Source organism: Ceratina calcarata, unplaced genomic scaffold (assembly GCF_001652005.2).
Source record: "Ceratina calcarata isolate Rehan_Ccalc_2016 unplaced genomic scaffold, ASM165200v1 scaffold449.2, whole genome shotgun sequence".
NCBI lineage: Eukaryota > Metazoa > Arthropoda > Insecta > Hymenoptera > Apidae > Ceratina > Ceratina calcarata.
The window spans coordinates 8,548-242,141 of NW_017168819.1; the positions used below are offsets into that span (position 1 = coordinate 8,548).

The 233,594-nt window shown below is 44.3% G+C and overlaps 2 protein-coding genes across 5 annotated transcripts; both read left to right on the forward strand.

Annotated features, from left to right (window-relative positions):
- Window positions 1–3,528: 3,528 nt before the first annotated feature.
- On the forward strand, window positions 3,529–9,455 carry LOC108627257 (purine nucleoside phosphorylase). 3 transcript variants are annotated; one of them, XM_018028432.2, is made up of 6 exons: window positions 3,529–3,789; window positions 6,281–6,375; window positions 6,449–6,660; window positions 6,833–7,008; window positions 7,807–7,997; window positions 8,066–9,455. In XM_018028432.2, the coding sequence occupies exons 1-6, from the start codon at window positions 3,677–3,679 to the stop codon at window positions 8,284–8,286; spliced, it is 1,008 nt and encodes a 335-aa protein (XP_017883921.1). In that variant the 5' UTR covers window positions 3,529–3,676; the 3' UTR covers window positions 8,287–9,455. The 3 variants fall into 3 exon arrangements, with proteins under 3 accessions (XP_017883921.1, XP_017883923.1, XP_017883922.1); XM_018028434.2 differs by having other exon boundaries at window positions 6,482–6,660; XM_018028433.1 differs by having other exon boundaries at window positions 3,677–3,789; window positions 6,452–6,660; window positions 8,066–8,286.
- Window positions 9,456–11,073: 1,618 nt separating this feature from the next.
- On the forward strand, window positions 11,074–226,706 carry Syn1 (Syntrophin-like 1). Of its 2 annotated transcripts, none has more exons than XM_018028422.2 (8): window positions 11,074–12,266; window positions 18,206–18,797; window positions 139,372–139,560; window positions 190,814–191,022; window positions 211,247–211,458; window positions 224,153–224,367; window positions 225,176–225,393; window positions 226,099–226,706. In XM_018028422.2, the coding sequence occupies exons 1-8, from the start codon at window positions 12,243–12,245 to the stop codon at window positions 226,189–226,191; spliced, it is 1,752 nt and encodes a 583-aa protein (XP_017883911.1). In that variant the 5' UTR covers window positions 11,074–12,242; the 3' UTR covers window positions 226,192–226,706. The 2 variants fall into 2 exon arrangements, with proteins under 2 accessions (XP_017883911.1, XP_026671232.1); XM_026815431.1 differs by having other exon boundaries at window positions 11,075–12,426.
- The last annotated feature ends 6,888 nt before the right edge of the window (window positions 226,707–233,594 follow it).

Consider the following 233,594-nt stretch of genomic DNA (forward strand, 5'->3'; position numbering starts at 1 on the left):
ATTTGACTCGGTTATGTGTAATATTCGTTTTCAGAACATTCAAAGTTAGTCACAAACATATCCCTCGCGCAAGTGAGCCACGGTGCGAGGCAAGCCTAGAAGCTTTTAGAATATGTCCAAATATGGTCATCCTCTACTCCGGGAAAAGGTCTGTTTTGGGTATAAAAGGGTGCTCCACCTTAGCCCTTCGGATTAATCTTGACCTATATCTGTAGCACACGGAAGCTCTGTTTCATCCTGTTGAGAATTTCGTGTGAGTTTCTATACTTAGACTTTCCCCGCGGCTTCACTGCGTAAATTGAAGAAGGAATTCTCTTCCCGTAAAGGGTTGACCATTACTAAGAAATTGTAACACGGATAATAGAGAATATAGACCAGATTCCTAAATTGCTTTCAATATTTTTATTTCAAACCCTGATTCCAAAGTAACTTGATAACCGGAATATTCCGCGAACGATAAGTTTTAGCCGTTCGGGACGTATTAGTACGGTAGCTTACCAATCCGACAACCTTAATACCTAGTGGCCAAAAGGGACTGACCCTCTTTAGTTCGTCCACGACCTGCAGCACAGTTACTAAGGCTGATACTAAGTGTTAGATAAGGAACGTCTCTTCTTTTAAACCAAGACTGACCCAGTCACACTGTCCCTAATTACCTAATGACCAAAAGGAACTGATCCTCCCTGCATTGTCTACGTCCTACAGCCACCGAGGATAACACTAAGTGTTAGATAAGGGACGTCTGTGCGTCTTTCTCTTTCCTTAAGCAAATCCGACTGAGTCAACATACACAGTCACCTGTCGGACCCTTGGCACGGTTACCTCGTAACAATATGAAACTTCTACGTAATATTTTAGTACTGTCTGTGATGGTTACACAACTTCAATATATGTACCGTGTGTAAATGAATTATTTGTCTTCTTATGTCCTTCCCAAAGCTTACTTTATGCGTCGCGTTAATTTTTAATTACGAAAGTTTGACGATGCTGCAAATCTGGCCAGCTAAAAATTTGTTTATGAGAGAAGGTCGATGGTCTTTGTGGACGATCAGAGAAATTATGCATTACTCGTTGCATCGCAAAGTAGCTTTCGACTCACCAGGGAGAGGACCGGTGAAAACTGAATTTGCAGTCTCTTCGAGACCACATTTTAGCTCCTGTTTCGCCCTCCACGTCGGAGCTGCAATTTGTAAGTTACGGCTCGATTTACCCCTTTCGATTCGTTCAACGTCCGTGACCCCGCGCATTTTTCATTTTGTAAATAAGGTGTTGCATCGTTTTCATGCGTTGTGAATACAAAGTCTATTTCAAATATCGTTTAAAATCGCATACATATATGTAACCATATTTCACGAAGGAATAAAGGATAAAAGATCTTCATTGATTCCTACTGCTAACAATTCTCGAAAATTTCATTCTTATTTTTAACCAATATGGGAATCGTAACTTCTGTCTCGTCGATCAAATGTATCCCTATGATTCCTTTCTTTTGGAAGAAAATCTTTGTACCTTATCACTGTTGAAGTATCAAGTCCACGCTTATAGAATTAAGATTTCTGATAAACAAAATTTTCTATTTATATCACGAGTTAACTTCGTAAAATATTCTATTATTGATTAACTTCAATTCCTCGTAATCTTCTATTTCACAACATTTTCCTCATGTCTGTAAAGTTTTATTGGTGAAAGAATATGAGATAGCTGAACGATGAAAAGTAGCTAACTATTTGGTATTATATGTATAACCGATCAGAATAGATTTGTTAAAAATGATTTGAAAAGAAGGTGTAAAAAGTCGAGATACGCAAACAAGATAGCATGTTTAATGAAATGATATCACGCGGACTGACGTGTATGCCCGCGGCGCAGGTCTCTCGCTTTTCTTAAACCGATAGTATGCACCTTGGGCTGGATCGTTAAATTTCGAGAGGATCGCGCGTGGAGCCTGCTAACCTGCCATAATTGGCTCATTACACGAGGCATTAGGAGCCAGCCAAAATTCGTATCCTCGCAAATTGGCGCACGTGTCATCGCCAGGAAGTAACTCATTCAGGAAGTCACGGAACGTTTCGATAGAATGCGGCCAGGTGTGAAACGGGGCACGTAATTAATATTCGAATAAAGTGATCAAAGATTTGTATTAAGTTTCTTCGTATTGGGAAAACGTACGAAACTCTTTGAAATCTTTATTCTAAATACATGCCGTTTAGGCGACGCTTATACAATCCGGCTGACTATCCAAGGAAACATATTTTCGGACTTTGACACGTGAGTAACGGGTTCTAATCACAATAACGCCTAAAGAATTACGGTGTGTGGCCTTCTTAACTAGAATTTGCTGATACGGAGAAAGAAGTCTACAAAATTAAAAAATATATTGTAAAGCCAACAGTTGTTTTAGACTGTAATAAAAACGGGTGGAGTTGACGGAGGAGATCAACTTCTTAGCAAATTTTACACCATGTGTCATCATCAGAAAGTTTATAAAAATGAGTTTCTTTATTGTCTCGACATGATTCTTTTGAACAGTTATGTTGTTTTCAAAACAATTTATAAGGACAGAGCATTCCACGTTTTCAAGCAAAAATTAGCTGAAGAAATACTTTAAAAAAACTATACCTAAAATCAACACACCACAAAAAAAAAGAACAATTACACCATGTTCATCATTGCTACAAAGTTTTACCGGTCAACATTTTTCAATTCTTATCGAAACGGCTTCAACAAACAAAGGTCGCAAGCGCTGTGTAATTTGTTTATCAGAAAAGAAAAGAAAGATACTCTTTAACAATGTAATAATTATCATGCGGCATTATGCCTTGCCTTCAAATATTATCATGTTGTACAAAATAGTTAGATTCTATTCCTCTGATAATTGTAAATATAAGCAAGTATAAATTCTTTAAATATGTTATATATCTTCATTTTTTACATTTTGAAACATTTACATTTAAATACAATCAAAAAAAAGTTCAGTCATAAGGATTAATTTTTCATTTCTCCGTGTGATGCAAATGGGTTAAATGCCTGTGGACTAGCGTACAATTTACCAAGAGAAAATCGAGTTCTCGTTGAATACTTGAGCGAGTATCGCAATCGGACAGACTAGTCCCTACCGACCTTAATCGATCGCCACGCAAAAATTATATCGGCGGAATCGGCGTGATTTCTGAGGATCATTAAAAGTTTGTTGGCTCTCAATGAACTGAGTTTGTTGTTTCCCTTTGCGATTATCGTTCTCATACGGGGTAGGAAAGAGGAGAATGATTTATTAACAGCACGCTGGCAAGGGCGTTATTGCCCGTAAGACGGAGAGCATCGTCAGCGTCGTTATTGTCACATGAAACAAACAGCAGAGTACACAGCCGGCCGGTGGAAATTGGAGCACTTAGTTCGTAATGGGTTATCACGATGTGCCCCTACCTCCTACCGACATATTGTGTCCCGCTTGGAGGGAGCACCAGCAAACGTCCAAAATGATTGGCCGGTTTGTTACCATTTTTTCATTCACGCCAAGCTTCCGTATAAAACAGCAGCAAACCGAGATACCACAGCCACTAGTCAGGCATTTCTTAAACGAACGCACGCGTCTCATTCATTCGAATCTCTCGACTCTTTGTTTGTGATCGACCAAGGTGATCGGCTTTTATCGATCTGAATAGATTATTCGAACACCATGCCTTTCGCGGATTCCGGCAATGTCAACGGGAACAGAGTGTATCAACCACTGAAGCGGCGGGCGGAAAATGAATTCTTACACGCGACGGTCAAGCACTCAAACCACACCACGTGAGTTTTTAAATTTTAATGGATGTATAACATGCTGGAACGTCATTTTAATTGATTCCATTTTTCTTCGAACTCGTCATTGTCAACTATTCAATTAGAACCATGCCAATTGTATACGCTTCATGGTAAAACGTTATTTACGATTTATTGCCTGTCAGTCATCCTCATTAACTCGAAAATGTTATAAACTATTTGGAAAGGTTGTAACTCTCGGTTCATAAACGAACGCTTGACGGATAAATAAATGTTGTGATTTATTTTCGGAGCATTATTAATTTCATGCATCCTTTGCCTGAAGCTATCGTGATTTCGATATTATATTTGTTTCGGTAATTTAAGTCAATTAAGATCAAAATCTACTGATTGAATCAGTACGATATTTTAATATTTTTAACGCCTATTACAATTTGTAATTTTCTTAAGGACACGATTATGAATTTTTTACTCGTACGGTTTGACGAGTTTGGCCACAAGATTCTAGTGCAGGAATACAATAAAATTAACAACACTGCCATCGGTCCTATAAGTCTTTTACGCGTTTTAAAAAATACTTATTCCATATGCAGATTCGGCCTTCAGTAATGTCGCCACGGTTTGGCGTCGCATGGTCAGTGTCTTTCACTCGCATTAACGAATAGTTCGATTGATAAACTTTGCTTCGCTTCATCTTTCATGAAATTAGAGTAAAGGTATGAAGTACGAAGTACGATATACTCTTCAAGTTCGTGAGCTTCGGAACAGCCAATTTGGAGTTCCTTTGATTTTGTTGATTTAATCGATTAAACCGTGCAGGTTCGTGCAGACTTGATGAAACAGGAATCAACTATTAAATAGTAGCCCGATGACTTTGACGTTGCAGTAAGCGACACAGAGATATGAGCAAGAGATCTTCGTGTCAAAAGTTATCGGCAAATTTCGTAAAATGTTATATCATTTTAGCCAATAACACGAGTGACGTTTTTATTAGAATTCATCAGACGTGTTTGTGGCTAGCGATTGATTCGAATTGAACTGATTGAATTGATCGATTAGGTCATCGAAGTCTTGATCGATTAGGTAAATCAATCGAAGAACATCCTTACGTTTCGGTGAAACTTTTCCATAACAGAAAATTTAATCATCGGAACAGGTAAATGAATTTGTTAGTAAGTGGAAGATTAATAGTAATCCATATAAAGATTTGTCATATGCAGCTGCATAATACTTGACGTAGCATTAATATGATAGGTTCTCCACGAAAGCAATTGACACCGAGTCGCGATTAAGTTCCAAGACAGAGTCTAGGATTCCCTAGGAGTTCCGAGTACGGCATGCATCCATAATCGAGATTAGAGCGGCCGATATTGTAGGCAGATTCGCGGAGGCGTCATTGAATCCTCGCGATCGCCCGAAGCGATGCGCATTCACGTCGTTATAATAATCGTCGACCTTACATTTGCCATTCATAACGGGCCACCGTACAATCCCGTTTTACGACGAAGCATCCGCGAATGCGGTTGGTCTAATGACGTTTGCCATACCCGCGGCTATATCGAAGCCTTTCCAGGGGAACCCGACGAAACTGCGAAGCAATTCTCAGATTCGCGGCTGAATGCGACTGTATTGTCGACGGGGATGCACATTCAGGGTGTATTCAACGCGTTATAATTCGATGTCCCTAATGCCGCGCACACGTCGCGATTACTCGATCATCCACGTCTCGCTATGCGCGAACGTCACAGTTCCGAAGCGAGAGAGGAAAAGAATGAAAGACTCAAAGAAATCTCAAAGATTTAAGATACGTAGACAGCCTTTGACAAGATTTTAAATTCATCGTATATCATTTTCCACATTTAACATACTAGTCTTTTATATCTTTGCTATAAAGACAATTTAGCTCCGGAACTAGAAAAATGTTCTGTAGGATTCGTCCCGCGGTAGCTTCCGTTCAGGTGTGTTAAAAATTTTTTCGTTTTCGGGCTGCCGCGACGCGAATTGCAAGATAAGAAAAAACGAGCATGGAGGACATTACAATTCGCAGCGAGATCGCAAGCAATTTTCGACCGCGCCACGCGTGTAGCATTATATGTGTTCCGCGGCCGCATTTGTCCGGACGGACGCATGGAAATTCTGCGTGTGCATCTGTGCGTAGAACCGGCTGGTGGGTGCATTCTGCATACGCGCACGCGTGAGCGCTCGTATACATACGCGCGCGTCAGATGAACATAGTCGCGTTCGTACACAGACACCCGTAAATAATGTTAAAGCAGTAGCCCGCGTATTTCGATGCATGATTTGTAATACCCTGCAAGCCTACATTTAGCTTAAATCCAGCGCTATTTGTGCCTGTTAGCAGTTTAACAGGTAACTGCACCGTTTTGTGATAGTTCCGATGATGAAATTATGTTGTCACGCTTCCTCTCCTTCCAAAATCACGAATATTTATACTCGCGAGTTCATCGAAACGCAGTCGGATTTTGTTCGTTGATGCCGATATCTTTTATCGTTACAGATACACGTTCGAAGCTCTGCAGGAGTCGGCGAAATATTTCCTGGACCGCGTCAAGATTAGACCAAAAATTGGAATTATATGCGGCTCTGGAATGGGTTAGTATCCTTGGAACGATTTCACATGCGTGTTTGGGGCTATATTGTAGTCAGTTATTTGTCTGTACCGAAGCAGGATCAAATGAGCAAAACGAGTTGTGTCCAGGTTCGCTCGCGGATTCGCTCGAGGAGAAACAGTGCTTCCCCTACAATGAAATTCCACACTTTCCCGAGTCCACGGTCGAGGGTCACCAGGGTCAGATGGTTTTCGGTTATCTCCAGGGTGTGCCAATCATGTGTATGCAAGGCAGATTTCATTACTATGAAGGCTACCCACTGTGGAAGGTAATAAAATAAATTCTTCGTTCAATCTTCGGTGATATCGACGATGCTCTCATGAAAGTGATTAAATTCGTTAACAGTGCGATTCGTGACTAATCTATGTTTCGGTTACCCGAAACCCAAGCCTATTCGTTTTTTATAATTCCTAATGACTATGTACTGTTCGTGTTCATAGTGTGCAATGCCAGTAAGAGTTATGAAGCTGGTAGGCGTGACCCATCTGATCGCGACGAACGCCGCGGGAGGTCTAAATCCCACGTATAAGGTTGGCGACATTATGATGGTGAAGGATCACGTGAACATGATGGGTTTTGCAGGGAACAACCCTCTTCAAGGGCCAAACGACGACAGGTACTTTTCTCTCGCTTCATTCCCCCCCTCAGCATGTCGCATTACGAAACGCGTGGCATCACTCTATTTCGGTGTTATTATATGTATACTCACGTGCTTCCACCCCTATGTACTCTTCTTCCTTACACACGTATTTCTGGCTGACTATCGAAGTAAGCAAAATTTTGTACGAAACACTCTCAACGCTAATGAGTCGAAAGAAACAGAGAATGACAAGAGAAAAAGAAAGATTTCGACGGTAAAGCGAGTTAGGATGATTCACAGCGTGAACGGTAACGAATTCGAATCCGTTTCCAGTCGACAAAGGCTTTTAAGCTCGTTTCCGGAAGGAACGTCGTCGAGGGCCGCGAATTGCAGCCCTCGATTCTGAACGTTTTCCTTAAGGGTTGTGAAGAAGCAGAAATGGGCGGTCATGCGAGATCATTGAGGTCGTCTAAGGAATAAAATTAATCTATTTCATCGAAGCAACCCCTTGAATCGAATTGATGAACTATTTACCCGACGACACAAAGAATCTGATTGACGTATTTGCTTAAGGAGTTCCCTCGATTTTTCCGTCTATCTTTTTCCGTTTTCTTTTCTTTGCATTCCACTCTCCAGCCTTAGCGTCTCGTTCGTTTTCAGCCGGGCTTTCTTTGCCTTCCATCCTACGAAACTTGGTATTCTTTTTGTTTCTTTCATCCCTTCTATATTACGGCAACCTCCGATATTAATAGAGCGCAACGAACGTGTTCCCCGCATATTTTTTAACGATTGCTTATCCCCTTTTGATTGAGATGAAGTGGTTATTTGTTTTAGGTTTGGTCCTAGGTTTCCGCCGATGAACAAGGCTTACAACGTCGAGCTATTAAAAATGGGTGAAGAAATAGCTGAGGAGATGGGTATCACTGGCATTATGCACAAAGGCGTGTACACGTGTCTCGGGGGACCGAATTTCGAGACCGTGGCCGAGCTCAAGATGTTACGAATGATCGGCGTCGATGCAGTTGGTTAGTATTTCTTGTAGATCACCTTTACCATGCGCAATATATTTCATTAATGCGAGTGGGATTAATAGGAATGTCTACGGTGCATGAGGTGATCACTGCCAGACACTGTGATTTGACTGTATTCGCGTTCAGTCTGATCACGAATCAGTGCGTCACGGATTACGAGACTCACGAGCAAGCGAATCACGAGGAAGTGATAAACGTGGGAAAAACGAGGCAACCGTTGCTTCAAGAATTCGTGTACCGTATGGTGCTGCGGTTACGAGACATGCTGTTGGAGACGCAATGACTCGCGTGATTTAAACGTTCACCGGGCCGTTTCTCAGCTTACTCTTCGCGACTGTTGCACAATGAACGAAGAATCCAGGGAAATACCGGCTTACAAATTAATAAAAAGGGAGCGACGGGTGCTGAACGCAATGCCGATTTAATCGAACGCTGCAGTGAAATCCGCGAGTTTCATTCTCGATGTGGATCGGCTTGCCTCGGGGAAGATTTTCCAGGTGAAAAGAGGGTTCAAAGGCCTGTGTCGGACGACGCGACGCCAACAGCTCGTGACGATTCGATATCCAAGTATCGCATTGGTGTTCCAGATGGAAAACAAACTGTCGACCACTTTAGAATGCCAGTTCCTTCTTCTTTTCCCAGCTCATCATCCGAACTGTGCGATAAGCATCGGATAAGAGAGATCAGATTAAATCAGTATTTAACAGTATTTCACCGAGCGAATAAGGCGTCGTCGGTTTATCCGGCTTATCAGTGAACTATTCATCGGGATTCAACCGCGTTCCCTTTAATAACAATTTCGCCGCAGGGTGTACATAGCAGGTATACGCGTATTCAGAATCCGTTTGAATTCGAGAATCGGCTGCGCGTAGTTTCTGATCTCAATTGATTCGTTACGCGTCTTGAGGGAGCTCGTTTAGCTTTAAGAAGAGGGAACGGTTTAAGGGCTGGAGAGGATGGTAAATGCGCCACCTTCCCTCCCCTCGGCGGAACTCTCGTCGATTTTTCTCCCTCGCTTCGTTACCTTCATCTCTTACCGTGCTCTTCCATCGCTAATGCATCGGTGTTCGGGTTCGATAAATCTCGAGCGGTGAAGACCATACTGCCGCGGCCCTTCTTCTCTCCTCGTTTTCTGCCGCAGTTGCTCCTTTCGGATTACCATCCCCGCGATTAAATTATGACGTGACGTCGCATCGGCGAAGACGATCGCGAAAAAGTCACCGATATCCATCGTTTCGCATGCGGAAATGAAAAATATTTAGATTGTAATGCGAATCCTGTGTTAGTAATCTAGTTGTTGATTGAACCAAATGCGGTATATTGGGTATCTGCTGTACTGTAATTTCATTGACAGTTTATTTAACAATGATGAGTCGAGATGAAACACCGATGTGCAATTGTAATACATGTTTGTAATATAAACGTATAATACAGAGACAAGTGAAGTAATTTGCCAAGTTGTTTATGTTTAGTTTCATAGCGTGGAATTATACCGCAATATCTCACGGATGAATGGAGAATTGTAATTATACTGGATCGTGGAGGAAAATGCAACGATAGAGACCTGTTCCACGCTTTCCGCTATTTGTAACTTTGATAAACAGAAGAACTGTACAGGTAACAGTGGCTAATTAAACTACCCCCTTTGTTACCCGGCTCGATCAACTTCGACGGAATCGCTTAACGAATCGGTTCAGCCGATTTGTTCTTCATTTCCGAGCTCTCGAACACGACAACAACACGAATAGAGAAAGAGTATCCACTCGACGTACTCGAACGTTCGCGCTTCGATACACGGCAATCATATTTTAACCCAGTTCGACCTCGATTCCGTGCCCCCTCGATGTACTCCAATTTCTTTTTTTACATATGATCTTGGACCGAATCGGATTGATCGCCTCTAAGAGGGAGAATAACTGAAACGTAACATCTAACATCGTTCTATAATTCGATTTCAAACTATAAATCCGCAGTCGCAGCGATACGTGCTATCTTTTCGATGTGTACTTTCTGAATGTTTCTAGGAGATCGGTGCGCGTATTCTCCGAATTTAAAAAGATACACTCGGGCACGTTTCCTGTATGGTATCCATATCCATTCGTGGGGAAGGAAAGGATACGGCTTCGGCTGTTCGTGTATTTCCGCGTTGAAATAGAAACTGTACGAGGGATCAGTTATTGATATTTCTGGAACGGCAGATAAAACTTTTTCCCGCTGTCTAGCATGGCAGTCGTATATCTTTCTGCTTACCGAGCCACTTTCGAAGGACAGCAACACCATAATCGAGATAGGGGATGATGTATTTCGGTGTTAACTTTTCCCCTCTTACTTCGCCGGTGATAATGTTGGGAAAAGGAGTTAACGAATAGGAGAAGCTAAGGTGTTCGCGCGGTCAACGAGAGAAAGGATAGCAAGGGATGAAATTCAGAACGGAGAAGGCCTGATTATTTCAGAGAATAAGGACTGATAAGGTAATCCCGTTCTGTATCTTTATAAGCCCTCCCTCTTTTCTCGCTTTACCGCCCGCCTTCGTGAAACGAGATGCATAATATGATTGTGCTGCAATATCACCAACGAATAAGAACCCGGTATTTTCTATGAATTAAAGTATACAAGACAGGGAGAGAGAATAAATGACGCACTGTTAACGATGCGTCTCTGTCCCTTCCGACCGGTTCGTTTCATTACACGCAAAGCAAAACTGGATATCGTGGCACAATAAAGCGTTTCATCTCTCTTTTTCCCCGGCGATATTAATTCATCGGCAAGGAAATCGATGGGAACAAAAGAAAATGGTAATAACTCGGTAGATAGATATTAGAAATATTCAAGCTTCGGGCCTGGAATACTAAGGAGGATCGATAAAATGTTACACACGCGAGTTCATGCAAGGCGATGCATCTATATTTGACCATTTTTTATATCAAACGAGTTTTTTAAAGTTTTATTACTGAAACCCGCCTGTGGTATGCAAAAATGCAATTGCAACTACAATACATAGAATATGTGTCGATAAGCGTGAGCCCGTTGGGCGTTCGAAGGTTTCAAACTTTCCCGCCGATGTCGCTACGGTCGTTAATACCCGCCCACCCTACTACCGCCGTTCGTATAAGTTCGCCCGGCCGGAGGAACCGCTAGTGAATTTAGTACGACTCGTGACGTCGCGGTACTCGGTTGTTCGGTCGTCGTGTAGGTACACGTTCACCCTTTGTCGGAGATGTGACCGGTTCAGGAAGTGGCGTGCGTTTTTTTCGTATGCAATTATCGCGCGTTTCGGAGCGTCCGTACGTCGGTAACCTCGATTATCGAATGTAAAAAACGCGGGTATACGTCGACCGCCAAGTTCGTAGTGCATCGTGCGTCACGTTTCCTTCGCAAGGATTCAATTCGTAAAGATTGCCTGGAATATTATACAATATCGTATACCTGAGTAGCGTCCGACCGGAGCTTGGTATTCCGTCGATGTCGTTGCAGCATCTTACTCCGAACGACAGTACGCGTCGATCTTTGCTTCCTTGTTCGGATTGCGGGAACAGTACTGTGGATCGACACTCCAACACGTTCGCCGGTCTTAATTATTGTTCGTCCTTCGATTCGAGCGACCAGTGGTTAACGACGCGTTAAACTGCCGGCTAATTAATCGCGTCTGCCTGACTGACATTCGTCGCGGACGTTTGGACAGGAGGAGGCGTCCCTCTGCGCGTATACATGAGCCCGGAAAAGAGGCGTCGCAGAAAGGTTGACACGTTCGCGGTGCCGCGGGTGATCGGTATGTAATTCGAGCGTGAAAGAATCCGTATAAAAAATCGTTAGAAATCACGATTTCTACGGCGAAAGTGAATGACGGGTAGTGTAGTAAGAGAGTGGAATCGCGAGTAGGGAACGTAAATACATAGAAACACGGTGGCGTGTCCGATCCTTCCCTCTCTCTCTCGCGTCCTAAGCGAGAGTCGCGAGAATCGAATCGCTTCCAATCGAGGACGAAAGAAAGAAGGCCGGTGCGTAAAACATGTCGAGGTTGCTGAAAGGCGAACCGACCGGCGGTTATGTCATTGACTCGATCGCGAATCGTCGAATGTATTAACTCGGGCCGCGAATGACGCGTATCGTGGTGGCGTGAGTGAAGAAAGAAACGACGGCGGAGGACGCGCAATTGAAACTCTACGGGGAGAACGGTGTTCTGTTCTGAAAGAAAAAGCAGGCCAGGCGTCGTGCCTCCTACTGCCTACCGGAAGTCATATGCCCATACACGCGCGGAAAACGGTAAATCATCGTAGAAGCCATCGGCTATAACGAGCCTGCACGTTTATTTTGCGTTGGACCGAAACACGCCTGCCTGCCTGCCTTCCCCCACCTCTGTGTTGTTCGTTTTCTTTTCCTTGGTTCACCCGGTGTTCTTCGTTGTGTTCCGTCCTTCTCTAAGGTATGTCCGCAATTTAAACACTTTTATTCACTTGTTCAGATTATTTTTTAGCCTTCTCTAACTGTACGGCCCTCATATGTTTCCACTATTGTTTACGCTTTCCAAACATTATAATTAGCGGTTAAACAGTTTGGTTACAGAAGGCTAAATGTATTACTTTGCAACTCTCAATTAATACCGATGTATAAGCGCGTGACAATTATACTACGTATTGACTTTGCGCTTTTTATTATACATACGCTGTTAATGATGCTTTATTAGCGACAAATGATTCATATATAAATATAGACATTTTTATGTTACGTTCTCGCATTCATATTCTTTGGTTAAGCGCAAAACAAGTTAAAACTCGACCGCTTGAAAAGAGAAAATACGAAAAGAATTCGAGGGGGCTGACTGCCTCGCTAGCCGGCATTCCATTCGTATTCTTTGCTCTGACAAGTTCCGGCGCGTGGGGTAAAAAGTTGGCTGCGCAACGTGTGAACCTTTAAAACCGTGGCGCATAGGTTGCGATTTTCAATTTCTCTTGTTCCTCGGTTCGCTCCTTGAGAGATCTGCTGTCCCATTGCATTCCCGGGATTCTCGCAACCGCAATTTCAGCAGTGGCCTTACGCGATGCTTTCTCGATAGATTTAGAAACATTCAGTAATCGCGACACAATTGTGTCGCTTTATTTTTCCACTTGTACTTCAACGAGTCACGCGATCAGGCCAAGCTCTCGTTTAACACTGTCTGAGTCGGCCTCTCGCAGTCTTTGAAAGGGTCTATTTCAATTGCCGCGGTCGCTATCTTTCGCGTCCTTCGTGAATGAATAGAATAGGATGAATGAACGAAGTATATTTCAGAGAAAACTTTTGTCGCAGTGTACTGATTAAACCGCGCATCGTTTCCGCGAAGTTCTTGCGAAGTTCGTGCAAGAATTCGTGCTTGTTAGGGAACGATCGCGTGTAAGTACAGTCGCCAGATTCGAGTCGCCTTGTAATGCGCAATTACGAATCATATATTGGACAAGGAATAAAAGAGCAGCAGGATGGACAAGGTATCGACGCGTGCCTACGTGTGTACCATCCGGAAATCCTTGCGATGTGTTTCCCTCCTCTCGTTTTTCACGCGCGGTGGCTATTTTCTTCCTCCCATCTCTCTCGTCCACCTTCTACCGCTCATCCTTCTTCCTTTTCCTCTCCCGTTCTCTCTTTTGAGCCATAAACAACTGGTACCCGACGTTTGGCAAGGTTATTGGTTTTTGCGAGAGACACAAACCGTGTACACGCGTCCGACCTCCTACACGCGTATCACACAATCGTTCTTTCCTTCTCTTACCGCCTTCCAATTCCCTCCTCACTGTCCGTGGATCACCTTCTTTATCCATTCTCTCATCTGGACGTACACGTACGCGCGCGTAGGACGCTTATACAAAGACCCCATACACCGCGTATGCTTCACGTGGGCAGATCTAGTACGGGACCAACTCTCAGAGACAAACACTTTAATTATAACATTGTCACGCGCAAACGTGCGGCCACACACGTACACGTGATCGCGATATCGATGCTTTCATTAAACACGAGCACCTTCACCGGTACTAATACTATTATCTGATTACCGATGGTATGCTCGAATTTGATATAACACCTACCACGTCTGCCTTGTCCCCTGACAAACTCATATTTATCACCGGCACGTTGTTCCCTCGATTATGCAATTAAATTGCAATCCAAATAGGAATTTCTTGTATCGGTTAACAATAATAATATGCATTTCACTTCTGATATTCTATTGAACGGTTTATGCACTTTACGTTCTCTGCAAAAACAATTATTCGAAATTTGCAGTCTAGTGATTGTTCGAATAGAGTATGCGTTGCAAGACTTTCAAGAATAGGTGAAATATGAAGAGTTACACGGAGAGACCTTCATTAACACGTTCTGCTATCTTATCGTGTACTGTAGATCACTCTATAATGTTGTAACTAACCGAGGGCAATACGCGAGTACACGTCGTGTCGATCGTGTGTGGGCTATCAAACGTATTCAGTTACAACGTTCTCCGGTGAACGTTCACAATTGTAAGATTGTCTTTCTGAGATCACTGTAACCTAGATATGGTGCCGAATCAACAAGTATCGTGTTATCGATACGTAACGCGAATCGTGGATGCTAGGAGAGCCGGGAGTCTTAGGATGATCGACGGGAATTCCAGGCGATAATGGCACGTAATTAAGAATCGCGGTTATCCCATCCATGGCGAGTTCCAGATACCGTGGTCATCCAGAAACATCCGAAGTGACTGATCGAAGCGGAAAATCTGTTGGTTTTAAGGGAAGCAGGCATATTGAAAAGTGCAATAAAGAACGCAATGAATTGATTTTCAATTTTTCTCAGTACTCTGTCTTAAGCTGCCAGACTCGAATTGAACTAAACGGTTCTAGTTTTATGCCTCATGCTCGAGAGATTCTTTTCCCTACAGCCGTATCACTATTTTGTCTGTGCCATGGAAATGTGTTTATTTCTGTAAAATTCGTTCTGGAAAGCATGATCTCATAGGTTTGGACTTTCTCTATAAGTTTAGGATACCTCATTCACAAACTTCCTGAGAATACGAATAAGGAAAATTTATAAAAAGATTATCATTGATTTTGTATGTATATCTATAAATTCGATTTCTGAATTAATAATATTGCAACTCTTCCATGCTGATGACTGCAATAATTTTTTATGCTTCATCGATTGCGCACTAGTAGGAATTTTTGATGTTTCAACAAAATGTTTTTTTAATGCAGCGATTATAGTAGTTAACAACTGTTTTGTAGCATTTTAAATATTGGACTCTGGAGCTTTATATATTATTTTTACGTCATGCAAACTTTTCGCTAGAGCTGGCATTTTTTGTCTTGTTTTGTAATAAATGGTCGTGAAGTTACAATTTTGAAGTTACTATAGATATCTGGAAACGTGTAATAATTTCGTTGTACCTACGTCGTCGGTGATATGTATGCATACATACATATGTATAGAACGCGTACACGTTCTGATACCGAGTGTCGAGAGTAATGGCGGTACCACGTCCTGCCGTCGATTCATTTTTACCCAATTTCACGCACCGGTACACCGCGACCCACCCCTTAGTTGCGCACGCCCACCCCTTTCGAAATCGCCTCCGCTCTCTATTCTCCTTCACGCCGGGTTCTGCTCCTATCTCCGTTTCTTTTCATCCTGCGCGGCGGTTTCAAACCCCGACGAAAACCGCGTTTTCTCTCTTAATTTTCGTCGCGCGAGAGCGCACCCTGTTTTCGACGTTGCGGTTTATTTCCGTGGTCCACCCCCGCCATGTACGTGTAATGCGTTTTTCAATCACGCACCACCGGATCCGACATTCCTCTCCCCCGATAGAAATTTACTCGTTTCGCGGCCAACTCCCGCACGCATGAACGTGCCCCTTTTTTTTTTTGTTGTTGGTTAAACCGAACGCAAACGTCCGCATTTTAATGTACTTTGCGTAAATTCATTTTCGCCGCGATACCGTTTTGTCCATCGCTCGATTATCGCCGTCCTGTTTTTCACCTCCACGTTTCCATCAACCGTTTCTTGTCGCGTCTTTTTGCAGTGCGCCAATCAGTTGCTCAACGATTATCGATTGCTCTCCAAATGATAATGATATAACGATTAGACAGTTTTAAGATGAACCTGCGGTTTTTGCATCAACCTTTAGAAGGCGTTCTTCTATGAATTCTTCTCATTTTTAAGCAAGTTTTTATAAAAGCTTAGGAGAACCAATAAACTTAATTAATCTGTGTAGCCAGTATTGAGAAAGGAAAGCGGTTGTAAGTCTAAAAATAAGCTTGCCTAAAGCAGTTTTGATAGCAGTGACTATGGGAAAGAATCTGCAGGGGTCCGATTGGCTATGTGAAAATGCATGGAATTTAGATGGATTTCATAGTCTCGTTATCGTCACGGGTTATTCGATTCGGGCCCCGCCGACGTGTCGTAATGAGATTTAGTTGCAGAGGCCGCGATATATCCCTTGCTTGGGTTGCGATTGTAGCAAGTAACGTTGCGTAAAGCGCGGCAGAGGTAATTAATAATTTTACATTAATTATGCAACGCTACGGCTCAACGTTCTAATTAACGTCGCGCGCCGCGAACAAACATGGCCCCTGTTTTTCTATGCGTTTCATCGAAATTCAGAAAACGCGATCCGGCTAATTGCGCGATTCATCTGAGCCAGTACCGACATTTTCTTTCCAGACACACCGGAATCTCGTGCGCCGGCGAGTCTTTTGTTAATACCGCGTGTACGTAACCCAATGCCACTGACGAATGATCCAATTTCACCGGTTACAGTCGCGAAATAATTTATGCGTCGCGAACCTGACGAAAAATTCCGCTCGGTTAAATATGACCACTATTGCAATCTCCAGGGATCCGCGCTATAACGCTTTTACAAAAATAGACTACGAGTACGGAAGGATTTTTTTCGTGGGAGGAGAGGACATCTTGTGCGAAGCTTCTATCTCTACACACTGGAATGCACGTGGAACCATTTGAATGGAGAGGAAATAAAGAGTGAATCAGCCAAAAAGTTCATTGAGTGGAAAAGGCAGGGAGGGAAAGATGGGAGGATAAAACGTGAAAATTGTAGACGAAATAGAGATATTCCTGTGTCCTTGATGACAGAGCAGCGACGGGACTTTTAATTAATTAAAAGTGAGCAGCAGCTGTCGTAAGCGGCGCGCGCGAGGCTGCTCCCAATTTTCATGCAATTATACCCGCTGTCCGCAGTTTTGTAGCGCATTTTGCGTGACTAACGGATAAACGGTATTGTTGTCCAGGGAAAATGGATTGATGGAGATAACAGACGGGCATAGCGAGAGAAAGAGAGGGTAGCCATAGAAAGGGGCAAAGATAGCTCGGCCATGTCAACCGCCGGCCAGTACCAATTATTTTCAAATTACGAATTTCACCATGGCGTAGTACAATTGATTTATCCACGTCATCGAGTACAGACGACGCAATTGATCCGTGTCATTCCGTGAAGCGCGGCGCGTCATTTTTTTACGCTTGCTTCGATACCCTAGACCGAACTTGCGAGCTTTTCAATAATTCACGAGATTTCGACGTGATTGTACATTTGATTGCGAAAAATGTTCATTCTTTCCTTTTTAAAGTTGATTCCGAAATGAGGTAGCTCGCTTACTTTTTTAATCTCATTTAGTGGATTTCTTTGATCGCCTCTCTGAAAAGATCTCGTAACACCTGATGGAATCTGTTATGGGCAAGGTACGATCAAAGGGAACACGATTCTGTGCTTTGTGTAAGCGTTCAAATATCGTGGAAAATGTGTCGCTCGTATTCGCGGAAACTCGTATACAGAGAGATTGGATCTACTAGCATGGACAGAATACTTTAAACGAACGGGATGTTAATGAAACGAGGTGCAAGACGCGACGGGCATAGTCTCGCGACCTCGATTTCACGAAAAATAGCCGCGTTACTGGTAGTATGTGCGGCAACCCGTTCCGTACTAGCTGATCGATCGAATCTATGCCACGGTTTCAACCTTTCTGGTTTATGTACCAACCTGCTAAATATGGATGCGACGAACGCGCTAAACGATTTATTTAATCTGTTGATATTTTCGCAACGTAAACAGCTGATCGTGTACGTTGTTAAACAAATTTATTTTGGAGCCATTAGAACTCACGTTCGGACGTTAATCCGGGAACTTTATCGTTTATAACTAACTGATTAACGATGACGGTGGATTTTCTGTGTGGTTCCAGCGTGCGGTCTGCGAGGAAATCGAAATGGTCGAGCTGTGCGGCAGCGGACAACCGACTTCAGCCATGGGAGTAATGGGAATCGGTACGGTCGTGCCCGCGGCTACGTCGTCTTCGTCGTCATCGACGACGACCACTGCGGCCTCTTCATCGACGTCCGGACGCGCCGGGGTGCTCGAGACCCAAGTTCGCGGCCAGTGGTATCGCGTGTTCGTTTCCTTGGAGGACGATTACTTGAGCATCTCGTTGGACGAGAGCTGCGAGAACAACGCGTTGAACAACGGTAACATAAACAACAACAACGTCGAGAGTTTGAACGATCCCGACGTGCCGGACTCCGTCGCGAATCAGAAACGTATCGTGCGCGTGGTAAAGAGCGACAACAACGGCCTCGGTATCTCGATCAAGGGCGGCAAGGAGAACAAAATGCCGATCCTGATCTCGAAGATATTCAAAGGGATGGCGGCCGACGCGACGGAACAGTTGTACGTGGGCGACGCGATTCTTGCTGTGAACGGGGAGGATCTGCGCGAGGCGACCCACGACGAGGCGGTGAAGGCGCTCAAGAGGGCCGGCAAGGTCGTCGAGCTGGAAGGTGAGTCAATTACCAAACGTTTTACACGTACATTGTTTGCATGACTCACTGTAGAAATGACGACCAGTATAATCTGTTACTTAAAGATCTTAAGATAAGTTGGAAGTTTTCTAACATTTATTAATGCAATGTTATTCGAATATGTGTTCGCTAAATCAAATATGTATATTCGGTATCATTAAGTGTTACGATGTGAAAAAGATGTGCGAAGTTGATGCATTAGTCGATGATGACGAAGGAAACAGGTTGAAGCAAATTGGTCTCGCGATTATACATACATAGTTAGGTAACGCCGTCGGTTAGGTGGGAAGATGTACTTAGATTTCTAAATGTCACGTAACGGATTTCTCTCCTCGTAAAAGATTTCTTGTTCTTTCGTTTAGATTCTAAAGTTTCGAAGGATTCATCAGTATTTGACACGGATTCCTTCTGACGAGAATACCGATCTCGTAACTGAATTCGACAGACGAATTAATCTGGTAACATCAACGGTTCCTGCGTTCTCTTTGAAAGCTAATTCGTGGATAATTAATAGCTAACCCGCGTTAGCGAAATCAGGGTGCCCGGCACTCTAGGCTGTGCTGCTTGACTCGCAGAGAATTTTGATCCGTGGAAACGGGAGCGTAAACGCAAACGTAAACGCAAACGCAGATTCGTTTAGCTCCGCGTTCGCGTTGAATCGGTGAAATGCTCGTCCAGAAGTAGAAGTAGCTAGGCCAGGAGCCGCGTCGCCTAACGAGGGGTTGGAGGACATTAATGAGGTTTTCGTTCCAATTAGCCCCGAGTGACGCGACGCACTAAGTTTGAACGTGGAAATCTCCGCCAAATTCCCTATTGCACGTTTTAATATCGAATCCCCTGTCTTTGCGCGAAATTCGAGCATTCGCAAAGTCACAATCGGCACAGCTTTGCCTCGCGAGAATATAAACACAAAGGAAAATTCAAAGGGAAAGAGACCGTGCACGGAAAGGAGCTTTTAGCTGGATTAATGTACCATCTTGGAGGATATTTTTTTCGCCGGGGGTTTCAGATATATCGAGGAAAGGTAGACAATTCCTTTCTCGGTTTTCGGTTTCGACCCGGAAATCAGCGTGACTTTGCAGTTTCCGCGCGAGTTCCCGCGCTTCGGTACACACCGCCTCCAGACGTGTACTATTATCAAAAAGTGCGAGGCTGAAAGAAGCAGCGCGCGGGGTGAAAGGTCGGCGAGAAAACGTGTACCGTGCTGCCTGGAGCGTTAAATGGCGCCTCCCATTCCATCCTCCTCTCACGGTCGTGTCTCTTCTACCTCCGCGTTTCGTCTCTCACTTTCTAGCTTTCACCCGGTGGCCCTCACCTCCTCTTTCTTCCTCTCACCACCCTTTCTTTCCGCGCTTTTATTTCGCTTCCTTTGTGACCGGCTATCGTTTGTTTCTCATACGAATCTTGTACGAACGACACAAACCCCGGCCGGTGAAGCGCGACTCTCGTTGCACACGTTCCTGTCCGCCTGCACTTTGCATTTAACGTTCTCCGGTCGATGCACGACACGCGTACATCGCTACGCGTCCTAGTCGTGCATGCATGCGAGTCAACGATACTCACCCGGGTACACGTACACGCCGAACACGAATGCCCGCACACGTAAACGACTCGTGTGCGACAATGTTTCATTGCTGCGGGGCTTTCAGGCCGGGCAACTCCGCCGCGATTCTGTGCACGTGAACGCACCTGTACCGTTATTTTCTCCCACGTTCCGAAAAGCTCGCGCAACCAAAAATTCGACCATGGAACGGCTCGTTATTGAGCCATTTCGGTTCCCGTCCGTTTGCCGAAATCCGTTCTCGGACCGGTGAAACCCGCCGCCCGTGAATGACCGGCCGCGACAGCTCGTTGCGCTTCGAATAATCGCGCGTGCGGTTTTCACGGAAAACTGCCGTCCCTTCGCCTTTAACCCTTTTCGGTATACCGCGTTATATTCCCTCTTTTCATTGATTCATTTGAATCCCTTTCACTGGAAAGGTCGAAGGCCACGCAAGTTGGGTTTTTCAATGTCTTACACTTGGCGAAGAGAGATTCCAAGCTGATCGCACGCAAAGTAATATTCTGCTCTTAGATATCTTGTAAATTTTGAAGTGTCAAACGACAAAATCTCCCAGGTGACGCTTTTAAAAGGTATATACCGTGCGAGTACGTGCTCCTTTCCCTCGGTTTTGCCCCTCGACCGGTGACATCTCGCTGCCCGACAGGTTTTCTTTTATTCAGACGCTTTCGGTACGATTTCTCGCGGCACGTAGGGCACACGCCGCGTTGCGCCGCGTCGTCTAGCACGTGCGACAACCCCTCGTCGTCCTCTTTCGTTTTCCGCTTTCGGCCGCTCGTTCGCCTTCCTCTTGTTCTCTCTTATCTCGGCCGGCTGCCAGTTTCACCAGTGGGTGATGCGCGGAATGCGATACTCTGCACTTTACGTCCGCGCGGACGTGAGATGCAAAAGCGGCGGCGGCGTGGGCGGCCGAGCAAGAGGACTGGAAGAGACACGCAGCGGGAAACGTAGTCAATAACACGGGGACACCGACAGAGGAGGATGGAACGGAACGTGGGAGCGGGAGAGTGGATTACTGGTTGACCCCGCACCGGATTCATCGGGGCGACGGAGGGGACGAAGACGATAGAGGCAGGGAGAAGGCTTTGGAATACATTATCCTAGGATTTTCATCGAGACTCGTTCAGTGTCGGTCACGAAGACCTACCTGCGTTTCCGTTTAAGAGGCAGATTCTGGCAAAAACTTTCAGTTTCGCGGAATAAAATTGCAGTCGAGGAGCCGCTCGCCGCCGCTGGCTTCTCCTCAGAAACTTTCCGAAAGGCTCTCGGAATCGAATGGAAGTTAGTCTGGCTGATAAACGAAGTCGAATTTATTGCCTCGCCGCTTTCGAGATTTACCCTGATTTATTGTATCGTCCCCCTTCTTCGAAACCCTCTTTTTTCTATCCCTCTACTACTTTTTCTTTCTCGACTTCTTTCGACCGTGCATGAATGTTCGGTCCGCGAGGCGTGTCGAACGGTTCGCTTCGGAAAGATTGATTCGATCCTGATTTCGGTACAAGTTACCAAGGCCTCCATCTATTTTATATACAGAGAAATTAGAAAAAGTTTCCAATTCCTTGACCGTTTCCCTTCGTTGTACACGTAAAGCTTAGGATATGTTTTAAAACGTACAATTAACTGCGAGTGAATTAAGTGTCAACCGACGAGTAACTTCTGATGATTATTAATTTCGAATAGTTGCCAGATTTTGTGATGGACACTCGGAAATGCAAAACTTATGAACAGAAATGTACTTAGAGTGTCTGCATATTATTTTGGCTCCGTAATTCAATTTGCTCGAATCCTCGGCCTCGATCGTCGAGGTATTCATTACGGCAGGGGAAAAATTTGTGGCGCGAATAGCTTCCCTGCAATACGGACAGGACTTCGCGTGACTTTTCCTCGCTGTTATCTATTCGGTCGCAATCAGAACGTCGGATCTGCAGAATTTCGTCCGTGAAATATCGCGTGGCCTTGATTATGGATCGTCCGGCAGGGGCACACAAGATTTCCTACGTATCCTTTCGTCCGGATATTTGTTACCCGGCTTCCCCGTCCACGCGATCGTTGGGCAATAATTTCAACCTGCACGCGTGCTACTTATATTACCGGATTAGGTTGCCCGGCCGATTGTTCGTACGCCTACGATTTACGTAAGAGTACCTGTTAGTTGTTCTCCGGGTGATACATACTTAGCAGTCTACGTATTACGTGATTTGACGAGCTACCGACCTTTGTCAGCCTTCGAACAATGCGACCGTTGTGCAATCATTATTGTTCGAAGAAAAAACGGAACTGCATCTACTTCCATCATTATTATTTTTAACAATACCGAGAAACATCTCTTGAAATTCTATTCTGTTGCAATTATATCGTTCATTATTCAGTTATACGGGATCCCATACTTCGGTACGCGATCCCTGTATCGATTGTCAAGCGATAATAAACGCTTAGCTGAAGATCGTAGAGGACCAGTTTTGCTCGAATTTTAAACAGACTTGCTGTCCCGTAGACATAATGTTAGGCGAGCGAGTGAAATGTATGAAACGTCTGCGGTACCGCGTCCGCCGTATCTATTTGTAATTGGAACGCGTAATTTTAGTGGAGCATTGTTCCACCGCGTCGGGTTGCATGACGGATGACGTGCGACATCGCGTCGAGGAAATTGCGTCTTAAATCCTGCAGCACGGAATTCCTTTCGTTGCGAACGTCAGACGCGGCCCACCTCCTTCGTCTTCTTCTCGGTCCTCCGTTCGCTTCTGCCGTCAGTCTCTTCCTCCTTTCCATTATCTTAATCGCCTCAGTTTATGAGCCTGCTCGGTTTCGTTGAAAAAGACTTTCACCCCTTGACGATGTTCCACGGCTGAAAGCGTCGCGTTGAATGCAATCGAGTCACGCCTTCGCTCGATTTAAACCCGCTAACTATTCGCGATGTTCCTAAGTACACGCGTCTGCGCGAAATTCTAGAGTACCATACCGCAATGAATGAAATTAGTACAGAGTCCCGAGCAAGGTGTGATTACGTGCAATTTTCGACTTCAAGACGTGGCGTTATCGCTGATAATAAACGCTAATTATAAAAATAGTCGTGATTTTAAACGAAAACCTTCTCAATCGTTATGGTAATGAATTACTAAGGTACAGCCGTTGATGGATGATACGTATGGCCACGCAAATCTGTTTTGCGACGAAACAGTGGGGAGTGCGACTGGTAATAAGCCAAAGGGAGGTCGAGAACGTGCTCGGGCGCGTGTATGTATACGCCGCTGATTAGTGAAATTCGAATAATTGCGCGATGCTGGAGGCCAATTAACAGGTGACGGAAATTAGCCAGCCTCGTTTTATAGCCTCATCACGATAATTAGCTCGACTCTTTGCCGCCGCGCTCCGTAAACCGCTGCATACCGTTCAACACCCCGTGTTCCTCGTTTCATCGGTCTACGAAAGAAACCAGTTTAGCGGGAGGTTCTTAACGCGATACGTACTAGCCAGTTGCACCATTTTATGAGCCGAGAGTGTTATGAACGATGAAAAGGCTGCTGCAATTTTCACTCAATGACCCAAACTTTTTACTTCTCTCAAACCGTAATTCATTATCTCGCTTGTACTTACAGAAGTTTATAATGTGAACCACTTGGACTTGTTGAAACACAAACGGGGAAAGATGGATAGGTATTTTACGCTTGTCTTTTTTGTTTATTTTATTATTGCTTTACTGAGAAATTGTACATTAAACAAGATACCAGTTAATCAAATAGCGTTTGCACTCGTATGTCTGGCTACATTATAAGTTGCGTTTCTCTACAGTCGAGAAGCTTTGATCTGTGGTCTTAGAGGGGACTCGACTCGTTTCCCGTGTAGTAATTTCGAGGTGGACCGAACTTATACCCGGTACGAGTCAAATTCTCCTTTTACTCTGTCGGAATTACAGTTCCCCGCGATGAATAAAAACTGATTCGAGATTAAAGGGCAGGGAACGCGTTTGATTCTAGCAAGTGGCTCAGTGAGCCACACGGTTATTTGATGGAATATTAGAAACATCTTTAGAACGTTGTCTTTGGATTTGTGAAAAAAATTGTGCGCAGTCTTATGAATTGTTTCTAAATATTTTCTGGTAAAAGCTGGCGTAGAAAGAGTTTCTTTTTTAGAGCTTAAGAATGGATGTAAATCAAAATGTAGACATATATTTTCACATATTGGTTTTTTATCCCTTCTGACTCAAATTCAACCCTGACTCTTGCCACATAAAATACCCTGTACATAGCGGCAGTGTTTCGCGTGCCTTTCATTTCGTTCTTTACGGTACTTCGTCATGATTTACGGGGTATCCGCATGAGGAGCGACACCGCGCGTTCTACGTCTCTTGCCTCTTGCCTGTTACCCCGTCGCGGCATCCCTTTCCCCTTGCGGCCCTTGGAGCTCATCACCATCCCCTGCTCTTTTCGCGAGCGTGTCCCGCTTGTAATTTTCTCGTTGGCAGTCGAGCAAGAAACGAAGTGCAGACTGACTGAGACACTACTTAAAGACAGGCAGAAGGAGGTTTATAAATTAGATAGAATTGCGTGCTGAAATTTTATTATTGATTTACAAGATTCAAAGGATCTCCGTCCGTACGTAATGTGTAATTTGACTAGTTCTAGTCGGAATTCGAGATTGAAATAGTGTACGTACTCTCTCCCTACGGTTCGTTTGTACTGGGAGAAATTGTTAATCAACCGCTTACTCAAACGTGCGTTTCCTTTGAACGTGGAATCAACGGCCCTTAATCAACTCTCAACTTTTAAGCGGTCAAAGTGAAGTCAAAGCGTCTTAAACTGTTCTTTAATTGGAGATTTAACTCTTATCGTTTGTTAAAGTTCTGTCGAAGTTATGCCCGTAACTTCGTTAAGGGTTCGTGTAGATTGCGCCCGTGAAATATTTAGTGCACAAGCGTTTCGTGTCTACGCGATAAGTCTAGACCTGCCTTATCGTCAATTTCCTCTCTCGTGACCCGTTCGAATCGAATCGTTGTCTCCTCGAGAAAAAGGGTTGACTCATTTGGTGAGTTAAAAACAACTGGAAGAAATGAGTCACGACGAAGGCGTCTTATCGAGATACGTTTCTTACTCAACTACCCCCTAACGCTCTGTTTCTTCTTTCTGTTTGTTTAAGTAAAAACGCACGGTCGAGGATTTGAGCGATGTTATATGCACCGACCATGCTCATTTCGCGTTTTCACCTCGCGGTTTGTTTATACCTCAATTTGCGTTTTCTTTGACGTTGCCGTCGCTGTTATTTTTCACCTTGTTTCCATTATTTCACTCCCACCCTTGTAACTCCAGCTTTCGTTTCTTTGGCTCTCGAGCCACGGTCTCCTGCGGTCGTGACCGTAAAATTTCGAGACCAAGCATGCCGTTCTACCTACTCCCGATGCTTTCCAACAATGTACCGCGTCCTCCTCGCCTTTTACCCATAACGTAGGGTTCTTGCTCGGCGGGCCACGCGATTGTGGACACCCCCGGGGTGAACCTCGTGGGATTTAATAAACGACACGTACCGCACGAATGAAAATAACAGGAAAAAGCCTGGGTTGGCGGTGGCGAGGGCCAGCAAAGTATTTCTCTGGACGCGACAATTTGTCTCGTAGACCGCGATCTTTAGAGTACCACGCACGTAAATATACAAGGCGAAGCGAACGAATAAGCGAAACTACATTTTCCCTACTTTATTCACCACTTATTAACGATTGACCAAATTCTCTTTGAATCGTGTATAGTATACAATTATGCTATCTTGATTGCTGCGTTTGCTTTCTCAAGTCTGGGGCGTATTTCATTGAACACACTGTTTTGTTTTTCAATATTGACAGTATGCGACTTACATCGTTTCGCTTTATAACCACGGAAACGCGAATAACAACGGGGTTTCGTAAGTCGTTCGTCGTTTCTCGGGCGGCCTCTTGTCACGATACGTGATATATAGCCGGAGATCTTCTATCTCCGTATTGTAATACACGCGCCGCGCCTCTTCCAGCCTTCTTCCGATCGTGGCTTCACGTGCCAGCCCTCGTAAAACTTCCGAAATTCACTCGACGTATAATAACGCGAGCGTGATAATACTTAGCAGCGTGGAAGAACGGTTTGCCATTTTCTCCCTCTCCACCCTCTTTCCTTCATCGTTCGTGAAGAACAGGTTACCGACACGGAGATCATTATCTTGCATTCTAGCCACCAAACCGTTTGGATTGAATTTGAATATTGGGACACATCGTTCGTTATTTTTAATTCTTGTTCTCTGCCGTTACTTAACGTGTGCCGGTGATTAATCTCTTTTATATTGTACAACACACGGGGGAGTGAAAAATTAAATGTGAGGACGGCATTCGCAGGGGAGTTATACCGAGCCTGATTAATTACGTACTTTGCATTTCGTTCTACATTAATCACCAAATCAATAGGCTGTAACGATGCGAATGATCACGTTGATGTCCGCGTCTCGATTGCCAATATAATTATCATATCCCTTTATGATACTAATTAATGGACCGTGATGCCATATCGTTTATGAATTCGAGTCGAGCGTTCCTCTGTTATTTTCGAGCGCATCGTCCAAGTAATTGATTGGTTGGTTGAGCGATTTTGCGCGTGTCTTGGATACCCCTATCCTATAAATACATCGTAATCACGATTATGCATCAGTCATAAATCAATTATGAATAATCGTGTACAATATAGTCAATTATGAGTAACGTACAAGAATTCTGTTTGCTATTTATAATAGTTGTCCTAGAAATGAATACACAGCCATTAAATAAGTCATAATAGACTAAAGATGTAGAGGATTTTATTTAAAAACGATTACCGAGAATATATATTCGGTTTTTTTTACCTGTGTTATCGAGTGCCAATGAGAGTTGGCGCCAGAGCTTATCGCGGGATAGTATCGGAGCGTTGTTACCGGTGGAACTGCGGAAGATGGAACGATAGGAAAGAGAAAGTAGAAGGGTTGAGCAGAAATTTCGCGGAGTTATTGCTTATCGGTTAGAGTGCTCGGTGCGAATAAAGGGACCGTAATGGCAATAAAGGCACCACCGATAGAATCGCGTGCCAACGAACATTCCACTTTTTATTCCACGTGACATCTCCAGAGCCAACAACCACTCGAGCGTGGTTCCTAATGGACACGTACGAAACTGTTTCACCATTTCCATTTAACGATTCCGAACGCGTATCGGAATCGATACGAGATCGATCGCAGTCATTATGCTGACGTGATTGCGGTTAGACGCTGTTTAGAGGGTTTACTCGCCTAGCGGGATGCTATGATCTCTCTACACGATATTGTACGCAGTGTAAATGCTATTAAATTGTTTCACTCGGAGTTTGGAGTAAGTTCCGTTGTATCCGTTCATCTGGTCGGAATTCGTGTTTACGAAGTAGACCCAAGAGAAACAACATCAAGCTTGCTTTCCGAATATATAATCGCGGCGCAACTTGTTACAGTAATTTTAATCCCCCCGCGCGTTTTGTTCGCGGTAACAGCGAAAGTTTTATCAAAATCGACGCTGGACGCTTGTCAGATGGGCTCTCATTAGACCTCGCCAGTTTCACATTTTGCTCTATGTAGCCTTTGGCCAAACCGTGCAAACTTCCTGCTCCAATTGCATGAATATTCGCGGTACAACCAAGGTGTCCGATCAATCATCCCTTACAGAGAGAGAGACGAACGGGGAGGGAGGGAGAGAGAGGGCGAGAGAGACAGTCAATTCGCCAGGATTTATATTATTCGAATAAAGCAGATCGACTGTAAATTCACTAGCCATTACACACGATCATCATTCACTGATATAGCGGGCTGCATGCATACAACTATATCGTTCGCTTTCCGTTGCGCTGACTTGAATCGATTAGATGATTATCGATAGTTCGAACCGTGGTACATGCATTCGGTATTAACAGATTTCAATGTACCATGTTAATTCGTTATTTTATTATCGGGTACATCATCCCCGTTCATAAATCTTAGAACACGTGGCGAAATATATTGCCAAATGTGATGTTGCAACAACATATTTACAATAAAATGGATGATTCATTACATGAATGCTCATGTTCAATGAACGTTTTATAATTTTTCAATTGAAGCAGCTTCCCGAGTGCTCAGGAATTTTTCGAGACTTGCGAACGGTGTATGATACTCCGTTCAATTATTATACGGCCGGCGAAATCGTTCAGTCTCGCGTCTCCCGTACTTTGTAATACGAACGAATATCAAAGAGGGAGGAGGCTGCTTGGGGTTCTGCTTTTAGTTCGAGTCGTCGTGCACATTCGCATGGAAAAATCAGCCGGGTGCGCGTTGATTTCTCCGGTGGCGGCCGATGTATTTTCGATATTTTATCTGGAGGCTCGCAGGACGGTGGCAAAGGATGGGCTGACATTGTCGGCCGAGGCTGCCTCCGGGGAATAAATTGGAACCGTCTTCGGTGTCGCGTCATGCCATTTATTGTCATTTGTTCGATACCAACAACCCCTGTTTGCCTTGCCGCGTACCTCCATGCCATCCATTGTCGATTGCTTTCGAATCTCCGCGCGGAATACGCCGATCGTTCGTTTAATGGTCGCCTCTCTCGCTCATGGAGAGCCCTAGCTCTTCTTTTTTTTTTTTTCCACCCTCCCTGTTCTCTCCCTCGGCAAACGATCGGACGACCGTGGACGCTTTTTAATGAATTTTTTCTTTATTTTCCTGGGGAATCCCGCGAACGCGTCGTCCTTCTTTTTCGTACGTCGATTAAAACGTTCGTATCGGGCCTCTCGGAGCCTCTTTGAGTCGGACGCGACTCGCCTCCATCACTGGCGGACACAAAGAAACGATGATAACGATCTAGCTTTTGTTAGAAACTTACGAAGGAAACATGTGCCCGATCTCAGTCGGCACCCGACCGCCTCGTATCGTTTTAATGAAAAAGGAGAACGAGCTCGGTTCTCGAGCTCGAATTGACGCGTCCTTTCGCGGAAGAGGAATGAGGAAAAAGGAGAAAGAGAGAAAGCGTGTCTCGCATTCTTCCAGACAATGAAACGAAAGAAGATCAGGAGCAAGAAATGTCTTTCAGCGTCGTTTAATGGACGAGACACCGTCGTCGTTCGGCTCGGTTGGCTCGCAAAAAGACGCGTCCTTATTTCCCCGTTGGTCGATTCTTTCCCTCGAACGCGTCTCGCCAAACGGCAAACATCCATCGTCTAATCGCGACCCACCACCGCAAAACACCATCGCGTAGCGATAGGGGTTTATGAATATTAAACCGACTTTTCACGGTCCGATGAATATTGATACCGATCGGTAACCGCATAAATATCCGAAAAATGATTTGTGTCGAGCAACCCTCCCCGTTACAGTATAAACCTCCGCTCTCGTGTTATTCGGCATCTCAAATTGTTTCTGCCTCTCCCTGATACTCTTAGCGCATGAATATCCTTCAATAATCGCGGGAGAACCGCGCTATAACCCCGGGACCGACCCTAACTATACTCATCCTACCCTTCGAGTAAAGTTTAATGGAGTCTGTCTGCGATATTTAGTGGCGAACAATCTGGGAAACGATGCACCGGTCGCTGGTAGATACGTAGCCGTTGGGTGTGCACCTTAGAATTTACATGAAGAACGTTCTCACGGTGCGTTCTCGCTCTTCTTTGTTACAGAAGAGAATGAATTCAGGTTGTCCATAGAATGAGGCAAACGTAATCAAGCTTTTCCCTAGATGCAACTTATATTTTAACCCTAAACTTCGCTGTACATTAGTCTTTCTTCTTTTTCTTCGAAATCCCGAGAGCAAGAGATAGCGCCGACGATTATACGAATCGGGGAAAAATTAAAGCATCCCCGAAGAGAGCCGAGAAATGGGAGAACGGCGAAGGAAACTGCGGGGGTGAAAATGAGGTGTGTCTGGTTCCTCGTCGGCGGACAAAGCGCGACTCATTCACCGCGCGGATTACTATTCCCAAGCGCGATTGCTTGGCTCCGTTCATGTATCCTCTCTCGCTCTCTCGCGTTCTCTAACGGATATTCTTCTCTCACGGGTTCATTGCTTCCAGTTATCTTCGCTCGTCTTCAGCCTCCATCCCCCCGCTTCCCCGTTATCGTTCCTTCGGTCGCAATTCTTGATCTCCCGAAGTCGACCGGGGAAAAATAGAACTCGATCATGTCGATCCCCCATGGAAATTCGGGCTCGGCTAACGGCGGCCACGAATCACGCTCTCAATCCTTCGTCAGTACTCTACTTCGTTAATTAAATGCATCAATAAAAAATAATTTTAATCACATACATTCTTCACATTGGTTTATGAAAATACCTTAACATATACATAGATCCATGTTCATAGATGTTCTATTTTTTTAAGGATGTATAGGCTATACATATACTTAAACAATGCTGGCATGTTGAATTNGAAATTGTAGATCTCGTCGTCCTCTACAAGAAAGGTTCTATGCAATTTTCTCGTAGGACCAGCAGTTTAGGAGTTATTGAAGAAAAACGAAATTTTTTTTAAAAAGTTCGCCGTTTCGACGGTGGAATGGTCGGATTTTGTCAACATCAATAAAATGCCAAATAATCATATGTAACTCATTAAATATCGAAATTAGAAGAAGAATGCACTATTTTCATAGGAAATGCGTTTTTCTAAGGTACATAAACTTTTGGTATTGACTATATAGCCAATACATCCTTAAGACCTCGTGGCTGCTTTTCAGTTTTTACTGCCAAGTGTTGTAACTGGGAAAATGTGTTCGATTCCAAAGTATGCATGGTTAGCCTAATTTAAAGCTTAGAACACTCGATGTTGTCTATTCGAGGAAGGGCATGTCTCGTCCCTTTGTCGTTAGAGAAAATTCTCAGGTTGGTCAAAGGAAGCAGGAGACACGCTTCTGTTGGGCGATTTCTGGAATTAGAGCAGCCTAAGGGTCTAAGCTCATAACGTGGCGCAGATAGAACCGGTCGCGCTCTGTTGCTTTCCTTTGCCTGAAAGGAGGGAGAGAGAGAGAGAGACGAGACAGGGGTGAGACCTAGGTCCGGCCGGACCATTGTTTCTGAGCCGCTGCTAATTTCCGTTTCCGTTGCTCTATGACTTCCGTGCATCGCACGCTACACCCGTTCCCTGTAGTCTGTGCTCGATTGTTATTGATGTCGCTCCTCCGGGGATCAAAGCGATGTTTGACGCGTCGCTTGTCCACGATCGATGAACTCAAAGCGGCTTAACGCTGTTTGGAGACACTGACTGATGCGACAGTTTGTTTCTTATTTATTACTATTGCCTTCTCGTACGCTAGTGAGAATCGATTAGGTTTACGTAGCCGATAACAGTAAGAATAATTTTTCTTCTTTAGACAATACGGTTATGCAAAAGGTGAAGTTGTACTTTGACTTGTAGTGCTCGTTAAACATGATTATTATCGTTCTCTTATAACATATTTATGAGTCACTTAGCGAACGATTCGAGCAATCCGCTTCTCCTGCATGTATCGAATAGAATATTTACAATAATCGCACATAGGTACGTACTACCTCGCATGGTACGGATTGATTAATTTGAAATGGGCTATCGCGAAGTGGGACAAAAAGATCTCGTTCATTCCGAACGCAACATGTCAACCGAAATTACCAAGTATGATTCTTGCTCCTGGCGAATGTGGTTCACTGAAATATGTATGAAAGCATAAGCGTTTGACGTTAGACCGGAGCAACGGTCGATGCGTGTGTGTCCAGCCGTTCTTCAACCTGTATATTCCTCTTCCCCGAGTTATTATTCAAAGCAAATCACAGCCACGGCTCGGAGGATTAAAGCTTCCTTCTACATGCACGAAAGCCCGGAACAAGGAGACGATACCGAATTCCTAAGCCTCTTCATCACAAACCTCTCCGAGGTGGCCCACCTCTTTCGTGTAGCACTAGCTTGCACCAGGCTTCCGTTGTCTCGATCATTATCAGGAATTTCACGATCGTTTTCTAATAGCCGGTGGGGCTATTTATATTTAATATTAAGCAGCGCTTACTACTCTCGGGAACAAGACCATTGATCATCGATAAATGAGTTTTTGAAAATGTAAAGCTTGTAGTTTTAGTGTATGAATACGTGGTCACGGACAGATATACGTATAGGCTTATCAGTGTATGGACGTCTGTATCTCGTTTTGTGAAAAAACGAGCGGAGTCTAGACATCTAGAAACGTGTTAATATTTTTATAAGCACTGTGCATCAGATTGCTTGCAAAGAATTTTATGTACGGTACTATCGACTCAACGAATCATGAGCGTGAATGGTTACGAATCTCGATGAAGGTAGTCTCCTCGGGCGATCTGACCCTCATTTATTCGTCAGAGAGAGAGACTGTGAAACAGTATCGTGATTTGTGCAAACGAATGCAAGTAGCACGATGGACCAGCTGTGACAGAGAGTGAAAATTGCTGTCCTGGGGGCGGGAGTAGGTCTCGCGTCCTTTTTCCCCACCCTCACGCTTTGATGTCTTTGTCTGTCCGTTTCCCTCTGCCTCTTTCTATCATCCGACTCTGTCCTCCTCGCGCAAGTTACGAGGTATCCAGGAAAAGGTGAAACGGAAGGTCCTCGGTGATGTTTATGAATGAGCGGTCTTGCGATTGTGCGCTGTCCAATTGGCTCTCCCGAAAGTGTTCGAAACGCTGCCTCGTCCTCTCTTTCCGGTCTTCCTGGGAAATAGCGATCAACCGGCAAGGATGTTGACGCTGAACGTATACTCTTCAGGAGGAACATGTTCCCATCGAAACGTTTAATTGCAGTTCCGTTCTAATATCTTAATATGTATGCCGGGAAAAAGAGAAGCTATTACCATTTTCGAGAATTAAATAAATAAGCAAGTAAATAACAAATGTAAAGCAAGCTAAAATTCTGTACCAGTCACAGAAGTTCATATGAAAGATTAATTTCCGTCTTGATTGTTAAATAACGAACCAATTTACTCGGTTATTATTGCTCGAAGACGCAGTTAATTGGAAAATGGATTTCTCGAGGCTTGTTACGCGAGTCGATTATTAAACGCGCGGTTTAGGAGACATCGCACGTCGGGGATGCTGCGTATACAATTAATAATGCACGTAAACAGTGTCGATAGACCGGGAAACTGACAAAGACTCGTCTCCGTCTCTCTTCTCTCGTCTCTGGAATATTATGCAGCCGTCAGTGCACACCAGATGATAGATATACATCCGAGTGTTGCACAGGAACATGCAGGGTTCGCTATACTTATAGACGAGCCGAGCCTATACCTATATACGCGCGTGCGGTCTCTGTTCTCTGCAGAATCTGTACAACGAACACAATGGTATTGTGTACGGACCACTATGAGTTATTACCCCTTCAGTCTCTCCCTTCTTGTCTTCGTGTACGTGTATGTGTGTGTGTGTGCGCGAGCTTCGCCCTTCACAGCCGCTCCCTTCGCAGACATAATTCAACACTGTGAACAACGCAGACCTTCACCTTTTTACTCGCGCCTGTCTGATGGTGTTTCATTACGTCCCTTTTATCTATAGTTCCCGGCTACTTGTCGCCAAACGAGCTACCCCTTTCTCTTTGCCTAGAAACTTTGCGAACTTCCCTTCGGCGATCATAAGTCCCGGACGAAATTTCGGCTACCTTTGACTACCGGCTATATTAATTTCGGCTCGTCAAATTTCACGGAAGGATTTATAAAATTGTCACTGGCTACCGGTTGTCGAAATTTCACAGGCAAATCGGGAATAACGATCCGTTCTGTTTAGTTTCTGTTTGCACGACGAAATAGTTATCGTCCAACAGGCGTTCATAAACACTTTCAACGATCACGAGCTTCCTCTCCTCCGGTCTTCCCAGCTAGCTGAGAGACTCGCGTCTTTCTGATTTATCTTCGCTGGAGAACAAACAATCAGGCGAGCTGCTTGACGAGCTCATCGCGCTCCACGACGTCTCAGACGAAATCGGACGTAAGTATCGACGTCGTTTCGCGAGTTTACTCTTCCCGTTGGGAGCTTCGTAAATATTGTTCGTCGTTTTCAAATTCGAGAGACGTCGTTCATGCCAAACGGACCAAAAAATAGCACCGTTCAATAGTAGCTCTCCTGAGGACCTTAAACATTTTACGATACAATTAGCAGACAATTTCTTTAAATGAATTTTGTATTTTGAATGAAATATATCATGAGAAGAGCTCTAAGGAAATAAATTTATGCTGTGTTGTAAACATCTTCTGTCTTCTCTTAAGAAAACATCTTTTCGTCAAAGGGACTTCCTGCTTTGTTCAGAGTACAATGAACCTCGGAATCACAGTCAACAAAACACACCGGGTCGTACGCATTTTGAGCGGGATCACGCCAGCTTAATTAAGCCGATCCGGATTAGTGTGCGAACGGTACTCGGTCACCGGTGCGGCTCTCGGTTGTGGGTGTGTCGGTGAGCCGGAAATCGATCGGTGTCTTTGCCCGTCGTACACCTATTTTCGTTTTAACGGGTCGACGTGTAACGTTGACACATGCATAACGTTTGCTTTGAACGGAATATCGTAGAATTTAATTATAAACAAACTACTACATGCAAAGACAATAAGGAAAGTATTGATTATTAATCAATGATGTGCAAATCCAAACCGATTTGTACAAATGAAGTTGCACAAAACAGAAGTTTATATAAATACATTTTTGTTACGTGCTACGACAGAAAATAATGCATTGACCTCCTACATTATCTAATTGTGGAAACTCGAACCGATTGATAAAAATGCACCGCGCCTCGCGGCGTGTTGGCCCGCTTCACGCGTGCCGCGTTTCCTCGGTTCGTTAAGCTATCGATCGAGTTATGCGCGCGTCCGGTTATGCACGCGTTCCGAAACGGTTCCACGAGATTGATCGAGCCTGGCCCGATTTAGAGTGTTCTGGCTTTTCCAGTCGTTTCCTGTGTTTAGCGAGTTCCCAGTGTTTCTGGGACGCTCGGCCGGCTCTCCCTCGTTCCCCGCGCAGAATCCGAAACACGGCATCGCGTCGTCGTGCAAACGCTGTCAAACTCGAATCGCGTCCCGGTTAATCGTACACGCCCGATTGTCCCGTCCGTGGGAACGGTTCTTCTTTCGCTAGGTAGCGTGGTGTTACGTAATTGATACAAATGGCAGGGCGTAATGTCAGGATTATTGGCCTGGGAAGATTTATCGGTTTCCATACCAGCTACCAGGCGACGCTTATATTTTTTCCTCTTCCGTTGGGAGAAATCTCATAGTGCGTCTCGGCATTCTCTATTTTATTCAAAGCTTCGGAAACGATTATCGACAGCTTTGTGTTCTCTATATAGCGCGGTCTCTCGGTGAGAATTTAGATTCCGGCGACTCTTGTCAAGATACACATTCATATTTTAGAATGTATTGTGAAATAAATACCCGAATTAGACGTTTTGAGAATATAAATAAACTAATGAAAATTTTTAACACATCAATCTTTGGAATTCTCTAATCATGAGTGAAATTTGGTTTATATTCTCTCGTACGAAGTATTATTAAAACTATTCATGACTCAATACTGACTATATAACTTATTTAATTCTTTAATGGAATCAAGTACAATTTTATCTCTGTAATTTAGAATATTTATCAGGCTTCATGAATAGGAGTGTATCTCGTAGTGCAGATGTCGTACCCGAAATTGTAGCTCGTTTCTTCAAACGCGATCGTATTCCTCTGACCACGTACAGCTTCGAAATCTTGCGGCGACCGTTCTCACGAATCGTTGTTATTGCTACGCGAATGGGAGATCACGATCCTCGCGTTCGGCTCCTTTACGACCGATACGAAATTAACGAGAAGCGTACGTGACGTCGTCTCGCGTTCGGCCCCCCGCCCACTCCTCCCCCCTCCCCCAGACTGCTGACTCGCATCCGGGAAGATTTGCCTATTTACGTGGAAAATTCATTTTCCCACGGACGGAGAACAACGGATATTGCGACGTCGAATCCCGGTAAGAACCGTGTATCGATCATCCTCGAAATGGAAGAGGTGTCTGTCGCTATGCAACCGCGCATACAGCTTCTATCTCTTCCTAGGACGAATGGAGAAATAATAGGATTTAATGCAATATCAGTTTCTAATAAAAAATATACGGTAAAAGGTTTATTCGTGCTTTTTATGACGATGCATTGAAACGCGGCGGATGGCCGCTATAACGCTTTCTTCTAAGCTCGTCGCTTTTCTGTGTTTCTATTCCAACTCTTCATTCTATCATCTTATTTTATTTCCTGTTTCTTAGTATTCACGTTTGTTCTCGTAGACTTATGTATGTACGTTCGCCGGCCAGACTCGCGTGATCCACTCGTCTGTTTCTCTAACATATTCAGTTTTTTCTTCATTTCTATGTTGTTCATATTTGTTTCCTAGGTTTCGTCCAGACTTTAGCCTCTGCCGCCCAGGGCCTTGAGGACCTTTTCACTTTTTATTACTCTTTTCCGGTGACTTTGAACTGCGCACTTTCGTTTTCCCTTGTTTTCGTTGATTCTCTCGCTTCTGATTCTATCCTTTTTCATTTTAGTCTTTATGATGCAGTGGACACTTCGCCAGTCTTGACCGTGCCGAGCTAGGATGCACATACGACTGTGTCTCTAATTAAAATAATTATAAAAACAATACCCGTGTAAAAACTGGAGTTATTAGGATCATGCCTTCATCCACTGCAGGAAATCTCAATGATAATTATATTTATAGGTTTGACTACTTCAAAATTCATTGTACTCCGTGGAGTTTTGATTTATCTGTCTATTCAGTCTTGCCCTTTGCGAAACCTTTTCGGTCTCTGCCTCTTTGATCGCTCCAGAGTGGTAGCTGTGTACGTTTTCCTTTTTAACTCGCTTGGAAAGAGCAACGTTAATGCAACTTTTATATGAAACGAGATTCGTAGACGGCGGATTTTTTACGCAAAATAGAAGATTTTATTGAAAAATGTGTAAAATCTGTAATCTAGGTGATGAGGAGATGAAATTAAATTTTGAGAAACGAAGGATTTGTCATAATTGAGAAAGCCTCATAGGTGGAAAAAAGTTTAAAGTCGGCTGTGGTACCTCCAATCCGTTTCGCGTCCCATAAACACGTCCCAGATAGCAGAGAGAGGGTTCGAAAGAGATTGCACCGGTGCGCCGGGGTGAATACGAGCGAAATGGGACGCTGTAAAGTTTCCCAACGAGAATGTCTAGATATACGTTTAATTTCGCGAGACAATGGCCAAGGCCTGAAGATTATGAATTCAGTTGTCCGGGGCGCGGCGCTCGGGGGGAAAAAATATTTTGTGTGTCAGGGCTGGGGGCGATTGTAAAGCGATACGCCACGCTCCGTTTGTAGTGGCTTCCCATTGTTGCTCGCGTTCCGGTATTGCTCGGATGGATGGCGGAGAGAAAACGGGCCAGAGACACAGAGGGGAGAGACAAAAAGGTAGAGGAGAAAAGCACCGAGCTCAGCATTGAATGCTGCTTTAAAGTAACTTGCCGTTTATTCCATCTGAGAATGGCCCTTGGCTCCCGTCCCTTCGCCATCGATTTCCTCTTATCGCTGCGAAGAATATTGCTCTCTAATTAAGTGACCCCGACAGTTAATAGACTCCGTGTCTCGCGGTGTTCTTCTTTATCTTTGTCTGGCCGCGTTTCCAGCCTCTTTCATCGACCTCGTTTCCCCCACATTCGACATCGTTGCTCAGAATGGAAAATTTAGGGAGCAGGGATACTCTTTATCGGTTTTCTCTAGAAATTTAAAGGACGAGGTACATCGTGCATCGGTTCCCTGGTTCCACCGAGGTTAGCGAGATCAGATCGCGAAGTCTCTGGCTCGGGCCACATCCGATAATACGCGTAGGTCGCGCACTCTAGACATCCACGCCTTCTCCTCATCGTCGTTCCGCGTCACCGTTTGAACTTTACGATTGCTCCCTCGATGAATTTTAATGAACACGTCGTCTACTATAATTCCGAGCAGTCGTGCCGTGTGGGTCGGGCAACAGCTTGACCCCTCATTGAAAAAGAGCGAGACGAGCTGTCGCCTGGTACTCGTCGTAATACCGTTTTATCGGCAAAGACTGGAGCGATCATCGTCCTACGTCTAAAGGCGTAAATTTCGCCAGTGTTCTCGCGCTTTGCGTTCAATTTGTGGCGCGACAAGTCTTCGTGACACTAGATAGTTACGAGTCCGTATACAGACCGTTTATCGGGCCGTTTTACCGTCGGCTGAACTTTATGATCTCATTCCGAGTGTCGTCGCGGTGCTCGATATTCGCGTCTACTTCGTGCATTTCATTTCGCCGGAGTTCACGGATTCCATTCTGCTTCTCTCTCGCTGCGCGCCTTAGAAAATCTTAGATTGCAATCTGATTGTATGGACCGTTTCCGCCCAATTTCCACGAATTACAACGCGCCCGAAACAACGGGCACCCTCAGGCGGCGTACCCCGTTCAGAGAAAGTGTCAGCTGCAAACGTTAAGACGCTTTCCGAGGCAGGAATTCGCTACTTTTGCCCCAAACCACTTTCCAACAATCGCGTGCGTCGCACTTAAGCCCACGAAGCGTATTTCCGTATACCGCGATGCACATACGTAAGTAGTGGTATGTATATATCGGCGTACGTGTGACAATATCTTCCTGGAAGATAGCGGCTGTCTCCCACGAGAGTTATCTCGAGTATCCCGTTTCGAAAGGGTGAGGGCGAAGGCGGTGGGTGACTTGTTCGAATGGAAGCCGCGAAGATAAAAGTTCGCAGAGTTGATCGACTCGGTCTGTGAGACAACGACCGTAGAGGGGTGGCAAGGAGGAAGCGAGAGCTGACCGTACGTTAAAACTCCCTCGGGTCGACCCTCGCCACCCTACTCCAAACGTTTTCTCTCCCTCTGTGCGACCAACCCCGTTCGTAGCATCCCCGCGGCAAAAGTTACACCATTACGCGATAAAGCTTGACGGGGGGCGGGACGGCGGGTTTAGAAAAGCGGAAAGACCGGTCGCGCCTCTTTCCACAATTCTCCGACGCTAAGTCTCGCTTTTCCTTGGTATTCTTGTCGAACTTCCAACGGACATTGCTTCCTCGAATTCTCGCCGCGTTTCGCCTTCAGACCGATCTTTCGAGCGTTGATCGAAAAGTATATCAATGGGATATTAGGTGTACAAATTAATTCATAGACTTTTTTCCATATTTATTTGTACATATAATACATGGTTTGAAACAGGAGGAGACGTCCACATCCCTGATCTCAAGTAAAATCTCGACGGTTCAAAAGAAGCTTCCAAAGTGCCTTCGAGCCACGAAAGTCGTAAAATAAAAAATTCATTCGGAGCTGCTGATGCGTGCGGGCGTCGAGACTGGAGCTTGCATTAATGCTGACATTCGTCTGTATTTCACGTTTGGAAAAATTTCATCACCTCGCTTTCGTAGCCGTTTCCATGGTGGCAAAGCGCGAAAGAATTTATCGCGTTCCATTTCCAATTTTCTCTTTACATGGGAGAGTGCGTTCCTTTCTCGCGAAACGAAATTAAGAGCTATCCAACGCGCTGCATCCTTTCTGTTCGAGTTTTATTTATTGAACGCTTTCTCGACTTCTTTGCATTTTCTCCACTAAGTTTTTTTGTAACATAACAATGGGCACTGTTACTCTAATTAAAGGTGCCGTATACAAGATTCACGTTTATCGAGTTAATTTAAAAAGTATATTGAAATGCGTATTACACATTTTATGTTTCACACATTTTCGTGTATTGTCTATACTTTCTGCACGTAAAGTTTTCTTCTTATAAAATCTACAGTTCAATGATTTAGCGATGTTGCTAAGTTAGGCGAACCGTTCAGAGGTTGGTTCAATAGAATCGCGTAGGACTGAAACTATTTCCGAATAGCCGGTCGATGAGGCCGATCCCTTAGCACCAACTTATGGATATATAATACAAGTTCTTACGAGTTTCGAGAGCCGTTGTACACACCGGCGTGGCACGTGTAGGATACTGTGTGTGGTGTTCTCCGGAGGGTGTGCCAGGAAGAAGGTGGTGGTGGTGGATGCGGTAGGACGCTGCGGGTAGGAAAGCACAATGAACCATGGAATGGTGACGCTTTAATGGTGAGAAGTCGTCGAATTCCATGGTAGACTGGCACCGAGAGTCTTCTTGAAAGCATTCGAAGGGAGTAACATGTAGGAAGAGAGTTAGGGACTCCTCCAGCAGGGTGGAAAGTCTGCGAGGGGTAGAGGAGTCTTTGTCGAATATTCGTCTGGGTTGCGGACGATAGTCCTGGCAAATTGGTTTTCTACCTAATGCCAACGTCTGGTATATCGTATTTTATGGCCACTGAAATGTAACTATATCCTCGAGACGCCTCTTCCACTTTTCACGGAGATTTACAACGCGCCGTCGCCGTCGTCGTCGCCGCATCGCGTCGTCGCGAGCATTCCGCGTCGATTTGAATTTCTCCCCTTCGCGATACCCGAGGACGTGCCTCGATGGGTTTCGTCAATATTTGAAACACCGCGATGTACTATCGATAGGTCGAGACGAGAGGGGAAAAAACGTAGGATATTTCCATGTTATTATCCGGCTACTGCTCGGAGCGCGGATGGTAAAATTTATAATGAAATTCCGGGATCGCTTTACATAAGTACATATCTACCGTGAAGTCATATTAAACGATCCCACAATACGACAAATCTGCTATCCAGTTCGAACGGCAATAACTCCGGATTTTTTTTGTTCCGAATTGTCTATTTTTATTGAAGAATCTAACCGCCTATCTGTCTTTATTAAGCGTCCATACTATTTCGGATAACCTGGAATCTCGCCTCGATCCTTGGCAATGCGCGTTCGTAAAGCTTGCCCATCCTTCACTTTGGCTAAATTCAAGTGACGCAGATATTCTTTGACCAATTGTGTTAATTGACATTAACAAAACAAGTATTTTCTTGAAACCTAAATGAATCGTCCTATCAGTTGATTTCTCGCTGGATCACAGAAAGGGAATCAAGTTGCTAGGCGCGTAGAGATGCGGTAAAGAAAATATTTCCGAAGGATTCGAATCGACTTGAATGCAGAATCGTGGTAATCTTACGCCAAGCCCCAGAGGCTTGTAGTCGTCGCCCTCTCTCGAGTTCGGTGGCGGGCCAGAGGGAAGGAAGGGGTGCTGGAAGAGGAGTAGATTCGGTCTCTCCCCCAGGATCCCCTTTCAGCAGGCAATAGGAGAAGTTGGTGCCAAGAAAGCACAGTTGGCGTTGTAGGAACCGGGCTGAGTAGCGAAAGGGAGAAGAATGCATTTGGTGGCGAGGAATCGGGACCGGGCATTGTGCCGCGACCCGTCGGCAATTAGCGGGCCCATTCAGAGCTCACCCCTGATTTCGGCTGTCTGCCCGTTCGGAGGAGCTAATGGCGCAGCGAATGAAAGGAGAAACTGCTTGGCGAAATTTAAAACACGCGTGTCGAACACCCTGAGGGAACCCGGCTCCTTTGATTCACGCATCGCTGAGACGACAATGGAATAATTCGAGGGCAGGGTCCGTAAAATGATTTTCTCGCAGGATCTGGGTCTCGCGAGGCCATTCAGACGGTCCTTAGAAATCGCGCTGAAAGTTGGCTGGATGAATAGCGTAGGTTAGGCAATGATTTAAACGCCTCCTCAAGTATAGACATTTCTTAATTGCGTTCTTGATCAAGACCTTGGTTTTGTATACCACGCTCGTCACTTGTTTTATCGACGAAATATGTGGGTATCAATTCCGGGCTCGGATGGAGCTCGAATTCTACATGGCAGCCAATATTTTTCGAATCGATCACACCACGGCAATCGCTCCACGGTACTCGCTTCACACCTGCTAGCGCGCGCATACAAGCTCGGCTCTTTTTATTCTTCTTTCGCGTAACTCGCACGGTACAGGTTTTTTGCCCGCTGCACAGTGTAACTCTTTGTTACGGCCGGGGCGAATCGTCTGGAAACAGAACGGCGAACACGTGTTTCGACGCCACGGAAGAATGATAGACCGTCGAAAGGGTCGAAGTTATTCTCCGGGAACCGTTTAGTATCGATGAACAACGCGCGTAGCCTGGTAGGAAACGAAGACCGGTTGGGATGCAGCGGCCGCGGCGGGAAAAAGCAAAATTCCAACTGTTCGCCAAGTACTACAATTAGTCAGTGTTGACGTGGCTCGTAATGGCTACACCGATGTCGAGGTTGTTCATACTCGTATTTCATAGCCCCTTTCGGTGCTCGCTTTAGACCTCGTCGAGTAGCAGCAGGACTCGGTGTGTGTCCTCGTCGCTGTCGGGCTTGCTGCTGATGCTTCGAGGGTGGTTGAGTTCGTTTCATGGCTGAGCACAGCGTGTCTCGTTAGGAACTTGAAGCTCCCCACCCTTCTTTGGGTACAACCTACTCTCCTCTTAGGCGAGGCCCTCGTGGCTCGTCTAAGGGTCTGCTCGCAGAGTTTACCGAGGATTGGGGTAACTTTCAGCTATGACAGCTCCCTCCTCGGGCTCCCGTTTACCCGCTCTTCGGCCTCCTCCGTCTTGCATCCCTCTTTCCTCGTCAACTCTGCCGGTTCCTCAATTTACTCCCCCTCCCACCGGTCTCTGTATCTTTGCCATCCTCGGCATCGCTAACCAAGCTCCGCTATCAGGGAGACTGACCTCGGAACTGTCAGAAACTTCATCAGCTCGCTCACTACCTCCCTCTCACGCCGTTCTTATTCCAACCCCGTGCCTCTCACGATTATCTCTCTTTTTCATAACGTTTCTGATGGTGCTCGATTTGCATGCGAATCGAGTGACCCCTCGCTACATCGATCCGCGTCCTATCTGATCAAATGAAATTAATCGCGTATTTCAGCTCGTCCCGTGCGATAATTCCCGACAGATTCATCGCAGAAATTTTATTATACTCTGCTCTCTATTCAAAATCGTTGGAGTTTCTTCCATGGATTATTCTTCCCACGATGCAGATCGGTCGGATCGCTTCCAAAGTTCTAGAGAAGCGGAAGGGCCTTAATAGGATTTCCTCGAATCTCGGCCGGTGATTTCGTGTGCTTCTACGGCCTCGTTGCGGACACACGACACGGTCGAGCCTGTTTCGGGAATTCCCGATAGAGCCGTAGTCATGGGACGGGGCTCAAAATCAGACGGACAGTCGGCGAAGCACACTCTCCGGGCTTGGCCCCGGAATAACGGCTGACACACGCGAAACTCCGGTGTCTGACCCCGGCGAAGCAACCGAGCGAACGCCACCTCTAGCCACGCCTGACGGATACCGGAATACTTGTTGTAATTGATGATACTTGACGGCAACTGTTGCAGCCGACCCGTGTCTCGAGAGATCACGATAGAGCCGGTGAAGCTTAGCATCAAAGCGCACCATCTGACTTTGCCCGATGTCTCGAATCGAACGCGCCTCCTCTCCTCTCCCTAAGGCTTCGCATCGAAGACGTCGTAGCCGACTACCTACCAAGTTTATTTGCATATTCGTCTCTTGAACCGTTCAATTCGGTCGGCCACGAATTTCAAATGAACTTCGCGTACGCCTCTTACTTTTTCTGATATATGAAATACGGACGAAGATAGATTGTTCAGTTAATTCCCAAGGTTATTAATACGCTTTATGCATTCATAAGAAAATTGAATTAATGCATGAAGTGGGTGTATATTGCAATCCGTAAATGACAAAAGAATTGCATTTTGTAAAGAGATTATCATAAATGTTTTATTTTGCATGAAAATGTGCAGTATGATATTTGCATTATTTCTTTTAATTTCCCTCGAGAGGTCGCCTCGCGGACATCTATTAATTTTGTGAAAATCGATACTAACACGCCAAGATTTTGACACCTTATTAACGCCTGACAGTACGAGTTCATCAGTGTCGAGGAGGGTAACACGTGTCAAGCCGAAGCGTGCTATTAATTAATACCGGAAGCGTGTGCACTGTTTCATTTGGAACTTGGGAATCTAATTTGCTCGTCGATGAAAGTTGCGCAACAGTGTATCTGATTTTGGCACAAGATTGCTCACCGGACTTTCTGTCTCTCCGTTTGATTCGTAGAAACTCCCCGGCGAGTCGTTAATCTAAGTTTCTCATTAACAAATCGAGGTCGCGAGGATTCGACCTCGAAAAGGGAAAGGGCTTAAACAAGCCGGCCGGGGAGTGTTTTATCAGGAAAACGCTGTGGAACGAGCAGTTTGATGAAGTAACGAGGCTGAGACGAGTCTCTCAGAAAGTTCCGTTGGCCCGGTTCCAGTCACCTTTTTCCGGTCGCCGTTTTCCGTATCGATATTTCCCGTTCTTTCGCCGGAACAGCTAATCCGTTCTGTTCTTCATTAACGGAGAAAATCCTTCACGTGATTCCCCGACCGGTTCATCCTTTTATTGGCCCGACTCTAACTAACGTTTCCGCCACTTAACCGTCTTCTTATTCCGCTTTTTACTCTCAATCATCCCGCAGCGTGGCGTGAGTGATTTGAAAATTTTATCGTCGACTCTCAAAATTCGTCTCGCATGTTCATAAAGCATTCCTTTTTTTTTATATAAAGCCGATGTCCTATTTTTAGCAGGGAATCTTTCATTAAAAAGGCAAAGTTGGGTGGCGTGGAGTCCTGGCCTTTTATTCGGAGCCGAAACGTTACTGGTGGAGGACGATATGGTTTCACATAGGGGTATTTTAAATTTAGTCCCGTTACATAGAGGGTCGGATGTCTACGTGTATTTGTATCGCGGGTTGATAGAAGCACGGCCGGTCTCTGGTATCACGGGTGTTTGCAATAGTTGGGTACGATGCACACTGATATTGGATTCAGAGTCAGAGAGATGTGCCATGAGGGAGGAAGAGAGAGAGAGAGAGAGAGAGAGAGAGAGAGAGAGAGAGAGAGAGAGAGAGAGTTAGCGAGCAACAGCGAGGTCGAGCTTTATGAGAGCTACGGCCCATTGATAGCGATGCGTCCCGTTGTCTCTCCCGCGCGCTAAACGAATCCCGTCAAGTTCGCGCAACTACGACTACCGGGCTGCGCGTTGACGTCTATTTTGTCGAACTAACAAAACGCGCCACGGGAGCTGAACCTCGCGACGTTCTCTGTTAAGGGAAACAGGAAATTCCTCCACGTTTCTGGCCGCCGAGGATGGAAGGAGCGAGATAAAGGAGCGAAAAGAGGATTCGTTCTAGATTCACGCGCGCTTCCCCCCGTATTTCTCGTTTCTCTAAATTCATCCCTCTTTTTTACCTTCTCTACACACTTCGTTTTCTACCTACCTTTCTTCTCGTTTTATATTTATTCCAGTTACTCGCGCGTTCCTCTTTTTGCCCTCTTCTTCCGTCCTTGCTCGCCCATTCTTTTTTTCTTCTCTCTTGACTGCGAGGGTACGCGAGTTAAAACTTTTTACTAGGGACAACAGCCGGAGATAGGGCGGCGCGTAATTCTTCGCTCTGGGGAAGCTGCAGCGGTAATAAAAAGAGAAAACCGAAAAGGGGCCGGGACGCGGTGGACCGAGGGTATCGGGAAAAGGCAGAGATGTCGCGTTGCACGCAAATTTCCCAATAGTTTTAACATTTCACTCCGACGGTCTAGCCACGGTGACACGACTGTCTGACTAGATGCTCATTCTACTGAAACTGCTCGTGCCCGCCCGTAAAGAACTTTTCGATAAAATTATACGTGCATTCGAACTTTTGCACATCACTCCAGTTCCTTCTAATCTAATTTCGTCCAACTTTGTATATTATGTAGCTGGATACAAAGTAATCTTGTTTCGCAACTTGAAAAAATTGTGTGTGTGCTTGTATATTCAAACGAATTATAACTTCAGAAAATGCACGGAGTTATGAAAAATTCGTAATTGCTTGCTCATAAATCTTGGGACATATTACGAAATCGTAACTGAATATGACTAAATCATTCAATTAAGATACGGTTGATAATTTGGAATATTTGTCAGATTTGTTAATAGATGATATTTGATTAAGAAAGTGAGGTGCAGTTAACTTATTGTATAAAACCGTCCGTTCCCAGCACGTTTTTATATCATTTCAACGAGTTTAGATAACGCTGCCCGATAATCACGCAAACCAGCGTGACGTAACAAGGTCTTTACGATAAAGCGTGGTTGTTCACGGGTGTTCGTGCGACTCGCAACTTAAATTCGTATGTTCGCTGTCTTTTTTGAATGCTGCGGGAGATGTTTTCCCGTCCCAGCGAATAATCTCGTTCCAGCGCGATTAAAGAGCGGACAACGCGCATTCGCTACCTCGCCGTTCAGTTATGGCTCCGCGTTCGCTCGCTCGCTCGCTCGCTGTTCGCTCCCTTGAATAATTATGATATCGTGGAAGAGATACTGCAGGGTGTACCCGGTGGTATTCGCACCGGAGCTGAGCGCAGGAAGGGGCGTAGCGGCCGGAGTAGATAAACCAAGTTATACTCGTATAGCCAGACGTTGTAATGTAGTCGCCGGTCTCCACGTTTTAAGACTTCTTCACACAGAAATTTCGGTTCCCGTTCATGAATTTTTAATCCAGATTTAATTAATAAAAACTTTTGACGCTTTTAATCACATCCAATGAAGGTCGCAGATAATTTCATTCGATAAATCCGTGATAGCTATTAAGTTTTCATCGGCTCTTCCCGTGCTCGTAGCTTCTTTGCCCCCCCTGCGTTGAATGATAAATTAGGTTGGTCGGTCCCTAGATGTCGGTTGAATTAGTAATACAATTTGCGACACTCGGGTTACCGCGTGGTCGCCCAGCTTGACTTAAGATACGTTCACACGGATGAAATTCTTGGTTCGTGCCGCCTCAGATAGAAGCATCGATTCGTCCCTCTGTTTGGAATAGCAGATTAGTTTGACCAATCTACTCGATCCGTTCCAACTGAGAAAATTCCTCGGGTCGTTCATCTTCGGAATTAATTTCACATGCCAGCTTGCCCGATCTTGATTAGATCTATTTGCAAACGAGAAAATTGAATTAGATTTCAGATCGTAGATAATCTATTATCTATCAAAAATAGAATTATGAAACGATAATGTGGAGTGGATAAATATGTCTGGATTATAATTAGTTGATATAACACGAATATAATTTGGAAATGTGACTTTTAGACGATTGTGAATCCGACCTAAAGCGTTGCGTGAGGCAAGTTCCCTTAGCGAAGTTCACCGCGTTAATTGTCTCGACAGTCGAGGATATCGTAACTTCGCGATTCTCCTAGTCGTTACCTTCGTGCCTTTAGTTGTTCAGTTATTCACACGTTCTCCTTAGTCCCATTTCATTCTTCGTTTTCCTAATTAGCTAACCGACGTCACACTCGCTCACGGAAAACCTCTTCCGTGACTTACCTAAGTCTCTCGATGAACTTCGTCGCCAAGAATTGTTAAAGGATCCCTTTCTCATTCCTCCTGTAGTATTTCGTTTCAACTGTCCGGCAAGAAATAATTATACTAGAACAGGAAGAAGCTATTTTAGAGAAATATTATGTACAGATAAATATTATAGAAATTGAACAATTGAGTCGTATCCCTTTCTGATTCAATTATTTAAGCAAAATGAAAGAATAGTTTGTTGCACATTGAAACCGTAGAACTACCTTTCTGTAACTTTTTCCTTAATGTCGAAGCAAAAATACAATATCTCTATCGACTTACCTCGAGCCTTCGTGCCGCAAGGTTTCCTTGTAATTCGAGAAACAGGCCAAGCATTTCAGGTGATAAACTAACCAGCCAACCTGTATTTAGATTTTACGAGGCACCGCGATTAATCTATTTCAACCGCACGGGAATCGAATTCCTCCCCGCAAATGGGGTGGTTCGACGTCACGAAAGAAACGGAATACGACGCACGAATAGTTAGGTCCATTGTCTCTTGGCGATCTCGAGAATATCTTCTTAGATGCACTGGCACAACGATATTCTTCTTGTTTTTTTTTAAGAAATTTCAAGGATCAAAGTTTAACCGGATTTTAATAGAGATTGTTCGTACAATTTTGTTGTCTACATCTTTACTAACAAATCTGGCCGTCATACTTTAAAAGTTCTGCGAAATTGAATCAATTGCGGCGAGCCAGAAAATTTCCAGCCGGCTAAACGAACCAGGATCGCGATTATTTATGCGCGGCATCGTGGAAACTTAGACTGAGCAAAGTTAACCGACGCGGCGCGGCGGAGAATTCGCGGTGCTCGCACATGGCCGGTCGAGAGTTGCTATGATAAACGATATTGCGCCGACTTCTCGTACGAGTGACTTCGCCAATGCATCAGCCACGCCTCCGGCATTAATCCTTATTAACCGATACGAGCGCGGAATGCGTTATACCTACGTGGTGGTAGCTATTCCTGAAACGGGCTATTTCCTGGAAAATACCGCCACGGAATAATTACGTCGGCTGTCTCGCAGTTAATAGTCACGCGACTGATCGACCCCTTTCTTTCGAGACAATCCCCCAACAGTTGACAACTGTTCACAACCATAAACATTCAGGTCTCTTTATCAGTTTTCATACGACGTGGAACAGGATCCACCATTTTTTTTATTAAAAAGCGCAATTACAATATTTTGACGTGTTATCGAAGCCCGGGGTAATTCCCTATGGCTGCTTATCGAACGGAACACGATTTATCGAAGCACCTTATCGCTTGAAAGTTTCCACGGTCGGAACGGTCGATAAAGGGGTCGACGGAATGCCGTAATTTGCAAGTTAATAAAGGTATGTTTAAATATCGCGTTGCCTCGCGAGAAATATGCCTCTTTCGCGAGACCTCGATACTTAATCGAGGAGTATAACCCGTACGCAGTATAAACTGTTCTTATACACAGAATGCGATCATCGGCGGTAAGTTTCACGCGAAGAACTTTCTGTAGCAATTTCGTGGTGGTTTAAAGCGATTAAGCGTGATTCGTGGTCCGTCCCAGGCGTTTTATCCGCGCAGCTTGGTGTGTACATATAACACGACAGCATCCCCGGTAATAATAGCGGTTCGGGCGATAGTCCAGAGTCGCCTGCTGCCGGTAGCTCGCACGGTCCTGCGAGGAACAGTTAAATCTGATTAGTCGAGAAAAGCGCTGCAGGAACTCTTGTTAAGACGAGCTACGGTTACGTCAAGTCTTGAATTATCCGGCCTGCAGGCGATCTTCTCGCTTCCTGCGGATAAAACGTCGCGCACAATCCCGGCTGACGAGTCGTTCGTCAAGTTGATTCTCGTTCGCAGAGCGCACCGGATGTATAGATAATAATTAGTACCTGGAAAAAGCTGCGGTCGTTTTAAAACAGGATTCTTCAAAGTCAAGAACGGTTGCAGGGCCCATTTTTTAAGGGATTGCCTGTCACGCGGATCGATCGCTGGTTATCGATTACGTTGCCGAGGTGCGGAGTGTAGTTAACTTTCTCGAGGCAGCTCGTGTTGATGGATCGAGTGTCGCACCGGTGATGGTTTCGCCCCGGTTCGAGCACGCGAGCACCGTCTCAATCAATCCAGGATTATAATATCGTGTCCAGAAATTGTATCATTCATACTAGGGAAAATTCCATACTAGAGGCTCTTCTCGTTCGCCCCGTGAGTTGCAACTATTCGTCACCTGGAAGTGGTGTTTGCTAAACGGAAATGCGGCTGCTGCAATCTCACGTTGCATCTTTAGTATCGATGCGCGTTACGTTCCACTATTCTCTTCTATTGTTATGCCGGGGAATAAAATTTAAGCGGACCCTTTAAATGTCGTTCGACGTGCAACTTCACGAAACGCGTTCTCCCTCACGCAAGGGCGGCTCGTTTCAGAATTACGAATGCGCAGACAGAAAAAAGTGGGACCGATTTGCCAATAACGCGGCTGAGTTAATAAATCGTTCCGCGATATCTGCTCTGAGTATTAAGTCGCTGATAATGCGGATTTGATTTGCTCGGTCGACGACAAGCTATTGTGCCGTCTCGTACACGGTGAAATACGCGGCCGATTTCTATCGCGCGCGATAAAATACGAGTTGCTCGCGCGAAAATCGTTTCTGTTCGAGTTACACAGAAGAGATCGATGTTAACGCACCGTGGAACCATCCCTGATCATTTTATTAGTATACTGTACGGACTTTTAATTTTAACGCACTTGTAATATCGATTTCGAAAATGGATTAAGTGGATTTTCTATTCATCCAAGTTTTTTTATGAATACGTAGCCCGCAGGCTTATCGATCCTGTACTCCATTACAACTTTGGTATGTGATTTCGTGGTGATAAATTACAACGAAGGGCTGATAGTCCTTCAGAATCACCGCGACACGTGTAGTGTAGGACCTTGCGCTCTTTAGACACGATTTCTCATGGATTCACGATGATCCCTCGTAATCGCGCTGGAAGACGGTAACGGTCGACGGTAATGATAACGCGCTTGCTCCTCGATCTTTTCTCCCTCCTTCCTTTCCTCTCTCTCTCTCTCTCTCTCTGTCTGTCTCTCTGAATATTGTAGGATCCTCGTATCTGAACCGGTTCTATCTACCCTTCTCTCAAAACGGTAAGCATAATTGCGGAGTCTTGTCTTTGGAAACTAGGCGCCTCGACGATCCTTTCTGCCGCCGTGCCGTCGCGTCGCTGTGGCGCATCTGCCAGCTAAATTCACTAATGAGGAAATTACTGCGTCTGTGTGTAATCGATAACGAAGTGTCGCCGGGTCCGATAGAAAGCCAGCGAACTTTCAACGAGGATCATTCGTGCGCCTGCCGAAGAAATATGATATTCATACCTCGCTTGGTATCAATTGATTTGACAGTTTCTTCGAAAATTATGTTGGGTCTACAAATGAACTTGCACTCTCGTTTATTTATTTTTCTCGTTTATTTATTTGTAGTTCTAACATATAAGTCTTGTCATGATTTAAACTCAACGCGATCGAATTTCCTTTTTCCAATTAAAGTTAGAAAAATTAGATTGCTCTTTGTAAAAAGATTATGGAAGAAGAAGAAACGAAGGGAAACCGCGAGTCCTTGATCCCTAGGGACGAACGATGAGGCTGATTCTTTATTACTGAGGTAATCTTCGTTCTCCGAGTTCAATTTGGATCTTGAGGGCGTCGAATATTTTTAGCAGATGGTGGTCGCGGTTCGCGTCGACTTCGGCCGATCGATGCGGTTGAAAACGGGAATCGCGGCGAGGCTGGCCACGTCGCATAATATTTTCATGAACATAACATTTCCTTGGTAGGTATTCTCCGTTGAAGTTTTCTTCTCCGTTCATTCGTCGCTGGGCTATTTGTTTTCCAAACAGAACTCGCGCTCGCCGTTACTTCATCTAGCCATTAATTCAGCCTAATTGCTTTTCAAAATTTCATTTCGAATCCCGAGACTTCCGAACAATCTCGCGTGATTATATTTCTCCCAGCTTCCCCGTTACGTGCCACGAAAAGAACTTCAACGAATCGATTTTCTGACTCGATTGTTCAACAAACTCCACTCGATATATTTGATTATTTCTCTTTCCTGCTGAAGCTTTTATTTCGTTTGCATAGCTGACTTGAATTCGTATTAGCATCGTACATCTGCGTTTTTATTTATCGCCCGGAGCTTCATATATTCTCCTCAAATGAAATTCAATTCCGTAAGGAATATTTTATGAACTGGAGTTTCTCTTGAATTTTAATACACTAGTTGAAGTTAAAAGCGATAGCAAGTAGGCACTTGCATCGCTACATTGAATCTTGTTTAACCTGTATTTTTATATACTGTGTAAGTAGACATCTCTCTGCTACTCAAGGGAGACTTTATTAATAGTAAAGGAGATTATCCCTTCGCGAGTCCCACTTTTAAATAGATGTGCTTGCTTAACCCCGTCCTGAATTTGTTCCCGATATTATCGTGCTTTAAAGAGAATCTCATAAGATCGTTACTTCAATCCCAACTTTTTTTTAATTATTCAATTAAACCGAGTTCGAAGGTGAAACATTTCTGATATTTAATTACGCTATTGTTTCCTGCGCTAATTGCATTTAAGCAAATTGTTGCTGTTATTTTAACGCTGCAGAAAGATTTTGGAAATGAAACGCGTATTCCCCTTTGAAGTGCGTCGAGCGAGAGGTGTGAGTGGGCAGGAAGTATCGCTTCTGGAAAGCGCGACTGCTTGGAATACATAGGCGCGCGTTGCAAAGTGGGAAAAATCCAACCGAGTACAAGTTCACACTCAATGGCCACTAGCAGACAAATATTGGCTGCTGAAATTGACTAGGGACGACGCGCAAATTGCGAAACCGTCCGCTCCCTGCCCCTCCTCAACCGGCTCTCTACCATTTTCATTTTCCGCCTCTGCGAGGCCGCTGTGTAATTCCCACCGCCTGTCCCGAACGTCTCTTCTCCATTCTCCACCCTGTCCTCCTGTTTGTCATCGCGTTGTTCGGTCGGTCGAGCGGAAGCGGGGCGACAGAAAGGGGCGTCATCTTTGTTGCGACAACGCGACGTTGATCTTGACCGATCGAAGTTGGAGCTCATTTGCGAATCGCGACCTCTCGGGTCTATCTCCTGGGAAATAACCGAGCTCCTTTTTAAAGGACATTTTTCAAGGATACCAGCGCGAGTTCCTTCGAACGATTATACGTGGCCAGTCTATTATCTCTGTCGGTCGGATGTGCGCCCGAAGGGTGAAGAAAATGGAACATAAGAGGAGCGAACGAAAAATACTTAGGGAAATGAAAGCGTCGCCGGGTAATTCACGCGCGAGGGTGCGAGTAACGCGTGAATATACGCGACGAAGATTAATAAACACTGAGAAGGGGGTGAAGTTGGAGGGTAGAAGGAAACACGTGAAGCGTGTTTCATTTCCATTATTGCAATCGGCGTGATATACATCCCCAAATCTGTACGCATTATACGCTTTTGCTGTCTTTGTGTTCGTGTTTCACCCTTCTCCATCATCCCTCAGTTTTTTTTTTTGTACATACGTACCTGTGTTTCCTGTAAACGTAGAGAGACGAGCCACCTTTCTTTATTCCGGGCACCTCGTCATCAGAGAAATGCACTCTTAAACATTCGTTTTCACAACGTCATCTGTGTATCGTCACTCTCTGGCTCTTTCACTTGATCCCTCCCTCCTGACGAACGAGTCTCACGGCTGTTTGTTCGTTCGACACGTTTCTTCTCTCATTACGCGCCTTCTCCTTTACGTCTTTGAAATGACTCCGAGATAATCGCGCGACTGCACGAGGTCGCGCAATTAACGGTGTTGTTAATAAAATTACCGTTCAAACTAATCATCGTAAATAAGCGTGATTACTCTCTCCTATATTTTGTTGAATAATTTATACACTCGTCTCTTATCTGGTTCGATGTACATATTTAATTACAATTCACTAAAGAGAGTTAAATAGAGCAAATTGTAAACGACGAGTAAGTCAATAAAAGTTGTAAACGTCCTGAAAAAAATCTCCTGAGGGTATCGTTTTATCATGTTCGCATCGTAAAGGGTTTCGTCCTAGTCAGCTTCTAGCAAAAAATGCCGGTCACTCACCGGGATCGCGGGTCGTTGAGCTAATTGAGAACAGTTTTGGGCCAATCGACAGGTCGATTATCGCGGACTGGAAATCCAAGCAGGACTCACGGCGACACGTACCGTAACTGTACCTCGGGGTGTCTAAGGGCGATCCATGCGATTATTGGTCCGCTAGGACGCGTGTCTCCGTCGATCGACTTAATGGACTCGTATACGCGATACTCTCGCTCCCTTCTCGTTTATAAAACCAATAGCCGTTGCCCCTCCGTCCCGGTAGCCTTGGGTCATCTCGTCCCCTTATTGCCAGGATCGTTTACGACGGTTCACTCGATCGCCAGCTACTCCTTTTATTCTACCGCATTCCACACCATTTTCCCCTTCGATAAACTTGTAGGTTGCGTGAATAGACTATTTGCTCCTAAGAACTCGAAGATCTCTCCGCCTCTTGAGAAAGGTACACGAGTTCTTTATTCACAAATTAATTAATAAACACTAAACAACCGAATTAATTTATCTCTCTTATAAGCGAGCGAAGTTATAGATTTTTGGAACTATCTGCTCGTTTGCGCAATCAAATGGATCTCTAACTATAAGTTGCGTTCGTTAATTAACGAATTTCTAACTACACGTACGACGTATGTAGGTTGGTCGCGAGGAAATTCAAAGCCGCGACAAAAAGCGGGAGCTTCGTTAGGCGAGTGTCTCCGTGAGCAAAACAAGTAGTTAGGGGGTCGAGTAGGTGGTGGACGGTCGAGTTTACGGGTCGAATTTGAATCTGAGATTAGAAAGTAGCTGCCGGCGGGATTTCCTCACGCGCGGAGGGATTTGAGGTCGCGCGGGGGCAGTCCCGTGCCTCTTCGACCTACGAGCATGCGTTTATTAAATTGCTACCCCCCGGCGGCTTTCGCCACCCCCTTACTCCAGTTACCGCGACGTTGCCACGTTTAAATTTGAATTAACTGCTCGGGCGTGGTTCCAGGTGCGTAACCTTCTTTCCCCTACCGTCTCCCTGCAGTGGACGATCTTGGCGGACTTTAAGGGAAGAGCTTGCTTGGATTATCCAAGCCCGCTTGCCGGTGCCTTAAATCGTCGATCCGGTTACTGAGACTCGTTGTTCCTGGTGATTTACGTCCCTACTGCGCGGCACTAAGTAATATATTACCTAGTACCTAGCGATTCTTTCTTTCTGTATTTATCGAAAACTGATCACTGAAATATTGTATCTTCAGAATAATTTACTAGCAATTTTTATAAGCGGAAACGATAGGGTTCCTTAATATTTAAAAGAAGGATGATTGCAATTACGTATCAATGGAATTCAGCTTCTTTGAAAAGCTATCCATCAGAAGGACTAATTTCGATGCTCTGTATACGTACCTATTCGGGAGAGCGAAGCGTTTGAGAAGTGGTACTCGACGGTACAGTGCATGGCACGCGCAACGGCGCCGCTTGGAATATTCCCATGGAAATGGCGCGTTGTTCGCCGATTTATGCTTTTCAATGGGTCAGAATTGCCGGGAAAAAGGGGAACTCGAGCTAAGCAACGTGTTTGCGATGCACACGTTCTCTCCTTTGTAGGGACGCGAAATAGAATTTTGATATCTCCACGTTGCAATTCCTATCCTCCGCGAATCTGATTTTATTTTTTCACTTTAAATTTGAAATTTTCTACGATATTTAGAACGTTGGTGTTTTTCTTAAACTCTGAAATTATTTCTTTACTTACATCCGGTGGAGTTGATTTCGCAGTAGTCTGAGTCAACGCTTGATCAGACGTATTCCTTACACTATTTCTACTGTTTCTGTCTCGTTGAAACCTCGGACCAGCCTCGTCATTGAAATTTTAATCATAAAAGGGCCACTCCACGTTCCTTGCCACATCCTATGTTCGTTCGGTAACCGCGGTTTTCACCGTCGCCGTGGAAACTTAATTAGGCCCTCGAATAGCACTCGGTCAGCACCCTCCTTTAACACAATCGCGGTGGGCTGGAGCTTTTTCGTGGTCTCGTAATCCGTTCCTCCGACCAGCCTTCTCCTTTCACGAGCCACGACGGGGGGAAAAATGTGAATCGAGAAAGGGAGCAACAAAATTCGCGGCAACACTCGCCACTATATTAAATGCTCGAAATTTACGACCACCCTCCTCTACTCGTTTATCCCTGGCGTTCCTTCAGAATTTCTTCCAACTGCACGTGTCGCGGTTGTACCCCTTTTTCTTGAAGATCTCTCTCTCTCTCTTCTTTCGTATTTTTACACTGGCTTTTCGTTTAATGAACGAAAAACTCCGTTCGGGACCTGAATAAGCGCGACGGTGAAACGATTTTCGTCGAGTGTGAGATACTTATAGAAAACAGGTGCCGCCTCTATTGCCTGACATATTGCGACTCTTATTAACCTGGATACTAGGGACCCGGGAGTTTGGGCGTTTTATGGAATAAGTAAATGTTTTTCGGGATCGGATTATCCCTTCGCGGTGAGAGTAGACCTGGTTTTTATTAAAAAATCAACAGTTTTCTGAGGAGCTCGCGTGACTATTTTAATTAAAAAATTTTTTGGCATGAGTTATTTCTTGTAAAATAGGGAGGCAATGACGTTGAATTAGAAGCTGATATGTAATAATCGAGAACCGTGACACTGCATGTGTGGGTTTTCATAGTTTAATATGTATATCTGTTGTTGTTTTGCTTACACAGATTACATATTGTTACTTTTATCTATGCTGGACGTTTAAATGACGTGCGGTTCTAAATACGGTCCCATGTCCATAGGTCATTGTATTACGACGTAAATTTTGAATGAGTTCATTCAATACGAACGTTCGCGCATTGTTTGTTTGCTACTTGAACGGCCTTGCGTCCGACTGTGAGGTCGTACTACCACGGACGAAGTCGCAGTTACGAAGCGGTTCCCGAAGCCAACGCGTGTGTGTCGACTCGTTGTGCGTACTGCGATCGTGGAGAGTTTGTGTATATTCGAAGACAATTATAGATTTGTGTTTGAAGTTCTTTCTTTCTGTCTTCTCGTCTACAACTCAGTAACGTGGGACACAAGTGCGAACCAGATTCATAACAGGTAATGATTGATATAATTATTTATGGATAGTAGAACGGCGATTATGCGAACCAATTGAAAGATGGCTTTCGGATAAGTGATTTTTTGCTAGACGGTGTGGAAAGATAAAATATAACTCAATATGCTTCTCGGAGCATTGCTGAGGACATGAATACTTTGGACAGTATGTAATAGAATACACGTGTGTGTTGAAGATTTGAAATCCACATAGTATTTCGACTTTATATTTTTATTTCATTTTTCTATTCGATATCCTGAGTGAAACTTTAATTAAACTGCTGTTCCTCATGGTCTATCGTCGTTTTCAGAGGCTTCCGGCACTAAGCAGGTTTAGTTACGATTTGTGCTATTTTTAGAAGGTACAACGTGAGCTAGTAACTGGGCGCCCGCCTGATCTTGATAGAATCAATCTACTTACGCGCATCCTCTTTCCGGGGCGCATCCTAATCCTCTTTTCTCGCTCTCTCCGTTGTCCATTTCGAAGCTGACCAAACATCGGTAGATCCTAAGCAAATACGCGCGTGCTCCTTATTCCTCGACGGAAAAGCGACTCTTATTTTTCCTGTCGGTTCTATCCTCGTTGTTTAGATACTCTCACTACCTGAAAGCATTCGTCCTTTCGCTCTATTTGTTATTCGTTGCGAATCAACACGGAATACTCGTATTTTCGAATGATTATGAATTAATGAAACAATTGATCTCCATGTAATTTTCGGGAATCGTCGAATCGTCGACGATAGGTATTCAAGTGTCGTTCGTCGTAGCGTCACGTTGACACTTTTACGATGTTTGCTTTATGCTCGCCTTTATGCTTGTCGCCCCAGCCACTCGTGCCTTCTTTTCTTGCCATTCCTTTTTTTGTTTTCGTTTTATCGCGACCGTTTTTATGCCCATGCGCATAGAAGAGATCAAAGTTTTCGTTCCTGGGGACGAATTTTGTAGTGTTCTAGTCAACGGAGATGGCAGAAAAGGCTTTGAACCGGAGCGTTTTTACTGGTCGCTTCAGAGAATATCTCTTTCTTTCCTTCTCTCAGTATTTTGCTTTTCTGTTACTCTTCATTCTGCACTGTTTTACCTCGCCGCTTTTTTCATCGCCGTTTTCATACCTTGTTCCATTCGCGATGCTTATAGCGGGCGTGCGCATTTAATGAAAATCGTGGGCGAGATTGTCCTCGAGAGGGTTCCATCCAGAGTCATTTCCAGAGTTAGAACGTTCGCGTTGCGATATATTCGTGTAATCGAAAGGTATACATCACGGGAATGAATCAAAAGTTATGCGGAATGTTGTTGAGAAGCTTATTACATTTGCGAAAGAAAGCTTCGCAGACGCCCCCGCGGAGCTGCGAGAACTATATTTCATTTTTATCTTAGAAACTTTCCCAGGGAACGGTTTTTGGACCATCAACAATTACAACAGCGTTGAACAACGTTTCGTGTATTTCAGGGAACGATTAATCTTTCGGGCTGCCGTCACGAACAAGCTTCATTTCCCCTCCCCGACGACGTAGTTTCTGTTCTTACCTAACGCAGTTTCCACGGCTCCTTCGAAAGCATGCGCCGTCAGCCCGCTGTTTAAGTAATTGCGTGAAATGGCTTTCAAAGAATATTCTTCCGCGGATGGAGAGGGTGAGGGCTCCATAAACTCGTACGGACGAATGATCTCGCGCAGGCGATTCGAATTAGAGCTAACTCGAGATGCGAACTTCATCGCTTTAAATCGAGATGTCTGCGTACTGTTTCTAATTACTTTGTTCTCTGCATTATACTGAATCCATTTGTATTTATTTACGTTCGGTTTGTTGAAGCCGAGACAAATTTATTTACGTACACGTCTTCGTCGTATCTTGTTCCTCGTTTTCGAATTCGAATCGCGACCGACAATTACGACCGCGTTACGACTCTCTTTATCCTTCTCTCAGATTTTATCGGTCGCCCGATTCGAGTGCGTCGTTCGTTCGGTTCTTCGAGACGCGAGCATAAAGGTAGTCGCAAGAGTTTCCCAGGAGGCTGCCTGCCCGAGGGTGGTAGTTATGTAGTCAGGTTCGACTGGCATCCTAACGACACAAGGGTGGCTCTTACTTTTTCGTTTGCTAGAGCCTTCCTACCATATTGCCACTCAAAAAGGCATCGTCGTCCCCCTGGAATGGGCGTCGCCCTCCGGATTCGCTCTATTCCTTAATGCGTCGAACCTTCTTCTCCTCTGGGCCATCTTTTTATACATAGCGAAGGGTTGAGGTGGGATATGGGTGGGGCGGGTGAAACAACGTTTGCGAAGGTACTCTTCTATCAACATTCCAATCGAGTTCCGTACCTTCCCCTTTCTACTGTATTTGCGACAAAGCTTCAGTTCCCGTTCACCCTCGACAATTTATAAACGACTGAACGACTTCATCCGTTTGATCGACCTTCGTAGTTCAAAGACGAAGTCGAAAGCGGCCAGAAAGCGGTAAAGATGATTCGAAACTTTGAATTTTTTCGAAGATTTCGACGATATTTGAAACTTGATTCATTTCGAAGATCATCGAATGATAATTCAAGACACACGAGGTAGATTTTTAGAGAACTTAAACCACCATCTTAGTTTAATAAGGAGTGCACTTCGGAGGCACTGAATTTGTAAAACGGTCGAAGTTTTCCATCTTTTGAACGACGAAGAGGTCGAAACGTGGGAACAAGGGAAGGACAAAGGACGGAAGTGAAAAAAGAGAAGAGGCAGGTCGACGGGATGGTGGAAGCGCGTATAAATTGTAGCTACCTCAGACCACCGCTGTCCCCACCTCGCCAGGCGGCGTTATCGAATCTGCAATTAAAAAGTTCCGCAACTAATTTCAATTTAATCGCACGGCACTCGCGCCAGCCATTGCACACCCTCTCCTTCCGCTTCCGCTTCCGGCTCCTCCCATTTCGCGTCCTCACGGTGCCTGAAAAAGGTATCAGCCTAGTTTAGGAATTTGTCCTGCTTAGTTCAGAGAAAGCCTTCTCCCATCTTTCTTTTTTCTTTCGTTCCTGCTGATTACCTTCGTCCGTATACTTTCACTCTTAATTCTTTGTTCCTTCAATTTTAATCATCACTAATGTACATATTTATTTTTCTGTTTCAGGTAAGATTGCCATTACTGCATTTTTCGATCGTAAGATACTTACAACCGTTTGAAGGTATTATGAACACATTATTTCTATTTAGTGACTCCTTAGTACTAGTAACTTTTAAAACGATCTCAAAAGACTGGTAGTCGAATTCATGAGTTCAGAATCGCGTACTTCGGCGATCATGACTGAGACGTTGCGATAAACGAACCATATGGGAAAGATGTGAGTGATAAGAGTACGATAGTTCTCTCACAGATGATACAGCGCGTTTCCCTTCGTGTCCGTTCGAAGGGAAAGTGGTCGTGAATGCGGTGCGGTCGGGAACGCGTTTCACAGCTTAAGAGAAGATTAGCCAACCCTCTCGTAACGATAGGATTTGACCATTGAGGGGAGATCACCGAAGCTGGCGAACCATTCGCTGCGGATCCAGCCTTAAGCGTGTTACACAATTACGTTCCGGGTGTGTCTGCGACCGCACGATCCAGTTACTAAAGGCACAGATATCTAGATCAAGGTATTATCGTTAATAAGAACGCGACGGGGACTCTCTTACCTACTACGGCCATTCTGCCAATTCTAGATCGTTTATCCCAAGTAATTCAATGGATCTAATTGTAACTACCTTAGGGAGCATTTTGCGAGCTCGTGAAACAATGGCTTTCATAATAAGCGATGTTATGAATTCATTTAATTATCCGGAGATTTGTTAGTTTATTTATTACCATAACCAGAGTGGATCCATAATAGCTACTTTGCATTGCTGAAAGATAAGGATACATTCAGTTATCAAGTCTTACAGAACGCAATGTTCAACCAAAGCACATTTTAACCATTTTGCACTCAGTATTTTGATCTATGCACATTTGGGATGAAATACCTTTGGAGTCAGTAAAATTTTCCGAGCGTCTGTATAAAATGTGAGGCACTGCGGATAGAAAGGAAAGTAAAAAGGGGAAAGAAAGAAGGATAGTCTCGGGTGACTCGCGAGTTATACATTCGGCGGAGGTCCCGCTTAGCTATTTGTCAGCTAGATGCGAATCTTTGCGGAACTTCCACCAAATCCCTCGGTGAAAATTTTGCAAAAAATTTGCTGCCGCTGTTATAGATAACGAATCGGAAACTTTTGTCTGTAATTTCTCCTCGATAAATCTGTTCCGAGGCTGTACCTGTCCGTTCGACAATGAAATTAAACTGAAGAGTAAAGAAAAGAGTAAAAAAATTGTTTTTATTGTTCTCATTCTGTTGGGCATTCTGTTCCCTGTTGACAAAAGACTTCCAGAGATGAAGCGAAATAAACCGTGTCACTTTTTGACTCTGTAACTTCTTAATTAATTCGTGTATTTAAGTTAGCGCGGATTAACTAAGGTGATTGGATTGGCTTCGCAAAGAACCGTTGGTCGAACGGCCGGTCGATCGGAATAGAGAGAATTTTTGTCCGATTGGGAGCGGTGTACGGTGTTCGGTTCTATTCCATTCGCGTGATTGATCGTTCCGGCGGGGTCGGGTTTAATGGAGAAGCGAAAGTAGTGCAAACAAGGGAAAATCGTATTCCCGCGAGTGAGCACGAGCGTTTAAAGTTACTGCGTTTTCGAGTGGAAATTCAGCGTGTTGCAAAAAGTTGCCTGCAGACTGGCTGCTGCTCTAGCACGTGAGCACGACAAGCTGTGTGCAGACAGGAAAGCACCGAGGGCAGCGCGCGAGGGAGAAGAGCGATACGCGAGGAAGAGAGATGCGGCGAACTACTAAGTTTGCAAGATCAACTAAAGTACCCCTGGTGGTTGCTCGAAAGTCGGGCCGAGAATACGAAGCGTGGCAACAAAAATAAAATAAACGCGGCTTATCCGTACCCGGGCGGGTGTAAATTACACGAAGACCCAACCCGGGCATCCTCCTCCCCGGCCCAGGGAAAATGTGGCCACTCCGGCCTTCTATTTTCGCGCGTGTACATCGCATTACGTCCGTGATAGCTGCCTGAATTACTATGCAGTTGTCGCGAGAACCTCGCGTTCTTCTTTTTCGTTCCGTCCCACCGGATTCTTTTTACCCTCGCTCATTCATTTACTCTCATTCTGTGGTCAAGCATTGTCCGAATGCGCACTTGGGCGATTCTCCTTTTCACTTTAAAAGTATTTCACATTCTGCACATTGACATCGGTGTATTTATAATCGTTTCATTTTCAACGGATGAAGGCACGAATATTACACTCAGCATGGTATGTAATATAATATTGGATAAGAGCGCATAAAAAATTCACCGCAAAACAACTGTTTTATACATGTTGCTGCACGTGCTGTTGCATTCTGAACAGTAGAAGTTTGTATGTCTGACCAAAAACTATTTCTAGGGATAGTAGACGTATTGATTAATCTTCAACCGATCGATACGACCATGCCACGATAAAGTTCGTAATATTCTGTGTAGGATGCGCGACGCAATTTCGAAATGCAGTCCGCGGATCCAATTTCCGAGGTGGCTTCGCTAAAATCGCGGTGAATCGCGTGGCAGTAGCACACTCATGTACACGCGCATGTACGTAGATGCACGTATATTCCTACAGCAAAAACTCTTGCACATATGGGATACATTTCGCGAAACTTGTCCAAAACCGAGAACTGATTTTATCAGATGAACGAGAGTCGAAGAGCGGTTCACGACTTCTTTTTAGAGATTGAGAGAAACATCTACCGGACGGGATATTGGATCCGGGTTACATATTAGTCAACGTCGTTTCTGTAAAATCTTTCGTACAACTTTCCCTGAAATTCTTTTGCGATACTATGCATCCGGCGAGTGCGCTAGTAATATCGTGGAAAATGTTGCACACGATGCAGCTCCCAAACCTCTAGTGGCTCTGAGAATTTATTTAGCCGAACAGTGTTTCTGTAGGTAGAAAACGAAATTTTAAAGCTTTTGTTCTATGATAATGGAAAAAGTTCTCGCTAAAGAAGACTTATCGATTGAAATCTAAATCCAGTTTGACTCTCTGATTGAGTCATTTATTTGTTTCAACGACTGGGAAGAAACATCGTTGTTAGAGCAAAAGGGTATTAAACAGAAAGTACAGAGGCTTTATATTCGCAAAAACGAAGAAAATAAACAATGAATGAAACATAAAAATTTGCAAAACTATTTTGCTTCGTGAAGTTGCTTTTCGGAAGCACAACCGTATTGTTAATAAAGTTTTGTACGTCGTATTTTTTTATTAGATGTTGCCGTATATTCAGACTTGGAGAAAATGCTCGATATCGGTTCCAATCTCGAAACCGTCCAACGGGATTCATTTCCAACCCCTAAGACAAAGGACGAATGGAGGGTGGAATCAGGTTAGCGGCCGTCCGTCCACTCGTCTTGGGTCGACGCAATTTCTGCTCCGGTTGCCTCCGTTCACGACTTCATTCCGTTTGGCTAATGCCCTCCGAGTTTTGACCCTCGCATTAACCACGGTTCTTATCCGGCGCTGGTATCGCGAATCGGTCGTCCCGATTATTACGGTTCCCTCTTAATTAAGAACTCGCTTGACCGACTCGAGAGAGATTCGACCATTTATCAGGCCCGCGGCAGGGGATGGAGGAGCGTTATTTTTGCACGACAGAGTTCCTCAGTTCCTCGGGGGTGACTCTGATGAGGTACCTTTCTCGAGGGTAACCGTGACGAGGGTGGAAACGTTAACGAACCACCTGTAAGAACCCGAGCCTCGTGCCTAAGCCCTGTTAACGTCGCGTCGAGACACAAACGGGTCTGTGTCTGTGGTCTGCCCGATTTTCTTTTTCTCTTTATCCAGAATATGAACTGCACTTAATACGAGTCTTTTCTCATTGAATTCAATGATCTTCGAATAATCTTCTTAAGTTACCATTAATTGAATCGATTTTCAACTATCGTCCCTTCGCATTCGAGACAGGAATAAGTAGAGTATAATAAAAAAAATTCTGTTTCCCCTCTCTATAATTTTTTTAATAATGATCGGTGCAATCTATGCTAACTGAATTCTTGAAAATATGTTTTAAAAATAATATCCACGTTCATAGTTAGCCAAAAAATTCTTCCTCCATCGAATCTATCAAGAAAGGAGGACGGGTGTAAACGTAGAGACGGGTGGGAAGATATAAATTGGAGGAAAGGGTGCATGGTAAACGATGGCGGATGAAAGCCGTCCACCTTATCGCCGAGCGGAACGGGGAAGGATTGCACGCGCACCGAACAAAAGGGACGATGTGCAGCGGCCATAAACTCGGTACGATGGGCCTGTCGCGAGAATTTTACCACGTGTGTACATAAGACCCGAAATATTGAGATGCTGGCGCACCCCGGCGATACAGGGGTCTCCTAGCCGTTGTTTTGGTCGTTTCGGGGGGTCGTATCTTACAGGGTGGTTGGCCGAGCAATAAAATTCACCATTGTGTACACGCGTTCCCACCCGATAAGGGGTGCAGTTGTTGGCACGATTTTGTAAGCCTCGAAATCCCCAGCACATCGAACCACGATAAGCAAATTCCGTTTGACGGATGACTAGAAGATTATCTCTATTATTTTTTTGAGATCCGTAAGAGCTGAAACGATATTACTTGCGCGTTTCTCATTCCTTTTGTGGACACTCAACTAAATTCATCTCGCTAGGTCGATAAACGGGGAGTCCTTCCTACCGCTTTTTTACGTGGAAAGTTCGGAGGACTTTGAACCGCGCACGTACGGGCGGTTACACGCGAGCCAATGGAAATTATCCGAGGACGACGCAGTCAGCAGAATTTCTTTGGTCCCCTGCTCTCGGCTCCTAACCATTGTCTCTCACGACGTCGGTTTTTACCCCACGAATTCAGACGTACTCGCCGGCGCGCCGCTCTAATTATTGTCGATCAACGACCGAATCGCTGATTAACCGCGAACAGGAATTAAACCCTCGGATCGGAGCCGAAGGATTACGAATTAATCGCGCGCTCCTCACTCCCGTATCATCTTGCAGCTTTTATGTGTTTTTCCGACGGAAGAGAGATAAGGTAAGGATGGGTGGGAAAGACGCACGTGTTGATGACGGGCGAAGAGCGCGGAAACGGGAAATGCATTTTCCGCGACACGTTGAAGCGCTTTCGCGAGCGGTTTTAAATAATAGATTCGAAGACCGCGTTTAAACCGACGGTACGTTTCCCACGCGGTGGGTATTATCACGGAATTAGTCCAGCGCGGTTGCTGAAATTGATAACGCTTTGCGTCTTTCGCCTACGGGGCGTCTTTGATCATACAACCCCTTCCACACGAAATTTCGAGTTTATTCTTGTCTCTGACAGAGGACACGTTCTATATTATTCGACCTGAACATTGTTTATTAAACACTTAAATTTGGAATAATTAAACTTCATCATTGTATCACAGCGATAAAACGTCCGTGGAATAACATTTGGATTCACGGATTCATAAAATTAATTGAACACCGTGCCTTAGGAGACTGTGAATTGAAAGTGTCCTTCTGGACTGCAAAGGGATGCGTAATTTTCTTTATTTCGTTTGCTGATTCCGCTCCCGGCCATGATCGTCGCAGAAAGTGGTTCGAATGGGATCGTTAGGTGTTTAAAAGGCGCAAGATTTCAACCGCGAAACGAGTTTCCTACGCTATTCTAGGAGCTGCTTAAATGATATCAGCAGGGGAGAAACGCGCGATTCCACGTCTTGCCAGTTCTTGCCTAAGCTTCCGTGATTATCGTTTACGGCTACGATTAGCGTTATTATCGTTATTAATACAGCTTACCGCGACTGGTCATCTCGAGGAAGCAGGAAACTTTCCGCTCTAATCTTCCGCTCGCAGTTCCCTTGATCTTTACGAATAAATGCGCTAACTTTGTCGTGGATTGCACGAGTCGATTTTTATTTAGTTTAGTTACGAATTAATCGTGTAAGTGTAGATTGTCCGAAGTGTAAATTTCGAATTGACGTCGAGCCGGTGTGTACGCGGGTTTAAAGCTTGAACGGCGACGGCGCTTCTGTCTCTGGAGGATTCCAGTAGAAACGAGCGAACCGCTTGAAATTCCGAGTACGTACCCAGAAAGCGATTCGACGCGGAAGTAGACTTGCGACGAGCGATGCATCCGGAGGGCGAATAGGTGGAAAGTTTTTTTAAGGGGGTCGGTCGGCTTGAGGAGGTCAGCCACCAGCGGAACACGTGCGATTGATTCGGCGGTTTGATATCGAGAATCGATAATTGAATTTTGGGCCCCGCGCAATTAGTAGAGCCTCGCGGCACGATGAAATTGTGCCGCTGCCTCTAATTGCTCCACGCTGTTGGTGCTTCTGTCGTTGCTATTGCTTCTCGCCGATTCGTTCCTGGTTGCTGTTGTTTCTATTCGATCATAGGGAGATACGCGTCCGAAGACGTAATTGCGTAGGTGGCATGATATTTCTAGCCAGGAACGTTCGTCAATTCGATATTCCAACGGGCTTTGAGCTTCTCTGTTTCTCGTTTCCGCTTGCCTTTATTGCCTCCAGATTTCCATGAAAATGCAGAAATTTATAGGATCCTTACTGTTTGTTCCATCAACTTTGTTCCGAAACTCTGAAAATCTGAGACCAGGAGCATCTTGCTCGAAGATTCTCATCTCGGTGAATGAGTAGTATCGTCGCCTCGGGACTAGGGGAAGCGTTTAATTACAGGAGAACGAGGCGCGTGAGCCTCGCGGCGGAGCGATTTCGCGTGCCGGTTGATCGTTCGATCCACAGCAGTGCTTGACGATAGCACAAAGTGATGCTTCGAGGACACACCCGAAGTTCCATGTTATTAAATTATCTCGGGGCTCGTACGCTTCCAGCGCGGCGCGCTACGTGTTCGAACAACGCGCGTCGGGTATACATACACTTACTTTTGGCACGGGGCTTGTTTAGCAAAGTCATTACACGGGAAGTTTGTTGGCTACCGGCGCGGCGTGGCACCGGAAGCTGGACAAAGTTTCGCGCGCGCGACCATTTGTCCTCGCCTGTAATTGGAGATACATTTGACACCGTTTCGTTCCATCGTTTTTCACCTTTAACCCGAGTCGGAAAAAAATGTATATATTAATCTTTGGAGTTATAGATCGTGAATTTCATACATTCATGGAGCAATTGAATGTGAAAAAGTATAACATTGTAAAAGTGTGCAAAATGCAACGTGTAAAAGTGTACGAAATACTAAGAGTATTTTTTCACGGTAAAACGATCGTTAAGTCGACGTTGCAAAAATATTATTTTGGATGAAAATCGACGGTATTTACGTACAAGTCTGCACAATCGAAGCGTGTGGCCATTCGTTTGGGATAGAATAACGACTATTAAAAAAAATTAGTACAGAGAAAAACGGGAATACGAAGAAAAGCAATTTTCCGACAAATCCATTCGATATAATCCGGGCGCACGGGGCGGTGGTTTTCCAATGCGGTTCGATTTAGATGTTTCGGGGGCGTCAGCGAAAGCCGGGCCTGACACCGCGGCTGGCCGAATTCGGTATTGATCTCGCGGGGCTCAGTTTTCCGCTTGGAAATTACGCGCGCGTTACGCGCCGGCAAGCGGCGCGGGCGGTCCCGCGCATTATTGCACCACAAGCGATATTTTTATTGCCGCGGAAACGAGTCCCGCGACACATTCATTCCACCTGACACTTTATTGCCCGAAAGTATTCCTGCATCGATTTCACAAATTCAGTTTTTTGTTCACGTATCTCGCGTTTGTTGGCACGTCGTTGCCCGTCGCCCGGGTTTAAAGAAACGGCCGATAAATCTATTCAGATTTCGCTCATAGAGAAGAATAATAAATTGAAACGCGGTAGAATTAACTTGCAACGAATTAATTGCGTCAATTAATTACATAGATGGTGGCGAGAGCCTGTGGCGAAATTATATTTCAACGGCACTCGTTTCGATTGCACTTACGGCCGCGAGTGTTGTTATTATGCAAACGTTGGCCGATCTATAACGTTGACGTTTTGCAGATCATTAACACGCTAGACATAAAAAGTCCGTTTCCGTTGCATAGGTAATTCATCGATCCTGTTCCGGCCCACCCGATATCTCTGTCGATTTTCTGTTCCACCTCTATTCGATTTTGATTTCCAATTTCACTGACGTATCAAATAATCCAGTATCAAAATTGATATGCTCACTTTAATCTTGTTGAGAGAACTTTTTCACCGTGAAAATAAATAATACAACATTCTCACCTTTATTATTAACTAATTGTTTCGTCAGTTCACAAAAGGAGATAAAGGCATGGCTAATAAAGTGTAAAGAAGGAGATGAGAAGGCTATTAAATCAAGTTAGAAAATCAAATTAGATTAAATTTCATCATTTCGTTTCCCGTTGCGTCATGGTAATTCTCGTGAATATTAATTTAAAGACGCGTCGCGCTCGCTTACGTTTCCGCGCAGTGCATTAAACGAATAATTTCACGTTTTAATTGGGCCGCGGTAATTACCACAATGCCATATACGAAGAACCGTGGAACGTGGTTTGGTTGTGCAACAGCCTGGCAGCAAAACAGATCTTTCACTTTTTTACCCCTGCCCGGGTTGATCTACGCGCCTCGAGGTATTAATTCTAAAAGTAAACTCGCACGATGATTGAAACTGCGGAGCCCGTGGAAACTTGAAATGGCAATCTACGCGTCGTAAAAGAAACAGAATCGTTCTCACTTTGCGCGATCCGCAGGATCCGTACAGGAAAAGGGAAAGAAAAGGAGATCGTCGAACCGTGTGTCGCACGCAGTTTCCCGAGACACGTTTCCCTTTGATCGTCCTGCCCCTTCATACTTTTTTTCTCCCCCTGGCAAATCTATTTCAGAGGGTATCAGTCGCGGAAGAAAATATCCGCAGGTATCTTGTCTCCGTTCTTTCCTTCCGTTCCCTGCGAACGAAATCGGCTTCCGTTGGTCGAGCGCTTTCCGGTATTCCTTCCTGATCGGCTCACTCGTACCACACTCCGTCGCATTTTTCATTCCAAGCTCTCGATCTCTTCTTTCGCGTTGCGCCATCAAAAGCGTCTTCCTTCTTTTCCTTTTCTTTATTTTTTTTTTCAAAGCATCGTTTTCGAAGAGGTGGCAGGTGCGCCCAGACGCCTGGCATACTTTTGTATTATGAAGCACTCTTCTCCTTCTTTCACATTTTCTCTCTCTCTCTCTCTCTCTCTCTCTCTCTCTCGTTCTCTCTTTCTCTCTCTTGCGATGTTGTACTCTCGGAGGTGCGAGGAAAAAAGGGACGGTGGCGAAGAAAGGGGTGGTTGCTGCGTCCCGGGGTGACGGTCTTTAAAAACTTTCAGCGCGCAACTTGGTTGAAAAGCTTGGCCACCTTCCTGTCTCTTTCCACCCTTTCTTTCGTTCCTCGCGTTGTCTCGTACTCTTCTTCCCTCGCCGCTGTCTTTCCTCGTTGCTTCTATCATAGTGTAGGGTTCGCCACAATGCGACGCTTGAAATTGGAGCGAGGCGTCGCAGCGTCGACTAGAACACGCTGAGGAACAGAAGCTTGGGAAGGAAGAAAATTGCGAAGAAGAACGGAGAGAAGGTACACCGATCAGAGACCGTCTCGCTGCTCTGGGAACATTTTGATTTTGGTAAACGCGGAACGCAGGAATTCTTGTTCCCAATGTTAGAACTCTAACTATCTAGACGCGTGGCCTGAATGAACGTTTTAATTGTGGAATTCGAGCGAGCTTTGTTACTCCATTTCGTTAAGTACGTAGAGAGAAACCGTGTGGAATTCCCCGGGACAAATTGTACAATTCCTTTCGTAAATTAAGTGACCTAGCATTGTTACCCAACGTTCTCAATTATTATTAATCGAGCATCAAACAGTGTCAAACATTCTACAACGTTCTGTAATCATGAAATTGGAAGAAACTCTTGATTAAGTATTTGAAAGCTGTTCGTAATTTGTAATGACTGACAAAGTCGTCGAAACAAAGTGGATGAGAAAGTTGAAAAAATTGTACGGTCGATAACTCGTTCACCGAGTAGCTTGTCAGGGTAGGCTTCGCTGACAAAGTAGCGAGAGCAGCTTTCCATGCATAGGTTAGCAGCGCTGATAGAGTACGCGAGGAAAGGGCCACCCCTTTGCGGGGGAGTTGTTTTGTCGAGGAAAAATACACGCGCGCCGGGCATAGAACGCGTGCGAGCACGTCCCATACAACTATACCGTGTACGGGGCGAATCGAGAGTCGACCGAAGAGAAGGTGGGACGAATACGGAGGCTGAAGAAGCGAAAGGGCCGGGCCGCGTTATGTACAAGCTATTCTGTATGCATCCTGTTGTCGGAAGGGAAAAAGAAGAGCTCGGCCCCGGTCACCACCCTCCCGCCACCACCCCCGCGTTAACTTTTGCAATATTCTCGAGTCTTTTCTACTCTTTGCAAAATTACCCCTCCGCCGGCGGTGTCTGCGGAACGAGCGTGCGTCGGTAATGCTTTCAGCCGCCACCCCATGGACCGCGAGCAGTTCGCCATACACTAACAACCGGTCCGCCTATACGTTGCGGGTGCGATCGTAAAAAAATGAAAGGGAAGAAAAAAAGGGAAAATAGGAGTGTGCGGAGGGAGAAGACGCATCGTCTCCTCCTCTCGCTACCTCTCCACCGTGGAGCTAAACGTTCACAGGCTTTTATAGGGTTCCGTATGCGGCCCCATGAAAAATTTCTGCCGAAACTTTCGGAACTGTTACCGTCCTTGCACCTTTTTTCTCGCGCGGTCCCTTTTATAAGGGAGATGAGCTGCTGGCTCTTTGTTCGTGTTACTGCTCTCCGTTGGAAGAGTTTCCTTCCGCTTTTTTTTTTTTCTTTCTTTCCTGGAATTAATTTGGAAGTTGCGGTGGAACTCGTGGAGTAATTGGGGATGAAGTGGCAATGTTCGCGATTAGAAATTTAGGATAAGGATACCACTACTGGTTCGACGAACGAGATTAAATTTTATGGAGAGAAATTTTTCTAAGTATCTCTACTTGTTCTTGTTTATCAATGATCTTACCAAACACGTGGTTCAGGTCTCTTGAATAAATTTCACCAGTGATGGTCTATGGCTAATAGAGCAACCACTAATAGGCTAAAGATAATAACGTTCCATTCAACGGACGGACACGCAAGCCAATTCATCATCCGAGGAAAAAAATAGGCAGAAAAAAGGACGAGACGGTGGATAGTAATTGAGAACAGAAAGGGGGCGGAAAACGATCGTCGCGATCCCTTCTAATATTGTTTACTCGGCTTTTCCACCGGCTAAGTAAAGGGGGCACACCCATCCTCGACGCTGTCGCCGCTACACAGAAAGGTCCATTAATCATAATCGCATTCCAATTCGAGCTGGTCGTTACCCGAGTGAGGACAATGACGGGGTGGAAAGAAGTGGAGGAGCAAGCCTCTGTAAGGTAAAAGTGGGAAGAAGTCGCCAAGAATAAGAGAGAGCTTCTTGAACCGCAAGAAAATTCAGGCTGGAACCGTGAGAAGGATTTGTCATCCAGACATGACGTGTCGCGAGGAACGAGGTTCCCATTACTTTGCCTCTTTCACCTAATATCGAGAACCCGAGTTTCGACCTTGCGACCGGGACGAGGGAAATATTTTATTTGCTATTTCAAAAATTGTCCCGGGTGTATATGGTCCAGGAAAAAGTATCGAGAGTGCTCGTTATTTGAGTGTTAAGAAAAACATCCAGACGAGCCGTAGCACACATGGTAGCGTATTAGTGGGGTTGTTTATCGTTTTGCGGGGAACGGCGAGGGACGCGCGGTGTCGTTTGTCGTGATACATACAAGGAGCGCAAATATTTGTTCGAAAGAATGAGCTACAGCGTGCGAAAGCAGCTACTCCCGAAGGAAAAGATACTCTCGACTGTCGTTTGTAATTCGATGTGTGCCGGCTAAATCGCTTTTATCCTTATCCTTACATCACCTTAAACCCTCTGCTTTATGCGCCTCCGGTGGCCGGCGACCTCACGTCCCTCGAAACGCCAGTCGATGCAACGAGACGGATATAAAAATTTCAGTTTTCTATTTCGTACCACACGGCTTCCGTGGCTTTTTGTGAGACAGGAGTGATCTACAGGATTTTCCTCTGTCCCCGCCCCTCTCCTTAAAAAAATTACAGAATTTATTATATTTTCCGGCACAAAATTTGTACAACTTTCGTAAAGCGCTTGCAGCTCGTATCCAGTATAAATTTATGGCCCGTCTCACGCCGCGCCGCCAGGCTTTATACGTTCTCCTTGTATCCTTGATTAAGTTCGAGCGGCTCGCTTTTTTCTAGCAGAATCACGTGTTCGGGATTGGAGGCAGCGGTTACCGCTCCATCCCCTGTCGCGTATGCTCCCAACCCCTGTCGATCGTGGCCCGACTTTTCTTTGGAGCTGGTGCCACGCTCGAGGGAATTTATGCTGCGGTCGCTTTCCCGATTGGCTCGTTCGAGTTTCCAGGCTTGTTTTACTTACCGACCTACGTCAATTTGTTTGGACGACCGGGTTAAACCGGCGTCGATGGTCCGACTATTTTTAACCCGCCCTCCGGACTAGCGGTCCGTTTACGGAAAACGTACGATACATCATCGATCGGATGTTTTTCAACGATTAAACGAGGAAACTCGTAAGAGTTTCGGAATCAGAATTTCAAATGCGACAATTCTGGCCACGCGGCAGCGCTTACCTTCGATGGAAGACCCAGACCCGAATTCTATTTTCTTTGTTTCTGCCGGTCGTACTAAAGAAATTTTGGTTTCTATGCGATCAGGAAATATTGGTTCAAAGTTTTCTGTTTTATACGGATACGAGCCACGGTTCATTGACTTTTAGGAAAGAACTCGATGCCGGTATCGACCGTATTTTTAGCGAGGCGGTGGGGAAGTGGACGACGGCTGACTGATTTACCGTGGGAGAACTGATTTATAATGTTCCGTCGATTTCGGGTGGTCGCGCGATCAAACAGACCTACGTTAGGACAGGCAGTCCGAGCGAATCGGGGATTTACTGGCTTCTTAGGAAATCCTTGGTTGTTGGTCGCGAGATTTTCACGAAAGCTCAAGCTTTTTCATCGATTTCATATCGCCAGCTACAATGCCGGTTGACTGGTGTCCAGGAGTTGTAATATTTCGTTTTCCGAGCACCGGCCCGTCCGACGTTGAATTTCTATCTCGGCTGTTCGCGAAGAGGACAGCGTATCAGAGCTCTTTTCGCACGGGGGTCACGTACGGCCACGGTCGGAGAATAGGCGAACGAGAGAGGGTGCGAGGCTCTAAAATCATTTTTGAAATGGATGGTATCTCTGGTCCCTCTTTCTATCACGGCCACAATCGATGAAAGTCTAAATGGCCGGAAACGACGTGCCACTTTTACATTTTTCCATACGCGACGAGACTCCGTTTCTTTGCTTGAAATCGCCGTACTGCTGGAAGAAGACAGCGTAGCACTTTTCTTCCTTCTGTCCTCGTCTCGATCACTTTGCTTTTTGTTACTGCTAAAGGAATCTCTCTATGTACGGTGAAAATCACTTCACTTTTTACCATCACTAAAGGAATTTTCAACGTCTTTATCAAAATTGTACGCCACTATTTTTGATACTCTGATCTAATTTCTGAAACAATTCATATGTGTATGTGCACGAAATCCTGAATAAAATCGGGTTTGCTCTTTAAGCCATTCGGAGAAAGCACTTGCCTCGCAGCTCGTAAATTGACGCGATTTTCGCGACGAGAGGCAATGGTAGCGATGGTGTAAATCGTATCGGACGGCGCGTAAACAGTTTCATGGATGAATCGAATCGCGAGAAATCGAAGAAACAGCCATGCGGCCGTTTGTCGACATTAAGGCGCCTCAACTCGCTTTCCATTCCCTCCATGGATCTACCCACGATTCGTATTCGCATGGACCGGACAATCCTGCCGTTACCTCGAATTTATTGCTTCGCCTACCCCTGACGTCGTTTGTACACCTTAAAGCTCGAACCCTTCGGACAGGGGCCTTTAGTTCCCGAATCTCGTTGGTTCGTTTGGCTCCTCCAGGGACCCACGGTCCATTACTCTTGGCGTCCGCGGTGGGATAAATATTATGAAGACAAAAGATTCCGGGCAGCTGGCTAAAATATGGAGGAGGTGCGCGGTGTCTACCGGGTGGGGGGATGGGAGATTCGTGGCACGCGGACAGGACTGGTGATAAATTCGCGCGGCACGGTCGACAATCTCGCTTTCCAGTTGCCCGTGATAATGTCCCTCGTTAATTATAAAAGCGAGCGATAATGTTCTTTTCACATTTGGTAGCTGAATAGCTTTTATAAATTAATTTCAGCAGCTCGCGAGGGAACGCGGGAACAATATAGAGAGTAAATAGTTGAAATCCTAATTCGTAGCTCGGTCAGTCTTGCTAACTCGCCAAACTTTTCTCCCCTTTTTCCTCTATTCTCGTTACTCCGTTCTCTCATCGAATCACGCTCGCCGGAAACTCGACAAGAAAGTCGTAAAGCGAGGGGTAACCTGGCGTTAATTCTAGAAGCAGAGAGCAGCGAGTGGTATGCTGTATAATTCACGATTCGTTAGAGTTCACGGTGAATTAGCGTTTCAGCTGAGCCAAGGGGGGGGGGGGGGGGGCGGATATCGAAATTTTTCCGTGGCAAAGATCGAGCGCGCGAATCCCGTAGTTTCGGGCTCTTAAGGGAAGTTTGCACGGGACACGGCCGATTAAGCAATTATTATTCGATTCCGTGTTACGCTCCGTCGGATTGCTCGTCGCGAAACTTCTCTCCTCTCGCACTCTCTCCGGGGAAAGTAAGTCCGATTGCGAAATACGGGAGAGCATTGTGCCGTCGCGTCGAATTTTAAAGAGCGCGCGCGAAAGTTTTCTCGGTGGCCCATTGAACTTCCGCCTGCGCGGAAGTGGAAGGGTTCGTGGACCGAGTCGAGAGGCTGGTAACTCCATTTTTCTCCGAGCTCCGAAAAACAGCTTCATCGTCGTCGCGAACGAGCGGGCAGGAGCAAACCGGATGACGGATGACGGATAATGGATGAAAGATGGAGATCAGAACCGGAAGCCACTGATGTTGGCCCGCCCGAGAAAGCTCGATTTGCATCCGAGGATGCTCCAGTTGACGGTAGTCTCACTTTGGATTATCTCGTCTTTGCTTCTGGCAAATTTGACAATGGATTCTGGCCAGATTTTAATGTCCATGTGAAAATTTGCCAGACGTTGAGATAAAATATTTCATATAGGCCGTTTTAATTGCGACAGCAATTCTCGTGCTAATTTTGATGATGCGTTTTTTCTGGATTTTAATCTATGAACGAATAATGCAATGGAAATAATCCAATCACGATCTCGCATTTTTTCTCTAAATAAAAGACTCGCGTTGACGTAACAAGAAAGTAACGAGGAAGGAAATAAATAAGGTTTTAAGATTGTCCACGAATCCCGGAATAGTGAGGGATAAGTAAATTCCATCTAGAGAAAAGAGAGAACGTCGCGTCGCGTCGTCGTGCCGGGGCAAATGAGAATTTACTACTCGGCGAAAAGCGTTACTTTTTCCTGCTTGGTCGCAAGTGGTCGCAGCTAATTCGCGTTTTCTTTCGATTTGGAAATCCCACCAGAATCTCCTTCTACCCCGACGAAGATCTCCCGGATCATTCCAAAGTTCCAACCCTTTTTTTCTGTTTTTACTCGACTGGAATTAACAGCCGTAAAGCATCATCCTGACGTTTATTCCACGCGCAGTTACACGTTGTTGTTCCCCGAAATTCCTGGAGCGCATACTCTTTCGCGTTATGAATTTACCCCAGCTATCCTCGCTTGGTATCTTTAATAACGTCGCGTCTCGCGTCACGTTTTTGCCATGAAAGACGATTCGTCGACGATACACAAACGAGTCTGAGAGCCTGAAAGGGGAGCGAGGTAGCGTCGGAGCTGTTTCCACTCGCTCCTTTTACGCCGGTAGGGACGCAAAACCGTCTCCCTATACCCGAGGCTTTTTGTCCAGGCGCACGGTAATAGCTTTCGATCCTGACGTACATGGTTAAAGTTAAACGTTTCGAGTCCTGGTCGAGGAATACGGATTCCGGAAGGGAGACACTGGCGTAATAGCTCCGAGGAGACGGAGCCTCGAAACGGACCCACTTTCGGACAACGTGACTCGGGTTCCACTTTTTACACCAGCTTGTTTCCTGCTTCTCCAGTTATTGGTCTTGTAACCTGCGATGAGTATCGACGAGCTGGTCTTTCGCAGTCGTTGCAGTTAATCTGAGAAACGGAGTTTCTTTGGTCACGCGTCTAATATACTCTCATAAGTTCGTATTAAGTATTTTTATTTTGTTACGTTCCCCTTAGAAGGCAGAGTAAAACGTTCTGTTAGAAGAATTGAGTTAACGCTTGAAAAATGACGTGCTTCGAGGTTGAAAGTAATTTGACGCGAATTTCCTCCGTCCCATAGATTTGCCTATTAACAGAATTAACTTGGCGATGGGAATCCCGTGGCACCGTCATCCACGTGGACAGGGCTTAATGAGAGCTAGCTGGCTCGTGTCGAAAGACGTGTTGCCGTGTTCTGGAATTCTGGGACGCGTTGTTCCTGGTCCGACGTTATGTTCCTAGCGCAGAATTATGGGATTTTCTGGATTTCCCGTCGTCGCCCTGTGCATGCGTTAACTGTACTTAAGTACAATCTAGAAGTTGTCGGATATAATTTTCCCTTCATATTCAGAGTGAAGAGTAGACGCGATACTTCTAGAAAAATATGAAACTATATAGAAGGTGTGCACACGATCCAGCAATAAGTAGAGGATGAAAATAAAAATGTTTTGTAAATGAAAACAGCGACAGCATCAGTCACGTTATTATCCTGACGCGTCTCGTAGAACTGCTGTTTATTACAAGAAATCTTTGTCATTTTCTGAAGATGGAGAAACGGCTAGGCAGCGGAAAGGGATGATGAAGCGAGTCAGGCTAATTTAGTTAGATTTAAGTTTCGCCGAGAAGAGGGTTGAGCGCGACTTCTTCTCGTTTCCTTTCTCCCTTCCGCGTGGATTCGCATTTAGACGTCAACGCGAAGACGAATATCGCTGCATCGCGCCGTGTCGCATCGCGTCTTCCCTCGCAATATGAGCCCCACGCCGCGCCAGCAAGTCTGTTTCCCCCTCGAACGCAATATTCGTGAGAATGTTGTCTTAATAATGTTTTCCAGAGCGCGAGCAAAGCGAAATTACACATGTCTCTACTTCCGCGAAACGAGAAACTATCAACCCCGTTTGCCATTTCATGTTTCATTCGAGTTTCTTAGATATGGAACGTTTTCCAATAACGTGTTATATGTTTCTGTTACAGGTGAGTCAAATTTTAAGTTCTCCACGTATCTCCTAATCATAACGTGAGTCGCCAATTTTATTTATCAGTAATTATACAGAATCGTGTCAATTACGTATCGCGATAGACGTGTAAATTATAAGAATTCTATTATTCTCCGATTTATTTGCCAATTTTATTAGTTGGCAATTAAGTAACGCGGTGAACGAACTCGAAATGGAGTGGAAAGAGTATCTTGGACGGATATCGACTGATGAGAAAGTAAAAGCAAAACGAGAAGAATTGAAATGGCAGGGCTCGGGGTGTCGGCGAAGGGGAGGTACTGTCTAGGTCGGCTATCGAGCAAACGAACGGGGGGAGAGAGAAGGCGCGATTAAAGAGACCACGCGATTTGGGAAAGACCTCCGAACATGAAGTCTTCCTCTCCCGTGTCTTCTTACTTTCCATTAAGTGGCGGATGTCGAGATCTTCCTCTCTCTCTACGTCGTTCATTTCCCCCAGCCATTCTCGAGAACGATTTGTCTCGGGTAAAGAGTTTATAAAGACCACGGATGGAGTGGAATTAAACGATGGTTTGTCATTTCTCCTCTTCAATATCTTTTTACACCGAATTTGGTAATTTCTTAATAACTCGCTAAGTAATTCGCGAAAGATCACCTTTTTATGAACAATGAAGTTACCGTTGCAGAATTTATAACTCTGAACGATATTCCTATCTTATAATAGTCCAGGAGGTGACTAGCACCCTTGAAATGATTCTACTATAGCAATATGGAGAACGATAATCGTATAATTTCCTCTACGAGTCAGTTTTATGGTCGATGATAGGAAGTCTCGATTATCCGGGATCGAAGTGGATCAACGTGAGCGTTCCTTATCGTTTCCCGTACAGTGAATTCGGAACGTGGATTGGTTGAACGCGTAATGGACGAGGGGTAAATTCTTCGTATGGTTGACCATGTGTTAACAGATAACAGGATTTAACGGGAGAGTTCGAGGGAGGGACTGGATCTCTGATCTTTGTATCTCTGATCTTACCTACAAGATTATCCTTAGGGTGAGATCTATATTTTGCTGTGAATCGACTTTTTTATACTTGATGGTCGATAAGTGGCGAAGAATATTTTATTCATTGTGAATTTGACAATTATAGTTTGAAAGCCTAATGATGATAATAATAGGTGTACGCAAGGAGGGAATTATTGTATGCAAATTGTAGTTTCAAGAACTATCTCCGATCGGAGTTGTTTATTTCACAAAACAAACACAGTAGATAAACCATACCGCGAAACAAGACGCATTTTTGATCGATTGCCTTCTACTTTCCATGCATAACGTATGACGTTTCCAAGCGCGCTCCAAGACAAAGCTCGACAGGTGACAGGAATGATCGGGGGTAAGGTCGTTGTCATTTGTCATGCAGCGTGAATGCACTAAGGGTTGAAATTCGCGGATTTTGCAAGATTTCAAGCGGTGGTCCCACGTTTCTCTTTTACCCCTTCCGCAAGGGGAAGTCGATGATCTCTGATCGTTTCCGAAGGGCAAAAGTGGTCTCGTCCGGGCCGCAGCCACTGCGGTGGCATGAATTATAGAGACGTCAGGCGGAAAAGTTTCCCGACACAGCCACTCGAGAGTAGTCGGGCTGCTCGTTTGAAGTTGCGCCCCCTGATAAACCGAACCATGACGGTGGGTGAGTGCAGGTTTTTTCAGCGTAGTTGTATGTATATAATAGTTCACAGTACCTTCTAGATGTATAAGCATCTTCCTCTTTCTATGGAATTCTGTCGGTAGCAAGTCAGAAAACGTCGCGATTCAGATCTCTGAAGATGAGAAAGTGTATATTCTCTTTCTCATGGAAAATATTTTCCAATGCGAATCGATTGATCGAATTCTTGGAAAAGATTCGAGCAATACGATATCGGAAGAAGTTGGCTTCACGAGAAAATAGAAAAGTGTTGTTTTTCAAATTGCTGAAACGAGATCTCTCCATCGCATAGGACTGCGTGCAGAGGGAAACATAATTTTATGAGGAATCGCGCGCTTTGACGAACTGTACCGGACAAGCCTGTTCCGTTTACGAGGCTCGTAACGGCGCCGTTAAAGCGTCCGTTCCATCGTGAGTACCGGCGATCATTACTCGAATAGCTGGACAACAGCGTAATAGCGTAACACGAACGTAGCATTACCTCCGTTGAAATTGATCTGACGCGATCGAAATTATTAGTGAACCACGTGCAATCCCTTTTACGCGCAATTCGCATAAAGACGGTTAATCCATATTCGACGAATTGCTCGTGAAAAAAATGAAGTCAGAGAGAACGACGCTTAAACTTTCCGTCTAGACGGAAATCGTTTTCACTCAGTCCGAAACAATTATTCCCGTCCGCGTGCGCGTTTAACGGCGGTCATTTCTCTCTTTTTTCGAGCAAGGTCCGTATTAATTCTGGAACAATACTTCCAGCCTGTTTCACCACCGACAGATACGCTTTCTCCCTCTCTTTCTCTCTCTCTTCCTCTCTCCATCTATTTTTTTTTTGCTCTTCCCTGTCGCGATTCGGCACATACCACGTGCATCACGCGCGCTACACGCGGATGCTTGCCAAAAAGCCCTCGGCGTCCTTTTTTTCTCGTTATCTGGCCCCCGCTCAGATCCGAGAGAGTGTTCCGCGAAAATGGCATTCCAGCCACTCGACCGCCGTGGCCCCCTTCAACAAACCCTGTCCCGGTTCAACCCCTGGCGTCCTCCTCGTGGCGGTCGTTTCCCCTGGTGGCCGCATTAATTTTTATTACGAGCTCGTTTTTTCACTAGGCCGGGGTCCACTCGCCGCGGCAACGGCCGTGCACCGGACAACAATAATTACTCCCCCGTGCAATTATAATGATATCTAATGAAACGGGCCGGACCCCGAGCGTAGTACGCGGCGCGCGTGGCCGGAATTACGAAGCATCGCGACGCCGCGCCGTTCGTGCTTTTAAAATGGTTGAAACACGCGTTTTCAACAGAATCAGAGATGACAGTCCCATTGCGTCAGGCTTGCTGATATCTGCTAATGGAAACTGGAGGATCCATTGGGACAAATATTTCGTTGAAATCAGATGAAATTTATACCATCTTTAAAAAATGGGAAATTATGATAACGGAAGTTCGTAATTAATTATGCGATTGAATACTTTTTTTTAGACAGATTGAGGACAGTTTATATTAGACGAGAGATTTTGCGGATTTGTTTTTAATTCATCGATTTCCGGATTTATCGACCTCGGATGAATTCTTATTTAGCAAACATAGTTCGGGACGAAATGAAACGCGAGAAGAGCACCTACTCCAGTTTCTGTTTGTAGTAGTTTCCTCGTATCAAGGTTCAATTATTGAACGCCCACACTAAATCGATCCACCGTCGATTTCAGTTTTATTTCTGTCTATCCTACGGAATTTCCCGTTGCTTATGAATGTATCACCGTGAAGAGTTACGCCTTTAGTTATGATTTACGATGGTCAGAAATGTAGAAGTCAGTGAAAAATATCTCTATGCATCGTACCCGGATTGTGAAGCAAACTGTGGCGCATACAGCAGCTATTTTTGATTCATTCCCGTGCGTTTTCATAGACGACCGATTGCCAGTCGACAGACAGTCGGCCTCTTCGAACGGGTATTTGTAACAGCCACGGGCGCGACAAGGGAGCTGACTGGGAAATACGGCCGCCAGTGTTTCTCTGTTAATTTCCTTTCGCGCTATTTGTCCGGCGCATACATTCGAACCGTTCACTTCTCCACCCTCGACCACCTCGAGCCGCTCCATTCGTTTTTACCCTCGTTCGTCTCGGAGCCCCCATTTGTTACTCTCTATTACCCTGTTTATTTCTATCTACCCTCGTGCACCTTGTTCACTGTCTCCAGGCTCTTTTCACAATACTTTCTCCTGTTCATTTACCGCTCTTTTCTTTATCTCCATTCGCGTGTTTACTCGCTTCTCGCTTCGTTCATTCATAATTCCTTCTCTTATTCGCACATTCATACGCCTCGATCACTCGTCGAGCCCTTCTCCTCTGCGCACCCTCGTTCGTTTACTTCTCTCTCTCTCTTTACGAACGTTCGTTCCCAGCAATCGACTGCCAGTAGCCGGTGCACGCAGATTCACTGACGTTCGTTTCTGTGCTCGCGAGCTGCTACTACTACGGTAAACACAGACATCCGTGCATTATTCCACTCCGTTGTCGTTCCGCACGTATGTGCGCGAGCCTTCACGTCAAACGGTTCCCTATTTGTACAGTGGCTCCCTTTCTGTGCATTTGTGCACGCGCAAACCTGGCTAGCCTGGATTATACAGGCTGGACCAACTAGAATTGTTCCCCTTATGGCGAACCGTAAAGTTTTCACTCCAGTACCATTCGTCAAACATCTTTCTTCCTACGTCTTCAACTGATTTTACACGAATTTTTCCCTGGTACTCGCAGAGAGCAAATTAAAAACTTCGAATCCCGCTAAAAGTACAGTCACCTTTTGCACGAGTCATTCTCACGTGTACGTGCTTACACACGAGCGTCGAGAGTTTTCTCATTCTCCCAAGTGTTCCCAGTTTTCGCTGCCGCGACCGTAACAAGGAAGGAAGGAGTTATTTCTGTATATACGACGTACTCGTAACGGGTGAAAAAAAGTAGTTAGAATTTTCACGAGGGCGGAAGTCGGCATCCAAATGTGGAAATTGTAGCCGACCTCGCGAGCCGTGCGGTCGTCGAGAAGCCCCTCGTTACGGAGTGGAACCGCGAACGACGCCGGTAATTGAATATCGATTTTTTGAGAATCGCTCGACGTAACGGCCCCGCGGTCGTCTCGCTTCGACTACGCGTTTCGAATTTTGCAAAACCGAATAATACTAGTAACGGGTACCATCCGGGCACGTTCCAGCGCGAGAGATCGTAGATACCGGGTTTTCAAAACAGCGAATCGGCCATTGGATAACTTCGTTTCAATGGAATTTTCTGTCCATCCACGAATCCGATCGATTTTCAATTCCAATGATGCGATTCTTGCGACGAGAATACTGAACAACTTCGTTTTTTTTTCCCATATCCACGACTTTAGTCCAAAGCAAGGATTATGGAAGAGATTGGTCGTGCAAGAAATGCATGCCTCTGTCCGGTACCTATGAATATTTTTATGTAAGTTCCTAGTAAAGGAAACTACTTTCGTGTCAGAGGTTCTACTTTTTCTTAGAACCGCGTCTAAACGAATAACTCTCGCATTGCTCGTCGTTCACGAGCAATCAGGCTGATGGCGCCTTTCGGGCAAACGGAGTGTCAGCCTCTCGTGCTAATTCCGCAAAGCGGGCACACTTTCGGCCCCTGCGAACGCTGCGCTATTTGTCGGGGGTCGAGTGTTTGTTTTTCATTACACGCTCACGTGCGTGCACTCTGATTGTGCAGCCGCGGGGTCATTCATTTCGTAATGTTCGTTTTGCGCTTACTAGTACTTCAGTAGTTAGAAGGAACTTACCGAGAAACGATCACTAAGCATCGGTTGGGAGCGATTAAAACGTATTGACGATTCTGTTTTAAAGATAAAAAACGTTGCAAGATTATAAGACTTGTATCATTATATAGTCACGATGAGAGACAGAGGGAGAATAATTTCTCTACATTACTGAAAGACGAAGTCTCTTAGAGGAAAGTTTCTCCGAGTTGTTCCTTGAGTTTCTATCTCTGCTTCATTCCCTGGGCGTGTTTAACTAATTTAATTAGTTGATATTAAAAACGGCAGGAGCTCGTTTTATAAAACGCGAGATAAAATGAAGAATATTAGGAGCGTGTCTATGAATCATAGCGAGCGAGGGACGCGAGAACAACCAGAAATAAGGCCGGTGGCGATGAGAAAACTCGGGTCCCATTTCCTTTCCGCTTGTATTTACGAGCGAGCTGCATGAAGACGAAAATTGCCCTAGAAGGTGTACACCTCAACCCTGGAGGGAGTCGATATTTCCATCCCCTGCTTTTCGACCCTCTCCTGGCATTCGCGATCGATCCGACGAAAGCGGCGGAAGTCGATCGCGCGGGACCACGGAAAATTTTCTATGAGGTAGGGAAAAGTTCTCGCGGCTAGAAAAAAGAGGAGAGACAAACGCGCGCTCGCCTTTGTTAAGAATAGTTTAACACGTTCGTTCCTCGCTTCCGGAATCATTTCGCGTTGCGCGAATCTCAGACAACGGTCTCCTGCCTTTCTTCTTCGGCCTCGATTACTGCGACCCCTTTTCCTCCTTTTTTTTTTATCATTGTCCTGGAATTTTTTTTAGCCCGAGTCTATCCGGCATTTCCTCCTTTTGTCCCGCTCGAAATCGGACCACATTTGGCCGACGGTGATTCTCGCGGTAACTGCGGTTTCGTACAGGTTGACTAGTATTTCGAGTTCAGAGTTGTCATTAGTAGACTGTACGTTTTTATGCAGAATGAATCGTTTGTGATAATCAGCCAAAAATACACGTGTCGAAATTGCACTATCCTCTGGTTTTTTATATTTCGTACATTTTCATGCATCACGTGCAGCAGTCAATTTTGCTTATAAATGCATAAAATCCGCAGGTTCATCGTTCATTCTAGCGCTACCTTGCAGAAGAATAATAATGAGACTACACGGAAATGTTGAAATAAAAATTCGCACCAAATTTCGTTAGCAGTAAAACCGTTCCTTTAATTCGGTTAATTTACAAATTTGTACTAATTGCTCTCATTTATTTACACGTACCGACAGGATCCTAAAGCCACGTCAAACGAGCACGGAGCAGGATTCAATATCAGGAACCCCGCGCAATTAAAATAAACGGGGTTAAATGCGCGAAACTCATCGAACGAGTAACCGCGGTTCAGGAATTCTCCTCGCGAGTATTGCGTTATCATCTCGACGAGGAAAAACCGTGGAACGGGTTGTCAGAGCGCAAACGGAATCGTGTTCGCGCGGCCCTTGTGGCCCGTAGGTCTCGTAATTCGCTTAAACTTCGACTGGCGTAAATTATGCGAAACGCTAAGCAAGCAACTGTAATAATTGGACGAGCGCGGTGGGCCACCGCAAAACGTTATCGTCTAATTCGCGCAAACGAAATTCCGCGACGTTAACTCGATTCAGGCGGCCGTCCGTTGTCCGGCAAACCCGAAAATGCTGCTCAATTATGGGGGATCCTTCCCGGTTGAAATCCAATCTCCGACGAAAGTTCTAAGGAAATTGGCAGATTTCATGGAAAACCTACCAACTGTTCCCTTGTTTGCTGATTCATCTCTGAAGGCGTGCGCCTTGTGCATGTTTCAGGACGCTTCCGAGTGTCAAAACATCTGATAAATATTGTATCAGAGATTGTCTCAATTCGACGGTTATATTAAATAAATCATACAGTCGTAGTCATATAACAAGTTGTACAATAAAATATAAATTGTTCCAGTAAAATCGTATTTCAAATAAAAGAATATAAATTTTCACGTAATAATTTTCGTGAAGAATAAGCATTCTTCAAAGTTGCCAAGTTTCTATGTTGGAGAAAAGATTTTTATTAGCCAGCCTGGTCTGAGAATGGCAGAGTACTTCTTTATATCATCAACGTTAGAACTTTTTTTTAACATTTCCTGAACAATTTTGAGTAATTGCGATGGTCCAGGAGGAATCGACACGCGAACGAACGGTACAATCGATGGCGATCGAGGACGAAAATCAGCCCGTCAGTTCACGGGAGCTTCCCAATACTCTCAGAAACGCTGACGAAACATATGGAGCCGTTTCTTTCGAACGAGCCGCGCTGGAGCTGTATCGATTCCCGTTTCCCCCGGGGGGACGTGTGGAGACCTTAATTCCTGATGCAATTTCGCTAAGATCGAGGTAGAAATTTCCCTTTCCGCGTTAGAAATTAATGAGGACGTTGGGAATGTAGCTTGCACTCGATGCACGGGGCTAGAAATGTTACTAGTTCTCCGTTTCAGTTGCCGCCTGAGCGATTTCTGCATTTAGCTCGGTGCGCGGCTTCGAGCTTGGCACAGGATTTGCTCCTAAGTAACGTTTCGGGAAGATTCAATTATTCAGTACCCGGTTAAACATTCTGAAATTATAAATACCGGGAGCGAGATGAATGCTCGTACGATTTTCTTTCGGATTTTTCAAGGCCATAGCTGAAAGACCGCGCGAAGAGGCGTTCCGCAGTGGGCGCTTCCGCTAGCGGAACTGACACAGCAGCGGCGAGCTGAATTTACGATCAAAGTCGGCCCGAGGAAGTTAACACGGCGGACAAATTCCCAGAAGCTCGAATAGCGTCGGGAGCTTGCTCGCGCTCGCGCGAATGGGTCCACGGACTCGCATTAGCGCGCGAATGAATGAAAAGCCGGGGCTGCATTATAAATGGAGATGAATTATGTCGGCTAAGCCGGGAGAGGAACCAGGGGTTGAGTCAGGCGTCGAGCGCCACCCCCAGCTCCCGTTGGATTTATAAAGTCCAGTCTGGTCGTCGTCGTTTCGTTAGTTTTTCAGTCACGTTATTCCGTTTCCGTTCCTGCTACTTCTTCTCCTCTTATTCCTATCCTTCCTCTGGCCGGGTCGCGTCCGCCGATCGTAGTAGGCAATTCGTCGATTGGCGATAATCGGACGATGAGGAACGAGATCGATGAGGTTAATGAGACGAAAGTTTCCCCAGAGCTGGATTACCGCGTCTTCTGACCGATCGACCGGAGAGTCGAGAACTAAGTCGAACGGAAGAACGCTAGCACTGAGGTTACGGTGGTACTTGTGGTAACTTATTCGCGCAGTTTTAAAACGTATTTTCGCATCGCAGAAGTAGAGTGACTTACAAATTCGAGAGGTTGATAAGTACATCGCAAGCTTTATAATTTGATAATTATTTGTAAAGGATACAAGAAGTCTTAATTAAGATTTCATTTCTTGAATTGACATCACAAACGCTTAATTTCGCATAAAAATCGACGGAGATTCTGTCGCTACGACTCGTTAAACGCGTTGACCCGCGTGTAGATGGCTGTAATCCTTTCCCAGGATAATCTAATCGCCATTAATGTCATCACCTTCGTCCACCCTCGTCACCAAAATTTCCACCTCCGGATCCGACCGATCCACCGGTAGCAGCGCATAATTGGAGATTTAAGCGTCTCGCCCCAGGGTCACTCCGGTCCCGGACACGTCGCGTAATTATTGCATCCGTTTCATGCAGCATGCCGAAATATCTAAACCACGATCCTCCGCCTTGGACGGCGTCTGTCATTCGTCGACTAGTGCAACGAATGTCTTCAATAATTGCGAACGTCAAGCGAGCGCAGCCTACGGGAAAACAAAGTTCGATCCATCCGTGGAGGCGAGGTCACGGGAAAAGCATAATTGACATGGTGAGGTCGTACGCGCGTTACCCCACTGCAAAACTGGACAATGACATTGATAGATCGTCTGAGGAAACGAGAGATTGGACTTCCTGGGATTTTTGTGGCATCAAATTTATTATAGATGATCAATTTTATATTGTATTCTGACGAAACTCGTCACCAATTTTTATATGTATTTATTATCATAAAAATTAGAACGACAGTTGATCGAAGCGAAAACTGTTGGTGGAGAGAAGATCGCATTATGCATTCAAGGTGCGGTGCGACCGCGGAGCGGTCAAAGGCGACTTGTGTATCGCGACGCTTCTTCATTGTACTCGTCCCCGGCGGGCTATTGTCTTATTGTTTCCCTCGGCGAGTGCCGCTGCTCGGCTGCATCGTTTCCGGTGGAACTTTGAGTACCCGAAAGAAGCTTATCCCGCCAAGTTTCGAGCTGTGGCTAAGTTCCACGCGTTCGCCTCGTCCTTTCCCTGTTAATTTCTCACCCCTTCGTCGCCTCCTCCTGCGCTCGGTCTTCGTACAGGGTTGGTTAGTTTGATTAATCTCGATGAAAAAGTGTTTCGTGATTATCCGCGTTTTTGCGGTTCGAGCTTCTCAATCGCGTGAAATGAGAAGTCAAAGGTTTTTCCTTAAATTCCGAAAGTACAGCTATGAAAAATTATTTCTTTAACCGGCCTCGCGCGGCATTCCACCCGTTCACTCTCAGGATTTTCTCATTTCACGCGGTTCGCTAATCTACCGGTTCCTCAAACAATGAGTATAACGAATTTCCCTTTTCGTTCGGCGAATCAAAGACACACCGGCCGTATCTAGAGCTTCAATATTTAATCTTCAATATTGCGGCCGGACGAAGTCTTACGATCTTGGCTCATGTCGATAACGAAGAAACGAATTAAACCCACCACACCATTAAGATCGGCCGTTCTATCAGCCGGTTAGATATTAACTTTAGCCGGCTATCCGGATTCGGCGCTGTCTAGGAAAAACGAGCGATCAACCGCGAGCGCGCACACGTACACACACGGATGTACGGTTAAACAAAGAGAAAACCGAACGGTGGTCTTGATTCCGCGAGTACGGTCGTTTCGCTCGATTAACCGTCGAATTATCTCGGCGGATTCGACGGTCTTTCGAACGTACATAGAGAAAGGAAGGAAGGACGGAAGGAAGGAAGGAAGGAAGAAGGTAAAAGGAAGCGAACGGTGAGAAACGATCCCCTTGATTTCAGAACGTTAATGCACGGCGATTGGGCGGGAGCCAACCGGTCGGATCCGAGTGTCTCTCTCCGAGACCCTATTTATCTATTTATCAGACCTTCGTCCATTTTCTTCTCCTTCGTCTTCCATTCCCTTAACTCTTTCTGCCCGATTGTTTCCCCGGTGGCTCTCCGAGGGAGAAAGAATATCCCTGGAGGAGAGAAGTGAACAGAGAGAGAGGATCGAGGAGAGTCCGGGTCAAAGCCTAGCTTCGATTTCATTAACCGCCGCTGTACCGAAGGAAAATCGTATCGTAATCTGGCGAGTCGATCTCCATTAGTTCAGCCGGGAATGTTGGCAGAGAAGAAATAAACGTCGGCCTCCACGAGACTAGAATCGATCAATGTGGCTGCCACGTCATCGAACAGACATCGCCTCTCTTTGATCGCGTCTTTTAATTTGCAACCAACCCAGGCTTCCGAGACGTCTTCTCCTCGAGACGCCAAAGGAGTTCAGATCGTTTTTAAATAGATTACCGGCTAGGGAAAGAGAGTAAGGCTATAAATAAATAGCGAGGCAAACTGGCCGGTTGGACGATCGATTAATTCGTACCAGGACGCGAATAAATTAACGCTTTAATGGATTACAAAACGGCTCATGTTACTTTTTGTCGGATCGGGATTAATTGAAAATCGGAGATCCGATATTGTTGTATTAAATTCGGACTTCGTATGTCAAGTCATAAGAGACTATTCCAAATGGGCGATTATAGTAAATCGAACAATTGTAATTACATGATAAATTATCTAATTTACATTTCCGTCATTTTTATTCAGAACAATCCACGTTATAATCATAATTTGTAATATTAAAAGTGTAGAACACTTATGTATAGAATTTTAAGTAGAAATTGTTTGAGGAGTTCGAGATGGCATTACCAGTTCGATTTTTACTCAACGTTGTAGCCACGAATTAATTGAAACCTTATTACTGTGAACTATTTCAAATGCAATTCGTTCCGCAGATATTAAAAATGTTCTTCGAAGCTGTACCGCGAGAACTACGAGCGCAAGTTCACAGCAAAAGAACGTGCAAGGATACGGGAACTCTAAAATAACGAGCTGGTAAACGTAAATCGTGGGCTCGGTCGTCCACGGTGCGATTTTTCAGCGGTGTATCTATCCGGCCGCGGGGATAATTAATTATCTGGCGGGTTGTTCCACGGTCGAAACGTAAGTCACGATATCTCGCACGACTCCTCCGAGTGGTGCCTATTACACGTTTTCGACGATTTATGCCCGACCCACCGGCCAGATATACTGCCGTCTTGTATTTTTACCTCCTGCGATTTCACCGGCCATGTTGCATCTCCGTATTTCGTTACATCCTGTTAGTATAACTGATCTAGAAATTGCAGATCGTTATAAGATTTGCATATCAATTTAGCAAATTAAATCTGAGCTGGAAAGATATGATAATGTGTATCTTTATCTGCACACAATGAATATTTTTACATATATGCATTCTCAAAACCGCAGTTTAGCGATATGATTTTACTTGAACGAGTAGTACCAGTTCTGTAAAAGGCTGTAGAATGTCAACATCGTCGATCTCTTTGATGGCTTTTAATAAATAAGGGAACAATAATCATTCATTGAACAATCTTTATTAGTTAATTATCGACAGATTTATTGGCTCTTGTCGATCGCGAACAATATTGTATAGCCCTTCCTCGCAATTCTCTTTGCTGGAAAACATCTAGATCATTCGCTGTCTGCATTCAGTCAGTTCTACGCCATATCCTCGATTCACTCCGCGTTCCATTGCACGCATCGAGCCACTCAACGCTTATGCGAGTGGTCTATGATAAAAAAATTCGAACAGCCATCGATTGTCTCGAAGTGCGAATTTTTCCCTTTCGGATGCGTTTTCCGAAAGCTAGGATCGGGAACAAAACGGAAGAACAAGCGAGCAGGGTTGAAGAGAGAGAGAGAGAGAGAGAAAGGAGCGGCTCGTTCAAAGCGCCGCGTCGGTGATTTCAATGGGGACCTCTTCAAAGATTCCTGGTTATATTCGAACGTTCGAACGTGGCCGCGGTTGTGGTCATTGCCACGAATGGTTCCGAGTCTCATAAAAGCCGACCATTTTTGAAGCGGAAAATTGGCGTTGCCTGGAAAATCGGGGTCGAAGACGAGAGAGAGAAAGGGGGAGAGAGAGTCGAGGTTGAACTATCGCGTGGAAAAATTCGCGTTGAACTCAGCCCACGGTTGAACGAACGCGCTGGGAAATAGATAATTCAGGGGAAATGAGAGATCACCGGAACTGACAGATAGCACACGATGATAGATTTACAGCGTTCCCTCTGCAAAAATTGCCACTCTGACGTCAAAACGCTAATTTTAAAAGTAGACCACTTTTTTCTTTATTATCAATACGGTTTAATTGTATTATTCTTCCGTTTTTTTCACCCGAATAAATATAAAATTCATTGTTCTCGATTTTTTCGATCCTTTCTTTATCATCACTATTCTTTATTCACGTTTCGCGATAAGTGGGACATAATCTGGACGAAACATCAATTCTTGATGCTTGCGTCGCGCTAGTCCATGAAACTGAAGAGTACTCATTCGACGTAGAGGAGAAAGGCTTTAGTATTCCTTGCGGAGATAATCAGGGGATGAAAGAAGAAGGGGATCCAACCGGAAAGTTTGTCGTTTTATAGCAGGATGGACTTTATGGTCGCTTTTAATCTGGCAGTACAAGTTACGTACAGGTAGTAGTACGTAAAACGGAGATTCCTCTTCTAGATGCTTTCATAGCTCGTTGAAACGCGTTCGAGCGTACTTCGGACTTGTTCTCGGTCCTTTTTACACGCTCGTAAACTTCCCGTCTCGTGTAAGTTCGACTTTGCCTTTTACACGAAGCGACGCGAGCGATCAGAAAGCTTCATGTTAAACCAAAATACTGATCAATTTTTTAGACTCGTGCGAGATGAACCACTTAATTCGGAAAGATTGCGTATATTCCGCAGAGTAGGGCGAAGTTGGTGCAGATTCTTGGATAGAAATCCGGAACTCGGAACTATCCAAAAACTTGTCAGACTCTAGATAGTCCTTTGGTCAATTAAGAAGCAGATTCGTTCTCGTCAATTAGCGAATTCGTGCCTCGTCTTGGTTTCTCGTGCGTAACCACGGGACTCCCGACAACTAACAAACGGAGTGTTCTCAAAGGGATTTCCAGTTCTTTTCGGAAGTCTGTTCGCAATTCACCAGTGGAAACTTCTGATCACCAAAGCATTCTGAATTTCAATTCAAAATAGGACCTTGCGTTAAGAATTTTTCCTTATTCGACCATTCTAAGAAATTCGCAGATGGGGATCTGAGAAAGAATAATTAAACGGTGAAAAGGACATTCAATGGCGTGAGACAAGGGGAGGGTGACGGGTCGGATATGGCCCGTTGGGTCAATTGAATTTCAGCAACTTTGTTTGCCGGAGACGAGTTAAGGGTGAGGACAGGGTGAAGGGTAGGCTTCGCAGCTGCTTATGGGTCGCGAAAACGTCGAATTAACGACATTATACTCCCGTAACCCCCGGTAATGGGTGTAAGAAGGTTAGCCCGGCTTTTTGCCTCGTCCGCATCTTTCCTCCCCGAGATATCGACAAATCCTGAAAACTTCCTCCCTTTTTCGAATAGACAGAACTTTCCTCTCCTTTCTATTTTCATACACAGACTCGACGAAAATAGGAATCATACCTGTTCATCTGCTAAAGTGGAAAATGGTGTAAGTGAACCAAGTTAAAAGCATCTTGGCAAAGAGAGTTTGCTTTCATTTATAGCGAATACGTCGCAGTACAAGTTCAACTATGGTTTGGTTGTACATTTTGCTAATTGTTCGTCAGTTGGTAAACGAGAGGACATCCAGTTCTAACTACACATTCTCTGGCTTCGACACTTCCATTTCCGCGCTCCGGGAGAACAGCGGTGGGCGGTGATTCTTATCAGTAGCCCCGAGTAATTAACTTTCGAGGGTACAAAAGTTGTGAGATAGAGGAAGCTGCGTAGCCAGCCCGGCGGCTAGTTTAGCTGCTCGTATAAACCTCTTTTCTCCTCCCGACCGGAAGAGTAATTATTTTTCTTTTTTATCTTCTTGGCCCGTTTCGTCGTCGGAGAAGTTTAGAGGTTAGACAAAATAACAGTTTTAGTTTTTTAAACTGTCAATTACTGTTTGTATCCGATTTGTATCTGCTGCATTCCCAATTTGTATAAATTGCATACACCCGAGACGTGTAATATTGCGAATATATATGTTTTACGTACATTGGATGAGTGTGCAGCACCGAGAATCTTATTGTGGTTTATTTACAAGTTTGAGATATTCCAACCGGGTTCTTTCGTATCGGACGGTAATAATTCCGGGCCAGGCTCCATCAGAAAAGAAGCAACACAGGGAGAATTCGCAGGCGCGTTCGTAATAAACGCATAACCGTGGCGGACCGTAGTGTGCTGGAATCCGTTTCGCAGAAACCGCGAAGGATCCATCGTACAAAGGGATCAAACCTGGGTGCTGGAACTGCAATTTCACTTGCCGTATAAGCACACCCAGCCTCCCCTCTCGTAATACGATCCACGCGAATATTGTTATTAAAATACGCCGCCCTTGCCGCGAAAACATGCCGAAGCGACGCTGGAACGTTCGATCGATTGCCTTCTGGGAGCAATATCTGTGCGCATAGGAATCGTATCGGGTTTTAAGGTATCAGTAAAGAAAGAGAGCTCGGTTTCGGCGATATCGTTTATGGGTTTGGAAACTAATGGAAGTCTGCAGTGAAGAACATTGCCTCAGTAATCTTGGAGTAATTGTTGAATTTTATATCCCTCCCGTTCAAACAACTGCGAGATCTATTGGAAGGTATACTTTCACGATATTTCATAAAGATTATGAAGATTGCTCGATGTAATTTAGTCAGAGGAAAGCTCTTGCTTCATAACGTCGGTTCTCCCACTTTTAACCCTTCATCTTCTTCTCCATCATCGAAATCTTGGAGATATCATGAGATTTGCAATATTCGTTCCCAATTAAGTTGCGAAAAGAAAAAGCTGGCGAGAAGCCGCGAGGAGTGGTTAAAAAGATGCTGAAGAAGGACACCGGATATCTCGAACGGTCGACGAAGAGACGTCCGTTCCAATTACCATCCAGTGGAAACGCGGAGAGAGTCGGGGCAACGGCAATGGCAACAGCCAGGCCATTTAAATCTTCCGCAAGGCGGACCGTCTGTAGCGCGGAGGATAAGCGTAACCTTAAGACAGGAGGGTGGGATGGAGACGAGGTTGGGAAAGTGAGAAAGCAGAAACCCCGGAAGCTCTACGAAACTCTCCCAGTCAAACTTCTAAAAGGATATCGCCCCGACGACTTGATACTGCTCTCTGTCTCCATCCTCGTCTCTCTTCGGTGGTCGCACCTCTCCGTCTGGTCGCCCTGTCTCCTATCCTCATTCCCTGCTACACGCTGCGTTTGATTTACGAAACTCCCGGGCGACCTTTGCGCAGTTTTATGCAGAGGATCGAACGCATCAGTGTCTTTCAAAGGGCCGCGTTGTTTGTGGTTGTCTTAGGAATTCTACTGGAAAACAAACTGCAGGTTGTGCATTTTCGTAATTGCAAACGTTCGTTCTATCATTTTCGCTCTTTTTTATTAAAGAATTTTCTAGTTAAATATTGCATCGAAACGATGTACTATTTGAATTCTTTAGTACCGTGGTTTGAAGAACCCGCATTTTCCACGGAAGTTTTGACGAAAGGTATTCGTAATCACGGGTTCTTTCCACAAAGATGGTGTTTATGGTCGACGGATCAAAACTAATTCGGAGAGGCGGTCACCGTTCGTAGGTAGCGGAAGCCACGGCTCCGGGACGTTGCGAACAAATCCTGCGGGAAACCGAGATTGATTCGCGCAAATATGCACGGGATCCGGAGCTTCATTCAAAGGAGCTGACCGCTCGCCTGCGCTCAGAAATTCGAGCCCGCTCTCTTCACCCTTCCTGCTCTGTTCTCCAAACCGTGGACGCATCATTTCAAGCGGGCTTTCGTGACCAATCATCCATTAGCGTTCCGGATAGAATATCCCGGTAAAGACTTATCCTTATCTCTTGACTGTCCTTGACGCTTCTTCGTCCCGCAGCTGCTGATATTGTCATCAGTTGAGGTTATCGGTTTTAAGCCACTGAATTTAATCTTCCATGATCCCAGAACGCGTCGATAGATGAAACTCTTGATCCTGTTCAAGAGGAGATCCTTGGATGAATGATACGCTTGTTGATTCCTTAAAAGTCTATTAGAGAAGTTTCGCGTGTAAGCGTGAGGGTGAACAATAACTGGATGGCAAAATTTCATCCAAGAGTATACCATACATAGCATGCTTAAGAAACTAGAGAACAGGAATGTCTCGGAGCTAATTAATTTGCTAAGGTCTTAAACATAGATCACTTATCACCCAACTATCACAACCACTTGCCATCTGTTCGATGCCGCGAACAGAGTCCGTTGGGCGAACTTCTGAGCCAAACTCTTCTCGAACTTCACCGAGTCCTTTGATAAAGAGAACGCTTGTCAAAAGTGATGAATTAAAAATTACCAGCAGAATTTAACCAGAGCAATTAGTTATTCTCAAAGGTTAGCCGTAGCGTTGTATCGTTTCGGTAGCCGTCTTTCCAGTACTGCTACGTGTACGTCCGTGTCGTTTCCGGATGGTCCTGGGCGTCCATTATCGAACGCCTAATCGGATAAGTTCGATCAGTTTGTTGAATACAGTTCCCCTTGTAATAAGCTTACCGAAACAGTTTCTGAACTCGCGGCTGCTGTTCCAAGCCACGGCTATTCGATTACAGGACGCCCGTTACACGTTTCGGGCTACTTAGAGACCGCAAAAGCAGCCTAGCCGTTCAAAGAGAATGCGATTCGCAACCTGATTCGAAATTTTTTCTCAACCTTGTTAACAACCTAGAAAACTCGTTTCAATTATTCGTGATAAAATCTGAACGCAAAGTAGAGAAGTATAACTTCCACTATTTCTGTAACACGTTACAGCTCCCATAGGAATGAACTTTTCTTTCATACCGAATAGAATCGCCGTGATACCCTTGGGTGTTATTCAATTTACCAGCAGGGTGGTTCGTATCAATCGCCTGTGTTATCAGGGGTTGGTCGCGATTAGATTAGGCGCTCGTCGTCCTCCTGATGGAGAAAGGCCAGCTAACAGCTGGAAGTTAGACGAGTTAATTCGTTCGTATTCGACGACACGATAATACATCGTTGGAGCGGGTTAATGGTATGGTACGGTACGGTACGTTCTGGCCTGGCTCGAGGGATTTTCTCCCCTTATTGTTTCAGCTCATCCGGTAGTCAGCTTCCGCTATCTATTTTTCTTTGTTCGAAACAGTGAACCAGTTCATTTATTTTTTTACAACGGAAAAATTTCATCCTTTTCTGTGTCACTGTTTCGTTCCTCAATTATTACTCTGTGTGATATTCTGAAAATCTTGTTGGAGTACAAGCAAAGTCATCGCCTCGTATTTTACTTTATTACCTGAATAGATTGACTAAAGTTTGTTGATTTTTCTTCTCGTTCATTGCGATAAGAAAATTGTAATCGTTGTAAAATCTTTGCCAAGTAACGAGGAGTTGTACTCGTTGATTCGAGGACAGCTTTCATCTGGCGATTCAATCTCGAGCGATTTTCACGCTATCGGGGAGACGCCGGCTCTCGTTCTTATCGAAGGCTCGTGACTGTGGATTGCGGCCGGAGAATCAGCGATTCGTCGCGCGATCGCTTCCAGAAGCTGTTCGTGGTCGTACCAGATAACAGCGGATCGATCGTAAAACCCCGGGAGGAGTGGAAAGGATCGGAAGAACGATTCATTCGATATTCGCGCGATGTTATCCCTGGCTGACTGGGTGGCTGGCTGGCTGGCTGGCTGGCTGGCTAGCTGGTTGGTTGGTCTGGTCTGGTCGGCCTCCGTTTGTCCGAACGGCAACAATTTTCTCGCGGGGGATCCGCGCTTGAAAAATTCGCCTGTCGCCCGATCGAGAGTTATAGAGCCCCACGGCTCGCGTAAACGCTCGGCCGTGATTCTTCTGCAAAAATAAAAGGCCTCCCCCTAGAAGCGACATGGCCGCGCAAAAATCCTCGCGTACAGCGCCTCTCCCGCGTCGCAGCCCCCGCGTATTCCGTCGCTTCGACCCCGTTTTTCCAACGCGACCGGGGCAATAATTCACTTCCCAGCCATTTCGACGACGATATAACGCCACTTGACGACGTATATCTAGGCGGTTCTCCTCAGCTTTTTTCCCGTTTTTCCATCGCATCGGCCGACCGCCGATCGATTGTCGCGGGTTTAGGGCCGCTCGTGCGTATCGTAAGTACATGGGTGGCTCTTAGAATTCTAATGGCCCCTGCACATGATATACTTGCCTACACTGTTTATATTTCCGAATAGAGAATATTCTATCCAAATTCATTTATTCCCGAAAATTTGATAGGAAAAAAAAATGGGACAAAATCTTTATATGTTATGACGCTGATAGAAAAAGTAATACGATAGACGAGGTCGATGCTCTCCGTTCGTGTATCGCATACGGACCGTTAATCACGGTTAATCTTCGTTGAGCAGAGGAGCCGGGACACTGTCAAACGTAAGCCAGTGGCCGCAAGCCAGTGGGCGCAGTAGTTAGGGTCTCTGAATGGCCAGACGTCCCAGGTCGCATTCAGCTCTGTCTGCGATGCCTGAATGCGGCCGGGACTTGGAAAGAAGTTTCATTCCGTGACAGGGTTCATGTATCGATATTAGCCTGATTAAACGTCCATCTGGCTTCATTGAAATTGACGCATCAAAGCGGAAACTGGTATGACGTTCATATGACGTTCTAATTTGTTACTATAGACGGATAATCGCTACCTAATAAGTAAATTAATGTATAATTTTTCTGGCTCAAAGTTCTCTTTCACTGTTCAGCTAATTCTCTTTTCACGTAGTACAGTAGAATATTGAAACGCGAGAAGGCGCACGCGTTAGGGGAACTGTACTGTTCTATGTGCCGACGTGGCTCGGACGGGGAACGAACTTCTCGATTAAACTCGGCCCAGATCTTAAGACGGGGTCTCGCAACTTAATTAAAGTGTCGATTAAATGGTCAATCACGGTTAACGAACCGACGGTGCTTCAAGTCGCCGCTCTAACCGTACGACGTACTTTTTAAATTCGAACTACTTTCGGCGGCGATCTAGGAAATGAACGTCCGTTCTAAGACGCGCTCATCGTTAAGTCTAAATGATTGCAAATCACTATTTACGATCATTTAGCGAAGTCTTTGCAGGTCTTTCCTTTTTCAATAATACGATCGTATTTCCGTTCCGATAGAGGAGTTTGATTATTCGACGTTGATATCTCGACACGGTTGTGAAGTTTATTCTGTTTGAAGAATTTTTGAACGTATTGTTTAAACCTCACTCAGGATTGATGTACTCCCCATTCGTTCAGGGTCTCGTAAATTTTTAACGAATAAACTTTAATTATTTGACTTATCGCGATTTAATAAATGGACTCACGATCCTAAGTACCAGCGAGATAAGGTGCAACGTCTTACGCAGCATCCATCAACGGAATCAACATCGTTCGCGAAAAATACAACTTGGATGTGGGTGGTGGTCGGCAGATAACGGCAGTGGGTTGCGTGATTTATCCGACGTTCCCTGTGGAGCTTAGGCTCCCGCTGTTAGGCGATTAATGTCGCTGCGAGCGACGAAGCCCCGTCAAAGTTACGTTTTATCGGTTTAATCCGAGATACGTTGTCGCCGGACGTTGCTCGCAACGCTGCCACCGATCAGTTCTCCTTGCTTTATAAAAGCAGATGGTGGACAGATTTCGTTCCGTTAAAGCTATGTACCTACTTTAATTACAGTCATTTGAAATGTTGAGGGTTCATTACGATGAGGAAGAAAAATGAAATCCCTGACTCTGTTTGAAGCACGTTGCTTAAAGTTCCCTCTTCGTATTCGAAACAAGGTAAAACAGTCGAGTTGAAGGAGCTTCGTTCGGTTAGCGAGCAGGCGCGACAACGAGATGTTTGACCTCGTTCTATGTCGGATAATAGCGGCAGGGCTGTTAACCGTGGATCGACTTTGCCCCGAAGATCGAGCCTGTGTTCGTTGCTAGAAACGGTAACCGATCGGTAAGGGTTGTTATCGGTATACCCGGCTGAAGCGAGACTTAGTAGTGGGGAGTATGTGCTTGTTGTTGCTCGTCATCAACACACCTACCTCTTCTCTTTCCTCTCTCGACATTGTTCCCACCTATGCTGTTCTCCTCTCGTCGAGGCACAGATCCAAGCTGAGGACGATATACGGTATTCGGTGTTATCTTCAAGTTACGTGCAAGTTACCTGAATATAATGTGAGGTTACGATGTAGATTAGTCGAAGTAAGCGGTTCTCCTTCCGCTTCGACACCTTTATCTATCGTCTCTTCTCGCGAATCTAGACGTTCTGATGTCGGTACATTGCGTACGAATCGAGTTCTAGATTATATACATTGTTAATTTTTTGTTCTTTACCATGGAATCATCGAAGGAAGGTGGATGTTCTTTATTTTGAAGCTGAGACGGTCGCAGTACGCAGAGTTTAATTTCTGAATTATAGCGGCTGTGAAATGGGAACTGGAATTCCTCAGCTCCCTACCACGTTCGTTCCCGGGAGAATTGGCCTGCTAAGGGACAGCAGAATTATGAGGGACGCTCCCGTTATCTGGCGTCCAAGCCTCACGGGGTATTTTATCCAATTAACCCTACGTGACGAGGATGCATTCTTCACTGAGACGCTCGGATGAAAGTTATAGGATAATATGTGAGGCAGAAGGTGCTTTAGAAAAAAAATCGGAACATTAAATCGTTCGGATTACATCAATTTCTATCTTGCGGATACATCCGCTCACCTGGTCTCGGTTAACCGCAAGCTTTAGATGGCTGTTTAGGGGAAGCTTGGTGTCGGTATATCTAGCTTCGATCCCCTCCTTAACCATTATCGGCGAGGCGCTGTGATAAAGTTTGCATCAACCAAAATTGCTCTTCCCGATTGCGCACTTTGCCGTTCTTTATATCAGTAGTTACAGATACATGATAAAAATTGCAACGTAGGTAATAAACTGTGATAAACCACGGTAACGTCATTACTATTTTTGGAGAACAATAAACGCAGGGACGTTTTTAGGAAGGTATAAGAAAAATGGTATTGCAAAGCCGAACAGCTATTACGATTTTATCGTGGTGTTCGTTAACGACGAATAAATTCGCAACCGTGTAACGGCGTTCATTGGCAGAAAGAAATATTGTTTCGGGATCGGGGAATTCGCAGTTTCTCTGAACCGACTATTCGCCCGGTGCAGCTTCTGTATTAATCGAATTACAGGGGAAGGTACGCGCGTCGACTATTTGCATAATTTTCATAAATATACGATATCTTCTGATTACGCCAAATTTGTCCCAGCGCAGCGGCTCGTTCGTCTTTTCTGGATCGTCCGTTTATTTCTCTCTTCCTATTTTTGTTAGTGCCGGCCAAGTAATGAATATGAAGGAGGGACGAACGAATTTATGCGCGCGAAAAGCATTCGCTCGTTTTATACGCTGTAATCGCGTTTCGTATGCATCGATTTGTTGACTCATTGATTCGTCCCGGCCATTCGATTTTAATTCAATCTAGAGCGGTACGCGTGCCGTGTTTACCTTGCTTTTGGCAATCGCGCGTGTACAAATTTGATTCGACTTCGGGCAGGGCAAGCGGCGCGTCGCGTTGTTCAGAAAAAAATCATCGGCGTGTCGAGGAACACGCGAGGAACAAAGAGTGACCCGTCTTTTCAAACTCGGAATTTATTTGCACACAGAGTTCTTGCGTTTCACTTTCTTTCGGAAGAGTTATTCGATTTTTTTAACATAATAGAACAGCCGGTGATAAATTATTATGGAGAATTGACCTTTTGCTTGTTCGGTTCACAGATCGCATCTGTACAAAAAGAATCGTCCTTTTTCTACATAGATAATGTAACTTATTTGCCATTAGGAGGGTAAGAAAAGTAGTTAGCAGAAGATAAATGGCGAGGTGAGATAGCGCAGGCAAAAGAGAAATGTCCCCCTCCTATGTAGATAATAAGATTCCCGGATCGATCGCGAAGTAGACAAACAGTTCTTTAATCACCCCTTTATCAAAGCCGCCGTATTTCTTTCTCCTTTCGCGATTCATCTTCGACTAATTTTCGTAGTTCTGATGACAAATAAACAAGGCAAGGGGATTCCTCTGCTGAAAATTTAGAATGAACGTACTAAAATAAGAAGATACTCCATCAATTCGGTTAACACTGACGAACCTAACATAAGCCCTTTCACTGGCGAGACGCTGGAGGGTAAACGATTCCGAACGATAGAAATTGCTTCATTTCCAGGTTTCACGCTGGTTACCTGGCCGAGTCACGTTTCTTTTTTTCCCAACGTCTTTTACTTTTCCATATTTCTCTTTCTTCTTAAATCGCATTGAACCGGAGCATTTTGTTGCTGTCCGTAATAAATCGACCTTTTATCAATGGCATTTCTCTATTAATTTTACAATGAGATCGCGAGCGACGCGATTTAATTAGAATTCCATATCGACGAATAGAATTCGGCTTCGATATGGCAAAACATAGCCGGGTTTACGACGGTACGTTTTAGAATCGTTGCGGGCTGGTTTGGAAAATAGTCGGAATGTAATTAGTTGTTCCCGTTGCGTGATATTCGACGGTGCGCGCGAATGAAAAACGTGGGACGCCGGCGATGAAACGCGATATTTATTGGTCGTCATGATCGATGACTGTGTACGAAACTCTGAAAACAATTTGGCAGCGGTCGCCGCGATGAGATTATTAGACTGGTTCCAATTATCGAAAAAACGGACAAAAAGTGGGAAGAACAAATAGAATGCGCGGAGTAAAATACACGAGAAATGAATGAAAAACAAGGTTGACAGAGAAAGCTGGGTTAAAATGTAACCAATTTTTTGATCGTTAGTTTCGCCGCGACGGAATTTGTCGACACACGGCAAACAGGATACGTCGCGGTGCAACGCCTGTAAATTTCGCTTTCTGGTCCGATCTCTATTCGTTATTCCTTTTTCCCGTATATTCATAAAACTCTCCGAGTAATGCAAGCGGGAACGGCGCGGCGGCTCCCTCATCCATCATTTATTCGCTCCTATCTGGCTCGCCTTCTCTCCGCGCGTGCTCTCGATTTAATTATAAATAACGTCCGCGCGATTTTCATAAATAATACAACGCATTAATCGCGACGACGACGTGGCGCAGCACCGATTTAAATCAACTCCCCGTCGCGACGATTTTTTCGATAACCATTATTTATGCGAAGCCTAGATTTTTTTAATTGCCTATCCATTCTTTGAACCTCGTTTCATTTGAATGGTGAGCATCCTTCCTAATGCCATAAATCAACTGTTTCGTGTATTATTCGTGTATTATTTGTCTATTCCTTTCACGATCTTGCTCAATCATAAAGACAGTAAATAATTAATACATGTACCAATTGAAAAATATTGAAAATCAATAAAAATCCTCGCGTTTTGAAGAGTTTATTGGGAAATAATCCCGGAGCGTCGTTGTTAGAGCTCAACGGACGAATAAAATTATTTATAGACATGCGCATGTATGTACAATGGTCGCTGCGCGAATTAAAAATCGTTAACATCCGTGAATAATAGCACGTTCGGAGCTCGTAAAGCTTTTTACGGCTCGCTTATACGTTTCGAAATTATTAATACCATTTTTACACGAACGGTCGTCGCGCGTAAGCTTGAATATTGCGAACTACTGTTCATAAAACATGAACATGAAGACGATTTCGTTCTATCAATTTTTCCTATTAGTGTTGCCTGCGTTTGATAACCACTTGATCAGTCGACGTAAAATTATATTGTTGATAAGATCGGGATGTTAGTTTTCGTGCTTAGCTTAATCTTTCTAGATGAAGAGCAGACATTCATTAATAAATTAGACCGACTCATAAACTTTCATGCACGATTGAATCGAAATTAGCTTATCATACTTTATTAACAATTATTCATTCGAGTTAAAATTATGAGTGAACCTGACTGTTTGTCAAGGAATTGTAGTTGATAAGTTATGTACAGAGGAGAGAGATTGCACGTGCAACACTGAGAATGGTGGGCTTGTACGTACGTACATCGTGGAGGTATTAATCGACGTGTAAATTGGCGAAACCCCGAGGATGCAACGGTTGGCTCGATCCCGTGCCGTCGACCGTAATAAACTATTGGTAAAAGGATAATGGCAGTGTAAGTAGACGGGACAGCTCGGTAAGGCATGCGACACTGGGAAACGGGCGGATGAACAGTCGAGGGAAAGAGATGGAAAAGGGTCTGACTAAAAGCTACTAGCTCCGGTGAAGACTTTTTTCCGCCTGTTTCGCCTTGTTTCCCTGTGACTTCTCCCTCTCCTTTCGGCTTATGTAAAACCAGCCTTTTTCCGCGGCCAAAATATTGTCGATCGAGGGAGGCTGGGGAGAGGACAGCCAGTTCGGGGGATGGATCGGGTTGAGAAAAAAGATCGCGATGGAAACGAGGGAAACTGGTGGAAAAAGAGCATGCGGAGGGGGAGAGAGAAAGAGTTCCCCCTACCCTTTGATCTGGCAACCCATGCCTTTTGTTTTCACAACCCATACCTTTTGTTTTCAAACCGCGGACGTCGTGCGGGAAATAAAAGACCTTAAACACACTCGACGTGCAAGCTGGCGCACGGAGGTTGGATCGTTTCTTTTCTCGTCTTTCCGTCACAGTCTTTTATCGTTCTCATTGGTCTCAAATCGTCCGTGAAAAACCGCGGATCCGCGTCTCCGTTCTGGTTCTCGCGAGTTCCACTTCTCGTCAACCATTCTCGGATGCTTTGCTTACTATTCGTTCCCCGAACGATTGCACGCGTAATGAAGTAATTGTAGGTGTACTTAAAGTCAGTGGGCAACTGATTTGCAACAATTCCAGTCTATGTCTCGTTTAAGGATGTATTGGCTACACAGTTAATCCCAAAAGTTTATACACTTTAGAAACGCATTTTTTAAAAAGAAATCAGACGTCGGAAGAACAAAAAAAATTTTTGTCAGCGTCAATACTTAATTGGATGTTTCCTTCTATACTTTTTAGCACGTAGCTATTTATTATTAGCTCTATTCTTCCGACGTCTGATTTCTTTTTAATTATAGGAAATACGTTTTTCTAAGATACATAAACTTTTGGGATTGACTGTATAGCCAATACATCCTTAAATCCGCCGGTGTCGTTATCGATTGACGCGACAGGTGCATCGAGCGATGTAGGATTAATGTTAATAACGAGCCGCGAACAGTGGGCGGTGCCTACCTTGCATCCTCGAATTTATTTAGCGGCTGTTACGCTCGTGACACATATATTGCCTCTGGCGACAATGTAGGCTGATTGATATTACGCGTCACGGCTTTAATGTTTAATCTTTAATCAATAGCGAGCTGTTCTCATTATATGAGTTTCTAAATTCACTATTTATGAATATCTTTAAAACTTCATCCACAATTTGAAGGAAGTGCCTATCCATGAATCGTTAGTGGTTAATGTAACGATTCATGGGGAATTGATGAGCCTTAAGGGAATTCAATATCGAGGAAAGTATCGTTGATGGTGGCTTAACCATATTCCAAAAGAGGGCATCGACTAGTCGGAGCCACTTATAGTCGATTTATCGCATGTTTCACTGGCGAAAGCGCACGCGGGGGATCGTTCGTTCTCGATTAGAAAGTAGGCTCGGCTCTAACCGCAAGCGCCGTGGTCCATTATTTATGGAACGCGCCGCGAAACTGGAGCAACGTGAATTCTTCATAAATAACGCGAGCCCTGTCATCTTTTTCTTTCGCAGTCCAGAATAGATCACATTCAACAGACAATTTTCAGACTAGACGATTTACACTTGTATTGAATCATGTATCGGTCAATCAATCAGTTCGGGGATCGACTTGGAATACTGCGTCTGATCATTCGTTGAGCTCCTTCCCTGGGAGAGTCTCATTGTGTAGTAAGGATGTCATTGATAATTTTTTAAAATGCTATTGATCTGTGCGAAGAACTAGAAGCTATGGTTAATGAAAAAATAATTAGATCGAACAATTTCGCAAGGAAAAAGAGTAGCAGGGGACGTGCGTGAGATTGGCTAACTAGGAGTAATCAGAAAGCAAACGCACCTGTGATCGAAGTCCAGCGATCACAAGGCTGGGAAGCTTTTTCGGGGGTCAAAGGGGTGGCGTCGTATCCTTGTAAAGAGACACCCTGTTCTCAAATAACAGAATTGCCAGTTTCCACGAAGCCGTGCAAGACTGCTGCTTCTAGTCTGCGTCCAACACCCCGAGTTCTCTAATTAGAGCGTTTCGCGTTCGACAATTTAAAAGTCCCTTCAAAGGCATCCGTGCTGATCCTGTCGATTTTTTTCATAGGAAACGTGCCTTGAATTTTACTGGCGATTCTTTCTGGGATATTTTCCCTTTGTTTCTGCCTGCTATAAATGACATTGATCATGTACTTAATAAAGGGTGAAATATAATAAATATGAGTGCTCGGTTGGAGTGGTGGCGGAACAGATTCATCCAATTCAACAGTGTACTCGAAAAATATCGGATTACATGGAACCTTTTTTTCAATGTGCACTGGGCAAATTTAATTTCATCTTTTTTTCATTTTATAACATATTTCACCAGTTTCATTTTACAACAAATTTCAGAATGCTTTTTTTTTTTATAAATGGTAAGACTAATGAAGGGTCTATTGAGTATTCGTTGGAAAAAAGACTGACAGAACAAATATCGAGTCGCAAGACGGTATTACAATTTTTATATTGTATCCTTTGAATGACGCAATTGCACGCTACAAGTGGAATGGAGAACGATTTCTCCCGAGACTGGCGTATATTTTTTAAACAAGCATTTTCATAGTAATTTAGTCGTATCCGAGCCACGCAACCCCAGCGTAATTATTGTATGAAAATGTGCTCCATGAAGTATCGCAACGTCGCGGGTATTACTCCAATTTCATGATTCTTGAATAGAATTCTCTTGAGCATTATCAAAACAGTCATTATTAAATAATCGGATGTATAATTCTATTACTTTGATATATAATTAATTGACGGAAACGGATTAATCATTTTATTAAATTGTATTATTTTTTTTATGTTACAGGTGAGTCAAAGTATTATCATACTGAGAAGAGGGATGCACTAAGAGGTAGAATCGTGGCTTATCCACACCACTTAATGATCATTAAAGGGGCGTCTGTCGCGCGAAACATTCGAGAGAAACGGTCTCGTAGCTGCTCCAGCTGGCTGCCATCTGCGGCGTAATTAGTAGGTAAACGTTCCTATAAATTTCCCAGCAACTCGACCGTTCCTGACTAATAACACAAAGTTGGGAAAAAAGGAAAGAGAATTGAGAAAATTTTAGGGGTAGTTAGTTAGACAGAACGTTTAGTTAGAAAAGTCGCCCCTTTGCGGATAAATAAACGTAGCACGGTCTTATCGCGAGGACTATGAGTAGTACAACTCTATGCATGGTCAGATAGTTATGGTTGATTAATTATTTTCTATGAAGCATGGTCGTGTAAATTATCATACACGTTTGTACACCCTAGAGTTTCCTGGAGTATTCAAATATCGATTCAAGTTAGAGAATTTCGTGCCCCCGTGAGAACAAAATTAATAGTTAATTATAAAGTTTGTAGAAAAGTGTATGTATTTATCCTGTGGTTTAGGTAATGGTTTCCTGCCCTAATTAAAATTGAATCTCCATTGAAAGCGGGGGTTTCCTTCACCGTCAGAAGCTTAGATTAATATCTGAGATAAATTCCGTGACGACGTTACCCCATCTCTGTTTCTTTTTAACCCTGGCATGTAACTGCAGCTGCCTTTAGTCAGTGAGATTCCACGTGCACGCTCGTCGGCTCACGTATGAGCCGTATCAGGTCGATCTTAATTCAAAGCATGAGCTGCAACCCTTCCACCCGTCCTCGGCTCGTCGCGTCCCTCTCTTCACCCGGCCAGTCGCCGTTACTCGGAGGGCCGTGACAAATAGCTTTTAATTTCTCGCCACTGTTTACCCAAGCTACTCCCGAATTAATTGCCCGTTACCCGGCTTCCGGACGTTATCTTATCGTCGGCCACTTAAACAGCCCCTACCAAGTCGCCAAGCATACACGAACGTATGTACTGGGTGTTTAACGAGAATATGAAATGTTTTTTTAAAACATACGTCAATCTTTCCACGAGCAATATCTTGAGATAAATAATATTGCAAGCCTGATGTTTCTTATCCCATTCAGTGTACCTTATTTTAACTCCTTTAATCAGTTTGCCGAAAAATGGTGAACGATTTATTAGCACCCTGTAGATGCAGAAGCGTGTACGGTTGTGTAACGAAGGGGATAACCCTTCACGGCCGATGCACCGCGCCGCGTCAGATCTAAACCGATGATTATGAATGCGAACCGCTGTGTAAGCCTCTTCGGGGTAACGGAAGAGGAAGGGTGGCGGCGCGCTGTTTGCTGGAACTCCTGACGAGTTGGGGATATGGGATCGAGGATATCGTAGGGCGGTATCTAAGGGATGCGCGTCCAACCCCCGTTTTCGCCGGGATATCGAGGATCTAGAGTAAACGAAATGCATTTCGAAGTCGGTTGCTTTTCAAACATTAAAATTCAACCTTTCAACCTCGTATAATGAATACGTACGTCCAGTGATACGTTATCGGTGTGGACTCTAATTATTATGCCATTTAATTCTCTTGGTTGATGATGAAAAATCGAACTCGTATATTTTCATACGGTTTCCTATTAGAGGGACGGATCGAATATCCGTAATATAAACGATAGTTTATGCGCAAGTAGGTCACGAGCATTATTGAGACAAGTTTTCACGGAACGATTCTCTTGGAACCAAATGTCCCTTTATCGAAAACTTTTCTCGAAACACTTTCTTCCGTGGAGTTGTGCGCGCGTTCCCTAGCGGCTCATTGCGCTCCCGGTCCGCTCTTTCAAGCGAATCTCGATGGTAAGCTAGAGAACTTGGGTGAAGAAATAAAAGGCGGAAGGCGGCGCCGCGCCGGTAACAATTCCATGCATAAAGACTCGCGACGTACCCGGGGATGGGAGGTGGGAACGTGATCGTAATATCGAGACGCGTTATGAAAGTTGGCTCTGGTTTCTGACCCGAATTAAAAAAGCAGTCTGGCGATAAAAATTGCCGCCAGTCGAGAAATGTTCATCGAACAAATTATCAGCTTCAACCGCATCGTACGTACCACTTCCTTACTGATCAGCCATAGAATGTTTATTGTAATTACACAAATAGATTAATCCGTGTTTCAATTATTTTTGCTTAACTGCAGATGTTACGTATCGAGTAGGAATTTGTGGGATTTGCTTTAAACTGGAAATGTGCGAAAGTCTGTTATTAAAATTTACTCAAACCGTAAGGTTTCTAAAGGCGTCCGAATAATGGCGAACATCGAAGTAGCTAATACGCGGTATTAAGTCAGGCAGTCGCGTTCAGCCGGGAATTAAGCCAGTAGCTGGGTGTTGTAAACCAGAGCCCACGGCCCGTGCCGCTACTCCTCTTTGTCACGAATCGGCTCGGGAAACTTCATCTCGGGTAAGCCGTACGAATTATCCGTAATTTTCTCGGCCCAGGCAACCATCGTTGGCCGGAGGTTTGAAACGGCTTTAATAGTTGTAACACTGACCGTAGGTAACCCCGTGCGGCTTACACATGGTCCACCCCTATCGTAGTTGTTGAACCGTTGAAAACGCCTTTTCCCCGTCTCGTCGCGACCCCCAAGCTTAAGTAGAACGATTACGTGTCGGGCCAGACGTCGAGACCTTTGCTTTTCTCGAAGTTGGAACTAGAGAAAGAATTCTAGAGTTTTACTACTTGAGTAATAAATATTTATACGTTCCAATTTGATGAAATTTTAAGTTTTGAAACCTGCGTTTTTTTAAGCCAAGAAATGAATCAGGTTTAAGAGATATTGCGACTCTAGACTATAGACTTATACTTTCGAAAGCTTTTTACAGATTGGATTCTCGCTTATATCTGCTGACTTTTCAACGATTTACTGGAATCACAGATTGATATTGACCTGACACACGTTTTTATAATCTCTCGAACGCGTTTCAGACCTGCATTGCGCGCACGTTTGTTTGCCTTGACTACTGTTTTAAACATACAGTACATTGGGAAACAATAAAATAAAGGGACTGAAATAGCCGGATATCTAACAGCATAGACTGTCGATACTATTGGACAGTTAATCTTAATTAGTCTTCAATTGCTTCCATGCTTGATAGTGAAGTATTGCAAATTTAACTGCATCTCGTCTTTCTGAAAAAGTGCCGTTTCCTTTGAAATCATCAAATATTCGTTGGACATGAATTAAATGAATCCTCTATTGATTCCAGAACCACAGATGCGGATAGATTTAACAATGCATGACGTTAATGTTTAAAAGGAGGACCGGAACCTGATCGACGAAAACCGGACATTTCTCATTCACTTCACTTGCCAACGGTGTCGCGCCAGTTAATCCCGTCTTTTCGGTTTGTTTAATATGCTAATGGTTATTAAAACAAGTGTTTCGGTGGCCGCGTTAACGCGATATGAAATTCGTTACACGCAGTCGGCGATGCGACGGCCGGGGATGACTTTAAAGAGATGTCGACCGCCGTGCCGGCCGGGGACGATATTAAATTAGCATAATATTAATAACGCGTGGAACCGCGGTGCCGCGTGTTCGCATTTTCGCTATTATATTTCGAGTGTACACGAAACGTGTCTCGGGACGTGCCTCCATCCGCGAAACCAGACCTGCTTAGCATTTTAATGGCCGCGCTCCTTTCCTTAAGTTCGTTTCCGTCGCCTGCCCGCGACAAACGCTACCCTGATATAGTTATTTCTCGACTCCGCGTCGCGAACAGAATTTTTACCAATTTTTCCCATTGGCCGCTTTAACAGACCGAGACAATAATGAAGAGTAAAAGTGTATACGCAACAGAAATCATAGCAGAATTGCTTGTGTCTTTAAAAATCGGCCCATTCGAAGTTCCAATGCCACCCCAGGCTGCGGTAATTAGATGACCGTGAATTCCCAGCATCCACGTGCACCAATTAAATCCGGAATCGGGGAGTTTTATTGAGCCGACTAATAATTACCGGAACGAAGTAGGTCGTCGGAACTTCAAACGCAAACGAAAAGGGGAACGATCGATCAGATGGCTATATTATACTTCGCTAGAATTTTGAAAGATGTGCCTGTCAGTGGCGATGTTTCATAAGAAGTACAGCTACGGAAAGTAGAAACATTTTGATAGGTTCTTTTCTCATTTTTTAAACTTCTATTTTTGGAGCATTGTTCTCATTCATGTAAATTCGGATTAAGCAGCCGCATTTTATTTAACGAGGCAACGTGTACGAATGCCGGGTGAATTGTTTCCTGCCGTAGGGTCGCAATTAGGAACCGTTAAGCGGACGGGATATTATGTTCGCGAAGGGAATGTAGTTCAAGTAACTACGCGGAACGGTTCTATGCTAATATATCACAATTACAATGAAATTCTAAATTCCTGTTCAGACCGTATTAATGTTGCATTGTTGGAGGAAGTATTTTTTAAATAGCCTCGTTAGTGGGTCTGCTTAAATAAACTCTTCTCATTGTGGCTATTTTATTGTACTTGGAGTACCTAACATTTATTCCTTGAAAAAAAGATATTTCTATAGGCTTATTTTTTTTCTGCTTGTATTTTGTTGAACACCGTTTTTCACTACGCAATCCATAGAATTATATTTAATTATTCAATCATTATATGTATTGATTACTGTTTTGACCATTCGATGGGAAACGAAATTCACTTTTCTAACTCTTAACTCTCATGAAAAATAAATTGCCTCGTTTTGGGTCTCGAAAAACAAACACGAAACATTGCCAAGAGAAAATTGGTAGTCGTACGTCCTGATACGTCAACCGAGTTGGAGGAGTCGTTTGAATATTCACCGAAATTCCGTTTACAACCCTCCCGTTCTGGCAACCCTTCTCGGCCGGCATGGCGACCCCTTTAATTAGCGGGTTTTAACGGAAGATCGAGAATAACGATTTCAACGATCACGGAGACCGAGCAACCGGGAATGATTATAACTCGGCCGCGACGGCGCGGCTCAACTTCTCGCATATTCATGCGAAGGTACGGCGACGCGATTTACGAGCGTGTAATGCATTTGACTCCAGCCCAGAAAGAACGTCCCAGGGGTTGTTTAAATGTCTCAGTTTTCTTTCCACCGTCCGCTTATTTCTGTTTTCATTATTCCCTAAGTACAATTGGAATTCTCTTCTCAATGAGAATAGCTTCTCGTTGGGATGATTTATTCTAAAGGAGTGTTACGAGAGAATCAATTCAAAGAACAGACAATAATAGTGCGTGGTAGTTTTCCTTCTTGTTCAGGGTAATTGGAAACTCTTCTGCGAAGTGAGCGGAACAAACGCGTATATAGTCAGATGTCGTTTACAAGTTTCGTAGTCTACGCTCTAAGTAGTACGACTCCGCGCTTGGTCGGACACGCGTTAGGGAAAATCTGTTTAACGACAATGCTTTTCGAAATTTTCAATGGGTGCAGGAACCGGGTAGAATTGTTAGCAGGTTTCTAAGCTGGGCTTTCAGCCGGGACACGGCGGAGGGAAACACGACGGGAGGGAATCGTCGCGAACTGCTGTCAGGCAACAAGAAATTTCCAGCCCTGGCTGAAAGGTCTCGCGAGAGATTTCCTCGGTGCCGCGTTTACGGTGACACCGTTAAATTCGCGTAGTAACGGTGCATTAGAGACACTTGCCTCCCTTTTACGAGACGACACATCCAGATAGCTAGACCAACGAAGGTGGCAGGACAATGCCAGGTATTAACGCCTTGCTTCCCCCTTTCATCACCCTTGTTTCCCGTCCTCCTTTACCCGTAACTTTACGACAGAGATCGACGCTATCAACAAATTTTCAAACACTGTACACAGTTATATCGTCGCATCTAATGCGCTCTTTCATCGTGGATCGATCCGAGCTTTCGTTTATCTCTTCACTGTTTCGTTTTTACGTCAACTCGACGTACAATTGCTGAAATCCAGTTGAGAATACGTTGTTAAGCTGAACAACCTACGTAAAAAGTAGAATATCTCGCTGGAGCACTCCGATTCGAATATTTTATTTCTCCGTTCTGAACGATAAGCCATGGCAGAGAGTTTGACGGTGGAATAGAAGAAAACGGCAGAAAGAAGGTCGCCGGGAGCGAACGGAGGTGAGTCAGACGGGAAGAGAAACAGAGTATACATGGATAATCTAGGAAATATGAAATCGCTTGAAAATTGTCAGATCGTATGCAATAACGCAGCATTAGCGTCGGTGGCTGCCGCGCGGGCGATAGTTTTTCGCTCGTCGACGACTCGGGAACGTCGTCTACCGTTTGCTCGGTCGGCGAAGTTTCGACCCTCGGGCCACTGCAAATATTGCGACAGCAGGAATCGGCAGTCGGCTGTTTATTTTGGCTTGTTACTTTTACTCCCGCACGTCTCTCCGTCTGCACGGCCCGCCGATGAAGAGAGGCCTGCTATTCCATGTCCACGGAAGGAAACCCGTGCGATTGTTCTCTTGCCGCACCGTGCCGTCGATCCACCTCTCTCGCTCGATTTTATCTCCACACACGGACACGTTTCTTCCTCTGGAGATGGGATACTGCTGTCGAGACTGTCTCGAGAGTTTGCGTTCCCTTTTATCCTCTCTCTATCGTCGGTCATCGCTGTGTAAATGATAAAAACCATTTAATAGAAATCTCTGCAGGCTGATTAAAGAAAGAGATTCCAGTTTGATCGTTCAAACAGAAGAATCGTGGACTCAGTATTACGATATAATACTTGTATTGGTACATTTGTATAATATCGTGATACTTGATCGAATTTCTCTGTTCTGGATGTGCGTGCGTCTGACCACGGAGGTTCCATCGCTGTGCGGGTAACCCGATTATCACCGGAAAACTTGCTGCCCATAATTGTCGGTCGATTACGTGAGAGAGACAAAGAGTTTAGCCTCAAAGAGTATGGCCGGCCATACAAAGTAATTACGAACCGATACAAAGGCGGTCTCGAGGCATAATGCGATCACTGGAAAATTAACAACGTTATTCGCGGGATGCCTCGAATTATCGACGTGTTCCATTAATTTGTCAGAACGAATATGTTCCAGCTTTGGATACGCATCGATCGATCAATCGATCGATCGATCCTCGAGCCGGTAAAATTTCCCTTTGCGGTTCCGGTCGGATGATCCGAAACGTTAGCTCGACGCACGAACGGGTAGCGCTCACGAAGAGGCCATGCGAATATCGCGTAATAACGTCTGTTCCCATGAGATAATCCGCGGAATCCCATAAGTAGTGGCAGAGGCAAAGATTTTGTGGCATTGAGAAGCCTTCTGTCTACCGGACGGCTAAGGGGGCCTAACTTTTAACGAGATTCGCCAGACTACGGTGCAGTTCGCAGGAATATTCTACTCAGACAGTTCGGGGTTCTTCAAGCGGCGCGTAGATATAGCTGAATTCTGTGTTAATGCGCAGGATGAACCCGGAGACCTCACCTCGGATTCTCCGGCGCGTGAAATCACGGCTTTATTATCAATTTCTAACGCGACCAAACGTGCAGACTTTTTCGTCGTTATACAGAATGTATCTCGTCTTACCACTAAATTTATGCAATTTCTCAGAGAGGTTTACAAGAACCTTATTGCGCAAACTCTCTCCTGGAGGACGGAATTGTCCAACTTTCTGTGGAGGGCTTACGAATTTTTTTACCTGATAATTATTAAGGCTTTTTGTTCCTCGAAACGGTGAGGGAAAACGAAAACCGGTTAAGGATGCAGTGGCGGTTGAAGTTCACGCGAAAACAGACATAATTCCCTATGGTACCAGCGGGTCGGGAGGGAGTGTGAGGAAGTGGCTACGCTAAGAAGTTGCAGTCCTCCACGCTCGGCCGACCTCGGCTTAATGAATTAAGTTCGCATTGTTAATTACTGCTCGGTGTTTCGCCAGTTTCAGACGTTTCTCTTTCCGTGTCCGACCGCTTTTCCCTTCTTCGCCCCTTCACGGAAACCCCGGGGAAACTCGTTCGCGAGCCACTTGTTTTTGTACTCGGTTACTTGTTCCAGTGCCGGAGTTTCACTTCTTTCTTTGTTCCTAATTTTCTTCTCACCTCTTTGCTCACGTTTGGCCGCTGATTCGATTCATTCTTTCCTGGCTTTCCTCGAGGCGATCGAACTTTATTAATTAGAACGTTTTTGTTAAATTTAACTGTTAAGAAATATTAAACGCGCTCCTCGTGTTTCCGTTGTAATCACGTGAAAACAATGCAACTCCAAACTGTGTATACTAAGAACGGGAAACGCTAAACAACAACTGTAAGCTTTTCATTCGCCAGTGGGAAAGGCTTTCAGCAAGTTTTGCTTCAGACTCTGGGGGTAACCGTTTGGCACGACGATTTCTCGCGGACGTTCGCTGCACAAAAGACGCTCGGCGCAAAACAAGTTTTCATTGTGGCGCGCAGTAGCCATTCGTTTCCAATCTCCCGGAAGGAATTAGCCCGTCGAAGGGTGTGGGTAGACGCTTTCAGGAACGGCGAACGAATTTTTCGCGCGGAGCGAGCGGATTTTTCAGCACGCGCTCGGGTCTCGAAAACTTGTCTCGCTTGCGAGGAACACGCGAGCACGCCCGCTATCCAACGCATGAATATACATGAACGCGTGGTAGAACGTGTAACGAGAAATATGAATAAATATGACTTCTTTGCGAACGGCTATGAATGTTCGGGCGCGGGCGAAAGCAACAGGAAGTGTGCCGGTGATTTTTCATTTTGCTCTTCGCGTACGCAATAAATACCTGCCTACCGTTCCTCTGAAATTGAAATCTTCAAAAACGGGAAAATAGTCGAAGTACAAGGGACGCATACGTTTGAATACATTGATCGCGGCATAGGCAGTCATCCTTTGACAGTTAACATTTCAATGAAACAATTCTTATTGTCGATCGAATGTACTCTAAGTGTTCATGCATAAAATATGACAAAGCATGATAATAACGATAATACACGTTATATCAAAATGTAATCCAATCACTTGTATATATATATAATAATTTCGCAAACTATTCAAAGAAAAATTGAGATTTTTAAATTGAAAAGATACAAGTTCTATTTGTGATCTAATCAAGCTGTATTGGACAATAAAAATTAATTTTGGCAAATAGAATTTTGAATAGAAAAGGGGATCTAAAAGTAGGACGACGGGGTTCATGTATAATGCATCGATCACTTTTTTTTTCATCGAGTTCCGCGACACGTCCCGATCAATTATATACCGGCGAATAGCACGTAGTCCGATAATGGGGACAAACGAGTGTCCGTCCGGGTGATTCACGGCCTCGAGCGTCTCCACGCTCGATTCGAAAAATTCTTTTCGGTAGACCAGCAGAGTCCAGCTGATCATTACACCGATGAACCCCATTACCTTTACGCGAGGAAAATCGTCGTCAATAATTCATCCAGACGTGCGTTCGTTCATGCATTCCATTATAATTGTTATTAGATGGGTTTAATAAATTACTTTCGAGTAATAATTAATGATTTTAATACTGAAACCAGATTCAAAGATTATTTTTGGTATTTCTAATTTTTCTATTTTGAAAGGTCGACATGATTTTGAAAATGTAAGGATTGGAGATTGCTCAGGGTGGAAGAAGGTTGGGAAACACTGTGCCTATTCGTCTCTCCCATTTGCAGACTCTTTTCTCGTGCTAGGCACACGTTTCCGTCGCAGCCGCGGCAGCAGTGAATGGACGATCGGGTGTGAGTTACAGCTTACACACAGTGAGCTCATTCGTGATTCATTTAGCTGGCTACCGGCCAGCCCCGGTGCGTTCGACCGACGGTCGTCGTTGTTTCATTACCGCGAGTCCGTCGGAGACACGCCGCACCACCGTCCTCTCGCTGTCTCTTCTCTTCTTTTTCTAATTTCCTTTTTTTTCCTCCGCCCCCTCCGTACACGCCAGTCCTGAACCAGTCCTGGACCACCGATTAAACGTCGATTTTCTACATTTTCCCCGGTCGATTCTGACTGCCGCGATTTGCTCCGACGAGACGTGTCCCGGGTGGCAATAACAGAAAACCGTCTGTCCTATGGCGCATTCCATTTTGTTCAAAGGGAAAAAAGATGGTTGATCGACGCGGAGTTTTGGATGGAATTTTATCAGAAGCTTGCTCGTTAAACATTTCAGCTCTCTAAGGATTACGAACGAGATTATTCGTCAATCGATTTTATAGATTGACAATATGAGAAATATTATTACGTATTTGACCAGATTTCTGGAGGAAATTTGAAGTTTAAGGGTGTAATAAACTGTGATGTGCTTCCAAAATTGTAGCCGATCCAACATGCGAGTTCGTAAATCGATTAATCGAATGGATCGTCATATCGTCGACGAATTGAGCGTCGGACGTATCCGCGCTCGAGATAACGTAATGCCGTTCGAATGATTCCTCGCGCCGAAGGGTGCACGATCGAATCGGAATTATTTCCCGCGACGGATTGAGTTGAACCAAAATGTAATTTTCCTAAAGCCATCTGCGCGCCGCGCCGTACATTTCCCCCTCTTTTTCTTTTCGCCATCGCGGTGGGATCGTGTTCCCGGGGGATGTTAACCCTTCCCAGATCTAAAACGAGATGGAACCATCCTCGAAGAAAGGGTTCTTAACCTTTCTCCGTTTTTTAAAATAAAAATTTAACTACGATTACATTTGATATGTGTCTTGAAAAAAATTAGTTTATTAGCTTGAACCTAAAGATCTTTTATTCAATCTTAAGAAGTGAATAAAAATTTTATTGTTTGGGCGTAAACGCCGAAGCACCTGATTGCAAATAGAATTTTGTTATCGTGCTTCAACGGAACATTATACACGATACTATGTATTAAAGGTTCTTAGAGAAACTGCATAAGCATTCTCGAGGGGTGGCAACAGCCACGATGCTTGCGATTGGGGGTAGTAGCGTCGATAAAATTCCTTTACATTACATTACTCCCGATATGCGCGTTCGATCTCATAACGCTAATGTATCGCGTTCACCCCGCGGCAAAACACCACAGTATTTCTGAATTACGCCAAGCGGAAGGTTCATCTAATAGAAGTGTTACGACAAATACCTCGGCAAATGAAAAATAATGATCAAGTCCATTATTTAATGAACTTGGATATTTTCGGAAAAATCCGTTGTCTCGACTTATTATCCCTTAAGCGCGTTTCTCACTGGCCGGCGGTGCCGTTTCGGCGCCGAAACGCGAAATTCGGCCAGTGGGAAACGCGCTTTACGGTGATGAAATTCAGTTCGCTCAGGCGGAACCGTGATTTCAGCTCGATATCGAGATAGACGGTCTAAGTGAAAGTTCTCTCTAACGATCATCGGACTAATGCGAGACGTCATAGCAATAGCCTCCAATTAACACCGACTCGCTCGCGGCCCGTGTCAGCGTGAAATAATCGGCGATGTGTACATGACCGTAAACCCATGGTGCCGGTGCCTCGTAAACGTCGTGACGGTCGCGTAAAATGTAACCCGTGACGACACCAAGGGATCGACACGAAGGGTCGAGGGATGCGGAACGGCGACGGATAGGTACACGGGTGGTACAGATAATTAGTCGTCATTGTGGAAACGTTGCTCGACACGGGGTGAGTCGTCCGGCAGCCATTACCTTAATTAATGTTGACTCTTTGTCGTGAAACGATGACCAGTCTCGCCGTCGGGCTATGCTTCCTTCCCCAGTTTCGACGTGCTACTTTTACACTTACTAATCATCCACCACGATTAAAAATTTTGCAAGGCTACCGTCATTATTAAAATATAAACATTTATCAGTTAAGAAATTGCATTTCAGTCAGAAGTTTTTTTTTATTATTTAGCAACTGTAATCTCGGTTTTAATATTTCACGTCTTTTTCATCGCTCGTTTCCATTTTCTGCACATTTAACTTCGTACTAAATAGATAAAATCCTCAGTCTGGTCATTACGCAATAAAATAGCACAGCTGCAATTAATTTATTACTGTTTGAAATATTTATTTGCTTTTACTAACATCCTCTACAAGAACGTATCGTTTTATTAAAGAGCCAGGGGGAGGGGAGCAGGAGTTGGTCGGGGGTGGATATGCAAAATATACTCGACATGCGAAGCTAACGTCCATTTTATGCATCCGGAATGCCTTCGAAGCTATCGACCGAGCTCGGTACACGCATACGCGTCTAAATCGAAAGGAGCGTCCACCCCAACCCGGTTCACGCGCGCGGCTGGGGAAAATCCGGTTCGAGGCGAATCGATTTCGCGAACATCTGTTCTCGTGTTCCTCCCGAAGGAACACGAATCGATTCCGACTTCCGGCTGGTTTGAGATGGATCAGTCGAGCTCTAATGACCGGGAAAATGGATGCAGCAAGTTTCCGACTTCGTTCGTTGTGAAGGTAGCTCGTGTTCGCGCTATAATGCGACGTCGCGGGGGAATAATTCATATAACAGATACGACGGTTGTATAGGAATTATTGGTTCTGAGCTAATTAGTATTTTGTTGATTAGGGATGTTGAACATTTGTACAGATATGACGAATACCGTTTGGCAAGAAATCATGGAGCTCGAATAGGATTATTCCGACGGTAGTGTGGCGCGAGTTTCCAACCGGTAGTCGGGCCAATAAATTTCGTTCGCATAAAAAGCGTCCCCTTTTCTGTCCACCCCCTCGTATTCTGCCTGTTGAGAAAAATGAGACAAACTCGATCGATTCCAGCCTCCCCGTTACCTGGCGAAACTTGTCCGGTCACCGACAAGGAAGAAATAGAGACTCGAAAAAAGAGACGACGGAAGATAGGGAGGGATCGGAGGAAAAAATTTTAATTAGAGACATGAACGAACGCCTTTTCGTAACGCCAACGCCGAGGGTTGGTACACGTGCGGGCGAATGATGACAGGTGTGGCGAGGGTTCAAAAGGGCCGAAGGAAAAAAGAAGCAATGGGTAAGAGGAAGGGTACGAAGACGCCATCGTCGATCAGTTAAAAGCGTGTAATTCGTAGCCGCTCGATACCTTCGCCCCTTTATCGTTTAAATACCATGCAAACATGCCCCAACCTGGCCGGGGAACTCGGCCTCGTATCGCCATCGCATCTGTTCGCGATCCACGCGATCCTATGCCTCGTTTAAATTAATTTCCGTGTCGATAAGCGTAAGAATTCTGAATTTTCTCCAATCCTAACTCTTGAAACCTAATTGAAATATTCGCAAGTTTCGCAGTTAAATCTGCGTCGTCACTGCTGAAACGTAAAGTATCCTCCGAAGAAAATTGAGATTTCTAGAGAAATCGCTGAAGATACCCGTTGGTGAACGGAGCGCGAGATAAAACTTGGACAGGTTTGCGAAGTGCAGTCACGTCTTCCCTTTAACCGCGCGTCCGAGCGCGTAATTCACGCGCAACACCTGCAATTACTCGCGAAAATTAAATGTACACCCCGTTCATCTTTTCGTGCCGCTCATCTACGAAGATTCACTGTTTTCTCTTGCCACTTTCCACCCCTTTTAACCAACCTCGTTTTCCCTCCTGGTCGTGCAAAGGATCGTTACGTGCCAGAGAGCGCGAACGGAGTTAGCTGGAAGCGGCCGTACATTCAAATGCATGATATCGCGTGTGAAACAGCAGTTACGGGGGTCAGATCTGCATAACTCCGCTGCGAACACCCCCTGAGGGTGCCTTACCTATGCCCGCGCGCATCGAAACTCGGTCTGTCCTCTGTCCGCCCGGCCCCAACCCCCCACGCCCCCTACCCTCTCTATCTAACCAGCCGCTTTGCATCCCTGTTCTCCGTTTCCGGCCACGCTAAAACTGATTCCACGCCGACTTCCGCCCCGCGATTTGTCCCTCCACGCTCGCTCGCCCATTCTCCTCTTCTCTTCGTCCGTTCTACTGGTGTGAACGACGCTGTTGAAGGGCGGCAAGTGTCGCGTTCGAGGAGAATCACCCTCTTCACGGACTTTACTTATCTTGTTCATTTCTTGAACGTTACAACGTTTGTGATTCCCAATTTGCTTATAAATATATTGAATTAACAGTAATACAAATATACAAGTAATAAAATTAAATAAGATTTTTATCACAAAAAACACGAATAATTTCTCATTTATAGTCGCGCCGAGTCTCGCGTTGATGAATTCAATATTCAAAATCTAGCAGCACATTCGATACCAATTTTTTTTTTACCGCTTTCATTTCCACGCATTTTCTCTTCACTTTTAGATTCGCACGCCACCCTCGAATTGCTTTTTTCCGCGAATTTCCCCGAAAGAATGCACGGGATGCTCGCAGAACGCGCGCGTTCGTTAAACAGCAATTATCGTGCGGCGCATTTATAATTAACGGGTGCGCAAACACGAGGGGGAGTGTGCATTTCGATATGTACGGGGTGAACTGCAAGATCGAATCAGATTTTCAGTACTTGTGAATAAAGGAACACCGAGGGCGCAGACGAATCTGTACTTGTCTTTCCTATTTTTAAATAGCGCTCGACATTATCACAAATAGGAAAGATATTGATTTAATTAATGTATTGGTCGTCGGTGATCTCGTTCACTCGGTCCACCCAGTGTGAAGCATAATCCCGGCCGCGTTAATTTGATTTCACGCGATTCCCAGTTTGCCCCGGGACTAATTTCGCCGGGGGGATTCGTCACCGGTCGTCCTCGCTGGGCTTATTTTCTCAGTAAACCGTGCAACGGGTATGCATCTATCGCGAAGCCGAAAATGTTGGTCTTTGATCCGGCAGATATGACACGATCTCGCTTGGAAGACCATCTACGGAGGAACAATCGATTTTCCCCATACATTTTCGTTCTTGCCATACCACCGCGTCTCGAGGGTAAACATTTTCGAATTAGACGGCTTACGAGCGGTCGTAAAATCGTCGTGACGTTGAATTGAAAACGAGATGAAGCGTACCCTCGACATACAAGTTCGATCGAGAGCCGATAAAAATGTTGTATAGGTCCGTGACCCTCGATTAATGTCAATGCGTTTCAGTAACACCTATAGATTTTTTATTTTATTTCCAAGATATTCGAATCTTTACACGTTTATTTAGCTTTACCAATTGAATCAAAACTAAAATGTGCATACTGATTCAATGTTTGTGCAATACATACGAAACAGAATACAATTCTGAGCTATGTTCGTAATTAAATCCTTAAACTGTGCATTGAAAATTGTAAATGGTCGGTGAAAAGGAATAGCAACAAAATTCGCATAACACTTTCATGCATGCATCGGACCGCAAAAAGATACACAGAGATGCGATTTTAACGGAGAGTCGATTTGTCAACGGGCGCGATATTGATACCGGTGTGGTGTTTAAAATGGCTAGCCGAGTTAATCCATCGTTTGCGATCAGCCCTGCACGCGCGTATTTTATCGCGGCGCGCGTGAATTTTCCCGTTTATTTCGGCATTTCTGCGTTTCCGGTAACGAGTGCGATCGTAAATTCGCGTGAATTCTTTCTAATCGCTTCCGCTTGTTTATGCCGCGCTGCTCTTGTTCCACACAGTCGTTTCTTTTTTTTGTTTATCAGTGCGATCAATACCATCGCAATCATTTTGCGCTTCATAATTTATTTGCTAATACTACCCCGTCTTTGACAAAAATTGCATCGTATATAATAATTTTCGTATATTAGATGATATTGGGAATGAATTTTTATTGACAGATACTATTTTTTTTAATAATTTCCAAATCGGATTGAGTGTATGTAACTCGGTTCGCTTTTTCGTACTATTCGGACAGCAGTGGTTCCTACTTCCTTTCCGCTCTCCCATCCCATCGTCATAGATCTTTCATTTAGGTCCGATTCACGCTTAACGATAAATTGTGTTAGGTTCCTTTTCTACTGCACATTCAATATCTTTGCTCGCTTCCGAGCGTTTGTCATTTCGTTAAGCTCTGAAACTGATAAGATCTGTATTAAATTATGAAGTCGAATATAAAAAGCTGGCATTCTTTCTTAGATAATAAAAACTCATTTTGAGAACGAAAGTTGTGGAGGATAAAAATGATTGATTATTATTTTTCAAATTGGAATTCGGGAGACGCATATGCAGGTCTAGATCAATGTACCTCAACACCTGGAGCTCAAAAAGCCGAGACGAACAATCGATGTCATAATTTAATTAACTAGTTGAACGATGGACGTTAATAATTTTACCAATTTATCCATTTGTTGGCTGTCCTCTATTTTTCCCTCGCGCGCCTTCCTCTCCCGTTTTAACACCGCGAGCCATGAAAGCGAATGCCCGAGAGGGGGTTGATTACGGCGATCGTAATCGAAACGCTGTTTCCCTCGCTGGCTGACCGCGACACGCCCCCATTTTTCTGATTTTGATGGATCACTCCTGAGAATGACTGCGACGATCGCGGAGGTTTATTTGCCAATCGATACTCGGCCACTCTGTGATTAATTGCTCGTCGGTATTCCCGAAGGGACGTCGGGACAGTCAACCCCTGGTGTGTCTTTTGATTATTCCCCCTCCGTTACTAAGTGATTTTTCCTTACCGAAAACCGCGATGACCTAACTTAAGTGATTTCTATCTGTAATCATCACTTCTCCTGTTATATGATTTCTTTAAAATGGGGAAGATCAATTTATTTTCTTATACATTGTAAGTTACAGTCCAAAGAGTACTTTCAAGACGTTATTTTGTAGTTATGTAAAGTTGGAGAAGTTTTTCAAAGGCTGTATAGGAAAGTAAAGTCAGACAAAGAATACCATCTTCGTGCTTTGACAAACTTTAAACTCTGACAGCACTTCATAAGATTGAACGAAATAGAGAAAGCCAAGGTAAATTTGCAAATATGAAATTAATTCGAAATACATCTTTGATTAATAGACATTGATCATATTTTAGAAAATTTCTCTGAGCGAAAGTCTTTTTACAGATAAATATTCATTACAATATTTCGTACACCGAGGGGACAGAGGGTCTGGCTTTGAAATCAAGTATAAATTGTTCAATCGCGGGAATGGGGCTTTAAATTCATCTCGAACGTCGACGGATCGTGGCCTGAACAGAGGTTTCAGGGTCGCAAAGCTATTTTTTCTTCCTTATCCTTTCACCGCAGGCTTCGCAACGCCGGTTATCTTCATCTCGGCTGACTCTCGACGTTCCGCTCGCCACCTTAACTCGATTTCGTTGCCAGATTTAGGAGTTCGAAATATTCCGAGTCGGGAGACCTTCGGTTTCACGAATTTCCTGGAAGTACCACTAAAGGCGGCCCATTTCCGTGGTTCCGGGCGTGTCGCGAGAGATCCCCACTTTCTTTGAAAGAATGGGCAGGCGGGCGGCCGAGTCCTGGCTTGCACTGGAACTAAATTGTCTTTATTCCAAACGTTTCGCTCATCAGAATTCGTTTAATGGTTGATATATTTAAGACTGCAATTCTCACTGTTTACAATAAATCTGACCGAAATTATATTCTGTTATAAATTGATAAGCCGTCACTTTCCCTCTCGATCCTAAATTATCCATGGAAGCAATGTACTCGATTCATCAATATTTATATGCAACGTTAATGTCAGCCAAATGGACTTTTATTATCCGAACTCGACTTCAAATCTATTTCGAAGTAGAGATCCATTTATATGAACTCGGACTTCTATTATACGATTTAAAAACATGAGTGGAGTTAATGGACTCCTATTATTTTAGCTATCCAGTTACGGGAACTTATTATTTTCGTTGGGATAAATGGAGTTTTGTTCACGATTAAAAGCTTGGAGCATCTGCTGTGACATTCTTTTAATCGAAACAGACTCGAGATCAATACCATTTCGTGATTAACAAACCTAATCGAGACGCAACGAAAGGGCACATCGTCACGCGCGTCGGTTGATGGATACATGGGCGCGAGGTATATGATCTGGTTTTATATCGGCAGAGCCGGCGGTGCCGATCGTTAAAGCCGTTTCCCTGTTAATCCGTAAATGCCCCGCGGGTAATTCGGCTCCAGTAAAATGCTTTCTTCGCCGCGGCGCGCAACGGGCCGGCAACCGATCGTTATACGAAATACCCGGGAGCGACCGCAGTGAAACGGAACCTTCTAATTTGACAGCAGCCTCTTCTGCAACTGCGAGAACAACTTCTTCTCATCGGCTCTCGGCTCCGTATTCTCTGAACAATTTTCTTCTTTCTTTTTAAATTTGGCGTTTCATCGGCGAAATAAATGACCGATCGGTTATTTTGCGGCGTTGAAAATTATTGGAAAGGACGGTGTCACTGTTTCTCCGTTAGCGAACGATGACAATGGAGCTAGCGAACAATGCACCGATTTATCTCGCAGCCCCCCCTCCGCCGGTCTAGTCGACTATGTTCCGATAGTGCTATTCGATAAAAGCAATTATATTTAATTAATGAGGAGTGCGCGTGGCTGCGCTATCACGTTTCATCTCCGTCGTTCTACACGCCATCGTCGTGATTCAATTTGTTAAAAGAAGCGCAAGTATTCCATGCGTGAAAATTGCATTCACGGAGATAATTAATTGCGATTAGTACACGAAGAGACGTGCAACACGCGTGACTTACGCTTTGGCACTTTGTATAGAAACTGTCACAATATAAATCTCGTGTCTACGAGAGGTGAGTACATTTATGATCCGGTTGACAGCTAATTTTTTTTCATGAGTCATTATACGGTATAATGAATCTGTGAAAAGGTTTTAATAATGTATAAACTGAGTACTTTATATTATTGGACCGACGGTACTTTCTACATGGCGGAGTATATATTGACCCGTTCCACTGCGGAGCTGTGAACGTCAAAGAAAATTCCACAAGAAAAACAGCGCAAAGCCGAAAGCAGAAACCGGTGACTTAGACGTTCGGTGTCTTAATTCCCTCTCCGTTTCTCTCGTGGCGAAGCAAGCGACTCGTCTGCTTCTCAACCCTTGACCCGGGCGGGGTTGGCAGTTTGCTATCGGCGTTGTCCGTGTCGTTGCGGCGCAAAAGACGTAATTCCCGCCAATTAACAGCCAGGCGAGGCCAGGTCCCGATTCCGCTGCGTCAACCCTCCTCTCGTTTCCAACCCCCAGCTACTCCCTGACGTTTACCCGGCTTCTTTCACCGGCACTCAGACGCACCCCTCGAGCCACCGCGCGATGGCTGACCCACCTTTCTCGTCAACCGCCGCCCCCTCCTTTCTAGCGACGATTCTGAATCCCACTTTGGTGTGAGAACTTAATGAACACCACGTATATACGACTGCTGCTCACAAGTTCGTGTCGGAGTTTCCGATTCGAAGCGAATAAACTTTCCCTCAAGGAAATAAGCGTTTGAAAATATTCTTCATGGTAATGAAACTGTGCTTAATTACAATTAAAAGTTATAATTGCGACGTGTTCATTTTTTTTTTTTTTTTTCAAGAAAATACAGACGAGGAGGCTGATAACTTTTCATCAGCGGCGAGGATTGTAAGATCAAGGGTGGTACAGTGCGGTGTGACTCTTGGGAAAAGCGTCGAAAAGACGGCGAAATCGAAGAGAGGGACGGGTTTGCCGCGGCGCCGGCGGGGTTGAAATATGGACCGGGGCATAGGGTGGATGCTAATAACAATAATAAAGGCGAAATAAGAGGAAATGGGGCTCGAGAGAAATTCACGGTCTCGTAATAAATTCGGGTCGAAACAGCCGTTCCATTTGCGGCCGACGAACGGCGTGCAGCAGGCGGGGGATGGACTAAATGAGCAAGAGGAATGGTTACCCGTGACTGAATTCAGAACTACGTTTCTGGCCACTAAGCGGCTTCTTCCTCGACGGAAACAATTTGTCCATCGATGATCATCATTGAAACACTAAATCTTATCGTTTTATCTCGTTCCAATTGTTGGAAAAGTGAATCAGGGATCGAGGAAGTAGAAACGTATACTTTATACCTTCTATTTGACATTTGCATACATACATACATACATACATACATACATATATCGGAACGTGAATAATTTGAGGGAAGGAAAAGGATGTAAAAAGCTACAGAAAAGCGTAAAGGGATTGGAACGGACACAGGTCGGTGGAAGACGCAGGCACGCGAAGAATTTTGATTCGTAAATTTCTGAAGCGTCGCCTGGTGACTGGAGCTTCACAAAGGGTCAAGCATAACCTGCATAGCGACAGCCGGATTACGTTCGCACGGGATTGCAGGTACAATGCGCGGGTGCTGAATTTTATCGGTGTCCCACGTACGAAGAGATGGGAGGTAAAAATCGCTCGAGCGGTTTCTCACGACGGATTTCCTTTCTGCGTGGCTACACCGACGTAAAGCCATACCAAGTATGCCTTTATTCCTCGAGAAAATCGGACGGGCCGCGCTTCTTTTGTAAAGGAAAACGCCCGCACCGGCCTTTAGTGAAAATATGCTCGTAATATTCTGTCGCCATGGAAAATTCACCGGCGCAATGCACTTTTCCATAGGTGCCACCGTTTTTCATCGATTTTCTATCAAAAACTTTTCCTCCATCGAATCTTCAGCCTGTCCGCCCTTTGGTTAGTCCATGCTTTAGTGGTGTGGTCAATTTCAGTCACAAAATCGTATATAGTAACGTATATAGGGTTAATTTCGTAGTTACAATGAAGCATGGAGATTCTACTATATGGACAGGGTGACGCTTCCCGACGCGGTGACACGTTGATGTTAAGGATAAATGGGGCATACGTTCGAGTTAGCGCGACGCGAGGTGACAAACAAAAAAGAGAAGGCAGACCGAAGAGAAATTCCTGAAGAAAATTCTCTCGCGGCTACGTAGGCGTTATCATTTATTCAGCACCCTATTCTCTCGGCGCGGTTGATGTACTGCCGCCATTTCGCTCAAGAAACACTAATCACGAGTGTCGAGCACTCTCTTCTCCGCTCCGTCTACCCTCTATTCCATGGAGGAGCGGCCTCCTTATCTAAGTCGACGGAGCCGCGACATAATTCCAGATTACGTCCAGAGAACGACAAGCGTGGGGGATGATTTTTGTTTACGAACACCCAAGGCGCCACGTCCGGCAGGAACTCCATAAAGAGGATTTTCGCAGAAACTGACGTTACCCGCGACTTGAAGATTCTCTCTCCCGGTGAGAATTCACCGTTCGGGCTGTCGCGTCGCATCCTCGAAATGCTTTCGCCTTTTCGCGACTCTTCCCCATCCGAAATGTTCGAGTTATAAAACTTCCTTTTAATGCCTGCGGCCGGTAGGCCCGAGCCTTGCGGGTCTGCGTTCAGAGAAAGAGTAAGAAGAAGGGACAACGGACGTCTGAAATATTTAATATCGCGGAGTCCAGTTGAAAATCTGGCTCGGCGTTCCCCTACTTTTTTGTTCTCTTCCTTTCGACCCACCCGGCCTTTCTTCCTCCTCCGGAGTTTTAAACGCCGCGTGATTTATTTCGGGAGGAGCTGCTGCCTCGCCTGACTCCTTGTTCCGCGACGTCGCCTCGGCTACTTTATTTTTTTTCTCCTCGCAGACTTTCCCTCGGCACTCCCCGAAGCTGTTATATAATTTTACGCTCAGAGAAGCCGGCCGCTCGTGGTTACGCAACTTAAGAAAAGTCTTGATAAAGAAATTTACTTCCTCGAATAGAACCCCGGAGGTGTTTCAAATTTTGATTCCCGATTTTTAGCGAACGATACTGAATCTCGTATTACTAGATTTTATACATTCATATGAAATTCCGTGCAAAAAGTGTAAATAATGCGTAAATACGAAAAAGTATCGGTGTATAATATCAACAGCGAAATGCATATCACGATGGTCAAAGACCGGAAAAAAAATTCCTCTTGGATTTCATGTTTGTAATTGATACTATAGTTCTTCTGCATAAAAATCCACGGTCAATATATTATTGACAGATAATGTTATTTCCTAATATCCGATTCGTAAAGTCAAACACGCGTACGACCAATGCGAAGTATCTGTTTCCCCCTCGAGAACACTTAGCTATCCCATGTTCCTTGAATCGAACCCTGTCCTAAGCGAACGTGAAGGATATTAACATAGAAATAGCCGTTAGCGATATCAAAGGGCTTTGTAGACGTGGTACTAAAACGCCTCATCAGTCCCTTTTGCTCGCTTTTATCGTACGGCGCCGAGAATCAAGTATCGCGTCGACACCTCGTCGCTCCTATTACACGGGGTTTAATGGAGAACACGCGCTGTCACGTGGCATCGTCCAGGACGGGCGTGGAATTTCTGATTGTATCGTAACCGAGCGATGATCCAATATGTCCGTCTCGCACGCCGCTTTGCCAGATCACGCAAATACCCCTTGATTGAATCAGCATTCATCCGTCCGTGCGTGGAGTATTTTTCGCCTGATCTTGGCACCACGAATGTTTATCTTCGCCGTATTCTCAACTGGAGATTGTCAATCATTCTGTTATTCCGGTATTCAATCTAATTGTTGCCACGGGTGTCTCGTAAATGAAAAGGCCTGGTAGCTGGCACGGCGGCCACGTACAGACGCGTATACATATACGTCGTGCTGCGGTTTCTATTGAATTTATTTCGGAGGCTAGCCGGGCACGTCGCTGATTGCAGCCACGGCCGAAAGGGGTGGCCGGGTAAAGCTGGTAGGTAGGTACCTGGCCGTTTCATTCGCCGGTCACGTATTCCTGCATCATTTGCTATGGGTTTCATACCGGCCATAACTCTACGGATATATCCTCCGCCCATGCTCCCCGTGTCAAACTACCGACACCGCGATACAGCTCGAACAGTCGTCCTTTCCGCGGGTCTGCGAGAGCAGCATTTTGCGCGAGAGGCGCTTAATCCAAGGCTCATTCATCGAATCCAATCCGCAATCTCGTAAGATACGCCGCGCGGCGACAAATTAATCTTTACTCACGTTCAACGCCCATCCCGGCGCACCCCTGACTAAGCGCCTTTCGACATGCACGTCCGGTAGTATTAATTAGCACGGGCTTCATAATAATGATGTATTTTGACTATTCCTTTCTGTTTGATAACTCTTGAAAGACCGTGTTCTTATTGTTAGAATAGATTTCGTTCGCTTTCAGTTAGTATAAAATATTATAATTTAGGTTTCATTTATATTGCATAAAAATCCACGGTCTACATAGACAAGGAATTATCACGCTGAAATTGACAAGAGAATCGATGGACTAGACCTTCGTGAATCAATTGACCACGATCGGTCTCCCACATGTCTCTCTCTCTCTCTCTCTCTCTTCCTGCTACTTTCATTCTCCCCGTTGGCTGCACCCCACGGAAAAAGCGTTGCCGATCGAATATCAATGTCCCGGACGAGACTCCAAGAACTGGAAGAACTGGGCGTCCGTGGAAGGAGGGATGGTAACGTCGCAAAGAGAGCGGGGAGTTAATAAGCCGGAAGGGAATGCACCGGTAGCGATGAATAAATCGAGCGTGCCTTAAATCTTCAGTCAAATTTCAACGTTCCACTTTTTGGCATTCTTTGCATACCTCTTTTATCTACGATTTGAGTTAGTAGTAAAACTAGTTTATTGGAATTGATTAGCCCACTAGAGAATAAAAATCTGTATAGCCTGGACAGTTAAACAGTTTCGAAATAATCGAGAATAGAGAAATATAGACTAGTTCATTTTCTGTCAGTGTTCTCGTATTCACAAGTGCATTCACATGATAGGGTTTAGAATGGTTTATTAAAATAGACTAGGCTACGATCATCACGGATGCAGACTGTGCGTTCGAGTTTTTCGCCGATGCGTGTACCGTGCTTTAGAGAACCCCAGGGAATCCTCTCGCGTTACAACACGAACACTTGCTAAATCCTTTCGTAGGGAGTACGTGATTGTTGAGGAAACAACGGCAATAATGCCATCGTAAATTCAAATTATTACGGTTGCCGCAAGATCTTTGCTCCCGCCATCTCTAGAGCTCGCAGAGAACCGCGCCCTTTACTCCGCGGTTTTCCCGACGATCTTCAACCTCTCGTACATCCTCCAGAACAGATCATTAGTCCCGCGACTGCCAAATGAAATATCAGCATCGTTTCAACTTGACGTTTAAATAATAAAATTCATTGAATCACTCGTCCGAATACGAATATAAAATCATAGAGAAACTAAGATTTCTGTAAGAAACAATATTTGTCTTTGAAGCGCTAGTACGAATGGCTGCGGTTTACATTCGATCCTTGGCAATCGAAAACAAGTTCGTAGCGTTGCGCGACAGAAATCATCGAGATTGTTTGTACACGCGATCCGCGGAACACGTGTACGTAGCAACCCTCTCCTTTGGCCGTTTATCAGCGGCCACGCGACACACACCCTCTACCACTTTGAATGTAGAGCGCGATAAATATTAATGAGATAGGAGTCATCGCGCCAGGAATGGAAAACGGCGTTGCGCGGGTATAGACTGGTATGTGTTTGCCTAGAAAGCATGCAAGGCGACGCGATGGGACGCGGGACGAGACACACCACGCGCACACCCATGCTCACCCGCAGATGTGTACACAAGATTTACCGTCTTGAAACGCAATCTCGGCTAGATGGTTACCTGTGGAGCCGCGACTACGACGCGTGTGCTCTCCTCTATCTAAATAATTACGGTCTCGTGAACGACGTTCGCCGTTCCTCGACTACCGCCTGGCTTTCAGGCCGTGACTGCTGCTTTTTACCTTCCCAGATAAAGTACATTTTCAAACTTCCCTGACCCTCCCTCGAATTAGTCTTTTACAGACGTTTCTCTACGTATCTGTCCTACGTGTCGTAAGATACATAATTTAGATCATGGATACATAGACCAGGTATATTGTTCCATTAATCTTTGCAATGCAATGTCAGTAGAAAATCATTTACATAAACGATGGAATCTGGATGTTGTCTTTAAAGATATAAAATACTGCTTGAGTCACGATCTCAAATCTTTGATTATCTCATCTCTGGTTCGCGCTTAAGGAAATCGGTTTGGGACCGGGAATTTTATTCGCCGGAAAGTTGAAGAAATATCGTGGCAGCGTGCGGTAATCACAAGCGGCAACCTCGGGCTTCGCCGCGGAAAAGGCAGTCCGCCCTCTCGGGAATCGACGCGAGTCAATCTTCCATCGTGCGGCGTTCCTTTCGCTTTGGTAATTTCCTGCGAACTTTTTCTTCTTATACTGGAAAGTCCCCGTTGAATCCGTATCGGGACGTGAGAGGCATTCGCCTCAGCGATTGCAACCGTTAACGTGTTTCCAGCGAAGCCAGACGCCATTTTCACGGACCGATACGGCAGCTCGTAGTCCGGAAAATATAATTAAGAAGGGAATGCTTCTTGCGAGTTACATTGACCCTTTACTTAATCGATATTCGATATCGAGGCACAAAATTGAATCAATGCTAATTTAGTGTATTGACAAGGAGAGATGGAGCGTGCGAGGAAGGAAGCAAAGGTAAAAGAGTACGAGAACCATGGAATTCTTTCATTCAGCGCGGGGGTACGGGATTTCGTAGGAATCGGTGTTCCACGCGAGAGGAAGACGGCAAAGCCGGAACGCATCGCTGGTTACGAATGCACGCATTGAATACATCAGCCTCCAAAGCGTATGTACATGAGTGGATGTCTATGCAGTTGTGCGATCAAAACTTCGGATACCTTCCTCTGTAGGTATCCGTATTTCTCTCTATCAGCCGGGGAATGGAGCGTGAATCATTCGACTATTGCTCCGCGCCCTTCATGCGCGAGCAAAAAAAAGACTTCCGGAATTATAATGAAATATGTATACCAGCTTGTTTGGCACGATTATACTCGCTGTATCAGTTTTCGTGATAGCAAACGGCGAGTAAAATATCCGACAAAGCGTTCGCAAATTCGAATTTATCAGTTTTATCCAACTGTTAAAAATTTTTTTCCTATTACATCAATCAATCTGTCCTCTGCAACGAATATTCTGACAGTAAATCAAAATTGCGTCCATGAGGAACAAAGTGCCGTGGTGTTATATTGGAAAAGTTGCTCTCTGCATCGAGAGGCCGTGTGAAAATAGCAATTAAAAAGGCAGGCGGCAAGCTGATGAAAACACGTGTTTTCTAATGAATTTCGCTAAATAATTTCGGTCGGCGCTGGGGCGCGGTGAAATTTACGAGCTTCTTTCTCATTAACACGCCCGACGGAAACTTTTGAGCGGCTTGATATGAATGAACGGCGCGGGAATGGCCGCGGCAGGTTATATGCAATAAATTGGCTTCAGCGACAAATTGCTGGTAGTCGTGGCCACGATACGCATGCTACAGAAATCTATAATATAACTCTTGCGAAACGCGTTCCACGGTTTGTCGCGTTTATTCAATTTCCTTCGACCTTTCGAGGATAGTAAGAAGATTATTTAATAGCGGAGCTGGTTTGCGAAATTCGAAGCTCTCTCTCGGTTGTGAAATTCTTCGAATTTGAAGGATATTCCGGATGCGCTTCGAATTCCCAGCAGATTCCTTCGTTTCGAGACTTTTATAGCGCTTCAAATGTTTCGAATTCGCCTGGACTTGGTTATCTTTCCTTAAGCTTTTCGAGATTCTCGGGCTCCTTGTTTTCCAATATAGATTTATGTTAAACATGAATAGAAGATATTTTCAGTTCGATCCATTGTTTCATTTTTCTTTAAAACTTTATTTTAAATATTAATTAATTAATTCTAAGTGATAAAAGATTTTATAATTTTTACTGAACTAAATGAATAAATTTAATAAGTCCTGTTTGACCAATGAATTCTATAACATGAATATTTGAAATTCGATGTTCAATGAACTGTAATAATCACCAGGTAAAAATAAGAATAACGAGTACAAGCAACAGTTCAGCGATAAATTAATGCGCGTAGCTTGAAAACGTCCTCCCGTCATTGTACAATAGAAATTCACCGTCAGCTTTGAGTCGCGAAGATTTCACGCGACTGGAGAGGTAGCGTACAAAATAGTAGCCACCCGAAAAGACAAAAGCTAGTTTCCTTAATCTTGGTTGCACCGCACCTCGAGCACAATTTCTTCGTTTCGAGGGTCCACGTCGCCCGGTTGAATCTATCCGTTTAACTGAAACTCAACCGGCAATTCTGACTCCCTCGCAATTCCGTTTCCATTAAATCGTAGCCATTGTTTCGCGCTCAAAGGGGCCGGGCCAGACGAAAAGAAGAAAAGCGAAGCGGTTAAAGTTTCATCCAAGAGTTTCCACGCTGACATTTGCATTTCGTAAAGATCCCGTTCTTTTTCCTCTGCGATTCTCCAGGTTGGTTAACTCGGGTGTTCCGTTTTCCGGTTAATTTCGTTAAATTTGCAAAAACTCGACTAACGTTTCAAACCATATCGCGGAAACCAATCGGGGAATGTCGTAACGCCGCTGGTGCGAAGCTTATCGAGGAATAAACGAGGGAAGGTACGATCGCGATGACTCGCGGAGTCGTCGAATCTTCGCAACTGTCTTTCCTCGGTGGAAAAAGTGTAACCAGGATTTGCCGGCGATTCAAAAATCTGTCTCGGTATCTACGCGTGGATCTTCTAAGAATCGTCGTCGTTCGACGAGCACGGAGCTTTACGACGGTGGAGAGGAGAGAGAAACGGCTTCTCGCCTCGTAAGGGTTCGAATCTCGTTGCGAATCGCAGGAAAGAGTTCGAAACGGGTATTGGTCCCAGGACGAGCGGCGAGATACCGCTCGCAATATCGCGTCTTTCCCGTCCTTTTATCTAAACGACCCTACACACCGACACGCGTGCACACACGCGATGCTGCCGAGCTACCACCCAAATCGCAGCTTCAGATATTTTCCGAATATCGCGGAATTGTCCTTTTTATTCCGCATTTTAATCCGACGGAAATCCGATCGAGTTTGGCTTCCACCCATATAACCAAAATACTTTTAAGAAACGAGATTTGCGTCCGTTTTATGTATTACCAACGTAATACACAATCGCCAATTTTGAATTAACTTCAACTAATAGAAAAATATTGATCTAAATACAATTATGAATGTTTTGGCTATACAGTCAGTCCCAAAAGTTTATGCACTTTAAAAACGCATTTTTTAAAAAGAAATCAGACTCATTCGTTTTTTTTTTTTTTTCGACAAAAATTCGCGAATGACCGGCGCAACCGGACAACAATTATGTTCTTTTCAACGAACCCGTGCTCTCTCCATTAATCCGATCGGAAAATTGTTGCGCGGGTAACGGCGGTGCGCTTAAAAGCTTCTCGGAAATCGAATTGCAGCGAGGTGAGGCGAGGCATGGAACAGACCGAGCGTGCCCGTTCGAGCATACCAAATAAAACGTTATTTGCATTCGATGCGGAGATGGTAGACGAGTCGCGTGCGCGTAACCATCGATACGTGACTGGATCGGCGACAGACAAAGGAACCATCCCTTAATTCGTTGCGGCTGCGTTTTGTCCGCACGCAGGCGTCATTTTTCGGTAATTCCTTTGCTAATATAGAAATAAAGTGGCTTAACACATGTGGAACATTTTTTTATTAGAACAGTCAGAAGGTTACAAATCAATTTTCACAATTGCGAGTATTATTATTATATTGTATTTCGTGTTTGCTCATCATGGCTGTAGGATCATCGCTAGTACCTCCTTGTTCTTATATATTCGTTGCTGTTTATCGTATTGACGCGTTGATCCTCAAATTTATGTCCGGTTAAAGAAAAACGTCGCCTGGCTATCACTAAGGCTTCGGTTCCAACGAAAAAGCATCCGTTTAGGGTCGTTTCGCTCGTCCTCAGAATCGGTCGGCTACCTATCATCCAACAAACCCTGAAATTTATAGGCAGTGGGTCCGAACGATCGACTTTGAACGAGAAGCACTGGAAAGAAGAAAAATGATAGGGCAGGCTCATTATGCAAAGTTGCCTGGGAATTATAAGCGTTTCGTCTATAATTGAACGGCACGGTGCGCGGAGAAGCGGCCGGGCCCACTTAAGATAACAGCGTTATCTTCGAGCTTTTTTCGTTCACGCGACACTCTCTTGTTTACGATCAATGAAACGATACCGGGGCAAATTTACATTTTAATGCCACCGCGAAGTAGGAGTGGCTCGTAAAACGGCATCGAAGCCTCTGTTGCCTTTCATACCTTTCGCCGTGCATTCATTTATTAGCAACCATAAAACATTTACTACGTATACACATACGAATTACGTCGATGCCCTTGTTCCATTTGGAACGCACGCAGTTATATTATATGGTGTAGACTTTACTGTGATTTTGCTATAAACTTATAAATTTGTTATTAATTAAACCCGTTGAATGCTACTGGAGTTTTTTTTCGATTCAATGCGAGTTAGTGCATTGTAAAATCGTGTATGGTGGCTTAATGGGCGTGATTCAATTCTGGTCTGACGTGCGGGAAACTTCCATTTAAATCGAGCGGCGCGAATCCGTGATTCGATTGAAATCAGCGACGATAAGAGCCGAGAAGAACAGACGTCAACTTTATGAATAATTGATGAAGCTCGTTAGGGTATCCACCGACGGTCCCAGGTGTTTTATTCGATGCTAACACTCGTTCATCTCGAGATGCGAGTGTCCGTGATTGAAAGGACGCACAACGGCCAGATTACTTTTATTGATTTCGTGAATTTCTCAATCGATTCTTCATCTTTTATGAAAATTCACTCGAACGGGTACATTAATCACCGTGAATTTAATAAATTCATGAAACTGTTTAACATGATAATGCGATCTGAGATCATCAAGCCTCCGTACAGATTCAAAAAGATTAGGACGCATCCAAGGCTTCGAATACATTTCTGGGCGTAGAAAATTTATATGTATATCATAGGATCACGCGAGAGCTGCGTAAAAGAATTCTCGGGGCGTCGTGGTATAAAATTCTCGAGGGATTTCAGTCGAGGCTCCAAGCATTTAAGTTTAAATCTGAGCGAGCATGGCCGGTGTAAAGGTTCGTCGAATCAGAAGGGGTAACGAACTAGGTTCGCGCGATCTCTCTCGCTATCTTATTTACTGCGTCAGATACTATCTATCTGTACGCCAAAGAGATCTCATTTCGATAAGTCGATGAGGTTCTCGCCTCGATTCTAATTCGTTGCTCTCTCGGTGATTGAATTTCGGATACACGGTGAAGGGTGTAATGTTTCTAACAAGTTTTTCGTTGCTACATACGTATCGGTGAAAGCTTTTAAACTGGAGTACCGGATCTCATAATACAATTTTCATTTACATATGAGTTGGTGATAACGCACACATTTCAGTCCTGTTATTAATACCGCTCCATTAATAAAAAATTGAAACGGACGACTTTGTACACATAATACCGGGATTCGTTCGATATTCATATCTGCTGATAGAAACAAGATCACCTGTACATTTTTCCAGGGAATGGAATAAATCGCGTTCGACAGTGCGCGCATGGTGTATGCATAAAGAAGACGAAGCTCGTAAATACGGAAACAGATACCGAAGGCGTAAAAGAATATTTTCTGTTCTCGGCTGTCTGGGAAAGTGCCGTTTACCACCTGTCGATTGCAACCCGTCGAGACCGCAGGTGGCAAACCCTTCTATTTAACATCCATACGCGTCGTTCTCCTGTCTCATTGTCGTGTTACGTTACAAACAACTTCGTTAGTTCAAAGTGCAGAGTCGATTGTACATGATGCGGTAGGGGTGACTCATTACAATTTCAGAAGTCAGTCGTTCTGTTAACCGTTGCACGGAGGTGTGTTTCTGTTGCGCGGCGTGTGTCGTCGTGATCAGTGCGTGTAGTAATTATTAACTTGGTTACGAGTAAAACAATGTTGAATATTTGAACGTGGTTAGATCACCGTGAAGGTTCTAAAGGTGAGTTTTATTTGCCGTTGCCGCTGTGCTCGATAGACAATAGTTGTGCTAAACATACCAATCGTCATAGAAAATCGTTTCGTTGGCAACAAAACAAATAAATTCTCAATATTCTCCTGGTTCGAAAGACGCTCTACGTATATTGTCCGGTTCAATAAATTCCTATCGATATTCGTAGCTCTGTCAAGACGATCCATTTTTCATCAGGCCTCGAACTTTAGAGAGGGCAGGCATCGATACAGACGGAGCACGCGATCCAGGATAAATTTCCGTGCAATTTCAATACGAGGATCTTTTCCTCTTGTGTAGGCGAAAGCCGCCTCCCCGCCTCTCCGTTTTTTTCTGTCCTCTTCCGCACACACGAGACGGGCCGAGGGTAAGACGAGCGGATGGGAGCCACGCCGGATATTAAAAATATCTTCCGTCGGCAACGGGCAGCGATCGACTTCCGGTTTATCCGTTTTACTCTATTTCCAAAGCGTCCTCCGAAGCTCGATTGGTTGCCTTCCAACCGTCCCCTTAACCCCCTTGTCGTTCTCTTCGATTTTTCTGACTCGCTTCCGCGACTCCTCACTCGTCGCTTCTGTTATGTTGCCATTATTTTCTCAATTTCATACATCTATCTAAAATCTGTAAACATCGCGGAAGACACTCAACGAAATGCCTCTGCAAATATATATGTATATATGCGAAGAGACTTGACGGAACAGTGAAGTGTACATAGAATGGCCGTGATAAACATCCATGAACTTGAAGCTGAATAATTTTATTCGTGCACGACAAACTCGCTATACATTCGACTATTTAGCCTAATTCAAACGAGGCGAAATTGATTCTATTCTCTGAGGGAAGCTAATACCTATGCTACCTTGTTGGAAATTGTTCCTGGAGAGTTGTTAAAGTAGATTATGTGTCCCGGGGATGTTGCATATTCCCGAATCCCCCGCTGCAACATTGCGAGTGTCCCTAATTTCGAAGATAAAGCCTCATCTGGCTGCACCGTTTCGCGCGTGCGAACGAACATAGTATATATAGGTTAACAAGAATTCCAAGTATCTTGAGGGTATTGGCAAGGTAGAAGCTCAAAGGTTATGTTACGAGATTCAGTTACGAATTCTCTGCTCTGTGCATTAAAACATTGACACCAAATTCCGGATTTAATTTGAATTCTCTGTTCCATCAGTTTTTATTAGACGTCTGTGTTCTCTCGCTTGGTTGCGGAGTCATCGGAGACAGAAGTTCTCCAAATGTAAACAGGAGTGTCCGTATTTTTTCCGGACCAAATTCTCTTAATTTCTTTAATGACTCTTTTTGATGTGACGTCGATACTTGATATCTACTTGTGATCAGAGTTTCTTTCCGATAAAATACTATACAATTACTTGAATTTTGCCTTTTTTAAATACTGGTCTCGATTGTACCTTGATTATAATTAATTCACGCCTTTGATGACTACAAAGAATATATTTGATTTGTTACTGCGACACGCATTGCAAGCATCGTGATGTAATCAGATTTCTAATTTTTTATCGCACAAATCCGACTACAATTGCCCTCGCGCGTTAAAAATTGCATTATTTCCGCGAATAAGAGGCTCGATTTGGACGCGAACGATCGACGACGCGGAGATCGTTCCCTTTTGTTGGCGTGGCTCGCGGAATTCACTTCACGCGCGGAAATTATCCCCGGGGGAGTCGCGGATTTCGTTATCGGCCGGCGTCGATCGGGCGAAATTGCCGGCCTCGGAGAATGGGTCTCGGATTCGACGACGCCGATCGGCCCTCGAACGCGGCCGCGATCAAAATTATAGCGCTCGACTCGCGTGCGTCGAACGCGCCCGGAAAATTGCCCAGCCCGCTTCCGCTCGGAGCTTTTGCCGCGGCCACGCGAAATTTTAGACATCCTCGCCTCGCCCTCGAAAATTTCGTGGAAATCGAAACTATGCGCTATAAAAACGTAGCTCACCAATAAAAGGAAAAAATCCAGTGTTTTTTTCTCATACGAGAAAACCGAGCGTTGCAAAACATTAATATTCTATTTCAGTGTTTTCTTGAAAAGCATCAAGTTCCACTCTGAATTTAAAAAAGACCGAGATAGTAACCGAATTAGTAGATTTAGAACTATATTACATTACGCGGTAAGGAAGACTGACGTCCAATGATCAAATTCATCCCAGCCAATATTAGCCAATGAAATTCTACGGTGACGCGAGAACGGTAATCCCAATTGGATGGAAATCGGGGAGCAAACAGTCGGTTCGCGTCTAATTATTAATAATGTGACGAGTCGTGGGACGAATGGATGGCTGTTTGCCTCTGCGAACGAGATTGGTTACTCTGTACGTGCATTACTACCTATATGGTGTCCGTCTTTTAATCGACGTACATCGTCGAAATAGCTCGCGTTCGCCGAACGAGTCGATCTCGTTCGCAAAGAATGGTCATAATTACCGGAGTTTAATGAAAGACGCGACGCATAAAGGATATGAGGAGATTCAATGCACGTAACGCAATTATCTGCGCGGGCTTATAATAAATATTGACTCGCATGTTCATTTGTTAATAAATTTACTCTGTATCGAATTTCCGTATTTGACTTTTACTTTACGCTACGCACGCGTCCGTTGTGCAAACACGCGATGTATTGCAGCAGTCAGATTTGTTTGTCGTTCATGTGTTTACAATATTTTTGCGACTGCCGATAAACAGAACGTACAATTGCGCAACAGGGATCGATTCTTCAACTGTACGAGGTTCATCGATCCTTGATTTCGGTAACGAGAACACGAAAACACGAGCGAGGCGATACTTAAATAAGGGAGGCCGGATCGATTCGATATTAAGCCGCCCTCCTCCAAAGGAGAAACGTATCCTGGTTTTACGACCGGTTTTTACGGGATCTCTGCGAATTCGCTACCGAGGGTGGAGGGGTGTCTGTTACACCCCCCAGGCTCCCATCCAGCGATCGTGTGCTACATGTTTCAGTATTTCGCGTCAGGGTTGCAGACTATTCCCGGTGCCGTTTCATCCTGTTCCCCTCCGATGGCTAGGGTGCCGCGTGCCGGTGTGTTCCTTCGAACTTTAACGAGTTCATCCTATATGTAATCGCGTCGGTGGCGCAGCGACCGTCGAAACATCAACGACAAATTGGATTTTGAAACAGTCTGTACGTGACCGCGGTACCGTATTCTCGTAGACGCTTCGACTGCGAAACTCGAGGAAGATCCAGGTTCGAATGTACGATTTACGGTGACTGGCTTTGGTCGTTCCGACTCGGACAAAATTTCGTGACTGCGCGACATAAAAATCATTGTTTCCCTAGTTTGACGTATCGCAGGTGCAATTGCTTCTGATTGTTTTCGAGTCTCCCGTGGGAGCTGCAACTTTTTTTTTGCTCCTTCGTCATCTCTACTGATCGTTCATTTTTTATAATGTATGCAGGAGAAATTGTTATAATTCGTGTAGTGAAAATAAATTGTGGAACAACGAACGCTTGACATTAAATGTATTGAGTAATAAAAGTATCTTATCGTTCTTTTTCAGTGAAATATCTGAGAGAAGTGACGCCGTACTTTAGAAAGGCCTCGATCATCCAGGAAGTGGGATGGGAGCTCCAGCGAGGGTTCCTCAGCGCGACACCACCCCCTCCGAAATCTCCACCGCGTGCGGATACGCGTTATCTGCCGCTGCAACTCTGCAGGCTCACCCGGTCTCATCCTTCTTCCGATCCGGGTAAGTCAATTTTTATGTATTACGCGTTGCGATTCCTGCCGCGAGGTAACTAGGAAAATGGTCTGCAAAACTCCGGGAACGGTATAAAACCGGCAAAGCTAATAGGAAAATGCGAGGGCGTTAATTAATGTCGACAAAGAACCTTTGTTTACCAGCCTTAACGTCAAGGCTTTTAGTTCGCTTTCGAATCGTGTCAAAGATTCTTTCACGGAATTCGTTTATTTAATTAGTCAGGTTGTACATCGTTATTTTTAATCCCTTGGAAGCTCTCGAGAAGAAAAAGTAATACAATTGTTTCGGCAGAGCTTAGGTAGGAAAAGAGAATCAGGAAATCGAAGAAGACGCACGCGAGTCGGCAAATCGAATAAACGGGACGAAATTTCTGTTGCCCCGCACGTTTAGAAGTAAACGTTTCACCGGGATTACGTGCACAAGCCTCCGCGTCGCGTCGTGTCGCGTCGGGTGGCACGGCCCACTCGAGAACTGCATGCTCAGCGACCGAGATAATGACAGCCATAACGCAATTAACCCGTTTCTGGGATTACAGTCGAACGACCTGTGCGTGCACGCCGTGCCGCGGGTTTGACAGTCAATTATCGTCTAGTCTAATGGAACGAGCCGCGAGAAAGCCTTCTCTCGAGCGATTCGCGCGTACACTTGGCCTTCACCACCTCTGTATCGCTTTGTTCATTAATCTCTTGTTTATGGATCTAAAGTTATAAACTAATATTCAAATAATAGTACCAAAAATTAATTAGGCTAATAACTTTTGATCAAGTTCCGCTGTCAAACTTGATTGTTCGCGCAGGGAATTCGTTTGACTTGTAGCTTCAAAGACGTTCGAACTGTTTCCTGTCTCTCGTATTTCGAACCGCTTCCGGAGGAACGTGACGCGAGTTTCATCCCTCGGGCTGCAAGACAATAGAGAGGTGGAACGTGTGGATATAACGGGTAAGTGGCTCCCCGTGGCTGAATGAGACCAGTTTTCATCGCGATGCCTGCTCCTTCAAGGGACACCGTAACAAAGAACGAGTTACGAAAGAGTATCGACGTCGAGTTAATGAAAGGCTAATGGCCTCTTAATTCTGTAGAGCCTCCACCCTTGGATCCCTTTGCTCGACTACCCTCGTAGCACCCACGCTCCTAGCGCTCCTTTGACCCTCTCTCAATTTTCCTCATCGGGATGCCTTCGTTTTTCCCTCATTCGTCTAGAGAAAACTCATGTTCCCACATTTTTTGTCGCGTGATTTTTATAAATCGTTCATAAAACTCGCTGTGTATAAAAACATGACGTAGCTTTCCCACCGACGTTTTCCTCGTTATTTCGCGCCTTCTCACTTTTTTACTATCAATGGGTGATCCTCAACGAGGTCCGTCACTCCCTCATCCGCGTTACACAATCTTCTTCGTTCACCCTTTCCATCACGAATTTTCATCGTTTTATTCCCAGCGCCAGTCTTCATTTTTTTTCATCGACTGAGAAAAGGGAATCGTACGTTTCCCAAGGATAAAAGACGTAGGGTTGAAAAATATTCGCACACTATTACGTTTATTTCATGTAGTCAATTTAATTCAATTGTTGAGCTACCATGAAATTCAGTACTAGTAAAGTTATATACGATCGGAAAATATTCCATTGTCGAGTAAATAAATTTGTACACGCTAAAAGTGGATGGTGGAGAAATGAAAGGTACTGGAAATCGTGGAAACACAATCCAACGTGAGAGTAAATTATTGAGCAAGCAAAATCAGCAAAAGTACTGATATTTCTCAAACGAATAACGAGTCAGTTGGATGTGTCCACGAGCATTGTCGTGTTTATCCTGTATCACTAGCCTCTAGTATGGTTGACGGAGATCTGGGAAATTGTCGGAGGGACGCGGCTAGCAAACAGCATGCGGAAGAATGTCGCTAAATTCATCCGGAGTTTGTTCGCCAAATATTCAACGTTTTTCACCCCTCCTGGCTCCGATTCCTCGTGTTTATTCGGTCCTAGAATCGTCCCCAAATGTAAGTTAAGCAAATTCGCTCTAAAAATATACATATGATGGTATGTGCAAGCATTTCAATATTCTAAATAGACAGTATTCGTGTAATAAAAACTTCGCGTAAAGGTAATAAAAATTAACTTGGATAATAAAATTCAACGCTGGGATTTTTTCGGTTCGATGGGGGGAAAGCAAACTTTGATATCGTTCCTTTACCATGGACGAAGTTCCGGTTCGAATCGACTTTTCCCGAAAGGGGTGAGGTTCGAGCGTCGCGCCGGGGGTAAGTGGAAAGAATGGTAGACGTTAATGGCGTCCCTTTTGTACGGGGGCTGGATGCATTCGAGGCGCGTCTACGCTCTCGCACGGACGCGTTAAAATTTACAGTAAATCTCGGGGTGAGACCTGGGCCGGAGACACGCGCGCGGGGCGGCGTAGGAGGAGGTGATTCCATCAGTCGTTCGAGAAAACGCGTCACGTTCGACCGGAATATCTTTTCAAGAGTTTATCCAGACGCGGCGGAGCTTTCATCCCCGGAGAAGCTTATTTACAATTTATCGTGACACGCGTAACGGTCTGACGGAAATGTAATTGTTATTACCGTAGCGGCAGTGAAAATATTATGTATGATTTTATACGTGCAGCCTCTCTGCAATCCGTTTTCCTCGTACGATAACGGTGCAGGATTTTATTAGAATTTACTCGCGGATAGTTACATTCCCTTCGTTTGCTTACTGAATATTCGTGCAGGGAACCGAACGAATTATTGCGTCCGCGTTTTACCGGGGAGCAGATAACGTTCCGTCGGTGGAAGAAAAGCGAGGGGTCGTCGGACGAGAGTAGATATATGAAGAGGCTGATCGTTGACCGAGGGCAAACACGATAGTCGGGAGAACATGTAAAAAAGGAGCGTCGGAGGGAAAGGATATCGGTTATCGTCTGCGAATTAAAACAGTCGAGTCGCGTGAACGGTACAATGAAAATTGGCTAATTGAATTAGCAACCGACTAAGGGCGAACAGACAGAAGCTTCCCGTAAACCGGAGCGTCAAGTTTTAGACGGGTTCCATTTAAAAGAAGTGCTAAAAATAAAGATCTCTCACTCAATTAAGATCACCTGTTAATTATACGAATATTGATGAATCAGGCCGAGTCTCTTGCCCATGCTGCTTGCTCTCCAACCTGCTCGTTCCATTATCCTCGAATTCGTCGAGTTGCCCCTTTCGCGAATTCCACTAGTTGAGCAAGTATTTATCAGCCGAATCTCCATTATCCATTCCGTACACCTTACGTTATAGGCATGTATAAAAGCCTGGCCTTGATTTGCGAATACTTACGCGAATTCTTGTTGATAAAAGTGAAGAATTATGTGAATACATTGAAGTATCTTTTATATCTCGAAATAATAAAGTAATTGTACTTTTTAAAAAAATGTAAAAACTCTTCTGTGTGATATGGATCGACGAATTTGTCGAGAAAGAAACTGCGAAGTTGATGCTATATCGAATTTCGTCCGATCCCTCTAATTAATGCCACCGAGTAGCACTCGAACGTGAACCGCTCTCGCGATCGAGTTGCATCCGTATCGAGCACGACGTTCTATGACACACTCTTCCCTCGTTCGAGTAGCAAATCAAACGAACCTTCACCACGCGTTGTACACGGCGTAACTTAGTTTTTTCTCGAGATCGTTGCCAATCGTCCTCGATTCGTAGAAGCGAACCATCTCTCTGTAGACACATTAAGTCGGATCGGGGGGGAGGAGGCGAGATCGGGGTGCGAGGGTCGATGTCGGAGGTTCGACTGTGCACTGGGTCGGGAGGATGCGAGAGTTAAATTAGTTTCCGGGGCAAAAGCTGGGCTGCCGCTGGGCTAACCCCGTGTATAATTCCAGAACAGCTCCATCAGGCTGGAACCCACGAAGAACCTTCCATCTAGTGCCGCCATCGTCGTGCCGCCCACTCGCCCCTATATCAAGCATCATCCCCATTCCGTCTCGTCCCGTCCCACGCCGTTCCGTACCGTTCCGTTCCATCCTTTGCGCATTCGCCTTGTGCCCAGAGTTCGCGGGGGCTGCAGTTTGCGAAGTTAATTACCGTCGGATAATTGCGCTCTATATGCCTGCCGGCCTGATTAATGAGCCAGCCGCGTGTCATTCGATCGCATGTCCTTCCTTTTGTCTTCCTTGCAGCTCGGACAAAACTATTGTCCATCCTCTATCCGAGTGATTAAATTGTGCGGGATGCATCCCGCGTTTTTGAGACACTAGAAACTTTCTGAACTCTTCTAAGTTCTTGCTTAAATACCTGTCACAATTTGAAGAAAATATTAAAAATCGTCGGTTGACCGGCTTAAGAATTCCTTTTTGTAAAGGATGCGACCGAGAGAAGAGAGTGAAAAATGGCATAGATAACGAACGTCCTGAAATCGCAAGGGCGTTATCGGTAACAAGCGGAATTGCATTGTACGTAGGTGGAAGGCCTCTAGGTGTGTGGTCTCATTACCGTCTCGGCGACTCGCGACGCGACGCAACGCGTTCGCGCGTGCACGATAGCGATGCACGCGTGCTAGTCCGACGCTTGGGACTATTATCAGGCCGTGTAGACGTTGTCCGTGTCGCCGTTACAGAGGAGGGTTCCATTATCCTCTAATATCGTTACACGGAGACCGGCACGGTTTGCACCGAGCAACGGGCACGATAATGCCCGTTACGCTAACGACAGGTATATCGTTAACGGCTATTCTTGTGCCCGCGTGCGTGACGTCTGCGTCTCGATTGTTATTTAATAACGGTCCCCCAAAGGACTTGCTCTCGTTTTGCTTCCTCCTTTGAGCTTGGACCGATATTACGTTTGGTTCAGCCATTGCACCGTTCCTTTATGCTCACACAATTTTTTACAGTTTGATCGATCAGTTTCTTTACGTCTGCAATTAGCAGGATAATTGCGCGCGATAGCAATTTAGATTGCACCCCATCAAACATATGCAACTCTTTGTTAAAAATGATGACTGCAGTGTAAAATTGGGAGAATTGTATGCATCGCGCATTACCAAAGATTATACAGCATGATTCTTTTATATTAAGATCCTAATAGAAAGAGCAATCAGGTTTTGTAAGCAACAATCGTACTTCTTACCTTTAAATTCGTTTGCAAGGATTGACACTGTTCCTTCATCGGTTTCGTATCGCTCATCTCTGATTCCTGACACATTTGCGCTCGCGGTGAGAGCTCCTAACCGGGCTAGGTACCAGTTTGCGGAAATCGGTAATATGTACCGTGCGACCAGTCGTCGTGCGACATGCTTGGACCGTTCAGATTTATTGGCGTTGGACTGTAAAATTTAACGTAGCCCGGGGATAACCGCTGTTCACGCGATCGTTACCTGTGACCGATGCGCAGTCAGGTGACGCTACGCAGTCCGTTGGCAATCTGTTATTGCTATCGGGATGTAAAGTTTACATCGATGAAACGTAATTTCGCGTGTCGGTCCGATAATCGATACAAACCTTGCGTCACGAGAACCCGCAACTCCTCTTACCCGTTCTCGATTTTCACAGCTTCATTAAGAATTCGAAAGCAAATAGACATAGAAGTGAAACATTTATTCACGCTCTATAGAAATAATTGTGAATTTATAATTCATGATTTAGCAAGCACTTTATAAAGTGATTCAAAATTGAATGTATCGCTGTATTTATAAACAGACTGTGGATTTTATTCATTCATAGAAACAATTGAATACGTAAGAGATATAAATAATGCGTTTATAAAAATATATGAAATGTCAAAAGCAGCATGGATATTTTAGATCATGGGAGAAATTTATATTTAAACCAGAATTTTGAAATTTTTGATAAACGGTTTATTTTGCATAAAAATCCATAGTCTATTTATAAAGAAAGGTTGGCAAAGGGAGTGGCAAGGGCGAACGCGTTTCGCTGCAATTTCGCCGGTCGTGCATCATTTTGCGGGTAAAAACGTTCAGTGACACTCGTCGCGCAGCCGGTCGGTCGTCAATTCTCGCCGCGGCGCGCGGCTTACTGCGAAAGTTATGAATTGCGAAACGTTACGCGGCGCGACGTGCCGTCGCGACAACTGCTTTTCGTAAATTACCGGATGAAAATATACACTGAACCGAGTCGGACCATTTCGATCGCCGACTGATAATCGAATAAAACAACGAAAATGTGGCCTCGTGAAGGATATTTACCACGTGCGCCGCTGCTACAAATTAACGTTTCACGAGAGTAACGAGCGGCAACTCGCTTGACAAACGCTGCGATTTCGTCGCCGAAATTGCAGACGATCCGTTTTTTTATCCGTGTTATTAGTAATTTGCTGTAGAAAACAATGGATGTTCGATGAATTTGATGAATGACCGATATGTGCAGAGAAAAGTCATACGAACTGTTTTTTTTTTAAATTGGCTTGATAAAAAAATTCGTTTGAAGTATTCGTTCCATTCAATATGAATTGCTGCAATTTTTAGCTTGGTTGAAAAATTTTATTTTCATATCAATTGCGCGATGACCTGATAAGAAGTTAAGCGAGGGCAAACGTCGAGGGGCCTCGAGCCTAATAACCGAAACGTTTCTCTTTGCGAAATTTATTGGAAAGTTGGCGAGTCAGTCGTCACCAGAGGAGAAGGATCTTTCGTAGAGAACAAAGTCGGTTTTCGAGCTAGCCGCTTGCTTATTCCCCGTTCTTTTGTGTTTCTTTCTGCGGCGGAACTCCATCGAGTGCTCTTCGCAGACCAAATTCGATCTTCCAAAGTTTATCGAGCCTTTCAGTCCTCCGCCTCGGCGTCTTATTTCCTCGAGACTGCAAAAATGCTACGTCTACGTATTAGCTTGGATAGATGGCTAGATGAATATCGGGAATTCGAAACTAGGTTGTTTTGTGAAATATATACGAATTCTGCGAATATTAAGGGATTCGTCTAGGGAACGACCAATACATCTGTGTTGCTTGTCTATCCGGATTGAAATAGGAGCCTCAATCTCAGGAATCGATCAATGCTCTATTCACAGTATTTTCAATGCTTTATTCAACGATTCCTCAGAATGAGGCAAATATTGGAGAATCTTTATTAGAGGGATAGACAGCTGGGAGATTATTATTCATGTGAGGATTGCAAGGTTTCATGTAGTCTTAAGCAGCAAATTGTTTCAAAAGATATATATATTTCATTTGTATCAATTGAATACATTAATATTTAATTATATAAGTGCTAGGATTGCTTTGCATAATTTATATTTATAACTTGATGATGAAACGATTTTTTTCATCCATTGAACTTGTCTTGTCCAATCAGTTTGTTCTAATAAATGATAAATTAGCGAAACCTCTCAATTTCCCAAAGACGAAACCGGATGATGTCTCGTGCCCCAGGATCGCTCCAGCTACTTCGAGCAAAGGGTGTCTTGCGGTGCAAGTGCGAAAGCGTTTCCTGCCGCATAAATTGCGGTTGGCACCACAGTTTTCGCCGGAATCCCTCGAAGGGATCGTTCTCGCGTCACCTAGCGAGTCAAGCGGCAATACCTTGATTGCGCGGATATTAATTAATCGGGATTCCCCTCTCCATTGACCCAGTTCCTGATCCAAGAGAATCGCGACGTGTTTGCTCGCAACATTATCGGTTCTCCTCCCTTTTCGTCTACACTTGTTGGCTCTGATCGTAATTAATTGTAGGATCCCAACTCCTTTGTAAATCTTTAAGTATTAGTTTTTTTAAGAGAAGCAATAATGATAGGAAAAAGTATAATAGCAGTTTTCTCGATGGTAGATTTCAGCTTCTTTAGCATATTTTTAGCTTTAGATATTGAATTGTAACATCAAGGAAATGCATGAACATTGCAAAAATGAAATAAAATGGTCGTTTAATAACTTAAGATCGTATTTAGCAGCTAGTCTAAGTGAGTTTATTTAATTAATTTGCGTGTTTCGCAAATCGAGGCTCCGTGGAATAAAACAATATTCTTTGACTGATCATTTGAATGAAGAAATGGAGATAGAAATTCACAAGTTTGTGACGGACAACGACCGAGGAAGAGCTTGGAGTCTCGCTTTTCATCTCGCGAATTTCCTCGTTAACGAAACCCTTCATCCAGCTCTGGCATTCGATGAAAAATACTTAATCAGTTCGATCGTAAATCCTGATAAAAAAGTTGCCAGAGTAAAAGAGGGTGGGAGTAGACGGAGGAACTTGGGAATTATTTTGAGCGGACGAGGCTATTAAAAGCCTTTTTAAAAGCTGCTCTAGCTGGGGAGAGGGAGAATGCGAACGTACACCCAGCTTTTTAATGAAATTTCCTCGCGGAGCTACGTTTGCACAATCGTCCTGCTCGAACCGAAGGTAGGCGAGAGGGAAAGAGAGAGACAGAGAGACAGACCCATTGTGTCCTGCAATCACGCCGCAGTTACTTAAATTCAATAATCCTTCAGGCGCAGTAGACAGTCCGCAGTCAGACAATCCGCGGCTTCTTATTAATTAGCCAACGATTTGTAGATGAAAACGTAAAAAGAAATTCTTATACTCGGTGCACATTCTTTAAAATGTTATCGTATTATCAGACTTTCATACCGCGTTCATTAGAATCTTTGCGTTATGCATACGTAAGTTTCCTAGGGACTGGATCTCGCTAGCAATAACTTAGTTCGTCGCTCGCACACGGCTAATTAAACGACCCGTATCGGCCAGTGGCTTTGCTCGACTTAATTTGAATTAGCGGTAAGTCGGTGCACGCTCGCTTAAGTTGCCGCGTTAATGAAACTGCGAAACCACTTTGCCGAGTTTATACGCGCTGGTATAAAGCCCGCCGCTCTGACACAGAGGTAGGGAGAATCGTGACGCGAACGTTACCTGCAAATTTTGGTGCCGCGCCACTTGTCCCGGTGTTCCTCCTTCTTGCTCTCATCTTCGTCTTTCCTCGGTTTGGAGCTTGTTTTCTTACGCGTCCCGGGGAATTCCTGAAGCTTTAGTCATCTCGACAGTGAAACACGACCCAAAAATCTCTATTCTTGGTTAGTTGGTTAGTAAATCAGGCTTGTGCGACAATAATTCTGTTCTCTGTATTGCCCTTTCAATTCTACCAGATTTTCATTTATGTATTTTGCTGTTCAATTGCCGTGTGCATTATTAACAATAAATACATCGCACACAGTGTTTTTATTTTCTATACATTTGATTCTTCAATGAATTCATAAAATATCTGATTAATTTGTATCACCGGTTTACGTTGTCCAAAAGCGAATTTAATGAAATTCTCTAGTGAGAATGTTGATACATCGTCAGACTATTGGGTGGCTTGTAAAGACTCTCATCAGGCGGGAGTTGTTCCTTCATCGAAGCTTCCTTACGTTCCGTGTGACGTGACCCAATGTGTTTTGGTGTACGTGGTCGGCAAGAATGCCGGCTGGCCAAGGGAATAGGTAGCGTAGTCGGGTCACGCGCGGATCTTGACAATTAGGAGCAGAAGGAAGAAGATGATGCGGTTTGGCGACGGAGCGTGGAACCGCGCGCGTGAAGACGCGGTCGAGGGGCAACGAAATTCGAATCTAGGGTCTATAGATTGCCGGAGAATGGAAGGACAGGATAGCGGCTCGTGCGCGTGATACGTGTGCGAAATTATCGATCAGGCCGAGTGTTGTTTCATTCGAGATTAATTGGCCGAGAACGTGCCGGTGCTAAAGAACAGGGTCTGGAGTAGGGAAAGAAATTCTAAAACCTTGGATTAGAAAATTGATTATTGGTTCAGTCATTAACATCGATGGATAAGATCGCGTAGTACAAAAATAAGAGAAAGTATGGAGGGTAGGGAACAACAGAAACATATTGAGCGTGTCCCGGAAATGGTGGTAGGTTTAGGTGTCCGGCACTCTAATGTCGTTCTATTGTCCGGCTGCACTCCGCCGCAGACTCGAAACCTTGTTAACTTCCCGGAAACTGTTAACAGCGGCACGTTCGACTGAGTAGCTAGCCACCAATCCTATAGTTGGAACCGAATCAGAGACTTTCCTCTAGCCACAGCTACGTCACTTCTTACAAATGGGACCAATCCGTACATATATGCGACTGGTCATTCGTTCTATTCCTGATAAAAGCTCGTCTTGTTTAATAAATATAGTTAGACATAGTGAATTTACTTTGTTCTGTATTTGTTCGACTGAAATTGTTAATAGATAAAATAATTTTTTCAACTAATATAATTTTGTTATTTCTTTTGGAAGCTAAGGCAACAGAGAACGAAGAAGAAAAAAGAGTTTCCTCGCTGGAAACGTGTCGGAGTTGATCGCGAAGTTTGTTCAAGGGTCGGGATATTTTTTCGGGGAATAGCGAAAAATATTTAGTATTTATGTTAAAATTCAGCCCCTTTGAACCGTGTCTGTATTAGTGTCTGCGTTTGTTCAACGCTTTGAGCCGGACTATGTATCTCCGCGGAGCGCTTAAATCGGCCGACAGCCGGTCGTGATAAATTTTTGTTCACTGCGGCGCGCGGCGTGGCTACAGCCGGAGGGAGAGACGATATTTAAATAGTGCCTGGTCTCGCGGGGTTAAAAATGTTGAAAACCGTGGCAGTCGCGGTGCTTTGCTACGTGATTCCCCCTTCCGTTTCCTTCTTTTATTTCCTTATTTCTTTTTCCACTTAACGCAAACTACGAAAAATGCCGAACTGCTTGTTACCTCCCACAGTATAAAATTATCGCGTTGCTCTTCTGATTTATGCGCATTATCTTGCACACTTCATATTCAACCGAATTGCTCGCATGTCAAATCGATGCTAACATAAAAGGATCTGGAATAAACTGTGTCAATGGATTAGGGTCAAATCTTGCACCGTGGAGTGAACTTGAAACAGTGAAACGCACTTTATTGAAAACCAGTCGAATGTGTGTTTCCACGCTCGACAGAGCGCGGCTGGAAAAAGAGATCGGCCTGGTTTGGAATTGATCGGTGAAAGCGTGTCGAACGTGCGAGTAAGCACCGTTATAAAGGGATCGCGAACTCGGGGGTTGCATGGGGGTGCGGCCGCATAATACGCTTAAAATACGCAGCCTGGTCGAAGGTTAGGACGGGTCGAGCCAGGTCACGGGCCACGCGAGCGCTCGCAGATTGAAATCTACTCATAGCCGGGCACCGTTTCTGCCCCCAACCCCTTCGATATAGTGCAGTCGCTGATATACAGGATATACATCGTGTATACACTCCGTACGATATTACGATTCGATGGAATCGGTGATTGGCCCGCTGGGAAATCGGCATTCAATTGTCCAGCGGACACGCCGATATGAACCTCTGGTACGCGCGTTCGTGGTCGCGTTCCAACGCAGCCCGAACGACCCTGTCGCTTTCGGAAGCCTGCAAGTTTGGCATTCGAAACCCCTCTGTCGGCCCGCGTTTCAGAGATTGTTTTAACAGCTGAAGCGAGTTCTTCGTCCACGCGTATCCATTACACGCGATAATCTTTGTGTTTGGCATGACGCAGAACCATTAAAGATGTATTGGTTATACATTTTTAATTTCTGATTTCTTTTTAAAAAATGCGTTTCTAAAGTGCATAAACTTTTAGGATTAACTGTATAGCCAATATATCCTTAAAGTGAAATGGTTCCTTAAGTTAAAGAAATAGAGTATCAGAATTGTTTCATCTTATGCAACGATTTCTGCAGTAAAAATTTCATTCAAATTGTACCCCTGAGAATTCTTATCATAGAACATCAAAACTAAAAAGCGTGTTATAATTTTGTAAGGATTAAACAAGTTCGTATCTAGATAGTATTTTGTAAATTGATATTACAAACGTCGTTGCTACTTGATAGTTTGGCCTATCGCGCGACAGGACCGTTTCCAGCAACACTTTCCTCGCTGTTTACATTGTACCTCGATGGCAGCGCGAGGGTTGTTAACACGTACGCGCGAAACGAGCCTCCGAGCGTCAAAGCGGAGAATTAAAAGCAGCCGAGTTTCGCTCTAAGCTCACCGACAGAAGAGGGTTCCACTTTTTCCCAGGCGAGCCTCGCGGTAACCTGGCTCTCTCACCTATGAGATGAAAGAGGTGAGCTTGGAGTCGGTCATCGACGTTAACTGCAGGGACGAATAGCGTTCGTCGTTGTTGAATTCATTTGTTAACGTCTAAATCTGGTCGCCGCTTATAAACGAGAAATTACGCTCTTTGTTGTTCAACGATTGGATAAAATGTATGTGGAGAATTGATATAGCTCTGAACTCGCAAAGAACGAAATTCTCATTGCCATTTTTAATATTTTGTAATCGAATTTGAATCAGAATTTCTCAGTTCAGTTCGAGAATTCACAAGACAAATGTTTCTATGGAACTTTGCCGGTTATTATCACGTACATATCTAATAAAGGGCTATTATTAGTACGGAACGAGGGTAAAAAGTGCAACGAGCGCACGACGTCTAAAAACTAATTCCATAACGGCAACCGAAATCAACATCATTTTCGTCCCTGCTGACTGTTTAAACCGCTTAACCGGTCGACTAAATCCGCTAATGTTTCAACCGGGTATATCGACGCGGTCAATTAACCATTTCACTGGCTTAACCAATTTGCCCGGTTAACCTTTTCGGTCGGCTTAACGTCTCGCCTGACCGGCTACACGTATTCGCACAGATTTTCACGACTCGCTTTTGCAAAGGAACCTCACAAATTTTGCTTCGTCCAGCCTGTTTCTGTACTAAACCCGAGTTTTTTTACCCGGGGCTCAGAGAGGTTGCACGAATCGATATTTATTCGTTGCTTCGATTAATCCGAATCGCGGATTTAATGTTGCGCGTTGCAAGCTTTGAAAAAGTTGAGTTAATCAGATATAAATTAATATATCCGATTTTTTAGATGGCCAGGTGAAACTGGAAACATTTTCCCGTTCCTTGTTAATCATTTTGTAGTTAATGATCAGCGCCCCAGAGGAGAGTAGAATTAAGTGGTTGATTATTAGGAAACAGGTTGGAATTCGAACGTTACCAGAGATGGTAGTACGCTAATTCGCTTTGACAATCACAACGACACTTCCCGCCAACTGCACCTGCCTCCGGAAACTAGTTAGTAGTTGGACAAACAATCTGGAATTACATGCGGTGCGTCCCTCTGGCTGTAACAAGTACAGAAAGAGAGACCGGTGCATGGTACGACCACCATGGGGACGGAGAACGGGGATGAGAATCGGAGAGGTCGCTGGGTACATATTTAACGAAAGCACCGGAGGGGAAAGGGTGAAATTGAAATTGTCCGCGGCGCGAAATTAAAATTACTTGCCGCGCTGCCGCGATATTATCTATTTCCCCTCTCCTACTCCTCCTCCTCCTCCATTCTGAATTTCTTGGTCTTGATTAAAAGCCGACCATCGAAACGTCATGGAAACGGTCTCGAGGAACATTAACGATTGCGATGCTAAGCGACTGATAGAAGCTGGAACTAATATGCACCGAGCCAGCTGTGTATTAACGATTTAAGCGACTGTATTTTTACTGATATCGCCCGGTTGTTCAGAGGTAATTAGAGTGGGTTTTAATTGCGTTCGGGGTAGGAGAAAAGAATAGACTAATGTCTTATTTAATCGTCGTTCGCACGCAACAGGATATTTTCACCCGTTGGACTCACGCATTTAATTGAAAGATTCCAGTAAAATCATATACCTGCAACCATGTAATAAATCATATAATTATTTATTAAAATATCAGAAATTCTCATTTGTTAATTCGTACTCTTCGCAAGCGTCTGACTTCGTTGCACGTTTTATATGTCTTAAGACTTATGAGCGGGCGGCAGGAATTCTAGGTGTTAATTAAAGGTTGAGAAAAGGGCGTGGAAACGATGCGACGAAACAACCGTAGGTATATATAAAGGGAAACGGATAATGAAAGGAGCAGGGTGTCGCATCGCAGGGGAAATAAAACCGAAGGAGAATACGTGGTACGGGTCGTCGAGTAATCCGGGCCGGACACAAGTAGAAACAGTTGGAGTTGCGGTACGGTGAAGTTGGTGCGAATTCGAGGGTCGTCGCGTATGCTTTTACCGCGGCGTAGAAAAGTTCGAACGGCCGTAACACCGGAATGGATCGTAGAAAACCGAGAGAGGGCAAGTAGGGTTGGAGACACGGGGAGGAGAATCACGGCCCACCTCTTCACCTTTCACCCGGAACCGCAAAAAGTTGCTACACGGCGCAATTTCGGTCGTGCTATTCCACGGGCAACATCGCCTCTCGTTTCACTTTTCTATGCGGATAGAAATACATGAAACAATCCATTTTGCCTTAAAGATTATGGGACTGGAAGTTCCCTGTCGGAGGATAGCTATTGGATATCAAAGAATCGTGAGACGTGATTGGCATGCACGAATTATAGTTTGTAATAAGCATCTTCTACGAATGTGAGCTTTCATTTTAATTTTTGTTCACATGAAATTTTTCATTGCAACCTATATCGGTTCATTGACGTTGATCTTATTCCCGTAACGAACCAGATAAAACTGGAAACTGTTGGGGGTCGATAGTTAGTCTAACTTCGTAGGAGGAAATTGTAGTCTCTTTTTTTACGAGTTTAATACGATATGACTTGAGCAAACTGAAATCGTCCGGTTTGCAATTCCAATTCTCGACCGTGGTGCACCGGCACAGAAGAGAGAAGCGGGAGGTACGACCATTTACCATCGCACGCGGTGTTTCGCGTTTAATTTCCGTCCTTTTTCTTCCTTTTACGAGGGCAGTCTCGATTCACCCTATTCATCTCTAGGCCTTGAGTTACCGTAGGAGCGCGTTAAAAGATAAACACCATTTATTCGGATAAAGATTGGTAAACATTCGATTCAGGGATCTAAGCCACACAGTCTAAGACCGGAGCTCTTTAATTTGGCTTCCTTTCAACCGAAATTCTTGCGCCCCTTTAAACTCTTTGGCTTTTGGGAATCAATCAACCCATGTGGGGAACGAAAAATTACGAAAATTAGAGGCGCAGGTCGAATCGAATCGAATGAGTTCGATGCAACAAACCACTTGGTTTTGCTTTCCTTTCACCGTTTAGAAACTCGTTCCTGAATCGATGAAATGCGTATGTTAATAGCTTCGTCGAGGATTTCTCTCGGCGTTCCCTTATACATACATATACAACGTCGCGTAATAATGGGGCGTGTCTTACATTACATCGTGTTGCGAACTTCCACCATTATTAAACGCACCGTCAGACGTTACGGTCTTTATGAAAAACCTACCTGCTATAGTATAATAATTACTACCAAATGGAAACGTAACTTCTCAGTACGGATAAAAAAAATACAGAACAGTAAGATTTTACCATCGAGGTAATACATCAAATCTCGTACAAAAAATATTATACTTGTTAAAAAATAGTTTGATAATGAGTGAGACATTCAACATTTTGATTCTGCAATTTAAAACATTGTTGTGTAAAGGATTAATGAGGGGTCCTGGGGACGAGTATCTCAACTGAATGGCTCGCTGATTCTTTTTCTCTCGACACCCATGAAAGAGTCTACTAAATGAGAAACGTGGCCGTGGCAAGTCTGACGAAATTGCCGGAGACCTTTCCCCTCTCCCTCTCGCTGCATTGTCCCGATGACTCGGTGCGCGGAAATTCGCGAACATTTGAACGTTGAAATTCCACTGTCCTCGTTCGCCGAGGCGGCACGCCGCGCCCTGATAATAAGAACGGGAAGAGCTGACTTCGGACGGACCATTTACCGGCGTGTCCTTCGGCATCGAAGAAAGGAGTGGTTTGGAATAGGGAGCTCAAAGACTCGCTTCAATCGACAGCTTTTACACGGCGAATGAATGGGCAACGGCTGGTGCACGGAGCCGACCCGGTAATTGTGTTTTCCACCCCCGCAACGCGGACCTAGGGCTTGCTCTTACCTTGTACCGACTTGTCCGCGAACCGTGTTCTTCTCGAGCTAGAGATTTTCCTCGACAATAGTACTTTGCGCTCATGTGAACTCCAACCGGAAATTGTTGCGTGCAACGAGATTTTTTTAGGAATTGTCTCCTCCGTTAAACACTTATACATTTTTTCATTAAGAACCAGTCACTTTCCCCTTTTGATAGTTACAGTGTTCATATCCTCTGTCTACCTGATTGCCACTGATTTTTATTCGCTGTGTAAGCAAAGCGAGGTCAAAGCAACTTCGGAACATTTCGCACCGTTATACAGGGTATGGTTGAAGAATGCAAACTTTCTCCGATTCCAGTGCTTTCTGGAAACGGGTTCGAAGATTTCCTATCATCGCCTCGTCCGAAAGTTGTTCCGATCGCACGAGTTAGACCGAAGTAGGCGCGCGATCATGGGGCGTCAGTCACCCGCAGCCCACGCGCGTAAAATGTTTTCCTATGAATACCGAGTAGGACGGTGAATTCGATCCTGCCTGCTGTCTGGCGTCGCGACGCGTGCTTCAAACGTAGCCGCGATTCAACCCTCTACTTATCAATCGTTGTTCTTCCATTCGACGCCGTGATATGAAGCGACACTCCTTTGAAATGAAAGGTGTCCCGCTGGGGACCGCGAGAATAACAAAACTGCGTTGCTTCGACGTTGCTTTTCTCCCTTCCCCGGGGACCAGATTCTTTTTACGCCCTTTTTCCGCTCGCTATTTTTGTTTCCCTCTGCCTCGTTTCTTTCTCCTCTTCTGTTTCGCGTTGTTTTCCCTTGTTTGCCGGGCTCGTTCCACCGTGCCTCTGTGATTCTCCCTTTTCACCGATTCCCTGCGCGTTACGAATGTTCCCGTCGGATTTCAATTTCGTTCAACTTTCAAAATTATTCGCTCGAATAATTTTACCGTATCCGTACATACGTGTCGCGCACATACGAAACGCCAACCTGTCGCCGACGTGGAAGAATTGGTTCATTTAAAAACAACGCTCAAAAACTGTGGAACAGATAATTATCGCAGCAAATGAGCAAAGCATTCTAATGGAGTGTCCAGTTTCAGCACGGTTCTATATAGTAGAATCACGACGTTTCACGGGACAGTTTGAGAAACGGACTAACGAATGGGAACGCGTCGTGTCCGACGTCCACGCATAAATCATTCCCCTGAGCCGGCCATCCGGATTATTCCCATCACTCATCCTCGCAAACGGTGCGCATTTACTTTTCCCTAACGCCTTGCCCCCGTTCCATTCGTTTTACGCGACAGAACTTTATCGTTGAGCGCTCGCCTCGGACAGGCTTCCACTTTCCTTACCGGGTTTGAGGTCCTTGCGGGTTACCGGACGCTCGAAGTGTCCCGTTCTCCAGTATTTCGTAGATTTCTCGATCGATGCGGATAGGATTAACATAGAAATGGATGGTTCGATCCATTAACCTAATCGAGCCTCGTTGCCTCTTTTATTATCCACCGAACTCCCAGCTGCACGATGTCTTCGATACGTGGACGTGTTTCAGCAAGAACCGTTATTTGAATAACAAATTAATTTCTTCGTCGCAACAACAGCCGTTCCCCTATATTCTGTACTGATAGCTAAAACTCTGTGGAAACGCGGTATGCAGCTGGATAATCAGTCTTCCGACATGGTTTCATGAGTAAGCGTTGCATATACATCGTCCTATAAATATTAACTCGCGTTCTTTAATTTACGATTCGGATATCACATTTTTATATACTATTTGCTCGTCGTATTAAAACTGCCCGATCGAAAAAGATTGTCGGTCTCATTGAGAGAGAAACTGATGTTTTCACTTTCATCGATAACACTCGTTCGACCCGGTCTGACCAGTGAAATTCCTGTTCTACTTGCTCAGTCAGTCTCGCAACCGTTTTATTTATTACTTTCATTCTTTTCTACATATGTATTGTTCGCTCGTCCGCCGCAAGTGAATGAAACTGTGTTCGACTCCTCTCAAGTGTTTAATTAATTTCTACGTAGATGAGGAAGTGCATGGAAATAAAATGTATAAAAATTTTGTAAAATTCAGTAACAAGATTCCAACAGTTTTTATTTTTGCGGCCCTCTTAAAATATAAATTGTTTTTCATAACAGGCGATGGAACGCCGGACCGCGAGCATTCCACTCGAAACGAAATACTCATATTTTAATGCGATTGGGAAACGAGCGCAGCTTCGCTCATCGAATCGATCACCGCTAATGGAGAGATACTTTTCCCGGTAACTTCTTTCCTAATTGCTGCAACTTGATTTACCTCGATGAAATTGGTTTCCTCTATTCGCGGTTGTGTTTGTCTCCGGCAAATAAAATCACTTTTATTCGCCTTCGGGAATCGTTTTTAGGGTTGGACGAGGAATCCGTCGGACGATATCGTCGTCCGTCGAGACCGATGCGTTTCACGGAAAATCTTGCGCTTCCATCGAGTGGAATCACGGTAAATGAAAAAGCATTTTATTTTCTGTACTGTCAGGAAATAAGGAGAACAGAGGCTGGGAGAGAGGAAAATCGTGTCGAAGGGACAGGCCAGTAAAATTGTGCCACAGTAGTTCTCAACCTTCCAAACAAGTTCGTTTCATGTATCCATCTATATTTTATTCCTATTGATACAAGGTATGTGAGTGTAGTTTGTACATTTTTTAATCAATTATATAAACCTGAACTTATGTTTAAGTATAACTAATATTTAAGTTTAACCAATAACGGGTTGAGAATTTCTAATTACTCGCATAGCAAATAATGGTGGATTTCTTCATACGATACATATTTCGTTTAGTATCGATAATCGATAGACGAAACGTGGACTAGAGAACGCGTGAAGGATCATGAACAAAAATGATTACAAAATTGCGCGTTAATTGAGAGCCACGCGAGAACAGTTGCCCGTCGGATAAATATTCATTATTCAAATTTGCTGATGAACCGACCGTCGACGCGCGAATGTCGAATCGTTCGAAAATAAACGGTCCTCTTTTCTCCTCGGGGAATTGTTGTTTCAAGTCTCGAGTCTTCTCTCCGGGGACCGTCGCGTTCGTTATTTACCGTGCTCGTCTTCTTTGGACGGTTCCGTCTTTGCATTTACATTGGGACCGGAATATCCTTTTAAGGTTTTTTCAAACTCGTATTACGAGCCAGGCAAACGGGAAATATTCTCATCCGGCGAAGTTGCCTTATTAAGCAACGAGAGAGCCGGACTGATTTCACTTTTCGCATCGGATAAAGTCGTCGACGTCGTCTTACCTCGACTGAGTCTTGCCAACGTAAACGACGATCATTGCTGAGAAATGAAATTGTTAAAAAAACGATACGGGAAGTTTCTCCGTTATGTCAATTTCTTGTTACTCCTCGAGTAAGCCGCTTTTGATAGAAAGGTCTGTTAATTTCCAATAACAAGTAAAACAAAACTAAATAAAAGAAGGAAGAGAAGAGAAGTTAATTTTCCATTTAACGCGTCTTGGCGAAGTTTCATTAGCAACGAATTGATCATGGTAGCTTGTTAAAGCCTTTTTAGCTGGATGGCCAGGCCAGCCGGAAGTGCCTTCTGTTTTCCGCGCGGCCGCCAGTTTCGCTCGATTGTCTCTCCCTCAGCTCGGAGAGGAAAAATACGAAGACGCAACAGCGACGTCTCCAGTCGCTGATGTCGTATTTTGTCAACATCGCGAGGGAAAGAGAGAGACGGAAGGATAATGCTTCCGCGTCGCCTGACGCCGCGCGGCGCCGTGCCTCGCCGGAAGCGAGGGTAATAGGATGAGAAAGGCGTCGGCGTTCGTAGACTTCGACTCTCGTTAAAATTTTGTTGCCGCGTAAACTTTCTATCCCCCGCCTTCACCGACTCTGCAGTTTCGCCCTAATGATAATGGAGGATAAGCTGCTGACAGTGAAGTAACTGCGAGTTAAGATCCGTACCGTCCTCCGCTGTACAAACTCTTTTTTCTTCTTCTCCATTCTGATCACTGTCAAAGTTATCCCTCGCGTTTGAAGCTCGTGGAAATCAAAATATATTTTCGCCTGAATTTTGCTGATCGGAAAGAATGGAAAGACGTTCTGATTTAACACGGAGGATGTCGTTAATTAGTCCAGTTTAATGAGAAAGAGCATCGCAGCAGAACGAGTCTGAAACTGGTCGAACGAGGCCAAACTCTCGAAACGCATCGCGCAATCGTGGATTTAGTTGCGAAACCGTTTTTCGATTTGTTAAACAGTTTTGCTGCGTTCCACTTCTTGGCTGTTCCTAGCAAGAAAAATATCGAAAAGTAAAACAGAAGGGATACACTTCGTTATCTTTCTATTAACATCGATTCGATAAAAAGTAAATGATTTGTTACATAAAAATAGAAGGGTAGAATTTGTTATGGGAAAACTGAAAAAACGTCGAAGTTATTTTGATTTCCTTTATGCGCAACTCTTATGCGTTGCAAGCAGCAACAGAATGGTATTGTTAATTGATACACGGATTTTATTGTTGAAAGTTTATTCGAAACGCGGACGAGATAGCGTGTTAATTTTAGCCAGCCAGGCATTGTAACGAGCTGTCGGGAAACCGGTAGTTTGATTAACTTTTTATTGGAATAAAAAAGGCCGATGGGTACGACGCGGAAATGAATCTACTTTATCAGTTTTGTATAAAAAAAATATCGCCTCCAATTAATTTTCTTTGATGGAAAATAAAAGAAGATAACGTCTACAGCAAGAGTGTCAGAATTAATTCTTGTACCGTGTTTCGTGATTACGCAGTTATTGTTGCCGGACAATAGTCGTCCGGAATCACTGGTAGCAAAGGCAACGCCCCGGCTTTAATAATTCCGGCTTCGTTGCTAACGAAAAAGTGTAGAGTATCGATTCCCGGTTGGAGCTGCGTGAAATTTCGTAAAATTGCTTGATACAAAGCTCGCCAGGTCTGGCCGCGAAGATAATTATCGTTGCAATCACTCGGAAACAATATATACTCCGCTATTTCCCACCCGGGGTTGCCGAATCCGAAAATACGTCCAACCTTGAGAGGATTATATTGAATTTCCTCTCTTCCTTTGCTGCGCTGATAAATCCTGCTTCGTTCTTCGCGATCGAACTGTATCTGTCTAATCGGACGCCATTTTAAACAGTGGCTTTCCGAGGGGTTACGGAATTTAAATCCGGTTCGAATGTAAATTTTGCTGCGTAAAACAAACGACGAGCGTGTCCAGAGTTTGACGTGAGGGTCCGTTAATCTCGAATTCGTCATTTAAATATTTGATAATCGAATTTCATGTGGAGATGAACGGTGAGTGGGGAAAGGGGTGAACCGATCGCAAGGGTGGATGACGGTATGTCGCGCGTCCGCTTAAGCCTCTCGGTAATCTCCGTTCGCGTTCAGCTCGAAATCTCTTCCGGCAAGAAATAATTTATAATTCCACCACATAAATCTCAGGCTTACGAGCTGCGGCACGTGAGGCAAACGCGTCAGGGAGGAGCTGCGTACGCTGACTCGAGGGGCGCAATAATCAGTATAAACAAATTGAAAACTCGAACCAGTGTCCGTGCGGATGCAATTAAATGCGTCACTTTTTTACTTTTATCGTCCATTTTTTCCATCCCTATCGTTTATTTCGGTTTTTGCCTCATATTCCATATATTTTTTGGTCCTCGCCTGTGTCAGGTTTTGATAGGTAATATTGATTTATTCAACAGTCAGTCAGTACTAAAATTGAAATTGGCAACATATTTTATTAGATAAATTAAGACTTGTAAACAATTCAAATTCTTAATAACTGATCGAATATTGATCTACACTACTCGCTTTATTGGGTGATGCTACCATATTGATTTCCTCTTTTTTCAATGCTCAGTTAATAAATTGAAATTGGCAAAATATTTCGTATTACTAAAATAAAGCTCGTAAATATTCCAATTCCTTGCGTCGAGTCGAATATTGATCTGTACTACTAGTTTTAACAGGTGATGCTACCATATTGATTTCCTCTTTTTTCAATGCTCAGTTAATAAATTGAAATTGGCAAAATATTTCATGTTACTAAAATAAGACTCGTAAATAATCCAAATTCGTAGCGTCGGGACGAATATTGGTCTCCACTACTAGCTTGCATTTATTTCGCTATCTTGCGCGCTTTATCAACCCATTTCACGCGGAATTTCGTTTTGCCCCTCCAACTCCTCTCTGTCCGTCCCGTTGGACACGAGGTCGAAATTCGCTCGGGCCACCGCATCGGCGTTCGTGACCGCACACACCGGCTACGCAGAGAAAAGCGGCGCGAGTAAGCGCCGCCGGCCGCAGATGTTGGCGTTGGCAAAGCGCGACCCGATCCTGCGAAACGCCGTAGTCAATTCAATCAATTGACCCGCGTGCAGCACGCAGCAATTTGCATTTGCGAGCGGCGACCTCGACGGAACGCCGCAACAGACCAGCCGGAAATTAATGTGTTAGATTGTTAATTGCTAATTAAAAACAGGAGCTCGCAGCTCTCTATCCGTTTGTCCGTCGTCGCCGGTGCGTTTTAGAAGCGAAATCGACGGCGCAGCTGCGACTTTCCCCGCGCTCGGACCCGCGCAGATTAATTCTGTCTCGCTTCGCGAGCGGAATTATTCGCTCGGGAATTAATTAGTCGTTTGGTATCTCTCGGCAAGGTCCCTTGTTTGGTATCGTTCCTATCCTCTTTCACCCGGTCGTTCCCGTTTGCTCACTTGTACTATTGCGTCGTTTCTTTTTTTCCTCTTTTCGTTTCGGTTCTTCTTCTTCCCTTTTCTATCGGATCGTTCATTTTAATTTACGTGGCTGGCCGAATGTATCCGTTCTCCCGAGGCACGGATTACAGGAATCGAGAGACGTAACGAGCATCGATTGGATGTATTTACTACGTTCAAGGTAATAAAAAAGCGACGCAGATTAAAATTGAGATTTATGCAGGGACGCGCGCAGATATCATTTTCATCATGCGCGATGGTTAATTGCAACCAATTTTCCGTTTTAATTAATTTTCGTGGTTTGCCAACAAAACGCAGTTGATCAAAGATTTAATAAAGATAATATTTTACGAGTGCCGTTGACGCGCGAATCTCGCAGCCTACGAGCGACCAATTACAAGCTTTCCCGAGACGGAAGCGCGTGTTCGCGAAAGGTTCCTGATCAATTAGTTTCCGGCTGACAACATTTCGCTCTAAGAAGCTTTTCAGCCCCCAAAGTCCTCTCTTTTCTTCTTTGCAATAAGCTCGACTCTCTCATTGCCCGGGGGAGAGAAGGGGACGGAGTTTCCAGGTCCACGATAGAGGATCATTGTTTTCTTAGGAACTGTCCGTAACAGTTTCAAATCCGATTACCAGGTCCCCCGCGGAAATGCTCGTTATCGAAGAATATCGTGACTACTTCTTTCAACGATTTTGCGTTCCTACAAATCTCCGCTCTTAACCTACATCGAGAGCCTTCGTTGTTCTTCGTTTATGTAACGAGCTTGTCCTCCTGGTAAATACGTTTCTCCGGTTCAGGAGGACGAGAACTATACTCGAAACGCGATCCTTGCTATAATTGCTTGTTGAGAATATTATTGGTGCTCACATTGAATGCCAGCTAGTCCCCTTCTCAGGATCACTATTCGAGACCGTGATCTCTCGATTCGGTGTTTCGTTGCGCGACAACACGGAATCAAAATTGTGGTTAAATTGAATGAGATCGTACAATAGTTTGGGTGACAATTGCCTTGCTTGCTTTCTAATGATGATGGTGAGGCTCACACCATATAATTATAATTAGATCATGCAGTAAATCATGATTAATTTAAAAAATGAAAATGATGTCCTCACGCATAATTCATTCGACTATCTGTGAATTTTAATGATAGAGATACAAACCTCCAGAATCCAATTTTTTGATTACACTATACCTTGAAACAGCGTCTTCTAAAATTAGAAATTAGAAAGTTTCGGACGAGACTCATTTCGAAAGATGACGCGCCAATAAAGCGGAAGGAAACAAAGGGAAGGGTATCGACGCGTTCCAGTTAACACTTAGAGTTCCTTTTTAATTCTGCCTGGGGCGTTTTTCGTCGGTGCCCCACCGTTATCTTAAGACCTCTCGTAAAGACTTTTTTACGATGGCTCGCGAAACGGTAGCTGAACATCTCCATCCGCGCGTTGACTTCGAATATTCCCTCTCTGGGTTTCCGCGTCGCGTAGCTATTTCCATTCTATCGTGGAAATAGATTGAAGTCATCGGGCTGTGACGCGTGCGAGTCTCGCGCACGCACGGGTTTGGAAACACAAACCGCGATCGAGAAAATTGCTCTCGTTCCTTTTTTCTCCCGCGTTTTAATCGAATTTTCGAAAACTGATTGAAAAATCGTAGCCCGGTAGCGAACTCGGATGGGTCCGCGTAATCCGTTTAGGTAGTTAGGATGTATATAGTAGATGGTTTTATGGGAAACGTAATAGGAGGAACGTAAAGTTCTTCGGAACAATTTTAAAGGATGCCTTCCCCGGAACTGAGAAGCTTTATCAGCGCGAGCAACGTTAGCAACCCCCGGATCACGGTGTTTTCCTCGTAGATCCGATTGTTTCGCTCGAGCGACGTTTCGCCGGAGAAATGATCGGTGTTACATCGATCCGAGGCCCGGTTACGATAAATCTACCGGCGGTGAACGAACAGCTCCCCATGGGAGAGGAATCGAACGGGCGCGGGCGTCCCCCTCTGGCTAATGGAAAGGAAAAAGATAGCGGGATGATAAAGTTAACACGTCCTAAAGAGAAAGAGCGTTCACCCGCGGAAGGGTGAACCCTGTGCTTTCCACTCACCCTTCTTTTTCTCTCGAACGCGATGACTTTTTGATGGATCGACCGCCTCGCCTGGTTACGCTCCGAGTTTTGTGATCGAACACATTAATTGCCGGGAATCGCTATCGGTCTTCGACACCGTGTTGGCCAAGTTTCTTAGAAAGGAAGAAATCGTGCAATATCGTATCGATTCGGCGAAATAGTTGAACTTTTTCAGAGTACACTCTGTCTTGTAACTACAAAAGTCAATAGGATACGTCCGTGGCTGAGTATTGCTAAATTAATAACGAATAAATGTGATTTACGTCAGATATGACGGCCGAGAACATCAGTAAGAGAAATAGAATATTGTTGCTTGCTGACAAAATTGTAGTTTATTATTTGTCGAATGAAAAGTTAAGAGTCCGATCAAAGTAGTGACATGGGATCGAGTTCGTGTCACAATTCGTTGGTCGTTAGTGAAGTTGGAAACCAGCGGCGATTTAAGCCTGGAACCAATCGGCCGTGGATCTTGGGGTAGCTGAAAACGGAGTAAGGAAAGAAAAAGTCCGTTGGTCTTGGGGTCCGATGGGAAAAGAGGATCCTACGGGCGTTCCCACTCGATCGCTCTCTCCGTACACACTCCGCCCCTTGTTACTGAACTTTTAAGCCGATCGTTACGCGCTCGCTTACCTCTCCATCGACTTTAAACTACGTCTTGATCCTCCGCTCCAATCTATTTTCAAAAATTGTCAATAATTTCTCGTTGAAGATCGTTGCACCTTTTCCCTGACAGTTATAATCTTTACCCAAGAGAAATTAAAGATTGAGTCTACAATTATTTATTACAATTATCTAATGGCGCGTCGAATAGCTCGTATCAATAAGAAGAAAATAGATGTTCCCGACTAGTTGTAGTCAACTGAACGAGTCACGATCCCGGCTCCCGGACAATCCATCATTCCTCCGGGAGCACAGGTGTTCAGGGGTTGAGTCGGACGCGAGGAAAAGGCAGCGCGTGTCCGGCAAACGGAAGCAGTATCGTCCACGCGACTCCTACTGACTGACTGCCTATTTCCGGGATTACGGGAACGCGACGGTCCACGAGTCTAAAAACCGGAGCTTCGTCATCGATTCGACGCACGAACGTAGCTAGCTTCCTGTTGCCTGGCGGAGACATCGGGATACGCTCGTTAATCTTCTTCGGAACTTGCTCCCGTGATCATGTTCTCGCCTTTCGGGACAGGTGCTGAAGCATGTGCCGTTTGAGCGATCACGAGAAAGAGATCTTTAGGAGGATTATACTCGTAAGTCTTTACGCTTGTTCTTTTATTTTCACAGAATTTTAATAATTTGGGGCCATTTTCACCAAATTCCGGTTAACTTAATCAACAATTAAAGTGTAGCCAGCATCAAAATTTTAACTACATTTACCACGAAAATGAACTTCAGTACAATAATACAAATTATTTAAATATTATAAGTAATCAGTCTTCTAGAGATAAATTTAGGTTGTCAAAACTGAGTTCAAATTAATCTTGATGGACCCGGCTCTTAATCTTAAATCTATGTAGGGGGTAGCGACGCTTCATCCTCTTTCAATTTAATTTATTCCTCCGTTATTGACGATGATTAATGAAATAAGGGAAAGGATGAAATTTTTTAAATCTTCTATTGAAAACAAATTTTTACATCGTGTTTTGATTTCACCAGAGGAAGATGGGCGGGGCACGATAAGAAACTAGGCGAAGAAAGACTGTGTCGCTTCGGAGGAACTTGCGTCGGTGGCACAGGTGCCGTAGCGCAATTAATTCCGAATGGAAAACTTTATAATCCAATCCCGGCAATATTGCGGCCCCACCCCAGCTAGCAATTAACTGACGATTGGATCCGCCTTAACTTGCACCGAAAATCTTACACGGTTCACCTCGGTTGAGATGTTTCTTTATTCTCCCTATGGAAATAAGGAAAAAGTTATAAAATAGAAAGACAAAATCATTTTGGCTCGCACAAGGAGATTTCAGAATGATAGATACTGCAAATATAAAAATATAATTTCACGTTTAATTGCGTTAAGATCACGAATCGGATGATTTTCATACGTAAACGAGGCTGGCTCGTGCAAACTTTTCCTATCTAAGCGAGAATCTTTTAATTGAAACGAGAAAATTATCGCGTCTGTTTTCTCAGAAAACCTACCCCTAATTTGCACTTGGATAAGGATTCCCCCGGGATCGGACGCCGCTCACCTAGCAGTTTTCCGTCCAAACTTCCATCTTTTTTTTCACTCGACGTCTGTCTTCCATGCGATAAAATCCTCTCGGGTAGTTCTTTACGAAAATAATCTCGTAGCATGGCATTTATCTAGAGACTGACAGGATAAAACTATAAAACGGTGATTTTAAATCGTTGCTCTCAAAAATCCTTATTAATCGGATGGGAGGGATTCAAAGTGGTCATCGCTGAATTAGTATCGACAGCTATGCGTTCCTCTTTATCGTAAACTATTTGCGTTTCGCGTAAATTTCTGCCTCGCATTCAGCATTGCGCTGGCTCGAATTTTCTCCGGAAAATTCAAAAATTCGCAGCCTCTATCGATACGCGCGAGCTCGGGCACCGCGCCCGGAATTTCGCGGCTGAAATTGGGAGAGGAGACGGTTCGCCGAATCGCCACCGCAAATCGGTGCTGCTTTTCACGTCAATTCGCCCGGCCCAACTCTCCGATAAAGGCTTTCGAACGATAAATTATTCCAACATAAAACCTTTCGCGCTCATTCCCTCTGTTTCGACCCTCGTTCCAACTCGAAATTGTTCGGTGTTGTATCGACTTTTCCACTATCTATAATCAAGCAGAAATAGTTCTAAATTTTCTACTGTTCCATAGTTAATGAAGTAGGAACAAGAATTCAGTTCGAATCTTCTTGGTCTGAGAATAGGTTCATTTATGTAGCTAACAGTACGTGAATAGCGATTCGTAAATGTCTACATAGGGATTTCGATCGACTGTCAGAATATTTAATAGAATTAATGACACTTGTTCATCAGTGCCAAACTTGGTCCCGTATAACTTTCAGCACTGAATATTTGATTTCAATTAAAAGATTTTCTTGAGGAGCTCTCGAATGGAAGACAAGGGTTGAATCGATGGATTCCCAGCGGGCCACGCGGGTATCCCATTGGGAGATAATTAGGTGGATCGGGACAATAAAGGGCTGTCCCGCTCGGCGAAAACAATACCCGGTGTCGGCGTGTTTATGGAAATCCGTGTTAGGTCGGATCGCGCGTTCGGACCACGATAACGCTTGCAAATCGCATTACATCGAGCTACACCAGAAGCCGGCCGACTATAGCATGCGCGCCGCCCCCACCCTCCACCCTAATCTGCAACGCACTGCTCCTCTGTTCCCTGTTGAACGAACATCGTCGCGACGATTGTTTACAACCGAGCAACGACAACGGCTCCGAGGATATTGCGTTTATTTGCATTACTTAGGCCTCTGTACTCACGCTCCGTACCGTGCTACATTCTCTGATCCTTGCAATAACTTCCTCTGCACCTATCTTGTACATTTTTACAAAGGAAATAATTTTGTCTTTTGACAACGTAATAGTTGGTAGCGTAGCCTATATTCCATTTTGTCGAGACTAAAGCGAATTTCGCTCCGAAACTATATTGTAACTTCGTTATCATCGAGCCAAAGCGAGTGATCAGCATAAACAGTGGTAGCCCGGTGAGAGGAAGGGAAACGTTGTTAAACAGGAGATTCCACCGGGGACCGCACATTCGTCCGAAATCGTCCAACCCGAAATCGTATTTCCAGCAGCGGTAGAAACCTTCCGGTGGAACGATCCCAGAAGATCCAGTGAAACGATCCTACCGTGGAGAACAGAGGAAAACGCGGGCCCGCGCGCGCGACGCGGACACAAATTATCCGAAGGTACGACGAAAAGGTATAAGCGACAGAGAAAGGGAACGAAACGACGCGATATCCGTTGGAAGCTTAAGAACCAGCCCGAGCTCCATAAGACGATCCTGATAGCGGCCACTAAACCTTACCTTACCCACCCCCGTTTGAACCCATCCCCCCGTCCCTTCCTCGCGGGGGAACGCAACAATGGCTCGTATTACTTTCAGCCGGCACTAAAGCATCTTTTCAGAGCGACGCCAGTGGGAGGGATTATAACGAACCATTACCCTCGAACACGGTCCCCCACACGGACGACGACGCAACGATAAACGCTATCTATTATAACCCCCGGAGCACAATTTCCTCGGGCAAACAATGACGGAAATGGACCTAGCCGCCTAGCCGGCGCGACACGACGAGACGCGACGCGACGATGCACCCTTTGTAGGCAACGCGTTAGCTGAAATTCTTTGGATGTTGAAAATAGGAGTAGTGACCTCGAGTCGACTAGTCAGATACACTCTGCATGGTATGTACTTCAACTTGATGTATCAACGCGATCTAATTGTAAGAAGATTCATGTGGGTAATACCCAAAAGATTTAACTTGACAAGAATTTCAAAGCATACTCCGAGTTCCGTTGCACGTGGCTAAATTAAATGAGGTATCAATTATTAAAATCAGGCGAACTCTGAGGCAACACATGGGAATCCCGTTATAGAGCTGATTAACCGCGTCAAAGAGCTAGCAAGTTCACATCGTACGCTATTCATACGATCCTATTAACTAACATCGCTCGCGTCCCACAAGAGAACGTAACCGATTTCTGACGCGTAATCGATAGCGTAACGAGCCCCGTCTGCAGCGTTCCGTCTTCCCACGGGAAACTCGTCCTTGGGTTCGGCACTTCGTCGCAACATCCCATCTCGTTTCTCGCCGAATTTCGGGGGATCGATCGCCCCGTGTTCCGGCTGGTGGAGCCTCGTTAAAAGTTGCCGGACGTCTCTGGATCGCGGACCCTCTGAATACGGGCGAAATCACCGGCACGGCACCAAGTTTACCCTGTAAACAGGATGTCGGCGTCGACACGGCGCGTCATTAGTGGTCGCGCAGCAAACGCGGCACCGTTTCCCCGACGCGCTTTAACGCTACTTTGTCGCGAGTTCTCTCTTCTTATTGAGCCCGTGTCCGGTTTGACATGCAGATCGAGAGGGTGGAGTTGCGTTCGGCTAGTTTGCACTTACTCTCCACGTATCTGGGCTGATTTACGAACTTTAGATCGTTCCTGTAGATGTAGATTGTTCGCACTAAAAACGAGTGTTCTTTTATCAGAGCATTCGTGGTTTCGTTAGGAGAAGAAAAATCAGTTTTCTTTCTCGGCAAAGTAAACGTAAAGGAACGATTTCTACCATGATTTCCTATCAAAGGTCCGTCCGTCAAAGAAAACACGGAGGATGTCCAGAAATGGATGAATTCGTATTTACCTTGGAAACGAGAGAGATTTTTCCTGGATTGCCAAACGTTTAGCGAACGCGATCGTTACACAAACGTGCCACGTTCAATCGGGCACAAAATGCCTCCATCAGAATTCCAGAGACGAGTATTTGCCCAGTACACTATCCGGTTTCTTCAACCTGTCTCAAAAGAGTTCTTAGAAAACTAAATTTCTGGTGTGACAGCATTAAAAGTTCTTATAGCATAATTCATCTTAATTGTCGTTATTTATTATCATCGGTGAATCACATAATCACAATTTGGTGGTTCGATTGATCAAACATTGAAGAAATGATTGAGAGGCGAATGGAATAACTGTGGCGTGGAAAAACGCATAAAACATCGGTGAAGGGTGGGAAGAATAAATGTCGGCCGTGAAAAATCCTATTGAACATTGGCTAGGGAGGATAACCGTGTGTCTAGGTAGGGAGGAGAGCGAGCGTATCGTTTCGAAACGAAGTTCGGTGTGTCGTATCCGCGGGGCTCGTGTGTCATTTCCATGTTTCAAGAGCTTTCAACGAATTTCGAAACAACTCGAAAATTGACTTTCGGCCTTCCCGTAAATTGATTCCATAGCCGTACGCTCTCTCTCTCCTCTTTTGGTTAGATATTTTCGTTCGGGGCTGGCCAGAGGTAGGAAGGGAGCGAAACGAATTCATCCGAAGTGCATCGTAACGAATTCCCCAAGCGAGACAACCGCCGCGCCGGCTTTTTTTCCATCCGCGGGATATTTCTCAGTTTGCTAACTGCGAAGTTTTGAGGATCGAAAACGAGGACGGCGGTGGCCGCATACCCCGCGTTCTCTCTCCCGGTCGTGTATCGGCTTGGAAAAAATCATGGACGAAATCCCCGTCGGATCGAACCGCTTTGCCAGGCGGGAAACTTTCGAACCCGGGATGTAATACGCGTCTGAAACTACCCGCGTCACCACCCCCCTCGCGTCGGGAAACTTTGGAAATATCCGGATGGGAAATCTGCAAACGTTTCTGGGGGATTAAATATTGGATTACGAGTTCGAGGAATCCTCGTCAATTCCGTCGGTCAAAGTCGGTCGGTCTTCTGACTCGACTTTGATCCTAAGGCCAGCGCGACATCAAAGAATCGTGCCTTACTGGACAAAGAATTTCCATCGCCGAATACAATGCAATATCCTCTAAAAAAAATGCAGAGATGTAGGATACGAATGGAATAGGAATATACGGAGGGAAGAGAATGGAGGAGGGAGAGTGATGGGACGAAGGAGAAAATGTGGATGGACGCGCGTGTTGGGGGTCATTCCGCGCTTCGCATCGGTTTGTCATTCCATATTCACCTCTCTGCACGCTGTTCTGATACGTTCGTTCTGATATCCGTTCGTGCGAAAATTCAAACGATCCGCCAACAGAAACGCGAGCCCGATAACGCTCGAAAGCAGATATCAGCGCGCAGTGGATCATTGACAGTCTCTGTCTCTCTCTTCGCGGGGCCAGACCGATCGATCCGAGATGATATCTTGAATGCGAGACTCTGAAACTCGTCACGCTACTTCTATTAATAGCTCGTACTATAAAACGAATGATGAAATTTGATTAACTTTCAATCATAGTTTGAAATAAGCAAACGTCGGGCCCATATTTTTATCTAAACAGCAGACAAAACTGATTCGCGAGTGTTGCGAAAGGAAAATCCAACGGAAAATTCGCGCGATGGCCGATAAATCGAATTCCGCCTTCATGCCTTCGTTCGTTCAACGAGCAAATCGTGTTTTTCGGTTATTGTACGCTTTATCGTAAAATAAAAATGTTTTTTCATGCACCGTCGACCGGATGTGTTTGATAATTTCCGAATGGATATTCCCGGGGCTTTGAATAACCAGCGAGGGCTGAAGGGGGTAGCTGCGTGGGTGTCGGTGGGAAAAATGTAGCAACAACAACGTCGCCGGACGTTCGGGTCCTTCGTGAATTTATATAAATTCGAATGCAATTTAATCGTACGTAATCGCTTCCTAGATTTGTTTCTGTAAATGTTTCACGGTTAGCTCCGTTGAAGTAACTAAGATTATATAATTTGTAAAGAAATTAACAAGTTCTCGTTTTCATCGTACGATTGTTGCCACAATATTAAATATGCGCAGAGACACGTGTTCGTTCTTTTACCGGTAAAAGAAGGCTGTCAAGAAATGTTTTTGCAGGGCCGTATACTTTCCGCACAATGAAATACTGTTCCGTTGAGGAACAGGGTTGAATACCGGTCGCCAGTCACAGAAACGTCGATATCCTCTGCCTGTCGACGAAGCGTAGTCGATCGAGATGTTCTCGAGCCGATACGAGCTATTTTCTTCTGACAGAGAAAACACTCCAGTCAGTGGTCCCGAACGAAGAAGAAACCTATTCGGCTCCTCTTGTCCTTGTCCTCCGTTTCGCGGAATGAGAAAAATATTTTCTGCACAGAGGGCCTTTTTCTCGTATGCAAAGTACATATGTGCTAGATTCATCGAATGTGTATTCTTTTTCACATTCATTATACTGAATATGCCGCCCGTCGAAATTGTAGTAAATGGTTTTCAACGTACAATTATTTTCACATTTAACAATCTACACATCATTTGGTACAACGGTTACACAGCTTTGTTGTTTTTAATAGAAAAAACTTTATTTTTGGTAACAAATTGCAATATTTGAACGTGTTTCAATTGCACGAAACATTTTTTTTTTTTCATATTAAAGTTTATTACAAAATAATAAATAAAGATAAAAGAATAAATTTTAAAAATTAAGCGATAAACTGATACGTTTAATGATTCATGAATTGTTGATTACAAGATAATATCAGTATGTATTCTTTAAATTATATTTAAACTACAACGATGTGAGAGACGAAGGGTTGAAGAGCGTATACGTACGTATGTATATCTGATTTCATGAATTAGCAAGTTCTTTTATGGAATAGCCTTGGTTAAGTTTTTTAATCCATGTCCGGTCAGCCATCTATATAGCTCTACTCCTTGTTTGCCATGGAGCAGAGTTCAACTTTTAAGATAGAAGAAAGAGGAGGTCCGAAGTTCTTATAATTCTATAAGTGAAATAGCGAGGCGGAACGTCGTTTCACTCGAGGAAAAGTCCCGTTATAAGAACGCAGTTTTCGCCGAGTCACTCAAGTCGGCACATCTTTTGTACCCTCTCTCGAAAATGAACCTTGCACTCCTTTCTGATATTACTATTCTCTCGCGTTCAAAGGAAGTTCCGAAGTCAGGTTCGTGCAATTCGAGGCAAATATGAAACAGCGTGGGTAAACGATATCGCGGTTCTAAACGTTTACCTAAATATTTACGCTCGCTAAAGAACATACTTAACACGATTTATGGTAGAAGAAGCGAGCGAGGCTGCCCGTTTACTTTCGCCGTACGGAAAATCGCGTTACATTTTTCCATCCTCACTGAAGGACTCTCCCGGTGTTTTCACAGTAGCGAGTACACTAGATGCGCAGTATATCAAGCTATCCTCGGTACGGTACTCTCTATTCTTTTGTTCGGGCCTGCAGTTATTTATCCAGCAGTTGCGTGAAACGCTAGCGGCCCACGGGGCGCGGAGATGGTGTCCACTTCCGGCTGCACGTTTCAAATCCCTTTCTTTCGCGCTTTTTCTTTCGCACGCCCCGTGTAAACACAGAAGAAACGCGGATTCCCTCCTCTCCTGTTGCCTCCAACGTTCCCTCGATTTCAACCAAACCGTTCCCTTCTCTCACCCCTCCTTGTTTCGTTTCGAGTTTTTCCTCTTTTTTCGCAACGTAGCCAGCCTCGTTTTTTTCGCAGCCTCGACGAACATCCAGCGCATTCTCGTATCTGCATTTCTAGCCGTGTCTCCGTCCATCCCCTTGTACACTCTTCCCCTCTGTATTGCCACCACCACCACCACCACTACCTGACCGTCTGCATTTGCATCCGCGTCCGTATTCCTCCAACCCCTTTCGCGCGCGCGTTTCTCGCGTAATTATTTCTATCCGCGATTGTGATGCAAATTTTTGCTGTTTTCCATCCCGCCCCGTCCTATCCCGTCCTCCCGCCCCTCATTCGGCCTCTGTCCTCTTTCCACAGTGGCTCGCTCTTCGTTCAGCTTTGTTTCGGACCGGTTTCCCATCCCTGCTCTCTCTCTTTCTCTCTATTGTCCTCCGCCTTTCGCAACCTAATTTCAGCCATCGCTTCTTTCTCTGCACTCTCCAACCCTAATTCCACGCGACGCATCGTTTCAACCACCCCCGCACCCCGCTCGCTAGCTTTTCGACCATTCTCCTATTTGTCCGCTCTCGTCCGTTTGTTTCTACCATTTTTCTCGTCGCGTCTCACGCCCCATTCACCTTCGTCTGCCATTTTTTTTTTTCGTCCTATTTTATCCCCTCTCGCCACGGGTAAGCGCCGCGTCAGCCCGCGGTTTCCACGCGCCTCGTATTCCAATTCATTCGATTCGGAGCACGCTCCCCTCGATTGCTTTCGTTTCTTTTTACGTTTCTTTGAGCGACCGAACTTCATCGTGGCCTCGCCTTTTCGACCGTGAAGAACGAACGCCATTAATTATTTATGGCTCGGGCTATATTGGCCGGCGAAAACGCGGCGACGTCGTGCCCGGATTTAATGAGGACTTTTGCATTTCGGATCAATTCCCGTTCCAAATTTATACCATCAATTGCTGTACACTTTAATTAAAATCCGTTGATCTGTCTTCAAATAATATGTACTATTCTGTACACGATAATAGATTCAAATTATTTTTCGAGCTATAAATTAATAGAAGCTGTTCAGTTGCTAATACTATTTCTGATTACTGAGCAAAGTACATTAAACTATATAAACTCGGTCATTTTATATGCATCGAGTCGCGGGGAAAAATACGGCCGACTGATCTTAGCCAGTGCAAACAGAGGCGGGGACAGAATTTATGCGAGCAATTCCCCGCGTACGATCGCGCACCTCTCGTGGCCCGATAACGCGGCAGTCGCGTCGCGGTTCCACCGTGGCAGTTTCAATAGCGGCGTTCTAACAGCGATCTAATCGGGTCTGGTTATCCAAACACACACACACCGACCACGAGCTTCGCGTAATCCTTTCGCGGAAACTCCTCGTCACGGTTGGTAGTTCTCTTTTTATCCACTGTTCGTTATCTTTTCGTAAAACGACCACGAACTTTTTAATTTCAATAAAACGTTTTACAGTATATTTTCCTTTTAAGATGTAGAGTATCTCTACATAACTGTTTAAATTTTTCATTATTAATAGTTTTAATGACGTTATGGATTAACATAACAGTTTTAATATAGCACTATACATTTTTTTATATGAATAATGAAAGTAATTGGACGTAATAAGATAATTAGGGTTCATCGATCTTTTCCATGGAAAATGTTTCCATGCGAGGAAAGGGTAAGACAAGGTCGCGTCGTCAACGAGGAGGTCGGGCAGTAATTAATTTTACGCTATTGCTTGCCGGCAAAGGCGAGTTTTACGGAACGGCACCGTCGGGATTAACTAAACGAGGTTTGCGGAAGACGGCGACGATCGTTGAAATAGGAGCTCGAGATTAGACTTTTCAAGAGTTGGAGTGGTTTTTCGGCGAAGCTCGAGCGGAAAACCGTCGAGGAGGGTGTTGCTCGAATGGAGGTACGGATCTATTATCGTAAGGAAAACTCGCGTCCGCTTAATATAATTCCTTAAACGATAACACTTTGTAATTGAATCCGGAAAACTTTTCCTAGGATATTAATTCCGTCCGCCTGCTTCCGACCCCTTTTGGGATAACTTCGTTTCGAGCCGCGCTCCACCGTCCGGTCAGCATTGAATCAATTTAATTGACCGATGGAAATTACGCTCCCACCCTTCTACCCGAGTGGATTCGCCAATCGCTGAATCTGCTTACAAGCGATTGTTAGTTCGTTACAGAACGCTCTCACAAATTTGTGTTCTTAAGTATCTGGTATTGTAGTCTTAATGGATAAACTTCCGACATACCACTCAACCGTGCAGAACGATTCATCTTTAAGTCGAATTCGAGAAACTTTTCACTCGCCCGGACTAGAAATTTACTGTGATCGAACGGTATAAATTTCGAGAGGCGTGTGTAGTTGAAATTCTTAAAAGTAGTCGAAACGTCCGATCGGAGTAAACCGGGGAGGAAAAAGTTTTCCTCGCGAAAAGATAAGGGATGATCGATCCCCGACCCTTATTTATCCGCTGCTGGAATTCCAGAAAAATTTCCGATAGTTTTATGAGGGTTCCTTCCGGGATATGGAAAGAGTTTCATTCTCGTCGAGCTCGATCCCCGTCTACCATGAATTCTCTCGAACCCTTTCCGGAATGTCCTCTTTCCTAAATTTGAAAACTATTTATCATCAGTGCGGCTCACTGAGAGCTTATTTTATCATTTGTATTACGAGTTCCTGCAAAATCTGATATCGCACATTGATCGCACTTAATTCTCGACCGTTACATTGACACAATGAGGAATGTTCAGTATAATGAGAATTTATTTTCTCCGAACGATCACGAGCATTTTCGCCGGGCGAGTGAGGTAAACGTAGCTAAGCTTTTAGTGAAAATACACAAAATGCGGGTCGTCGCGTCGTGCAATTCGCGTTCTCCTTCAGTTGTGCGCACGCACGCCTTCAATTTCCGTAATGTCAACGCCGCTTGTCGCAATCTAACTTCTGTCGTTCCGCTCGATTGTTTTTGAACCAGTCGCCTGCCACTACTCGGTCCCTTTCGAGTCAGATCCAACGAAACTGGTTCGCTTTTCGCCGCGAACGCCCGAGTGCCGCCTATCCTTGCCCTCGTTCGTTCAATTACGAATAGGGAACGCGGTTACGTTCACTAGGAGCTTACAACCTGCTTGAACGCCTTGAACCTACCTCCGTACAACGCAGGTTCTTCCAAGACGCGTTACCGACGTTAATGCAGGCTCTTGTTACGAACAATTGTCTCAAGTTGTTCGGTAAGAGCCACGGAAATGGATGTCAAGGATGTTTAAGAGGCAGTTTTGAGATAATTTCATGATTCTAAGTGGTAGGTGAATGCTTGAAGACATTTTATGACTCTAATCAAATAAGAATATTCCTTTCATGTTTCATTTTAATGAAGACTTAAAAATTGTCCTTTTTGACGGTTCGTTTTATATCATGGAATAATTACGTGGCCGGACACGCACGAGTTGAACAGCGACGGTGGTACTGTGAATAATTTAAGCACGATCTTGGCGCCGATTAGGGTTTCAATTGGCGAGTGACGTGCGTCGGTATATCGCGTGCATAACTCGTTTGTGTACAGGCGAAAAAAGCCCGGGGCCACTTAAGCGGTTTCTCGACGAGAGCTGAGTGGAAGGAATCTTATCTCCTCGCCCTATTAGAGAACTGCATTTCTCTCGCTCGATTTAAGCTTCCCCGTGGCGAGTAAATTTCTGTTAATCGCCGATCTTCGATTAGTTTTATCCACGAGTCGCTCTTGCGTTTATAAATCGTGTTCTCGGTTATCTAGGGTCGCATTAAAGATCGCCAACGGGGTAAAAACTACCCCCGGTTTTATTCATCTTATAATTTAAATAGAAGGAACTATTAGACTCCAGTTTTGAGCTTGTATTTCACTCGAGCCAATTCGTTGACTCAGTTACTGATCATCAATGACTATTCAATCGTTTCGCCTGCCTCTTCTGATTTTCGAATTTCGAGACAGAAAAAATCCAGTGAAAAATATAAGGATTACGATATTAGTAATGCTTAAAATATTAATCAATCTTGAGAGCGTGATATTTCTTTTCTTTTAATCCCATTGCGCGTATTATTAGGAATTGCACGAATGTGCCTCCCTCCCGGTGCGCGAAAGTTTGTAGTGCACGCTCTTAAATTCCACGAAACGCGGTGAAATAGTCCTGGGGAACTTTCCTATTCCCGGAAGCAACGAAAACTTTTTCTACCGCGTTTATAAACCGTGAAGAAATTTAAGGACCCCGTGATACTTCTGCCTTTCGATATGTCTCTCTCTTTCTCTCTCTTTCTCTCTCTTTCTCTCTCTCTCTCTCTCTCTCTCTTTCTCTCTTTCCCTGGATCTTGACGAGAGTTGTGAGTTCTCAGTGGTGCTTTATCTAGCGGGAAACGTGTGCGTAAAACTTATGAGTTCGAGTATTGTACTTTTGTATATGACTTTCGCGGCTGCGCGATTCTACCAGACGTTGGGTTCTTTGCGATTCTGTTGATGTCTGACTATTTTCCGAGTTCCTCTACTTGATCTCTTTGCTTGTATTTTAGGAATCGTTTTATTGATGATTGTGAAACATTAGCGATATTAAGGGTCGTTAAATTTCTAATGTAATCATTTAATTACCTTAATTATTTTATTCGAACGTCTAGACTTTCATCGAAATTCCATTAATCTGTCTGATTGTCCCCTATTTAGAACTCAGATTTACGTGGAACGTCTCGGTTTATTTGCCCTGTATTTCATTTTTAATAAAACTTGGTCTCCCGAAATTTAAAGGTACAATCTCTGTAAAAGGAGAAATATATAAAGCTTCCCGATTACAATGCAGAAACGAAGAAAATAAGCTCTCCCTCCTTCTGTCTTTTTACATTTCTTTCACCTAAAAGAAATTTTATGGACGTAATATCCTTGCGTTGCGTACGCTGCCCTCCATGTCCGAAGTCGTATAATATTAAAAATGATCGTTTGAAGAGTTCCGAGACCTAATGCATAAATTGCAGCACAGTTTTGAAATTTTTACTTAACCGCGTCGCATGACCTGACTCGATAAAACTCAGTCATACTAACGTGTGTTTGCCAGAAAACCGTTGATCATAGTTACGAAAATATTTGCCCAACCTGGTCTGCGTTAAAAACCTACTCTTTGTTTATTCGCTCGTTTCGACGCGAACTTTTCCGCACTTAGTTTAAAACCAATTACCAACGGAGTAGGAAAGTTCGGGCGCATAAGGTTGAGCGAGTCTGATTTCGTATTCTAGCGACGAAAGAAAGACTTGGCTTCCAACTTCCAACCAGCTACGCAGCTGCTTAAGCCTGCGCGTATCTACTCAATATATGTATGTATGTATGTATGTATGTATGTATGTATGTATGTATGTATGTATGTTACAATATTTCTCGTTTCCTGCTTTAATCTAGCTCTGCTCTTCTCGAAGCAACTTAGCCCATGGACTTCGTTATTTTTTAGTTTATATCTGTGATTCGTCTCGGAGTTCCGAAATCCATTCTCAAAGCAGCGGAGATTGTGAAGTCTGGTAAGAATTGAAAAGCCGCAAAACTGGACAACAATCATACTGTCCGGCGTTGGGAAACTAGACGACGCGGAAATACTCGTAGCGCGGGCGTATCGCGATCTCGTCTAGGGAAACTTGAAAAAGTTTTTGCCGTAGCTCGGAGCGAACCGACGGCATTCTTTTCCCGGGTCACACAAAGGGCCGGGCTTCACGCTCGAGAAATGAATCTCTCGCGTACGTTTCCCATCTGACGTCGAGTTATGCGCGTCCCGGATCTTCCATTCCCTTCTTCTTTTGTGTCTGCCACTCGCGAAAGAGAAGAATCAAGGATTTGCTTATCAGTCTTCCGTTTATTCTCGTTACTATCCGATCCCTCTTTGTTATTATACACATTTTCTTTACAAAAACGTTCCAAATGAAGGAGAATCGTGTTCAAAGATTTTTTTAGATACTAAGACATCTACTAATCGTGGAGAACAAAGATATTCGTGTAATTGTACTCGGTTTGTTCCACTGAAAGGCGTTGGTTGGCCAGGGTTCAACGACCGGAGAAGCATTTATTGAAAAGTTGACAATTTACGAGGAAAGTTCGAAGAGCTGTTTCTCACAAAGCCGATAAATTGGTCTCATAAAGATTCATGAATAATTCGATGGAGATCCATAAATCGCCAATCTTGTCACGTGATATCACGTACAAAAAATCTAATCTATCTCAATTACATAAATATTGAACTCGATGAAATGTTTCACGTTTGATCTAATCCAGGAATTGAATCTGTCAAATTCTGTACTGTTTATCTTTTACTTCGAGAAATTCAAACAACATGAACAAAAAGTATAAAGCGGCTGATCCTGGCCAAGGCCGTTCGAAGATACGTACACACGTTTTTAAGCAGTATTTCTCCGCGACGCTTCGGGCCTGTTTGAGAGTCTTCAAACGGCATTGAAACGAAATAGGAGCGAGAGGCTGTTTACCCAGCTAGCTGAGGCTCATTGTGCGAGTAGCCGGTTCTTCTGCAAACATTTGTCTCCCGCGCGTCGTCGAGTTTTCGCGCGCGCGGAAAACGCGCCGCGCCTGAGGCTAGCCCGGATCGGCACGCGAGGTTCTTTGTTTCACTGACACAAATGATTTTCTCTCATTCAATTTGAAGCCGAATGAATTCATAAAAATGGGAAATTGTTCAATATCTCACTGATTCTACTGACGATTCTATGTATAGAAATTTTGTATCGTGTACTAACAATAAGACCGTTGCAAATTGCGGATAATTGAATGCAATATTATATTTGTAGCGTTTGGAATTCGTGGCAAATTGAAACGGTCTGGTGGGCAACAATAAATAAACTAGCTGTGGACATTGAAGTGGTGGGTGGAGGAGGGTGGAACACAAATGTAACGCGACGGGAGGGGTGGGACTGTGATTATATCAAAGGGCGGCCTGTAATACGGAAACAAATTGATATTGTCAAATATAGTTCGCTGGTTTCGGGCGGACGACACGGCGACGGGAAAAGCGAGAGACGAAAAGTTCAAATATCGCTCGACCAATTTCCTCGTCCCGGTGGCGTAATTAAGTGAAATCCGATCGACTGGAAAATACTGGCATATGAAACAAATTCAACCGTTGATGGGAAGAGCGAGAGAGCCGGCGGTATGACGTGGAGAAGCGCGACGCTGCAACACATATACTAATCGAATTCCTCGGCTCTCGATCGCTCGGAGCGTGGGCCGCGATATTATATTTCGGAATACCTGTTGCCGTTGCCAGGCCAACCCGCGCATGGCTCCGACCGGGACGTTTGTAAAATTCACGGATCGCTGTCATTCATCCGAGAGCAAGCCTCTACTCCGGTAACGGGATAATTGAAACGGCTCTAGCCGAGAATTTCCCGCCCGGCGAATCCGCTTGTTTCCGCGTCGAGTCGCTTACCGCTGTAATAAAAAGCTTGATCGAACCTGGCTCGAGCTGCTTTCGACGATTATCATCCAAACGAGATCGATAGTGCTCGATTAACTGAAACGAATTACGTACTGCTACCATGTTTCAACGCGAATCTAAAAATTGTGTATGTCTGATCATATATTGGACTTGTTCCACTTATAATCTACGTCCTAGGCATTCATTTATGTGACTGTTCTACTATCTGCTAGACAAGACCCTTTGTGCCCGACCTAAATATCCATGTCCTAGTTCGCACTTTCCATTCTTCTAAGCGAAACGGTATCGCGAAGAGAAAACGACGCTTTTATCTCTGGTCGTCGAATTTTTCTCCAAACTCCGTCCGCCTGTTTCAACTCGTTCGAAAATGGAATCCATGAGGACGAACCAGCGATAAAGTCACGTCTCAGCAAGAAAGGGTCCCTCAAAGGGGAAATCGGAATGCATGGGTACTCGCGTCACTTCGTTACTCTGTACGTACATCTTGCCTTGTTTCTTCGGTTTTATCGCAGCCCTGCACGGTTCCGTTTGAACGTAATTTCCCTTCTGATTCCGATCGACCAGATTTCGTTTTCGTTTCTTGTTTTGCGCTCCGCCAGGCCTCGATTCCACGCTTCGAGCCGCTGTCGACGCAACCGTCACGTTCTTGGAAACAGGAAACCGAATGTCGAAGACAGATCCATGGATTAAACAATCTTTAAGATAGTTATTTTATTCGCCTGTCATATTTACAAATGTCCTGACTCTAGCCCTATTCCTTCAACCTAATTGACGTTTGATATGAAAATGAGGAGGACTAATGACTAATTATTTGGAATATTCACGCCTGGAAATTGTAGTTTATACGAGTAGCTAGTTGTCGGCGATAATCCGTTGAATAATTCAGCGTTATTGATGCGAAACTGGAATAATCACTCGTGTATATATTTCGCATCGGACGAACACGAAAGTTACGTTACTGGTAGAGTTCACAATCCCGGCACGGATTACGCTTCTAATTCCCTAGAATTAGAGAATGATATAGCGATCAAATAACGTTGAAACAAGTAATATCCATGCTGCACCCATTGAATTAGTTTCCAGTTGCACCCTCCCTTTCCAGAAGCGTATGAGTGAAGTGACCGCCCCTCGCGTCGAACGTTTCATATGAAAGGCCGCGGTCTAATCCCTTCGGTGCCGCTTCAAAGAGCATTTCAATAAGTGCGAGCCATTAGAAACTCTGGGATCGGCCCGCGGGTTCGAAGCAAACACGAACCATCGCACAAAGCCACCCCACGAGGCCGGAACAACAAACGAGATCTAATCGTTTCGCAACGACGAGGACAGTTGGCGGATCGTGACAGCCGATAATCAGATAGAAACGAAACGTTCACCGGTTGTTGCGAAACTCGTTACACCGCAATTACTGCCCGGCTGGATCAATGAAACACGAACGCGAAATATCCGTTTCCGGAGAACCCTGAGAAGAGGTCGCGAGGATTATGCATTCCGTCGTATCTGCTCGTCGAATCTAACCAGCCGACGCGACGTAGTCGATTCAGTAGCAGAGAAGCACTCGACTACCAAAGATCAATACCCATGCGAAACGTATTAGAATATTACACGGAGCGGGACGTAACGTGGTGAGTCACGTTTCCGCGTCACATCCGGGGCCTCGATATTACAATTAGAATTTCTATTGTCGGACTTGCGTTTGTCGACCTGACAATGCGAAATCGACAGCCGATGATCGTGTCTGACCAACGACAGGTCGTTTCTACTGTGAACAAATATTAAGTTAGGAAGAGTAGCCGGCCTATTATTTCGATCATATATAATATCATTGAGTATTAATAGACTATCGATTTACACACAATAATAGCCATAGCCAAGCAAAGACTTGTTCTATCGTAAAGCTTTCATTCGCTGGTTTATGTTCAACCTTTATCTTCTATTAGAGAAAAGAATTCTTATGTTCAAGAGCGATAGCCTGACTAAAGGGTCAGGTTCCGCTCACTCGGTTCTCGTTCATCGTTCATCTTTTGTTATAGTAAATTGTAATATTAAAGTATAATCTCACACAAGGGGAATAGCGGGGTGAATCTCGTTACTTTCCCACGTGACGCTCGGGGAACGCGACAAGGGTCGTCTTCGATATTACAATTAGGAGTTTCCGTCGGAGTCAGTTGTTAAACGTGCAACCCCTGATGGAGAGTCCCCAGAGTGGAAATTGCACGTCCGTATGGACTACGATAATTAATACTTTTCTTTGATAAAGAGTCCTTTGTTTAATCTCGTTCCTCCCATGTCCCGACGGGCTTAGGATGACAATTAGTCTTTGATAAAGCAGTCGCTGTTTAGAACGATCGTTTCCACTCGCTCGTCGACAATTAAACGATCCTCGTTTTGTAGCTCATTTGTAGCCTAGTCCGACTGTTTCACTATTAGTTGTCTGATCCTTAACTTTTGGACAATCTCCTAAAAATATTTTAATTTCGCTTCATCGACACTTGAAATGTGGATGAAATTGTGGAATTATAACAATGTCACGTAGCAGCGATTGTTTGATAAAAAAAAAACGCTAACAATGCGAATGAAATCTGTGTCGTCGAACATTTTCCAGGCCGAACGTTTCCTCGCAGTGTACTCGCGTTTTATTCGCTGCCGCGACAAGACAATTTTCCTGGGGCTTCTGGTAGAAATGTAATCAACGAAGTCGCAAGCTCACGTGGCCTGGTATCTATTCAACGTGGCGCTGTAGAATCGTCAAAGCGTTAATTACAACCGTTAAGCATCGGGCCTTGATGCAGCGACCCTTCTGCAATTTATCGCTCATGAACGATGTCACTGGCCCGATTGCGAATAAGCGACGCGTTTCTGTTTTGACCTACTGTGAGTGTGCTATTATTCGCGAATATGCTTCAGGAAACGAGGGAGTTCTCTTTCAATGTGGTTCATCTCAGTTTTTATATATATATATTTAAATATGAGACTGTGGATTTTAAAAGCTTTATTAATTTCTTCTACTGTGAAATAATCAGTTATTATTTTTTGACTTATTGTCAAATATGTAAGGTGTCTCTGTTGTTGAATGGTACATTTTTACAATTGCTATGTTCATGCAATATCAGCGGATAGTCCGACTTTTGAGTAGGCGTGCATGCAAATCGAGGTTGGTTACCGCCCTGACACACGTGCAAGAATAAGAAGAAGACGAGTGGCATGAGCAGAAGGAGAGGGTTGAAGAGGGACTGGAGGGAACGACTAGACGAGTGGGTGCTCAAAGAACGACAACCCTAACACGTGTCTGTCGAATACTCTCCCTCGGTGATTTACACGCGACACATCTTCCCCGCGTCTCGATATAACGTATGCCACTGAACAACTTATATATAGAGATACCTACGCTGTGTCTGAAAATTTCAGATATCAAATTCGACGGAACAGAATTTAGTCCAAGCGGAGAACGGCTAAAAATATCGTAAATGGAATTAGCATCGGAGATCACGTTACTCGAACACGAGCCGTCCGATGAAAGATTAATACGCTTAGCGAAGGACGTGCAATTTACTGATAAATTTTTGACGATCGAAGAAACTTTCCAACTCGCTAAAAATATCATAGGCGATAAAGATTTGGACCGACTGGTCCGCGAATCCGAAAAGATCTCGAAGATTGGAAAAAGTCTTGGCTTGAGAAAAACACTCGGACCCGGGAAATAATGGTGGAACGTCGTGGCTGCCAGTGACGTCGGCATATAACTCAAATCCGCGAGTCTTCTCTCTTGCTGAGAAAAAGCGAAAAACCAACGATCGGTTCTTGCACTCTTTCTCAGCCGAGCCAAAGGATATTCCCCTGGTGCGATGCGACGCGAAAACGTTCGATTTTCTCCCCGTAACGCCCCCGGACTCGAAAGTTTGATGACCCGTTACCGGTGGAACGACGACAATAACGACCAACACGTATCTCGGTCGCCATTCCACCGCTTTAATGCATTCTCCCAACCACGGAATATCATCCTACGGGATAGAAGCAGATTCCCTTGTAATAAAGCGTGTGGACCATTCCTTTTCGTTTCTTCTCTCTCGTTTCCTCGTCGTCGTACCGTCTCCCTCGCTTGCAGCTCCTCGGGAAGAGGAAGAAGGCTCGAAGGGAGGTTACGTTCGAAAGGAAAGCAGCCGGAAGGCGGTTTTCGAGGGGAGAGATGTTAACAGCCAGACGGTATTGTCGTCGAGCAACCCGCGCCTGTACTTCCTAATCAGAGTAGCTCGTTTCTGGCCGCGTGCTCTCGCGTCAGGGATTCTTGCTTCACGCTGAATAGATGCTGAATTCGCGGGAGACGCTCGCGACAAGACCGAAACGAGAACGAGTTGCGCTTAGTGCTGCGGAGAAACAGAGTTAGTTACCAAAGAAATTCTCGTACAAAATTAGCGGACGATTGAAATTTATTCAAATGAATCTGGGTTAATATGAAGTATGTATTATTGCGAAATTAATTGATAAGCAAGGAAATGGCAAAATGTTGGTTAAATTTATCGCAAGCGAGAAAATCTTTGATTTCGGCACGGTGAGGCGATAAATTCTCTTCCCCAAACTTGGCAAAGTGAATACTATTAAGGGTTTCTTCCGGTTGAAAGTAACGTTGTTTAGTGCTGGAGCCTGACACTTTACCGAGGTTTTAGCTGGCTTCGCTGAGAATTTAGGTGAATCTCACAAAGAAGACTTAATGTTCCCTTTAAACAAGCTTTCCCAAAAGTCTTTCGACTTCGTTTTCTTCATCCTTTGACTAACTCATCGGCGAAATATCAGTCTCATTAACTGGTAACACGTTTATCAAGCGGTTCTGTGAACATAACAAATAGAACATTCCAAAATTGTTAGCACACTCGACCGGTCTTTAGAATCTGGCTCTACGGAAAGCATTAGTGCAATTTATACCAGGTCTAGGGATTCAGCCCGGACTAATTTCCCTTACAAATCTGAGAGCCATCGGTCCTCTGAAATTCGGTAGGAGATCGGATCTACCGTTGGGCATCGATCTACCCGTGGAAGGAACAACGGGTTCGATCGTTCGGGGTCAACATCGAAAGAGAGACGAGAGGGAGGGTTGACGTACGGGGAGACAGGGTACGTTATCAAAGAATACATGCCCCTCGGGGATCGATTACAAGGCAGGTTCCTGGCTAGATTACGCGTTGCTACTCTCGCGCCATTGCCTGGCCAAGGCCGCGCACCGAACCGTCTAGCATCCACGCTGTGCAGCGCCCGCGCGCAAATCTTATTTGAATTGGAGATGCCAAGTTTACCCCCTTAGCTGGACCCGCGCTCTGTATATAGTAAGCTTAGAAGGGTGGTGGTAAGTAGCTTATGCGCGCTCCTCCTCGTTCATCCCTCTGGATGTATGTACATCGTAGTCGAGGTGTATTTATGCTGGCAGCGACAGACGAGGGCATATAAACGCGTATTTCAGTGTCGAGATTTGCAACGTATAAACGGGTCATGCAGTGCAATTTTCCTACGATCAAGCTTGCATTGGAAAAGCATTATTAGAACGGAATGTTTAGACTAGAAGTGAATAAATAGTTTTCACATTCTGATCCATGTAATATATACGTATTAATATTATCGAGCTGTTCTTGGTCGTTGCATTATGAATACAAAAATGGGATAAAACGCGTTCTGTTTCACATTGTTTTATCTTTTACGTTTCAAATGTCTCTAGCGAAATAGTTTGGATGTTCAACCGGAAGGATTAAAGAGGACGATTAACACATTCGTAGAAACAGCGTGACAACGGTCACCGGGAATTGGGCCGGTTTCAACAATTCATTTTGCAGAGCTAAATTGGCTGCGATATTTCGAGCGAGGGCCAGGGAGGCAGAGGGAGAAAGCGAATGCGGTAGGTGTAGAGTAGAATGCGCGCTATCCTGTAAAGTCAGCCGGAGCTCGACGTTTAAAACGAGCCTCGCATTCCGTAAAACCGTAGCGGCGCACCTGCGCGTGCAACACCTGCTTTTGGCAGAGATTGTCAGATTATCTTCAAAAGTGGCTCATGAACCATCCCCTTCCCAATTTTTCCCGCAGGCCTTCGTTTCGTTCTCCGGCCTTCCTTGGTTCTCTCTAAAACGCGGAAAATGGAAATAGTCGTACATATACCTGGCGAATGAACGTCCAGAAAAATCGGTGCCTTCTTCGATTATTCCTTGTGGGGTGTTCAAATGTTTTTAATAAATTATTCCAGTTATTTTAAAGCCAACTAATAATTGAATTGTGTTACTTTATATTCAATTGTTATAAGGAATTACAGACGTATGTAAAGTTGAACGTTATTATTTTATACATGTATTATTATGTACTTACGAATAACGGATAATTATTAGAATATAGTATTTATCAGACTTCTTTTGTAATTAATTCGATCTTGGAATGTTCCTTTTTCATTTATTTAATTAACAGAACTTCCCATTGTTCTCCGATCGAGCATATTTAATTTCAACTTGTTCTACCTATGGAATCCTCAAAAGTGAGAGAGACGAAAGTCCATGATGCACATTTGAGGCATCAGAGATCGCACAATGTTCTCCGTACCGAATAACAGAATCCATATGTAGTTACATAGCATTTTTTTCTCTATTTGTGATGAAAGGAAATCATAAAGGAACCCCTCATAATTCTTGCCATCAAAGAAATTAATTGAACGTGGTTTTATTCTTTTTTATTACGCGCCTTTCTTTCGTAGTCAATGTCAGATAGTATTTATAATGAATATAATTTTCATTAAATTTTGTAAAATCGAAAAAGAATTAGCATTTCATCGGATTCAAACAGGAACGCATCTTCGGCACAGATTCTTTAAAACGGAAGTGCTGTACCACGTCACGGGGAATCGCTTTCTTTTCGCCGGCTCTATCCTCATCCTTTTAAAAGATTAAAAAAGAAAGCTGGAGGAGGAGGAAGCTGACTGGGATTTACCGCGGAGGAAAGGTTTCTTCCCTACTTTTCTCCGTGACGAAACGTTCCGCGCCGAAAGCGTCGCGGCAAGGAAATCCGTCTCGTCGGTCTTATAATTTTGAGGTGTGAGAGCAATTCGCCAAGAACACCAATCGTCAGTCCTGATCTCTTTGTCAATGATCAATTCATATTAGTCGGTGAAACGACCTGATATATGCTCCGAACTATAGCACGTCCTAAAAGATTCTTAGAATACTAATTTGCAAATCATCTAAATCGCATCAATCATATTCTGAATCGAAACCTGAAACTTACCCGTGGGAAGAATCTCATCCATCATTTCTAAGGATTAAGAAAATTATCTGTGGCAAATTCGTCGAGCGAGAGAGGAAAAAGGGAACGGAGGAAAGGAAGAGTAAAGAGAAGAGGGCGGAGAAAAAAGTTTCCAACGAGATTCTCGAGCGGAAGGCTCGTGAATTTCGTCATGAGCACACTTTAAAACAAGTAGGAGGGGTTGATTCATCGAAATTAACCGGAGGAACGCGAAATTTCGACCAGTTTGAATAGCAATTCAGCACGGCCAAGGGGACACTCGTGGGCTACGTTTATTCGCGATGACGAATTAAAAAGTTTTAATATATGCAACTTTCTATCCGCGCTGTTTGCACGGAAATTCACCTCTTGCGAATATCGTGTCGTCGCAGAATTCCGGGTTGAATTCCATATTTTATCCGTAACACGGTGATAAATTTAACCTGTTCCGAATTTACGTGACCTTAATTTTCTGCAATTTCATCATTAAATTAAACAATGACTAAAAGTTAAGCGATGCGGTAACATAATCAGAAGAACGCATGCTCGATTTGATCACCAAACTGTTAACTGCAAAAAAAAGTCGACGAAGAATTATATTTTACGTCGTTTCTCGTGCGAAGTGGTATAAATAAACGATTGGTCAGACAGGCACAGGGAAGAGTACATTATTTGAGCGGCAAGCTTCTTTCGCGTCGAATGGGGCGTATAAAGAAAGGACCAGGGAAAAAGATGGAGTCACGTTTAACGACACGCGTACCAGGATTGTGGTTTTACGTTGAGGTAAAGAAGAAATGGTGAAACTTAAAAACTAAATCAGGTACGGAAGGAAAATGGTTTGAAGCTCTAAAGTTCTAAAGTTCTATTTCTGAGAACAAGGAAACAAGGATTAAGAGACAATTTTTAAGGGAAAGAGTCGCGTTGAATGTATAATTTCTAGAAAGTGTTTTTTGCTTTCTACGTGAAGTTCCCTGAGTCTAAATTGTCGCGTGTCGCCAAAGAGGCCCGTAGACGCTATTCTCAGAAGTATAGGAGAACTAACTCTGAAAGCATTTGGGGACGAAAAGGTGGGGAGGGAAGGAAATCCCGCAACAGGAAATTTGAATTAAAGCTCATGGACGGAAGAAAGGGGTCGCCATAAATCTTTTTACCGTTTTCAAACGGGAAGAAAAATCCCTCGAGGCTGCACGCCGGCCTGGAAACCAGCCCTACTACCCCTCTGCCTTCAAGAAGAAATTTTAGGAAGAAGGGTGAAGAAACGGTCCGCGCGACGGCGAATCCTCTTTCCTGGGTTTTTTTACCGGCACCACCTCTAATTTACTAAACTTATCGTCCTGTCTTTCTTCGAACGATGCGACGCCGCCAGAAACAAAGGCGCTCTTCACCGCTTCGAGGTGCTCGCGTTTCGCGCCTGTGACGCATGGATGGTCAAAGGCGCGTCAACAACGCCAAGATTACCAGATCACGTTTCACGTGCGCTGCTCTCGAAATCTTCGTGCGTTTCGCGTATCGCATTTTCAAAAGAATTTTCATATTAAGTTCGCATCTGAAGCTAACAGTTTCCGCACGTGCACAACCTTAAAGAATGCTTTTGAATGCGCGAAAAAATGAAAACTGACGAATGCGCGGGATGGAAACCGTGCGAGTGGCTAAGACAGGGAGGACAAAACCGGGGTGGTTGCTTTTGTTAATTAAACGAAACTCCGTCGTGTGCAATTACTCGAAACAGTGCGACGAAACCGGCAGACTCGTTTCCGAGGGCTTTGCTTAGCTAACAGAGTCGACAATCGTGTTTCGTGTTTACGATCGTATTGTTTGTTGCTTTGAAATTCTCTAGGGGTTGGTTTCTTTGGCCACTCCCGAAGATTATGCAGAGACGTCTTCCGTCTTTTGCCAAGACGCCCAGGAGATATCGTTGAAATATGCGATTTAGTAGAAAGATTACGGTTCTTGTCGAATTTCATTCTACTTGAGAAATAATTATAAAGTAGAAGAAGAGGTGATGGATTCGATCTCTTATGAAATATTCTTATTTACCTATTAATGTTCTTGGGCTTTATTGTGGGAAGCGAATTTTCCAACTTGTAGCTCGTTGTAACACTACTTTCTTGATTATTGGTAAGGGGCTTGTTAATTTTCGATAGAATCGATACGAATTCGAATGGTTCGTTGTTCGTTACACGCAAACGCTCGTCGCGCGCCTACAGCATCGAATTAGTCTGTTACGAGGGGAGCACGCGAGCAACAACGTCAGACTCAACTTGAAATTGAGTTGTCATCCACTCACCAAGTTATATGGCGCCTTTATAATGCTGCCCGGCCCTGCGATGCGAAAACTATTAAGTCCGAAACCTGATAGCGCCCCCGTGTTGTCTGCATTGAGGAATATTTGGGGCGAGAGACCCCGAGAAGGGGAAACGGGCTTCTATGGCAATAGTTTCAGGGGATGAAACATCTGTTCCTCACATACATACATTTCCAAAGAACTCTGTTTTCAATGAGACTGCTGTTTTCCGTCGATTTCATAAATGAAATTCATGTGTAGATTGCGGATTTTTATGTAAAATGAAACTTTTGTGACGTCAATCTTAAAAAGATATCTTATACCCTTCAAAAATAATGATGTTTACGTATGCGTACATATAATGCATATTACGTGCATTCTTATATTTGTGTATATAAAATTTTTCTATAAATGCATAAAATTCGCGAATTATTCACGAATACATATGTAAACTATAAAATCAAACTGTACGTTTACAACTTTATTATTATTTTTTTATTATGAGATATTCTGGTTTCAGAGGGCCGAATCTTGGAACTCCATTCCCCAGACGGAGTACACGAATGCTGGCTAAGGGCCGCGGATAACGCCGAAGCGAACGTGTGGTTCAACGCTTTGCACTCAGCGCTCGCAGCTCTTACGTTGAAGGCGTTACGACTGGCCTCGGCGCTTCCGGACCCGCCGCAGCTTCAACACATCGGCTGGCTAGCGAGGAGACACTGTCTTCAGGTGAGTGGCTTCGCTCGTTTCTGCGCGCGTGCTCATTGAGATGACGTGGCGTTAAACGCGAACGGAAGAAGACGGGAAAGAGAAATATATGAGAGAAACATCGCGAACGAAAGAGTTGAGTTTCAGAAACGGAGGCTAGCGTCTGGCTCTCAACGCGTTTCATCGGATTGAATAGGCTGAGACTGCTCTTTCTTGAATTTAATTCTCCTTGGGTCGTAGCGTACCCGCATGAGTGCAACCGGGAAACGATGAGAATAACGAGAATAACGAGACAGTTTTTGTTCCAATAACAGAACTTCCGAACAGTACGTAAAATCTACTTAAATTGAGCTGAGCGGATACTGTCGGATAGTTTATTTTAAACAACCCTCTTTCATCCGACTATTCAAGCTCCTGTTCATCTAACAATAAGAACTGTAGTTAAATAAAATTTGCAGAGAACAACTTCCGCTTTTGGCTAAAGGAAAATAAAAACAAGCCCGCGAAGCACGAAGCAACCGAACCATAAAACCGTGGCGAAACAACCGAGATAAAACTCCACTTCCAACCAGAAACGATCTTAGCGTTCCATAACGGCGACTCCTCCCTTCCTTCCTTCCTTCCCAGGGATAACAAATCACTGCCAATTTATTTTTTTCCCCCCCGTTTTACCTCCCGAAAGTGGTACAAATCAGACTGGTTAGCCGAAAACGTTGGTGAATAGTAATGGGCGGTGAAAGTCTATGCGCGCGACGACTAATTGTCGCGGCTTAATTACCCGAAACGATCGGGGATCGTTAATTACAGGCTTTCATCGTAAAAGGACAAACCTCGGGGACTGATTCGTAGCCCCTACCCCTCGTCTACAGTCTGACTCCTTCGAGACGAATCGCGTTCTCTATTTGCCTTCCCTTCCACGAACTCTTTTCGTTGGTTTTGTTACTTGGCAAGTTTCTTAACGCGGTCCCGGCACCGCGTTAGACGAATCAATTGAGACTTTTAATGGAGTTTTAAAATGGAAATAAAAAGCTGTTCACTTAAAAAAAATAGCACCCATATATATGTATATAATTTTTTACACGGTAGTTCCGTTTATTCTGAGAATTTGTGCAATTAGCTTCGCGAGTAGAGCGATTTAATTGTTAATGGGTAATTGTGGTTAAATTTACAACGAAATAATGGTAATACCAACAGCTTAGGCAAATCCGTATATAAAATGTATACAAGGACTTAAGTTTCATTTAAAATTTTCAAGTATCTCAGGTAAACAGAATTCCATAAAACGAAAGCCAGTTCGGAGGTAAACAAGTCGAAGTTGTCCAAACAAGTCGTCACTATCTGTAGCAATATCCTCGGTCGAATTGCCGATCAGGGCAACGTTGGCAGTCGCGCGTAGGAGCAGCCCGCCAAATATATCGGGGACTCGATGGATCGATATCTAATATATCCGTTATACGAGGGCGCGTATCTATGAAGACCGGACTGCCAAACGAAGGTAGTCTGGAAGGGAGCGGGGTACACTCTGCACATAATTGATTGGCATTAACGCACCTGATTGCCAGTGTCCCCCATTCCCTTCTCGCGATTTGCTTCGTCGTCTCCGAGATGATCGAGCTGTTTGAGGCTCGTTGCGATGTTCAACAATACTGGGATTGGCACGATGGGTAGAAACAAGGAAGATGCAAATAGCATCGAATCTAAAATTTGTGTTTTTGTCTGAGATTCTCAAATTTAATTAAAGTCTGTCAAAAGCATAAAGATAGAAATTAAAATCCGATTTTGTGTTTGTCAGATTTGTTAACGATCAAGGAAACAGGAATTCAGAGAGAATCCGACTTTTCATAACGATTAATCGCTTGGGATTGCGCGAGTTTATCATGGTTGTTTACCGAACTGTTATTACTCGCGTGCATCATCGTTCGCCGCCGCTTTTATGGAGGCTGGAGATTAATTTTTCACCGCGGTGAAAAGCAGAAATAGTAACCTGATACACGGTTCATCGAGTGAAACCTAAATAAAGTAATTAGATATCCCGCTATAGTTACTCCAATTTATAATCTGAAATGTAATATTAGAACAGTTTTTCACGGATCATCCAGGCTCCAAATTTCACAATCGAATACCACGAACAAGAGTCCCTATTAAATTTCCAGACAATTAATCAGTGGACCCTTTGTGTACCTATTTGAAAATTTTCGGTGCCTTCTGACGTTCGTCAAAAGGAACAAAGCCGTCGATGTTTGCACGGACGTCGGTACCCGCGCGTATAATCAGTTAATATCGACGCCAAATCGAAACCGGTTCTGGCCCTCTAACGAGCGGTAATTGACGAATACGTAACGATCCGGACAACTTTGTTCCTGCCCAAAAATCTGATTCCGAGTAATGGTCGATAGAAGTACGATACGTCCCTCTCTCTTTTTGGCTGGATCGATGACAGATTAACTATACTGCGACGAACTTTCATTCGTAAAACCTTTGGGAAGCTAGCCTTTGGAAAACGTTTACCAGTAACGACGCATTCCAAAATTGAAACGTTCGGTGTGAATTGTGGTTACGCCACGATCTGTAACGGATCTGAATCGCAGAGGTCTCAATAGCTGATTCATTCGCACACGCGCATAATCTATTTTCGACTATACCTACTCGACGCCCGTTTGATCTAAATCACACGATGGTCTGCAATTGACTAATGCGTGCCCGACCATCGATCATTGTACACAACGAATGTATAGATTAATTATCGATCCCCAGTAAATTCGAGTTAGATATACAATAAACGGAAGGGGAAACTTATAAAGCCAAAACTCTTGAATTTATTCGAGTAATCAGTGTGAATGTTTGCTAGGAAAATCCGTGAACCGTGGAGGAAGCGTGCCGGCCCGGGATTATCTGTCTCGTACCGAAGTGGCCCAGGAACATCCGAGCGGATCGTTTATTAAATAATATGAGAATCGAGTTTCTAGATCAACGGCCGGTAAATCAAACCGGCAAACAAGGCGTCTCCGGACTAATTAACGCCAAACCGTGTATAACCGCTCGTCGGTCGTTCGTCGAACGAGCTATTGTAAATTGGATTTCTGTAATGAATTCCGTGTGTCGTGAGGGGGACAATGAACAGGTGTCGCGATTATTATTCCAACTACCTGGCAGCACGAGATGCGGATTTTCTATCTGTGTTTCTTCTTTAACTAGCAATTCGATATTGTAAAGGATTTAGTAATACAGCGTATTTTCATCAATCAGTTAATTAATTAGCAGTTACTATTAGTATAACTCGGTAAAGACATGAGAAAGAATACTCTGAAATTATAACAATTGTGATGACTAAATAACGAACTTCTGTCGAACTGAAGGACTGGTCATAGTAAGGCTAATATCGGATATCGTTTTATCAAAGTGTCCTATTTAATCGATAATAACGGCGGGATACATTATTTATGAGCGAGTCTTTAGCGTCCATTGCCGCAGTTCACAGTTTCATAACCAGTCAATCCATTATTAACGCGTACATTCGTACAGCATTAACCGCAGCCCGTGTAACACATCTATTTCACTAGTCGCCGATATATAACGCGAAATAATATGTAGCTATTATACACATAATGTACAGAAAACAGGTACAAATGTTGGTAATATTGCAGAAAGTTACTCCAACCGAGTCGTAGTTATATTTCCCCCTGTTTCAAATTCCACCCGTACCAAATTTCAATGAAATAATTATCCAGTACAATTAATATTACACAAAATTGTAATCACGGGAACCAATTAAAAAAAAAATTCTGAAATTGATTGCGGTCTTCCATAACGCGCGTTTGCTCCAGTAATTTGTTGAAACATTTGCCTTCTAACGAGATTATCATTCTGATGTTAACACGTGTACGTGTTTGATTTTCGGCACGCTACTTTATCGCGTAACAATATATAAGATTACAGAGGAATCCCCTCGAATTCACTCCGATTTGCAAATTCATTATGTGAACTCAATAAATTTATTCCCAGCCCACCCCTTACGCGCCGTCCCTTGTTGTTTGTCACCGTCTACGACAGTTCCATCTACCTTCTCTAAAGAAGGGTACAGGTCTATTGCGAAGGCAGTAACTTTGCTTACAGTAAAGAACGCAAAATAGACGCTGCTTAAATTTTTCTGTAAACAAGTGCCTATCTAAAGGAACTGCCCCAAGACCAATTAAGCAATGGTCGGTAGCTAACTGGGAAAGATTTACGGGACAGACAGCAGATTCAAAGGAGGAGTAGTATAGGCCGCATTAGATTAAATCCGTGGCCGCGTGCCCATGCCGCTGCTATTAAATTAACCGGGCTCGAAATTAACGATACTCCGTTTAAGTGTATTTTAATTAATCCTAGTGGTAATAAAGCGGGCGCAAGCTTCCTTCGCGTATTTTTCGGCGAGGCAACGGAGGCTCGCCGGAGCGGAGGTAATCGGGACTCAAGGCGCCGTTTAATTAGCCCCTGGCCGTAATAAAGCACGGCATAATGCCGCTCCATTGGTGCCGCGCTACGCGCTTGAAATTCGAGCCGCGGAACTCGCCGGATTATCCGTCGCAGTGGACCGTTTCTACCCGGATTTTAACGCCTTCCTTCCGGTTACGACCGGTGTATAGAAGGCCCGTAAAACCCCCGGAAACCGCGATTTCAATCGTCTAAATGCGGACTCTACGAACGGTGGTTAAAGAACGACTCCCCTACCTCGAAGATTGGTGGAGACGCGATTTCGCGAGTGAGTTGTGTGCTCCTGTTTCAGGTAAACAGGGGAGGATTGCGCGGTTTAATATCAGCCAACTGGAAGTCGTAAATCGTTGCTAAGAAGTTAATAATAATTTAGATGTCTAATATCCATATAATCGGTTAAAACGCATCGTTTACTATAAATAAATTAACAAATCGTATATTTAGTATTAAAAATTGCATAGAATGTTTGTGCCACGAATTTCACCTCGAATGTATTTATTTTTAAGGTATATAATGGTATATTTTGAAATCTCTAAACGATGATACGTCTTCGACTGTAAAAATATACCTACGTGTTAGGAAGTTCAGTTCATCAGATGAGAAATGAAACAGTTAGCGAGATTGTTACGTTGGACCAATTTTCCCTGGGGGGTGGGGGGGGGCGGTAAAAAAATAATTAGTTTCTTTTTATCCGGTTGGTCGCGGCGCGCGAGAAAAATCGTCGGTCTCTCGATGAATCGAGCGAGCGGTGCGCCGGTTCTTAATAAATCACCGTGAGAGCGACGTCGGCCGCGTGTTTTCAGCTTTCGCGTCGTATCGAACCGGACAACGCGCGTGCACCCGGCGATAAATTATCTCGTAGCTCGACTGCGATTCCGCCCGAACAATCTGCATGTCAGAACGGTAATCCTTCCTTCGACCGCGGACGTCCGCGTAAATAATGTAATGCACGCTTCGTGTTTGTCCTCCCTCTTTCCATTCCATCCAATATTTTTCTCTCATCGGTAGTATCTTCGTCTTCTTTTACATTTTCTCGCTTATATCAGAACCATTGAGATCAAGATTAATTAAACACATGATTAGGTTCGTTTGACATCGAACGAATGTAATACACCTAAACGCAAACAGACTATTCATCGGCTTTTCAATGCTTTGTCAATTTTCTTGTACTCGCTTTTCCGCGGCCGACTAAAATGCGGAACAGGGACACGGGTACAAGAACGGGCTGCGAAATTTTAGGTCATCGAAAGAAACGCTTTAGAGGAGAGCGAACTCTCGAAAAGAGAGCAGAGAGCTTCATACAGTGGAATAGGAAAAGGGGAAAACTAGGGTGTATCGCAACGCGGATCCTGTGAAGAGTTTTCAAAGAGGGACACAAAAAGCCAGAGACTAAAGAGAATAAGTGGGGGGGTGGGAGTGGGTTAAAGGGGTGCAGCGCGGTGCCAAAAAGAGCGCGGAGTCGTAAAACGCGCGAGGAAGAGTAGAGTGTGCTGTCACGTTTCGGCGGATTATAAAATGGGAATCGAGATCGGAATGAAACCACCTCCTCGTGCACAATTTTGAAGCATCGGATGCATTCGCTAGTGCTCTCCTGGGTATCTAAAAAAAAAAGATGTGCGAAATACATTTAGGCACGTGTGCATCGACAACCTTGTTTTTACAATTCGAGTCTGAAGTCGTTGAGCCAGGGTGGATTAAACTGCATTACCGATCTCTATATAGAATTTCGTTATAGCAAGGTGGAAAAGGGAATGGAAATACGGAACGACCCACAAAGATACGCGAGGCGAAATTGTCCCTGCGATAGGAGACGGCAAAAAATGTCTCGTACGTCACTCGTTATCGTTAGTTTTGGGAAACCTCGTGCAAAATCGGAGCCTCGCCAAGAAGCTGGTCGACGCTCGTTTATGTTTCCATCCTCTCTTCCCTTTACCGCACCGCGCTACGAAATTGCTACCATCTAGGAGCTGGTTCACAACATAAACATCTTTATTGCATACAACTAGGAAACGTTTGAATTTAAATTGCATCGTTGCAATCGTTCATGATGTTTTATTGAGCTACATAATAAATATAAAACCTTGAGTTACTCTCGTGCAATCTGATCTAATTTACAAATTAATGTGATATCCTCGAGGGCAAATGTAAGAATCTTTTAAATATTGGCGAGCGAAAATATTTGTGGTAAGGTATTTAAATGAAAGGAAGACAACGTGAAGCGGTCTGTATAAGCAGTGCGGAGGCTAGAGATATATATACATACGTGCCTATGTAAGATACGTATAATACATGGTAAATGGGAAAAGACCACGTGCACCTGGGGGGTGAAACTGGGTTATCGGGGGATTTCGGGCCAGGAATTTCTGACGCCGTTTCTCCGCGCTTGTTCGATAATCTTCGATCCACTTTACATTTATATTATCGTGGATCGCGGCACCGCGCCGAGTCGCAGTTGGAGCGATGACGATAAATCTGGATCGAAAGTATCGCGGAATTCGTCCAAGTTTAAATCGATTCGGTAATAAAGATAAAGAAGAGGAAGATGCGCCGTAGAGTCCTTCGGAACTTTTGATAGAACTCGTGACGCATTGTGCTAAACTATGTATGCGAAATTCGAACGATTACGAAAAGACGTCGACGAATTTCGATTAAGAGATCGGGTTAAATCTTCGATTCTGCGTGATCCTCGAAGAAAATTAGGGAGTGTTTAAAAGTTTTCGCCCGAGGGAGTTACGGATTAGGAAAGTTCGCGTTTCGAACAAGGTCCTGCTATCAAAAAGCTCGATCTCCCCCGGTTCTCTAGCTTAAACTTTCATTTTTAGAAGCATAAAACGGGAAAGCTTCAAGAATTCAGTGTCAAAAGTTGCGCGTCTCATGATGTAATAATCCTGACAAAATCCTGCGCTGAGTTTTCAAGGCATAAAGCTTAAAAGCTTGAGCGCCGCTTAAAAATCTCCGATCGATAACGGAAACCGGCTAGACAGGGCTGGCAAAATTGCGAACAGAATTTACGGTCGGGCCGCGATTAATAATTAGGCCGTACGTATGCGAGAACACGCTCGTACGTATGGATTCGAATGTGTAACGCGAAAGTGTGGCCCTTAACCCGTGTCCTGTACGAATTACGGTTACCATAATCCCGCAGGCAATGCATCATTCTGAACGCGAGCTTAGACTTTGTGCGGAAGACGAATTTACACGTTTTGGTTATATCTCTGATTTGATAACTAAATTCAGTACAGACTAAAAAAGGTACTTAAGCCAGAAAACGTGCGATCTTACATGTGTGCGTATTATTAACATTAATCATCGTAAATTACTATTAGTATCACTCACTCCCCTGAGCGTTTGTAACGACAATGTCTACTTTGTACTTTATCGACGAGTATTGTTTAAACGTAATTGAACCGCGTAAATTCGCCTTAATCGCGGAAACGAACGAACAGAGAGGATGGGTAGAGCGCGAGAGATATTCCGCGGTGTTATTAATTCACCCGTAGTAGAACCCGGTTGCCCGAAATTGTTATTTTACGGCCGGCATAAAGATTAGGCGAAATTAGCCGGGATGATTTAACACCGACGCCATGGCAGCGGATCTTTTCCAGAGATATAGAGCAGATTAGAGATAGGTATACATTAGTTTCATTCCGGCAATGAGCTAATAAAATTGCAACTTCATTAAGCATGACCTGTTTTTCTCTCGAAGCATTTTGCATTTGCGAGGCAGAATTACAATCGATCCTAGAATTACATTAAAAAGAATAATCTCCTAATTGTTTCAAGTATCGCATTCGTCGATTTTCACGTTCCAGTAAAGAATTAATGAAATTGCTGCTCTATTAACCCCGATCTCTTGTCCCTTTCAAAGTGTCTCACATCTGACCTGAATGAAATTATAACGAGTAATTGCATTCGAGTTTTTAATTAGATTAAAAAGAACAAGCTTGTAATTGTTTCAAGCAGCGTACCTATTTGTCGCTAAAGCGTCCCGACTGTTTCCTACCGCGAAAGGGGAAAACAAAAATGGTCAGATAGGTGGAAACAAATTATGCCGATATCTAGAACGACGCCGCGGCGCGCGGGTCGATGAACCGGCCGCGATAAACTTGTATGTATTTCGATGGACCCCACCGGTCGTTTTAACGAGCCACCGGGGAAGGCAGTGCAGCGCCGCCGGGAATTCGACTCACGGAAGTCGGTCCGTCTGGTGGTCGCTTCCGCGTCGATAAACGCCCGATGATCGCCCCCGTTCGTTGAATCTGGAACGCGAACTTTACGCTAAATACACCGGCGCGGCTGGAAACGCGCCGTTCGAACCTCGTTTCGTTCATCGATCGCAACGCGCGAAAGCTTTCCACGGTCCTCCGAGTTCGAACGAGTCCCGGGGTCCTTTAATAGGATCAACATTCTTGGCGCATGCTGTTGATCGCCAGTTTAGACTTTCAACGACCAGTTTCGCTGTGAATATCCACGCGCCGTGGTATCGAACAGCCACCACCGTGGGCAGTCGAAAGCGTGCTGGGTTTCTAGGGAAGATCCGTGTTGCAAACTAGTTGCGGCTCTCCAACCAGAGTGTATGCAAAATAGTCGGCAAGTGCATCGGTTAGACGTTCAGCAATTGTATACTTGGTATGATCTCAGGTACCACGTGAAATCGTTTTAAAGCAAATCGCGACATAAAATTATAAAATATTGCTTAGCTGATTAAAGAAATGGTAAACTTTCACAAATAGAGTGAAAATCTAGTTTCAAAATTAGGTAACTATTCTATTGCATCTCGCATAAGCATCTCGATATAACAAGATATGTTTGGTCTACAGAAAGTAGGATACAATAGGGAAGAACTTGTTGACCTACAACGTGAAGTACTAGCTTCCATTCGTGATCACATTTCTTTTGTATCAAGGATACTTTCGAAGAATCTTCATGCCTCCCAATTATTCTGTTCTTCTTGAAGGATCAAAATACGTTGAGATACTTGGTCCAATATAATCCACGAAAAATCTACGTAGCTTCTGTTTAGAGACTGTTTCCACATTGGATTTGTTTAAGCCTTCTTGAAATTTGGATCTTGTTAATACAGAGGAGATTGAATGTAAATTATACGTTTTGGGCGTGTTATTAGTGGGATAGATTCCATGGGAGTTTTTGCAGGACGTGCGAGTTTTCTGTCGCGGCTGGCACGTCGATAATCCGACCTAGAATCTGATGAATGGGGACGCGCGGGAGTAATTAGCATCGTACGCCATCGGAACAATCTTGATCATCAGTGATCGTCGGTGCGGCCGAGCTCTTCGAATAATCGAAATCGCTATTGCAATCGCGACGCTACGATCCAGTGGCAAATGATCCACGCGGCAAATTGCGGGCAACATTTTATTGCTGATCAGGAATATTTTATGCAGATAACTGGCAATGTTAAAGACATCTCCCCTTTCATAGGAATGTTCAAGCCCTTCGCGCGATGAGATGGTTATACAAAGTTATTTCAGTCAATTAATTGCCATTTTCTTAGACCTAATTCAATAAGACATTTTTGGAACGGTTCTAAAATTGTTATAGTAATCTTATTCGAAATCTGTTAGCTGCCTTCAGTTTTACATTTCATATAGCATATTGGAAATTTTAGTGAATGTTCTGATACGAATTTTCAACAAAGAGAACCGTAAATAATTATCAATACACCGGTTAGCGCTAACACGCTTTAACACTAAACGACGTTATTAAATGCGTACGTCGTCGCATTGATGGCTCATAAAATTGGTTTTAGTAACGATTACGCCATTATCGAGGGCACCGTCGCCCTCGTCGTCATCCAAAAGCTTCCTGCGTACAGAATCTACTCCATTCGAAACGAAACCATAAAGATAGTGCATTTGATCGTAAAAATAGCCGGTTCGTTTATCGCGGGTGTGAAAACTCGAAATGTTTCTACGATGGACGCGACGCAGCCTCCATTAGACGTTACGTCGTCAATGACAACCGTACCGCTCGCTTCCCGTGCTAATGATCGCGGGGTCAACGACGCGACGGGTTTCGCGACTCGTGCTTTTAAGTAGTAAAGTTCCGTAATTGTCGGGCAACGCGTCGTGGCAGGGTAGTTATCGAGTTGAGAACGACCGGTGTCGCTTTTGGATCGGATTACCCTCGCATTCCTCGTCCGGGAACGTGACCGGAGTGAACTAGTTATATTGGTCAGCAGGGTGGAATGCGTTCCTTGCCGATCATTGAAATATGATGCATCTATTCGATGAACAGGCTTCGATAAATTAGAATTGCCCTCTCTCAAGTAATATTATTAAATTAGAAACTGTTTTAAATAGTGTGAAAAATTTTATATGTATTTATGAACTAGACTCAATGTACCTATACTATTGTTCTTGATTTTTTCGAGCGAACGTCTAGAAAACTAGAATCTTCATGTATGTACATTTGTCAAATATTAAATAAGATCGCATTAGGTTTTATTTTTCAAATTACAAAAATTCTTGATTCGATTAAGAAATAGTATGTTACGAAAATATCGCCTTCCAGCATAGATTCCGCTGGTTATTTATATTTTCTTGGGCATTGTCCGCTTTTCCGGTAAAGGATCAAAGGATCAGCGAGGGAGAAGATCGAGCTCTCGACTGATCAGCCGATAAACTGATTAAGCTTCGGCCGAAGATCGATGAATAATTGTCTGGAAGTAGTCGAGTTCGAGGCTCATCTCCGACCGTCCAATTAATTTTCTGTGGCTTCAATTACGCACCGGTTGGTCAAGAGGAAAGCGCATTACAATTTCAGTCGCCCTGATCCTTTGCTCCATGTCTATGGACTGAAATTTTTAAAGGGATCTGTTCCAGAAATCGAAAGGCTATTCCTGCTAACTTTATTTCGTAATCGCAAGGAATTGTAGCTATTAATAAATAACATTAATAGTCTATCGTCTGTATGTCTCTGATATCTACTCTAGTAAAATCTTCTAATACATTAAGATACAGAGATTCTGAATTAGATCGCAATTCTTCTCTTGATACCTTTTCCATAATCCAATCTAGATCTCACGAATTCAGCTCCAACACTAATTGTAAGTAGCCATTCCTAAGATTAGTCATTTGATCAAGGATCGTGAAATAAATATCGCAAGATTTATTTCCATTCCATTATTAATCAGAATTTACTCAACTTCTATCCCAACGAAATTGAATCAGTTGTTATTTTCAATTCTTCGTAAAATTCATTAGCACATACGTTAAAGTATTGAAAGATCATATGAAAATGGTTATGGAACGTTAGAGTTCCTCAAAACAGAAGACAGAAAATTAATTATTCATTGAGTTTACTTGTATACGTAGTCTGTGCAATTTTGATGAATGGTAATCTAGTTATCCGTAAACCAAGTTATAAGTAGCATGAAGAATTACCGTCAACTGAGAAATAGAACTGAATAACATGGTATTACCGGAGCTAGTAATTCCAGATTGAGCGTCAGAACAGTCATCCAGGGGCAATTATTTCCACAGGGACTGTGTTCCGCGTTGTTCAGCAATTAGTCCGCTTCAGTTCCGTGGCAAGGCGATGAAAATTAACGAGCAATTAATACGAGGCTCACTCCTCTCTCGTTAGAAGACTCTTCCTTTTGAGCTTCCACGGCGTTCATGTTTGTTCGATTGCTTTTCATTCCGCCATTGTTGATTCTATCCCGGCCGTGTCTCCTCTCTTTCGACGGTCCCGTTTTCCCGTATGTTTGCCTTGCTCCCGGTTCCAACTTCTCGCTGTCTCTACCGGTGTTGTTACACCCCTTTTTCCACTTTGCTCTTTCCTTTTTAAATCAATGGATCTCCGGCGCCACGACTTTATTTATTTTCCTCTTTATCCTCTGTCCTCATTTTTCTTTCGAGTTAGCTATTTCTTTCATCTCTGTTTCACTCTCCGTTGAATATCCTCTCCACTTCGAGTCCCGGGAAAGCTCGATTCTTTTAACGTTTTTCGCGTGCCGCGCCATTTAATTGTACCAGTATAAAAGATTTGTTTGTTGTCCAAATAGAAGAAATTGAACGAGGTACACTTACCTATCCATAAACCATGCTACCGTCCCCAAGAAAAAACCACGATTCATCTCTCAGCGATAAAAGCCATTCAGCAAAATGGATCACGCGACCACTACCCCTATCGATATCCCTGAACCAATTATGCGAAAGCGTGGGGTGCTCGAGGATTAATCGCCTCGACTAGTGTTTTTTTTTTCGCTGATAAAATATCGTGAAGCTTCTCCCTTCGAGAAGCGCCGCCCGCGAAGCGAGCAGGTGCCCTTTCACGAAACGGTGCGGGCCTCGTCGATGGATCGGCTGGTAATTAGAGCAACGGGCCGCCATCTCTTCTCAAACACGGATCGTTCGAAGGCCGATCTTGGCCGACCCCCTCTGGAAACAATCCTCGATTTTCCCCCTTCGTTGTTCACCCGCATGCCAGACCCTGTCCGACTGGGTGGTGCATCAGCAATGCTAAGTAAACTGTGGTCGAAAACGAGCTCCGACCACATCATCGCGTCGCACCCCTATGCGCTCGTTCGTGTAACTGTGGAGAAGCTTCCATGGGGGTGGATTGATTGTTTCTTTCTATGAAACGTCTGCGGGTGTTGATACGAACACAATTTTGTGTACGGTTTACCAAATGACGATATCTGTCAGCTTGATTAAAAATATTGTTTTTAAATAGTCTTCACAATCGTCGTTGATAATCACTGTCGAGATATCTGAAATGCGAAACGATCCGGCGCGTTGTTGCATTCGCCCTCAAAAGGAATGTCTCGGCTCGCGATCAGACAGTTGTCATCGAACGCCTTATCGTCGCGTGTCGGCGCGGATTCTGCCTCGTCTGTGTCGCAGCTCGTGAAATCGAGCGAGAGAAACGCTCCTCGGCTTGTCACCTAGACGCAATCTACCAGCAGGGGTGAAATCAGCCGAAAAGAGAGAAATATATTAAAGCGACGAGTCAGAAATCGTTCGCGACACCCTTGAATCGAGGGAAAAAGCCAGAGAGAAGGAGGAAAAGGAGGATGGTCTTGAAAGAGCAGTGCGCGTTATCAAGAGACCAACGGAATCGACGAGCATTCTCCTTCAGTTTCCCTTGTTCTCTCTCCTCTGTTTCTTATCTCTATTCTTTCGCCCGGAACATTCGCAGCGTTACGCGTCTGTCGAATTGGACGTCGATAATAACAAGGAACGCTGTCAAGATTGCTGGGAACGAAGCCAATCGAAAGTGTCTCGACGTCTCCACGCGACCACCCCCTCGGAATCTTTGTTTCCACCTTTTAGGTGCTTGTTTGGAAAGTGACGCAATCTCGGACTGGAAATATTCTTCGCAAATTTACGAATTTCGCCTGCTCCAATTTGAACGAGTAAAAAGAGAAATTCTTAGAGAGACGTTTATACTCTCGATTTCTTTAGTTATCAAATTTCGTTTTTTTTTTTACTTTTTCTTCAATCCGTTCTAAAGACGAGACGATGCTACGGAGGGTTAAAAGAAGAGTTGTGTCCCAAAGGGAGAGAGTAAACCCATCCGTGAATCTTATCTTTACAGTCCTCTCCCGGGTCTTTCCCAATTGGCTGAATCTGCGTTCTCTTTGCAGTCTTCTTACTGCTTTTGAGACATGAATGCCCTAAATTACAGAAATTAATCTGAGGAGAACGTACTTAGTTTCTGTATTCAATAAATTTTTCTCTTTTGCTTTTTACACCGTTGCCAACCAACGTTCGCGATTTACGCGAATGCAACTGTTCGGAGAAAAGGCAATCAAAGAGATGAAAAATGCGAAATAAGTATTGAACACCGACGAAAACGGCATAAGCGTAAACAAACCGTAAACCATTTTTCCGGCATGATGATGGCGCAGTCGGACATTAATCGACGACTACATCCACCAAATAAATCATCGTTTCGTAATGGGGCAAATGAATCGGGATTTGCGAATGCGAGCGCTGCTTTTTTATTGATATTTCCTGCGTCCCGTATAGATGGGATACGTACGTATATACGTATTTTGTCTCTGCCAGCATGTTTTCCATTCTATTTTTCCTTCTCTTTTTTTTCGTCCGTTTTCATGCACGCACGCGTACAAATGACGTTCGACCAGTATCCGACAATAATTCTTTTTATTACGTCTGCCGGCTCGTAACGAAAATATTAGCAATTTTTATTACCCGCCGAAATACACTGAACAAATACGCGCAGACATTACCAGCGAGCACGTTCTCGTGTCGCATTGGAACGTAACACGTTGAATGAAACGTAAACCGATCCGCACCGCGTGGCATTTCACCGAACACACGTTGCTAACAAGTCTGTGGTTCCCGCGAATCGTCCGGCCTGGTCGCCACGCGAAACGCTCCGGAAATCAGCATACGTTACCCTGGAAAATTCGTTTGAACCCGTGCGCTTTTTTGTTACACGTTTTTCTTTTATTTTTTATTTCTCACCGCAGAGTTACGAGCCGGCGTTTAGAGCCGAAATTCTATTCAGTGATACGGAATGCCCCATTAGAAGTGATTTCTTTCCTTCTCTGTTAAGCGAAATTTCCAAATATATGTCCGTAAAGAATTGTAAAAATTCGCGATTAAAAGTTGACAATTATTGCAAAAACGACATTAAATAAAAATGAATTTATTGTGAGATATATTAATTTAATTAATTGTGTGTGTTGAGCGGTGCTAGAAATTAGCCAGCAGCTGCCTGTGCGCGCATTTCACTCTGAAATTTCCTTAAACGAGTGTAAAACGAAGTTTCGAACAAACTGCGGCTGCAGAAAAGGAAGAAAAAATGAGTGAGCGTCAGCTTGCTCGTCCACTGCCGCTATTTCCCAAGTTACCGGAAGTATGCATATTACCCGGCCAATTTTATTAACCCTTTTTAAAACGCCTCGTCGCGAGACACATCGCTTACACGCTGTTCTCGTCTGGAAAAATCAAAGAGGTAGGGTAAATGAATCGTGGAACGTCACAAAACGCGCTCGTCGATTCCCATTCTCGTAGCCAAGGTGTTTTTTTTAATAGCATCGCGTTAATGATCGCGGCATTACTATGCAAATTCTGAGATGTTTCTGTATTCAATAAATTTTTCTCTTTTGCTTTTTACACCGTTGCCAACCAACGTTCGCGATTTACGCGAATGCAACTGTTCGGAGAAAAGGCAATCAAAGAGATGAAAAATGCGAAATAAGTATTGAACACCGACGAAAACGGCATAAGCGTAAACAAACCGTAAACCATTTTTCCGGCATGATGATGGCGCAGTCGGACATTAATCGACGACTACATCCACCAAATAAATCATCGTTTCGTAATGGGGCAAATGAATCGGGATTTGCGAATGCGAGCGCTGCTTTTTTATTGATATTTCCTGCGTCCCGTATAGATGGGATACGTACGTATATACGTATTTTGTCTCTGCCAGCATGTTTTCCATTCTATTTTTCCTTCTCTTTTTTTTCGTCCGTTTTCATGCACGCACGCGTACAAATGACGTTCGACCAGTATCCGACAATAATTCTTTTTATTACGTCTGCCGGCTCGTAACGAAAATATTAGCAATTTTTATTACCCGCCGAAATACACTGAACAAATACGCGCAGACATTACCAGCGAGCACGTTCTCGTGTCGCATTGGAACGTAACACGTTGAATGAAACGTAAACCGATCCGCACCGCGTGGCATTTCACCGAACACACGTTGCTAACAAGTCTGTGGTTCCCGCGAATCGTCCGGCCTGGTCGCCACGCGAAACGCTCCGGAAATCAGCATACGTTACCCTGGAAAATTCGTTTGAACCCGTGCGCTTTTTTGTTACACGTTTTTCTTTTATTTTTTATTTCTCACCGCAGAGTTACGAGCCGGCGTTTAGAGCCGAAATTCTATTCAGTGATACGGAATGCCCCATTAGAAGTGATTTCTTTCCTTCTCTGTTAAGCGAAATTTCCAAATATATGTCCGTAAAGAATTGTAAAAATTCGCGATTAAAAGTTGACAATTATTGCAAAAACGACATTAAATAAAAATGAATTTATTGTGAGATATATTAATTTAATTAATTGTGTGTGTTGAGCGGTGCTAGAAATTAGCCAGCAGCTGCCTGTGCGCGCATTTCACTCTGAAATTTCCTTAAACGAGTGTAAAACGAAGTTTCGAACAAACTGCGGCTGCAGAAAAGGAAGAAAAAATGAGTGAGCGTCAGCTTGCTCGTCCACTGCCGCTATTTCCCAAGTTACCGGAAGTATGCATATTACCCGGCCAATTTTATTAACCCTTTTTAAAACGCCTCGTCGCGAGACACATCGCTTACACGCTGTTCTCGTCTGGAAAAATCAAAGAGGTAGGGTAAATGAATCGTGGAACGTCACAAAACGCGCTCGTCGATTCCCATTCTCGTAGCCAAGGTGTTTTTTTTAATAGCATCGCGTTAATGATCGCGGCATTACTATGCAAATTCTGAGAGCTTTCCGCTTTTCTTCAAGAGTAATCCTATCGAAGAATCGATCTAGCCTTATCAAAACCTTACTAAGCTCCGCGTGTTCCCCAAGATCTCCGACTGGGAACTCATTAATTTCAAGTAAAAACGATCGCAGCCGGGGGCCCTTAACACGGTAATAAATCTCTGATATCGCGCGGAACGTTTCTATCGTACACAAACAATTTCCGGAAAAATATCCCGGCGAGTGACGACGTGTACGCGTGTTCACATAAGTTGATGTGGTATATTATAGTGGTTGATCATGTAAATAAATTATCCGACAATGTATAGTCCGCTTGTTCAATAAAAGAAAATTCCATTATTTTTATTGAAGAGAGTGCAATCTCGAAAATGATACCAAGCGAATCTGCGAGCGAGCGAACTGTATTCATCGCGTACCACCATTATTCCTTTCAGTTATTATTGCCGTGGCGTGATAACACGAGGCGTTACAGAATCGACAACACTGCAATTGATGGATGAAAAATAATCGCGATCCACCGATAGATACTTGATACTCGCATCAATAGCCTCGAACGCTTTCTATTCTGTCATAAAAGAATCAAAATAAAAATGCAGAACTTTAAAATGTTACCATTTAATTTAAAAAGATAAAAATATTTGTTTAGTCGGAATAATTTACGAATACGTACATATGTCGTATGAAATTCGTAGCTCCAAACAGAAGGAGTGCAACGTTTATGAAACTCGAGGGAGCTTATCAAGCTTTGGGATAAGTGAAGTGAACAGGTGGTCCCGTATTTGATTAATCCCAAACGGAGTCTAATTGCTCTTTCGTCCACAGAAGATGCATCGTCGGAAGTTTCATCGACGACGCATTGTTGGGTCGCCGGTGAATATAACAATACGTTTTTCAGAAACGGGAAATGATGAGGAGGAAGAGAGAGTTTGGGATAGTAGGTAGTGCGGCTGGACCGGTGCCAGCTGAGAGGAAGTCTGAAGCTCGAGGGGTTAATTGGCTTAATTTCCTTGAAGAATGAGGAACGCTTCCTCTGCCCACCGTTTCTTTCCTCCGAACAAAAACGTTGTTTCTTCGCGGGCGAAAGTTTCTTTTAGCCCTCGCGCTTCAACTTCCTTTTATGCAATGTACAGTAACTTGAAACGTTCTTACTGCACGGAATTAATAACGCAGTATAAATACAGACTTACGTTTGTCTTTTCCTGCTGCTCATTTTCATTCAATTGTAGTGGTTGAAATTGGAAATCGGCGATGCTTTAGAATCAAGGGAATTGAACAAAGAAGGGAAAGGGCTAAGCATCGCGTGCTTCTAACGGGCCACTCGGAAATTAATGTCCCGTCCCATCGGGAACGTGGACTATCGGGAAGGAAAGACGTTTCGACGTTAAATCGATGCCGAAAACCGATCCCCGTTGATAACCCGCTTTTACCACGGCCCAGAAACGTGGCTTTCAAATACCGAGTGCACTCCGCTTGTTTGATTATTTTATAACAGGCACGGGTATTACACAAGATCAATGACGCATAGGATTTCGAGGAGTAACAGAGAAGAGCCTGTACTTTATCGGTCGAATAAAATTGACGTAACTACTACTAGCAGGTCGGCTTTGAAACACGTAAAGCGGGGTCAAAGGAAACGCGAACCGCAGAGAATTTCCACTGTGGGCTTGTTGCATCGGATGCGACTAATTACTGTTATTTGGCCCGCGTGTATCGACGACTTTTCTCAGGGGACAAATTGGATAAGCGTGTCCACCTTTTGTCGTTCTATCCGTAATAATCGACAAGTCCACCCTTTGTAAGGACCAACGCTTTAATGGAACCACCGACGCATGTCCGATACGTAAAAAAGAAATCACCGCGGGCTAAAACCGAAGTAATTAAACGATTCGGAATAAAGGGAAACCGACAGCCGATTAAAAGTTACATTTGTACTTGTTCCTTGTGACAATACATGGCTCGATACTTACTCCTTGTTATCCAGTCGATTCAACGTCTGGTTACCATTTACACGATCCGTAGCCTTTATTGTAGACTAAATTCAATTGTCTAAAGTGATTGCATAAAGTAAAACGTATAAATCCAGTTCAAATCACAAGATCAGTTCACGATTAGTGATGGGCATAGAAATTGGACAATAGTTACAAGCTACGAGAAGACTACGAAGTCTAGAATGATTTATGCTACTGCGCATGCAGGATAGCACGTGATGTAACCATCGCAACGTAAACACCCAGCGTTTTCAGCGGAACGTCAATATTCGACAGTTCAATTAATACCCGATGTATCATCGCTGCGGGGAGCAGATGGGGAATACAATGTCCCTCCATCTATGTACCAGTGCATTCCGAGCGTAGTGAAAACCGCCAACGCTGCGACGCGGACGCGTGCAGTGCAGCAGAGGCAGACCAGCGTAGGAAGGGCTTACATGGCCGTATCCGACGCGCAGGCCGCGCGCGCGGCGCTCGATATTGTCTCCGAGATAAGTGGCAGCGGGAAAATGCGCTTGACACTTATGAGGCAACATTTCTCGAACGGCAGACACTCTCCGCTTTCGTCGTTTCTACCGTCGCCTTTTTCTCTTCTTTTTCGAGCTACCAGCGACGCGCGGCACGTCCGGAATGCAGTCCAAAGTGCGGGAAACTGCCAATGCGTCGTCCACTCTCGTTTCTGTCTCTCGCGTCGATACGCTACGAAATCCCTAAATTTGTTTCATTTCCCTTCTTCCTCGTATTCGTCGGTACGGTTGTATATATTCTGCGCATCAAGGGTGGAAACGATGTAACTAAAATTTCAAATCAAGTTATCGATCGATGTAACGCAGCTTGTTCACATTTAAAACAAACTGTCACATATGAAAGATAAAAAGTAAAAAATGTCGAGGTTTTTTTGTATCATGTCAGGTTGATTTATATTTCAACGTTAAAGAAGAATTTTTAACGTATATCATTTTGATAATAACCGACACATGTTCCAAGTACCAACCGCGTATACGTGTTGATTTAATATAAATGTAAAAAGTCTAAAATTACTGTTTGATACCTCGATTAAGCGATGATAACGTTACAATTCGAAGTACCAAAATACATCAAATACTTGGCGCATCCGAGGCAACAAAATCGTGAATTCCAGGCGCGCGTTGTTATCGCGGCCGAACAGGTGTCGCGCATAATTTCACGAGCTCGCCTCTAGAGGCACGCGGTTCCAAAAAGAAGCAGCGCGTTCCCTGAATCGTGCCGGATCGCGGTTCGCGGATCTTCACGAGCAAAAATGATTTATGAATGGGATTCGGAATCTGTTCACAGAACGGACGAGCCAGCAGCGAGAGCAGCGAGGATGGAGCTGGTAGCAGCGCAAGCACCTCGCGAGGAGCCGGTAGCGGATTCGGCTGTGCCGGCGGCTGGCGTAGCGTCTTCGGCGCCGTTTCTAGCCGGGAGTTGAGGCTCTACGAATGCGCGCCATGGAGCCCAGAGGCTTGGGCCTCACCGAGCATCACCTGTCCCCTGATCGCCACCAGGTATGTGATTCACGTTTATCAAATTGGCATAATGTCAAATCGAGATCAAAATTTATCGAGTTCGATCAGAATTAATCGAGACGAAGATTTAAAATGACAGAATGAAATTCTTATTTATTTCTGTACAAGATTTATTAAGAGACTTCAGATAAATCTACATATGAATTGTAACGTCATAAGCTCCACTGGAACAGATATATCGAAGAAAGGATTAGGAGCTAATTCAGTACGGTTCAATTCATTTTGCAATGCTATAAATAGATAGAAGCTGGAATCGCAATCAATAAGAAAACGAAATGATCGCGGGCCGGTTTAGCGGTCCGCGCACGTAACAGCCGCGATACGAATAGCCCGGAGCTCTCGCGTATAATAGTCTTAATTAAAATAGTGGTCTAACGAACACCGCTAACTGCGGTAATCCGACGTGCCTCATTGGTAATCCCCCGGCCGTACCGACGAACACGGACGCGTTATGTTGGCTGGGCTGCCGGTTGCACGATCGACTGACCCCAGCTCGTGGCTACGATATCGAGCCAGATTCTGCTGCGTACGTGTAACCGTGCGCGTATACGTACGTCCGACGATCTGACATCTTCGCGGTTGTCTGTCTAGCAAATATCATAGCAGCGTATGATCCGCCAGGTCCACGCGACTGTTCCGTGGTTCCGAATCATGTACTTGCTCATTACCGTAAAAAAAAAGAACTCTTCTCAATTCCTCTTAACTCTCAACCATTCTATAATAACCATATGTCATATTCGGACATTTATTAAAAAGTAAAAACGACTTTTGTATGTATTGGATCCTCAGAATTTGATGTTATTATACTGCGGATTTGATGCATTTATAGAAAAATTGTATCCGTAGAAAATGTAATATCCACAGTCATACATCATGATCAAGAGTGAAAGACCTGTTTTCATTTCCAAGAGGTAAAATCTAAATAGATATTACGAGCAAGAACTGAATGTTGCGCGTAACTTGAAATTAGGAATAGAAAATTTCTTATCAAATTTCTATTTATAGCACGGAATTATTTGTTGATAGAGAGTTTCACTTTAGCAGTTCGCCACAGGCCGAACCCCTTAACCCGTAAAATCTATTTTATTCCCAGCTATGGTCAGCAAAGGCATTACCCGGCCGTCATAACGTATCCGCATCAAGGGGAAACGCACCGGGTCCATTTGTTCGGTCACGGTATGTGGCGTGTAACCAGGCCAGGGGCGACGTAAGATAGAAACAGAGGCGGAAAGAGATGCGAAAATGACCGCGTTTCTCGGAATTGGATTTCGCTGGGGGTGTGCTCGCGCTCCGGAAAGTTAATGCATCCTGAGCTGGGAGAATCACGTCGGTTAATTCTACGCTGTCTTGGAAACCGATCTTCCGCTCGATGTTTAACGCTCGACGAGCACCTAAAGGAAGCGACCGATCGGGTTCCGTGATTCCTTTGGAAATTAAGTCGGTCGATTTGATTTCGTAGACACAAAAGTGGATAAAGTAGCGTAGGAAAATGTTTGTCTTGTTTCTTACTCAATTTTATTGCACCCCTACAAAGTAAATCATAAATGACGTGAATCTCTTGATTACCCAAAATTGAAACGTGACAAAATATTTCGTTAACTGAACAACACAATCATCGTTAAACTATTCGCAACGAAGTAGCAGTTAAGTGGGTAAACGATGAAGAGTCGAATTTGCCTCGAAAGCGAGTAAAATTGCATCGCGTCATAGCTAGAAAAAACTAACCGATTGATCTTCACTAGCTTGTTGATTAATATCGCGATGGCTATTCGTTCTAAACAAAATAAATAAAAATATCTAGCATAGATGAAAAGATTCGAAATCAACTATCGTTTGAAACGGAATATTTGCGTTTTACACACGCGATTCCATGGCTTGATAGTCGGTACCATTATTATTTTTTAAAACGTTCGCTTGCGTTTAACGAACAGGAATTGGCTCGACGATTTAAATCAATGTTTATTCACTCGATGAATATTTTACGATCGCTTTTTTAATAGAAAATAATAAGCGCGTATCGAAAAAATTGTTGATCGGACTGACATGGGGCGACGTTTATAGATGGATCGGCTTTAAATCTTGTTTACATCTGGTACGATAGCCGGTGGTGTGTCGCTTAAATTGCCGTCGTCGCCAATGGGGTGATTAATCGCGCTGATCGTAATTAACGATTTAGCGCACCGCTCGCGGAAACTTCAGAATCACGTTCGCGCCAGTAATCGTTGCCAAAGTAATCACTGAAATTACCCTCGAAGCAGCGGCAACTTGTTCGATTATTAATTACCGAGGAAGCAGCCCTCGTGCCGGTCGCTTAAATAACGATTTCCTTTATCGTTCAATTCCGCTTTCGCCAAGTTCCTTCTCGATACTGTTCAATTTCCCATAGTCCCATAATTAATAATTATCTTCATAATTTTTATATGAAATATCCCACTTGTTTTGTGGTATTATTCAGTACAGTATGAAATTAAACCATTGTTAAGGTAAAACAATTTATAAAAGGACGTTAAATGTCCTATCATGAAAATAGTATTCCATTTTCGATTAGTTCCGATGTATCGTGCATTAGGGATTTGTTCGTTTAAGGGTAGAGCTGCTTTAAGCAGTGGCTGAAATCAAACTTGTCCAAAGTCATCTCGAAACCAGCAAGTCCGCCTTTGCTGTGGCAATACGGAAACTCCCGACTAGGCTAGTACAACAGTAAGCACGCGTGAGATTATTCAACTGTTCTTGGCTCCTTATGCTAAAGGGCGAAACGGAGGTACCGAGATCCTTCCAGGCATACACTCTGTTCCAAATACTATCTGCCAATGGAAACCACTACGAGACCTCCTTTGTCCTTACCTGTTCTTTGCCTTATCTCGCGTTACATCCACCAAACTCCATCGTCTCCCATGAATTCGTAATCCTCGCGGGAGACCAAGGTTTGTCATTCAAACACAGCTCATCGTAATCCCAAGAAAATTTTTTCATACGTAATAATTGCAAATCATTGATCGTCGATCAGCGATGTATAAAGTTAAGCTACAAACTTGAAACGAATTCCGATTAGCCAGAGGGGCGAAGAGTATAATTAATAGGTTGGGTGGATGCTTATAAAAGTTAAGAGACGTAGTATAAAATAGTAAGTTCGAACCCTCCTGAATCGAACCCAGCATTATAACAGCCCCTCTGATTGCTTGGTTAATTTATAGCGAAATGATTAATCGTAGAGGGATGTACCCTCGTCAAACAAACATCTGACGAGGAACGCAGCCTCAGGGGTGGATTAGTTGAAACTCTTCCTCGCCGTTGTTTCGTACTCCGCAACTCTCGTCTTTTTCCCCTCAAAATTGTTAGCGAAGATGTCTTACCATTACCTCGAAAACAGTGAACTCGTACTGCAGGATTGATCAGTTCCTAAGGGCAAAGAAGAAACGTAGTCGGGAATTCTTGTAAAAAATAGGCGAACGTCGTTTGGATATCGCTTATCGAGCCGAACCACCCTTATTAATCTACGTCGATCGAAAAGCCCCATTCCGCATTCGCGGTCGAGCAAGCAAGATTTCCGGCTCGCCAAGCCAAAACACCCCGACCCGATAAACCGTGCCTCCGTTTCATCCCTTAAAATATGGCTCGGTTGGCACATCGTCTTCTCGTTTCGCCCTGTCCCACGAGCACACACGGAGACCCACTCCGCCCGAAAGGGGGTTAAACGCTCGTGATTTATGTAAGAAGCTCGTGTCGCGTTTGTGGATACGATTTCGAAAGAGAGACAGCGAAGTAAGAGCGAGAGAGAAGGTGGCTAGGCCGCGTGTGACGGTACGTCAGCCGAAGATATGGGAATTTCGTGGCATTAGAGAGTGCCTGGTGGATGTGACGTCTTCTTCTTCTCCTTCTTCGTATCCTGACGGCTTCGCGCGCAATTTTCGGCTCCGCCTTCTCGAACAGATCTGTCGCCCGATGAAGAATCGCCCCCGCCGCGGAAATACTGTTGCGAAACACTCGCTCCCGTGCGATAACAGTGACATCCTTGTTCAAATAAAACGATCAAGTCGCGATCGAGTACGAAACATTCTTAATAACAAAGTTTTTTAATAATTCGGAATAGTTAAAGCCTCGATGCTTTTTTAATCGCGCAGCTGCCGGATAAAGAAAACTGAAATACATATTCAACGAGGTGACATGAAAAACGACCACTTAAACGCGGCCATCGCGCACTCGATTCCCTCCCACGGCTGCTTGTTTCAGAAACTTTGTTCTCTCTGAAAGTAAGTTCAGGAGGAACGGGAGCACCACCTGACGTCGATGGAGTCTCCGTTTTGTGCCTGTACACGCTATTCATGTACCGTTCTGTACGGAACATTTTTCACGTCTGACCATACACCGGTCTGTATCACTTGAAGGCGGAGCCTGTTTCGTTACCATCAATAATTTGCTAATGAAATTTATTAATTACCATTTTCCATCAGTTTTCGATATTATGTATCAATTTTCAATGATATTATTTGTTGATCAAACAATTGTCAAAATTAATTGCATAAAATAACTTCCATTCAATTTCACTTGTAACGAAGTATATTGTTTTCAATCATGCTCCCCGTGCAATTCAACCTTGTGGGAGAAAAATTCGAAGCATTTGGAACGAGCCAGTAGTCGGAACACGGCCGATTGGATTCGAGCCGCGAGCCATATTTAAAATCGAGTCTCGGTGCGGTGGCACGCGGTATCGACCAATGCCAGTCGCTCACCCCCTACGGCGTGTCGCCACTGGTAGACATTTATTTCGCGGGGCTTTTCGGATTTGACGGATTAGGCCAGAGCTTCCTCGGCAGCCGCGACAATATTAATGTGCGTCGACCGTGAACTGTGTTGACCTCGCGTGGTTCGAAAGCCCGATATCAGCTAGAATAATGTCGACGGCAGAGAAAGGATAACGTTTATGTCCACGGACAGGCGGTAAATGAGGTAAAAATTGGTCAGAGATAAGGTCAGGCTGGAAATGTATCTATCTGCATTAGTATTTAACCATCCATAACATAATTCTTTACATCCTGAATCGTTTATACTTTATCCCGATCGATGAAAGGTTTGTAAAACACATTTGCGCCATGATCGGCGCGTCGACTGTAACGAGGGATGAAAGAAATCCAATTTCGCGGATCGAAATTTATTCTCTGGAACGCGTTCATCGAAAGTGTACTCGAAATTCGAGCAGCCTATCGCTTTTAAGGGGCTCATCGCTCGATTTTCGCGCGCGCAGTATCGCGTATCCACAGGTGTTGTTGATATCGGCGCCGATTTTCCCAGGAAAAATACTTTTTTTCCCTTTCGCGTGCGCGTCCATGTTTTTCCCTTTTATTTTAACGCCGTTCTCGTTTATTTATTATCAGCCAGTCGGCACGAGCTACGGCCATCAATTCGGATTAAAACCGGCTCAACAGCAGTTTTCGAACCGCTGTCACTTTTCTCGTTAGAGTTGTTCCTGGTGTCTCGTTCTCGTTGCCGGATATAAATTTATGAAAACAGCAAATCGCTAATCGCATGCCCAGCGCCGTCCGTCCTGAGCGATGATTTAAGCGAAGAAAATATTAAAACCTTGTATATAATTTATCTTGTGGGGACAAGCGTTGCTGATATTTGGCGTGAAAAATATTTACGGGTATTTTATATCATTCTTATTTTCACACATATACATTTGCAAAATAAATTATGTTTGGTTCATTAAAAAATAACGGATATGATATGAAGTAAGCTTTGATATTCTTCACAAATTAGTATACTGCATAATATCGACACAGTATAAAAAAGAACAATAGATTCACTCTGTCAGAATGCGTACTAATAATTGACTCTTGCAGATGACCCGCGCACAACTCTAACAATATGGAGAATTTGTTGGTCGTGAAATCGTAAGAGCCGATAAGAGTGAGCCTACTGTTCTTTCGTATACTGTGATATCAGCTTCATAAAATGTACGGTAATATTTGCCACGTCCTGGGAAACAGAGTACCTCGAAACGCGAGGTTCATGAGCCGAATTCGTGATCTCCGAACGACAATATCCCGGTAAATCCGGCAAAAACGTACCGCGCGAAATTACGAATAAACCTGACGGAAATCGTGACACGATTGCACCCGGTACAGCCGACTCACGGGTTAAAGCTCACCAGTTGCTAGGAGGCAACAACCATGCAGGGAAACAACAGACGTCCGCATGTCGTCCCGTGAAATTGCGTTCGACACATTGCTCCTTTTCTATCTGCTCGCTCGTCTTTCATTCAATAAAACGAAGTAACCGGCGAAGTGTGTCGAAGAAAAAGAAGAAGGGGTTCGTTCCATTTGCGGATTTTCCATTCTGTCCGCCCCTGAGCCGTGCTTTCACCCCTTTCTGCACGGCACGCGTCCTTTTCCCGCTCCCTTTCGACGGAAGGAAACCACGGCTTGGCCTTTCTTACGGTGGCCCAGGAAAGATACGCGAAAGGAAGGACAGATAGAAACGTGTACCGAACCGAAGGCTGGGTGTGTTTTCGTCTAACCGACAGCGGAGAAATATTTCCGCCGCTTCGTAATTTATAGAATCGGTGCTGAAACGGCAGATCCGACCCCCGCGGTAGAACAGCTTAAAATCCGGTCGACGTAATTGGATGAAGCCTCGACGTAACCTTTCACGTGATTGTGAACCGTGAATCCCCTCATAATTCTTTCCGCCGCTTTCTACCTCCGCTTTTTCTCCTTTCAAACCCCTTCGATTCTGTGATAAGTAATTCGCTTGATTTACGCAAAACGAATCAGTTGAACCGCGTCGATAAGTAAGACGTATATCGTGTTGTCTACCAGTTTCATTTTACAGTTTGTTAAAGTGCTCTAGGCTTCATTTTGTTACACAAAAGAATACTGATAGATTTCAACGTCCTAACTACCGTCTGCTATTTGTTTTAATTATTCCACAAATTACAATTTTATTTGCTCCTCCACATCTTAGAACGATTCCACTTGAATAATGGGTAGCGCAAACGGTGATCTCTCTAGTCCTCAATGGTACGATTCCACGGAATCGCGAATTGGAATATAATTACAGTTCCACGTCGGAACGCAATACGTCGGAGTATATTTGGCAAAGATTCTCCTTCCCTCTATCTCTCTCTCTCTCTCCCTCTTTCTAAGTTAACTCAGTGGATGGAACCGCTGTAGCCGATAACAGAAATAGAATTCCTGTGTCGGAGTTTGGATAACGCTACGGATAGAAATTAAGTGGGAAACAGAACTGTTGAAGAGTAGAAAGCGAAGAGAATCAATGTTAAACCGTAAAATAAGAATTCGACGAGAACAGAGAACTTTAAATACCGTTGAATTTCCACAGAAACGAGATCGTCAAAGACACTGAATATCGTGATATCCATGTTTAATTTTCATTGTGTATAATATAATTGTAAAGTGGATTTTATTCAAAAAGCAGTAACATGGACAATATAAAAACGGGTAAATGGATCAAGCTGCACAGATATTATAACTTTATAAAGTAGAATAAGACAGAGGGCTTCCTTGTATAATTCTCCCTCTGTTCTTCGTTTATTTGTCGCGTAAGTTAACCATAAACGCGGATCACTTTTACGCGGAAACTTGGCCCTCGTTCGAAGCGTTGCGTTCAAACGAAATTGGATTTTCATTGCAGAACAGAGGGCTCGGCTCTTTGCTTAATTCGCTCGTTCCTTTGTCTCGATTCCCGGTGCTTCCGACCCGGGAACATTATGAAGACGGAGTAACGGGTGGTAATCTAAAGTATCGTGAAAGAATTGTCGGGGTACAGAGAACAACTCGTCGCTTTCGTTTCATTAATCTACGTTTGGACAACCATCGCATGAAACGAGAGAGTAATTCTTTCAAACATTACCGCCTGTTGCAGCGATTAAACTTTCAAATTAATTTTATCTCCGGAATATTCTTTTAGAAACCTCCTAGATTATGATATTTAATTGAATTCCCAGTGAGTTCTCTAAAGTTCTAAAAAAAATTAATACGAAGCGTGAGACGGTTGAAATCAAACTCGGTTAGCTGTTTGTGAACGTTTTCAAGTGCTAGCGTATATTTTCTCGGATATTTGAACGATTTTTCAATTGACTTTTACAACGAGAAAAGAGTGTGGAAACTCAACAGACAAAACGAAACAGGATGGTAAATAAGAGAACAATGAGGAGGATTGGATTGAAAATGGAGGAAGAGACAAAAGAGGGAGAGAGAATGGGATACCGAGAGCGAGTTACAGGTCAGACGTGAGGTCCAGCGTGAAAGATGGGGTTTCGATAATCGAACGGTGAACCGGATCAATTAGACCCCGCCGGGGGTGAGCATTAATTATTGAAGGTGTCGTCGACAGTTTCCTATCGCGCGCGTGCGATCCGAGCACGCGATATTCGGGACGAGAGTTGCGCGGTTTTCCTTCTGTTTCCTTCTACCTCCGTCCTCTCCGTTCTCATCCGCACGATCGTTCCCAGCACTTTTTGTTATCTACTTTTTGGTGAGAGACGCAATTCCAGGTTCGAGGGATATAATTTAATTTGTCCTGGAACGGACAGGTACGATGGAGAATAAATATTAACAACGCGAGTCTCACTTCCGTGAGAGATCGAATTTTCACGAAATTATAAACTTCGTGATTCTCTTATCACCATAATAATCATCTATTTGAAAGCAACAATAACTGCAAAGTTTTCCTTAATGCTTTATATCTACTAGATACTAATTGTAACAATTATTCTAATTTGGAAGCAGGAAATTTAAATTTCCGTGACTCCGACTCGGTCGTTTGTTTCAGCTCCGAAGAATGATAACTGATTTAGATAGGATCAAACGCTAAATTTCGCTGGAGATAACGAAGATTGATTAATACGGGTGCACGTAACAATGGAACAGGCGACGTAAAATTATGAATACGTTCGTTTCGCGGAATGTCCGGAGGGCTGTTCATTAGGGCTGATTATTTCGAAAAGGGTGGCTCGCGTTTCGCGCAAAGCGTGCAACTTTATTACACGCTTATCAACCGTTTGAACAACTTGTTACGCGTGATATCCAACGGCGCTGGCTTGCGCGGACGCTGGCCACGACCAATTGCGACGTTAACAATGTTGCACACTGTTACAGGGGCCATTTTTAACGCCGAAATCTCTGCGAGGGGGATGATCACGTGTACGACCACCACTTTGCCCATTGAATCATGCACGAGTGCCCCTTTAAATCATTACCCCTCCGTACTTGTCGCACGGCTTCATCGTACTTTATAAAAAAGTCTCCACTAATGTGACACGAAACACACTAAAAACACGGATGTATAATTTTAAAAAACCAAATGTATTTCTTTATCATTGATTTTGTATTGAATTTTGAAAACAGTTTTCGTGGGGAAATTACGATTCTATTGTTGCAATGGAAACATGGATTTCCTTAATCTTCCGGAGCGGAGATTGCGTTTGGATCCTTGGAAATCGAACTCGTTCTCTCTCGCACTTTTCCCTTAGCCATTTCCTTCCCTAATTTTACTGTTCCTTTTTCGACGCTGTTTGATGCTCGCTTCGGAGTTTGTGTCGCTTTTTTATCATCAGATTCCCAAACGATTTCCGCGGGAAATTCTTCCTGCTTAATTGCCCTTAACAACCGAGTTTTTAATTCCGAGAAAAATTACCGCTCATTATTTACCGGAGTTGCGCTTCGTAGTTCCTTTCTTCGAACTTTTTTATCGTAGAGATTCCTCAGGAACACTCATTTTCTTCCTATCTTCCGTTAATTAACCTAACTGTTTGGAAACTTTGAAGAACAATCAGGCAATCCTTGTCTATGCTTAAAGGAACTATTTCGTATAGGTTGTCACTGTCAAGTTAGGTGAATGATTTGTTACAATCATGGTCTGTTGCCTTCTTCATTTTTCCGTTTGAACAAACTGGTTAAATAATGAATAAGCACAGTCGGATAATCGGTGACAGAGGTACCGAAAACGAAGAGCGATGAAGCGCGGTCGAGGGTCGCGAATTTTTCATGATTCCCTCTTTTAGTGTCGAGTAAGAGAGTTGGCCTTTCCCTTATCAAACATGCACGGATGTTCGAGTGTTTTTTCATTTTTAATCACGTGTCTCGAATGCATGCACCGTTTCCATATAAAATAGCAAACCGGTTTAAACGTTTAAACCAGACAGGTAGAGGAGAAAGGTCGTTGATCTAGCAATAACTTGGTTCATGCTCACATTTTCACTGAAACGCGGGTTGTGAAATTCACAGTTTCTCTTATTTCGCTTTTCTGATAGTTGGGAACGATTGAATTACGCGAAATAGTTTCAAATGTATTGCCATAGTTTTTTAGCGGATATCGCCATCAAACGAAAATCCTACTCGATGAAAGCGCTCCACTCTAAAAATGTTCAAACGTTTGGAATTCTTCATTTGAAATTTTTTTAAAGACCATATCTCTAGCGATACGATGCGGAATCGCAGAATCTTGTCCAGTGTTCTCCGGACAGCGAACCTAATCCCGCTAAACCGATTATCCGAGCGGATAGAGCGGGGATGACTTTTCCCAAAAGTTTCCCGGACGTCTCGAGTCCACTTTTAACCGTTCCGGCTAAAAAGCGAAGGCTCTCGCAACATTGGAAGAAAGGGGGTAAGATACACGAAGCGCGCTGGGTGGCGAGGGAGTGAGAAGCGGAGCACCGAAAAGCTATTTCCGGTCGAGGAGGTTCGGTATCGGGCCCGCGTAGCTACGAAATGACCGACTTAAGGAAGTTTTACTGCGAGACAAACCGGAAGTGATTCGGCTACGACCGAAACACTTCTCTTCCCACGTAGAGACGGGGAAGAAAGTTTACCCCTTCTACCGCGCGCCGGCATGGCTTCTGGTTCGTTCCTTTTTCGCTGGGATTACGGGCCTCGGACGAACATCCATTCTCGTTTAACGCCTTTATTTACCGTCCGCTGCTTTTCCTTTTACCCTTCCCTATCCCACCGGCCCGGTTTCTTCGCTTTTCACCGTTCTACTATTTCTCTTTCGTCTGCCTGGCTTTCGGTCGCTTCTTCCTCTGTCCTATTTCGCCTTCCTGTTGTTTCTACGTCGACGTTCTCGATTCTTAAGGGCGACGTGCTCCGCTCTCTTGTTCCAACGTCTCACCGCCCTTTTCTTTTCTTCCTTCACCTGTTTGCTCGTTTAATTATTTCAAACGTTCTTACCTAAAGTCTTTTTTCGATAGTTTAATCGTACAAAACCGATGCGACTCACCGGATTACAATAATACCAAAATGCCGAATTAATATTCGTTGCAGAATTTTAGCGCTCGACCGAACGAGACATAAAGTAAATACGCCAATTAATTATGCAACGGTATCCGGATCAGCCACGCGTCTCTTACAAAATTAACCAGCGTATCGGGCTTTATTTATTTATTATAATGGTATACCAGATATTATAATACTGCGATAGAAATCAAACAGGCGAACAACTAAAGCAACAATCCCCGGGACCCGACGACCCGGGCGCTTTCGTTGTTATGTCGCTCATTGCGTCGCCGGGAACTGACCCGCGAACCGAAATCGATTCCCGGTTTTCAAACTCGAACGCGACGGTGGGACCCACAGTTGTCATTATTATTCCGTGGCGTTATTATGCGTGCGTCGCGCACACGGTGAAAAGTTTCACGTTCCAGCATTGACTATCAGAAGTGGAAAACGTTTCCCGGATAGGTAGATACCTGGCACGCAGCGAGGGAAAGCCGTCGAACGCGATCCATTGGGAACGCTCGAACCGGGATTGCACCCGGAGGAGCTCATACGTTATTCGTTGCGCGGCGCACACCCCCTATAACGGGTGAACGCGAATAATCCACCCTCAGGTGCACGCCGAATCCCCGTCTACGGTTACGTAACGGCGGTTCCGCCGCCGAGCCTGGGAATTGATTCTATTTCCCTGGTTACTTACCGAAGGGTGGAGAAGAAATATAGACTCGGTTCAAAGTTCTTTTTCGAAGATTAGACACTGTGAGACGCGAGGAATTTTCCTCGTACTAATTGTAAATAATATATAAATTTCAATTTAAAATAAGGTTTCGTAATAATGTTAAAACAACTTCTCGTCCTTTTTAATTGTATTACTCTATCTGACAATCGACTCTGTTCCTGGTTGTACCTACTCCCGGCCTATTGAACGACAGCGGCCGTTCCCTATATCTTTGGTTGGCATTTTATTCAACATTCCACCCGAAAAAATCTATAAATCTAACCGGCATACGAGGTCGCGCGTACGTCATGACCATTCGTCAGCAGGCAGATTGCGCTGTGAGAGGGGGTTGAAGAGGGCGCATCTCCGCTGAGCCGGTGTCAGCCGGCTCCGTGCCACGGGCAATAAAGCCGCGACCAATTTTTACGATCCGAGAGCTCAGGCTCGCATGACGAGGTAATTTACTTTCCGAACCAGTTCGCGCCGCCCTCGCACCGAGTATATTAAAAATTTTCATTTTATTCAAAGTTTTCCAATATTAGAAATGCGTGTCTATCTTGAAAATCGTATAAAATCTTCATATCCTCTGCTCTTTTACTCTAACTGTTTGTCTTTTGAGGCAAGAAGTGACGTTATAAGTTGAATTTACTACGTATTTGTAAAACGTATTAAAAGATATGTCACGTATATGATACAAGGTGTTTGCTTGATGTGATTGCAGATTAGTATCGTCACCGGCGAGGCAGAACGAAGCAGGGAGTAGCAGTAGCGGTCCGATGCAACACGGGGCGACGTTCGCGGTACGGGTTGGCACCATCGACGGTGTCGTGACACATCATCTTCGCGCCGAGACGCGGAGGGATTTAGCAGCGTGGGCCAGAGCGATCGTTCAGGGCTGCCACGCGGCCGCTCACTCGTTACGCGAATACACAGTTCGTAAGTAATTTCATTTACATATAAAACAAATTATTCAAAATGTATCCCTGGAATCGTCGTTTTTCGCATCGTTACGATGTCCATTATTGATATTAGTTTTCGATTACCTTAACGAAAGAAAACTAAGGGACGGCATTAAATGAACGTGTTTGGTTGCGACGAAAGAAAAGTGAAAGATGCAATACGTCTTCCTGTAGGAAAAAGGAAACAGAACAGATCTCCTGTATTCCCAATCGTCCGTGCGCTCCGGCGCTCGCTTCGATGAATTTTAATTTCTTTTCACCGCGTGGACGTACGGCAATAATAAATCGAGATTAATTCCCATGCCGACAGCGCGCCTGCCTTTTCTCCCGCGTTACTCGTCGCACTCATCGATCATGAACACCGTTCGGCCAGCTTCCTCTGGGACCGAACGAAAAGACGATGGAAAACTGCGAGAGATATCGTCCCCTCTCATTCCCTTTGTCTGCTGAAAAATTCATTTGCCGGTTTTAGAGCCCTCGGTTTACAATCGCGCAGTAATTTCCTCGGAATTATTCTATTAAACGCTGCGCCAGTTTGATTTTATCGAGAATTTTATTACGAATCGGCGATGAACGTGATTGAAACGATATTTATTATTACCCGCTGCGTTCGTAGGCAGGGGACCTGGAAATTATTTTTTAATTCGATGACTCGTATTCTGATTGAACAATTTCCAGGATCGTGATAATTTTTATTTTAATTGACAATCGCGATATTCGATCTAACTGAAAAATGCACAGCATGGCGCTGAATTTAATTTTGATTTATCAATTTGAAAATTTAGGTTGCACGTGGCAAGGTAAACCTTGCCAGTTGGTCGTCAACCACGAGGACGGTTTTGCGTTGTACGCGGCTGGGACCAGGGGTGTGGGTGGGAACGGGGTGAGTCCAGGCTCGCCCCCGACCCCACTCTGGAGAAGATCCTTCGACAAATTGAAAATGTCCGCGGACGACGGAGCGCGTTTACTGTGGCTCGACTTCGGTGGCGACGATGGCGAAATTGTGAGTGATAAATCAACATAAAGATTCGATAGACGTTAGAAACACTATTCCAACGGTCGTGATTAATCTACCTCAAACGAAATCCGTAGTTTCATTTAATCAGACGATAGTATTAGCATCTGACGTCGAACTGTATCTACCGTGTTCCGACAGTCCGACGCAGTGGTTGAGATAGTATAAGGTTATTGTGAAGAGAAAGGGAAAGGCTTCCTTTATTCGAACGGATAGTATTCAGAATTTTAATTGACTCCGCGTAGACTATCGAGATTATTATCTTCGACGGGCATCAGTGAAAAAGAGAGCTGTGCACTGATGATTATACTATTGTGCCCGTCACTTTGAAAGAGCCCGCATTTTCCCGTACGCCTGCTAGTCGCGGAAATACGTATTTTACATCTTTCTCAAACATCGTCGTCCGGTTTCCTCCTTCAATAGCCATTCATGCTTCGACTTCTTCCCATGAAACGCGTCAGGGTAGTAATAACTCGAGAGAGAGAGAGAGAGAGAAAAAAGCATTGGAATAATTCCTTGCGACAGACGTCTCGATGGAAAAATTATTCCGCACTCGAGCAGTCTCTGAAACAAAGCTACAAATGGAGAACCGGTACATCGTACAATTTTTTTTATTAAGCGATCGATTCCTCTTCGAAACAGTCTTGCTTCCATCACGGGCGATTTAACGCCGTTTTCCTGATCTAATTCCAGGAGCTGGACCTCGAGAGCTGTCCCAAGCCGATCGTGTTTGTTCTGCACAACTTTCTCTCGGCGAAGATTCATCGATTGGGCTTGAGCGCATAGGGGTACGAGGGGGCCCCGACGGAGGCCCCCGACTTGCCACCCCACACCACCAGGTCCGTTACTAGCGTCTTCCTTCACTGAGAGCCTACCCGAACCAGCCGAGGGAGAAGAAAAGGGGATGGCAATAATGCAATGAGATAGAGAGACAGGAATTAATTAACCACGAATCGCTCGACGGACCAGAGAAGGAGATCCACGATTTCAATTTCTTGGTACTTGGAACTCGTGACATCCACCGCGGCAGGTGGATACGCGTACCCGCTTTTCCGGGTTTACAAGAGAACTGAACTCCTTATTCGACGCGACTGAAAGTATATGAAGTCTAGTTAACGAGGCTAATAACAGTCGACTCGGTGCCATCCACCGCACGATTCTCCGGGAGAAATGATAGCCGCGCACGCAACAAATACGCTAGAGGGGAAGGTCGCTGGGAAAGTCGTAAACTAATCAACACGCCTAACTAACCAATTAAACAAAAAAAAAAAAACTACCTACCTAAGTAAAAAAAGAATTAACGAAAGAGAGAATGGAAGGAGTGAGTGTATTTAAGAGAGGCGATCGCGTGTGAGTGGCCCGGATCGAAAGTGCTTCGATTTCGGGGAAACTAGCTGGATGAGCTAATCGATTACTGTCCAAATGCCCGTTGCTTCTCGCGTAGGAACGTGAGTGGCTCTGCTATCCCTTCTATCATTTGCCCCTCGCGATACCCTCTTTCTGTGGGTAAAAGTAATGGTGACGAGAAGGAATTCCATGGGATTGGTAAGGTTCACTACGGCAAGAAGTGCCGTAACGTCCGAAAAGACTGTGGAGAGTAGACAGCGATCTCAGTCGAAACTTCCAGGTAAGAAGATTTTCCATTTGGTTCAGGCGATACCCAAAACCGGTACTCTGTTAACTTTGGATAACGAACAAGCAACGGGCACACGTTAATAGTTGTTTTGTACGATTCGTATTCTTAACGCGAATAAGTGTAAGTTGCCAATGAAACGTCGATGTGTAATACTGATTCCCTCGCGAGGAGCGCTCGAGAAAACGAGTCTCCGCTTTCGTTGTTCGCTTCCACGGGCGATAAGTTCTTATTTAGTATCAAAAGCCAATCCCGTAACGAAAACAACCCTTACTGCGGAACAAAGTCCATTTTAACAAAAGCAAAAGAGTGTTCGCTTCCTCCAGTCGCGAAATTCGACAAGGATCGTTCTCGTTACGAGGCCTTCGGTTTGCTTTCACGATTCGACTCGCCCACAAGTTTCGGTGCTTCCAAGTTCCATACGCCAGAGCTCTCTCGAATTGTAAATAAGCCGTCGTTAGAACTCGACCGCTCCCAATTCCCGACATGTCTACGGTACCCGAAAGAACCAGAAACAAGCCAGGAAAAGTGTCAGGAAAAGGTAAGTTCGAGCGGCAAGGGAGGACCGAAATCCTATCGAGTTCCGAGTTATCCCGCGAGGGAGGCGTAAATCGAGACGCGGCGGAATTATTCGCATTACCAGGCCGCCAGGTATCGGTACGAGTGGCTGCGAATGTGTACAAGAATGATCTATTCCTTTTCATCCATCTTTAAACAGGAGAGAGTCGATGATAAGTAGACTACAAATTTTTATATAAAATAAAATATCTATGGTAATCAATTAAAAAGAGATTGATATTTCTTTTATCATTTAAAAATTGTAATGTGCATTTCATATCATTGATATTCTATATCTTCTTAGATATTATATTTTCTGAAAATACAATTTTCCATGAAATATGTGGTCTAGTAATCAAAAACTGCGATATCAGTTGGAACATATCAATGATACGTATCATCATATTGTTTAAGGATGTATTGGCTATACAGTCAATCCCAAAAGTTTATGTACCTTAGAAAAACGCATTTCCTATAATTAAAAAGAAATCAGACGTCGGAAGAATCGATCTGTTTTTGATTGCATTAGTTATCCTGGAGAAAATTAAGACACTAAACGGGTGAAGAATCATTGTCTTAAACTGTATGTACATGTTATAAGGATCCGTCGTCGAGCGATCTGTATTCGCGTTTGTACATAATATAATAAATAGATAGACTTCGATCAGACGGCGTTTGAAGGTTTGTCACATCGAATATGGTAATTAGAACGTTTATCCGATTTTTCGTGGGAGGTTGGATGGCTGTTTGGTGTTTCGAGATTCACGTGAATCAAATTGTATATTGTAGATTTTTCGGTGTAAAAGAGCGTTTGATGATTAGCCCCGGCGTGATCTGTGAAATCGAGCCAAGAATATTGATTGTAGATCGAAATCAATAAAAATTGCGCAGGACGTGAGATCATTAATGGACCAGACGAAGCTTTTAACGAATATCGACGCTTATCGCGATCACAGGCTTACCTCGTTGGTACGATGGCCGAACTGAGCGCGTGCTGCATTAGCCGACAGTTACCACGCGATTGAAAACAATCCGACCCACTTTTTGTCGCAATATCATACCCATTACCTAAATTGCCTTCACGCAGCGGAGAAGCCAATTTCACAGGCCGGGCGGATGAATAAATTTGGTCAAGTGGGAAGGGGGAGGACGCGAACCTTTGACAGAGCTATCGAAAAACAGGATCGGGGAGAGAGTTTTTGGTCGCTTTTGTTACGGTGAAACGAAATAATAAATGAACCGGGACGCGAAATAATGAACGAATCTGGTATTTGGCCAGGATTTATCCGGTCGAAGATCGGTGATCTATTCGTTTGTCGATTCGAATCCGATTTCTCCTTCCATGCAGGGAAAACGAGAGCCCGTCGAAATTTCAACAAGTTCCCCTTTCCCCCGGGGGCGGAGGCGGTAATTACTAAAAGTAGAAAAACCTGTAATTGAGCAGACACGCCGGGACGAATTAAATCCAAACGATTTTTGTCGACAGAGAACGTCGTGAAAGGAAAACGCATTTATTTACGCGTATACACAGACACAACGGACAAATGGACGTACATATACGTATAGACAAATTATACAGACACGTACGCCCGCCTAGGGAACGAGAGAACACGTCGTTAAGCGCAAGAATAAGTTGTTGGAAACATCGACGAGGGACTCGTTCAGTTCGAATATACTATTTGCGCATGAACGTGTATTTTTCTAATGATTTTAGGACGCGACTCGAATCGTGGCTCGCTTTCCTTTCATTTTCTTTCGTCCCTTTAGTCTCGTTTATCCCCACCGTGCATCAGGGGAAGCGAGAGGCACACGGTCCTCCCGCGATTTTATTTCTCTCTAGATTTAAGAGAACGTTAACGTGTATATCTATGAGTTACCAAATAAATGAGACCGGTTAGAAAACGTGCGTCGCCGATCATTCCCTTCTCTTCATTCACGCGCACTCTGGGAAATGATTCAGGTAAGTATAACATTCAAGTAAAGCCCATCAGATTTGCCAATTGAAACATGAATAAAATTTCTCCTCGGTATCGAGAGAAACGCAACAAGACACGAAAGTTGCCAACTACGGGCCAGAATATTTACAACGTGCCGGGTCGCGATAACGTAACCCCTTCATTTAACCAACCGTCTGTTTTATCCCTCCACCCTCTAATCCCCGTGACCACGCCTCGCGGGCAGAATGTTTTAAAAGATCATAAAAACTGGCTAACAGCCGCGTATAATTCAGCTCCGTTATCCGGCATCACGGAAACTGGTAATGATACGTTTATTCTATAGAATTTCCACCCCCGCGTCTGACCAGCTTCGCAATTACGACGTCGCGGAGCCCGGGGATACCTGAAGTTATAATAATAAATTGTTCTTGAGAAGAAAGTCGATATTAGTGGTATAGAATATCCTTGACACGGCGAAATTGAACTCTAGAATTCCGGTAATTAAAAATCCGACCGCCGCTTGTAATTTTACGATCCGCTTCGTGTTCCCCGGGTTGCTTCACGGCAATTTAGCCATTCGTGTTTCTAGGGGAAATTCTCTGGCCTTCTGCCGGAATACAACTGGTAATGATAATGATGCTTCTCGTGTACATCGCCAAAATAGAATTCTACAGATTGTACGCAGGCATAGGATTCGAACGATGACAGTACAATTTTACAATTTTATTTGTATATATTACATAAATGTATATGTTATTAACAGATTTTATGCAAAAACTATAAAATTGCAATGTTTAAATGATAAAAGAAATTTAAATCTGAATTGGATTTTTTAAATAACTACCATAAATGATTTATTTTGCATAAAAATCCGTGATTTATTTATTTAACACTATAAGCGGTCTCTCTTAAGTTCGTGACTTGGATAACTTTAGATATTTAAGATCAGAATAATGTTTGGACGCATGAATAATTGAAACGGTAATGGGATACTAGTAGAAGCTTCAGGCTTCAAATTAGGATCATAGATCTCGCGATTAGAACCGGATTCGAAATTGTCCACTCTAGACGAGAATAATCTAATTGGTAACTTTATATTTAGAGCGAAAATGCACTACCGTCTTCGATACTCCGGTTTATGTGATTTTCATTCCTCCTGATGAAAAATTCTAATTGTCATTGAATTTTTTCCGTTCAGTACGGAAAATTTTTAATGAAAAATCGTAATTTCATTATGGGAAATCCGATTTCGTTGCTGCCGAAGCTTGGTGCATCCGCAACGCCGAAAGAGCTATCGATCAATTCTCGCCTCGTGTCGTTTCACGTACATCGTATCAGAGAGAAACGAGCGTAGTTTTACGCGAAGCTTTCCAGGATAGGTGATCGACCGATGCGACGTCGCGCCGCATCGGTTCCGGGGCTTTGCCTTGACGCTGGCTACGCGATAATTCTGTGCTTTTTGTCGCTCGCCCCGGCAAGAAACGTTCGATCGAAATGCAAATTTGACTCTGCTATCTCTGCCGGCCGTCCCACTGCAGCGTAATTTCGATTTCGCCAAATTCCTTCCTATCTCGACGGCTGATCTATCGTTTTCACCCCGAAAATGTCGAAATCACGCTGCCAATCAAGTTTTCTATCCCGAACACGTGTGCGAGCATGGAGGACAACAGGATTCGTTGGAAGTGTTGCGACCTTGCGAGGCGGTATACTTGAAAAAATGGCGTGTAGCTTGTTCGGTGTATAGGTCAGGATAAAAGAGCAATTTTTGTGGGAGGTCCACGACTCTGGACTCGTTACCTAATCGTTAAAGATACGGCGATGCAACATGCAACGTTTCATGCACGAATCCAATAAATTCCTCCCGTGCAAACGAAATTTCGTTCAGTTCATGTACAAACTTTCCACATTGTTCACTCCTACTTTCATTCGACACTCGAAAATAAAACGACATGTACGATTATAATTTTTATAATTAAATTTAGCCACAATAGACAAGACACTGACAAATGTTTATGGAAATAATGCTTTGTTTTCTGTTTTCATTTTATAAATATGATAGAATTGCTCAAGTTATAAATTCAATACTAAAAGTATTATTATAAATCCGCGAACACATCAACATATGGTTAACATGATTACGATCAAGTTCATAAAGCTATGGGATATTCACAGAAATTGATAACGCTGCGTTACTTGAATTCTACCGATGTATACTGCATATGATGTAATTATACTATCTCATTAAAGAATCAAAAAATTATCGGGAGTAATAACCGCGTAACAATAATCAAAGCGGAAGCAAGGGAAGAATTTTTTGCACGGAAGGGTTGGAGGGATGATGGGGGGGGTGGTCGATTGAAATGCAAATCGGAACACGGCCGAGGTTATTTCGGTGTACACGCCGCCGCCCCGTTACAACGCCCGAGATTCGGTCGTTTCCTTTCTCCCATGGGTGTCCCGTGTCGCAAACAACTCGTTGCCGGTCGGAGGAAAAAATCCCGCTGTCGAACAAGTTGTACGAGCCGAAGCTCGTCGAGACAACGTGCGCCTCTAATTTCGTTCGATCGTGTACGCGCGTGTATGCTCGTACCGCGATTCCTGGCGAATTAAAGAGCCAACCCCATCGACAAAGAAAATTAGGAATAATCGCTGATATTAAATTCAAAAGTAATAAAGTCGTAGTGTAGTTTCTACGCGCACTGGGTCAGACCTCAGACGTTTTCCAGATATTTTCTGCCTCGAGAAATGTCCACGTCCAAGAGTGCGAGGAATTTTAATACCATCATGTTTGGAATTTTAATATTTCTTCTTAAACTACTCATGGAAATCGCAATGATTTCTTAGATTAATAATCCTCGCCACTGAACAGAGAGCGAAGCTGCTGACGCGAATTCATTTCCGGTTTTCGAAGAATAATTCTCGAGTCATTTAGTTTTTAATTAAATACTCCGATATCGATTACTCTTATCTCAGAGAACACTTTTAATTCAAAACAGAAGAGAAATGAACGCGAACGAGCACTTATCCCGCGAGAACCAACGATACTCGTTTTTCACCGGCCCGCAGAGATTTTCCTTATCGTTCCGCGGCAGACCAACCCTCTACCTCCTGGAGGATGAGGCAGAAACCACCAACTCGCGCGCGGTTATCGATGATATCTCACGGGAACGTGCGAAAGAAGGAATTTCGTTCGGGCGAAATTTAATATTCGCGATATTGTGTCTCGTGGTTTTTCCAGTCGCGTTCTCGACCCCCACGTCTTCTTGTTTCTGTTCCCGATCTACGGTAGAATCCAATACTCGAATACAGTAGAGCGTCGGTTGCTTCAGGCACTTTGATACGTGCGTTAGATCTTAAAATTTTAACGGTTTCTGAAGAATCATGGGTGTAGGTTTTTTTAAAAAAAAAAAGAAGCGAATCCTGGGAGTTTGAAACTACAAAATTCTGATTGATCACTATAAACTACACTCATTATTTCTCGTATTTTGGTCGGGACTGGAACGTTGACCAATGAGGCATTCTTCTATACAATGCGAGGACGCCGGAAATTCGGGGAGTCGTATTCGTTTCCGACCGGCGCGCCCATTCTCGGCCACGAAATTTCATTAGCACCCCCGAACCGTGAAAGTGTTGCGCTGTCGGTTCGCGTCCCGCTCTGTATAATTCACGAGGAACCGCGCGGGCCACAAAAGGCGTGGCCGCCCTCGGGAATTCATCATTTAACAGAACCTATTTTGTTCATTATCCGACACCGGGTTCCGCTGTGGGAGACCATTTATTTTCAGCGATTCGCCCACCGATTCCCATTCACCCGCGATTATGAATGTTGCGTTAATATTTCATCACGTCTTGGCCCGTTATGTACCGAAGCTATACATACGAATTCAGAGTAGCTTTGCAATGTATGCTATAACGTTTGCGTCCAATACGATTTTATGTCAATATTTGAAACGATTATTTTCCTAAAATTAAGCTTCCTTGCGTCTACAATAATTTCTACGTCAAGTTTACTTTTGAATATTACGAAATTGATTCTAATAATTCTCGAGTATTAAGACAGG

Excerpts from the sequence above, each read along its gene's own strand:
- LOC108627257 (XM_018028432.2), top strand. The coding sequence starts at position 3,677 with ATGCCTTTCGCGGATTCCGGCAATGTCAACGGGAACAGAGTGTATCAA. Across the intron at positions 7,009-7,806 it reads CAAGGGCCAAACGACGACAG|GTTTGGTCCTAGGTTTCCGC; the intron begins GTACTTTTCTCT and ends TATTTGTTTTAG. Across the intron at positions 7,998-8,065 it reads GATCGGCGTCGATGCAGTTG|GAATGTCTACGGTGCATGAG; the intron begins GTTAGTATTTCT and ends TGGGATTAATAG.
- Syn1 (XM_018028422.2), top strand. The coding sequence starts at position 12,243 with ATGCCCATACACGCGCGGAAAACG. Across the intron at positions 191,023-211,246 it reads CGAGGAGACACTGTCTTCAG|AACGGACGAGCCAGCAGCGA; the intron begins GTGAGTGGCTTC and ends ATCTGTTCACAG. Across the intron at positions 211,459-224,152 it reads TGTCCCCTGATCGCCACCAG|ATTAGTATCGTCACCGGCGA; the intron begins GTATGTGATTCA and ends ATGTGATTGCAG.